The sequence below is a fragment of the Mustela lutreola genome, chromosome 8 (genome assembly GCF_030435805.1).
Source record: "Mustela lutreola isolate mMusLut2 chromosome 8, mMusLut2.pri, whole genome shotgun sequence".
Lineage (NCBI taxonomy): Eukaryota > Metazoa > Chordata > Mammalia > Carnivora > Mustelidae > Mustela > Mustela lutreola.
The window spans coordinates 100,131,526-100,419,883 of NC_081297.1; the positions used below are offsets into that span (position 1 = coordinate 100,131,526).

The following is a 288,358-nucleotide window of genomic DNA, read 5'->3' on the forward strand; positions in this document are numbered from 1 at the left end:
TCAGGTCATGATCTCAGGGTCCTGAGATAGAGCCCTGCATCGGGCTCCGTGCTCAGCAGCGAGTCTGCTTGAGGTTCTCTCTCTTTCTCTCCCTCTGTCCCTCCCCCTGACTTGAGTGCGCTTTCTTTCAAATAAAAATAAATCTTAAAAAAAAAAAAAAAAAAGACAAACAGATGCTTATGTCATACCCAGTTAAATATACAAAAAAGAGAAAAGGGAGTGAATATTAAATTGTTTTACTGAGTATTCCCCTCCTACCGCCCAGCTTCTAGGTACCTAAACTGAATAATACCATGTGTCTTTTAAATCCCTTATTTACTGTATTACCATTTTTAAAAAAAAAATTTATTTATTAGAGAGAGAGCACAAGTAGGCAGAAAGAGAGAGGGAAGCAGACTCCCCACTGAGCAGAAAGCCCGATGCAGGGCTCGATCCCAACACCCTGAGATCATGACCTGAGCCAAAGACAAGGCTTAAGCCACTGAGGCGCCCCACCGTATTACAGTTTATTTACCCTTAGCTTACTTAGGTCATCTGCCCTTAGCCTCATTATCACTGCTAGTAAATTAAGGATAAAATCTGCCCATTTGCCAGGAGTAATTCACGGGATGTGGTGTTTCTCAGTACCAGATGATTTAAGGGGAGCTACTTGCAATTGGAGTGGTTTTTGGCATATGGGCCTTAATAATTTGCTAGAATTAAATTTGTTTTGAAGTTTCTGCTTTTCAAATCAGCATTTTCAGACAAGCAGTGTGATGTACAAATTACCGCACTTTAGTTCACACTAGAATAATCCACATTCTAAATCTGTTTGGCATTTACCCCTTAAGAATTTTGCATCAATAAATCATTTTTGTAGCATCTTAAAATGTTCCTAAGTAATTCTATATAACATCTTGCATCTGCAGGGCCTGTCGTGCCAGTGTGAATAAAAATAATAAATTATAGTAATTAAGATATAATTACGTTGTCTTGAGAAGCTAAGGGTCATTTGGACTTGATTACCGGAGGAGTTATCAGTGCCAAAGAAAAGGCAGGGGACTAGTGGCTTGGGCCTGTAATTAAACATCTGGGACTGACAATTTGGCCATCGGAGGTAGCACCTTCTGAATAAATTTCAATACTGCCTTTTAGACAAGCTACAACAAATACAAAAACTAGTGTAAGGGGAAGAAGAGAGGTTGCTGGTGGAAAGGACAACCCATCTCAACATTTAACTATTATGAAAACTGTTGTCACGAAGCCTGCCTCCTCTCCATAGAAAGGCTCCCTTGGAATGCAGGAGGGTGCTTTCGTGTCTTATAATGCCTATTTGTTGTTTATCAGACGGCTCACCTGAATGCAGAACTGGCAGTGCCGCTGCAGCCTCACCCTCCCACTTACAGAAGTACTTGCCAGATCTTTTTATGCTCTCATGACCAAAGCTCTCCAGTGATCAGGGGGCACAGCGGGCGTCTCCTCAAACTCCTCAGGCGTCTTCCCTCGCGTCCTCCGCTCGCTGTCTGGTCTCCCCGTGGTGGTTTCTCTCTTCTCCACCCTGCTCAGGGGTCTCAGGTGGGACCTGGGTGGGATGCTAGGCTCTGCCCTTGGGCCTCCACCCCGGAGAGGGATGCGCCCTGGCGGAGAGAGTCCACCTTTTGCTCGCGCTCGCGGCCGGCAGCACCGCGGCGGCTGTGGAGGAGGAGGATTTGGAGGAGGAGGGAGTTGGCGGCCGCCGAGGCCGGGCAGCCGGCCCCGTCCGCGGCGGGCGCGCTCCGCGGTCCTCCCTCGCTCGTCTCCTATGCTCATATTTGGACTCGGCTGCCAGTGCCCAGGAATTTCCCGTCATGCCTCCCGCCGCCCCGTCCGTCGCCCGGAGGCTGGGAGGGAGGGAGTGAGGGAGGCTCGGACGGCGGCGGCGGCGGCGGCGGCTCCCTGGCTCTTCCATGAGCCCGCGGCGGACCCTCCCGCGCCCCCTCTCGCTCTGCCTCTGCCTCTGGCTGGCCACGGCCGTGGCGCGGGGAGCCGCGCAGTCAGGTAAGTTTGGGCTCCCTCTCCCCCTCGCCTCTCCTCTCCCACCCCAACCCGAGTAGAAGTGTGACCCAGACCCCCGATCCCCTCCGAGCGCCGGCTGCGCCCCCTTCAGCCTCCGGCGGGGACGCCCCCTGTCTTGGGCCGGGGAGGGGCGCTGAAGGGGAGCGCCCCGCGCGTGCGGGGGGGGGGGGCGCGGATGGAAGGAGGTCAGGCTGGTTGCGCCCCCGCCTACGGGAGGCGTCTGGCCGCCTCGCTGACACCTTATCCCGTCCCCGGAGCGAACCTGAGCCGGAGGGACGCTCTCGCCGGACGCGGGCCCTCGGGGAGGGGCTTGGCGGGGCAGCCCGCAGGAGGCACGGGAGGGGGGCCGCGCGGGCTTCGGGAAGGCGCAGGAGGAGCCGCGGGGGCTCCCACCGAAGTGCCCGCTCGGATAACGGGCCGGGGTGCGTGGGAATGAGCAGGTCAGGCCCGCGCTCCGGCTGCGCGTCCGGAGGGGCGTGGGGCGCCGGGCGGAGCTGGGGGCGGCGAGTGGGGGACACCCAGAGGCGCAAGGTCGCCCGTCCGCCGCGTCGCCCGCGCGGGGGGCTCGGGCTCCCGCTCCCCACGGGCCCCGCTGGTATTTAATAGGCCCAAACTGAACAAAACCCCGAGTTTTCCAGGTACCAGTTTTGTTTTGTTTTTGAGCGGAAAAAAGCATCCGAGTGTGTAAGTTTTACACTGTTTAAAGTCAAACTCTGTGAACGAAAGGTGCCATTCCTGCCTTCCTTGGTTTAGGACTATAATTAGGGTAATTCTGAAGTCTTAAGAGGATGATTTTTAAAGATCATTTTCTTTAAATCATGTGGAAAATATCAGTGAGAATTTTTTTCCCTAAGGTTGTAAAAGGTAATTATTTGAAATTACAAACGTGAGTTTAAGGTGCATGTGAAATTGCATGAACTTAGATATTTGTGATGAGCGTCTCACTTACTAATCATCAGAGCTTCTCAGTTCTTAGTTTTTGCTGGAATGGGAGAAGAAAAATCGTTAATTCCTCAGTTGAGATTAGGGAATTTTAGTTTGTTTTTGTTTTTTGCCACTAGTAGACTAAACTGTCAACATAAGATATGGCTCGCAATTAGGACTTATGGATTAGTTGGAAACTGACTCTGTTAAGCATAGATTATACTCAGAACTTTCTGTCTGTCACTTCATATTCTGTTTGCAGCACTGGTGACAAAACAGATTTTACAAGATAGTCGGTCGATAAAAAAATCTTCAGGATTCATGTAACTTATAATATTGTCAATTTAGATTAACGGAAGATTTTTAAAATGTTTGACTTTATTAAATGTGCAGCTTATTAATTTAAGTAATGATACCAATTTCATGTTTGCTTTTGACTAGAACTGTTTTTCAGAAAGCCTACTTTTTATGGATTCATATTTTAGGAGTATCTTTAATAATACTTCTTGGGCAATACAGGAAGTTCTAACTACACATTTTATTAGTGGTCTTCTACAAAATACTGTGCTGCACAATAAAGAGTGGATTGTACTGCCGGGGAATATATGTTTTTGTTGTTGTTTTTTTTTTCCCCCTCAGTGATGTGTTGACTTACCTAATACTACCTGTGGTAAAGCAGCCCTTGAAGACCAAAATCCATTGTACTGTGGGCCCTTGCCAGTATTTTTGAACACCAACTTTATATTTGGATCCTTTAAACATTCATTCTTTTAATTTTGGTCCCAGCTGACATATAAGTCTAATTTCTGATGACTTTTCTTAGGGCCCTATGTGAACATCTGGAATTTTTTTAATATTAAAATAAGTTCTCTGCCATATAGAATTTTGTCACAGTGCCTAAACTGCCTATCTGCCAAGGTTGCAAACATATAGCATCATTTACATTTTGCATCAACTTTTTTTAGTTTTTTTTAGTTTTTTAGGTTTTTTAAGTTTTTTGTTTTTTAAGGTGCTTGTTCTAGTTATCCTAACTAAAATGTTAACAAATTAGGTCAGAAATCTTTACTACTATTTTGCTAAACTCAAGTAACAAGAATATCCAGAAAAGATCCCAAGAGTAGTTGCTTAGATTTTTTCCTACATTTTTGTAATACATTTATCCTTTTTAAATTAAAAATAAAATTTCAACCATTAAAGAAGAACTTTAGGAAATAATGCTTTTTTGGTCTGTTATCTGGTCACAGCTCTTTGATTTTACCTTGCCTGTGTTACCAGCTGTTGCCAGCGTTCAGTGGCTCATTGTCATCTCACTTTATTATGGTTGGGGATTTGGTTCAGACATTTGCTTCCTTCTCTGTAAAGTGATGAAGTTGGACATAGTCTCCATGTCCCTTCAAACTCCAGGATACTGTAACATTGTTTTTGTTTATATAATCCTGCAGAGCTGCCTACACTATATTGATTCAAACTTCTGATTATCACCTCTGACTTGCTATACGTGTTAAACTGGTTTACTTGTGGTCAGATCTGATTGGTGTGGATCTACCTTGTGGAACATCTTGATATCTGGCACATGCACACAGATGCACATATGTTGACAGAGTTCCATGATATTAAGCTTCTGCTACTTTCTCTTCCCCTCATCTAATAGAAGTAACATAGCTTGTTATGTCATAGGGTAAATGTCTAACTGCTCTTTGGGGCAGTTAAGCCCAGGCCCTAAGATGGTTTGGTATTCAGTTTTGGAATTTGTGTCTGGGTTAGCAATACCACTGTAGAGCACCCAAACCTTTCTGTGGTTGGGAGCATTCCAGATGAAATGCCCTACATTCCTACAAAATGCCCTATTGATCGTACTTGGACTTACCCATCTTGTTTATTCAGAATTAAATTGAATTTGGATAGGAGGGTAATCAGATTGCTATTTAATTTTCTAGTTGTTAGCATCTGTGATTGCTATACAGATATCTCAAGGCTTTACTTTGAATATTCCTGTATTTCCTCCTTTCTGGGCACAATTGGTTTTTCTTTTAAAAGGCTCAGCAGGGTCCTGGATACTTGTTCACATATTTTCTCTATAGCATACCAAAGCCATCTTTTATGGCTTTTAAGGAAATTCGAAGAAAGAGAAAAGAAATTATAGAAAAAGGAGGCCAGTAATAAATCAACCAATTGACTTTATGGAGGATTTGGTTATTGTCTCATTTAAGCTTCTGTTGCAAGTAATACAAATGAACTTGAACTAGTTTTAGGAAAATGAAAGAAAGGAATTCGATGGACGCTAAATGCAGACAGACCATATTAGGGACCAGGGACTGGAAAATGTGGAACTTTCCCTGTCTCTACTCTTTACCTTTCTTTGCTTCATTGTTCTTTCTTTGCTGACCACTTTTTTCCCCTGCTTTCCTGTGTTCATGGTTGAATTTGACTCCTCTCCTGAGTATTTACGTGTCCTTCAGTTTGCAGGGAAAGACTAAGTCATTGAGGCTTGATTCTGAATTCCTGAGAGAAAGAATCTGATAGACACAGTTTGGGTCTTGATACAGATTTTCCCTAAGGTCTCTTCTAATGCTGGAGTTCTTTGTAGTAGGTACTGTAGACATTTATGTGATTTGATTTTGCATTTTTACATTTAGTATTGTGGGGTTATTTGTCCTTAAAGGATATAATTTTCTCTTGATTGCCGAATGTATCGGAAAGAGCTTGCCACCTTCAGTGGGATCCTAGGATATTAGAGCAGTTCATTCACACTGAAGCAGGAATGCTGAAATGCCCAAGAGGAAGCTTCGGGGAGTGAATGGAGGGTAGCCCCGCATTTAAGAGTCACAAAGCAGTTTGGGATTCACCTGACTTGTGAAAATCCTGTTTAATAAGAACTGATTGACCCTGCAGATAATTGTCTGCATATTTTCAGGAATTCACTTAATTAAAATGCTGGGCTCAAATAGCTCTTAAGGGTAAATTCATTAAAACTATTTAATTGATAATTAGAGACATTCAAAATAGTAATAGCTTAGGGAGTTCCTTAGTTAGTTTCCTGTTCCTCACCCATGTGTAGCATTTTCCATCTCTGCCTTTCCTTTAGACTGCTTCCGCTGCTTCGCTTGTTTTTCTCTCCTAACCTGTCTTTCAGGCCTTGATCTCATGGTTCTTTGCGAAGCTTTTTTCACCTCTTAGAATTTGTCATTCCCTTGTGTTTCCAAGACATTTTGTACCTTGATTGAAGCATGATTTTACCATCTTGCATTATCAAGTCCATATGTACTCATCTTCTTCACTAGACTGTAGGTTCTATTAGACCAATGAATCACCTAGAAGAATTCAGATAAGCTGTTAGCAACCCATCATCCCAAGCATAATGATTCTAGCTTTTTCAAACGTTCTGAAGCTTGTACGGCATCCTGCTTGTCACTGCCTTCTTCAGATGGTGGAGCTCAATCATATCGCTCTTCTTTCTCAGTCCTAGTCGTTTTTTAAATGTTACAGGCTTTTCCGTGAATATTCTAATTTCCTGAGTGATGATCAGTTATATAGAACAATAGGATCTTTCCCTACAAACCGAGATGGGTGGGGAAGGCAACTGATATGGAAGGAAATCGACTTGTGTTAAGAACCCAATATATCCCAGATTAGATAGAGAGGACAGGTACAGGAAAACATGGGAGCATATATGAAGGGGAATAGTGGGAAGATAAAGTATAAAAATTGAAAATTAGGTTCGGCCTAGATTTTTATATTAATACTTTTTAATATTTATATTTTTATAGTAATACTAGAATTTTATATTAATACTTTTAATACTAGGCTAGAAAATTTGGACTGGGTTAGCAAGCTAAATCCTCAAAATCAGAGTTGGATTATGAAATATGTTATTTAATAATTCAGAGGATGAACTGAATCAGGAAAGAAACCATTGGATTAATAAAGAAAGGTTATAGGAGATTTTCTTAGGGAGTGAAGACCTGAGCTAAGGTGGTGGTGCTGGGATTGGAGAGATGTTGCTAAGGTAGACCTTAGACAACTGGAGATGGGGAAAGAGAGGGATGACTAAAAATGATGGGAAGATGTTAAGCTTGGGCGATTGCAAGAATGTGCACTCAGTAAGTTTGTGGGTGGGGGTAAAAAATGAATTTTATTTTAGATCTTTTGCATTTGAGGTGCTGGTAGAACATTCATGTTGAGATAGCTGGGTAGTCAAGTCAGAAATGTGAGGTTGTGACTTGGAGAGATTGGGGCTGGAGATAAAACATATGTATGAGTAAGGAAGACTAAAAATAAAAGGGAAAAGAAAGTATTTGTTGACTGGTGGAAGAGGAAAAGCCCAGGAAAAGCATCATCATCAGGAAGATGCAGCTTTTTCTAGCTTTGAACGATGGCCTGTCAGTATATGGCATTCTGTCCATGAGCTTTCCTTGTTTGGGGGACACCATGTACTCACTCCATGAACAGTACGTGGGAAGCCTTGAACGAAGGATCCTGCAGCCAGAGAGACCTTTCCAAACAGAGAAATTGTTGCTGCTACTTCCCATCTTAACCTCTTCAGTGGCTTATCTTTCTTAAGATAAAGGACTAACCCTTTCAGTGTCTTCATCATCACTGTGCCTCTGGGCTTCTTACAAGTGGTTCCTTTAGCTTCAAACACACATTTGACTGTCTCCTCCTCATTCATCCCTTTACCTTCCCCAAGAATGTGAAGCCAATATAATTCCATCAGATGTAGTACTCTTTGGCTTTTTTATTTTTCCCCTGGTCCTCTGTGGGTACTTTTTATTGCTATGGTCAAGTTCTTATCCACGAGACAATTGTTCACAATTTCCTAATCTATAATAAAACTTTATAATAAATCACATTCCTACCTCTTTCTTTCTTTTTTGTTTTTTTTTTTTTTCCTTAAAGATTTTATTTATTTATTTGACAGAGAGAGAGAGATCACAGTAGGCCGAGAGAGAAAGGGAAACAGGCTCCCCGCCTAGCAGAGAGCCTGATGTGGGGCTCGATCCCAGGACCCTGAGGTCATTACCTGAGCTGAAGGCAGAGGCCCTAACCCACTGAGCCACCCAGGTGCCCCTCCTACCTCTTTCTTACAGAATGCCTTTTTTTCCTTATCTCTTCAAGTGTTGCCTACATGGTTCTCCAACACCTGAGTCAGTCACCTGGGCCACCATACCTTGCTCTGTGACTCTGGGCCATGGTAGCCTGGAGCAGCGTTGTTACCTGGCATTTGTGACTGTGTTAACCTAGCTGAGTGCTGTTTATCAGGATACCGCAAGCTAATTTTTTGATACTTGTCTTTCTGAAGGAAATCAGAGGGAATTTACTTCATTGAAGGGCTTTATTTGCATAAACTGCAGAGGTATGTAAAATATGGAGGTGACTGCAGGTGATATAGAGAAATGATGCCGGATGCCGGTATAGGAAATGTGCTTGCAGGGCTTAGCTTCCTGATCAAAGGGGTATCATGATTGTTTCTAAGAATAGTATTCACTTCATAAGGTTTATCTGAAATGGTATATTTATGTTCAGTATGGAGTATGAAGAATAATTTCTGACTTGATTAAAAAAAGGAACCCTCCCATATGCTAGTGGTTGTGTTTTTAGTAGCTGTTGACTGAGAAAATACATAATAGCAAAAACCTACTATAAAAATTTTAAATGAGTTTTTTTTTAATATAAAAGCATTCTCACATTCAGAAAGTATACATATGTGGAAATTATGGCTTATAGAGTCCATAGACAGCTTGACTTCTTGCTTTGTGAATACTCTCAGGGAGGTTCCGGTCTCAGGGTTCAGTGGCTCATTGTCACTTTAGAATATGGAGGGGAATTTTGTTTGAAAATCTGAGCCATGGTTGAAATTTTGGAAGGACAAGGAAGTTCCTGCTCAACATCCTCTAGGAACACCAGTTGCCCGTTTTATGCTGGGCAATGTACTATATGCTAAGACTGGGCTGTTAAGCAGTCTCAGGGATTAGTATATGAATATTTTTAAAGATTATATTTTCAGATATATAAGCATCATTCTTAGGGCCATAGTCCTGTTTTTTAGGATAAAATTTAGTAGGTGATTTTCATGCAAGTATATACCTACAGCAATCTCTTTTATGGCCTGTCTTCTATTACAATAAATTACACAATAAATCTTTATGGTTTCTCAGGTCAGTTTATTTTCTTTAAAGGAAAAAAAAAACCCTGCAAACAAAACAAAACCAACCAGTCCCTCAACATATATGTTAAGTTTAAGGGAACACTGAAGATAAGCCTGTATTACATTTAGACTCTTTAGAAAATATCAGGACAGTTTTTGTATAAATCAGATAGTCCTGAATTTTATGTTTGTCCTTTCATTTCTCTCATTTATGTTGTATTTGGTTGTCAGAGAATCTGGGCATGGTTGGGGTTGGGAGACATCTAAGGTGACTGTTAGAGGTGGATATTTTATCTTAGATTAGTAGTGTTTAAGGAAAGGTAGGGCCATATCTCCCCGTTCACAGTCCATTATGTAGGATGACAGTTGAAGAACCACAGGTTGTCTGGGAGCCCTGGTCACACAGTAATTGAGAATGAAAAGGTGCATACACTGAAGTCCTTCCTGATCTCCATCTAGTTAGATCACTGTAGGGAGCCAGGAAGAGCATGGTTGAAGGTAAGGGATCTGCAGAGCCAGTTGAAAAACTGCAGACTCATTAGTATATTTGCATCCTTGTGTATATGTTCATGTTGCAAAGGAGTCAGTGTAGTGCAATGAAAATATTGGAGAGCAGATCAGAAGACTGGGTTTTCCTGGTTCTATTCTTCCGTGAAGCATTTACACTCTCTGTGCCTCAGTTTTCACGTCAGCAAATTGAACCAAGTGGACTGAGTGATACCCGATGTTGTTTTTACTTTAAGGTGCTGTAGTCTATGGGTTGTCTAAAAGTCTCTAAGTAGCTTTCACAATTTTTAATGGAAATGACATGATTAATAAATTATACAAAGTTGTCTTCCTTTGTTATGTTTGGTTCAAGTTGTTTATTTTGTGGAAGTATAAATGTTATTTTGTGACTAAGATCTGATGTTTGAACTTTGTAGCCTAATGTGCTCAGTAATTTGATCCATAGCAAATTACATAACCCTTCTAATTTTTATTTAGAGGATAGATTGTGTATTAGAAGCATCATATTAACGAGCCCATTCAAAGTAATGGCCTTAAGCACTAGAAACTATGTTGGCTGATCTAAATGTATAGTTAAGAATTGCTTTTTTGGCTTCATGATGTATCTCAGATGGGAATAGTCCTCTTTTAGTCAGGGTACACTGCTAGTAGAATTTGCTTTTGACCATCCTAGAAATAATTTTAATTCTTAAAACTGGTTAATTTGCTCTTATCATTAAAGAAGAAAATCTCCATTGAGCTTTTAAAGGAAAAAAAAACAACACTTTACTGATTTGCCAGGGGAAAAAAATCTTCTCTTGCCTTTATAATGTATTTTTTTAAAAGATTTTATTTATTTAGTTGACAGAGAGAGAGAGAGATCACAAGTAGGCAGAGAGGCAGGCAGAGAGAGAGGCAGAAGTGGGCTCCCTGCCCAATGTAGGCCTCAATCCCAGGACCCTGAGATCATGATCTGAGCCAAAGGCAGAAGCTTAACCCCCTGAGCCACCCAGGCGCTTGCCTTTATAACATTATTTCTAAGTTTTCCCCCTTTTTAATAAATATTTCACATGCCCAAAAAGAATACATAACACCTATATATAAGACATAAAGAATGATTTTTAAAAATCTAGGTATTCCTGCTCAGCTTCGGAAGTGGAATGTTCAAGTTGCCTGTGTGACCTCCCTTTACACCTGCCCTCTGCTCAGAGTTCCCAGTCTTGCATTTTGTGGTAATCACTTAGCACAAGTGATAACTAATACACTCTTGCTTTTTTTTCCCTCACTCTTACTTTATTTTTTTATAGTTTTACTATAGATGTATCTATCTCTACAAAATTTACTATTTACTTTTGCATTCCTTGGAGCTCTATCTAATGCTATCATCTGCTGTGTAGCTTCTGTGACTTGCTTTCTTCCCCCATCTCATTATATTTGTGTTATCCATATTGATGGATTAACATGAAAAGATTAACATTTCCTTTATTATCTGTATTTTTTTCTACTTTTTATTTATTTCTGTGCCTTTCACGTTTATCAGTTAGGGTGCTTATATTTTTCGATGGAATCAAATCTGTTTTTTCCCCATTGCTTCTAGGCTTCACCATCCATATAGTGAATATTAATAATAATAATGGTAGTGATAATAAAAATAATAGCAAATACTCACATACGGATGTTACTTGTTTTTTTACCATTTGTGCCAGCCGCTAGTTTAAGTATTTACTGTTTACATATAATAAATTATTTAATGATCATGGCAACTTAATCAAGGAGGTATCGTATTATCACAAGAACTCATATATGGAGATTACGGCCTGAGGTGCGAGGCATTCAGTAATTTGAATGACTGTGATTTAAATCTTGGCCTTCTGGCTACAGAGTTTATGCTTCTAATCATTGCAGTATAGTGACTCCTGTGTAGTCTTTTCTTTTAATTATATTTTTCCCATTTAACTTTTAAGGTATTAAAGTGTTTTTGTGACTTTCAAAAAAAAAATGACCCTAGTGTGATTCTCAAGTTGGTTTTCCTGCTCAACACCAATTGTTTAAAGTCATGTTATAGTTTAATTTACTTCATGGTTAGACCATGATTTTTTCATGCAGGTTGTTTAAAATTCTCTGGGATTTATTATTGTTTCCCCCTCCATTAAAAGGAAAAAGATTATCTTTTTAAAATTAATTTTCTAAAATCTTTCAGTTTTTTACTTTGGTATGTGGTTTGGAATTGATTTCATTGATTTCTTGTGCTAATTTGGGCCAGTTTCTTCATTTTTTAGACAATGGCCTCCTTTTTAAAAAAATTATTTCTGTGACTTTAAATGAACCACTTAATCTTCCTGAGCCTTGGATTTCCCAAATAAGTTGGATTTGTTTGGTATAATTATTTCATTAACCAGACATATGTAATTGTTAATCGGAGTCTCCTTTCAGTGTAAAGTAACCAAGGATAATTGTGAAGAAAAATAATTAAATAAAGGGAAGTTCTTGAGAGTGGTTGGAAACTACTGATTTTCCCCAACCCCTCAAATTGCAGAACAAAAAACTTCAGTATAGAGAGTAAAATCCCTTTTGACTGTAATTATCTGTGCCTTAGTTTCTTTCTTTCTTTTTTTTTTTTTTTAAGAATTTTTCTTTATTTATCTGACAGAGATCACAAGTAGGCAGAGTGGCAGGCAGAGAGAGAGGAGGAAGCAGGCTCCCTGCAGCGCAGAGAGCCCGATGTGGGGCTCGATCCCAGGACCCTGGGATCATGACCTGAGCCGAAGGCAGAGGCTTAACCCACTGAGCCACTCAGGTGCCCCTCTGTGCCTTAGTTTCTTGTATAACTTTTTTCCCTAGATGGGTTAAGGTCTTGGATAATCTCTTACTATCCTTTATTTAAATAAGCTGAAATTTCTCTTATCTTGTAAAATAAACAAAGCCTACTCCACTTGCCATCATCCTCTCTGACCAAGTTGTTTTACACGTTGTTTATGTGCTTGCTATCTTTATTTGCTGTCCATCCAAAAATATGTGTAAACCCATGCTATATGTCAAGCACTAACTCATCTAATCTCTGGGGATGCAGTAAGAGCTAGAGAGACTAGGGACTTCCATTCTCAGTTTGCAACAGGCATGGCCTATTGTAGAAGGAGTGCGAAGACCATTTTGTGGTAGGAGAAGGAGGGAGGATGGTTAGAGTTGGGGGCAAAGAAGGTGATGAGATCATATGGGGCTTTTAGATCACAATGAGGAGCTTAGGTATTATTCTGCATGATGGAAGCCATTAGTGGGTTTTAAGCAGTCAGTGACAAGATCTGATTTGCATTTTAAAATAATCAGTCTGACTGCTGTGCAGAAAATGGCTTGTAGGGGCCAAATGGAAGCTGGTAAACCACTAAGGGCTAGTTTAGTTGATAATGGTTTGGACCAGAGTGCCAATGAACTGAGGGACTGGATGTAGGGTCCAAGAGAATGAAAAGAACTATCCATGCTCTTCCACTGAAACTGCTTTGATTGGAGCCGTTAATGGTGTTAACGTTAAATTAAGCCCAATGAACTCAGTTTGGTCTCTATCTTCAGGGCATTTGATACATTGACCATTCACTTCTAGAAATGGTCTTTTCTACCAATTTGTAATACTGTTATTGTTATGTATATGATCCTAAACACATCAATTAAATTATCTGTGCCTTAGTTTCTTCACTTGTAGAATGGCAATACTATAGTTCCTACCACATAGGTTGTTGTAATTGTTAAATGAGACAATATATGTAGACTACTTAGTTCAGGGCCTTCCACAGAGTTCATTCATAGTAAATGTTAGCTAGCAACAGCCTTATCATTGTCCTAATTATCATCACCATTAGTATTCTGGATAGCACCTTCCGTGGCCTCTCCCTTTGGCCAGTGCTCCTCGGTGGCCTCCTCTGCTAATTCTTTCTCCTCCATCTCACCAGTAAATGTTGAGTTTCTGCAGAGCTCTGACATTTTCTTTTCTCATTTTACACATTTTCTGAGGCAATCAGAGTTACTCCACGGCTTCAGTTCCATTTGTATAAAATTAACTCCCCATACATCTATCCATAAGCCAGATCTGTTTCCTAAGCCACAGTCCTCTGTATCACTTGCTTCTGTATTATATCCATTTGGATGGCAGTGTCTTAGGCACCTTGAACATGTCAAAAACTAAAGGGTTTTTTTTTCTTTGCCCAAACTTAAGCCTCCCCTCTTGTTTCCTAATCTACTAAATGGTATTACCATTTGCACAGTTGCTTGAGCCATAACTGAAGTCCTCCTAAATTTTTTTCTTATTCTCTTGTGCTGTATCAAGCTTTGGCCTAGAATTATGTAATAGCTTCCTCGTTAGTCTCACTGCTCCTGGTCTTATGCCACCACCATCCATTTTACAGTTATTCCTCTTTTTTTTTAGGATGGTGTTCCGTATTCTTAAAACGCCTTCCAAGATTTGCTTCTGCTAGCTTTGTCAGCCTCCTCATCTCCCTCCTGTTCTCCTTACCTATACCTTCCAGCCCCACTCTGCTTTCCTCACCCCTGAGGTTGTGTTCATTCTTTTCTTTTTTTTTTTTTAATCTAGAAGAAATCTTTTTTTTTTTTTTTAAGATTTTATTTATTTATATGATAGAGAGAGATCACAAATAGGCAGAGAGGCAGGCAGAGAGAAGGGGAAGCAGGCTCCCTGCTCAATCCCATGACCCTGAGACCATGACCTGAGCCGAAGGCAGAGGCTTAACCCACTGAGCCACCCAGGTGCCCTGGCTGTGTTCATTCTTATCTCAGGGCCATGGCTTATCGCTTTCTTTGTCTGGGATACTTGTTTCTTCATTCTTGATGTGGGCCACACAGTCTTATCTCTTATTCTTCATTTAAATGTTAGGCTTTCTTAGGCTTCCCCACCCAACCTAGACTTCTTCCCTCTGTTCTACAGGATTTTATGCCCCCTTTGTTTCTCCTGGGTCCTTATTGCACTTGCAGATAGTGTCCTCACTAATACAGAAGCTTCACAGAGGCGGATCCATGGCCTGTGGTTCCCCACTTTGTCCCCAGCATCTGTTTCTCAGAGAGAGTAAAGGGTGAGTGCAACGTGACTTGCCCAGTTTGGGAAGTGAGAGGCCTTGTAGCTGAGTTTGATGTGTGTCTTGTTAATATTTTAGGGTGATAAAGGGGAAGAAGAGAAAAGTTTAGGTTTACTATAGTTTAATTTTCTGACCCCAGTGACCACAGGTAGAGAGGGGAAGAAGCATCAGAACTGGAGGGGGCTGGAGCAAGAAGTGGCACCCTAGGATTGAGTTCTTTTCTCTGAGTGAAATAGCACTCAGAATCTCCAGGGCAGTGCCCTTAATTTTCCATGTTTGCCTCTGTTTTTCCAAAAGCCAGCCATGGCAGTGCTTCCCCTGCCGTTGGTATGCTAGGCATGAGCTTTGCCTCAGAATCCATGCATAGGATGGCTTCCAGTGCCAGAAGTGCTTGCCAGAGTTAACTCTTGGCTCCAGATACACTGTGCCAGTAAGTGCCTTCTTCTACCTGTGACTTACCTGGTCTCTGCCTTGGCGCTGGTTCAGAATCCTGGCAGGAATCTGCTGGATTTTCTTCCACTAGCTCGCGGGAACAATGTTTGCACGTGAGAAGAGTTGGGATTGGCCTTTTCCTCAATATCTTCTTTCTGCACTTAGTCTAGCTGAAGTATTTCAGAGTGCGTTGATCCTGTTTCGGTTTCCAGTGTGGATGCACATTCGTTTTCCTCTATGTTCTCTTTTAAAAGGTATTTATTTATATTGCCACCTTTGTGTGGTGGTGGTGGTGGTGTGTGTGTGTGTGTGTGTGTGTGTGTGTGGTGTATGCACATGTGAAGTCTCTATCTCCGCTTTTTAAAAATTCCCTCTATGCCATTTCTGTTTTGTAACTCTATATGGAGTCATTTTTTAGTAGAGGTATTTAAATCCTATATCTTTTGTGTTATCACGGACATAGTTGATGACATTCCTTGTCCTCCTGTTTTATCCTCTTTTTATGATCTTTTCCCCTTAGTTTTCAGTCTTTTGCCATACGATTTCTGTGTTGAATTTGCTTTTATATTTCATAAGGATTTGACAGGTTGACATATTTTAGGTTCTGTGACCTTGAGAAAGTGTTCAAAGCCATCATTAAGCCTAAACTAATCTAATTATTGAATTTTTTTTTTTTTTTTTAAAGTATACAATAGCATTTGACTCTTCTTTGCAAAAAGAGCTTTGGATTCTTTTTTTTTTTTTTTTCTGCTGTGCCTTTGTTAACTAAAGTGGGGCTGTAGATCCACATGCTTATTGTGGAATTGTTATTTTTATATGTTCTCCCTTTAAAGAATTATTTTTATCTTTTTCACTTAATTATATAATATCTGCATTTCGTAATTACCACCATATCTTTTATACCTCAGCTTTACAACTCTTAAGGATATTTTGGTTCATATATCATTTGGCTAGAGTCCATCCCTAAGGTCTTTTTTTCCCCCTGCATGCAGAATATATGCATGCGTATGTCTGGAGCTCTCCTGTTATCTGAAGGAATTACAGAGTGTTATATAACATTTAGCCCTTTTTTACAAAACAACATTTAATAAAAAGAATCCAATAAAGCATAATTAGGAAGCTTCAAAATGCTTGTAGAATGACTGAAATGCAAATAAAGCGTAATTATGAAGTAAAAAAGTTGCTAGTATTCTGTTTAGAAGAAGAACCTAGGAGCAACAGAATTTATTGGCATTCAAATGACAAATTAATATCAGTCACAAGGCTAGTACTGGGATTTCAGTACTCTGATGTTGTAGATAATTCTCAGTCATGATGCAAAATTAGTTATAAATCTGAGAATGTTTTATTCTTTGAATGTGAGTGATATTGACAGTTTTAGTTGAATTTCAATAATATTTTCTCTTATCGAGATGTTCAAATTAGAATTGACCACAAGTCTACTTTGTCAGATTCCTGTTATATTAATACATTTGCCTTATGCATGCATAAAGCTAGATTACTTTATATGCTTGACTGAAACACTTTATTGCAAAACTTGAAATTTTTGTTTGTCAAAGATCATGATTTTTTTGGCAATCACTAAAACATAATTGCTGTAATAGAAAAATTAATCTCAACTTAATCATAGCTGAGTTGTCTGCTAGAAAACTGCATCATTCTAACCCTGTGCAAAACTAAGCTCATTAAACCTTGCCACATATGCACACACGTGCACACATACATGCACATGCTGTCTTTCACCTGTTGTCTCTATCTCTACATGATATTTCTTGCTTTTCCTCCTTGGAAATGGGAGTAAAATTCACTGAGCAGTCTGCTAATTACTTTCAAAAACATTATTTCATTAACCCTTCTAAAACTTAATGCAATTAGTGTTTTGATAGAGTATTTAGGTAAGGAAACAGGATCAGAGAGAGAAATTAATTTGCTCAAGATTTATCAGCTGAGCTAAGTGATGGAGTCAGAATTTGAACCCAGTTCTGACTCTTTCCTATATTCTACACTGCCTAGATACAACATAGGACTCTAGGGCTATAGGAGGTAGGACATTATGCACAGAGATGGGGGAAAACAGAGGAAGTGACATTTGAGTTCTGTTTGATGAAAACATTTATTGAGCCTTTATTTTACAATGGTTGTGTACCACTGACTACTCTCAAGCAGTTTATAGGAGAGGCATACATAAACCTGAGACTCTAACACACAGTAGTGGTATAATAATAGAGGCACTAAAGTAGGTAGTAGTATAGGAGAACAAATGATTCATTTTCTAATGGAAGGGATGAGGAGAAGGGTGTTGGGACAAAAAGAAAAGTGTGTAAAGAAAAAAAAAAGTGTGTGTGTAAAGAAAAGTTTCCCTGAGGAGGTGATATCTAAACTGGGTCTTGGAGGTTAAAAATGAAGAGTTCATCCCTTATGAGTATGTGGGAAACGATCAAGAGTTGGCTATCATCACAACATTTATTTATTTATTCAAAATATTCAAAATATACTTATTGAATGCCTGCTGGGGGTTAGTTGCTGTGTCAGATACTAGAGACAAAATAAAGAACAAGAGAATTCATGGAGCATACAGCATACCAGGGAGTGTTGATGACTGAAGTGTTATGCAAGTAGGAAAAGAAGCAAGCCTGGTTCATCTTGAGTGCCAGGAGAGATTGGCTGAATTTTCCCCTGTAGATGCCAGTGAGCATGGAAGCACATGAAGCAGGGTATTGACATAGTCAAACTTTTGCAGCAGTAGTGAGAGTGATGTGAGGGGAGTCAAGTTAAAGGCAGGAAGACCAGTAAGAGGCCAATACTGTATATTAGATGAAAGATAAAAAGAAAAGGATATATTTGAGCAGTATCTTGGAAATAAATTTGGCAGCACTTAGTGTCAATTGGATATGAATGCTTAAAGTAGAACATCATTGAGGATGACTCCCAGATTTGAAGTTTAGTGGCTGGGAGTAGTTTTTAACAGGATCGGGAATACAGAAAGAATAACAAATTAGTAAAGAAAGAAACAAATTGAGTCTGCCAGTTATAAATTGGTAAAGAGACAAACAAATTAATAGTTTGAGATGCAAGTGGGATACCCAAATTCTTCTTCCTCTCCCTTTTATTTATTTATTTTAAGCAGGGCTTGAACTCATTTCTGTGAGATTGAGACCTCATGAGCTGAGGTCAAGAGTCCAACTCTTAACCAGCTGAGCCAGCCACGCACCCCCCAGACTTTTTTTAAAAAGATGATTTAATTACCTAAAATTAATTTTTAAAAACCCACTAAGGGACAAAGTAGAACATTTTGCAAATTATTTTATTTCTTTCACTAGATGATCCCATTCATGGCTAGTTGATGGAGACCATTAAAGATTTATCTTTCAATGTAATAGGACTTCATTTTCTTAAAATTTATCTACTCCATCAGATTCAAACCGTAACTCATTCCATCATGAGAATTTATTTCATAATTTTTGTACTTCCTGCAATAGAAAGTAAACTTGGAGGGAGGAATGCTGAAATTTTAGTACAAGAGCAAATATTTATTTGCAGTTTCCAGTGCTAACACTTTCTGTTTTCCTGGAATGGTGGCAAAGTTCTAACTTAGAACATTTGAAACATGGTTTAAGGACACATATTTTTAGGCATTATATTCAACTCATTAAAAATAGTCTTGTAGTGATAGATATAGATACTGTAGTTTATAGTCCCAGGCGTAGGATTTAGTCAGCCTACATTAGCAAGTTTTTCTTTAGATGAAATGGTCTATTGAAGCATTCCATCTTTTTTGCACATATAAGCTTTATTTTCATAAAAAACCTGTACATAGTTCTTGGTACATGAGAACTTAAGAAGAAAAGCAGCTGCCTTCGACTCCACCCCTCCCCATCTCTGTCTTACTCTTCTGGAGTAATGTTTTTAAATCATGCTGGTAGTTCCCTAATTTTAGTCAATATAGTTTTAGCACTGCTTCTTGATTCATCTATTTTATATGATATCAGTTATGAAAAGTAAGGATGTATCTCGGCTCTTCTCTAGTCTGTCTACCACTGTTTACTGTTCTATATTGACTTTAAAATTTTCCTATTGTTCACTTTTGTAACAATAAATAATATATTTGCTCATCAGCTTTTGATAGGCGACCTGCCAAGCAGTTGTAACACAGATTCCAAGGAGAGTGACTTAAATAAACAGCAGTTTATTTTTCTCCCACAGTAGCCCACTGTAGGTGATAGACCACAGTTGGATGGATTGGTGAATAGCTTTGCTTCATGACTTGTTGAGTCTGTCTTCCCCCTCAAGTAACTTCCATCTCAGGGTCCAGGCATGCTGCTACAGTTGTTGCCATTCCCCAGAGCAAGGGCATGGCTGAAGTAGTGACTTTGTCTCTAAAGAAGGAGATTCCATCTTTCTCGGCTTATATTCCATTGGCTCAAACTGAGTATCCTGGTCTCAGCAAGGGAGACTGAGAAATGTAGCTGTGTATTCAGCTGAAATTTCAGAGGGTTCTCTTACTAACACAAAGAAGGAAGAATGGATTCCAAGGGTCAATTAGCATTTTCTAGTCTAGTGTATCTCCTGACTACTTTATGAGATGAGGGTCCTGGTTCTTGCACCCCTTCCTCTACCTTTTTTTCTGGCCTTCTGTACATTTCGTTAGCTACATAACTTTTCTTTTTCTTTTAAAATGTGATGGTACTACTGTTTACCTTCTCTTCTGAAACCACATCCGAATCTCTGTATATAGGTGGTCTTTAAAAGTGTATATTGTTAATTCCATACCTGTTGTTCACTTATTATTTACTTTCAGATTAAAAAAAAAGTGATCTATTGCTGTAGTTCCTTCTCCTTAGATCCAGTGATCTCTGTTCCATGGGAAAGGATATATATTTTTCTAGCATCATGGCAAATGGATTGTTTTTTTTCTTCTTATTTTTTCATAGATTGATTAAAGTCAGGGGGCTACATTTCTAAGTATCGCCCTCGACGTGCAAGGACGACAAGAAGCCCCAGTTCAGATGTATCTTCTCTCTTTATTTCCGCAAGTCTACACACTTATATACGCTTACATGACCAATCAGCGAGCAGGGTACAGGAGCGAGCGAATCAGGCTGTGCACCTAAACGAACAACTTCGCTAGCAACCAATGCTGTTTACTTCGTCTTTGGGCGTTCTGCTTAGTCTCACGAGGCAATCCTAACCTGGCAACTAGCCAGGCGCCATCTTTTAATGGCAGAGGCCGCCCTGGCCAGGGGCCTGCATCTGACATCTAAGGTCTGCATCTGGGCACAGACCTGTTTATTCAGTAAGAGAAGCAGCACTGAACAGGGAGCTTTCAGTCATTTCAGGAAATGAGATCTTTGTATTCATTTTATTGTGACCAGGAACTACTCAGTTTTATAGCTGAGTGAAAGCTTTATTCTTGAGAGTTGGGGCCCGTTTGTTATCTCCAGGTGATCCAGGGTGAAGCAGATCTTTCCTAGCCTTTAATAACTGAATATGAAAGGAGAGCCATGTTTTCAGACCAAGGTGAGAATATCTTTGGGGTATTTAGGGATGAGAGAGATTCTGGGCTTTTCAAGATGGTCTCATTGTCTTTGACATTGGATTTCTCATCCGTCCAGACCCTGGTATTTTCCCAAACAAGGTCTGGAAGGATGAGAATGTTCCAGCAGTCTGGAACGCAAAAGTTCCTGCCCTTGGGAAATTTTTCCTGTGGTAGAAGAGATTTAACACAGACTTCAGTTCAAATCCTGACTCCATCATTTACTGACCTTATGACCTCAAACAAATTGTTCTCTGAATCCGAGATTCTGCTGGAACACATAATCCCCAAATCCCAATGGCTTAAAACACTGAAGGTTTATTTCTTGCTTGTATTGCATGTTCATTGTCAGATGGGGGACTCTGCCCCATGTCTTCTTACTCCAGTATCATTGTTAATAGAGCAGCCAACATCTAATTATAGAACATTGCTGGTCACTGTTGGAGAGAGAAGGAAAGTTCTGGAGAGTCTCACAGTAACAATTAAGTACAGTGGCTTAGAAGTGACACACATTATCATTTATGTTCACAACTTATTGCCCAGATCCAATGACATGTGGTCTCACTCAATCACAGGGGCCAGGAAGTGCATTGCTAACTTGCCTGAAAAACAGAGAGCCAGAAATGTTGGGCAAATAGGACTAATCTGTGACATGTAGGAATGCTTCCCTCAGGGTCGATAAGAGGATGGATATATACCCACATGCAAAATCATCTCATACAGGGGCTCAAAAATGATTATCATTAATAGTAATGTCAAGTAAGATGTATGCATGCAAAATAGTTGAATAATATTTTAAAGTGCCACTAAAGATTCTTTCTTGTAAGCTACTATTATTACGATGTTTATGAAAGTGCCTGTAAATTAGAACACTGTGCAAAGGCAAGTTGATGTTATGCAGTAGATGTTAGAAGATGCAGCATTAGACGCATCTTCAGGGTTGGATTCAGGGTTGGAGCTAGAGCTTTACATGGTTGAAGTTGTAAGAGTAGGTGAAATCTGTAAGAAAGAGATTCAACCATGAGGAATATAGAGGGCACTGAAGAGATACGTCAGGAGCAAAATCTGTTTGAAAATCAGAAGCAAATACAATGTGAGATAGAGAAGTAATTTCCAGAATGGAGGAAGAAAATGATGCTGTGTAGTATCATAGAAATAGTCAAATGGAGAATGTTTTCTTTTTTTTTTTTTATAATTTTTAAAAAAATTTATTTGACAGAGATCACAAGTAGGCAGAGAGGCAGGCAGAGAGAGAGGGGAGGCAGGCTCCCTGCTGAGCAGAGAGCCCAGTGTGGGGGGCTCGACCCCAGGACCCTGGGATCATGACCTGAGCTGAAGGCAGAGGCTTAACCCACTGAGCCACCCAGGTGCCCCGAGAATGTTTTCAATAAAGAAGGTCAACTATATAAAATGTCATGGGGCAACAATGACGTTCAGTTCTGCAAATTCCATGGGTGAGTATTAACAAATAACCAGTAGAGAATGTTACTTAAGAGAGGAATAATAGTATTAATTTAGAGGTGACTGTGTGCCATGTTCTCCTGTAGTAGCAGGCTTGCAAGGAAGCTGTTCCATGTTTACAGCTGAGATTTTCAAAGCTCAGAGCAAAACTTCACATGAAACCTAACTAGTCAGTGAGAAAGTTTGGATTTGAACTCACGTACTAGAAAAGCAAAACAAAACTGTACTGTGTAAACACAACAAAATGAAACAGTCATACTGAAAAATTCTGAAGGCATTTTTTGTGGTAATCAAAAATGATTTATGTGGGTTTTGCTTTCTTGTTGTTGGCACTTTTTAAATATTAAGAAAGACTGTTTAGATGAAACACATATATAATGTAGAGGCTATGAGCTGTGAAATCAATGTACATTTTAGAAGAAAAAGATTTGTGTTTTATATTGGAGATAGAGGTCATAAAATATTAATGTGAGAATGAACAAATCCTTGTATTTATTTATTTATTTAAAGATTTTATTTATTTATTTGACAGAGAGAGACACACACACACAGTTAGAGAGAGAACACAAGCATGGGGAGTTGGAGAGGGAGAAGCAGGCTTCCCACCAAGCAGGAAGCCAGAGGCGGGGCTCCATCCCAGGACCCTAGGATCATGACCTGAGCCAAAGGCAGACACTTAACAATTGAGCCACCCAGGTGCCCCAAATCCCTGTATTTAACTAGGTGCTTTTCAAAACAGGAATTCTGAAAAAAAAAAAAAATAGCATTTAGTAAAGTTACAATTAGCATCAGAAGGTGGACTTTTGTCCATAATTCTATTTTAACTATACTGTTGGTATACCCTAATTGACACAGTGTAACCTTTGCATTGTCAGTATTAGGTGCAATTCTTTATGTCCTTTTCTTACTTTTTATGTGAATTGAATAATAGAGAAAATATAGATGCTGCAGTTTGTAGACAAGAGGGATTTTAGCCTACTATTTTCTCCAGTTGGCTGTATGACCTTTGGTAAGTCTCTTTATCTCTGTTTTGCTGTTTACAAAATAAGAGGTTTGGATCAGTTCATTGTTTCTCCCACTTTTTTTTTTCCACTGAGATACACATGATGGGTGATATTTCATAAACAACATACTCACAGTCATACGGCAGACTGTGATTATAGACTTGAGGAACAGATGGTCTAGGCTGCACTTTCCTGGTGTGAGTTCTTTTTTTTTTTTTTTAATTTTTTTTTTAAAGATTTTATTTATTTGACAGAGAGAAATCACAAGTAGATGGAGAGGCAGGCAGAGAGAGAGAGAGGGAACAGGCTCCCTGCTGAGCAGAGAGCCCGACACGGGACTCAATCCCAGGACCCTGAGATCATGACCTGAGCCGAAGGCAGCAGCTCAACCCACTGAGCCACCCAGGCGCCGCTCCTGGTGTGAGTTCTAACTCCACTCTTCTCTCTCCCACTCAAGAATTCATGTCAGAAAACAAAATGAGGGTGACATTGTTAAAGAGATAACTCTAAATACATCCTAGTTGCTTTCTTAAAAAACCTTATTTTCATACTTTGATATCTAAAGTTTTAATTTTTAATAAATTATGTGTGAAACACCTCATAAATAATATTTTACTTGTGGTGGGTGATGACTTCATATTCAAAAATTGATGTATTAGGTGTTCTCCAAAGATTTTTTTTCCAGTTCTAAATCTATTTAATGATACAATTCTGTTACCCTCAAGCATTTCCAAAAGGTCTAATTCTTTGGCAGGCTTTTATTAGTAGAAATCACATGAATTAATAATACCATGTATATGATATAGGTTGAAAAATGTTGAATTTATCAACAAATTAATTTTCCTTTTCTAGATAGCAGTAATTCAAAATTTGTTTTCTTTTCCCTTAGTAGGACATAGACTTTTGTGTATTTCAAAGATTGGTGCTGAGAAAATTGGGTTGTAGCACTTAATCATTACTTTCAGAAATCCGTCATGACAATCCTCTTCCCTTTGATAAAATAGTTTAAAATTTTGCATTTGTCCACAGACTAGAAGAAATAGAAAATGTACTAATTATCTCGAGAAGTAGTAAGAAATCTAAAGAGACTACTGATACTATTATCTAACCATTTGTTGTTTCTTAAACATTATAGGATGAATTATACATGTATTTCTCTGTTCATGTTCATATATTCCACAAATATTTATTGACTATTTACTGTGCTGTTGCCCAGCAATGTGCCAGACTAGCAGTTCTTAAAGTGTAGACTGATGACCCTTGGAGTCTCTGAGACCCATTTAAGGGAATCACAAAGTGAAAACTGTTTTAATACTAAGATGTTTTTTCATTGTGTTGACATTTGCAGTGATGTTGGAAAAGCAAAAGTGGGTAACACTGCTGGTGTCTTACTGTGAATCAAGGTGGTGACAACAAACTTTATTAGTAGTCATTCTATTCTTTATTAACATACACATGGAGGGAAAAGCCATTTTCACAGAAGAATGTCCTTGATGAAGTAGTAACATTTATATTAATTTAATCTTGACCTTGAGTACATATCTTTGTAACATTGTGTGTGAAGTAAGGGAAATACACTTTTATAAAGGGCTTCTACATACCAAAGAACAGTGGTTGTCTCCAGGCAAAGCGCTTGTGCAGTTGTTTGAAACACAATTTTACTTGACGGAATGACCAACAGACAAACTGTGGTTGTTTAGACTTGGATATTTGGCATGCATTTTCTTAATGAATGAAGTGATTCTTTCACTTTAAGGAAAACAGTTGTCAATATTAGTTGGCAATGGTAAATTCGAGCTTCAAGGTAAAAAATAAAATTTTGGAAAACTTATGTTTACCTCTGTGAGCTTGTTTGACAGCCTCTCAGTACTTAAAGACTCTTCTGGTGAAATCAATGGTGATATTAATGAATATGACTTTTTCTATTGATAATGAAATGTGTCAACTTATGAAAGATCTGCGTCACCCAGTAAACCAATATTTTTAAAGTGAACATTGCATGATGTTACAAAATCATGCGGTCAGAGGATCCTTTCAAAATGCAAGATACAAAAAGAAATGAAATCTTGGCATTTGCGACGATGTGGATGGAACTAGAGGGTATTACGCTGAGTGAAATAAGTCAGTCAGAGAAAGACAAGTATCATATGATCTCCCTGATATGAGGAAGTTGAGAAGCAAAGTGGGGGGTTTGGGGTTAGGGAAGGAAAAAATGAAACAAGGTGGGTTTGGGAGGGAGACAAACCATAAGAGACTCTTAATTTCACAAAACAAACTGAGGGTTGTCGGGGAGGGAGGGGAGAGAGAGGATGGTTGGGTTATGGACATTGGGGAAGGTATGTGTTATGGTAAGTGCTGTGAAGTGTGTAAACCTGGCAATTCACAGACCTGTACCCCTGGGGCTAATAATATATGTTAACAAAAAATTAAAAACAAAAACAAAAACAAAATGCAAGATAGAGCATTAAGTTTTAATGTAATTGTATGAAACCTTTATTGATAATAGTTTCAGACTATCATTTGTCTAATTTTGATGTAGTATCAAAGAAAAATATCTACAGTTCTCTAAAAAACTTACTAAAATATTCCTCTCTTTTCTAACAACATACCTGAGGCAAGATTTTATTCGTATATATAGTTAAACCAAAAAAACATATCACAACAGATTGAATGCAGAAGTAGACATGAGAATTCAGTTGTTTTTTGTTAAGCCAACTACAAAAGAGATTTGCAAAAATAAAAATTCATGGTTTGGATAATGCAGTTATTTTTCACTAAAAATGTCACTTAAAATATATTTTTAATTGTTTTTTTAAATGGAATAAGCAAATATTTTTTAAATTTTTTATTATTTCTTAAAAAGATTTATTTATTTATTTATTTATTTATTTATTTATTTGACAGACAGAGATCACAAGTAGGCAGAGAGGCAGGCAGAGAGAGAGGAGAAATCAGGCTGCCCACGGAGCAGAGAGCCCAATGCGGGGCTTGATCCCAGGACCCTGAGATCATGACCTGAGCCGAAGGCAGAGGCTTTAACCCACTGAGCCACCTAGGCGCCCCAACAAATATTTTTTTTTAATTACTCAGTTTTAATTTTCAATATAGTAAATATTGGTAGGTATAACCATATAAACAAAAGACCTCTTGAGTTCTTGATAGTTTTTAGGAGTATGAAGAGATCTTGAGATCAAAAGTTAAAAAATGGCTAACCCCAGATATATAGCTATATAGATATATAGATTTTTTTTTTTTTAATTTCTTTAAGCAGCTTGTTTTGGTTCCCAACACCCCCATATCCCTGTCACTCCCTCCCCCAAAGTTGGAAGACAGGTATGCTCACCACTATACCACCAACGCCCTCCCCCAAAGTTGGAAGCAATATTTCTTTCCCTGGGGGCACCTGGGTGGCTCAGTGGATTAAAGCCTCTGCCTTTGGCTCAGGTCATGATCCCAGGATCCTGGGATCGAGCTGCTGCACATCGGGCTCTCTGCTCAGCAGGGAGCCTGCTTCCACCTCTCTCTCTGCCTGCCTCTCTGCCTACTTGTGATCTCTGTCTGTCAAATAAATAAATAAGATATTTAAAAATATATATATATTTCTTTCCCTGAAATTCCATGTATTTTATTTCTACCCCTGTTAAGGTATTTAAGGCATGTGTTATGTTTCCATCTAGGCTAGTACATTTTTTGAGAGTGCAGACTGTATCTTACATGTCTGCATATTCATTTCCTCTTAACACATTGTTTTCCATAGGAACTTCTGCACATGAACTGAGTAGCTTTTATAAATTCCTTAACTTAAAAGTATGATCTCTAAATGGTTTGGAAGATTGATTTAGAATTCTGAGTAACCAGAATTCTGGCTGTTTCTTACAACAAATACAAACAGATCTTTGCTTAACAAAAGGGATGCCCAGTTCTAGCTAATGGCCTGTTGGTTGGAAGAAGTAAATGATTGATTGAACAATTCATTCCACCAACATTAGCTGAACGTAAATTGTACTAGGCACTGTGTTGATAAGAACAATATTTTTATAGAACTTTATAGTAGACATTTAGATTAGCAATTCCCAAGTGCTGGCCCATGATGAAGTTTCTTTTTTTCATAATGAAATGAGAAAGACAACAATAATGAAAAATAATTTCCACACGAAACTAAATATATTCTGTTCAGAAGATTGTTTTCCTCGTTCTTGGTGTTAACAGTCTTTCATTTCTGATACTATGGTGAGATTAGGGTTTGGAACTTTGTTTTTATTTTGTCCTTCTTCGACAAAATTCAAATTTGTCAGCTCTCTGTTGACCCCAGTGTTTATCAGGGATATTTTACTAGCCTGTGGAAAACAACTGATGTAGACATTCCTTTGGCATTTATTGGAAAGAGACGTTTGACCTTTAGGTTTGACACTTTAAATGCACTAGGACAATCAGCTCGTTTCTTCTGGAGCTGATGAACAACTTTGTGAGTTCTCTGGATTCCCTGTTTATACTATTTTTCTTTGGCAGTTTATTGTTTCACTGCAAGGAAAAAAGTAAAAGGAAATAAAAATAAACTCAAACCAAAAAACCAGCAAACTAATTTTAGCCAACTTTTTGGAGGGCAGTTTGGGAGGGAAAAAGATGAGAAATAATTTTTTTTTTTTAACCAAAATAGAGCATTTGAATTATCTTTGGATCTCAAGTCAGATTGCATTTTCTACTTCCTACCTCTTGATAGGAACTGCTAAGTCCTGTGAAAGAACCACCCAGTTTTAATTCAGATTATCATCTTTAAGCACCATTAGCAGTTGAGACGGCAGAGAAGTCAAGGTGGGAAATGGTGACCCATGGAATGTGTCACGGATGTGGTCATTCTCTCACTCAGTACATCATGGCTGTTGGGCGCCAGGTACTGGGATACAAAGAGGAGAAAGACACCGTCCCTCTGCTTAGGAACTGTATAATCTAGAAGAGGAAGACAGAGACATAAGCAATCAGTGCCCTGAAAATTGTTGGAAGGGATGTGATCACATGCTTGGTCCCTCAGTGGGAACCAGAATGGGAGAGGTTAGGAGTAGCAACAAGGAGAGTAAGGATATGGAATGAAGAGAGATGTGGAGGTTTTTTCTATGGTCAAAATCATTTGAGAGGCACCAGCTGAGACAAGTGAAGCAAGTATTTACTAGAAAGCCTCTTGGATTCTTTTTATTGGGTAACATTTCCACAACTAGTTGACTACAGACTTGTTTGAAAGTGTATCTCCTGGGGCGCCTGGGTGGCTCAGTGGGCTGAGCCGCTGCCTTTGGCTCAGGTCATGATCTCAGGGTCCTGGGATCGAGTCCCCCATCGGGCTCTCTCTGCTTGGCAGGGAGCCTGCTTCCTCTCTCTCTCTCTGCCTGCCTCTCCGTCTACTTGTGATTTCTCTCTGTCAAATAAACAAATAAAATGTTTAAAAAAAGAAAAAAAGAAAGTATATCTCCTGTTTCCCAGAACAAGGGTTGGGAAACCCTGAAATGTGCATTGGAGAATCATCGAGAAGTTTTAATCAGAAAATTAGACAATTATGTATTCTAATTCTTTTTTTAAAAAAATATTTTATTTATTTATTTGACACAGAGAGAGTAGGGAGAATGGGAGAGGGAGCAGTAGGCTCCCTACAGAGCAGGGAGCCTGATTTGGGACTCCATCTCAGGATCCTGGATCATGACCTGAGCCGAAGGCAGATGCCTAACCTACTGACCACCGAGGTATAATTCTGTTCTTAATACATAGTGTGTTACTGCTCATTAGGTCTTGTTTAGCCAGGGTTTTAAAACACCAAATTATTTCCAAAATGATGTATTGGATATTCTGGGAAATTAGAAAGATGCATAGGACATGTGTCTGGCATTAAAAACACAACATGTTGATTATTTATAAAAGTTATTCTGCCATGTGGAATACCAAAGACAATACAAAAGTGAGGAAGTTGGGGACAAACTCAGAGAATTAGAGGTTTTCTGAGTGGTCCTCACTCAGTGCTAATTTCCACAGGGTGTTTAATGCTAATTCTTTCCTCAAAGATAACAGCCCTCAGATGCATGTGCTTCTCTTGCCTCTTTTTGGACTAGATTGTTTCTGGCTGGGGACCTTACCCTGTGGCTCAGGGAGTGTAAGAAGAAGAAAACTGCCAAACTAAAACTTCAGTTTTTTTTGTAGGGGGGGGCATGATGGGTGTATGTAGCTATTGGCTTTTTTGGCCTCAAAAGTACTATACTATCAACATACTGAAGCTTTGGTATAGTCAAGGGAAGTCAATTCTAGGCATGTTTTGGAGATGTCCTAAAGGTGTGTCCAAGAAGTTGAGAGAAAAATTTTGAAAGTGAAAGAAAAAAGGGGAAGTTGCATCTGGTGGAACAGAGAGAGCAAATGCAGAAATCTGAGAATGTCTCAGACTGTGTTCTTTCCTAACGCCTTACTTGTTTCACTCAGTGTTAAGAGAGAGAATCTTCAAATATTCTTCTTGAATTGACTGAATCCTTATGAAATGTTTATTGTCAGTCACATTATCTAGTAGGGACCCATAGAGTCAGAGGATTTAGAGTGAGCTGGTCCAGCCTCAGCTTTTCCTTGCCAGTTGTGTCATGGTCAAGAGCACTGGTCCTGGAGCTCCGTGGCTTGTGTTCAAACCTGCTAAAACATTTAGTCCAGTTAAGGAAGGGCCCTGGGCCTCAGTGGCTCTAGGATTTTAGTCAAGTTACTTTACCTTCCTATGCCTCAGTCTCTGCATCTAAAAATGGAAAATGATGTGTGCATCTCATAAGACCGCGGGGCTTAAAAGAGCTAATAAACTGAAGTGCTTAGAATAGTGCCTGCCACATGCTAAGGGTTTCATCAACGATTATCCTTAGGAAATCTTTATCTTACCATTTTTGTTAGGTTGATAATTTACTGTGGAAATGCATCAAAGAGTAGCAAGCTTTGTGGCTTCAAAAAGAGTCTTTGGAGACTCTAAATAGGATTGGGTGTAAACCGACTGTTAGAAATATCTAATTCATATAATTTTAAAATATAGCAAATATTTGTACATGTCAATAGCTAATAATAACTAACATTTGCTGAGTATATACTATGTGCAAGGAATTGTTCCAAGTGCTTTTTACCAATTCATTTATTTTGAAGTTGAGGGATCTGAGGCACTGAGGGGGTAAGCAGTTTGTCCAAGGTAATACAACTAGTTAGGGGAGGGCCAGCATTCCCACCCAGGACTCACACACATCCAGAGCTCACACACATCCACTGCGATGGCCCGTCTTTTGTCCAAATGTGTTTTGTATTTTAGATCACTTTGTCAAAATGTTTAATTTCATTTACTGCAAACGTATATGGAAAACATTAAAAATTAATTGTGTTAAATCATTTCAGCATAAAGATGTTTCTTTTTCTGTTCTAGAGAGGGTTGCTCTTGGCATCACATGTTAGAACCATATTAATAACTATGATTCCATTGATGTATAAGATTATGAGTTGGATTTCATCAAGGTGTCCAGATGCATGTGTCCATTTTTTAGAATGGTTTTTCACTTTACATTTTAATGATGACATATTTTCAGAATAGTGTGTAAGTAATGTCACTTTACAGGCATTTTGCAAAATTTGCTGCTTTTTCTGCTATCATGAGGATTAAGGCCTTAAAAAAAAATATGGTACCCTACCCTGTGAAATGTGTGCTTTGTAGGGTTTTAAATTGGAGAACATTGTAATGAATCATGATTTTTGCATTCTTCAGTGTAAAAAGACTAGACTGCTCTAAAAGTTACCGATCATTTTAGTTGCTGCACTTTCTTGGCGCCAACTAAGGTAACACTTTATGGGTTCTCTTTTAAAGAAAATTGGGCAAAACTGATTCACCACTAGATGGAGCCCTGGCTATTCGGGTAGCAATAAATGCAAGAGCCCCGACATTAAATCACGCAGTCACATCACGCTGGAGGGCTGAGGGCCCCTGGTATTCGAGGCCCTCAGCTTTTAATTGTAGAATGCATCTTTGTTCTTTGCCTGACCTGCAGCGTGACATCACTCCCTTTCTTCCTGTGCGCTGGCTTTGACACAAGCCAGATGGCCGAGGCCATCGGTAGGCGCGCAGGCTGCCTGGTACAGCAGTTGATGAAACAGAATAGGAAGACGTTTTATGGTCAGCTGTGGAGCACAATGAGGCTGCAGCTTTGCTAAGTAATTACATTTATCGTGCACACTTTATTCCTCTCAGAGAAGGTCACAAGGAAAAAAAATACATTTTTATTTATAGTGTTGTAAGGTATAGACCTTTGATCTTTTATTAGTCAGTAGTCTGCTCCAAAGGAATGCTCTTTTCCCTGCTCCGCAGTCACTCGTGAAAATGACATGTTTATTTATGTTTAATGGTTCTTTTCAGCTGTGCATTGTGATACTTACCTTCCCTCTTCCTCCCTTTTGTCTCCAGTTAGTAACGCAAAAATGTTTTAATTTTGTAGTGAGTTTAGTTTGGAGAAGTCAGAGTTCAGGTATGTTAATACAAGCAGATTTCTGTCAGATACACTCCAGAATGATTTGGTAAAATATATTACTGTTTATTATGTGTTGTTCTTCAAGGATGTCAGAAGAGACCAGGAACAGACTTTTATTCTGGGGGGATGAGGGCCAGGAAATGGATAAGACATTCATTTTACATCAATTTTTGGACATGCAGTAGTTATAGTCACTTATAATGCCAATTTAAAATAAGTTATTAAGAGTTAGTACTAGTCTAGTTTTTTCCATCTTCATTTGAAGTTAATCTTTAGCAATTGAAAGGTTGTACAAAACTTTAAGAAAATCCTGACTGAGCTTTTCTCTGAAGTTTAACACTCATACAATTTTGAGATTCTTCCACATAGATTCATTTCCAAAACCTAAGAAATATTTTTACCCTTTTTAAGGTTAGGTTGTAAATATTATTCACAGAATTGACCTTGAAATTTTAAATGATTAAATCAAATGAAAATTCATATTTGCTATGCTTTGCTCAAACTTAACACTTTCTAAAGTGAAGTATCCTAGTTGTCTATAGGTTATTTGGTTCTCTATTTAAAAAAGAAAGAAAAGAAAAAGAAACTATAGCAAAGGCATCTCTTAATCTTTCAGTATTTTATAATCTTCTCCAGGGAGGAAGATTTACAAATAATTGCTGGAAGGAGGCAGCATGGTGTAAGGAAAGAACAGAGCTTTGCAGTGAGATATAACAGGGTTTTCTAATCCTTTTTCCACTGGTTATTTGCTCTGTGCCCTTGGACCTTTGAGCCTCGATTTCCTCACATATTATTGGGGGATAAAACGTACCTCCTAGGTTTATTGTAAGAATTAAATGATACAATGTGTATATTGGGCCCCAGACAGTTCCTGTCACATGGTACGAGCTCACTCCATAAATGCTAATTCTTTTCAAATGTTTCAAACTTCGTCTCTTTTCTGACCTCTTGCAAAATGTGTTCACAGATTACACTTTTATATTGTGTGTATTTTATTCATAAGATATAAATAAGTCTGGGTTGAAAGTAAGCTCACCATCTGAAAAATAGGCGTTTGAAATTTATTACCACTGTGTGTATGGGTTCAGTTCCAGATAAAACCGTAACCATCAATTGTGCAATGAATGTGTTTAACATTTGTGATGTTTTAATTGGTTTTTGTTTTCTTTTTTCTCCTACTCAGCTCTTGCCCCTGTTCTTTGCCTCTCGTTCTGTTGGTGAAGATATCACAGTGATGTCTGCATTCAACCTGCTGCATTTGGTGACAAAGAGCCAGCCAGTAGCCCTGCGAGCCTGTGGGCTTCCCTCAGGTTGCTGCTTCTTGTCCTGTACCTAGTGAGGGCACTAGTCTGGGTGGGTGTTTCTGCTGCAGGAAATGATACACCAGAATGCTTTGCTAAATTCCGTTTTCTTTCACTTGGGCCCTAATTTGAAGACGGAAATTGGTTATAAATCACCACTCTACTTTGAGTAACATTCATTTCCATGATCCTTATAACCCTTGGAAACATTGTCCAGTTTCTTTGCTCAGTCTATAATTGTCACTAATATTTCATGATATCTTCTTGTTCTTTAATGCACACTACACATCTGAAAATCATAACATTCATAAGAGGCTGGCAGTCTTCATAAGAAACTGCCCCAAATCACACAAACAGGATATTCATCTTGTTCAAGGAGAATGAAAATTCTTTTCATTCCACATGTGGCCATTACTTTGGGAAAGGAAAAATGAAAATGAACAACTTTAGTATAATAAAGTTACTTATTTGTTTTAGTTAAAAAGAAATGATGTTCTCCTTAACAATGATGAAATAACAACAAAATCAGCTTGTGTCAACTGGTTCTTAATTTAGAACAACTATAGTTTTCTAAGCATGTATACAAGTGGAGCATGAAAGTCCAAAATTTCAGTGTGCCTATAGCATAAATTTAATATTTTAATTTTATTATGAAAATCACAATGGCCAGATATTTTTGGCGAAAAATTTTTCAATATTATTTATATTTTCTATTAATGTACATATCTCTATTACTGTCTTGTATAGAGAATTTAATTCCAACTCATTAAACACTCATTGAATATTAACCGTGTGTGCCAGGCATTGTGGGAAGCAGTGATAAACAAGATCAAGCTGATTTCTTTCACTAGCTCAAGGTGGAAATGACATTGTGTGAGGACCTTTGAACCTTATGGTGATAGGACTAAATAAAAGATATTTGTGCCTGGGATGTTAGGGGAACTCAGAGAAAGAACTCACAGAAGCTCTTGGGTTAGGGGCAAAATTTTTGTAAAGGAGGGAAGGTCTCTGAGGTTTAGAGGAGGACTTCACAGAGGATGTAGTTTTTAAGCGGAATCTCAGTCTATGAACATCAGTTAGCCAAAAAATGGAAAGGACATTTCTAGGATATGGAGTAGCATGGGTAAGATGTAAAGGTCTGAAAGAGCAAAGTATGTTCTGTGAGATGCAGGTTATTTCATACGGATAGCTTGGGTGGATGACAGCACGTGCAACAGGTGAGGAAGGAAGGTAGCCAAGTCATGAAACGCCTCATACGATGCTTTAAGAAATTTAAGTCTTGGGGAAGGGATGAAGGGGAAATAACATGACTTGATTTGCGTTTTATAGGGATTCTTGGTTTAGTATGGTGGAAGGTCAATGTTGGTTCCAGATGTTTCTATGAGATGACTAGGATGGCAACTTGATTTGAAGGGTAGCTAAGGCCTTTTTCTTGAAGCTGTATTTGGGTAGTAAATGTCTGTTTGTTTAAAAATAGATTTTATGGCTATTTATGATGACTTGAGAAGCTCATGAAGCTTAATTCATGACTCTTGCAGTTCTTTTGCCTCCAGTGCCCCAGCAGAGAACACCGAAGGAATTTGAGGTGGGAGGGACTCATGAAATGCTGAGTCTAAGCAGTGGCCATAACAGTTGGTTTGGAAAGAAGGGAGTTGGGGGCACCTGGGTTGCTCAGTGAGTTAAGCACCCAACTCTCGATTTTAGATCAGGGCATGATCTCAGGGTCTTGAGAATGAGCCCCTTGTTGGGCTCCATGCTGGGTGTGGAGTCCGCTTGGGATTCTCTCTTTCCCTCTCCCTGTGCCTCTCCCCTGCTCTCTCTCTCTCTCTCTCAAAAAACAAAAAACAAAAACAAAACAAAACAAAAAACCCAAACCAAACCAAACAAAAAGAGGGGAGATGATTTGAGAGATTTTTAGGTTTTAGAACTGATAAGGTTTACCTGCTGAATTGTATATGAGTTTGAGGGAGAACATCAATCAATGTAGTCCCTGTGTCATGTGGAACTTTTTCCTAAGTATATACTATATATGACAGTGGGAGTATGAAAGTTATTTAGTTTATACATAATTACCATGTTTTCCACTGAAAAAATCCCCAAAGTGTAAGAACACCAGTAGTGTTCTGTAACATGAGTGTTCTTCTATACACAGAGGAGCCTAAATATTTGTGGTGACAACTTATTAATAAATAAACTAATTAATGGTATATTCCTCGAGATATTAGAATCATGAAATTGAAGGATTTCATAATGAAATTGTTTAATTGAGCTATAAGTATCTTTAAATTTTGATATCAAAATGATTCAAAGATACATTCAACAAACCTGATAATTCCTAAGCAATAACCATTACCACTTGGTGCTTAAGCACACAAATTCTGGGATTTGACAGAATTTGAAGTCTGGTTTTGCTACTTAACTAGCTGTGTACCTTGGCTTCCTTGTTTGTAAGATGGGAGTTCATAATAGCACTCACCTGAAAGGTAGCTGTGGGGGTGAAATAGATTAGGATGTGAAAAGTGCATAGAACCATGGCAAGGATTTAGCAAGTCACCATATGTAACTATCACTGACTTCACTATAGATTTCTTTCTTTTCTTTTTCTTTCTTTCTTTCTTTCTTTCTTTCTTTCTTTCTTTCTTTCTTTCTTTTCTTCTATCTATCATCTTTGTATTTTGTAGTACAATAGATTTTTGAGAACATATAAAGATGTCCTTTCATTTAACTATTTTCACTTTAATAAGAACCATAAATGCACTTTCTGATTGAGAAATAATCCTCTCAATCTGTTGTTTTTATCTCTTTCTTTTACTTATACATCTTGCCTAACCAGAATTCAAGTCCTATAAATATATATGTTTCTTTTATTCTTACTATCCAGTACTGATGGAAGCCAAAGTATCTTTCTGGCTTGCAGATCCATTTTAGTTTGATAGATGAATTGGCTAGAATAGTATTCCATAATGCCTTAGTCATTCAAGCACCACTTTTTAAAGCATTTTGAAAGTCAGTCTTTCTAGCATTTATGTACTTGATGATTTAAATATTAGTAAAATCATTACCATCCATTTCTCTAACAGAATTGTATTCTTAGAAATACAGGAATGTTGAAGAAATTAAGTTCAACAGGAATGAAGCAAACTATATTTTGAAAAATAAAAGTGAATTAAAGTGGGAATGTTAATTCCTATTACTTTGTATAAGTAGGGAGGGAAGTGGTCAAAATTGGAGATATAGGAAATTAAGGTGAAAGTCTGGAGTCTTGCTTTAATTTATTGTTCCCTGGTCAAAACCCATTACAACAAAAATCTATTTTTTTTTAAAGATTTTGTTTATTTATTTTATAGACAGAGATCAGAAGTAGGCAGAGAGGCAGGCAGAGAGAGAGGGGGAAGCAGGCTCCAAGCTGAGCAGAGAGCCCGATGTGGGGCTCGATCCCAGGACCCTGAGATCACGACCTGAGCCGAAGGCAGAGGCTTAAACCACTGAGCCACCCAGGCGCCCCAACAAAAATCTCTTTAAATCAAAAAGATTTCTGCTCCCTTAGCCAATACCCTGCTAATTTCCGATATTATTCAATATGAAATAATTCCAGAACCAAAAAATAATTGGGACAGACTCTTAAAATTGATTATAACTGGATTAATCTGAATGGAGGCCATATCCTAAAAGGGTGACCTATCATTTTTCAGCTTTGACTTCCTTTGCTTCTTATTTTTTAATAAAGCATAATTTTAATTTAGAGCTTATTAAGTGTATCTGAGTTATGGTTCACTCATGTTTGTAATTAAAGGTAATTTCTTTCTCAGATTTTTTTCTTAATTTCCTATAACAGTTTCATTTTGCATAAAAGAGCACTGGGATAGAAGTCAGAAAACTCCTAACCACAGTCCTATCACTACCTTGTATACCATGAACATGTAAACCTCTTCTGATCTCAGTATCTTTATCTTTAAAACAAAGAATTCAAATTAAATCATCTATTCAGTTCTGTGATTTTATTAACTGTTGTTTTTACTTTTGGCCCTGGCTTAATCAAATCTAGAGGCTCAGTGCTAATTAATGGCTGGGAATTTATTTTTAAAAAATCTCCTAGGTTATGGTGGGAGGACAGAAGTCTTTTCCACATTTGAACATTAGAATTACTTACCACTATATCAAGACTGAAGCATTATCTGAGGAGGGATTAGGAAGCACAATTTTCTACATAGTTTCAGTGCCTGATAAAAATTAAGTCTAATTGTAGCTTAGGCTAGATAGCCTGGTAGCTTTCAGCCAAGTGAGAGTGTTTGTCTAAATAGTACTAATTGCAGTGATAAATTATACTTTTCTCTAACATTGTACATGTAACATGTGGTTGTTACTGTACTTCATTGGTGTTTTTAACAGGCACATGGCTGTGATGTAGTTTGTAAAGATATCATAATATCCTAATGTAGAAATGAGAAGTTTTAAAGAGAGATATTTTGCAAATGGTGTTTGCAAGTCATAGAATATCATCTGTATAACTAGAACTCTCCAGAGCTTAGCACAATGCCTGGTACTTGATAAATATTTATTAAATGAATGAATAAACCTTTGGAAAGTTTACATGTAGGTGAAGTGATAGCTGTAACAGATAGTACACATTTATTTGAGACTCTTTTACATGGGAAGATTAAAAACAAAGTTTGTAGTTTTGCTGCCTTTTGAATATATTATGAAAAACGATTTCTCTTTTCTCACTTTGTTGCATTTAATAGAGTATAGTTGATATGGTAGGTATAAAACACATTGTAGCTAAACAAAGAGCAAAAAAGCAGTAACATGGATTCATTGTGTATTATCCAGACTTGCTTTTACTTTTCTCACAGTCTGAATTTTAGTGGTAGATAAACTGTTTGAGGAAGGGAATAGGAACATATTATGCTTATTTTAAGAATTAAGAATTCCAGCTCTTTTGATCACTTTTCTCTGGAGCAAGTTAATGTCATTTGCTATGCTTTAAATTATCCATTTGTAAAGAGACATGCACAGCAGACATGCACCAAAGCAACATGCATAAGTAAGAATAACTACTATCCAAGTTGAAGCTGGGAACAGTTCATTTACGGCATCTGATGGTATGTTTTTATACTTAAAAAAAAAAAAAGGATTGAGGTCATCAGTGTGCTTGCTGTTCATCTACTACATAGATTGGCTTTCTATGCCAGTTTTATTTTTTAACCTTTTAGGGTTATGAAAAGATGAATCATCTCTATGATTCTTTGATAAATGTTATGATTCTTCTCCCCCAGAAAGTACATTTGTGAACATACACAAAATTTTTCATACAATTTCATTTTTTTCTGTTAAATTATATTCTGAAACCCTTAAGGGAGGGCCCTTTGACCACAGGATCAGAACCTGTGTTCTAAACAATACACATGATACTAACATTAAAAACTCATTAGAATATAGTATATCTGATTTCTTTATTGATACCACCAATAGAATTCTCTCCTGCATGTTTAGATTAATGCCCGCCATTGTTCAGTTACACCATTGTCTTACATGCTCATCTTACCTAACTTCTTTGATTATATTAAAAATACTTTGGGGAGATTTTTTAAAAAGAAACAGATAATATTTAAAAAATAGACCTACAAATTTCAACTCACATAATTCACAAAATGATCTACGACTAATTGAATTGTACCGACTTTTTCCGGTAGATGGCACTAGATTTACATTCTTTTGCAGCATGCAAGTGTACTGCTATCACAAGCACATAGGTGCATTGTGAAAACGTAAACAAAAGTACGTAAAGAATATCCAGTTAAGAACATATGGATTTACCAGCCACAAGTTTTTCTGCTTATATTTTGTTCAAACAATATTTGTAGAGTGCAAAACCTTTTTCCATTTTCAATAGGATTCCAAGTCCCTTAGGCTTGGACATCTCATCGAAATTGTCTTTCATGTATAGACTTTCTATAAACTAAAACAAGTTTTCATAAATTAACTTATCTTAAATCCAAATAGCTGATTTAACAGTAATTTATAGCATTATATGCAACTAAATTTTCTTCAGCAGACCACCCAAGAATGAAAGAAAATTTCACATTTTGTTTTGCTATGTTTTGACTTTTTATAGAATCTTGAAAATGTTATTGGTTTAACATGTTGATTGTTAAGCATGAATTAAAATATTTTTGGAAACTAAGAAAAATTATATTTAAAATGTTGATTAATGAGTACTCTGATGCAGCTATATTTTTTCTAAAACAAATTGTTTTAGTAGCTCTATGATATAATAAAGTTTTAATGTTAATGTTGAAAATTTGCTGTATGACATCTAATTACAATATGAATTTTAAAAACTATTTGTGCACAAAGCTAAATTACTGTAGCACAATACATCTGTATGGATAAGATGTTGGGCATATGGTTTGTTAAATGTGGATTTTGTTAATTTTTTATTAAATATGGAATAAATTCTTCATATATACATTAATGGTTATAAAATATGTAGCAATATCTAATAGCAAGGGAGATAAAAATGGGCATGAACAAAAGATAAAAAAAATTTTAGTTTGAGAAACTCACTGGTTGTGAGTGTAAAGAATATAAAACGTGTTGATGAGTTCTGAAAACAAATAATAATTCTGCAGGGTTAGATTATCTAGACAATATAGACTCTTGGGAATCTTATATATAAGATTATACATATCTTATATATAATGATCTTATTAGATAAGATTAGATAATGATATTAGATTAGATTAGATAATGATCTTATTAGATAAGATCTTATTAGATGTTTATCTAACTAAACATGCTCACAAGAATATTACCTGTCAGATTGTATAGAAGGGTTTATGCAAACAAGCCGGAACCATGTTTCGCTCTCAACAACAAACATGTTTAGTGAAGAAATGAGGCCTTTTTGGCAGTTCACAAAGACTCACTAATATTGAGGCTACTCGATGAACTGTCATTGTCAGTCTTTTCCAATTTGTAGATTCATCCGAAATATTTTGTTTAGAGGTTAAATTTCTCATCACTGCTTTTGCTAGATACATTTTAATTTAAAATACTTTTAAAAAGTTTTTATTGAGATGCAGTGGCAAATTATTTCTAATTTCTGTGCATTTGCATTTAAAATCAACCATTTATTTAAAAATTTAAAATTTCCATTCATTTATTTCAATTCCCTATTTTTTTTCTTTTTTTACATTTAGTATACTTGTATTTGTATTAGCCACTTAAAAATGTATGTTATAAAAAATATACCAAGGAAGGATAAATATGTTATTTAGGTGATTTGTAAGAGCTATACATTTAGAGAATTTAAATTTATCCAACTACTATGATAACCATTTCCTTCAACACTAGATATATTTATTATATCCAGCAAAGAATGGAGGGCTAATTTAAATCATTAGATTATTTTAATTTTAAGTAAGCAAAGAAAATCCAAAATTCTATAGCTATAGTTTTTAAGATTTTGTTTTGTTGTAGAAGTGCATTTTGGCTCATGGAATGAGACAGCTGTTCATACTATATTCCATTTTGATTAATATTTTAATAGTTCTTGTTCAAATTTTAGATAACATTTTAAGTTTCAGATCTTGCTGTCCTATTACTGGTATTGATGAAGAAACAGATTGGAAGCTTAGTCTGTATTTACTAGCTTGTTTCTACTACCAACTTGCTTTCTGGCCCCATTAATCTGCTTTATGCCTTTTATTCCTGCTTTCATCTGTAAGCTTGGAATGACTTAACAATCTTTTCAAATCTTTCACAATTAGATATGACCTTCAGGTATTAACATTATCTTACATTTCCCATGTATTATCTGGCTCTACAGGAAAATAAGCTGGAAAAATTAAAAAAGGAGGGGTGGGACATTAAATATGTCCAGGAAAGGTGATGGGTTTGATTGGCCAAAATCTATTTCTAATGTAGGAAAATCCTTGGTTCCTTCAGAGGAAGCTCCGGAAAGGCAGAATTTTTTTTGCCTCTTTAGTTCACTACTATAACTCTGCAACTAGAATTGTATCTTGTCATTTAATAGGTGTTTGATAAATATTTGTGGAATGAATGAAGTAGCATCCGCTTATGTATCAAAACAATGTCACATTGTAAATAATCTGACCTCTGTTTTTGAGAAATGTATATCCTGGTGAGAAAGATGGCCACTTTGGGTCCAGGTTTTGTTATCTATAGGGTGAAGGAAGTTATATACTTAATGGTTTTATGATTCTACATAAACACTTCCTCCTTTGCTTTCCCTCCTATGGAGGGAGTAGGAGAAGTGAGAAGCACTCTGCTTCTTTCTGAACAGAATGGCTGACTGGCTTCTTGGAATAGGATCTGAAGCAATGACAGATATTGAAGGAATGTGTAGATGTAATTAGCAGGAAGTCGTAGGGGTGGGGATGGCGACATGGGGGTGGGAATGGACTGTGAGCACATGGGTTAGTAAAAGATGGGCATGTTAAAGCACAACAAAGCAGGAGTTCAAGAAAGAAATGTAATGAATGAATAAATTAAAGTAGGAACACTGCAGACAAGAGAGCCTGGCTCTCATTAACCAGGTGCGTGACCACGTCAAGTAACTTTGTTAGGACCTGGTTTCCTCATGAGAGGTTTGAACTAGAAGGTCCTCACTTCCCAAGTTATAACTTGAGGTACACTAGTGAATACCCTGTAAAAGTGATTCTATTGTCAGATTGAGAAACTGCATGCTATCATATTTTATAACTTCTGTTTTTACAGTTTATCATCTTGATAATGAGGATGCAGTTTAACCAACCATGTGAGAAAATATTATGTCATTACAACTCTTTTTTACTTTTTTTACTTTTGTAGTAGAGCGTAAAGTAATGGTGTGCTGAAATACCACATATTTAATAATGCACATCAGTATTAAGAAAAATCTCTGAGAAGATCTTCATTAAAAAGCCCATGTAACCTTGATTTTTCCAATATAGTTTGACTGTGGAAATTTATTCTCACCAACCCTCTACCCACCCACCCACCCCCAACCTCCTTGTAAGAACAACCTATTAACATTTTTTTTTTTTTTTGGAGCCAGTGTGTTACAGATTACATTTTGGGAAGTGCTGGATTAGGTAATCTCTTGGTCTTAAATCCAAAGATTTGGAAATTTACAAAGCTAAGCTCTCAGACAATATAAATATTATTTTCTTTCTAATGAAGTATTCTTAATGTTACATTTAAATAGAATTCTGCATCCCTAAGTGGTGGATCCTGTCCTTCCTTTTTGTGGATAGTTACCCCTCAACTTCCCTTCAGTCTGCTCTCAAAGGGGCAAGGCAGGATGGGAGAGCAAGCTATTTTTTTGCAAGTCTTTTTGATTGCATGTGAAATGTAGAATGGAAATGAGCCTGTCTGTTTTTAATTTTTTTTTTCTTTCCCTGTATGGGCCATGATGTTATAGTGAAGACCCATACTAGAAAAAAAAAAATTAAAAACAGGGAACTCCACTTTGTCAGACATTTCACATGCAATCAGATAGACTTGAAGTTAAGTGACTTTCTCTTCCACCATTGTCACTTGATGATGGCGGTGCCTTTAAAAATTCTCTTTTTACTCATATGCTTTGCAAGCAAGAAAATGCTTTTTGCATCAAGAGATGTTTTAAATATTTCCCAAAACTTAGGCTTTATGGTCCACATTAATGTAAAAATCATTGCTCTTGGTATTTGCATCACATTCTGAAGAGTTGATAAAGCACTCTAGTTCTTTTAGATACTTAAAGAATGTTGATAAAATTATTGCTACATATGACTTCAACAATTAAAAATTTACTTGTGACACACAAGTAATAGATAGAAATATAAAATGGTTTCTGTCTTACAGAGTCATTCAGGTGACTGTTTCACCAGGATACACATAGTGGCAAGCATCTCCATGTCTCCTATCAAGAAACACATGCCTCTCTAATTATGGGAGCTTACTATTAAAAGCTAGAATTTTAAACCATATTAATAGGCTTTGGATGTTGTGGGAAATAAATGTACTCCCATTGACTTCCAGTGAGAAAAAGCTTGCACACATTCCCCTTAATATTAAAACTGCCTTATTTCTTTAAAAAATATATATTTTATTTATTTATTTGACAGAGAGAGATCACAAGTAGGCAGAGAGGCAGGTGGGGGTGGTGTGGGGGGAGCAGGCTGGGCGGGGGTGGGGGGAGAAGCAGGCTCCCTGCTGAGCAGAGAACCTGATGTGGGGCTAGATCCCAGGACCCTGGGAAAAGTCCTAAGCGGAAGGCAGAGGCTCAATCCACTGACCCACCCAGGCACCCCAAAACTGCCTTATTTCTCAGCTACACAATTTCTCCTCTTCCAAATCTAAATCCACACTTTATCCTGTCTGTTTTTACTTTGGTAAGTTAGCTGATACCTCTTATGTGAAAGATGCTTTGGATTCCATTCATCAGACCTGGATACTTAACACCTTGACATTGAACACATTTGATCACACTACATCTCAGCTTGTCTAGATGGAGTTCTCTGCCCTATTTGAATCTTCTCTAGCCCTCTGAGCCAATAGATGCTGTTTCTACAATATATGAGTTTTCCATATCTCAGTTACAATTGGACCTTGTCAATCTAGATGGGCAAAGTTTGAGAATATTAATGTCTTCTTTGTTAACGTTCTATACACAAAATTTTGTGTATACTTTTACCATGTGACTGCACATTATATTGATGGCTTTTCTTATATCTTTCCTGCTAGAATGTGTGCTCTCCTAAGATCAGAACCTTGAATTATTTGTTTTTAACTTTCCAGAGCTAATCATAGTTCTTGATTCACTGTAGATGTTTAATAAATAGTTGTAGAATGTATGAATTAATATGAGGGTCAACAGTTTGTATTGTCAAAGAATTTATAATCTGGGAAAATAAAGTGGAAACAACTGAAGACATTTGAGAGTAGTTGAAAAATGTTATTTTAGCCCATTAACTAGTACCTTGTAGAGTAAATGCACTAGTACTAAAGGTATACAGAAGAAAGGGGTTATCAGAGTAGGGATGAATTTATCCGAATAAATATGAATTTATTTGGAATTTATCTGAATAAATATGTAGACGTGGAAGGAAAATTTCCTTAAAGTATTCTCTCATTTATCTATTCAGACCTTCAGTATGGAAACCAGAGACCAATTTTATCATTCAACTAGGCTCCACTAAAACATATGGTCTTGTTTAATTCAAAACATTTAAAATGGTATGTTGCTTTGGCATGCTTCTAATGTCCATTGATGTTAATTAGAACTCTGTGCATGCATCAACAGAATATAACTGAAACCGATCTGTAGAACTGTCTAATGTGAATAGAAAAACAATGAGAAGGCATTAAATGTGATAATTACTATGACAAGGATATGATTTTTCTCACATATAGAAAAAAAAATCTTTTGGAAGAAACAGTGGTCTTGCTTTCTGACTCTTAAGACCTCAAGTTTTATTTTCTTTGTGTTATATTTAAGACTTGGAGGATGAATGAAATGAAACTGAACCTAAATTAGGAATGTTTTTAAATATGGAAACCAGGTTAGGTACAAATTTTAAACTTTCTTTAATTATGAATATTCCCTGACATCACCTGCGCAAGCATTCGGCAGGGAGGAGGGACTGGATTGTTACAGAAGGGTAAAAGCATCCTTTGGCTAAAGGATTTTGCTTTCTGGGTCTATCAAAAATTTATCACTGAAAAACATCTATTGAGTGTCCTCTCACACATGACTCCAGGTTGGGAATGATAATCTGTAGTCTGAAAGAGATGACATTAATGACACAGAGCAAGTTAGCAGAGACTGCACTCTAGTTCTGGGTTCAAAGTTCAGCCAGTCAGATGCTCTCAGAGAAATATTTCGAGGATAACTCTTTGCTAAAAGGATATTCGCTAACATTTCTCTTGGGATTAAAAAGTAATGCCAGACAATGTCTGTATGAAGATATGTAATTGTAAATTTCCTGGTTTAAAAACTTACTCTTAGCATGTTTAAATTGTTGCTTTCTGCCTAATTCACATTCAGGTTTTGGCACATGTCTTGCAGTTCCCTGTCTCTGTCTCTACCACTGGAGCATGAATTAGCGTAATCATCTCTTGTATTGGCCATGTCCTCTGTTTAGAAAGCAACTCTTGGATATTCGTACAGCCACTTTCTTCCTTCAGGGCTTTGTCCAATGTCACCTTCTCAGTGAGCCCTACCTTGACCATATTTAAGGCTACAGCCTGTAACTTCTTCCATTTCTAATCTTCTTTGCTCTGCTCAGTTTTGCCCTTTCCTTCCTGTGTACTTGTCACCTACAAAGAGGCTATCTAATTTGCTTACTTATTTTCATTGTGTTTTTTCTGTCTTCCCCCACCCCTGCTGCTTTTGCAGGAGCTCCATGAAAACAGAATCTTTATTTTGTTCACTGGTATAGCCTAAGTACATAGAATAATGCCAACATGTAATAGGTGCTCAATGATTACTGGAGGAATGAAGGAATATATTTTATTTAGCACAGTACCTGGCACTCTGTAAGCATTCAACACTTTTGTTGCCTTTAGAAAAAGTAAGAAAAAAGTGTTGGATCAATGGTCCTATAAGTAAGCCCCGCAACTCTAGTTTCATGGAAGCCACAGTATTGAGGCAAAAGTGTCATGACATCTTAGATTGCATGTTAACCTCGGGAATGTTTTTCCTATGTAGATCTATTTGAGAGAAAAATCAGAATTGGGTATGCTTCTATAGGCATGAAAGCTTTTCTTCCTCATGCTTGGCATTTTTTTCCCCCAAGTCTTTATTAAATTACTGGAACGCAAAACAAACAAACATATATGAAAAAAAATGGTTCATGGAATACATTTCACATGCTATTCTAAAAATGGACTAGATTTGGCTTTTATAAATGCCCGCTTATTTAGAAATTTCTAACATTGTCATATCTGGATAGTGTTCAGCTTTCCACTGTGATGGACTAATAACCAACTGAAAATTCAAAGTGGTAATGAAAATTGAAGCATACCACTTTGAAATATAGTAGCAAGCTATTTCAACATGAATTTTACTGTTTAAACCCACTAAACTCAAAGCAAAACAAGAGGGTCTTGTCATCTTTTATTTATTTATTATCTTGGGAAAATTTTTAATAGTTCATTTTTTTTCTGATCCTAGAACCCAAACTAAAGTTATGGGGTCTTTAGGTCTTGTTTTGTTTTGATTTTTCACAATGAAATGTAAGATTTATGACTTAAAAGTGTTCTAAAACTTAGGTAACAGATCTGATTTACTTCTTAACAGGAAGTTAAAAAGCCTTTCAACGTTTTATAGACTTTGTGAGAATCCCATTTGAACCTTGTCATTGACCTTCTGCTGAGGGAATGAACACAGGAAAACAGACATTGGCCAACAGACAAATGTATTTATTTTTCTGAATGTACTATGGTGATTATTACTCTTCTCCTTTATTATCTTAAGTTGTTAGCAATAGTTCTTGAGCTAAAAGTTATTGCATAATTTAAGAAGAAAGAAGAAAACAGTAACATAATTTGTCCTCACAGACTATATAATGACTATGGGCTTTAGGGTCAGATAGCCCTGGGTTTGGGTTGATATATCTATTTACTGTTTGTCCTTAGTTATTTTACAACCTCTCTGAGCCTCAGTTTCTGAATCTGTAGAATGGGCATGATGTCAAACTCCTAGAATTATTGAGAGGATTAAACATGGTTATGTAAAAATGCCTAGAAATGTGCCTGGCACATAGTAAATACTCAAATTTTAGTTTTTTTAAATTCTTATTTTAATCATTTAAAAAGATAATTTGTGAGAAAAATACTGTCCTAAGGGAATTATTATAGGAAAATGGTTACCAATAAAATACTGCAGCACACTGAAATAGTTAACCTGGCTGCCTTTGAAAATACATTTTTTTTTAAAGATTTTATTTATTTATTTGACAGAGAGATCACAAGTAGGCAGAGAGGCAGGCAGAGAGAGAGAGAGGAGGAAGCAGGCTCCCCGCTGAGCAGAGAGCCCGATGCGGGACTCAATCCCAGGACCCTGAGATCATGACCTGAGCCGAAGGCAGCGGCTCAACCCACTCAGCCACCCAGGCGCCCCTGAAAATACATTTTTAACTTCAGAATTTAGTGGCTTCAGCATGAGAATGTGGTACTGCATTTATTCAGACAGTGTTTGCTGAGATCACTTAGATCATTGCTGTGGTCCTTAGAGCAGACCTGTGAAGGTATCAGCACATGGTCAGAGAGACTGACTTGCCTGAGGTCACATGACTGGGAAGCAGGCAGAACCAGAACATGAACTTTTGCTGTAAGTCTGTTTCTACTTAGAGCAAGAGCTTGCCATTGGAGCTTCAAGATAATACTGGCTTTGAGGCAGCAAGCCTCAATGGAACAAGCACCAATATAAAAAGAGACTTCAGGCATATTTCAGTCAATAAATACTCTTGGATGGGGTTCAAGATGGAGCTTATCTATACCGAAGTTACTCTATAGGGACTGGTGTTATGGTGAGATACCGAGGTGGCAGTATCACTCCCCCAAACATATTTTGTGTTGCATGTATGCACACACACACTCACTTGTGCCTTCGAAGCATTCTAGTAAACATTTAAATACAGGGAGAAGTCTTTCCCTAACATACTTCTAAGCCAATTTAGAGGTCATTGAGCCGATGTCATATAATACTAATGTTAAATTACCCTATGTAATAAGAAAATTACAGTTCCTAAGTGAAGATAGTGAAGGGAAACCATCCAATGAATTATTCTAGGATTTCAAAATGAAATGATTTCTTCGAAATTAACAGTGGCACCATATAACTTTAGAAAAGTGAGTCTGAGAGGGAGAAAGGAAATCAGAGACAAAAGGGAAGCCTTTCTGTGTTTATATATGTCAGTTTTGGGTTATGACGCTGGAAGAACTAATGTAATAGTATAGCTTTCAATTGTCCAGGAAGTATATTATTAAACTATGTGGCAAGAAATTTATTAAAATCTGCCTAACTGCTCATTGGGTTGTTTGATATAAAATCACAATAACTGTTTCTAGTCTGCATATACTTCCTTTTGCTATTAGATACACTTTGAAAGCCTAATTATTTTGAGAACATGGTATGACCAAAGAATAAAAACGTACAAAGTTCGACAACTTCAAAAAGCACTAGTGTTTCTTAAAGGAAAAAAAAAAAAAACCTCACTTACAGTTAGGAAACAATATTTATATTTAAGGTTGAAAAGCCAGGATATAGGAAAAATTTGCTAATTTGGAAGATGACCTTTAAGTGCACCAAAACCAAATAATTTGTAGGCTGTGACATAGGGCACATTCCTACAAAATTTGTGTGAATACTGCTTTAGTGGTTCTTGAAAGACAAACAAAGAAAGCTGGACTGAAATCTTTATCCCCCTCCCAGATAAGACGGAGTCTGACAAAAGAGCACAGCCCTCTTTCAAAGCTTGCCATGAAAACGAGGTCTCTGTGGCATAGTTAATGAGATGGTTCATGGTGGAAAAACAATCTGTTTTTAAGAATGTTTAGATCAAAAGTAATTTCTAATCTATGAAATAAAGTGTCCTCAATACCTTCATTCACTAGGAAAGCTTTTATGTTTGTCGTATTTACTTCAATCAGATGTTTTCAATTTTACCTTTTCTCTCTGTACAAATACTTTACGTGGTTCGTCAAAACTGACCAGCAATTTTATTCTCTTTCTTCAGAAGAGATTTTTGAGAGAGGAAGAATGAAAAAGAGAGAAACATCTTTGCCTAAACGATTTGCAAGCATCTGTGCTTTAAGCTACTTTTTATGAACACTCCTTAGTAAATGACTCAAGGTAAAAAAGCAGAAAAGCATCCAATGTTAGGAAATTGCAACCCAATACCGTGTAATTTAAACCTGCAGTTGCTTCTCTTGTGCTAAATGACATACAGATGGGTAGCTTAGTTCTCTCAATTTTGGGAACACAATTGGTCTTTTTGTATGAATGAACATATATTAACAAAAATATTTTGGGCAGAATCGTTTAATTCTAATTGTACAGATTTTAATTCTGTGCCGGGAAAGAATACTTTTAACCCAGAGATTTTGTCACATTAAATTTGCAATTAATGAATCTTTTTGGACAAAATCAACAGAGATACAACCCTCCCAACTAATAGAGAAATAAAAACAAAAAGATCACTTCTGAGAGTCTAGAGTAAACGGAACAGAAACTCGGTTATGATAGTCAACTGAAAGGTAACAAAGCAGTTCCGTGTTCAGGCTCTGAAAAGGTGGGCTCGGACAGGACAAACATTTCTCATCTGCCCCTCAGAAAAGATTGAAAGTGTAAGTAGTAGGTGTTTGGGTAAAGCCTAGTGTAATATGGGTTCCACCGAGATGAGAGACCGGCACGCCATCAGCCATATGCCAGCTGTCCCTGTTGATCTTCCCAGGCCAGAGCAAGGCCAGCCTGCTCCGTGGAAGGTCAAAAGAGGCGCTGTTTGACAACCCACAGGCCTAGGTCAAGGTGCGACTTTGTTTGGCTCTGGTTAGCTATCTTCCCGCCTCTGTATTTTCTCATCGAGGATCAGCCGCTCTGTCTTGGTGGCCCTGATTCTGGAAGCTGATATGCTTCTTCAATCCCACAATCAGGGGAACCGGTTAGTCAATTTTTCCTGGTTTCATTTCAGTGACCTCACATACTATGACATCAGGTGACTTACCAGTAAAAGATGTGGGGAGCTTTTCTATTTTAATCAGAGTTCTTTTCATTTCGGAGGAAGTTCAGTATTCAGGTAATGAAGCAAGCTTTCTTTTAGAAAGTTCAAAACATGGTAAGAGATTTTGCACATAGGGCCCACTGCAAGCCTCTTTCCCACTATGATGGATGGCCTTTAAAAAAAAGAGCAATTTTATTGCATTGAGTAAGGGTTGCCCTGTCGCGGAGTTATATTTCTTTTCAATCATTTGTGTAGGTAAAATAAAATACTACATATAAACAGGTGTTGTCTGAACATTTTACTGCAGTCTGTGTAGGCTGAAATAAAAGCTGCCATTGTTATTACAGTCACATTACAATTATTTCCCCATTCAAATACACTTAATCAGTGAAGTCTTCCTAGATGTACTTTGCAAAAAGAAGACTGTAGGTCTCTAAGTAAAATCACATTCACTTTACTTCTTCTCTTTGTCTCCCCCCTCCCTATTTTTCTCACCTTTTCTTCAGAACTTATTGAATCTACATTAGTGTTAAAGCCGTCTTCTGGAGTCTATTAAAGCTTTCTTGCTGCCTCTCTAACATTGGAAGATACGGTCTCTAAAGACACTTGTTTTTAAGAACTCTCAGAACCTAGTGAAATGTCTGACAGAATCACAGAGAACAACAAATTCCTAAGTTATGGAAAAATGCATCTTTAGGGTTTTAAAAAAAAATAGGATGCCATTTAAATGGCCTAGAATGGAAATTGAATGATGGTTTCAAGCTATCCCACTAAGTTGCAGAATTGTTGAGTGGGGAGTTACTCTTCAGTATCATATGCCCATCATCTTATATATATATATATACAGTGTAAATGCTCATAAGCAGGGTGATGCTTTTTGAATTTCTTTGAAAAAAAAAAAAAAAGGATTTCCTGGTATTAGGAGATAAAGGATATGTATGCTACCACCTTTGGGAACATTCAGTGAGTTGTTACCATCCCATGTTGGCATCTTTGGTTAGGGCACCTTGTCAATGCTCCAGTGGGATCCCTTGAATCTTGAGAAAGATTCTCTTCCACCGGAGAGAAATAGTCAGCTGCAGTTCAGATAATTTTGTCTGGTGCGTTAGGGACCAGTCTAGTGGTTGACAAGTGACTGCAGAAGCTGGGCGGTGGCGCCCAGCCAAAGCAAGTATTTAGGATTCGAACTAAAAAGACTCCTTCTCCCATATCCTCTCTCTTTCCAGGGTCATGTAGGGATAAAAAGAACTGTAAGGTGGTCTTTTCCCAGCAGGAACTGAGGAAGCGGCTAACACCCCTGCAGTACCATGTCACTCAGGAAAAAGGGACCGAAAGGTAAGATGAGCTGTAAGAAAAAGTCATTAAGAACTAGTTTTCTTCACCACCCCCCGCCCCCACCCTACCTCCACGGCTCTGAATCCTTTTCCTTGCCATTTAATTTAGAGAATTCTACACTTATTTGCTAAAAATCTACAAATTAGTATTCTTGAAAAGGTTGAAAATGGTATTGTTTAGGTTAAGACTAAGTTTTATTTATTCTTTCCCCCATTTAATGAACACTCTATCTTATGTAAAGTCACAAGGCTTTTATTAAGGGCCTGTTTTTAGTTTACTACAAAATGTGTGGAAGTAATAGCGATTTAGGTACATTTTTTGGGAAGACATCACAGTAAGCAAAACCATGAGGGACATGGCATTGTGCCAGAATGCTGAAATTTTGAAGGTGGCCATTGTAAGTATAGACGTTTTGGCTGCAAAAAGAAGGTAGCATAATTTAGTTCCTTTCTACCCCACTCCAATTTCTTTTTGAAGCACATGTGGAGAAAGTATTTATTGGCTCATTTGTGGTTGGAATGTCAAAAATTTTCAATAACTGCCCTCACATGGCTTTGGTCCTTGGAAGTTCGCCCTGAGTCCTGAAAAAAGAGTTTGTTCACTTCCAAGATGTTTTTAGTGAATAAAGTCTCTCTCAGCTGATTCCAGCTCAAAGGTAACCTGCCAGGGTCCAACCATTTTGTTGTTTAATTTATACCATGGAGGCTGGCATAGGGCTGTGACTTACCTCTGATCCAAATTTATTAATGATGTAACTTCTTGTTTTCATTCATGAACTGAAAGAGCCCCTCTGCCACACACGGGGGCCTTGTTAATAGGCAACATTCTCTTCCTGTCATAGTATATACTGTTTACGGAATTTACCCAATGTCGAAGCTCTGACAGAGTCTACTCTCACCACATAGTGAGCCAGTGGTGGGCTTCAGCCTCAGCCCAGGAGGACCTCTGCCTGTCCCGCTGTGTACATGACTAGCCAAATGATTTAATGCACACAAACAACTAGAGATTAGGTCATTCTTAAAAATTCTGTTTATAAAAAAATTGGACCTCATAAAGAGGGTGAAAGGATAATAAAAACAAGCTGCAGAGCACATAGACTTTTTGTTGGGCTAGCACAGCTGATTTGTATTAGCTGAATGACCTCCTAGCCTTTAAGATTGTTAACTTAGAAAAATATTCCCTTAAAGCTGCAATATTCCTTTTCGAACCAAAAAATAAGACTCCTTCCACTTGAAGTCTTGGACCCTTCTGCACTTTTGGGTATACACTCTTGAACACTGTAGAATAGGCAGAAATCTTATGTAGTAATTTTTTTTCCCTGTGATTCTGAATTATAAGGTTTTTTTTTTAATAACAAAAATTTTTTTCTAAGCATTACAGAACTAGATGGCTTGATCTTTTTTTTTTTTTTTTTTAACCTGCTCTAGTTTAGGGTAGTTATATGCACATTTTATTATATAGATTTGAAATATATTAGTAATGTTCACATTTCCATATGTTTGGTCTGTTCTCATTTTAAGACAAAAAGATTTATTAGAGAAATATATTTTAAGTAAATACATTCTGTAAGAAATAATACTAACTTTGTTTAAATTTTTTAATGCTTTGTTTATTGTTTATCAGTGCCTTTGAAGGAGAATATACACATCACAAAGATCCTGGAATATATAAATGTGTTGTTTGTGGAACTCCATTGTTCAAGTAAGTGTGTGAAAAACCTATGGATATGGGAAATATCATAGATGACAACAAACTAGTTATTGCTCATTCACAGAATCTTTATGCTACTAAAAAAAATTATCTTTATGCTACTAAATATTCTTATTTTTATTATTTCTATTTTCTCTCTACAAAACAGAAGTAATTGTTGACTTTCATGATAAATTACCAGTTGGTAGACTGGCTGCCTTTGCACTATTTGGATCTTTAAAATCTCCAACGTTAACTTGCTCATAGCAATTAACCATGGTGCTTGGAAGAGCTATGAAAGAGATTTTGGTGGGCATAGAAATGTTTATATATTTATTGATTTTTCTTCTACCAAGTGATAGCCCTAAATTCATTTATTGGGCCACAGTAAAAGTTCTTCTCATGCATCCTTCGATTGAATAATATCCACCAGGTTGATTATTCATATTTCTGTAACAAAGCGCAATACCTGTACTGAAAGTAATGTGGGTATTATAACCGATAGGTGTACAAATGTAAGCAAATTATCTTTATTTTAAAGATGCCAATACTTTACTGTAAAACAAGCAGTATAGAGATTTTTTTTGCCAAAACAGTCAATTCAGACAGTGTAGGTTATGGATCTTATTCAAGAAAGGAAAATCTTTACCAAAATTTAATTATCTAGGTGTAGAAAAATCCTAGATGCCCTGTACTTCCCATGGAGATGCTTATTTAGGGGAATGAAAAGACAGAAAGCTTAAGTGAGAGTAAATGTCACTTATTTAAAACAGAATTACAAATTTCTAAGGGGAAATGAACAAACAAGAATCCTATATGTGTAGCATGTAAAACATACTTAATATCTCTCCATAAATGTTTCCCTTTTAAAACACTAGCATTTACAGATTTTTTCCAGAAATAACAGGAAACAGTAGTTTCCTTGAAATTTTTTTAGAAGTTTAAAACCTTTCTTAACCTGCATAAACCTTATTGCACATTAGTGTTGGTTGAGAATCTGTTCTGAATTCTTATGTATTTATTCTTCATGTTAAAAAAAACCCAGCCCTTCAAATTGTCACCCATTTCTTCTCAGAAAACACACATCCTTATATTTCAACACCTTTAGCTTGTGTCATAATAGTTGATATAACACTTAAGATAGTTGCTGAGCCATGTTAAACTTGTTAATATCCCAAATGGTAAAAATTGGCCACATCCCCTTTGCCTTTTGTTTAAGAATCTCCATCTCTTTCCCCATCATGTGATTCAGTAAAGTAGTGGATCTGAGGAAAACTTATTGTTTTAAATAAGAAACAGAACCACTGTAAATGAAGGATTGAACCCATGTGAGATCTTGAGTCACAAATACTGAAAAGCAAGATCTTTGTTTCAGCACAGGTACTGGTGAGATTCAGGGAGTTTCACATTTGAGGTGATATTATGTCAACTTCCTTTAGCATTCTTATACGGAAAGCTTTTATTTTCTAAGTTTCTAAGGAATATGGTTTAATTTTTTATTCTCTTTTCCCCATATTTTTTATTTTTTATTATTTTTATTTTTAAAAAAGATTTATTGTATTTTATTTATTTGAGAGAGAGAGAGAGAAAGACAGCATGAGAGGGAAGAGGTCAGAAGCAGAAGCAGACTCCCCGGCAAGCAGGGCGCCGGATGTGGGACTTGATCCTGGAACTCCAGATCATGACCTGATCCCAAGGCAGTTGCTTGACCAGCTGAGCCACCCAGGCACCCCAGCCCCCCTCTTTTTAAAATTGTATGCTTCTCCTTCCTTGGTTTCTTGTCAGTTTTAGTGGGGGAATTGTTTTAGCCTTTACTGTAGATTGCATAAGTTCATTGGTGTAGGGCTGCTGTCTTTAGACTGGAGAAATTGTACCTTGGGTGTCCACCAAGACTTTCCAGGGGCCACAGAGCATGGACAGTTTTGAGGGAACCAATTTCCTAGTCCTCAGCTTCTATGTGTATGCTTCCCTGACACTGATGTATCTGAGAGAATCTGTGGTCAGCCACTTCTTTCTTCCTATCTTCTGTCATAATCCCCTCTCATACTTTACAGATGTCATACCTTTCACTCATCCCAAATCTTACTATGATTTATTGTCCTGGGATAAAGTCTCTAAGGCTTCAAGCAAAGTGACAGTTCAAGACTGCATTACTTCTGAAGGGGAAACCCAGGAAAGCAAGGATCTATATCTATATCTATCTTGAAAAATACTGAACTGGTAAAAAAATATGAAATAGTATTTCATCCTGGTAAGACTCTGTCTGCCTGCCTGCTTTCTGCTTATCCATCTTTCCATCTGTTGTCTGTTGTCTGTCTATCCATTTTCTACTGGTCTCCTCAAGTGAGACTGTTGTCATGAGGAGATGTATCCACATATTTATTTAAATTTGAAAAATGAAAGTCTTTTTCTTTTTGATTTGGTTTCACTTGGTTGATAGGACAGAGAGGACTACTTTTGCAAATGAGGTTGTATGGTGGACTTCTCCATTCATTAAATGACCTAAATAGATAACTCTAAGATTTTGACCAAAAAAAAAAAAACAACAACAAAAAAGACAAATATATATATATATATATATATATATATATATATATATATATATATATATATCTTAAGCCTGTAATCTATTTACAGGACACTAGAAAATTCATTTTTTTTCAATTATTTTAATTTTGATAAGAAATTTTAGCCGTTACTTCAAAATATGTAGGAGAGTATGTATCAGTCAGCACACAATCTGGATACAGAAACCACACAGTAATTTGAACAGGAAAGTAAGTATAATTTAAAGAATTACGACCCTTTAACAGACGATTGTGGTAATGAGGGGATTGGCTAGGAGGGAGTAAATAGAAATTCTGAAGAATACAGAAAAAGCAAATATGAGAAGCAATCATGACCCCTAGGGCTGCGGTAGAGTCCAGGGAAAAGCTACCCCCAGTGCCCCTCCCCCCACCTTCCCCTCCCAGGGGCTGAAATCTGGGTCTTACTGGAGAGGGCGGGGCTGTACCCCTCTATACTGCGATGTCATGACTGTTCATATTCCTGGCAATCGACCTTCTGAAATTTGCTGGAGATCTATCTTCTGCGGTGCTGGGGAAAGCCGTTTAGAGGGGGGTGTCTCACTGCAGGCATTCCGCCACGAAAGCACCCGAGTGGCGGGGGTGGCGGCCTGGGGTGGCCGGTGGAGCTGCTTCCTGCCAGGTGCTGGCTGCTTCCTGGCACTGAACGCAGCACCTGGCCCGGGCGAGGCTGCTGTGCTGTCGGAGCCTGTCACCCGGGAGGGGGGTGTGCGCTGCGGAGGCCGGGGCTGCCGATGCGTTCATACTGCCGCAGCCTGGTGCGGGAGATGCTGCCCGCAGAGCAAGCGCCTGGAAGGGCAGACGTACAGGCGCTGCGGGAGCCCTTGGCTGGAGAAGCTACACGCTCGGCGGGGGGCCCCTTGAGTCCGCAGACTGAAACAGGGGGGCGGAGCACCGTTCTCTCTGTCAGTTTTCCTCCTGTGCCCTCTGCTGACAAGGTTTAATATCATGCTAACTGATAAAGAAAAAAAAATTTTTTTAAAGGTCCCAGCTCCGTTTTAACAGTAGACAAGGCTAGAGAAGAAAGAGACAATAAATTGATAAAAAACCCAGAGTATGTGTGCATATGTATGTATATGTGTGTATATACATATATATTTCCCTCCCAATTCTCCCCCCTCCAATTCTTGTAGGTTTTATGAACAGAAGTTTGAAAGCCATTCGCTGGAGGAGTGAATGGCACCACAATGAGCTTCCTTCTTGGGATGGTTGGTTTCACACTTGGAACACAAAGTGCAGGGAACCATTGAGGTGTGTGGGTGAGCGTGAGTGAGAAAGTATGAGGGGTTTTTGTTCAAAAGCGGGGAATAAGGTAAGAAAATTTGGCGGAAAAGACTAAATAGAGTAACAATATGAGAGATAGCAGTGGGAGGGGAACAGATAAGAAAGAAAATGAAGAAACAAGTGCTGAATTGGAAAATACCTAATCATGAGCAGGATGAAAAGGTGGTTTTCCTGATTGCTCTGTTACCAATACTCACAGTGCGTGTGTGTGTGTGTGTGTGTGTGTGTGTGTGCATTCACGTATGTGTGTAATCCTCTACTTTCACTTGACTGATAGCGTTATACATAATATTTCCTTACAAAAAGGGCCATTCAATTATTCTCATTTCATTTTCAAACTTGTACTTTACCCTGAATACATTCCCTTTCAACAATATACTGCTTTCTTACTGCTTACCAAGTACAAGAACCTTATTCACAGACTGCTTATAAACCAAATGTGTAATTTATTCCATGGTTCACATTTTCTTCACATTCACAAATTCTACTAACCTAGTTTATTTCTCATTCAGTACTACTGAGTTTCAGTTAGTAAATTAACTGAGTCAAGAATGTTCTCTCCTCTGGTTATTTGAACTTATGAAATTTCATAAAATGAATTTATTGCACATCAGATAAATGAGAGAAGGCTTTGGTGAAATAAGGGATTCAGAATGTATTTTTGACCACATATATTTTGCTTTGGCTGACACTTTGCCAGGTGTTGTGGAGCAAATAAAATAAATTTATGAACTATTTTTTCCCTTAAAGCACTTTTGTTGCATCATGTGATAAGAAAACAGAATAAACACTTGTAAAATATAGAAAAATAATGCTAGGGTCTATCTGGATGTGCCTTTTAGAAAGGCTTTCATGTGGTGGGGCACCTGGGTGGCTCAGTCGACTAAGCATCCTACTCTTGATTTCTGCTCAGGTCATGACCTTAGGGTCGTGACATCCGTGCTGAGCATGGAGCCTGCTTAATATTCTCTCTCTCTCTCATCTACCCCTCCCCCCTGGCCTTGTGCGCGTGCTCTCTCTCTCTCTCTCAAAAAACCCCAAAAAACCGAAAAAATAATTGCTAAGTATTTGTTTGTTGATCTGATTCATTTCTGAACTTCGTGAGATAAATTATGGAGAAATTTTGAGTAAGGCAGTAGCTTGATGAAAATGAGAAGTAAGCCACAGCATTACACAAGATAGATTTTTTTCTTTCTTTCTTTTTAAAAAGATTTTATTTATTTATTTGTTAGAAAGATGAGAGAGAGCAAGTGTATAAGCAGGGGTAGTGGTAGAGGGAGAGGGAGAAACAGACTCCCTGCTGAGCAGGGAGCCCGACATGGGGCTCCATCCCAGGTTCCTGGGATCATAACCTGACCTGAAGACAGAGGCTCAATGGACTGAGCCACCCAGGAGCTCCACAAGATAGATTTCTGGAGGTAAAAAGAGAAGGGACTAAGGGTGACAGCTTCAGTGGGATTTTTCCCCCTTGTTATCTGATGAGTCTCAACATTATCCATGTGTAATCAACTCCTAATAATTTTAAGACTTGGAAGAACCACATAAGATAGTTTTTGTTCTGTATGCACTAATTTATCAGGCCTCTCACTGAATTAATAGCTCATTTTACACAGGGTCATGAATAATGATGATGATGGTGATAATAACAATAGTAAAACAAGAGTTAACATTTACATAGCACTTACCATATGCCAGGCATGGTTATGAGTACTTTATATAAATTAAAATTTTTAATCTCCAACAACACATTTTATAGATGAAAGAAATTGAGAGAGGCTGAGTACTTTGAGAAGGTCACACATCAGTATACAAATAGATATAGAACAGTAGCACTTGAACTTTTAGACAAGAAGAAAGGTAAGGAACTATAGGAAGATAAAATTTTAATTAATTTAGATTAATTTATTTAATATTTTATTTAGGTCACTCTGGTCTGATTATTTTCCTCAGCATAACTGAAACACACACACACACACACACACAATTCCTTGAAAAAAACGTTCTTTGTTGCAGGAGTTAAGTTGAAAATGAAAGACCATCCCAATCTAGGGAGTGCTGAATCAAAGGTAAACAGCTCCATCATGGCAGGTCATCAGTAAGGAGTCAGCTTCAGAGGGGTTGTCCTTATGGAAGTCCCTTGGAGTCTTGACAGGAAGTCGTAGCAGCATCCAGGAAGCCATGAGGCCGTTCAGCATCTGCGAGGTAGGGCAGCGGCTGGATTCATGGGCACGATTCTAGTTATTGAAACTGGAAGGTCATTTTATTTTCACTTATTGACCCCTCCCATTACATTTTCTTCAGTAACTGTATTCCAAATTTTCACCACCTTTTCTGAATTCTCTCTATTTCTGCAAAGGACTGAGGCCAAACGACATGAGCTATCTTAAATATCTTTTCCTTCTATCTTGAAATTTCTTTTTAGCTTCATTATCATCAAACTGAACCCAGATTTGTGACCGCAGACTTATCACCTGTGAAAAAGGGCAAAATTAAACCAAACAGGTGTAAAAACTAAATGCAGGAAAAGACCTAGTATGTGGCTGATATTCAACAAATGTTAAATTCAAGTGGCCTGACCAAGTTTTGGGAGCATATCCTATTATCACAACAGCCTAAGCAACTCCTCACATTGGGAGAAAGTGCAGGCTTTATAAGAGTGTGTCTGTTAACAGGAGATATTAGTGCGATGAGTCACTGCTCCAGCTGTGTTGCTACATTTCAAATGGAACTCTGCTGCGAAACTGTTCACACATGCCACATTTCACATGAGCCTCCTGTGCAATTTTATTCTAGGCTACTTGAAAATTTAAGCCGTTTTTCAACTCTTTAAGAACATAAGCCCTTTCACTGAAGAAATTCCAGTTCAGTGCCACACACAATTTACTCAACGATGCTATTCCATGTATGCTATCCCACTTACCATTAAAGGAGACTTTCAGCATCAACTTTTCCCCTTCTGTTGGTAGGTTCTGAGTGTGCCCTACACGCAACTATGTGTGTGTGTGTCTGTGTTGTTGTGGTTGTGGTTGCTGTTGTTGTGAGTGGAGGAAATGTAAAAGTGGGGGAGGGAGGGGCACCTGGGTGGCTCAGTGGGTTAAGCCTCTGCCTTCGGCTCAGGTCATGATCTCAGGATCCTGGGATCAAGCCCCGCATCAGGCTCTCTCCTCCTGCTTTCTCCTCTCTCTCTGCTTGCCTCTCTGCCTACTTGTGTCTCTCTCTCTCTGTCAAATAAATAAATAAAATATTTTTTAAAAAAAAGTGGGGGAGGGAGTTTTCCATTCCGACTCTTTATTCAAACCCCATTTTCTCAACCCTTTAAAACACTATCCATATAATATTTATTCATAAATCATTTTAGTCACTATGGAATTCTACCAGGAAGAGTAATACAAACTTCACATCAAGCTTTCTTTTTATGGAACTCTAGCTGGAAATTGCTCACGATTCCAGCAAATGTTTCTTAACCTCTAACAAAGTGCATTTAACTTGAATTTAGAAGATTTGAATTGCCCTTTACCTCATTCTAAATCCTTAAACAAAGTAAACTTTCGAGTACAATGAAACTACTCTGAAAGGAATTAGATTTCTGAGTAGTGGCTTAATCTGGTGTTCTACCTGAATAACTCATACATTATTTTGAAGAGGATATAAAATTGACTTCCCTCATCCGATTGGCCCTTCCTGTCTTGTCCCTACATACAGTGATTTACAGGAAAAGTATCTGTCAGAGAGGGAATTACTTTTCTATCTGCATCTCATCTGGAAGCTCAGGGCAAGACCACAGTTACATTGAAAGAAGAGTATTTCAGTGTGGCTTATACATGGACAAGTAACCCATCGTATCACATTATCAAAGAAAAGCACAGAAGCCCTCCAGGGTCTCAAGGGGAAGTGCTGTAAAGCTCCAGTGTGGACTTGCTGGGTAGCCAGAAGCAAGTCCCTTAGATGATCCATCTCATTTTTCTCATCTGTAAAATGGTGAGAATCACATCAACTCTTCCTCACTCATAGCACTACTCTAGCAAATGAAATAATTATATAAACATGCCATAAAAGATATAAAGATACACATATAAAGCAAGGTTTGTAAAAACTGTGCAGCTTTAAATAAATTTACATGGTGAAGTATAAACAGCATGCAAATCTGAAATTCTCAAAATTAAGTCAGCATAGTCTGCTTTTGATTCTAACCCTACCACATGTTTTATAATATAGTTTGACCTAGTGATCTGTATCCAAAATATTTTGTTTCTGCTGAATAATTAAAAACAAATTTAATCTAGATTCTAAATTCCCCAAATAATGTGACTTAGATGAGTAACTGAGAGTTTAAATATATTAGTTAATTGCAAATCTCCCCTTAACAAGTCAATAAACTTCTTGAGAGAATAGGTCATGCCTCAGGATTTTTGTAACCCCCATCTCTACCTGGTGCAGGGCCATAGGACTCTGCACATCCTTGGAACTCAACTGTTTGTTAGATAAATGGTTTAATTCCAATAAAGCAAGGTTAACAGTAGAGTTAAATGATTTACGTTGATGCTAGAATGGGGGAGGTAGAAATAAGCACTTGGTTATAGACTCCCCTAATTATTATCTTCTGTCACACGCTCTCAAATGTTTTCTGTAGACCACTCAATGGTAGTTTCTCTGGATGCTTATTTCAACAATAGCATTGCTTACAACTGCAAAGGCATACCTGTCCCAACTAAGAGACACATGGAAATGGGACTGTTGGGACTATAATTTATACGGAAACATTAAAAAGAGCAAAAAGTGACAAAAAATAGGGTCAGCTACCCAAAGCTATATCAAAAGAGAAGTTCATAGCCAAACCTTTTTTTTTTTTATTTTATTTGAGAGAGAAAGAGAGTGAGCAACCAAAGCCTGCAAGTTACTGGCAATTAAGATTAAAACCTAGCCACTTTAGGGGTGCCTGGGTGGCTCAGTGGGTTAAAGCCTCTGCCTTCGGCTCAGGTCATGGTCCCAGGGTCCTGGGATTGAGCCCCACATTGGGCTCTCTGCTCAGCGGGGAGCCTGCTTCCTCCTCTCTCTCTCTCTGCCTGTGTTTCTGTCTACTTGTGATCTCTGTCTGTCAAATAAATAAATAAATAAATCTTAAAAAAAAAAAAAAGATGGGATGGAGCATCTGTAAAGGAAGGTTACGTCATTCAGCGTCGGATATTTCGTACACATTGTCTGGCTTTCATCAAAAATTACTAGCTATACCAAAGTAAAGGACCAAGGGAAATAAACTGACAAAAGATACAAGTTTACAGGTGGCCCAGATATCAGGATATTTAAATCATCAGACACAGACCTTTAAATAACTCTGATAAATATATTCAAGAAAATAGATGACAAATGGGGCATTTCACCAGAGAACTGGATCTGTTGTAAAGAATAAAATAGTTTGAGGGCTGAAAATGCCATAACTGACATAAACACAAGAGATGAATTTAACAGCATATTGAACATTAAAGAAGCAAGATTAGTGAGCAGAAAAACAGGTCAGTAGAAAATATTCAGACTGAAGCTAGGGGCTTAAAAAAATGAAAATTAGTAAGAAGATAATGCAAGAATTACAGTTTCAGGAAGAACATATTATAGCCATAGAAAGGGAAGGAAAAAGTAATGGTAGGGAAGCAATATTTGAAGAGAGAAGAGCCAAGAATGTTTCCAAACTGAGGGGGGAAAAAAAAAGTCACAGATTCAAAAAGTGCTATAAATCTGAAAGACTGAATATGAAGGAAACCGTGTATGGGCACATCACAGCAAATCTGATGAAAATTGAAGGTAAGGAGGAGATTTTTTTTTTTTTTAATTTTTTTTTTTTAAGATTTTATTTTATTTATTTGAAGGAGAGAGATCACAACTAGGCAGAGAGGCAGGCAGAGAGAGAGGAGGAAGCAGGCTCCCTGCTGAGCAGAAAGCCCGATGTGGGACTCGATCCCAGGACCCTGAGATCACGACCTGAGCCGAAGGCAGCGGCTTAACCCACTGAGCCACCCAGGCGCCCAAGTAAGGAGGAGATCTTAAAAGCACTCAGATAAATTAACTTGAAAAATAAAAACAAGTAGAACTGTTAAGTAAAACCAGGGGGTTGATCTTTGAAAAGACCAATAAAGTTGACCATTTCTGTTGGTCTAACCAAGAAGGAAAGGGAGAAAGAAAAGAAAATAGGTTCCATCACTAGAAATGAGGATGGGATAAAACCAAAGATATGAAAAAAGAATTAATGTAAGAGGATACTGTATGTAATCCTGTTCTAATAAATTAATCTCAGTTTAATTTTCTAAGAATCAAATTTGAGTATAGGAGAGTTGTAATACTCAAACTGACAAGTAACCCTAGAAGGTGTTGGTCGGGGTCTGGAAAATCAGCACTTTAAAATCCTGCTGGGTGGAGTGTGAGTTGGTAGTAACTTTCTGCACAGTAACTGAATAAGTTATGTTAAAAGTCTTAGAATTCTGCATGCCATTAATCTAGCAAATACACTGTTAGTTTATTTAAAAATCATGTTAATGTGTTAAGATAAAGCTATAATGTCTTTAATCAGTCTTCTTTATGATAGCAAAAATTACTTTGAATATTCAGCTAAGTGAACTACCTAGTGAAAATATATATGTGACATTTCAAATAATATTGCAAAAGAATATTTACTGGTCTGGAAAGAAATTTAAAACAAATTTTAAATTTTACAGAACAATAATTACATATGACTATATTTGTAAAATACATATCTCTATCAATATGTGAATATAAAGCAGTTTAGAAGGTTATGCACCAAATGTTAACAGCAGTTATCTCCAGGTGGTTGGATTATAGGTAATTTATTTTCTTGTCTATCCTTTTTATTTGTTTTAAAGACGGACATGCATTTTCTTGGGTAATAAGAAAAAAAAGAAAATATCTAATATTTATCTTTAGTCAATGTGCTACCAACATTGAACAATTTATTTAAAAAAGGTTTTTTTAATTAAATTTTCTTTTTTAAGTGGGCACCACACCCAATGTGGGGCTTGAACTCAGGACTCTGAGAGCAAGAATCCCACATCCTCTGACTTCACCAGTCAGGCACCCCGGAACAATTTATTTTAAAAACATCATCTTGGGGCGCCTGGGTGGCTCATTGGGTTAAAGCCTCTGCCTTCAGCTCAGGTCATGATCCCAGGGTCCTGGGATCCAGCCCCAAGTCAGGCTCTCTGCTCAGCAGGGAGCCTCCTTCCTCCTCTCCCTCTGCAGGCTTCTCTACCTACTTGTGATCTCTGTCTGTCAAATAAATAAATAAAGTCTTTAAAAAATAATAAAAATAAAAACATCATCTTTCTACCCCCAAATTTATCTTATTTTTTTTCCCAGTGATAATTTGAAAGAATAAACTAGAATGTAATTCCCAATTTATTTTTGAGAGTCCAAATCCATCCTGTCCATGTAATAATTTACTCATATCCCACGTGGATACATTACCTACTGCCCTTCTCTTCTAAGTGGCTGCTGCTGCTTCTCTTTTCCTTCTCTTTTATCCCTAAGTGATAATGATGCTAACCCAGGACAGGTGGTCCCTGGGTCTTAAATGTTGCTCAGACCTTCTAGATACCAACCTTCTCTTGGCCTACAGCTTCAAACATCATTTCAGGTTTTCTCCCCGCTGGCGGCTAACTTCCATCTATCTTCCTATGGTCTTACTCCCAACACCTGGAGGTAACTGATGAAGGATGAGACACCAATTTGAGAAGATTTGTATTTATTTTAAACAGACTTGCTTTCTTAAACTGTTTGTCATGTTTGAATGAGAGATTTAAAAAAGAACAAACAAACAATCATTGATTGAGGGCTTACCTCGTACTAGGCATTATGCTAAGCACTTTAAAGAAAATTATCTCCTTTATTCTTCCTAACTTAAATAGAAAACCAAAGCTCACAAAGGGTGTGTAATTGACTCAAAATAACACTGGCCGTAAGGATGGAGCTAGGACAGAAGTTCAGGTCTGGCTGTCCCCAGAGGCACCACTCCTCAGCTCCTGCACTGCATTATAATACCGCCCTGTATTCCAGCTGATCATTCTTTTTGCTGAGTAATTCACCATCTGGTAGCCATCGCACTCTGGTGTTAATTGGTGCTAATTTTCTGCTGATGGCCAAGTGACTTGTACTTGGGTTTTAAAGTAGAACAAGCTTTGATTAAGGTGTGAGACTTGGGAGGTTCAAGTCTCTCTCTCTCTCTCTCTCCTTACTGTGTACGACTTTAAATAAGCTACTTAACCTCTGTGAGCCTTAATTTCCTTGTTTGCAAGATGAGAACAATACCTGTGTCAGGAGAACTTTGGAGAGGGTTAAGTAAATAGTATTGAAATGTTTTGTCAGTGGCAAAGACACTGTAAATGTGAAGCACCGATGCTAAAGCAGTTTCAGGATCTGCAAAGACTGCAGCTTCCAGAACCCAAGTTCATTAGAGAGTGGGAGGGCCTGCCACTTCCTTGGAGAAGAGACCAGATGATGAGTTAGTAAGTAATGCTTATACTTCTCCTCAGTGTCTTTGCTTGCTGGGGGATCACTGTCTAGTGGGTGTCACAGACTGGTGTTGATGCCAGTGAGTAGTGGTTTGCTGTGGGAGGTGGGATAGGGAGGAGACCGATTTTGCTTGTTCAGCATAAACGCGGGAGGGATTGGATGATCGCTAGTCCTACTATCTCACCGGTCGGCCAGCCTATATCTGGAGTGCTCTGTGGTTCAGTATAAGAGCCCCATTTCAAAAGGCTTGTAGACAAAGTGGACCCCATTCAGGAAAGAGCACCTGAGGGTTAGGCATCTCAAAACCATGTCACTTGAACAGATGATGGAAGAGAACTGAAAAGCTCACTTCAGGGGAAAGAGAAAAGGCGTGGAGCATGGGGCCTTGGTGGTCTACGTTAGCAGTTTGTAAATCTGGCTGTCCATGAGAATCACAAATTCCAAGCTCTCCCCTGCTCCAAATCCTAATTTAGCAAGATTAGGGTGGAGCCCAGAATCTTTTTTTTTTTTTTTTCCTTAAAGATTTCCCCTAGTTCTAATGCTTGATTACCATGAGTTTAGGTGGGCCTTAAGAAAGATTTGCCTTAGGGTGATGTCCATAGCCATGTAAGGGAGGGATAAAACACTACAGATAATAAACACTAAACAGAGGTAAAATTTCTCAGCCGTCTGAGTGTGAGATTGGTGAAAAAAACCATTACTAAAGATTAATTTGCTGTTTTAAATATGGCTTGGGAAAAAAATAATTAAATCAACTTTGGGAGTCTGATAGATTTCAGGTTTTAACCTAAAATTTCAGGTGCATTGATATTCCCCACAGTGTGTTCCAGTGAATATTTGTTTGATCAGAATACTACTCCTGCAAAAAAAAAAAATACTCCCGTGAAAGACCAGTTCCATGACATGCTAATATGTGTTCCATGAAAAAAAGAGGGTTCTGTGGACTATCAATACAAGCATCACTTGCTTTCTGAGAAACATGGAGTTAAATCGAATGGTTGCTTCATTGTAAAAATCAAGGAGTACGCAATTCACTAATGTTCATTGCAGAGCTCTGGAAGTAGAATGTTCTGTGTAGCATCTTCAGAAATGTCTGAGCTCAGAATCTTACTTTAGGAAAATTCTGTGCAACTGATGTTACTGATGACACACATTAAGAAATGCCACTCTGTCAAGCAGAGCAAAGTCTAGAAATCACGGAAGGGATGAGCAAGGCTAGGAAGTGCTGCAGAGACTCAGAAGAATAAGAACCTGCCACAGGGGTTGGCAATGGTGAGAAAACAATTTTGATAGAAGTAGTAGTGAAAGTAAGAGTGTGAAGATTTTAGGATATCCTCTCATGTTTTCATACTGCAAGCTGAATTGCAGATAAAGTAATATATTTGAGATTGAATACTTCCAGAAAACATAGTCATCGTAGTTACATCATTTAGTTAAGGTAGGAATGGTGAGGCTAACCCCTTATTACTGGAGGGAAAGCAAACTCAAGGGAAAATTTTATTTTATGTTTTTGATCAGTTGAAGACATATAAAGAGGGATATATTTAAGGTATTAGAGATAAGGGAAAGAGATTTAAAGACTAGGTAGAGTAAACTTGACGACAGAAGATTAGGGGTACCTTGGTGGCTCAGTCAGTTTTTTATTTTTTTAAAGATTACTTCTTTGAGAGAGAGAGTGTGTTCTCAAGTGGGGGAAGGGCATGTAGAGAGGCAGTGGGGGAGGGAGAAGCAGACCCCTATTAAGCAAGGAGCCTGATACAGGGCTTGATCCTCAGGACCCAGGATGACAGCCTGAGCTAAAGGCAGACACTTAACCCAATGAGACACCAGGCACCCTGGCTCAGTCAGTTAAGCATCTGACTCTTGATTTCAGCTCAGGTCATGATCTCAGAGTGTGAGGCAGAGGCCTCATGAGGGGCTCCAAGCTGGGCCTAAAGCCTGCTTAAGATTCTCTTCCTCTCCCTCTGTGCCAAAATTCCCCCTGCCCGGCCCAGGTACACTCACTCTCTCCCTCTAAAAAGAAAAAAAAGATTAATTTTTCTCCTTTTGGGATAGGTAAGAGAATTTTTTTTTAGATTAGTAACTGTCCATCTGGGAGATGAAGTTTTTTTTTTTTTAAGATTTTATTTACTTATTTGACAGGGAGAGAGCTCACAAGTAGGCAGAGAGGCAGGCAGAGAGAGAGAGGAGGAAGCAGGCTCCCCGCTGAGCAGAGAGCCTGATGTGGGGCTCAATCCCAGCACCCTGAGATCATGACCTGTGCTGAAGGCAGAGGCTTAACCCACTGAGCCACCCAGGCACCCATGGGAGATGAAGTTTTAATCTTCATTTGTTTTGGGTTACCTAGGTTGTCTTACTTATGTCTAAGTGTTAAAAGTATGCTTGCGGTAGAGTAGGAGTTCAGCTCGTGACCCCTCTTGTCACCATCACTGGTGTTCCTACGTCTGGACATCTTACTGCGTCACACCACCAACAAGTAGACAAAAGAAAGGAGCATCCGTTCAGCTCAATGCAGATAACTGTATTCGTGATATCATTTAATAATCCTGAATGGCTGGATATAAGCCATGAATCCTTCTGCTATTTATTTATGACCCCTGTTATCTTGCACTGTGCTTGGAACAAGCTGCACTTGTTCGTTTGTGCCTTGATTTTTTTCGGTGGTCATTCTAGTTGCAGTTTTTCTGCTCTGAGGAAGGTTGGCTTTATGCTGCTGAAGATTTGCACATTTCACTCCTGTGTACTCACTTACGTCTATAGTGTTAATGGCGGCTGCATGACTCACAGTCTGCATAAGCATAAATTAACTGCAGTAGCTCTGTGGTCCTCGCGGAGATTGCTCTGGAAGACCACCCAGAAGTGGAATTTACACAAACTGCACAGGCCCACTCAACTTCAGAAACTGAGCAGCACTGACCAAATTACACCTGCCTCTCCAGTGTGAACCAGCTACCCGTTTGTTTCTGATGGAGGTTCACGCTGTTGATCTTAAACTATAAAGGGCTTTATGGGCTGAATTACGGCTACTTTAAACAAGACTCCTTCCTTCAAATCAAGTGCTTTGCACATAGTGAGCACTCCATTAATGTTTCGGACTATGACTTAATGAAAGCTCACATCTTCTAGTCAACTTCTTTTCATGGCCTCCAGCTGGGAGGGAAGGCTTTTTGGTATTGAATGTTGGTCTTTCATATTATTTTTATTTGGGGGTGCAGTGGAGTGTAAACTTACTGACTTACATAAGACACCTCAGTTTCGTGATTAATCTTCTGAGGTGATTTGTTGGCACAGTCTGAGTAATTCATGGAATCTAAGGTTTTATTCTTTGATTCATGTGAGCAGAGACAATAGCTATAAAATCAATATTTATTAAAAAAAATATTTATTTATTTATTTGACAGAGAGAGAGAGAGAGAGATCACAAGTAGGCAGAGAGGCAGGCAGAGAGAGGGGAAGGGAAACAGGCCCCCTGCTGAGCAGAGAGCCTGATTCGGGGATCGATCGATCGCAGGACCCTGGGATCATGACCTGAACCGAAGGCAGAGGCTTAACCCACTGAGGCACCCAGGTGCCCCTGAAATCAATATTTTTAGTAAATTCACCAAGAAAGGGGCAGGTGTATGATTTTTTTGTCTGGGGACTGGGTCTTTTCTGACAGATTTTTTACTTGGTTGGTGCTTAGTTCAGTGCGTCCCACAAAGACAACTTTTTTAATGTGATGTGTGACAACTTGTGAATGTGGAAGTTTATATGAAGCAATGGGAAATAACTTTAACTTCCTTGTTGGGGCAAAGAGTTACTTTGGAAACTACTGTTATAAACAAATTGAAATAATTAGGAATGTGAGATGCTTTGTTATTTTAGATTGAAGTTTTCTTTGCTTTAAAGGAATGCCATCCGGGTCAGTGGTTTGTAGGATCATCTGGATCAGATGGAGAACTTAGAAGTAGAGATTTCCAAACTCTTTAATCTGTGCTTTTTGAAAGCTTGGTGTAGTTCAGATAATCATACATCTTTCAGAATCATTGATTTGGGTCCAGGCAACCAATGATTTAGTACTTATTTTTATTGCACAGTTAGGTTAAGAAACATTTTATACCATCTCTTCCAAGGCAGTTATATACTTTTCTATTAGAAAATAGGCTTTCAGGGACTGCCTGGGTGGCTCAGTGGGTTAAGCCTCTGCCTTTAGCTCAGGTCATGATCTCAGGGTCCTGGGATCAAGTCCCATATCGGGCTCTCTGCTAGGCAGGGAGCCTGCTTCCTCCTCTCCCTCTCTCTCTCTACTTGTGATCTCTCTGTGTCAAATAAATAAAATCTTAAACAAAAAAAAGAAAGAAGGAAAGAAAGAAAGTAGGCTTTCAGTATCTTTATGATTAAAAAAGTTACAGTAATCTGAGATCCTGTGAGGAACCTACAGCTTGAAGCTTTATTGATCCTACCAAGTCACAAGAATAAATCAGGAATTTATTCTTTATTTTTTCAACAAATAGAGGTAGCAACTGATTCAGAAACAACCTAGTCTTCTCTTGTTTCCCTCAAATACTAATAATCATTATCTACCTAGTTACTTGAGCAAAAATTCCAAGGTTGTCCTTGATTATTCTCTTTCCCTCACACTTCATATCTAACCTACCAATACATTTTGCACTGGGCACTTTCAAAATATATTCTGAATCTGAGTTCTCATTATATTCCCTGCTTCACCATTATCTTCATCATCTTTCACCTGAACTACTGTGATGATCTTTCTGCTTTGGCTTTTTTTTTCTCTTAATAGATTTAATTTTTTGAAAAGTTTTAGATTTGCAGAAAAATTGGAGATTGTGCAGACAGATCTCATATACTCTCTTACATTTCTATAGTATATTTGTTACAGTTTATGAAATAATATTGATATATTTTTATTATGTAAAGTCCATACTTTATTCAGATTTCCTCAGGGTTTCTTTTTTTTTTTTTTTTTTTCAAAGATTTATTTATTTATGTGTGAGAGGGAGAAAGCAGATGCAAGTGAGTGAGGGTGGGTGGGAAGCAGAGATCATCTCAAGCAGACTGCCCACTGAGCACGTAGTCCCCACATGGGGCTAATTTCATGACCCTGAGATCATGACCTGAGCTGAAATCAAGAGTCAGATGCTTAACTGACTGAGCTGCCCAGGTGTCCCCAGAGTTCCTGAGTTTTTACCTAATGTCCTTTGTCTGTTCCAGGATCTTATCCAGGGTACTGCATTATACTTAGTCATCATGTCTCCTCAGTTTCTCTTGACTCTGACAGTTTCTTAAGACTTTCCTTATTTTTGATGACCTGAAAGTTTTGAGGAATATTGGCCAGGTATTTTGTATGAAGCCCCTCTATTGAGATTTGTCTGATGTTTTTCTTACGGTTAGACAGAAGTTACAGGTTTTGGGGTAGAAGATTATAGAGATAAAGTGCCATTTTAATCACATCACATCAAGGATACATACTATCAACATGTGACATCACTCTTAATATTCTTAATATTGACCTTGGTCACCTGGCTGAGGTAGTATTTACTTGGTGTCTCCACTGCAAAGTTACTCTGTTTTCCCCTTTCCATACTGTGCTCTTTGGAGCGAATGAATGGCCTGCGCTTAAGGACTGGTGAGATAGGTTCTTTATCTTGGGGGCAGAGTAGCTATATAAATTATTTGGAATTCTGCAAAGGGAAATGCATGCCTTTTCTCTCATTTATTTAATGAATCATTTACTTATATAGATATGGACTCATGGATATTTAGTTTATTCCTTGGGTTATAATCCAATACTATGCTATATATTTTGTTGTTCATATGTTCCAGCTTTAGCTGTTTGGGAACTTTTTCAGTTGGCTCCTGTATCCCTTTGAGATACCTCCTTCAATGTGGGGTTTTTGTCTTTGAGCCCTTCTTTGTTTTCTAGCACCACTTGATAATTTAGGTTTATCTTGTGTATTTCCTGCCCCAGTTCTAGAATCTGCCATTTCTCCAAGAAGCCCTGGATCCTTTTATTAGAGAATGGTATTAAAAACCAAGATCCGGGGACACCTAGGTGGCTCAGTTGGTTAAACATCCGACTTTTGAGTTTGGCTCAGGTCATGATCTCAGGGTCCTGGGATTAAACTCTGCATCAAGCTCCCTGCTCAGCACAGAGTCTGCTTGTCCCTCAACCTCTGCTCCTAACCATCCATCCCACCCTCCCCACCCCCCACCCCTGCCTCAAAGAAATAAATAAACAAAATCTTAACAAACCAAGAAAACCAAGATGTGGGTACCAGGTAGACTCTCTTTTTTTGTTGTTGTTCTTTGTAGTTCATTTTTCACATAGGAGAGTGAAATTTTAAATGATTTAAATCAGATTATAATTTGAAAAACTGATGATACATCTTTAAAAATCACAACTCCTTATAATGGCTTTTAAAGTTGAGATCTGGGGGCGCCTGGGTAGCTCAGTCAGTTAAGAGTCTGACACTTGGTTTCAGCTCAGGTTATGATCTCAGGGATGTGAGATTGAGTGGGGGGGGGGGGCTCTGGCTCATCGGGGAGTCTGCCTGAGATTCTCTCTCTCCTTCTGTCCCTCCCCTCCACTCTCAAATGAATAAATCTTGGGGGAAAAAAACTGTATAGAGTAGCAGATGTATCATCTTTGCAAATGAAAAACACAACTGATTTTTTCAGATCTAAATGACTGTTTTAGTGCTTTGAAGAAACAGGAGTACACACACTTAACACTGACAATTAGATTTTTTTCTCCATGGTCTCTTTATTCTTAATTTATGCTTTTCTCTTCTTAATTTTGTGTTGCTTCTTCTGTTTGTGTATAGTGATATTTAGGAAATGAAGGGCTTTGGATAAACATATTCTCTAAACAACTAAAACGTGTATCTTTTTTCTTTTTTAAAGATTTTATTTATTTGTCAGAGAGAGAGAGGGAGAGAGAGCGAGCACAGGCAGACAGAATGGCAGGCAGAGGCAGAGGGAGAAGCAGGCTCCCTGCCAAGCAAGGAGCCCGATGTGGGACTTGATCCCAGGACACTGGGATCATGACCTGAGCTGAAGGCAGCTGCTTAACCAACTGAGCCACCCAGGTGTCCCTAAAACGTGTATCTTAACCCTAAAATTATTAACTAATGATTTAAAAAATAAAATCCTGTCTAAATAATATACTTCTGTGTCTTACTATATAGCATAATTAAATGATTGATTTCATGACTTATAGCTATCATTAATATCAAATATTATATTTAACAGTTATTAAATTGTGTTATAAAACAATTGGGCAGTGATGCCTTAATGAGGTAGTTAGGGTTCTGTAAAGTATGGAGGATGATATTCTCTTATCTTTCTATCTCCCATTGACATCCTCAGAGGATTTTGAAGTGTGTAGAATCTTTGCCTCTACAGTCACCAACTCTGGATTTCCCTTGTTTGAATTTCTTTTGTTGTCTCTCTAAAATTTTAGGATCTTCTATTTATTGTGTCTAGCACTAACCTGCTAGCCACAACTTCTATTGTTCTCCTTCTGATTACAACCTAGAGTAGAAAAGAAAATTTCCAGGGAAAATAAGAAAACAAATATTATGTGTAAAACTGATGTAGGGCAATAAATTTTACCACCTCCCAAGTCTGCCTCATCCCCCAGAGAGCACATGCCAAGTATGTACACAACACCGGTGTTAAAGGACCAGGCAAAACCATTGGAAACATTCTCCCACAGCGGTATGACGAGACAAAGAGCCCATTGATCCAAGTCTCATGTGTGCCTACTGGTGGTCTCTGGTAATTTGCAGGAGCAGCTGTCCCGTGGTCAAAATGCAGGTAAAGCACTTTGGCCAAATCTGGTTAAAAATAGTGAGGGAGAATAGAGAAATCCAAATTATATTGTACCGAAAATGGGTGCAAGTATATAAGAGCTGTAGACATTTTTATTTCCAGCTAATTTCTGGGTTTTTGGCTTTTATTGGAGGTTTGAGTTTGCTAAAAATCTGGCTGAAGAAGAAACAAAGTTCAGTGGTTTAAACACGAGGGCTTCCATAACAAAAGGCCACGGACCAGGAGGCTTGAACACCAGAGCTTTACTGTGTCTCAGCTCTGGAGCCTAGAAGTCCCAGACCAAGATGTCAGTAGGGTTGCTTCCTTCTGAGCTCTCTCTTCTTAGCTTGTGGGTGACTGTCTTCTCCCTGTACCCTCAGAGGGTCTTCCTTCCCGGTCCGTCTGTGTCCTGATTTCCTTTTCTCATAAGGACACCAGTCACGTTGGATTAGGGTCCACTTGAATGACTTCATGTTAACATAATAACCTCTTTAAAAACCCTATTTTCAAACACAGTCACAGTACTAGGGGTTAGAACTTCAACATAAGAATTTGGGGAGGACGCATTTCAGCTCTTAACAGGACGTTGTCCTCTATCCCCTTTAACACTGTTTCTTTAGTGCTTTGGGTTTATTTTCAATGGCTAAAGTATCTTTAGAGGTTTTGTTCTCCCTCGAGATATAAATATACACAAGAAGCAAATTATTTTAAAGGAAGCACATGATTAAGTGCTGTAGATTATACAGATAGGACATGATACTGGAACTTAAAGAGGGTAGTTATCAATATGGCCTAGGGAACAGCTGTGGAACTTGGGAGCCAAAAATGGCCTTAAGAATTAGCTGTTTTTTCAGTCTTACTCATCTGTATGCAAATTTTTATCCCCTCACACTCACTTTTTCTCTCTTCTTTCCTTTCCTGTTCTCCTTTTCTTTATTTTGGGGAACTACAGAAAAATTTAGACAGCTTACCTCTCCATGGAATAGTTTGTGTGGAGAAGCACTGATTTATTTCAAATGCTTCATTTTTCTAATGAGGAAAATGGGGTTCACAAGTTAAATGACTTGTCCTGGTTTCTGAACTTGATTCCAGGTCTCTTGATTCTTAATGCTATATGCTGTTGACTGCATTGTGCAACTATTTTATATATATATATATTTTAAAGATTTTACTTATTTATTTTGGGGGGGTAGGATTAGGACAGAGGGGGAGGGAGAAGCAGGCTCCCTGATGAGCATGGAGCCTGATCTGAGTGGGGGGAACAAGATGGGAGAGCTCCATCCCAGGACCCTGGGATCATGACCTGAGCCGAAGGCAGGTACTTCACCAACTGAGCCAGCCAGGCACCCCAAATTATACAGCTATTTTAGAGAATGTTTCACTTGTGTTTTAAGGACAAATAAGATTTCTTCTCTATGTTGTATAAACAGATCATTTATATTATTTTGCATTGGCCTTCTCTCTTAAATATTTCCAGTTTCTTTGGTTATTTTTACTGCTATTCTCTCTTATGTTTTGCTACATCATTTTGGCACTCCTATTAAAATTGTATCCCAACTAAGATCACAAGCAGAGTAATACATTCTGTTTATATGTATGTATTATATGTGGCCAAAATATTGCTAGATGTACTTGTAGCTGTAGGTCAATTTTAGTTAGGTTTCTATCTAAGCAAAGATACTATCTTTATTCAACTTATAATGCATGCCAGAGCCTGACCTGGGAAGTTCATAGTAGGACACACATAAACTGTAAAAGGCAAATAAAGTCCTTCCATTCCATAAAGAGTGCCGCTGAGACTTAGAGCAGTAATTATCTTCTCCAAAGTCACCTAGGGTAGCATGGGGTAGACCTGAGCCGGGCTCTGGTCTGTCTCAGTCAGCTGGCTTTTCCATGATTACCACCTTAATTTTTTTTTAAGATTTTATTTATTTATTTGACAGAGAGAGAGAGAGAGATCATAAGTAGGCAGAGAGGCAGGCAGAGAGAGAGGGGGAAGCAAGCTCCCAGCCGAGCAGGGAGCCCAATGTAGGCTCGATCCCAGGACCCTGGGACCATGACCTGAGCCAAAGGCAGAGGCTTAACCCATTGAGCCACCCAGGCGCCCCTACAGCCTCAATATTAAACGCCGCATAGACTCTACATTTCTGCTGCATAAAGTCTTGGACCAACATCTCAGGGTGGCAGTGATCCCAGTGACAGGACCATGGCCTGGTTACGAGGAAAACACAAAAAACCACACAATACCAGCAGAAGTAGAGTGTGCCCGTGGGGGAGCGGGAGCTTACATGGCATGGTACTTGGGTGCCATACGGTGTCCAGGGGAAGAGTCTGTCAATAAAGGAAAAGGTGCTTGGGGTGCCTTGCAGTCCCTGAACCTCATTTTCTCATTAACAGGCTCCTGTGGGGCCTCTTCAAGTAGGGCGCCTCAAGTTTGCTCTTTGGCTGACTGTTTTGATTTCTAAGTTTATGGGTTGTTTGATTCATTTTTGTCAGTTTTAAAAAAAATTGAGCATGCCATTAATGGACACTTTTTATTTGTACATTTTTTCTCAGTTTTTGTTATGGTAACTAATGTGTCTTTCAACATTTAAATTTATTTTTTCCTGTGTATTTTCCTGTCTTTTGCCTTTGTAGCATCTTTATCATCAAAATAAAACATAGAGGCCTAAATTTTAAATGCAATAAGTAGGTATCTCATAACCTAGTTCTACTTTGGTTACAATATTAGAATATTCTGGGTTGAAAGTACCAGAAATACCCCAGTAAATGTGGTTTAACAGGGACAGACTTGACTACCTCCACAGAAACTCTAAAGAAAGACTCTTCTGGAACTGGAACACTATCAGAGTTCTGTGTTGGCATTTCTGTAATTCTCCTGGCCTTCTCTTCAATGTTACAAGATTACCGTAGCGGTTCTAAGTGTCACAGCCTTAAATAATAACCTCAAATGCAGGAATCAGGGAGAGGGAGAAAGTAGGAAAAGGGCCTTCTCCCTAAATCACCTCTGTCCTTTTCATGGAGAAAAACCTTTCCAAGAAGTGTCCCAGCAGACCTCCCGGTACCTCTCGCTGGTTGGAATGGGGTTACCTGCCTATCTGGGAACCAGCCATTCCTGTTGGGGGACTGAAGGGGAACACATCTTGAGTACCCTTCCAAAACTGGGATTCTGTCTTCAGGGAAGAAGACTGGCTGTTAGATAGGCAACAACCAGTGTCTGCCACAGTTGTTGAACACTTTTAGTATGGTCAAATAACATGAACCGGTGTAGGATTTCAAATCTGATGGAGCACAAAGAAGGAACAACTGGTGCTATTTGGGTATAAACTCAAGGGATTTAACATCGTCTGGCCACTCCTTTTCAAAGAAGCAATGATGAAAACTAATCTGTGGGGAGAGTTTAGAAGTTAGACAAAGCGTTAGGATACTAGAATGAGGTCGGGGGAGGGAGTGTTCCAAGCAGAGGAAGCATATTCTATTTATGTAGCCGGAAGAAGGGGCATAGATACTCATCGCTATTATTAAAAGAAATTCTAAAGCTTATAAGTAGGTTCCTGAAATAATGGAATTTCTGAAATTTTTCTATCTTTTAAGGGGACAACAGAACAGGTTATTTGACCTGGACTGTTCTAGAAAATTCTGGGTATAGAGAAGTTGTCATATATAATGGTGACCTTATAGGCAAAATCCATCTGTTACTCCTTCTTCTTCCTTCTAATAACTTCTGCAACTAGAATCTTAGATTGACATCAATTTAAAACACTAAGAATAGCACCCTCACCTTTCCACACATTACCTAAAACCTTTTGGCACAATGAGTTCCTCATGTAGCTCATACTTAACGTGGTTCTCATTAAAAATTTTTTAATTCATTTGGACATTAAGCAAAAGCCGTTTCTCTGACACTTTGTGGGTTCCTCATAAGAGACAATACAATTTTAAAAAATGATAAAATAAAAACATTTGACTTCAATACACAGAACTTTCCTGGACTCTGGGTTATTTCCTATAAATAGAGGACAGTAGTTTTATAAATTTGTGCAAAACTGTAGAACTCTACTGAAAGACTAAAGCCACCCTCTTTTAAAAATAAAAAAGACTAAAGCCACCTTTTTTAAAAAATACAGTTTCGTTATCTAAAGAATGCATTCATTGTATATTTAAATTATTGAAAAAAGTAGTAATGATACTTAAATTTTCCTAGCAACTACAAATTTATAAAAACTATTCCGGTTGAAAAATTTGGGAATTTAGGTTTAAGCCTTCTTTAGTGTGGTAATATTGCTACAAGGGCCCCAAAATAATAGTGGCTTAAACCTGGTAACAGGATTGGTGTGGCGCTACCAGTGTGTATGTACCTTCAGTACAAGGGCTGGTAAAAGGCTGATACTCTGATACTAGCTTCTCTCTCGTGGTGTAAGGCTGCTTCAGCTCCTGAAATCACATCTACATTCCAGCCCATGGGAAGAAGAAAGGGATGCAGCTCTGTGGAAGGGCACGACTCAGATGCCATACACATCACTTCTGCCTGCATCCTTTCGGCAAGAACTTAGTCACATGGTTACAACTAGCTACAAGAGGAGATAAGTTGTCTTACTTAGGCAGATTATGTGCCCATCGAAAACTCAGAGCATCTGTTTCTAAAATAAAGAAGTGGAGAAAAGACACGGAAGACCATAGCAGTGTGTGCTATATTCTCCAACTTTTGGCGATTGCCAAAGCAGCTAGTTGTGTAGCATTAAGCTTAGATGTGAGTATGAAATCAAGGGGTTAAATGGGTGTCTGTGTGGACATAATTCTATTTATGTATCTTATATTCCACATAACTTTAGTTCATGCATTTTTATATTCCTGCTATCTAGCTTAATATACTACTGAAAATAAGCACATCACACATGGTGTGGAATGAATGAAGGACCATCCCTTTTTGCCTTTCTAGTATAATCTGTATTATGTGTGAATTGTTTTTCACCCTTGCCATTTGTCTGATCCTGTCTATACTTTACTTACTTATTAAAAGAGGATTTAGAAGTAGAGATGATCATAGTCCATAGCACAGTAGAGACCTACTTTTTGTCTTGTGTGTGTAAAATCTGAGAAATCTGAATTAACTTCTACCACAGGACCAACTTTCCTTAATCCCCAAAGAGATAGTATTAACTCTACTATTAAGTCTTCTTTAATAATAGAGTAGTTGTGTGTTTTTTGAAGGTTCAGTACTGTGTCTGAGAATTCTAAAAACATTCTTGGTTTTCAACTGATACTGGACATCATTAACTCATTTGTGAAGGTGTTTTCTCTGCACTCTATACATACATTTTACATATTGACCGGCTACCTCTAGAGACGATAAGATGGTCCGAGGAATAAGAGTTTTTTGACACAATATTTCACATCTCAAAGAAGGTATTTTATTGAATGTTTGGCCACCGTACCTATTTATAGCCTTCTGTTAGCGCATAGATCCATTTGTTCGTGTGTTAATTCCTACTACACATTTTTTAATAACTCTTCAATGCCACATGCCGCAGTGAGTGCTGTGTATATGAAGAAGGACTAGACCCAGCCTTCATTTCTCTGAAACACAGTGTAGGGGTCTCTGTACCAGACCCCACACCATGCAGTAATTGAGGGGCAAGCATGGAGCTCTGGGAGGCAAGGGGCCAGGTAGGGTGCTGATGGAATTGAGGTGGGTCTTCACAGTTGCCTAAGAGCTTGTCACTAAGGAGCTGGGGGGAGGGCACCGGCGGCCGAAGGCACTGGATGCGGGCTGATAATATGGCAGCAGTTGCATTTGGTGAGAGTGAAGGACACAATGTGGGTTACAGCTGGGGTGGGAGACCTGGGATCAGGGCCCCTCAGACACACTGCAGAGGAGTGTGAACTTGGTATCCCTCAGTCAGTGTCTTTGAAACTTTTTTGTCTGTGACCCATAGGAAGACGTACCTTTTTACATAATGATTTATTACCAAGCCTGGTCCTACCACTTGCATGGCCTGAGCCAGAAGACAAATGGGGACCCAAGATAGCTAATTATTTAAGAGGTTATAAATCAAGGCAATAAGCTATTACAAAAGAATATACCAACCTACTTTGACAGATGTACCTTATAACAAGAACAGTGAAATACCAAATAACTGAGAATAGTACAAATTTAAAGTTAATTTAGACTTCCACCAAAAGACTGTCGTTCAGCCTGGGGAAATGCAGGCGTGACAGCAACCAGGCCAAGTGGAGGAGAGAAGTCTCCCTCAGCCTTCTCTTCCAGTGGCTGTGGATCTGTCAGAGAACACCTCCTTTGTTTTCTCCTTTGTGGGACAGAGCAGCTCTCCCATCTGTCCTGTCCCTGCCCCTTCCCTATCCCTAGCAGCCGGGCACCTGAGTTCCAAGGCCATGTAGACCGTGCCAGTCTGGTCTGAGGGACAGTCTCTGGCCCCTTGGTGCTCCAGCTTCCCACTCTCATGGAAGAGTTTGAATTAAGAATTCTCTGACCAGAAATTTGGAAAGGAGAGAAAGCATTCTCCCCTGTCCTCTTTGTTCACCCTTCCCTCTGCCCTCAGGTCCAGGCTCCCTTCTTCCAGCTTCTGGCCACCCCTCGAGCTGGAGGCACACACACACTGGAAACACAACCTGCCTGGAAGGGCCTACCCAGGCTGAGGAAGCCAGCTAAGGGCCATTTGGTTGGACAATGCTGGGGTCCCTGGTACTTGGAGCTTCAGAGAAGGGAGCTTCAAGAAGGGACTCCTTGCCTGGTGGACGGGAGCACACAGTCAGAGGAAGGCCTGAGCAGAGGTTTTTTGCTGACTTGTCAGGATGGTCCTGCATAGACCACCCATGTGCGATCATGCACATTCACAAATGCACATACATGTCCCTCAAGTTGCCCAGAATTGCACATACTCTTAATACTCTTATTATGTGAAGTGCGTTTGTCTTCTTTTCTATTCTAATTCAGTTTTTAAAAAAAAAATACTACTTGTAATCCACTAAATGAATTTTATAATACACCAATGGGTCCATTTGTGACCCACGTTTGGAAAGCTCTGCACTCGTTTTGGGGGGTGGTAGTAATGTGATCAGATGAGTGTTTTGGAAACTTCTGGCAGCTGATGGGATAATAGACTGGAAGAGAGGGCATGATCCTAGTTATGAGATTCGGAGCCAATGATAGGCCCAAAGATGGTAAAGGTGAGAACAGAGAAGAGGGAAAGGTAGTAGGATCAACAGGTCTTGGTGACCAGTATGGTTTTGGGGATGCAGAAGATAACTGGATCAATGCCATGATATCCAGTTTCAGTGCTATATTGCAGGGAATTATATTTGAGGGAAAAGAAATTGAATTGAGCTTAGTACCTACACCATTTGAGATCCCGGGACAACCTACAGGCAGCGTCACTTGTTAGTTGGAGAGAGGTTTAGTAAAGTCGGGACTGTAACAGGGCCTTTGGGTTTAGCAATAGGAAGCCACTGATCAACTTTAGCAAGGACACATGGCAGTGGCTCAAAGAGTGAATCTATTGGGAGGTCAGGAAAGGAAGACTTACGGCAGAGGATGTAGTTTCTCCCTTCCATACACTTGATTGCAAGCGCAGGAAAGTAGGGCACCGACTTGAAAGAGGGCCTTTATTTCATTCCCGAGCACTTCTCTGAAGAAGGGAGGAGAAACCTATAGAAACCCGAGATCGAAGAGACAGCAGAGAAGAGGAGTCACTCACACAGGCTGGATGAGAGTGCCTTTTAGCACAGAAGTGGAGGGATGCTTAGACAGAAGGAAGAACCCCCTGCAATGCAGGTGAGAAGGCTGTGTGTGGAGGCAGTCGTGCCCCTCAGCAGACAGTTGCTTTGTTCGAGCACCAGGCCACTGTGTACATGCTGTGACCGGGGCGGGGGGGGGGGGGAGCCAGGAGGACGTGGCTCCTTTAGATTGGACTCAGGGATGCTGGAAACAAGGAAGAGGACCCAGGGCAGGGCTTTCCATAGCAGGAGAGAAAACAAAAACCAAAAATGGTCTACAGCTGACATGGTGGTCAGGGATGGGTCAGAGAAGGATTGAGAGGAGGACTGTGACTGGCCAGGGCGTGGGGGAAATGCGCACCTGGCTTATCTCGCTGGTTATTGATAACCACGGCGGTCATAATACCTTCTTTTTTTTTTTTTTTTTTTTTTTTATAGTTATTGACTTAGTTTAAGTATCAGGTGAAGCTTTACTTGAGAATACTTGAGGAAAAATGGCTTTTTATGACAAAGGAAGCTGCTTCTCGCTTCTCCTTTCTCCTTCTCCCCTTTGATGACTTCTCTTGAAACTCATTTAGGTAAAGAAAGCCACTGCTTCCAAAAGTGCTTTGGTACCCTGGCATAATTTCAAAGAATTCTCCTTTCCCACTTAGTTAACTACATTTCCCCAGGAAAAAAAAAAAATCTTCTCTGTCAATGTAACATCCCTTAACAGGACTCCTGCTGGTGGGTTCTTGTATCTTGCTGTGGCAGCTGTGAACATATATACTATTGATTGTTAATGTGTGATATAAATCCGACTGGAGCATGGCCACTAATTGGTTTGAGAGCTAGATATAGACAATGCTGTCTTATAGTAGCCTGTGTAGATAGGCCTAGTCATAGGGTTAATTCTGCTTGACAGCACATCAGCAGCATCTTGGGAGTAATTACCCAACAGAAGTTTTCCCACAGCCGAACTGAGAGCTTCAAAGGCTTCTGAATTTACAACCAGTATTAACCTATATCTGAAACATAATGTTCCCACAAGAGCTCGGATTTTTTTTTTTTTTCCTCCTTCTTATTAAATGTATGGAGTGACTAGGTTCATTTACTGGGCGAAGAACTTAGTGAAAAATTAACTTGGTGTTGAATAATTGAAAATCTTTAATAATAAGAAAGAGGATAAATTTCAATTTGAGTTTTTTATTGCTTTATTATATTATGGAAACAAGTTAATCTGCCTTTTTTTTGGATCTATAATTTATCCTCCTCTCAAAACAAGTTAAAAAGTTAACTATCTTTTTCATACTGTGCTGTCTCCACAGGTAATGTGCATGTTTAGGGGACTTAGGATAATGTATACATCTAAAATAGTTAAAATAGATGAGGTATTTACATTTTAAAAGCGATTTTCCTTGTCAGCCAATGTACTGAAATCTCTAACTATTGGTTCCCCTCTCGCAAAGTAACAGTTGCTCTTTAATAAGCAATTTTTTTATTGTAAAAAATTTCTTTCTCTTTACAGGTCAGAAAGCAAGTTCGACTCCGGTTCAGGTATGTTTACATTAGTAATGTTATTCTGAGTGTATTTTATTTACATTATTCTCTGAGGAGTAACTCATCAGACCAAGAGCCTTTTTGATTTTAAACAGACTGGGCAGCCTCTTCTCAAAACATGAACCCCACCCAAGGCTATCGGCTGCTTGGAATCCTAACTGGAGATGTTCACTTTGGGATTCTTGATAGTTCTGCAATAAGGCTTCAATGCCCTATATCTGCCAAGTTTCATTTTAAAAGCAGAAGTAAGAGTTGTACATACTTATTGCTCAAAATAGAATATTATTCTCTAAGTAGCTAAGGCGTCCTGAATGATTTGAAGATTATGTGCAAGTGACTTGTCATCAAATGTGGGTAATAAATACATTTAATCCAGCAAACTATAGTTTATGTGCTGCTGAAGCAAGCACTAATCTAGAAAACTAAAAAGAGTTTAAGCCAATAGAAATAGAAATTTGCCTACGATTTGTTAGTTTTTTTTAAAGAATTGTTTTGTTGTGGCGGGAATGGAAAACTAAGGTCACCTGAAGCCATTATTTTGCATCTATCAAGAAAAAATTTATATTTTCAGAAACAATGGCATATCAACCTCCTTAGATGTTCTTTTCATTAAGCCTGAATATAGCTATATAATCCTTAGGTTGGACTGTGTCTTTATGTCATTTGCTGAGATGTATGTGCTTCAGGTTGTCAAATGGTGTTTATAATTAAAAACACAAAAATTGTCTCATATTCATACAAAGAAATTATACCATTTAGTGAATTGTTCATAGATAAATAAACATTGATTTTCAGTTCCAGGAGAAAATAATTTGCAAAGAAACATAATTTACTGAATTTGAAAGTAACATTCTTACTCTGTTTTAAGTTTAAATAAAAGTTTTTGTTCATTATGTTCGCAAAGGACCTGAGGACCATATACATTCTTTTTGGTCATGACATTAAGGTGCTAACATGCTTTTCTCCTTTAAAAGCTTCATCTTTCTTTTATTGTACACCTTTATGAATGTCTCCACCTTGGTGAGACTCTTTAAATATGAGGTCTGTACATTTGAGTTAACAATTTCACCTCATTTGAGAACCACGGTTCCAGAAATCTGTCCATTCTGTGTGTTTGGGCTTCTGAATCACATCTGACAGTAAGAGCGTAAGATAAACATTTCTGGTTTACAATAGAGACTAAATGGAGACTAAAGGTATGGTGACATTGTATCAATGATTTGACCTTTTACTGATTCATAAGAGGCGACTCAAAATAGGGTGGGAAGTCTTTGTCATTTCATAAATATTAAAATCTCTAAGTATAATAAAAAATAAATGGAGAAAATTGATGGCATATGAATTTTTTACATAAAAGTTGGATCTTTTTATATCTTTACCAGTATTACTAAATATTTATTAAGATCCTACTTCATTATGATCTGATTTAATTCCCTAAACATGAGGTCAGAAACTGGTTTTAGGGTAAAGGATCTGGTACATAGCTCTTAAAAATGAAAAAGTCCAACAAGTTCATTTTGAAAGTAAAACCTGGAAATAGTGTACAGAATTGAAATATTAGGCAGTGATTGTCAAAGTCAGAAAATTTATGTTGAATTTGCAAATCCAAATGAAAGCATGCTGCTAAATTCCTGTAGTGATAGTTATAACATCTGTACAGACACATGTCTTTCACTCTGGTGACCAAACATTTTTTTGTTCATGATTCTTATTTTCTCCAAGTCCTAATTTAAAAAAAAAAAAAAAGTTTATGATGGACAACATCTGCATGTCTTTGAAAACTACGAAGTTCTGTACTCTGAAAAATCTTATGGGGAATACTGATTAAAAGTTTATTTATTCTTTTAATTTCAAATTTAAATATGTTGTGGAAAGAATTCAGATGGTTTCAAATTAAGAAACAGGTAATTATGTTTTCTTATAAGCTCTTTTAGCTTAGTATCAGATGAGGGAATCATGACAAAGGAAGCTAGAACTGTGTTCTTTGGCATGCTATATCATGCAAATTTGGTTAGAAATAAGATGGCATATTGGAACAATTAAATGTATGACTTTAATACGTTCAGATTTTCTATTGTTCATCAAACACAGAAAGTAAACTAGCTCTGCTTAATGTTGTATACAGCTATAACAGTGTTCCTGACAAAGTAAGATTTTTAAATGAGGGAAGATGTCAATCTTGCAAAAGAAAAAAAACTCAAAAAATAAATAGTATGGTTAATGACTGGCCATAAAGGAAAAGATTTCAAAGTAACATTTTATATATATATATATATATCCCCTCCCAAATAAGGAACCCAGCTTATGCAGAACTTACTGCACATTTACAATTTGTGTAAATGAGTTTCTGACTGTGGAGTGAGCTTCAGGAGGAAGGAAGGAAAGTTTTCATGGTCAGCACATGGTGAAAAATGTCAGTTGTTGAATACATACCCAAGTAATCAACCTAGAGAGTGATTTCGGTTTTTTCTCAAAACTGTATCAACTTTTTTCTATAAAAGCAAACCCACAAACAGCTTGTGTTTTTTTTTTAAAAGCTTCAAAAAAACTTATAATGAAATATTTCAACTATATATAAAAATAGAGTGTGGTGTAATGAATATCCACATATCCATCATCTAGATTTTACAGTTGTTAATAATTTGCCATACTGATTTCACTTTTCTTTTTTTGCTTGAACTATTTTAAAGTAAAATACATACATTTCATGTCACTTTAAAAGCCTGAAGATTATAGATTACCTTGACTTAATGAAAGAAATCAACTATTTTTTTGAGGTTTTCATTTATCTCAGAAATTCGAGTCACATACAGATTCTTATGGAAAGGGTCGTGGCATTACCATGTCCACATTTAGTTAAAGGGACATCAAAAGTTCTATTTGTGGTGGAGGTTAACAAAACCTTCAACCAGAAGGTAGTGGCACTGAATTAATTCTGATCCAAGAACCCCAAGAATGTTCTGTCCTCAAAGTTAATTTGATTAACACTGTAGCTGTGTCCTCTGTGTCCTCAGGTATATACTGATTAAACTCTGTTTCTTTTGATTTGTTACTCAATCACCTCAAGTTTTCGGCTTTGCTGAGAGCGATCAACCTACCTTCTTTCTGAAGGAGTTTTAAGGTTTCCATTTTAATATTGTTTCCTCACTGATGCACTAATGTTGCTTGCCTGCAATCGTGTGTAGTTGGTGACTTTACTAATAGAGTAAAACAGACTTCCTTTTATGTTCAGAAGTAGCAAGAAGCTGTGCTCTTCTCCCCACCTCCCAAGAAGGGAAGTTAGTTGATGCTGGGGGAAGCAAAGCATTGAGTTTAATGTAGTGATTAAACATGAAAGCTATATATCAAATCTCAGGAGAAGCATGCTTTTGAAAGAGACAAGGAACTGTGGAGCATACTGCGTGATAGGCTATGTAAACAGAGCCCTGGAGGTCAGTGTGTGGATGCAAACCAATTAAATAAAGAAATTACTGGCTTTGCTTTCTGTCATCTGGATGGGGAGGATCACAAGTTAACATGGACAGGGCTGAAGTGTAAATTTCGCTTGAATAACTTATAGGCACCTCTGGAAACGTCATTAACTCTTTCAATTCAGCACCAAGGTTTTTTTTGTTGTTGTTTTTTGTTTTTTTTTGTTTTGTTTTGTTTTTAAATTTAACCAAAAGAAGTAGCAATCAAAAATAAAATATATGCTCTGTTTGCCCTTTTGTACATGTCCATTAACAAAGGTGCTCGTGGTGAGTAGAAAGAATGGAAGAGAACGCAGGGGATGAGCTGCTGAGAAGAGCAGAGTTGACGGGGCAATCATGTTTCAGGAACGCGCACATGTCTTTTAAAAACAACCCATTTGGAAAAGCAGAGCTCTTGCAGAATAACTGAAAAAAGATGTTTTCCTCTTCTCCTCAATACTGGGTATAAGGCAAAGCCGTAGTTGGGATTTACCAGTCACTACGTAACATCAGGATGGTGTTATTTCTGTTCTATTAACATAGAATAGTTTTCTGACCAAGAAGAACCTGAAGCCTGGAAGTTAATAACTGTATGTTAAGGACTGCCTGGAGTCTAATTCTGTGCTCTTAACCTTCTCAGGCGATGTTTGGATGAGAAAATGAAATATCAAGTTAAAATGGTATAGTTTCATGGTCCATAAACATTCAAAATAAAGTTTTTTTTTTTCTTTCTTTCTTTCTTCTGTAGAGTCATGTTGGCTGAGAAAGTGAATAAGCTTATGTTTAGTGCTTGTTGATTCTGGGCTGCTTGGAATAGCTCTACTAAGGAAATGGGCTCATAGAACACAGCAACTCAAAGGTATAAGATTTCATGAAAGCAAATTATGGAGGATTAAGAAACCTAATGAGCATGTTTTCGTGTGGAGAGTTGAGGAGGGAGCTCACTCTTAAAGAAAGCCCAAGAGTGTACAAGGTTAGGAGATCCTAAAAGACACGATAATAAAAGGCACAACAGAATATAATTATCTTGAAGGAAAAAAAAAAAAAAAAAACCCAAAACAACAAAAAACCCGAGGAACAAAAAGCAGCTAGTGTCGCTTTTAAGATCTGTATAAAAAGGGCTCTACACCAGGATAAGGAAATCAAAGAATATAATCAGTTAAAGCTCGAGGCAAAAACATAAGGGCAGTGAAAAATACAGTGGACTGTTAATGGTGGTCGCTAAGTTGAAGGGAAATGAGGAATTTGAATATAGTAGAACTAGAGTTTTGAAAGTTTGTGAGCAAATGAGACAGTCTGCCTAACATATTAATCTTTCTCAAGAAATTAATAAAGGAAACATTTTCAGATCTTACCAATGTGGAGGTTGTGTTGACAATACTTCTCAGCTGCTTCAGATCGATTTTCCCATTTTTAATTTCTTATTTTTGAAGGGCTTGTAACAACAAAGAGCAAGGAAATATAATATAAATCTCTAGACGAGTATTGAAATCTGTCTCTGGGCATCAGTCATTAGTAGAAATGAGAAAAATATTGTCTGTTCATCTGATCATTCATTCAACCTATGTTTATCAGGCATACTGTGTGCCAAACCTAGACGCTGCGTTTATAGCTGTAAACAGGGTGGATATTATTCATTCTTCCCAATAAACTAGTTGGACCATTATACAAATTCACATGGATTTCTTTGCATATTTGGCTGAGAAGGGCTAATAAGGTTAAATTTAGATCCAGAATTGAAGAACTCATGATGTTTAAACATAAGCTAATATATTTTAGGTTTTGACAAATTTACCTTTCTTGACTTTATTCAAACCATATCACTTTGGTTTCCCCTTTGACTTTTAAGACACCAGCCTAATAATGCTACTGGTTAGTGTGTAGTTTTTCTCTAGCTTTTAATAAGGACTGACATTTCACATTTGATTATCATTAAAAGAGATTAACTTACAAGAGAACAATGACAAATGTTAACGAATATTGTTCTCTTCTTCACTTTTACTTAATTTTTAATTTATTCTTTTACTGGATCCTAATCAGGGTTGGCCTGAAAAAACAGGCAGCCTTCTTTACAACAATCTTACTGAATTGTGTAGAGGAAGCAAGTGGAAAGGACAGAGCCTTTCATCTCCTTTTATAAACTTAACACCAGGAAGCAGCAAGGCATAGAAGCTAAGTACAGAGGTTTGGGTTCAGATAGATCTAAATGAAGACTCTGTTTATTTCTAATAATGTGCAGTTGGTTTTCTTAGATTTCATGTATATCATTATGTTACATACTTAAATTTTGTTTTTCTTTTCTTCTTATTTAGAATTAGAGCATTTAAAGCTGTGAACTTCCTTCAAAAATCTTCAGCTTTTTAAATATTGTATTGTATTTTATTTATTTTTTTAAAAGATTTTATTTATTTATTTGACAGAGAGAGAGATCACAAGTAGGCAGAGGCAGGCAGAGAGAGAGGGGGAAGCAGGCTCCCTACCAAACAGAGAGCCAGATGTGGGCTTAATCCCAGGACCCTGAGATCATGACCTGAGCCGAAGGCAGAGGCTTAACCCACTGAGCCACCCAGGTGCCCTAATATTGTATTTTAAATAGCTGCAGTTTTGGCTTTCTTTTGGACACAATGATTACGTGGGAAAGTGTTTTACATTTCCATATGTTCTACTTTCCACTTTTGTTTGTAATTTTTAGTTTCATTGCTTGGTGGTCAAAGAATGTAGCCTTACTATTTTTCAGTAAGTCTGTTATGCAGTATTTAATAAAGTTGTATTTTTTGGCCTAAGATATGTTTAATTTTCTTTTTAAGATTTTATTTATTTATTTGACAGAGAGAGAGATCACAAGTAGGCAGAGAGAGAGTGGGAAGCAGGCTCCCTGCTGAGCAGAGAGCCCGATGTGGGGGCTCGATCCCAGAACCCTGAGATCATGACCTGAGCCGAAGGCAGAGACTTTAACCCACTGAGTCACCCAGGCGCCCCAGATATGTTTAATTTTTGTAACTCTTCTGTGAGCGATTCAAAAACTATATTCTCTGAAATGAAAAGGTTTGGTACATAGTTATTAGATCAGTCTGAGTCATGATTTCTATCATTATTTATTTAGTTTCTATTTTATCTGATGAGGACTTTGAGAGGAGAGATACTTTTTCTTTTTTTTTAATTGAATTCTGTGTCTTTAGATATCACCACTCCTTTATTGTCAGCTTCTGTCCTCTATGTTTTCTGGCACCAACCATCTTGCTTGGGCCATGCATTGCACTTGTCCTCCTGTAGAGGACATTATTTCAAAGCAATGCCCAAGGAAATGAAGGCTCCTCTAAATTGAAAACTTACATTATCCCAAATTTGTACATGAAACAAGAAGTTGTTTTACCACCTGTAAATATCGATGCTTTCCCCTTCCTTTTTGTGCCCAACATCATCCCATAGCTTTGTTACGAAAGAGGCTCTGAGACATTATCTTTAAAGGTTCAGCCTAACACCTCCCCAGCAGTTAATCACTCCTTCCTCTGTGCAAACACTGAGTCTTTAAATGGATTTATTATAGCATTTATGATCTGCTATAATTATTTGTGTGAATCTTTTATTTCTCTCCCAGTCTGTGAGTATTTTGAAAATAGGAACCATGTCTTACTCCCTTATAACCTTGGTATCTGGTATGAAATAGTCAATAAGCAAAAATTCCATGAAGTTGGGAATCTTTGTCTGCTCTGTTCTTGCAATTTTGACCAAAGCGCTTAACTAATTACCAGAGATTTACTCTCCCCGTTCATAGTGTAGAGCTGTTGCTGGGAAGTGGCTACTCAGCCAGAGATGACAATTTCCCACCTCTCTCCACTCATGTGGGGACATACAACCGATTCTTTCCGTGGAGTATGTGTCATTTCTGTTAAAGGGATTAAATATCCAGTGTATTCCACCTCTCTCTTCTGAAATTATGTCGGAGATACCTGTTGAACATGAAGGAATCTGGATCTCTGAGTCTTACTTGGAAGAGATCCACGCAGGAGAGCCCTTCAGTCCAGAGCATCTTTATTGGCCTTTATGTAGAGGGGAATAAACTTTCCATGTAATAAGCTACTGAGATTTTGCCATGTTTATTATGGAGGCTAGAGTCATATACCCTGATTAGCCTGGTGCCTAAAATACTTCCTGCAAATAGATGGTACTTATTGATAACTGTTGGATAATGATAAAATTTATGGCTAGGGACTATCATATCAAACACAAAGATGATCCTATAAATGAAGGATTATAGAAATATAATATACTGTGTTTTGTATAGTCACCAAGCCCATCACTTATCAATTGGCACAATAATATCTAGTAACAGGACACCTTAATAAAGCAGTGACTTGAAACAATAACGTATTTGTGGTCAACTGTCTATGGATTGGTTGGGAGTTGGCTGACATAGGTTGGTCACAGGTTCGGTCCAAGTCTGCTCCATGGGTCTTGTCACTGGTGATAACAGAGAAGAGGGCAAACCTCACTATGCAAACACATTTCAAACCTATGTTTTCATCAGGTCTGTTAGCTTCCCATTGGCCAAGTAAGTCACGTGCCCAAGCTGAAAGCTAAGGAAGGGGAAAGAACTCTGTCCTTTCTACTCACTGATCATGCAGGTGTGTTAAGTATTCTGTCTTCCCTCTAGGGGGAAGAACTGTTGAATCACATGATAAAGGGTGTAGAGATAGGAAGGGGAGAAGAATAGAGCCAATAATGAAATCTACTATATTAGAATATCATGTTCTTAGATCAATTATTTGGTAAAAGTATTTATAGAGTTAGAAATATTATATTTCTAAAGTGGATCCAATTCCTTCTTTATAATCACATTATTGTAACCTAACTTGGGATATAATAGTAATGGACATAGTAAGATGAAAATATTTATATAATGCTTTACCACTTAAATAGTACTTTTAATAAATCTTACCAAGTTTGAGAGTCACAAACCTCAGTAAGATACGCAGGACTATTTTTTACCAGGGAAGTAGCTGAGATGCAAAAAGGTTAAGTGACTTATTTAAGGTCATATAACAGTGAATGGCCAAGGTGGGATTATATGGCAGATCTCCGACTTGCAATGACTCTTCCCATTTAATTAGATTATGGGATAGTTCTTTTCGTGAGTGATTTAAAAAAAAAGTTATTATTAGCTTTTAATTTTTCTATAATTCCTATATTTAGTAACTATTATACACTATAAATTAGAAAATTTATTTTTTCTCAAATCAAGAATAATTATATGATTATAAACATGTCTTGAAAATATAAAGTGTATGACTTCAATATGGCTTTTAGTAGGCCATTGAAATGTTGCTGACGGTTTCCCAAGAAGCCTCAAAAGATAGCATTAATTGCCTCAGGGAATTTTCTGTGTTCCAGTATCTGATCTTAAATTTCCAACCTCAGGAACATGAATGTTTTAGTATCTTTCAGGGATTGACTCATATTAATAAACTTACAAGACTAATGGACTAAGCTAGAATGCCAATGTATTTGTTTATGATGAGAAATACAATTCTCACATGGTTCAGAATACACTTATATCTGTGTGGTCATTGTCTTCTTTCTCTTAAATAGTCAAGCTGTGTGACTCCAAAATCACAATAAGAACTCAGTTTATCAATTAGCCATAATAAATCATCCATATTGGGGCTGAAGTTTCCTTAGGGTGCATATTAGCACCCTAAAGGCAGACCTACACGGGGAGTCAGACCATAACTAGAAAGTTGCTCTGTTAAGCACAAAATAAGAAAAAAAGGGAAATAGACAAATCAAATATTTAGCTTTATGAGTTTATGTTAACATGAATTATCTATCTCAAAATAGGAATGGCCCTGGCCAGTGAAACTTTATATAACTTAACATCCATTGGCTTTGCCTTCATCTATCCAATACATCCAACCATCTTTATGCAAGACTCCTTTGCAATTGGGCTTGGAAAACATAATACAAGTCCGTTACCTAAGACTCTGTTCCCAAGTTCTTTTTTTGTTTTTTGTTTTTTTTTTTAAGATTTTATTTATTTATTTGACAGAGATCACAAGTAGGCAGAGGCAGACAGATAGAGAGGGGAAAGCAGGTTCCCTGCTGAGCAGATAGCCCGATGTGGGGCTCAATCCGAGGACCCTGAGATCATGACCTGAGCCGAAGGCAGGGGCTTAACCCACTGAGCCACCCAGGTATCCCATGTTTCCAAGTTCTTGGAGCAGGAAACCATGTGTGGAAACTTGAGATCTTAAAATTTACAGTTTAATTCTTTCTTTTTTTTTTTTTTTTTAAAGATTTTGTTTATTTATTTGATGGACAGATCACATGTAGGCAGAGAGGCAGGCAGAGAGAGAGGAGGAAGCAGGCTCCCTGCTGAGCAGAGAGCCCGATGCGGGGCTCGATCCCAGGACCCTGAGATCATGACCTGAGCCGAAGGCGGAGGCTTAACCCACTGAGCCACCCAGGCGCCCCTACAGTTTAATTATTTCTTAGCTATTGAAGCACGTATTAAAATCTTAATGGTTTAACATACCACTTCAGCATACTAAAATTAAAAGATATAGAAGGTCAATATATAGATCTAGTTATAGAACATTTCCATTACTTAAAATATTCTCTCATATTTTCCTTCAGTTAATTCCCAGTTCCCAGAGGCAACTGTTATTCTGACTTTAATCACCATTGATTAGTCTGTTCTTGAACTTCATATAAAATAAAACCATACAGCATGTATTATCTTGTGTGTGGTATTTTTTGCTCTATATAATGTTTTGAAATTAAATCATGTTACATGTAAGTACCAAGAGTTATTGCTGAGTAGTATTGAGTTGGGATGCGTATTTTTGGTCAGAGTCAGGCTATCATTCATGCAGTTGGGTTTACTGAGCTGTCTCTGTTCTGAAATTCTCAGGCCCAGAATACTGTTGTTAATGCACTGAACCAGTATGTAAACATTTTTGCTTGGATTCCACATGATCAGTCAGTGAAATTGCATGTACATGTAGAACACTTACTCTGTTTTAGATGTGGTGGAGGCTATATGAATCTGACACCGTTCCTCCCTCATGGATCTTAAAGGTAATTATAGAGATAAGATATACACACACACAAACACCTGAAGATATCTGTATGTACAGTTTCTAGTAATGGAGTCCTAGTGGGATTTAGAAGGGGAATCCCTTTAGGCTACAGTGATAGGAGAGGTTCCTTGTTGGAGGTGTAACTTAGATCTTCACAGGTTGAAGTTGGATAGATATAAAGAAGGAGATCATTTAAAAGAAAGGGCCAGTTAAAGTCAGGCACAGAAGCAAAAGGGCAAAACGTATTTGAGGAACATAAGTAAACCAAGTTGCCAGAACTGGAGGACTTTTTGGGGAAGTAATGGTAGAGTTAGGAGTCTATTAGAGAGCACATGTTAAAGAATTTGGACCTAACTGTAGATAATAGCATTAGTAATAATTGCTAATGTTGATTTTATGCCTACTATGTGACAGGCACTGTACCAAGTGCTTTATATTTACTAATTCATTTAATTTGTACAAATCATACATTATTATTCTCATTTTATAAATGCGTAGACTAAGGCACAGAGAGGTTGGCTATTTTGCCCAAAGTTGCATAGCTAGTAAGTGACAGAAATGGGATTTGTTCCTAAGTAGCCTAATTCCAGAGCCTCTACTCTTAACCATGCAATAAACCCCCTAGAATATGAGTTTATATGATCAAAAAATATCTATGAATTTTTAGTGATATAACTTTTTACTCATACACGTGACAATTTTTATTCATATATATGACATACTTGTCCAGACAGTCACATATCATTGTAGAAATTTTCTCCCCCCCGCAAAGTAGATTCATTAGTCTCTTGAGAAATGGTTTTGGAGGTGAGGCAGAGTTTTGATTTCTAAATGCAAATTATCCCCACAGCATTAAATCGCATGCTGAAAAAGATATTCATGTGGGATTTGTTGTAAAGATATGATTGATGAAGAATAAACAATCTCTAGGGAATTGATAATCATTTTGTTTTGGACAACACCTTATTTTTAATACAGTTGAAAATTAATAGAATTCAATTAATACAGTTCACTGTAGTTTCTATGGGAAGTGAAAATGCTTACCTCATATTGGTAGATCTTCATCAAGTGGAATGAATAGGTGTGATTGTTAACCTTCTTGGGGGACAGTACATGGATTATTTGTCCGTTCATGTAAATTGACATACCTTGCTCGTTCCTGGGCAGAAATAAGATACATTTAACTACAAAGGGTAGAAAATTTTAAGTACATGACTTTGTTGCAGGCTTAAGATTTTTAACATTCTGCTTCAGTATGAAAATATTTTATTCAGGAAACAAGTACAAATGCAGTAAGCAAACTCAATTATTTGCTTATTAAATCAAAATGTTCTATTAAAAATAGTTTAAAATGCCAATGACATTTTAGTTCTTTTTATGCCTCAATAATTTTTTGGTTATATCTTTTGTATTATAGAACTATGCTATAGGAAAGAACATTTTATAAGAGGTTGTTTTGATTTTTCATCAGTTCCCCGATGAAGATGAAGAAAAATTAGTTTTGATGAAGAAAATTTAGTTTTTGCCTGATGACCACAGATCTTTTAGTGATTTTTAATATGTTCTGGAGATTCAAATACTTAAGAAACAGGTGCCTTACATGATACTCAAGTGGTGAAATTAGTAATCTTCTATTTTAGTTGTTCTTTTTTTGTATTTGTTGAAATTAAGGACATATTTAATTGATACATATTAAAGACATATTTAGTCAACATTATATTTTCACACAATAGCATGTGGTAGTGTTCATTGTGTTAAGTGAGGAGTGAATAAAAATGGAATGATGTTGGTTTTTTTGTTGATAGGAATGATGTTAGTTTTAAGAAGAAATGTATTTTTCCATTTCCAAAATAATATAGAATATTTGCCAAATTGTTTTCTTTTCCTTCAAAAAATGTGTTTATACATTACCTTACATCCAAATCATTTACATTGTGGATTGAAGGCCATTATATAGAAGGCAAGAGATGTAAAGGACAAGAAAATTTTATAACAATGAAAATATTTTATGGGAGAACATAGCAACACAAAACAGTAATGTGCAGATTGAAGTAATATAGTATTTTTCCTATCAAAAATGGTAAACCTCAGGCTTCCTGGCCAATCAAAAATAGGGTTTGGAATGTTATTTTTAACATTTTAGATTTAAATTTGTTTCTATGCTGTATTAAAATTAATTCAGTATTTCCCTTATGTTGTTATATACTAATAGTCAATAACCATACTTTTAGTGTATGAATGAAAATGGCATTGAAACTCATTCAAATGTAATACCTTAGGGTTTTCCTAGTTGGATTTTATTCAAATTTATTGCATTTTGTGGCTTCCTTTATATTAATTTCTTCCATATTTGCCTTTTAAGTTACACTTACGGTTTTTATCATGACCTGATTTTTAATTACCAGTATTCCTTAAAATGTTGCCTACATATGTGGCTTTTGCCAACTTATTTATTAGGAAATTCATTGGTTTTTTTAAAAATTCTAAGCAAGGTACCAGTATATTTATTTTTGTAGCTATATGATCTTACATTTTTATTTCAGGATTGTTGAAAAATAGAACTTAAAATTTCCTATAGTTCCCAGTATGTATAAAAAATAAAAAATTTTCCCCCAAAGTTTAGATTTAAATTCATATTAAATTCATTTATGATAAAATATAATTTTTTCCTCAAGTTTTTTTTTTTGTGTAGAACTAGTATGCATTTTTGGTAACCTAGTAATTTTATAAATTGGCAAATATAGTCATATCAGACAGATATGAACAAAACATTATGATGTTTTGTTAAAATGATATAACATTTTATGATTAAACAATGAATAAAAGGAAATTTTAATGTCAAAGTCAATACCATTTCATCAGTTTGGAAATTTAATATCACCATGTTCAGTTCAAATATTTGTTGATTGTGCACTAAGGTAAAGCTTTGCCTGGAGTAAGCTATCTGTAAACTATTTTAGAATAATCTAGTATCAAACAGATATAACTCTCAGCATAGAAATGTACTGTTGTTAGGGTATTCACATATGATTGAGGCGACTAGCATGAAAGACAGTCGCCTCTCTGGTGTTTTATTTTGTAAGTTCTCAAGGCCAGGGGAAGCTTTTGATTATTTTGTGCTATGTGCCTACGCATACCTAGGGGAAAATAATCACAGATCTCAGTGTCAATTTAATTATGCAGTTGATTTAATTGTTGATTCAACAGCTAGTTAGGGCTCACAATATTTTAGTATTTGTGAACTTCTTGGTAGTATGGGTGACAATAAAGTAATGATAAATTCTATTTTTTCCTAAAATAGAACATTATATAAATGAACTAAGATGCATTGTTATTAAGATTATTTTAGATGTAAAGAGATACAGCTCAATTTTAACCAACTTTATTACTTAATAAACATGACTCTAGATTTGAGGGGAAATGTTTAAAGACAATTATATTCTTATGTACGGTTAATTCTAATCTCTTTTTTGTAACCAGTTTTTAAGACAAGATCTTTTATGGTTTATGATTTTACTCGAACTTGCTTTGTAGAAATCTGAAGTGTATCATGTTTTAGCAATTATTTTTTAAGTTGTATTTTAGAAATTCCCCAGTTTAAAAAGTAATTCATTAGGTTCATTTTCATCTCTATCTTGTAACCAGAAAGTAATTTCTTACATTTATTCCAAATAGACCAAATTTGTCCATTAGAAATCTAAAAGACACCATGTCTTTTATAAGATGATTGATAGGAACTTACTTATCTACTTTCTTCTTCTTATTGCTAGATTTAGTAATCTTTCTATTTTGGCATGAATTTTCAAAAAGGTTTTTTCCCCAATTCATATGAGTTTTGATAGATACACTATATCACCACACAAGTCATGGGTCTTTGTAATAGAAAGAAGAACGTTTCTCTGTTATCTGCATTTCTCACTGAGAGTCAATAGGTTGATTTTACATAGGATGACCAGAAACAGGAAAGCTATGGTTTATAAAATGTTTTAATCTGTTTCAAATAACTTAGCTGAGCAATCTGGTAAAAATGACATGATTAATGACTGAAGAAGATTAAAATATTTTCACATTCTGTTTTTAATGACCGTTATCTTAAGTTTCTACTCTAAAATTTATAACTAGTAAAATATTACAGGAAAAATATATCATTTATAAGCCACTTGAAGTTCTGTTTTGCTTTATCAAATTGAGCCTGCTTTTTAGCCAAAACAGCATAAATTAAAAACAAATTTTAACTGAAATATAACTTGTGTGCAATTTATTCTTAAATACATTCATTAAAGTATTAACATTTATTAGGTTCGGCATAAAAGGGCTAAGATTATTGTTTTCAATTAGGCAGAATAGCAGTTCGGTCAGTATATAATTTTTAAAATTTATCTTTACAACTAGGCAGGTCTTCATCATTTGGAAATAGGCCATTTTGGTAAATTTAACTAAAATTGTTTTCTATGTGTATAAGTGGTGACAAGTAAAACTATTAATGTTGGAGTTTTGCCCGCTGATTCTAGTTGTTCTTTTTTTTACCCAGAGATAATGATGTATATTCAGTCTCTGTCATAGTTACCTAGAGGAAGTCTTTTTAATCCCTCATATTTCTCCTTCACTGAGGTTATGTGTAAATACTACATGAAATGGCAAATGGAAGAAAGTCTGTTTTGTCTAAAGATACCATTCATCTTAAACAAACACAATCTGTCTTTGAAAGCATAGTGATACGAGTTTTGTTTGGTGGGAGAGGGAGGAAGATGGGTAAGACCAAAGCAAAAATATGTTACAAATTATATCAACCGGTATTAAGCCTCTTTAAAAATTGGATAAATTTTTTGATATGTGTCTGTCTACTTCAGGGACTCACACCCCTGCTGGAACTCCCCGCCCCGCTCCCCCCCAGTTTCATTGCTTCTTAGTTTCCACCATCACCGGCATACCATTTTTATGAAGACTTGCATTGATTTCTGACAGAATCCTGAAGCTAATTCTTAGAGATCTTAGAACACAATTTTCTAGAAAATTGTGTAGATGAATTTATAATTCATGTAGATGAATTTATAATTCCATTAAGAAAAGGAATATGTTGCCTTATTTTAATTATTTTCAATTTTGAAGCCCCATGAAATGGAATAAAATAGCTTCATTTAACCTTTTATACTGTGAACTCTTTAGAGATAGAGCCCTCTTTTAATTCCTCTACTGTATGTATCCCCAGCACTAAGCCCAACTAGGTCACAAGTGATGACTGAATAAATGTTTATTAAGCTCATGCCAAAGGAATTAACCTTTTACTGCTTACATTTGCTTACTTAACATTTATTATGAAAACTAACAACTTTGGTATTGTTCTTCCCATCTTGTTTTCTCTGTATTGTGCTTGTCCTTGTTCACCTTTCTTTCCTTTTTTCTTTTCTTTTGGTTGGATTGATTACATTTTTACCATTTAAAAAAAACTTCTTGTCATAATTAATATACTATTTTTATTATCTCTTCAATTTAATTTTAAGGAAAATGTTTGACTTTGTATTTCTCTGCTCATGTTGGGAATTAATTCAAATGTATAACTTCTTTCTCCTTCTCTCAATATAAGAACTTTAGCATTTCTAATTTGTTTCTCATCCCTATGCCCATAGCCTGACTCCAATATGGAATTTTGGGGACACTTCTCATCATGCCTCTACTTTCTTAAAAATCATTTCTCAAGAATCTATGGTGTTAAAGCTACATCGTGAACTACTATCTAGATTTAACTATTGAATTTTACATATTTATTTACTCATCAATATTTCTTGCATCCTGACCTTTCTTACATCTATTCTTCATTTTGCTGTAGTACTTCTTTAGGTATTCTTTCAGTACTTCTTTAGGTATTCTTTCTAGATAGCAAACTGTTTGAGTTGCTTTATATATGGATTATTTATTTACACTTCTTTTTTTTTTTAAGATTTTATTTATTTATTTGACAGACAGAGATCACAAGTAGGCAGAGAGAGAGAGAGGAGGAAGCAGGCTGCCTGCCGAGCAGAGAGCCCGATGTGGGGCTCGATCCCAGAACCCCAAGATCTTGACCTGAGCCAAAGGCAGAGGCTTTAACCCACTGAGCCACCCAGGCGCCCTTTATTCACACTTCTAATATCAAAAAGTGTTTAAGGTAGAAAACACACCATTGCACATATATTCTCGAGGCATGGGAGTTGGCAAATAGAACTTACATGGTTCTAAGATCTTTGGGTCTGGATAGACTTTTTGTTTCTCTTTTAAATGCTAAACTTTTTTTCCAAGTATGATTTTAGTTTATAATTCATTTGCTAAGAATTTCCTCTTGGAGGGAAAAAAATGAATTTTTAGGTATCATTCAGTTAAAAATATGCACTTCAACAAATACTTAATAGGTGTTCTTTCTATGCAACAAATATCCAGTATCGAGGAGTATGATAAATACAATTTTGGTTAATTGTACTAAAATATTTTTTAAAAATATTATAGATTAAATTTTCATGTTATATCTTACAATTCTTGAGTTTTTTAAAGACTTTTAAAGTTCAAAATATAAAAGGTAAATTTTAAAAATATATTACTATCTTTGATAAAATTAGAGTACATGTGGTACCACCTTTTACATGTCATTATCCATGTTCAGATACTTAGCTAAATGAACAACGTGTTAGAGCAATTCAAGGTATGAGAGGATTTCACTTGTCTTTCTACTTCACAAAGATTAGTGTGGCAAAGATCTTTCATGTCGGTTTTGTAGTAAGTGAAAGAATAGAATCGTCTGTTATGCAGCTATATGTACCTTTCATATAGATTATATTTTCTGATATTTCTCAGTCTTATCTCATTATTTCAACTTTTGGGTTTATTTAGGTAAGGCTCTTATAGAGCTAATGGATGACAGGATTACAGTACGATATCAGTATCTCATTTTAAAAGCATTCAGCGTTGATTAGTTTGACGCAACGAAGAATACAGTTTGAAAATGAAGGGCAGTGAACAAAGGGAAGGAAAGGAAGAATTTGGCAATTTGAATAAATACAAATAAAATAAATGAAAATAATGAGTAAAGAGTCTGTACATTTTAAGACTTTGGAGTTTTATTGTGAAATAGCCTTCCAGAAAAATTGTGCCAATTTATACTCTCTTCAGCTATCTCTACACCCAGTGTAGGACTCGAACTTACAACCCCAAGATCAAAAGTTGCATGCTTTTCCAACTGAGCCAGCCAGGTGCCCCTCTTATTACTATATTTTAAGGCTAAGAGTAAGAACAGAGCTTACTTTAGACAGACTGTTGTTTGGATTCTGGCTTTATCTCTTAAGCCCTGTGTGTTTTGGGGCAGTCAAGTAATCTCTCTGAGCCTTCATTTGTAAAATAAGAACACTTATAATGCCTATCTCAATATGAGGTAGGATCAAATGTGAGGACTAAAAAAATTGATATGTAATGGAGCACATAGCAAAGTGCTTGGTACAGGTCAGTGATGCTGCTGCTGCTAAAAAATAATAATGTGTTGAATATTTTTCCTAATTTATTGCTTAATGTTTAAATATTTTTGCTCAGAGAAATTTAAAAAATTTGTTAGGATTGTATGTCAGCCTGTTTTATGATATTTACTTTGGGATTATGTTGAGAAAATTTTCTTCACACCCAATATTATAAAAACATGATGGAAATATTTTTGATTGTGACTGAGTTGTAAACAGAATTACTAATTTTAGTAACTCAGACTAAGGAGATATACCAATAATATGATTTTTTATATCTTTGGGAAAATATTAATATGACTCTTGTTAAATTAATTTAGAAAACATTATTTAATAAGTTAATGGGTTATTATTTTTTTTTAAATTCCTTAAGTCTTCTGCAGTACCTTCTGGATTATTTGTATATTGAGGAAGGGCCTCTGCTATTTTATGCAGTGCCTTTGTGTCCATTAGAAAATGAGGCTGGAAAAAAAAAAAGAAAGAAAGAAAGAAAATGAGGCTGTCCTTGAGCCAAAGAATTAGCGAAACCCCCTCCCTTCCCCCCTACCCCCACACTGCAGCTCAATGACTTTTCTGGGTCAAAGCAAACACAAAGGCCTGGAAATGAGGGAAGTGGGAACTAGAGTTTAGCTCCCACTTGCCTATCCTACCAGCTTCCTTTTGAATTGCTCACATCACACGGAGTCATGAGGTAGCCCTATGTTTCAGTGTTATCACAAAATGGCTTTTGAAATAAGATTAATTCTGAGAAATCAATGATTAATGTAGCTAAATCCACCTGCATAATTCTGCTGAATTGAGCAATCTTTTATACAGGTACTTTTTATAAAAGAAAAGAAAAGCCTTTTTGTTTGAATATTGTGAAGAGAAAAAATCCGAGTGCCCTGGCACCGATCACACAGCCTTCCATTTGTCTACCCTGGGTTTTAATTCATGTGCTCTTAAGGGTTGATTTCTTCCTCCTAGTAAATAGTGATGTTAATGACCCATCGGAGACCATGTCTTTTTGACTGTTTTTCTTGTTATGGGAAAATTGATAGGTATGATGTTGAGTTTTCAGCAAAACGTGCTTTGCAGAAATCTCCCCCTCTACCTGTGCTTGGCCATCCTGAGATGCTCGTCTCTCTTACCCCGTGTTCCTCTAGAACTTCTTATTCATGATTCTGCTTAGCCTTGCAGCCATTTTTACTGTGCTCCTTGGAGCTCTCATTCCATTGTAAACACCTTTTTTTATCCTCCAGTCTCTTGACAGAATGCTTCCTTCGTTTCCCGGCCTTGAGATTTGTCTCTGTCCCAAGGTCTGTCCTGCTACTGCACTTTTTCCTCGTATCTAGGGCCACTGTCAGTGGTAACTTTTCATTGCCTTTTTCCAAATCTTAGCTTTCCTTGCTCAGGGAAGACCTGCTCTTTTGAGGCCTGCTGTCTTACTCAGCCACTTCTTGCCTTTCATCACTGCCGTGATCTGTTAGCTCCTGGTAACTCATTTACTGATGATTTTAGTCTGCCACTCTAATTCTTGTCGTCCCAAGCGGTGATTTTAAAGACTATGTGGAGAGTCCAGCCCACAGCCAGTTTCAGCTTCATGTGCTAGCCCCTTCCTTTTCCTCCCAGTCTAGTATGCCTCTCATTGTTTTACTTTTTCCCCATTAATCTTGGACTCTATGGTAATCATTTTGTCATTTTCACCAGTACCCTCTGGGTTCTGGATCTGTTTTCTTTATGCTGCATTCCCCGGAAAATTCTCAACCATCTGTTTTCAGTTGTAGCTTTTTCACCCGGGTGGCATGGCTCTGCTACAGGAAAGAATATAATTATGGGATAGTCGCCCCTAGGGATTTATGCTCTTTAATTTCAGATCACCTCTTGCCACTGTTCTGCAGTCCTTCCGAGTCCTTATCACTTTTCTCAAACCCCTTTCTACTACCCTTTTCTGTCTCAGCAACAATCTTACCTCTTCTTTCACAGAGAAATCTGAGGCTATGAAGCTTGAGTTTTTCCATCTTTTCCCTCGTATAACTGCAAGCATCTCTACTCACACTTACCTTCTTTCCTACAGGATTGAAGGAAGATAGGCTCTTTCTTCTAGTAATCCCATTAATTCTGCTCCTATAGAATGTTATTCCATCACTTACTTACCCTAATTTTTAAATATTAAAGGTCTTTGAAACTACTCATTTCTTCCCCTCAACATGGAGATGAGCTCAAATCATCTCACACACACACACACACACACACACACAGATCAAACAAAGTGTAATTTCTTCAACATTGTTCTTCTCTTTCCATTGGAATCTTTACTCTTTTACCAGTTGGATCTTTCCATTGGAATCAAGGTTCTCAGTACACTACTGTTTCTACTTTCTTCTGTTCAGAGGAACACCCTACAGAAAGATGAGGAGAATAGAAGAATTATTAAAGGCTAGTAAGCATTTGCAAAAATTCAACTTCATTATTAATTATATCAATAAAACTTACAACTACAAAAATGTTTACTAAAAATAATAGAGCTTCAAGACTATGAGGGAGATGTTTGCTCTTGCATATTACTATATGCAATATAGTATTGATGGGAATTAAGATGATGCAATCATCCAGAAATCATCCTGAAAAATAATTTGGTAATTGCTTAATCCAATAATTCCACCTTAGGGAATGTTATAAAGAAAATATTCAGGGATTAATGTGAAAGAATATTCATGAAGCATTATTTGTAGTAGCAAAAGAGAGAGAGAGAGAGAGAAAGAGACACAACCTAAAAGTCCAGTAACAGAGGAGGTCACCATACTCTTTCTACATAGAGAAAAGTCCAAAAGTAGACACACCAAAATGGCAATGGTAGTTACTTTAGAGTGGTAAGATTATAGGTGATTTTATTATCTTCCTTATGCTTTCCTGAAAATCATACTTTAATTTATAAGAACATCTACTGAATTTGTAACCAGGGAAAACAAAAGGTTAAAAAAAATTACATATATTAACTCCTAACACCCCTCATCCTGCTCTATCTCTGCCTCTTGGCCAAAGAAAGATTTTTGTAGGAAGGTGTTAATATGTCTATAAGCTTTCAGTGTGTTCCAGTTATTTCTTAGTTTGCTTTCATGAAATGTTGCAGTACATTATGGAAAGGAGGGGGAACATGACTTTCCCATCAGGTGAACAATGATAGGAACATGTTGACTAGTACAGAAAGTTGGAGAAGGGAGAAGAGGAACTCATCAATAGAAGATGTGTGGAATTATTAAAGGAGAAGAAAGAGAACCAACTGGAAACAGAGAAAACAAGTCATCCTAAGCTAACAGGTAGTAGGTGCTTGTCCGTGTTGAGTTGGTTGTCTCATAGTAATTTCACTGAATATTAAGACTGACAACTAAAACATCATTTAGTTGAAAATAAGGATGGGTTGGCTCCTTCTCCAGAAAATGAGTGAAAGTGATTAGTGACAGTAGTATATTCCTCTTCTGAAGCTAGGAACAGCTGTTGTTTAAATAGAAATGTCCAGGATATATGCTTCTAGCTGGAGACTTTTAATTCATGATATTCCATATGTAGACTAAAATTAATTGTGTGTCCCCTGGCTCTGTCCTTCATTCCTGTTCATACAAGTGATACTGTCATATCAGACACTGAACAGAATAAAATATGCAGATCATTTTCAAAGAGATGAAGAGATAGTTTGTTAAAAGTTCATTTGCAGTTTGGTTGTTTTGAAGGGAGAATGCTTTTACTAAAGAAAGAATTATAGTGGAAAAATTAGATTTCAAGTCTGGTTTATCAAACATGCTTAGTCTGTAGTGTACTTGAGGATACATAACAGTTTCAGTGAGAAATTTTATTCAAAATTTCAGGTTAGGATGCCAAGAATAAACTTCCTATTCCCTTATTTTATGGTAAGTTTAAAAAAAAAAAAGTTCCTTAGCTGTAAGCTCCTATAGGAGTTTTGAACAGTTTTTACAGGTGGTAAGGTACAAGGTTTGCCCAAGCTAATCAGCCACAACAGAGGAATGAAAAGGAATGTTTAGGGGGTTGTGGACATTGAAGAACATGAAGCTGAGTGCTGGAAGAAGTCTCAGTGTGATTTTGGATATTATATAGGATCTTAAAAAGTTGAATTAGAGAGAAAATTTGAGCCAGGTGCTAGAAGAAAATGGGAGAGTATTCTAGGAATCTACATATGGAGGAAAGAAGAGGATAATTGAAGACTTCCAAAGTGGAGTTTCTTGAGCCATGAAGCTCTAAAGAGTCTGCCTGATTTTCTAACCACGGTAGTCTAGTGACCAACACCTGGGGTTATTCACACTCACTGTAAGCCCAACTCTAGCTCTGGTTATCAGGTATAATCCCCTTTAGAGCCGCTTTTCTCAGTTTAGCCACACATATGAGTTATCTGAGGAACTTTTTAAAAAATATAGGTGCCGGGCCCATGCTAGACCAATTAACTCGCAGCTGGGGCCCAGGCGCTGGTATTGTAAAATTGTTCTAGCTGATTCTATGTGGATCTGGAGTGGAGAACTGTTGGGTGGAGTCAGAAGTAAATTACATGGGATAGAAACAATGAATGTTTATTTTTTTTTAAATTTTTTTATTCAAGTATAGTTAACATGAAGTATTATATTAGTCTCAGGTACTCAATATAGTGATTCAATAATTCTACACATTTCTCAGTGCTCATGAAGATAACTGTACTCTTATTTCACCCATCCCTTCTCCCACCTCCCCTTGGCAACCACCTGTTTGTTCTCTATATTTAAGAGACTCTTTTTTCTGTTTGTCTTTTTTGCTTTTGTGCTATTTCTTAAATTCCATGTGAGTGAAATCATATGGGGTTTATCTTTCTCTGACTTACTTATTTCACTTAATGTTATGGCCCCTAGGTTGATCCACGTTGTTGCAAATGGGAAGATTCTGGGATTTGGGTTTTTTTTTTTTTTTTTATGACTGATTAATATTCCATTATATATCTATACTCTATCTTCTTTATCCATTCATCAACTGATGGACATTTGGGTTGCTTCCACAATTTGGCTATTGTAAATAATGCTGCAATAAACCTAGGTGTGCATATAGCTTTCAAATTAGTGTTTTCATTTTCTTTAGGTAAATACCCAGTAGTGGAATTACTGCATTGTATGGTAGTTCTGTTTTTAATATTTTGAGAAACCTCCGTACTGTTTTCCACAGTGGCTACACTAGTTTGCATTCCTACCAACAGTGCACAAGGGTTCCTTTTTCCCCCACATCCTCACCAACATGTATTATTCCTTGTGTTTTCAATTTTAGTCATTCTGACAGGTGTAAAGTGATGGCTCATTGTGGTTTTAATTTGCATTTCACTGATGATTAGTGATGTTGAGTATCTTTTCATGTGTCTGCTAACTATCTGTATGTCTTCTTCGGGAAAATGTCTATTCAGGTTCACTGCCCGATTTTTATTGGATTATTTTTTGTTTTGTTTTTGTGTTGAGATATATAAATTCTTTATATATTTGGATATTAGGCTCCTTACCAGATATATCATTTGCAAACATCTTCTCCTATTCATTAAATTACCTTTTTGTTTTGTGGTGGTTTCCTTTGTTGTGTAGAAACTTTTTATTTTAGTGTAGTTCCAGTAGTTTAATTTTGCTTTTGTTTCCTTTGTCAGAGGAGACAAATCTAGAAAACTGTATCTATGGCCAATGTCAAAGAAATTACTACTTATGTTTTCTTGTAGGCATTTTATGATTTCCTTTCTCACATTTAGGTCTTTCATTGATTTTGAGTTTATTTTTGTATATGGTATTAAAAAAGTGATCCAGTTTCATTCTTTTGCACATAGTGTCCAGTTTTCCCAACACAATTTATTGAGGAGGTCTTTCCATTGTATGTTTTTGTCTTCTTTGATGAAGATTTATTGACCATAAAAGTGAATTTATTTCTGGGCTCTATTCTATCCCACTGATCTATGTATCTTGTTTTTGTGCCATTACCATACTATTTTGATTACTATGGCTTTGAGGTATATCTTGAAATCTGAGATTTTGAAATGCCCAGCTTTTTTTTTTCTTTAACCAGATTGTTTTGGCAGTTCAGGGTCTTATGTGGTTCCATATGAATTTTAGGAATTTTTGCTCTAGTTTGTGAAAAATGCTGCTGATATTTTGATAAGGAATTAAATCTGTAGATTACTTTGGATAGTATAGACATTTTAAGAATATTGGTTCATCTTTTATATATTTATTTTTTTAAGTCAGCTCTACACCCAGTGTAAGGCTTGAACTGACAACCCTGAGATCAAGAGTTGCATGCTCTATTAACTAAGCCAGCCAGGCACTCCAGTATTGGTTCTTCCAATCATGAGCATGGAATATCTTTTTATTTGTTTGGGTCATCTTCACTTTTTTTTTCATCAGTGTTAGATAGCTTTCAGAGCACAGGTCTTTTATCTCCTTGGTTACATTTATTTCTAGGTATTTTATTCTTTTTGGTGTAATTGTAAATGGAGTGCTTTCTTAATTTCTTTTTCTGCTACTTGATTATTAGTCTATAGAATGACCTTACTGAATTAATTTATCAGTTCTAGTAGTTTTTTGTTGGAGTCTTTAGGATTTCTGGTATATAGTATCATGTCATCTGTAAATAGTGACAGTTTTACTTATTCTTTACCAATTTGGATGCCTTTTATTTCATTTTGTTGTCAGACTGCTGTGGGTAGGCCTTTCAGTACTGTGTTGAATAGCAGTGGTGAGAGTGGACATCTTTGTCTTATTCCTGACCTTAAGGAAAAACTCCGTTTTTCCCCATTAAGGATGATGTTAGCTGTGGGTTTTTCATGTATGGCCTTTATTATCTCTAAACCTACTTTGTTGAGAGCTTTTATCATGAATCAATGTTGTACTTTGTCAAATGCTTTTTCTGTATCTATTGAAATGATCATGTCGTTTTTATCTTTTCTTTTGTTAATATGATGTATCATGTTGACAAATTCGTGAATATTGAATCACCTTGCATTCCTGGAATAAATCCCATTTGATTGTAGCAAAATATTTTTTTAATGTATTGTTGGATTTGGATTGTTAATACATTGAGAATTTTTGCATCTATATTCATTAGAGATATTGACCTATAGTTTTCTTTTTCCCTTTTTTTTTTTTTTTTTTTTGGTTTGTGGTGTCTCTACCTAGTTTTGGTTTCAGGGTAATGCTGGCCTTGTAGAATGAATCTGGAAACTTTCCTTCATCTTCTATTTTTTGGAATAGTTTCTTTAAATGTTTGGCAGAACTCACTAGTGAAGCCATCTGGTCCTGAACTTTTGTTTGTTGGAAGGTTTTGGATTAATAATTCAATTTCATTTCTAGTAATCAGTTTGTTCAAATTCTCTGTTCCTGATTCAGTGTGAGAAGGTTATATGTTCTAGGAATTTATCCAGTTCTTCTAGATTTGTTGGCGTGTAATTTTTCATAATATTCTCTTATAATCCTTTGTATTTCTGTGGTGTCAGTTATTATTTCTCTTTCTTCATTTCTGATTTTTTTAATTTAAGCCTTCTTTTTAAATTTTTTTTTTTAATTTTTAAAATTTTATGAGTCTAGCTAAATATTTATCACTTTTATTGCTCTTTTTAAAGAACCACCTCCTGGCTTCATCAACTTGTTCTATTATCTTTTTAGTCTCTCTTTCATTTATGTCTGCTCTGATCTTTGTTATACTACTGGCTTTGAACTTCGTTGTTGTTCTTTGTCTATCTCCTTCAGGTGTAAGATTAGGTTGTTTATTTGAGATTTGTCTTGCTTCTTGAGATAGGTCTGTATTGCTATAATCTTTCCTCTTAGAACAGATTTTGCTATACCCAAAGATTTTAGACCATTGTGTTTTTATTTTCATGTCTCCATGTATTTTCTGATTTCCTCTTTGGTCGACCAAGAGGTCGATCTGTTCATTATTTAGTAGCACATTATTCAGCTTCATGTGTCTATACTTGTGTTCTTTCTAGGTTTTATTTTGTTTTTTCCCCTTAATTTCTAGTTTCATACCGTTGTGGTCAGAAAAGGTGTAAGATATGATTTCAGTCTTTTCGAATATACTGAGGCTTGTTTTGTGGCCTAATGTGTTTTATTCTGAAGAATGTTGCATGTGCATTTGAAAAGAATGTGTATTCCACCGTTTTTGGATGGAATGTTCTGAATATATCTGTTAGGTCCATCTGATTTAGTGTGTCATGTAAAAGCCATTGTTTCTTGTTGACTTTCTGCCTAGTAGATCTATTCATTGATGTGAGGGGGGTGTTAAAATGCCCTACGAATATTGTATTACTGTCAATTTCTTTATGTCTGTTAATAATTGCTCTATGTATTTAGGTTCTTCCATGTTGGGTACCTATATATTCACAATTTTGTATCAAGATATCCTCTTGTTAAAATTGTAAATATCTATTCACCCAACATGTTCACTTTATCATTATGTGGACTCCTTCCTTGACTCTTGTTACAGTCTTTGTTTTAAAGTATGTTTTGTCCAACATAACTATTGTTACCCCAGCTTTTTTTTCACTTTCCTTTGCATGGCAAATATTTTTCCTTCCCTTCACTTTCATAGGTCTTTAGATCTTAGGTGGTTCTCTCATAGTGTGTAGATGAGTCTTGGTTTTTTACCCATTTGGTTAACTGTGTCTTTTGATTGGAGCATTCAGTCCATTTATTCAGAGTAATTACTGATAGATATGTGCTTATTGCCATTTTGTTACTTTTTTAAAAAATATTTTATTTATTTATTTGACAGAGATCACAAGTAGGCAGAGCAGCCAGCGGTGGGGGGCGGGCGGGGAAGCAGGCTCCCTGCTGAGTGGAGAGCCGGATGCATGCTCCATCCCAGGACTCTGGGATCATGACCTGAGCCAAAGGCAGAGGTTTTAACCCACTGAGCCACCCAGGTGCCCCTTGTTACTTGTTTTATAGTTGTTTTTGTAGATCTTCTTTGTTCCTTTCTTCTCTTGCTCTCTTCCACTGTGGTTTAATGGCTCTCTTTAATGATATGTTTGGATTCCTTTCTCTTAATTATTATTATTTTTTGTATATCTATTACAAATTTTTGATTTGTGGTTGCCAGTAGGTTCATACATAACAACTTATACATATAGCAGTCTATAGTAAGTTGCTGGTTGCTTAAGTTTGAACCCATTCTACAAGCACCACAGTTTTGCTCCCCTTCTCCCCTGCAATGTTTTATGTGTATGATGTCATTTTTTACATCTGTTTATTTTGTGAATTTCTTTACTGATTTTTATGGATATAATTGATTTTACTGCTTTTGTGCTTTAACCTCTATACTGGTTTTTTAAGTGATTAACCTACTACTTTTATTATGTTTATAAATTACCTGTGAAATTTTTTCCTTTCATAATTTTATTACTTCTGATTATGGCCTTTTCCTTCCACTCAAAGAATTCCCTGTAACATTTCTTACAATGCAGGTTTAGTGATGATGAACTTTAGTCTTTGCTTTCTGGGAAACTCTTTCCCTCTCCTTCTATTCTGAATGATAGCCTTGATAGGTAGAATATTCTTAGTTTCAGGTTTTTTTCCTTCCCATACTTTGAGTATATCATGCCACGCTATTCTGGCCTGCAAAGTTTCTGATGAAAAATCCGTTGATAGCCTTATGGGGTTTCACTTGTATCTATTTTCTCTTGTTGCTTTTAAAATTCTCTAATCTGGGACACCTGGGTGGCACACCTGGTTAAGTGTCCAACTCTTGGTTTTGGCTCAGGTCAGGATCTCAGGGTCTTGAGATTGAGCCCTGCGTTGGGCTCCATGCTGGGCATGGAACCTGCTTAGGACTCTTTCTCCTTCTCCTTCTGCCCTTATACCACCCCCCCTTGAAAAATAAAATAAAATAAAATAAAATAAAATAAAATAAAATTCTCTTTATCACTACTTTTTGCCACTCTAATTATTTTGTGTCTTGGTGTGGATCTTTTTGGGTTGATTTTGTTGGGGCTTCTCTGTGTCTCCTGGGTCTGAATGTTTGTTTCCTTCTTCAGATTAGAGAGATTTTTAGCCATTATTCCTTCAAATCAATTTTCTATCCCCTTTCCTCTCTCTTCTCCTTTTGGGATCCCTATAACATGGATATTATTATAATTGATGATGTCACTGAGTTCCCTTAACATATTCCTCTTTTTATTATTCTTTTGGCTTTTTGCAGTTCAGCTTGCTTGCTTTCCATTACCTGTCTTCCAGGTCTCTGATTTATTTTTCTGCCTCCTTTAATCTACTATTGATTTCTGGTGTATTTTGAATTTTAGTTATTGAGTTCTTCATCTCTAATTGGTTCTTTTTTATATTTTTTATTTCTTTGTTGAAGGTCTCACTGACATCCCCCACTCTTTTCTCAAGTCCATTAAGTATCTTTATGACAATTACTTTGAATTATTTATCAGGTATATTACTTATTTTCATTTTATATTTAGCTTTTTTTCAGTGGTTCTGTCTTGTTCTTCCTTTTAGGACATATTCCTTTGTCTCCTCATTTTGCCTAACTCTGTGTTTGTTTCTGTGTATTAGAAAAGTCAGCTATGTTACTTGATCTTGAAAGCAGTGACCTTATGAAGAAGAATTCTGTAGTGCCCTGCAGCACAATGCTCCTTGTTCATGGAACTGGGCATTTCAGGGATGTCGTCTATCTGTATTGTATGTGCCCTACTATTGTGGTTGAGGTGCGTTTGCCTTCAGTCCAATCGTCTGCAGTGGCCCACTTTGCCTGTTGTGGGTAGGGTTTGGTCCCTGTGCTGTTAAGGGGCCAGTTTAGGGCTGCTGTGGGCTTATAGTTGGGCTGTGTCAACAATCAGACCAGCCATCTGCCTTCAGCCCATTTTCCAGGACTGTTAACTGCACTGGTCTGCAGAGTCCTCTCCCTATCTTGTCTCCTTGAGAGGGTTTAATTGGTGGGTGGAGCCTACAGACAAACCAGACATCTGTCCTCATTTAGTCCATTGGGGCTGCAGTAGCACCAACCTGCAGGATGCTCTCCCTGCCTTGTCCCCTGAGAGTTTCTGTTGGTGGAAAGGGCTAGCAGTCAGGGCAGATGCCTGCTGGGGGCTTCAGATGTACTGACTGACAGAGCACTCTGTGCACTGCCAGTTATAAGGTTTGGCTGCTGGGGCTGCAAGTATACTTGTGTGTGTAGTTATTTTCTCCTCTCCCCAGGTCAGGAGTTACTTTGGAGAGGCACTGGTCCCTGCCGGGGCTGCTTGCAGGATATAACATTGTAGGATCTGCTTTGGAGGAACTCCTCCTGATTGAAGTGGTTTGGATGGGGCAGATCTGCAGAAGGACATATATGTGGGGCATGTGGTTTTACCAAGCTGTGTGGCGAGCATGATGGGGCTATCCAAGTTGGGGAGTAAGAGAGAGAAATGGTGACTGCCAGCTTTTTTGTTCTCGGAGAAGTCTCCTAAAGAGTCCTGGCCCTCCAGCACATATTCCAAGATTAGCAAATAAACCTTCACATATGCCCCAAGCACTTTTCAAACTGCTGCTTCTATGCTTTATTTTGGTGGGATGGTCTGGTTCTCCCAGAGCTAAGCCCCATGATTTTTAAAGTATCCAGAGCTAAGTCTCACTGGTTATAAAAATTTGTGAAGTTTTTAAAACTTCACTGAAAACTGGTTTTCAAAGCCAAATATTGTACAGACTCGTCTTCCCAGTGTAGGTCCCTGTGTCTGGGATTTCTGGGGTGGGGCCTGCTCCTTTCCCTTCTCTGCTTATAGTGTCCCTCCCATTTGTGGTTAGTCTGGCCAGGAGTTTAGTTCTTGGCTACATCTCTGGCCCTCCTACCATTTCCAGTGTGTCCTCCTCTCTACGATTAACTGCAGGAAATCTGTTCTACCAGTCTCTGGGCTGTTTTCTGTGTTAATTATTCTGATATGGGTGTATACTTGACAAGTGTGCCAAGAATACACAGTGGGTAAAGGATAGTCACTTCAAAAAATAGTGCTAGGAAAACTAGATATTCACATGCAAAATAATGAAATTGGGCCCTTATCTTACACCACTCATAAAATTAACTTGCACTAGATTAAAGACTTAACTGTAAGACTTGATACTATAAAAATGTAAGACCTGACACTATAAAATGACTAGAAGAAAACATAAGGGAAAAGTTTCTTTCTTTATCTCTTTCTTTCTTTTTTTTTTTTTTTAAGATTTTATTTATTTATTAGCCAGAGAGAGAAAGTGAGTGAGCACAGGCAGGCAGAGTGGCAGCAGAGGCAGAGGGAGAAGCAGGCTCCCCGCCGAGCAAGAAGCCCGATGCAGGACTTGATCCCAGGACACGGGGATCATGACCTGAGCCGAAGGCAGCCACTCAACCAACTGAGCCACCCAGGCGTCCCAAGGGAAAGGTTTCTTGACATGGGTGTTGGCCATTTTGGATATCACACCACAGGGGCATTCAATGAAAGCAAAAATAACAAATAGAATGACATCAAACTAAAAGCCTTCTTCACAGCAAAAGAAACAATGAGGAAAAGAAAAAGCAACCTACAGAATGGGAGAAAATATTTGCAAACCATATGTCTGATCAGAGGTTAATGTCCAAAACATATAAGGAACTCCTGCAACTCAATAGCCAAAAACAAAAAATCAAATTAAAAAACAGACAAAGAACTTGATAGACGTTTTTCTAAGAAAGACATACTCATGGCCAACAGGTATATGAAAAGATGCTCAGCATCACTAATCATTAGGGAAATGCAAATCAAAACCACAATGACATATTAACTCACATCCATTAGAATGGCTTTGATTAAAAAAAGAGAGGCAAAAGTTTTGATGAGGATGTGGAGAAAATGGAATGTTAGTGCACTATTGGTGGGAATGTAAACTGGTACAGCAACTATGGAAAACTGTATGGTGGTCCCTCAAAAAAATTAAAAATAGAACTACCATATGATCCAGCGCTCCTGCTTCTGGGTATATATCCAAAGGAAATGAGATATCTGCACTGCCATATTCATTGCAGCATTATTCAAAATAGTCTAGGATATGGAAACAACCTAAATGCCTATTGATAGATAAAGAAGATTGTGGTGTATATAAATATTTTTTGTCCATGAGGAAGAAGGAAATCCTGCCATTACTAACAACATGGATGAACCTAAAGAACTCTGAAATTAGGCAGAGAAAAACAAATACTGTATGATTTCACTTATATATGAAGTCTAAAAATAAAAGTTGAACTCAGAAAGAGAAAGTAGGGGGCGCCTGGGTGGCTCAGTGGGTTAAAGCCTCTGCCTTCCGCTCAGGTCATGGTCCCAGGGTCCTGGGATCGAGCCCCGCATTGGGCTCTCTGCTTCCTCCTCTCTCTCTGCCTGCCTCTCTGCCTGCTTGTGATCTCTGTCTGTCAAATAAATAAATAAAATCTTAAAAAAAAAAAAAAAAAAAAGAGAGAAAGTAGAATGGTGGTATCAAGGGCTGGGAAGTGGGGAAGACAGGGAGATGCTGGTCAAAGCACATAAGCCTTCAGTTAAAAATGAGTAAGTTCTGGGGATCTAATGTACAATATGGTGACAATAGTTAATAATGCTATGTTTGTACTTGAAATTTACTAAGAGAGGGGAGCCTTAAGTGCTCTTACTACACACACACACACACACACACACACACACACAAACCCATACACACAAAAGGTAACTGCAAGGTGGTGGATATGTTAAATAACCTGATTGTGGTAATCATTTCACAAAGTATGTGTGTGTCAAATTATCATAGGTACACTTTAAAGAAATACAATTTTACTTGTCAAAAAACAGATTTGTGTCTACTGGTGTTAATATTGATAGCTCAGGAATTTCTTTTTAGTACCAAGTTCTTATTAGTTCTGGTTCAGTAAATCCTTATGATTTTTTAAAAAGGATAATACAGAAAGTGTATTTCAGAAAGAGTTTCTCTTAGCTCTTCACTTGCCTGTGATACTGCTTTTATAAATAATTTAGATTTAAATAAAACTTCAAAAATTGTATAAACTTAGTCTGATTTTCATTAATTTAGAAAAATAAAACTCATTTATTGACCAGAAGAGAAAATATGGGCAAAGGATCTGAATAGATATTTCTTCAAAAAAGATATACAAATGGGCAATATGCACTTTTGAAGAAATGCAAAACATTAGCCATTTGGAAAATGCAAGTGAAACCACAATGAGAAACCACTTCCCACCCAATAGGATGGTTATAATAAAAAAGACAGACAGTAACAAATGTTGGCAAGGATGTAGAAAAATCGAAACCCTCATGCATTGCTGGAGGGAATGTAAAATGGTACAGCCTCTTTGGAAAAGAGTTTGGCAGTTCTTCAAACATTAAACATAGAGTTAGCATATGACCCTGCTGGCATATATCACTCCTAGGATAAGACCAAGAGAATTGAAAACATATGTCCACATAAAAACTTGTACACAAATATTCATAGTAGCGTTGTTCATGATAGATGGAAACAATCCAAATGTCCATCAACTAGTAAGTAGATAAATAAAATGTAGTATATTTATTTAATGGAATATTACTCAGCCAGAAAAGCAAATGAAGTCCTGAAGCACGCTACAATATGATGAACCTTGGAAACATTATCTTATGTGAAAAAAGTCAGTAATAAAAGAGGATATATTACACAATTCCATTGATGTCAGATGTCCAGAACAGACAAATCTATATAGACAGAAGATAAAATAGTGGTTGCTTAGGACAAAGGTATTGGGGGGAAATAGGAAGTGCCTGCTAATGGAGATATATGTATGTATGTATGTATGTATCTATCTATATATATATATATAATTTTTGCTTTTTTTCTCACTTCTAACTTTATAGATTCATTGAAATAATTGGGAATCTGTGTTTCAGATTATTAATCATCTTTTTCTTACAAAATGTCTCATCCATTTATAAAATCCTTTTTTTATATATATAAAATCCTTTTTATATGTTGCATTATACTTCAAAACATATCATCAACAATTATGTAGATTTAACATTAAAATAACTTACAAGTTTTCTTTATCACAACTATTTTTTTAGATGGTATGTCTTCTCCTAATTTGAGCTTTATTTTCTTTCTTTCTTTTTTTTTTTTTTTTAAAGATTTTATTTATTTCTTTGACAGAGATCACAAGTAGGCAGAGAGAGAGTAGGAAGCAGGCTCCCTGCTGAGCAGAGAGTCCGATGGGGGCTCGATTCCAGGACCCTGGGATCATGACCTGAGCTGAAGACAGAGGCTTTAACCCACTGAGTCACCCAGGCGCCCCTTGAGCTTTATTTTCTAATTTTTGTTTTGTTTTTAAAGATTTTATTCATCAATTTATTTTAGAGTGGGAAGAGGGGCAGAGGGAGAGGGAGGAGAGAGAATCTCAGGCAGACTCCCTTCTGATCCTGGAGCCTAAGGGCTCAATCTCACAACACTGAGACCATGACTTGAACCAAAACCAAGATTTAGACACTTAACTGACTGAGCCACCCAGTTGCCCCTATTCTCTAATTTTTTTTTTAAGATTTTGTTTATTTATTTGACAGAGAGAGACACAGTGAGAGAGGAAACACAAGCAGAGGGAGTGGGAGAGGGAGAAGTTGGCTTTCTTCCTAACAGGGAGCCTGATGCAGGGTTCAATCCCAGAACTCTGGGTCATGACCTGAACCAAAGGCAGTTGTTTAAAGACTGGGCCACCCAGGTGCCCCATCTGTTTTCTAATTTTTAAAGAACAAAATGTTTAGAACCAGAAGACGGGTAGGGTAAACTTTCTGAGAGTTTCCTTGTCTGGTTATGGGCATTTTAAAGGCTTTTGCTAAAGCCCTAATTTTAAAGGTTATTGCCAACTGCTTTCCAGAAAAGTTGTGCCGATGTAACTTCCATGTTTATTTTGTGTGTCAATTTCTCCATGCTCTCTTTCTTCTACTGAATATTCTCATCCTATTTAGTACCTAATAATGCATGTCATATTTGAAACCTAATACCTCATTAACATTTTAATTTGCATTCTTTATTAATGAGTTTAAATTTTTAAATATAATTATCAAACACTTTTTTTCTCTCTGTATTACCAGATTATGTAATTTGCCTATTTTTCTATTGAGGTATTTATTTATTTTACTGCTTTGTGAATTCTCTTTATATATTAAGGATATTATCACATATATTACAAATAATTTATCCGGTTGATACTTCACAAGGTTTATTCAAGCTATTTTCTGGTTGATACCCGAACACTAATTGGGATTTCATTAGTGAAACAGTTAAGGGCTTGGACTCTGGATTCAAATCCCAGCTCAGCCATTTGTTCAGTGTGTAAAATCTTGGGAAATTCCTCAATCTCTGTTAACTTCTGACAATGATACAAAATAATAGTGCTAACTTCAGAGGATTGTTGAGAAGATTAAAGGACTTAAAAGGCTTAGCATAATACCTGTCATAATTTAGTATACATTCATTCAATCATTTCTGGCTATTACTATTTGTGTTCGTTTTATCAGATGAGCTAAACAGAGATAAAGAGAATGATGTGGAATGAATGAGTGTATGAGTTACATTTGCTGCTCTGTCCGGCTTCTTCCCATTAACCTTTCCCCGGGTGAAACTTGCTGAAAACCTTTTCACAGTGTAGCCTTTGAGTCCTACCATCAGAAATACTGCCAGTGGACTTAACCTCCCTTTTATCAGGTAGCACGTTTGACAGGCAATCTCATTCTTATTTTGTTTCAACAACTTGGGAATCTGTTGGGTACTTATTATGTAGGTTTTCAAATAAATAAAGCTCACCAAAATAGTGTACTGTTTTCAGGTACAGTGGATACTTCATTATGTGTATTTTTCAAATAAATAAAACTCACCCAAATAGTGTACTCTTTTCAGATACAGTGGATACTTCATTAAGTCTGTTTTCCCTACTTCCATCATAATGACAGTTGTACAGGTAAAAGATGTATTGAGTGAACAAAAAGGTGTTCCTATCTCTGAATATGCTATGGAGACTGACTTTCTTTCTTTCTTTCTTTCTATTTCTTTTTATTGTGACATTGTCCTCTCTCAAATGCTAGGAGGAATAGGAATGTGAGATTTCCATGGGGGAGTCTTTTTATAAGTTCTCTTTTTATATCAGTTTTACATATCTATATATTCTGTGGTTGAATAAAGTATGTCCTTTCTGTGGTTACTGGTGCAACCTTTGTGCATACACTACCCATTATATTCAGATCTCTTTCTGAAAATCCCATCTGTACAAATGAATGCAGTCTGTACTCTTTCACCTTTGAAAAATTTATAATGATCACCCTATCTTCTTTACCATGAGAATGAAAAATGCTTAAATTCTCACAAAATTCCTTTTACAAACTGCTTCTAGTTTTCAGATATTCAATCATACATGCCTTTTAGAAAGACAAAGAAAAACTTATTGAACTTCTTGATGGCGGGAAGAAAGAAAAATAGTTGATTTTCTACTCTAATTGATGAAATCATTGTAAATGAGATTATTTATAGTATATGATTACATATTTATATTTAGCATATACTAGAAATATATGTAATATACATTAGATATATACATATATAAAACAGGAAGTGATTTGTCATGATTTAGTTTTATAAGAACAGAAAAATGAACATTAAAGCTCATATGGTCTAATGTTCTTAGTTTACAAATGATACAAGCTTAGAAAGGTGACAACACATGGATTGCCCAAGACCTTATGTGGGAGAAGTATTCTAGTCAAGTATTCAGGGTTGTTTATTGATACCATTACTGTAGTAATATTTTCACTCAATTTTAAACCCTTTTTATTTTATTTAATTTTATTTTTTTACCTGCAATATGCTATATGCATTCCTATCTCAGAGTCCCAGTAGAAGAATAAGTGATTATTTTGCCTTTACCTGTGCCCTTCACTCTGCCTATGGAATCGTGTGCCATGTTCAAAGGTTTCCAAATCACCCAAGATCATCATAATTAACTGAATAGGCTTAATAGTTGGCACTGAAAATGATGTTTCAATGGCAGTGCCTTTTCATTAAACATGTTAGAAGTACAGCTTCCTCTATTTAATTGCATTGATCATGTACCCCTGCATAATACTAACTGTCTTTCCCCATTCCTTGGGAGGTATTCAGTGCTGGTTCTGGTTAAGTAGCATTGGATATTTCCCCATATGCTAACAGTGCCTCTTTAAAAGGCTAAAATGCCGTCTTTCTTACCTTCCAATCAAGGCACATTTGCTCAAATATTGGATGGTCCCCTCCCCCCTCTTCCTTCTTTCCTCCCTTCCTTCCTTCCTTCATTGTTTTAAATACCAACCAACACTTGTTCTGATGGGTTGAACACTGAATATATATGATGCACCATAGACTCAGGCCCTGCCTTAATTGAGAGTTTTTTGGGCAGATTTTTTTCATACTTCAGTGTCAATCATCGAAGTATGATTGACAAATAAAATACTAAAATATTTAAAGTGTACATTGTCATGAATTGATATATGTATACATTGTGGAAATATCCCCCCATTGAGTTAACATAGCCACTCACCTCACATGTTTTTACCTTTTTTTTTTAGTGAGAATACTTATTAAGTTCTATTGTTTGAGCAAATTTCCATGATAAAATAAATAGTATCAAATACGTTGATACAAACATGTTATCCATTAGGTCCTTAGACCTTATTTATCTTACAGTTTGAATGAGTTTTTAATTACACAGAGGAGGTATGAGGTTTTTGGAACTAGCATATCTGAACATGTCACCCCTCTGCCCAGAGATTTTCTGATGCCTTTGCATTGGCTACAGGATGAAATTTCTCTCCTTTTGCATGGCATGGAGGGGGTTTCATGACCTGGACCTTTCCTGTCCAAGTTCAAGGCATACTTGTATAAGCAGCCAAGGAAAACCTCTGACTTTCAGCTAAAACCTGGAGGATGAGTAGGAGAGAGGGGTACAGGCAAGAGTGTGGGTTGGGTGAGAATAGCCCGAAGCACTGGAATGAAACTACGTTCAGGTCTTGAGGCAAAAGAGAATGTAGCAAAACCCCTGTTGGCTTTTTTACCCTGGATTCCTCATCTGACCCATAGGCCACAGAAAATGATTTGAATATTTATTTTCTCAGTTTTCCCAAGGATGATCCATAACACGTGTGATTTTAGATGCCGAGAAGAAAAGTTAGTTACCTACACGGGATGCCTTAGGCTAGGTCTTACATCGGGTCTTTCAAGCTTGGTTTTCTCTGGGAACTCTGGTTGAGGAAGGCTGTGCATGTGGATATCACCGATGACAGGTCCTGAATCCATAGGGCTCTTCCCCAACTTGGAGATTATCTCATTATCACATTTCGTCGGCAGTGTGTTTGTAATCCCAGAAATTCTGTGACTGGTGCCCGATGACTGTAAGCATTATGTTTTTGCAAACTCAAGTGCCTGAAGCCATAGCCATGCTCTGTCTGCCCTTCAGTGGTCTCCTTGTGCTTGGCCTGGGAGGACTTCCAACCCTCTTACCTCTACTTCTCAGCCTTGCAAAAATGATGTCTTTCGGTTGCCTCAACACACTGGGTAGGTCACACTATTTCTGATGGCCCTGGCACTAGAGAATTTGGGTCTGAAGGAGGAGAAATATCCCTACACCCATGAAACAGAATCCCCCCCCCTTTTTTTTAAAATTTCTTTTCAGTGTAACAGTAGTCATTGTTTTTGTACCATACCTTGTGCTCCATGCAATATGTGCCCTCCCCAATACCCATCCCCTGGTTCCCCCAACCTCCCACCCCTCATCCCTTCAAAACCCTCAGGTTGTTTTTCAATGTCCATAGTCTCTCATGGTTCGCCTCCCCCTCAGAATCCCCTTCTGAGTGGCAGCAATCTTCTTTTAAATCCCATCTGTATTCAGAGCATGTCTAGGGCCATAAAATATCTAGGCATTGGAAGCTTCCTATCCAATGACCAATTCAGCCCCTGTAGATAATACCTCTTAAAATAGGCCCTATATCTAGACCCTCTGTCAGGACTGCACCAGGGGTGAATGCCATAGCATATGGCCTAAGAAAACAAGATGAATGTTGAGCAAAATTTTTCTGAGCTTTTCCTGTATTGAGTCCCCTTTCCTCTGTGATACCTGTTTATTGTGAAATTGTTGGCTGTCCCTCTGCTACCTACCTGTCATTGATTTTCTAAATTATCTAAATCTTTTATCAATTATTTTTCTAAAATGTAAGTCTGATCCCATCACTCCTCTGCCCAGTGTTTTTCAGAGACTTCCCATTGACTATGAGATGAAATCCCTCTCTCTTTGTAAGTGGCAAGGAAGGACTCTCATGACCTAGATCCTGTTCTTGGTTCCAGTTTAGTTCTTCCTCTCCCTACCTCACCCCTAGCATTTTACAGTGTGTAAAACCTAAACTGATTCCGCAAAGCAGAACTGTGCTATTATGGCTATTTCTGCACCTTTGCACACACAGTCAGCTCCCTTGAAATAGACATTTTTTTCTTTCCTGTTAAGATATATGGAAGCTCTTTCTACTAGACCTACGTGCCTCTTACAAGTCAATTATTATATTATGCTAACTTGCCAGTCTCCATTCTCTTTATAACGTTTTGGGGGTGAGTATGTATCTTTCTGTGCTGTTTTAGCCTCAGCTCTAGTAGAGTATTATACACACCCACTCACTAAATATTTACTGCTTTAAGAACAGTAGAAACAGAGCTAAACAGACAGGCAGGGCTCCTCCTTGTAAGGAGTTTACATTCTAATATGTAGAAGTGTGTGGCACTAAGTAAGTAAACAAACATGATGATATCTCCTAAGAGGTGTAGAGGAAATAGGAAGCATCAGGTGATAGGGAAGGGTGGTGGTGGTGGTAGCAGGAAGCTCTAATTTAGATAGGGATTTCTGGAAAAGCCTCACCAAGGACATGGTATTTGAGCTAAAGTCTGAAGTATGAGAATCTAAACAAAGAGTTTGGAGCAATGATGCAAGCAGAGAAGGCAAATGCAGTGGACCCTGATATAGCAATGAACCTGACAGGTAGAGGAATGGGAAGAAGACTAGTGTGAGGACGCCTGGGTGGCTCAGTCGGTTAAGCATCTGCCTTTGGCTCAGGTCATGATCCCAGAATCCTGGGATGGAGCCCCCACATCGGGCTCCCTGCTCGGTGGGGAGCCTGCTTCCCCCTCTGCCTGCAGATTGTGCTCTCTGACAAATAAATCAATATAATCTTTAAAAAAAAAAAAAAAGACTATCATGGGTGGAGCACAAGGGGAGAGTGTTTAGAGATGTGTTTCGAGAGGTAGGGAGGATTTGGATTTTTTTTTTTATTAACATATAATGTATCATTTTTTTAACATATAATGTATATATTTTTTTGATTAACATATAATGTATCATTTGCCCTAGGGGTACAGGTCTGTGAATCATCAGGCTTATGCATTTCACAGCACTCACTGTTTGTTGAATTAAATGTGTGATCTAATTATGCACATATTGGTTGTCCTCATTCTGCTGCATAGCCTTGGGCTCCACTTCTCCCCAGCTGTGTTCCCACTGGACCTGATCCCATGGCAATAAGAGCAGGAGTGTTAGACATTTCCCTAGTTTTATTGGTAGAATTTCACCAGATTTGGAAATATTAAGGGCATCAACTTGTTTTCAGTGTTGGTTCTAAGCAGGCGTTTGACAGGAGCCATGTCGTAACAGACTCAGGATGATGTGAGTGATGGTTGCCGAGGAACTTAGACTAAGTATACTTCATGGAGATCTCTAGGTAACACCCAGGATGGAACTCCTTCCCTTTGCACCTGGCTTTGGTCTTCATCTGAACCAGTGACCTAAAAAAGAAAAGAAAAGCTCCATGTCCAGGGACCAGTTCACTCCCTACACCAGCAGAACATTAAGGCAGAACCCAGTGCAAAGACCACAAGTGAACTCTAGAAATGTGACTACATTTTTCCAAGATGGTAATTGGATTAATATATATATATATGTATGTATATATATATACACATACATATATATGAGTCCTGAAGGATGTAACTTCTGATTTGAAGAATCTAAAAGGCTTCAGGAAAAGAGTGGAGTGGACTACACATTCTTCTTCCAGCTGCTGCTGTTCACAACAATTTTGACTGTTAAAATGCATTGCACATTCTCTTGTCCTTTTAATGTAAATATTTACTGTTTGAAGTGGACTATAGAATTAAACCAAAATAGAAGGATGCAGGCTGATACCTCAGAGGTGAAACTAAGCACTGGACCAAATTAAACAGAAGTAATTTGCAATCTAAGTCATAGTTAGGTATTGAGCATTAGGCTCTGTTTGTCCCAAGAAAGAGGAAACAGAGGCTTTCCTTGTTTGCTTCATTTTTTACAACCTGTTACTAGAAGGGAATTTCATACAGAACAGGCAAAATTTTGAATTAGAATTAAATTAGAAAAAAAAAAAGGAACATGTTGCAAAGTAAGGCTGGCCTTCTTGATGTTGATTTCCTTTGATGCTTAAACAGTGTTTGAAATTAAAAAAAACAATGCCCTCTCTAGTTTTTGTTGTTGTTGATCTCCCCGGGAATAGTGTGACTTCTTTCCTTCTCTTTACATTGGCATCTGGCCCATGCCTTTACCTTTAACTTTAATAACTTCTTTCAAATTGTATTAACTTTGAAGCCTCAGAGCCTCCAAAACGACCGACATTTGAATCCTGGGTCGACTTGATCTTTTTAAAAATTTTAATATGGATATGAAATTTTGCTTAAAACTCCAGTAGTTAAAAATGTGGCATCCTACAGAATGTCCCACCATATAAAAAATTCTGGTGTCCTTGAAGTTACTTTTACCCTGAAAGGGAAAAATTACAAATGAATAGAGGTTCAAGTCAGTCCAATTTCCTGTTTTGCTTAAAATTTTCATGAACAATACATAAATTTATCAAACTCCTTTCCTGGTGACAATACTTCATTAGATTACTTTAGTGAGTATTGGGGAGATTTTAATCTTATGAGTCATAAAATTCTTTTATTCCCCAGGGAATTTCCTGTGTCTGCCTGGAATTTCTTGTCTTTGTAGTTTTAGCTGGACTCCTTGAAGCAGTTACTCTCTAAATGACTGTGCTCTTGAGGTCTGTGTGTAATACCTGGGGAGCCGGGTCACAGATTGTCTCTTGCTTCTCCACAAAATTGAAAAATTAATCCCTTTCATTGCCTTAGTCTTAGTAACTGTATTCAGACATTTTCTTCAAATTTTTAACCTCTTCCTTTCATGATGAAGATGTTTTCACTTGCTGCTTTTGCAGTTCCCAACACTAATCTTTTTGTGCCCCCTTAAGCCTGCTTTTGTCTGTTTCTGTGAAAACACCTCAGTGACTCCATGTTTGTGGGTTACTTGCCAGTTGCATTAGGTTTCACTCACTTGGTGTAAGAAGAAGAAATAGGGTTACAAATCTATTGGGTCCTTTAGCAATTGATGAGAAATGCCGTTGGATATCTTCTTTCTTCTTCCTTTCCTTTCCTTCCCTCTTCTCCCCCCTCCCCCCCTCCTCCCCTCTCCTCCCCCCTCCTTCCCTCTCCTCCCCCCCTCCCCCTTCCCTCCCCTCCCCTCCCCTCCCCTTCCCTCCTCTTCCTTTCCCTTCCCTTTCCTCCCCCTCCTCCCCTCCCCTCCCTTCTCCTCCCTCCCCTCCCTTTCCTTTCTTTTCCTCCCCTCCCCTCCCCTCCCCTCCCCTTCCCTTCCCCTCCCCTTCCTTCCCCTCTCCCTTCCCCTCCTCCCTCCCCTCCCCTCCCTTCCCTTTCCTTTCCTTCTTCCTTTTGTTCCTTCCTTCCTCCCTTCAGCTCTTTTTGAAGAAGGTGAAAGTCAGGTTATGGTGGAAAGGCAGAGCCTTGTGTGTTCTCATCTGAAAGATCCAGGACAATGAAGACGATACTTTTTGATATCTGAGTTTCAGAAATTCTTGGTGATTATTGTTAACCCACACTTTGCTTATGTGAGAAGCTTCGTCTGCACGTGCATGTCTCTGTGTGTTTGGAAAGATAATGTCAAACTGTGTTCTGATAATAAATGGCAGCTGAGCATGCACAGAGACAACTGACGTCTGAGTCTGGATATGCTATTTGGCAAGATCTATCTAACAAGGGACACACAAAAAATGTAAGTCTGGTAGAACATCAACACTAACAAATTATTCAGAAGTTGATTACTAGAAAACCTTCTACTAGATTTCAGTATGTATGGTGTGTTTAAGGACAAATCTAGAATTTTATCTGAAAGCTAGGTACTTATATGATCCTTTTTTTATGGCTGCTTTCTCCTTTTTCAGCACAGGGATTTTTAAAAATTTGAAATAAGTAAAGGAAGGGATTCTATTTATAAATAGTAAAAGAATATATGTCCCAGGTTAGAGTTTTACTTGGTTGATTAGTATATCATTTATTTTTAGAGTAGAGAAAAATCAATGCAATAATTACTTGCTATTTATATATACAGAAAATATAAGTCCTTGGAATGTAGCATACATTATCATTGCATAATCTATATCCATATGCTGTTTATAACAAGCTGAAATGTTAGACCCATGAGAAAAGAACCAGATTCTGGCACAGGACTGTTTTGTGGTAAAGAAAGATGAATGGATTCCAAAATTTAAAAAATCCTCTTAAAGCTTGATGGTTCCACAGTAAAACAAGAGAGCTGAAATGGGGTTTGTAGATATATATGTTAGCATCAGCTGACACTTAAAACAGTTAATTTCCTTCTTCATCTGTATTCTCCTCCAGCTCTTCTGATCCTGGTTTGAGTAAATGAACTGGCTTACCTTCTGAGCAGGTGAAGGCAGGAACGAAGATTTCTGACGATGTAACCTCTCCTCAGCCTCTTCCTTCACCCCCTTATGTAGTCCTTCTTTAACAGTCCTTTTTCCTAGCAGGGGCAGATCTGTATCCGTCAGTGATGCAGGGGTTGGAGCCTTTTGGCTTAACTGTTGTGAGAATGTTTCTTGTGATACCAGGGCCCCAGGTTTGATTGCTAGTGTGAGTATTTTCATGCAGTGAGAAGGTGTTAGTCTATACGTGTATATTGCTCCAAACACCATTTCTTATATAAAATCGAGATAAGGAGATATGTGCATATGAAAATGATTCATTAAAAACATATTTCGAGCTCATTAGAATGGCTGTTATTTAAAATAAAATAATGAGTGTTGGAGAGGATGTGAAGAAATTAGAAATTACTGGTGAGAATGTAAAATGGTATAAAGCTGGTATAGAAAACTGTATGGCAGTTCTTCAAAAAATTAAACATAGCAAGTCCACTTTTAGGTATGTGCTCAAAAGAATTGAACACAGGTACTTGAACAGATATTTGTATACAAGTGTTCACAGCAGTGATACTCGTGGTAGCCAAAAGGTAGAGACAAATCAAACATCCACTGAAGGATGAATGGATAAACAAAATGTCCAGAGACCTAAAATGGAATATTATTCAGCCTTAAAAAGGAATGAAATTCTGATATATGCCACAACATGGATGAATCTGGAAAACATTATGCTATGTGAAATAAGCCAGGCACAAAAGAACAAATATTGTATGATTCCATTTATATGAGGTACCTAGAGTAGTCAAATTCATAAAGACTTTGAGTCATAAGGATGGAAGTAGAATGGTAGTTACTAGGGACTGGGAGCGGGTGGAGTGGGGAGTTACTATCTAATGGATACAAAGTTTCAGTTTGGGAAGATAAAAAAATTCTGGGAGATGGAGAGTGGTGATGGTTGCCAGCAGTATGACTGTACCTAGCGCCACTGAACTGTATACCTAAGAATGATTAAAATGGCGAATTTTATGTTATATTTATTTTATCACTATATGGGAAAAACTGTGCTTGGCTGTGTGTCTACTCTATTCTCAAGACTCTCCTTACAATCCTACTTCACTTCAGATATGTGGATTTTCCATATATCAAGCAATTCTGTGACACCATCTGGATGTCTTACAATTTGACTCAATTCTAACATTGTCTGCCTGAAGATAATGTCACATCCCATATATTGGTGAAAGGCTCAGACCCCCAAGACTCACCCCACCTCTCCTTCAGATGTCAAATACAAGGCCAAGTTAATGGTTACTTATGATGCTGATGGACCTATGGCTATAAATTGAAGGTTCTCATGACCCCCTCTTCAGGTTCAATTAATTTGCTAGAGTGGCCCACAGAACTCAGGAAAAAGTTTTCTTATGAGATGATCATTTTGCTATAAAGGATATAACTCAGGGAGAGCCAGATGGAGGAGATGCATAGGGCATTTATATGTAAAGTTAGTGCCGAGCTTCCATGCCCTCAATGGGAACCCTACTCTCCTAGCATTTCCACATATTCATCAACCTGGAAGCTCTGTGAACCCATCCTTTTGGGGTTTTAATGGAGATTGAACTCAGTCTCCCAGAGCACTCCCCCAAGGAAGTTGGGGAATTCCAACACTTTAATCACATGGCTAATTCCTGGGGCAACCAGCCCCCATCCTTAGGTCACCTAAAGGCTTTCCAAAAGTCATCTCATTAACATAAACTCAAGTGTGGTTGAAAGGGGCTTGTTTTGAATAACAAAATACACCTTTGTCCCACTAATCACTTAGGAAGTTCCAAAGGTTTTAGAAGTCTGTGCCAAGGAGGCAAAGACCAAATGTGTATTTCTTATTACAAATGGAATTATCTGTTTACCCCCCTTTTCTTCAAACTTGGATCCCTTTGTTTGCCTTGCTTCTATCAGAGATCTTGTCAGAACAGGAGTGCAGACAAAATATGTATTTATTTCTTATAAATCACAATATCACCATATATAAATATATATTATCTAATGTTATTTACATTTGCTTATATTGAATAGTAGTTATTTTTAAAAGTCCTATCTAAGAATTTTTTCAAATCATCATAAACAGAGATTAAACAAGAAAAAGTTAGACTTTGAACTATACTGGCAAGGCTTTCAACAGATGCAGTTTCTTTGTATGTCATTAATACACTTAAATTTTAAAATATATTTGAAAAATGGAAGTTTTAATCCATTCTAAAACTATAAATACTGCATAAGTCTACAGATCCACTAGAGAAAAAGTCAAAGAGAAAATGGAAATCATATGACATATAAAATCAGAAAAAAGGATGACAGATTTTGAGATAGAGTATATTTGTTTTTATATAAATGTAAAGGGGATAAACTTTCCTTTTAAGAGACAAAAATCCTCAAGATTAGTTTAAAGACTCCAACTTTCCAAAAAGTGTGCTCTATCTAAAAGGGAAGCTCAAAGCAAAATGGCACAGAAAAAGTTAAAATGTTAAAAATAGAAAGATGACAAAGATATAACAAACTAAATGAAAGGAGTCACATTTTACTATTAAAATGAAATTAAAGGCAAGCAACACCAAACATTTCTAAAAGAGGTTTTATTTTTTTATTTTTTTAAAGATTTTATTTATTTATTTGATAGAGAAAGATCACAAGTAGGCAAAGAGGCAGGCAGAGAGAGAGGAGGAAGCAAGCTCCCTGCTGAGTAGAGAGCCTGATGTGGGACTCGATGCCAGGACCCAGAGATCATGACCTGAGCCGAAGGCAGAGGCTTTAACCCACTGAGCCACCCAGGCACCCCTAAAAGAGGTTTTAAAAAAAAATTGGCTAAGGCTGCAATCCATGATGAATATGTAATGATCTTGAAACTTTGTATGCCAATAATGTAACCTCAAAATATACATAAAAAAAAGTTAGAGATAGAAGAAATTAAAATGCAAGTGTAGCGTCAACATCTCTTGATGCTTGATCAAATTGGGAAAAATAAAACATGGGGCTCTGGCTACATAATTCACATTGTTGCTGAAGTAGATATATATCAACTTAGGATAACATTAAGATATGACCAACTTATTTGCAAGTATCGAAAGAAAAGTTATGAAAATATGAAAGCCTTAGAGTTTAAATGACTAATCAGTTCAAACAACTGTACAAATCATAATCTGAGTAAAATATAGGAAAGCAGAAATAAAACATAAGGAAGCAAAAATCCCAACAACTTTTTAGACATAGTTGAATGACCTTTGAATGAAATAAGCAAGCAGAACTACAATTATACAACGTTTTTTTCTTGTGGGCAACTGATTTTTCTGCCTAGAGGCTTTATATATTGAATGTTAAATAATTTCCCCAGTATAATTCTGTTTTGATGGCCTGTATTAATTTTTTTTAAATCTTTTTAAAAAATTCTGTATTTGTCAGAGAGAGAGAGCACAAGCAGGGTGAGCTGCAGGCAGGGCAGACAGAGGGAGAAGCAGGCTCCCCACGGAGCAAAGAGCTTGATGTGGAGCTCGATCCCAGGAACCCAGGATCATGACCTGAGCCAAAGGCAGATACCTAACCAACTGAACCACCCAAGTTTCTCTTTTTATTTTTTTTAAAACATTCACTTAATTTATTTATTTGAGAGAGAGAGAGAGAGAGAGAGAGAGAGAGCGCACAAGTAGGGGAGGGGCAAAGGAAGAGAGGGAGAGATAATCTCAAGTAGACTCCATGCTGAGTGCAGAGCCTGACACAGGACTTGGTCTCATGACTCTGAGATCATGACCTGAGTTGAAATCAAGAGTCTGTTGCTAAACTGACTCACTCAGGCCCCTGTATTAATTTTTGCTGAAACATCTTGAATCCCTATGGTATTTAGCGACAACACTAGGAACTTGGAAGACTAGTCCCTCAGTGCCCACACTCTGCACAGCCACTGGCTGCTCCAAAGCCTTAGCGTTGTTCCCATAGAAGCACGAGGCCTGAGCCAGGGTGTTGCCAAAGGCAAACAGGATCGTCCTGGCCTGCAGCTGATCTGGTTGAAAGCGGTGCAGTCATAAATTGGCCATCTCCAGGAAATATAGCGTGTAGGGCTAGGGGTAAGGATAACACTTCTGGAATCCTATGTTATCTTCTACATCATAAACATTGGATTGCTGAAGATCAGTAGTGGGAGATACGGGATAGAAGGTCTCAAGAACATGATTCGTAGTAGCTTCAACCTCTTCTCTGAAGGCGATGGTGGGCAATGGATCCTTGGTGTTCAGTTGGGCTCTGCTGGAACCATGGACCTGAAGAAAGAAAAGATTCTGGATTCCAGGTGGTGGATAATGTATAGTTTTTAGCATAGATCTGCCTGGCCAGAGAGGGATGCTATTAGCTAATAGATTTAGCTTTTCATTTTAGAAAACATTCACTCTGTTTTAACTGGGAAAATGTTAGTCTTTTATTCATTTTGCTTTCTGTTTTAGGGTTTCCTTCTTTTGTTGTTTGCTCTCCAAATATACATACATGGTTGCTTTCATTTGTCTATTTTCTTCCATATCCACTTATCTTGAGCTGTTTCTTCTTGTCAGAGATTCCATTTTCTTGTCAGTTCTGCTCTTTGATATTTCTAATGAAGTTCCTATTTCTGGAATAATGGGGATTTTTAATTTTTTCCTTGACTCTCCTAATGATTTTTCATTTCCATCTGTTGTCCCGTTATCTCCTTTGAAAATAACTCGTGGAGTTTATATTTTCTTAAATTTATTTGAGAGTTACTAACTATTTGTGGTTTAATTTCTTTCTCTGTTCTCTGGGATAAAACTTCCAAGAAAAACAAAACAAAACAGAAAACAAAACCCCCAAACCGAACATTGTTTGTGTTTTGAGTACTTAGACTTCTTTCACTGGAGAATTTTTTCCTTTCTTCTTTAGCTTACTCATTTATGAAGGGCAGTTCTAAAGTTTTTGTCCAAAAATGATGGTAGGTGTCTTCTCCTTGAGTCTCTTCCCCGTTTTCCTGGGCTTGGCTGTAGTTTGCCTTCACACAGGGGCACGAGGAGCATGAACTATTAACCCATTAGTGACTTAGGAGAATTGGAGGAGGAGCAGTGCTGGGTCCTCTGTTTGTTTGGTCTTCTCCATCTAGAAGCCCTGATATTCAGCACTTGCTGACTCTGGGAACACCCTTCCGGGTTTGAACTGTTCTCCCACTTCAGAGTGGACTCTTTGGGTGCTCTGATACAGAGGCCCCAAAGGCCTGGAATGATATATTTAAAGTGGTCCATTGTTTTTTATGTTTGGGTGGAGGGATTCCCTCTTATTCATGGTCTCTCCTGCCCTTGTTTGTCAGCAAAGACAATTAACATCCTCCAAATCATCCTCCAACTGCCACTTCCCCTCACCAGAAATGTTTAATATCAAATTTCAGTAATTGTCCTGAAGTCCGAGTTTTCTTTAGCCGTCCTGTGCAGAACGAGACTCTGGCTGCCTGCTTCCACTCTCCCACAGTGGCCCATATACCTGGGCACCGTCCCTGGGCTGCCTGGGTTGTTTCTGAATTTTTGTTTCACAGATAGCACTTCTCAAAGGTTGTTGTTTGATGTTGATAATGTTCCTAGGTTTCAGGACCGAAAAAATATTCTTGGCTTTTTCAAAAACTGATTTCATTTGAAATCTTCAGGTTTGCAATTAGGCTACGTCCCTTCGCAGAGTCTGCTTCTTGGCTTTTGCTTTTGCTGCTCTCTGTTACTCTCTGCTACATACAAAGCAGCCCAATGACAGATGACCCACTTGACTTGTAACTGTCCTGCTGCCTAACTAGATGCAGCCTCTCGGCTTCCCAGTTGCCCTACCTGCTGGGAGAAGCTTGATCTTGTCCCCAGATTCTTTTCAAAGACTGGCATATTCTTTTGAAAAGCTTTAGTAATGGAGACTCTTTGCTCTTGAGGTACTCACTTTTCAAAGTATGCTCAAATTACCATCGTCACTTATGTAGAATCTTCCTCGGTTTAAAGGCTACTTATTCACAGCTTGTGTGGTATCTACCCTTCCTTCCTTCCTTCCTTCCTTCCTTCCTCCCTTTGTTTCTTTTGCAAGTGGATTTTTATTGTTTACTTTGTACCTAGACCTGTGAGCTGGATCTACACAACCATGTCATCATCTGGCTTCAAGCTCTTGGCTCTATCACCTCACTTTGGTCCTACTTCTTTGCAGTTGGGATTTCTACTGCGATCTTTTTATCCTGACTCTGGTATCTCCTCTAGGATTTGGCTTCAATCCACTTTTCTGACTCTGTTCTAGTATATCCTTTAGAGCACCCAGTATGCAGATAGCTTAATATCTAGTCGGGAAGATAAGGTTAACATATAATAAAAGAACAGATAGTAATTTAAAGTGTCATTGAGTAAGTTCTAGGTTGTATAATAGAGTCGGTAGGGTCATTGACAATCAGAAGTAGTGGGGAAAAGTTATGAAAAGCTTCCAGGAACATTTGGGATTTTGCAAGGTATTATTAATGAATGGTTGAGATTTGGAGAAGGCAAAATTCCAGTCAAATCAAAGAGCATGAAAGAACATGAGAGTGAACTTGAGTATATTGATGCAACTATAAAGATACTCCTTAGCATACTCCCATCTTCTTTTCATAAAGAAGATAGGAAATAGGGGGCTACTAAAGTTTTTTTCTTCCCCAAAAGGTTTTGTGGTTTTTTTTTCCTATCTGAAAGCTACCACACTATAAATTCCTTACATTTGTATGTTGATTGTCTATTTAAAAAGTACTCTTATGTATCATTTGATACATAAATTGGGAATTTCAAGATTATTTTGAGTTTATTCATTAACTTTCTTACTGCCAGACTACATAATCTAACTTAACTAGTTTATTTAACCATTTGTATAAGCCTTTTCTTTTTTCTTTCTTTCTTTCTTTCTTTTTTTTTTTTTTAAGATTTTATTTATTTATTTGACAGACAGAAATCACAAGCAGGCAGAGAGGCAGGTAGAGAGAGAGAGGAGGAAGCAGGCTCCCTGCCAAGCAGGGAGCCCGACGCAGGGCTCCATCCTAGGACTCTGGGATCATGACCTGAGCCAAAGACAGAGGCTTTAACTCACTGAGCCACCCAGGCGCCCCATGTATAAGCCTTTTCTTTTAACCCTTTTATTGTATTTGTGATTGTCTTCTGAATCTCTTCCATGTTTTCACGTATCTCTCTTGATGTTTAACTCAGACTTGGTCATAATACTTCATCATAGTTACAGCTTGAGCAGTATTGATTTTGAATAAAGAATGGCACATCATGTTTCTCAAAATCCGTGCATCTGTTTATTCATGCTAGAATAGTGTTACACTACAGTGATCACCCAGGGTCAGGTTGTCATGTTTTCTAAGAAGCACTTTGAAAGATTTTGATAACACTTTGTGAAAGTTTCTCACAAGTGTTGATGGACTTCCAGGCACCATTCCTCCTTCCATGTAAGGTAAGGTCTGGACATTCATTTCTAATCAGAAAGGAATTTATCAAAGTCACAGTAAAAGATAAGTCAGACAAGTTAGTAACCCAAGGTCAGTGAATTCCTGAATTTTGGTATATGTATTTGGATTAATATTTTTCTAGAGGAGCTCCAGATATTTCATTCATTTTTCAATAATCTCCAGTAATCCCAGTAAATACTTTTTTTAAATTTCAAATTACAGAAGAAGAAACTGAGGTTCAGTGAGGTTGTTATTACTTGTCAGAGATTTCATAGATAGCAAATTGCAGAGCTAAGATTTGAACCTAGTTGTGTGTCTGTGTGTGTAAACTGAGCTTTAAATTCCATGCTTTTCCTCTTAATACATACTACTTAGAAAAGTTGAGTAGTAAAAAATGGTTGTATTTTAGGAGAATTCATGATAGGAAAGCCAGGGAGGATTGAGAAGTTTCAAAATAGTGTCCATGAACTATTTAGGCATATGTTGGCTTTAGATCAGGAATCCTTAAACTGGGGCTTTGGATTGAATTTGGAGGATACATGAAGTTGGTTGAAAAAGAAATCCAAATGTACAAAACAACCACAGTAGTATTTGTGACTTTATCACCAATAGAAATCATAGATATTTTCATATCATATTACAGTTGTCATAGATATCTTAAAATAACATTTATACTCATAACGACTTTAAAATTATGTCAATTATTAGAGCCACCATTAAAACTTGTTAATAAAAGAGTCCATTTATTACTATGTCACAAATTTGTAGATTTTTTCCCCCCAGTATTTTGATAACATTAATGATTGTTTTTTCTTTGTAATGCCATGTATTTTCTCTCATTCATTTAAAAACATCATTCTGCAGGGTCCATAAGCTTCACCAGATTTCCAGAAAGTCCATGGAACAAAAAATATTTAAGAACCCCTGCTTTGGGCATTAGGTCATCATCATTTCATCATTTCCAAAGGTTTTTTTGTTTGTTTGTTTTGTTTTTTTTTTTTTTTTTTTTTTTTAGTGTGTTGAACATAGCATATGCAGCTTAGGAATTCATACATATATAATATTACTTACTGAAATGGGAATTTATAAAAATCATTAATCATCTGATAGAATTTGGACTTTCTGGCTTTCAGGAAATGTTTGTAGCTTCTTACTGTATTTTATTTCTTTCATCATTAGTTACATTCTGTTGTAAACTATCTCAACCGGACAGCTTTCTGGGCTGCCACAGAGATGGTTTGGTGTAGTGTCTAAGAACGAAAACTTGGAGACTGGCCCTGTTCACATGTGAACTTCACCATTTAATTGTCCACAGGAAGTGACCTGTGAAAGATACATAATCTGTAAACCTTATTAGTCTCTCCACTTGTAAAATGGGGATAAATAGGGTTGCTGTGAGGTATATGTAAGAAAAGAATTGTAAACCAGTTAGCACAGCATCTGACAAATAATAATAACATTCACTGGAAGATGGACTTGCATATGGCTCGCTACCCTTATACTCTCCATTCTAGTCTCTCTGGATCTCATGAGCTACATATCGATGGGAATCTTGGCAGAGACAACTTAGGTAAAGCTTTTGGGCTTATGTACTGAGGGACTAGAAAGCAGTGTCATAGAGCATGATGGTGAGAGTTTTAATGTGGCAAATCATTGCAAGAGTTTGGGATTTATGGACTCTAGGAGTAAAGATTAACATAGCCACTAATAAATGTACCTGGCCTTCTTGCTCCCAAGAGGCTAAGAAGAAACTAAGTATCTAGGCTGAATCTGGCCCTCAGAGGAAATTTGGATACAAGGAAGCTTTCTCTTTCACAGATCCTCGACATCTGGCAGCTTCAGTGTGTATTTCTAATGTCTGCAGGACTACCAGCTTTTGGATTACATTGTTAATGAGCCCTGAGCCAAATGAACCAACAAAGAAAAATAACAACACATCTAAGGGAATCCAGCATTCAGACAGGATCAATCAAAACAAATAGTCACGTATCTGATGAAATAGAGCTTCTAGTTAAACCAAACAAAGCCAACTGCGATGACACTGGTTGCCTAATGGAATTAGATTCATCCTTTTTTGTTCAGAGTAACTCCCTCCTCAGGTGAATAATAATTCACCTAAGCTAATCATAAAGCTCTATTTCCCTTGTCAGGGATTAGTTTCAGCTTAGACAGATGCCCCATCCCTGGTCAATTGCCTCCTAGGCAACATCTAATTGGAGGTTTCTGGTAAAAGTTCCCCTCACTAATAAAAAGAAACACACTAGTTGAAATGCTTCTATTTTCACTGGATGTTGTCCTGTCTGCCTGTGGTGTCTGGAATTGCTGCATCCATTTTGTGACCATGAGGAGAGGTATCACTGACATGGTGAGGAAGACAAAGGAGAACACATAGGCCTTTATGAGGTAGTTGTGCCATTTACTGGACCAACAGGGAACCACATAAACGTAGACATCTTGTTATGTAAGTTAATAATTTTCTTAATTTTTAAGCCACTTTAATTTGCATCATCTCTTCCTTGCAGTTGAAATATAGTGTCTGATACAATTAAAAGACTTCATGTCTAGCCTCTCCAAGAAGTGCAGACTTGAAAATATCATGATTTTGCAATTAAACAATTGACTAAGTGAATTGAAGGAGGCCACTGCTGACACCCCAATTGGAAGAAATATCTGAAAGCATATAGTAAAACACAGAGGTCTGTATCATGAATGAAAAATGAAAAGACTTGCAAAATTGCTCTGAGAGGCTTAACTTATAAATAATAGATGTTAAATATTTTTTTCCTAATCTAAAGAAAGACTCAAGTCTGTGTAAGGGAAGAAAAATATATTTTCCTCTCCCCTTCTAAGCTCTCAACTGTAACAAAAGCTCCTGTAACAAAAGACAGATTAATAAGAGAAAAGCAAACAAATTTGTTTAATATGTTTTACATGAAACAAAAGCCTTCATAAGGAGATAAAGACCCAAAGAAGTGGTTGAATCTGAGTGTTTTCCTGCTAGGTTTGATGAAGCATGTAGACTCATGAAAAAATGTGATAGAATAAAAAAGGGTATGAGCTAAGCATTGTAAATTGGGGGAAATAGCAAGGCCTGTTTTTTCCAATTTCTTTTCAGTCCTTTCTGAGTCTTGGAGATAAGGATGTTCCTTTTTTCCAGGGCTTAGGAATAGCACCTCTCACATGAAGATTTTATGACCTGCTTCAGGGGAAGGTCATGCCATTTCTCAAATTCCTTCAGGTTAAAATATTCTTTATGTCAAGCTGCTGTATTTGGGGGTGACATGTCCTGAACCCCAGTACCTGCAGCTAGAAAAGGTTCACTACATTCTACGTAGGATTAACAAGAAGGCAGAGGCACCTGAACCTAGCCTGATGATCTTCCTGCACTTCAAAGATAAAGGGAAAATTCTATGTGCTTCCAAATTCACAGTGGAAGTGTCAGGTTAGTATTAGATTTCTCATTTGCAACCCTGGAATTTGGAAGATAGCAGGATGAATGTGTATAGATGGGAAGAAGGCAGAGTGAAGGAAAATGAGTTTTCTAAAGGCTTTATCTCACATGGGTGGGAGGAAGGGGAAGCAGGAAAGGAGGGATATAGCATCTTGATCTGGAAAACAATGGGTCTTTATGGAGGAAATTGTATCTTGTATGTAATCTTTTGTAGATAATTCAGTGTTTGTGAGCGTACAAAAGGCAAAATGACATCATAACGGAGGAGGGGAGGAAATGGAATGCATACGAATTTGGTCCAAACAGTAGAAAAAAGGGGAAAAACACATAAAAAGTTAATAGTAAATACAAAGTGAGATGAAAGGAAGATAGGTATGTAAATTTTTAAAAATTTTTAATTTAATTTAAATTCAATTAATTAACACAGTATATTATTATTTTAAGAGGTAGAGTTCAGTGATTCTTCAGTTGTATATAACACCCAGTGCTCATTACATCCCATATCCTCCTTAATGCCCATCACCCACTTACCTCATGCCTCCACCCACCTCCCCTCTAGCAACCTTCAGTTTGTTCCCGAGAGTTAAGAGTCTCTTATTGTTTGTCTCTCTCTCTGATTTCATCTTGTTTTATTTTTCCCTCCCTTTCCCTATGATCCTCTGTTCCGTGTCTTAAATTCTACATGTGAGTGAAATCATATAATTGTGTTGTTAAATGTCAATGAACTAATTCTCCCGTTAAAAATAAATATTCTCCCAATAAAATTTCTGACAAAAATAGTCAGAAATTGAGTTCAAATCTAGCTATTTGCTGCTTATAAAAACAAAATATAAAGGCAGCTTGGAAATAAAGGGATTGTCAAAAAGACATTAGGCTAAAGTAAACAAAGAGGAAAGGAGAAATGGCTATATTACCACCAGAAGAAGTAGGATTTAAGCTAAAAACACAAAAGGATAAAAAGGCAAATTATGTGATAATAAAAGGGCATTATTCATGAAGAGTATAGAGCAGTCATAAACCTATAGGTATAAAATAACATAACAACAAAATGTATGAATCAGAATCTTTGAAAGAAAACTTAATTTCAAAATACAGAGCTATCATGGGTAACTTCACTATATCTCTTTCAGACTAAGACATAGGAATAGTCAAAACTAAGTAAGGAGATAGAAAAACCAAATAATATAATCAATAAACTTGATTTAGTAGATGTATAAAGTATCTTTCAAATTTAAATAATCCCTTGAACAGGGGCTCCTGGGTGGCTCATTTTGTTAAGCATCTGCCTTTAGTTCAAGTTGTGATCCCAGGCTCCTGGGATTGAGTCCCACACTGGACTCCCTGCTCAGTGGGAGTCTGCTTCTCCCTCTCCTTCTTCCCCCTCCCCCTAGCTCTCTCTTCCTTCTCTCAAATAAATAAATAAAATCTTCTAAAAAATATCCCTCAAATAAAAAAATGTAATTTTGTATTTTCATGGAACATTAGAAAGTAGATCATTTACTTGGCCATAAAGAAAATAAAATAAGAGATTTTTATAGGCTATATTTTTGTAATAATCCAATGAAATTAGCAATAAATATCTAACTCAATGGGAAACAGTGAACATTATATTTAGAAGAAGAAAATTTATAGCCTTGAATATCTTCATTATTAAAGAAATAAAAAAGATGAAAAATAAACGAACTTTATAAAAGGAACAATAAAAACTAGGGAGATGGAATAAAGATAAAAGCACAAGTTAATGAAATAGAAAACATTAAATAATTGTGGAAAGAAACAGAGAACTCAGAAATGATTCTTTGAAAGATCAAAAAAAATTAACTTACAATGAACCCACTTAAGGAAAAAAAAAAAAAAAAAACCTAAGCAGAAATATTTATGAAAAAGAAAATCAGTAAGTAAATGTTTGCCTTTCCCAATATAAGAACATGCTATGAAGCCACAATAATAAGATTTTGTACAGAAATAGATAAGTACATCAATGAAGCAGACTGGAGAATATATAAATAAATATCAGTTAAACATAGTATTTCAGTTCAGTCAAGAATGGACAATTTAAATATTGTTGATGTACAGAAATAGATAAGTACATCAATGAAGCAGACTGGAGAATATATAAATAATATCAGTTAAACATAGTACTTCAGTTCAGTCAAGAGTGGACAATTTAAATATTGTTGATGGCCCAGCTGCTCTTCCATTTGGAAGGAAATAAAATTGAAATATTATTTCATATACTGAAAGAAATTCAAGATGAATTGAGATCTCATGCAAAATAAGACAAAAATCTTCAACAAAATACAGAATACCATGTGTGTAGGCTGGAGGCAGGGAGCTCTTACTAATCAAGGCCAGGAGCCCAGAAAGTGCAAAAAGAAGGGGCTAAAAAATCAAAAAGCCAATACAGAAACAACAGATATAAAAGGATAATTATAATGCAAAGGCCATTAATTAACATCTGTGATATACAAAGTACTGTTACCAGTTGCAAAGAAAAATAACAACAATAAATAACCCAAAGGAAAAAAGAACAAAGAATATGAAGTTGCAAGTCCCAGAAAAGCAAATAGTCAACAAACATTAAAAGTGGGCCATCTTAACAAATTTTGTATTTGTAATGAAATACAATGAATATGAAATACAAATTTTGCTGAAATCAGCTACTGGCAATAGTTTACTGGAAGTTTTTAAAAAGCTGCAACACCTGTTGTTGACAGGTTTGGAGAAAAGGGTATTCAACCATCTTTGTTTTGGAAAGCCATTAGAAATGTTTACTAAACATTTATCCTTTGACTTAGCAAACCTATTCCTAAGAATCTGTCCCATAGGAAGAAAGGTTCTACCAGAGATAGGAGCATATGTACAAGGTTGTCACAGCAGTGTGTTTCATAAAGAAAACAATTGGAAACAAACTCATTCTTGTCAGTGGAGGATGGTTGCACAGTGGAATATTACGCAGCTAGGAGAACATTTACATTTATGTGTATATGGATACCTGTGATTTTGTAAGGCTCTAAGAAAATGGATAAAGACGTGGCAGAACCCTTATTAGGTTCTTAACATAGGGTTCTCTGACAGATGAGGAACAGGGCCAAGAAAGTAGGGAAAAAGTAGCATTTAAGGTATGTATGGTACATTCACATCTATGAATTTACAGTGGTTAATACGTGTGTGTGAGATTTTTAAATAGCAATGGTAGTTAAGGAACAAGGCATTAAAAGAGTAATTAAGATGTCTTACAAGCCAGAAACTCAGGGCAATACCTGGAACTGAACAAATGGGAGTTGAGAGCAAGTGGGAGGTAAAAATTATTTGCGTGGGAGAGACATTACAAATAAAAATACACAAAAATCAAAAACAAAAACTGGGAGGAGTCAAGATGGCGGTAAAGTAGCAGGCTGAGACTACTTCAGCTAGCAGGAGATCAGCTAGATAGCTTATCTAAAGATTGCAAACACCTGCAAATCCATCGGCAGATCGAAGAGAAGAAGAACAGCAATTCTGGAAAGTGAAAAACAACCACTTTCTAAAAGGTAGGACTGGCGGAGACCTGAATCCAAAGCGACGGGAAGATAGACCCTGGGGGGAGGGGCCGGCTCCCGGCAAGCGGCGGAGCAACGGAGCACAAAATCAGGACTTTTAAAATTCTGTTCCGCTGAGGGACATCGCTCCAGAGGCTAAACCGGGGCGAAGCCCACATGGGGTCAGCGAGGCCTCAGGTCCCGCAGGGTCACAGAAGGATCGGGGGTCTCTGAGTGTCACAGAGCTTGCGGGTATTGGAACAGGAAAACCGGCTACAGAGACACAGCCGACAGTAAGCTCACAGCTCAGTGTTACCTTGAACCGGTCGCAGGCACGGTGAGCTCGGAGCGTGGCCGGAGGTCAGGCAGACGGGAGTAACTGGGCACTGTTCTCTGAGGGCGCACTGAGGAGTGGGGCTCCGGGCTCTCGGCTCCTCCGGGCAGGAGACCAGGAGGCCGCCATTTGTATTCCCGTCCTCCGGAACTCTACGGAAAGCGCTCAGGGAACAAAAGCTCCTGAAAGCAAACCTGAGCGGATTACTCAGCCCGGCCCCTGGTAAGGGTGGTGCAATTCCGCCTGGGGAAAAGACACTTGAGAATCACTACACCAGGCCCCTCCCCCAGAAGATCAACAAGAAATCCAGCCGAGACCAATTTCACCTACCAAGGAGTGCGATTTCAATACCAAGGAGAGCAGCAGAATTCCAGAGGAGGAGAAAGCAAAGCATGGAACTCATGGCTTTCTCCCTGTGATTTTTTTTAGTCTTGCAGTTAATTTAATTTTTTTTTCTTTTTCATTTTTTGTTTTTTTTCTCGCCTTCTGGTAAAATTTTTTTTTAACTTTTACCTTTTTCTTTTTTAACGTTTTTTAACTAGTTTATCTAATATATATATATTTTCTTTTTTATATTTTTCCTCATTCGTTTTCTTTTTTAAAAATTTTTTTTTCTTTTCATTTTTTTTCTTTCTTCCTTTTTGAACCTCTTTTTATCCCCTTTCTCCCCCCTCACGATTTGTGATCTCTTCTGATTTGTTTAAAGCATATTTTCCTGGGGTTGTTGCCACCCTTTTAGTATTTTACTTGCTCCTTCATATACTCTTATCTGGACAAAATGACAAGATGGAAAAATTCACCACAAAAAAAAGAACAAGAGGCAGTACCGAAGGCTAGGGACCTAATCAATACAGACATTGGTAATATGTCAGATCTAGAGTTCAGAATGACAATTCTCAAAGTTCTAGCCGGGCTCGAAAAAAGCATGGAAGATATTAGAGAAACCCTCTCGGGAGATATAAAAGCCCTTTCTGGAGAAATAAAAGAACTAAAATCTAACCAAGTTGAAATCAAAAAAGCTATTAAGGAGGTGCAATCAAAAATGGAGGCTCTCACTGCTAGGATAAATGAGGCAGAAGAAAGAATTCGCGATATAGAAGACCAAATGACAGAGAATAAAGAAGATGAGCAAAAGAGGGACAAAAAGCTACTGGACCATGAGGGGAGAATTCGAGAGATAAGTGACAACATAAGAAGAAACAACATTAGAATAATTGGGATTCCAGAAGAAGAAGAAAGAGAGAGGGGAGCAGAAGGTATGCTGGAGATAATTATTGGGGAGAATTTCCCCAATATGGCAAAGGGAACGAGCATCAAAATTCAGGAGGTTCAGAGAATGCCTCTCAAAATCAATAAGAATAGGCCCACACCCCATCACCTAATAGTAAAATTTACAAGTCTCAGTGACAAAGAGAAAATCCTGAAAGCAGCCCGGGAAAAGAAGTCTGTAACATACAATGGTAAAAATATTAGATTGGCAGCTGACTTATCCACAGAGACCTGGCAGGCCAGAAAGAGCTGGCATGATATTTTCAGAGCACTAAACGAGAAAAACATGCAGCCAAGAATACTATATCCAGCTAGGCTATCATTGAAAGTAGAAGGAGAGATTAAAAGCTTCCAGGACAAACAAAAACTGAAAGAATTTGCAAACACCAACCAGCTCTACAGGAAATATTGAAAGGGGTCATCTAAGCAAAGAGAGAGCCTACAAGTGGTAGACCAGAAAGGAACAGAGACCATATATAGTAACAGTCACCTTACAGGCAATACAATGACACTAAATTCATATCTCTCAATAGTTAAATGGGATAAATGCCCCTGTCAAAAGACACAGGGTATCAGAATGGATAAAAAAACAAAACCCATCTATATGTTGCCTCCAAGAAACTCATTTTAAGCCCAAACACACCTCCAGATTTAAAGTGAGCGGTTGGAAAAGAATTTACCATGCTAATGGACATCAGAAGAAAGCAGGAGTGGCAATCCTTATATCAGATCAATTAGATTTTAAGCCAAAGACTATAATAAGAGATGAGGAGGGACACTATGTCATACTCAAAGGGTCTGTCCAACAAGAAGATCTAACAATTTTAAATATCTATACCCCCAACGTGGGAACAGCCAACTATATAAACCAATTAATAACAAAATCAAAGAAACACATCAATAATAATACAGTAATAGTAGGGGACTTTAACACTCCCCTCACTGAAATGGACAGATCATCCAAGCAAAAGATCATCCAAGCAAAAGATCATCCAGCAAGGAAATAAAGGCCTTAAACGACACACTGGACCAGATGGACATCACAGACATATTCATAACATTTCATCCCAAAGCAACAGAATACACATTCTTCTCTAATGCACATGGAACATTCTCCAGAATAGATCACATCCTCGGTCCTAAATCAGGACTCAACCGGTATCAAAAGATTGGGATCATTCCCTGCATATTTTCAGACCACAATGCTCTAAAGCTAGAACTCAACCACAAAAGGAAGTTTGGAAAGAACCCAAATACATGGAGACGAAACAGCATCCTTCTAAAGAATGAATGGGTCAACCGGGAAATTAAAGAAGAATTGAAAAAAATCATGGAAACAAATGATAATGAAAATACAACGGTTCAAAATCTGTGGGACACAACAAAGGCAGTCCTGAGAGGAAAATATATAGCGATACAAGCCTTCCTCAAGAAACAAGAAAGGTCTCAGGTACACAACCTAACCCTACACCTAAAGGAGCTGGAGAAAGAACAAGAAAGAAACCCTAAGCCCAGCAGGAGAAGAGAAATCATAAAGATCAGAGCAGAAATCAATGAAATAGAAACCAAAAAAAAAAAAAAAACAACAAAAAAAAAAACAATAGAACAAATCAACGAAACTAGGAGCTGGTTCTTTGAAAGAATTAATAAAATTGATAAACCCCTGGCCCAACTTATCAAAAAGAAAAGAGAAAGGACCCAAATAAATAAAATCATGAATGAAAGAGGAGAGATCACAATTAACACCAAAGAAATACAAACTATTATAAGAACATACTATGAGCAACTCTATGCCAACAAATTTGACAATCTGGAAGAAATGGATGCATTCCTAGAAACATATAAACTACCACAACTGAACCAGGAAGAAATAGAAAGCCTGAATAGACCCATAACCAATAAGGAGATTGAAACAGTCATTAAAAATCTCCAAACAAACAGAAGCCCAGGGCCAGACGGCTTCCAAGGGGAATTCTACCAAACATTTAAAGAAGAACTAATTTCAATTCTCCTGAAATTGTTCCAAAAAATAGAAATGGAAGGAAAACTTCCAAACTCATTTTATGAGGCCAGCATCACCTTGATCCCAAAACCAGACAAGGATCCCATCAAAAAAGAGAGCTATAGACCAATATCCTTGATGAACAAGATGCGAAAATTCTCACCAAAATACTAGCCAATAGGATTCAACAGTACATTAAAAGGATTATTCACCACAACCAAGTGGGATTTATTCCAGGGCTGCAAGGTTGGTTCAACATCCGCAAATCAGTCAATGTGATACAACACATCAATAAAAGAAAGAACAAGAACCATATGATACTCTCAATAGATGCTGAAAAAGCATTTGACAAAATACAGCATCCCTTCCTGATCAAAACTCTTCAAAGTGTAGGGATAGAGGGCACATACCTCAATATCATCAAAGCCATCTATGAAAAACCCACCGCAAATATCATTCTCAATGGAGAAAAACTGAAAGCTTTTCCGCTAAGGTCAGGAACACGGCAGGTGTGTCCATTATCACCACTGCTATTCAACATAGTACTAGAGGTCCTAGCCTCAGCAATCAGACAACAAAAGGAAATTAAAGGCATCCAAATCGGCAAAGAAGAAGTCAAATTATCACTCTTCGCAGATGATATGATACTATATGTGGAAAACCCAAAGACTCCACTCCAAAACTGCTAGAACTTGTACAGGAATTCAGTAAAGTGTCAGGATATAAAATCAATGCACAGAAATCAGTTGCATTTCTCTACACCAACAAGACAGAAGAAAGAGAAATTAAGGAGTCAATCCCATTTACAATTGCACCCAAAACCATAAGATACCTAGGAATAAACCTAACCAAAGAGGCACAGAATCTATACTCAGAAAACTATAAAGTACTCATGAAAGAAATTGAGGAAGACACAAAGAAATGGAAAAATGTTCCATGCTCCTGGATTGGAAGAATAAATATTGTGAAAATGTCTATGCTACCTAAAGCAATCTACACATTTAATGCAATTCCTATAAAAGTACCATCCACCTTTTTCAAAGAAATGGAACAAATAATTCTAAAATTTATATGGAACCAGAAAAGACCTCGAATAGCCAAAGGGATATTGAAAAAGAAAGCCAAAGTTGGTGGCATCACAATTCCGGACTTCAAGCTCTATTAGAAAGCTGTCATCATCAAGACAGCATGGTACTGGCACCAAAACAGACACATAGATCAATGGAACAGAATAGAGAGCCCAGAAATAGACCCTCAACTCTATGGTCAACTAATCTTCGACAAAGCAGGAAAGACTGTCCAATGGAAAAAAGACAGCCTCTTCAATAAATGGTGCTGGAAAAACTGGACAGCCACATGCAGAAAAATGAAATTGGACCATTTCCTTATACCACTCACAAAAATAGACTCAAAATGGATGAAGGACCTCAATGTGCGAAAGGAATCCATCAAAATCCTTGAGAAGAACACAGGCAGCAACCTGTTCAACCTCAGCCACAGCAACATCTTCCTAGGAACAACGCCAAAGGCAAGGGAAGCAAGGGCAAAAATGAACTATTGGGATTTCATCAAGATCAAAAGCTTTTGCACAGCAAAGGAAACAGTTCACAAAATCAAAAGACAACTGACAGAATGGGAGAAGATATTTGCAAACGACAGATCAGATAAAGGACTAGTGTCCAGAATCTATAAAGAACTTAGCAAACTCAACACCCAAAGAACAAATAATCCAATCAAGAAATGGGCAGAGGACATGAACAGACATTTCTGCAAAGAAGACATCCAGATGGCCAACAGACACATGAAAAAGTGCTCCATATCACTCGGCATCAGGGAAATACAAATCAAAACCACAATGAGATATCACCTCACACCAGTCAGAATGGCTAAAATCAACAAGTCAGGAAATGACAGATGCTGGCGAGGATGCGGAGAAAGGGGAACCATCCTACACTGTTGGTGGGAATGCAAGCTGGTGCAGCCACTCTGGAAAACAGCATGGAGGTTCCTCAAAATGTTGAAAATAGAACTGCCCTATGACCCAGCAATTGCACTACTGGGTATTTACCCTAAAGATACAAACGTAGTGATCCAAAGGGGCACGTGCACCCGAATGTTTATAGCAGCAATGTCCACAATAGCCAAACTCTGGAAAGAACCTAGATGTCCATCAACAGATGAATGGATCAAGAAGATGTGGTATATATACACAATGGAATACTATGCAGCCATCAAAAGAAATGAAATCTTGCCATTTGCGACAACTTGGATGGAACTAGAGCATATCATGATCTCCCTGATACGAGGAAGTGGTGAAGCAACAAGGGGGCTTAAGTGGGTAGAAGAAGAATCAATGAATCAAGATGGAATTGGGAGGGAGACAAACCATAAGTGACTCTTAATCTCACAAAACAAACTGAGGGTTGCTGGGGGGAGGGGGGTTGGGAGAAGGGGGTGGGATTATGGACATTGGGGAGGGTATGTGCTTTGGTGAGTGCTGTGAATTGTGTAAACCTAGTGATTCACAGACCTGTACCCCTGAGGATTAAACTATATATTTATAAAAAATAAAAAATTCAAAAAAACAAAAAACAAAAACTGTTAAAGATCAAAAAGCTGTTATATTGGCTTTGATTTACACTTTAAGTCAAAGTACATGGATTTAAAAAATTTTTTATGTAGCACGAGACCTTGGCAAAATTCCCTCTAAGTGATCACTCCTAAGGGAGTTTTCTAATATGGGAGATATAATTAAAAATTAATTTTCACCTAGCTTTTAAGACCATGATTTTAATAATACATGATTGAGACTTAACAATTTTTGGTTATACTAAAAGGAGGACAAATATCTGAACAAAAGGAGACTCTACACTGCTACAACAGTGCTGGGGTACTTCATGTTCATGGACACTGACCACACCTTCCACAATTTTATTCTATTCAAATTAGAAAATGTCAAAGACATCACATAGGTATCCATGACATATTACCAAGGGATAGTAATCCATCGAATGCTGTACTCTGGTCAGTAGAGATAAAGGAGTAATAAATACTTGAGAGGTGATCTTTGTCAAAAAATGTCTGAAACAGAGACATTGATTTATTGTGATATCATTTTCAGAATTTTTGTTAATACTCTCTTCAGCCCAAATGTGGTTTACTTATTCAGCAAACATTTTTATTTATTTATTTTTTATTTTTAGTGCCTACTCAGTACTAAGTAGCTAAGTCTTGTGCCTGCAGCTTGCTTTCTCTACAAGTGGTTTGGTGGGGTAACTAAAAACTAACCGAATGCTATATACGGCGGATGTGCTTTGACTTTTATGGTATTTTACTGATTTGTTTTTTGTCCTGGTTGTTTAGGGCCAAATTAAAATATGTGTGCACTACCATTCTACTTTAGCCAATTTCATCCATGTGAAGTTAAACTTCCTTTATGCTCTGACATCTAATTTTTAATGCATTAAACTTGCCAGTGGTCAGAATCAAAGCCATGGAAACTTCTGTATTGCAAAGACCACTTGTACCTGTATGGGTCCTGCTTGATAAAGGACCTTGGCTCTATAGAATTGCTTAGTTTCACCTCAAAGAGCTATTGATATGAGGGGTATTAAGTGGGTTACTGTAGAAGGTCCATAGAATGTAGCTAGGAATTGGGGGTTGAGAGAAGACTGTCAGCCACGTGCCAAAATCTTCAATAAATATTAGTAAGTGACCTAGAGATCCTGTAAATAATTCGATAACAAAGACTTCTGTGACTATATATTTTAAAACAAAAACAAGGATTATTTTGAATTCCTAGATTTCCAGAGTAACAAGAATGTATATAGAATATTCATTCAGGGACGCCTGGGTGGCACAGTTGGTTAAGCAGCTGCCTTCGGCTCAGGTCATGATCCCAGCGTCCTGGGATCGAGTCCCACATCGGGATCCTTGCTCCGCGGGGAACCTGCTTCTCCCTCTGACTCTGCCTTCCACTCTGACTGCCTGTGCTCGCTCTTGCTCGCTCTCTCTCTGACAAATAAATAAATAAAATCTTAAAAAAAAAAAAAGAATATTCATTCAACCAAAATTTATTAAATGCTAGGCACCCTTCTGGGAGCTTTGAATGCATCAGGAACAAAAGAATTATCTCTTCCCACATGGAACTTAAGTTCTGGTTGGGAGACTACAGACAATACACAGGAAAATTTAGGAACAGTAAGTTATAGTGTATTAGGATGTGATTGAATATATGAAAAAGAAGAACAGAGTAATGGGGATTAAGTGTCAGAGAAGATTTTCCTAAAGGACTTTGTAAAGAGCAAATAGTTATCAGAGTATGCCTTGGTTTGATGTAGTTTGCTTCATGTGTTTTGATGTAATTTATTAAAAAATTTTAATATGTTACAGAATGTACAGTGTTTAACAAGTCGCTTCAACTTTGCCATGTGTCTGCTACAAGGGCAAAACATCTTTTATTGTTTTATTCTAAAATATTTGTGTTTAAAAGCTTTTCTGAGTAATGTGTTTCAAAATATTTTTTCAGCATGGGTTGTCAGAAATTTAAATCGTAGTAGGTGAACTAAGTTTTGATGCATCATAAAAAGGTGATGTAGTCCAGTGAATGATCATGCATTTGTGAAAATACATGTTTTTATTCGAATTGTAGCAGTTGAAAGTATATAGCAGAATAAAAACCTAAAGTCTACTCAGAAATTTGGAGAGATTTCAGTTAAAGAAGAATATCAGGAGGAAAATTAGGTGAGTAAAAGAACTTTAACACTTAACTCCCTCAGAAGAAATAATCTTACATTTTTATCAGGCATCTATATTTAAGAGAGAAATTATTTGAAATTTTTGATAGGCACACCCAACTAAAGAACATAAGTAATAGTTTTACAGTCCCCAGTGATGCCATGTGGTGAATAGACCTAATTCAGGACTGCAGTTGAATGGAACATTATTTCACTGTTGGTCTGGACTGCATGTCGCTGAGAATAGAATCTGTATTTTTTTGAATTTACCTCCTGGTATTCCTAAGGTCAGTTAAGCACAGTAAATAATCTTCACTCAGCAAGCAACCCAAATCACCATCTTCCTGTTCGATGTAGCTAATAAATTCTGAGCAAACTTAACTCTCTGTGAAGCTTCCTAATGGATGCCTCACTGGACTGAAGAGCTTTTGGAAGCAAAATAAAATAATCATCTAAAGTTGAATGTTTTTGGATCAAGGTTACTAGGTCAACACTAAATTTAAAACCAGTTTGAGAGACATTTTTTAATGGCACTTAGAAATTATAGCCAAAGGTCAGGTCGTTACATGTGATGTTGCTCAGATCCTTTGATGCTGAAAGTCTACAACTGACTTATGTGTAAGATATACTTTCTAAAACATTAACTATGATTTAAAGTAGCAAGAGACAGTGTTCAGGCCAGGGAAAATAAAGTCCCCTTCCTCAGTTTTTTGGTTGAAATGGTTTGAGTTCAGTAATTTTATTGAATTGGAAAAAAAATTATGAATAGTTGCCTTCTCAAAGGGAAACAGGGAAGCTTTCCCCTGTCCATTCCTGCTTAGGAGTTTCTGAGATATTTTGCGATCACCAAGAAAACTGTGGATGAAATCCATGCCAATTAGAAATCTTGTGTGTTTGGAACCATTTAAAAATGCTGTGCAGGGCTCAAAGGAATTAGTAAAGCCTCTTGCAGTGGAGCTCCATTATTAATCTCCAAGGAGAATAGATACCAGATGTTCACACTGCCCAGAGGACACCTCAGTGTTCTTGGTCTCTGGTCGTATTGTCCTTTGGTAGGTTCAAATGCCTGGAATGATTATGGGTCTTGGGATGACATGGTTTGAACAGAAGAAATTACTAATAATCATCTTGAAGAAATGCACTATTTTTGATAGGCAGGAAAAGAAACCTAATATTAAATTTGATATTTGTAAAAAATTGCCTAGAGCAAAGTAGTAGAGATACTTTGCCTATCTTTTAAAAATGTCATCAATTGGCCTAGTGATTGGCATATCTAACCTAAGTGACACCCGTATATGTAAGTAATACAAACTGTGAAACATGCTCTGAAGAGAAAATATTGGGTGCTGTGAGCATGTCTGACAGGGGATTGTGACCTAGAGTTAAAGCTCTGGATTCGCCTTTGTTTAATATTTATTGAGCACCTACTTTGTGCCAAAAGGTAAAACCGATTACCATGGCTATTTAAAATATACCACTCATGGTTCAGTTTGGTAGATTAAGGGATAGTAGGAACAATAGTAGGGGCAATGAACAACTTAAAAATAAGCTAAAGATAAAAAAACATTCCAGGGATGGAGTTCTGTTTTAGTCTTTCTTCAAATATAGCTTCTGTTCACTATCTTAAGGAGCATTTGAGCAATGCTCAAGATTTTTAGCATGTCCAAAGACTTTCATATTACTCATTTGATTGTGAAAGTTCTGTTAGGAAATACCATAAAATTTTAAACCCTTTGGAAAGCAGAGAAGGGTGGAATTGGTGGGAGGGACCCCCAGGATCCCAGTACATTCGCATAAATACCATTGTGCTCTCCTGCAAGTCATCAACTTGCTCTAACTTCCTTTCCTGCCAGTCTTGGTAAGGAGCGGTCCTGGTATAGTTGCTCCAGTCCACGAATGCCTTTCAGCCCAACAGAGTTCAGCTTCTGTGCATAACACTGAAAGGGCTCCTCCTAAATTCCCCCAGGCTGCTCAGCTGTTGAATTCAGCAGTCTCCTCTCCTCTCTTATTTAACTTGTCCTTTCTGTAGATTATGTCACTGCGGACTGTCCTCCAGCCTTACACTTTTCCATTATCTGACATTGAAATGCTCTTGTTTATTTTCCTTCACTGACTTATTCCGCAGCTCACCTTTTAAATACCTGTCTGGTTCTCCAATCCCCCTATATTTGCCTTCTATATATTCCCCTCCATAATCTTACTGTTTTCTATGCTCTGATGACTTTCACATCTGTATCTTTAGCCAGGGTTTTACTTCTGAACCCCCACACCCCTCTGCTCCTAGAGAATTCCACACTAAATGGATTTTATTATTTTCCCTGAAAAACACGTCTAACTAGCATGACCCAGTTAGTCAGTACAAGCTGGAAACCTAGTAGTAATTCAACCCTACCCTTCTCCTTCACTCCCCAACAGGTACCACCACAATCAGTGAATTCTGAGTGCTCAGTCTCTCTCTTATTGGTCCCCTGCTCTCCAGCCCTATTGCAGATGCCTTCATGTAGAGCTTTATCACTTCTCTTTCCACATCCATTCTTCATCGGATGTGCCTGTTTTCATCCTCTTATCCCGCACCCTCTTGCCTGCTTCCAGAACCATCTTCCCAAAACACTGATCTGATCGTGTTACTTGTGGCCGCCCCAGTCATCAGGCCATTCAACATGTCCCTGGCCTTCAAAATGCCACTGCCACTTAAAACTGTGGGGTTACTTCACAAGACAAAAACAAACAAACAAACCCAACAAGGTAATTAGTAACCAAAATAAAACCAATGCTTGAATAGTGTATATCGCCCTTCGGCATTTTTTTTTCTTAAGAATTTTTAGAGTCTATGGGTCTATATTATTTTTTATGTATTCTAAACTCCCTGCTTTTCTTTCTTTTTTTTTTTTTTTTAAACTCCCTGATTTTCAAGATAAGTATTTTAAATATGATTTTTATTTGAGGTACTGCTTAGGAAAACTAAATAAAGCATGGGAGAATGTCTGCCAAAACCAATGGTTTTCCTTGTGTCATCATTACTGTTAAACCATTTTCTTGCTAGAATAGTTTACCTCTTGAGACTTGGCTGCTTGTTTGCAGTAATGAAATCGTATCATCAGCACAGAGGGGGATACTTGTCCTTACATTTGCAGTGGCAAGAGGGCAGAAATATAGTGCATCCTCATGCCATACAAGTGACCAAATACAGAAAAGGTATATCAAACACAGAAGTGATTTGATAACAAGTGATCAAATACAGAAAAGTAGTCTTTGGGTGCCTGGGTGGCTCAGTTGGTTAAGCATCTACCTTTGACTCAGGTCATGGTCCCAGGGTCCTGGGATCGAGTCCTGCACTGGGCTCCCTTCTCCGGGGGGAGTCTTCTTCTCCCTCTACCTTTTCCCCCTGTTTGTGATCTCACTTTCTCAAATAAATAAATAAAATCTGTAAAATAGAAAGGAAAAGAAGAGAGAAAAGAAAGAAAGGGGAGGAGAAGAAAAGGAAAAGAAAGGAAAGAAAAGAAGAAAAAAAAGAAAAGAAAAGAGATCTATGAAGTTTTTCCCACTGAGCCAGTTCTGGGAGGAATCTACTCTGGTCTGCCACAGTTCTAACTCAGGGGTCTTTGCAGATGTCATACTCTCATGCAGAGAATCACTTTTGAGATAGAGTCAAATCTGAGCCAGTTAAAACTCCTAAACCTTACATTGATTTGGATCTTATCAGTAAGGCAAAAAATAATATAATTGTGGTCAGTAGAAAGATTATGATGCCTGAAATCCATTCCTTCTTTTCATAAAATACTAGATGAAGAGACTAAAATCTGCAGTTTACTAAAAAGAAATCTCGGCTTCTTGTTCAGCATGATAGACTGAGCATACATGTTGGTTTCCCTCTCTCCCAAGAGAACCCTTTAAAGTGAAAGTAAGGAAAAGAAGATGAAAGAGGAGGAGGAAGAGGCAGAAGAGAAGGAGAAGAACCCCATTGCCAAGAGAATTGGAGTGGAGAGGGGCTGCTGAGGGGGTGTTGGAGTGGGGGAGGGGTGTTGAGCATTTTTTCCAAGAAAAGATGGCTGGCAATGCATTACTGGGTATGACCGACTAAAGAAAGCATCAGCCCAAATTATGTCCAGGAGTTGTTGCCAAGATGCCCAGCACAATTATGAAGAGGCTCAGAGGGCAGAATTGTCAAGAGCAAGATGGGGGGTTGACAAGAAGGTGTTTAATTGAAAAAACAGCTAGTTCAGTTTTGCAGGTTCCTCACTTTCATATTTAGAATGACAGATCATCAATTACCCATGGGGCAAAAAAACCCCAACAACCCTGGGAGACTGCTCTCGAAAGATATTAAACAGCCTGTCTGGGAGAACTGGGGCTGCCAGCGAGCTGTTGCACTTCAGGGAACGCGGGGACAGACCTTTGTTCTGCAGCAAACGATGACAGTGGTCCTTCCCAGAGCTCCCGGTCACTTTCTCTGGTGAGAGTTGAGACCTAGGGAGGCACAAACCCGCGCTGTAGCTGATCGCAGAGGAAGCCCCTGTCACCTGCCCAGGACAAGGACCCCAGACCTCTACTCTTAAATAGAAATGGCTGAGGCAAGAAAACGGAGAGCATGGAAGACGAGAAACAAGAAAAAAGGAAGAGTTGCACAAGAGGCAACAGAGCTATTTTAGAGAATAATTGAAAAACCAAAGTCAAACAACTCCCTGGTTCATATTCTCAGAGATATTTGAAGTATTTCATTTACAAAATAAGAAGAGGACGCTGTCAAAAAGGCCAAAAAAATTTACAGATCAAGAAAAATGTGAAAAAAAAAAAAAAAAGAGGTGGCCAAAAGATACCTAGGATGCTATGTCTTTCATGTGAATTTTTAACACTTAAAACATTATATATTACTTATGAACATAGACATATGTAGGAAATGAAGCCAAAGAAGTGTGGGAAGGGTACATAAACAATTGTCTCTGGGGCACCAGGAAGTGTAGGAGTAGGGGAAAAGGCTGGAGGCAGATCTGGCTGTAATTGTAACATTTTATTTTGTTAGAATAAGAGAAAAATCTGAAGGAAATATGGAACAAATATTGTCTATTAAACTTGGGTCATTTGTATTTGTTAAAACATGGATGCCTAGGTATTTTACATACTTTTACTTATGGTTGAACTATTTGTTGAAATTTAAATGTTGAATTATAGAGCAAATTTGTACAATTGTATAAGAAAGTCATGGTCCAAACAAAAGATAAAAGAAGACATGCCCTGCTTGTTATAGTGATGCAGTGTAAAAGAAAGAAGATCTGTTTGACTTCAGCTAGCATGAGGTTATGCCAGTTGGACCGTTGGAGAAGGAGATAGAATCCCAACACGCTTTAGCTGCCTGCAACATGTATGTAGCCATAATAATAATGCCGTTGACTAGTTTTCAAGCCTTAGAATCAACCTATACAAAAGCATAGAAGACTTCATTAAGGTTGGGCGTTGGAACAGGGGAAAGGGTAGGTAGAAGGAGGATGGGGTGCTGAGGCCGTTTTGCAGACTGAGAGTGCAAAAATGTTGAGCTGTAAGATAGTCATCAGTCATGCATTCATATGTTCATCCAGCAGACAATTTCTGCTTTGGGTGATTGGCAACACTCCAGTGGACAAAACTGACACACTCTCTGCTCTTATTAGACTTTACATTCTAGTTCCAGAGGCAGATAGTACCAAACGAAGTCTCAAAAACAATTAAAAATTATTTAACGGTCAAAAATTGCAAGAGGGAAGAGAAGGGAGATTTAGTGGAAGTCTGAAGGCTTAGTCTTCATCCGTGACAGGAGGAAATCAATTCACAGTGTAAAACCAGCACTGTCCAATGGTGGGAGTTTCTAGATCTGCAGAAATGATGTTAGAAATATCCTCCGTCTGGGCCTCTCTTGTTCAGTATAGCAGCCATTCACTATGTGTAACTGTTGAGAACTTGAAATGTGGCTGGTATGACTGAAGAACTGAAATTCTATTTAACTGTAATTAACTTAAATTTAAATGGCAGCATGTGGCTTGTAGCTTCTCTGTTGGATAGTGCAGATTTGAAATGAAGGAATCAAGAGGGAGCAGCATAAGCATATTTTTAAGAATTAAACCTAAAAACTGTTAAACGTGGTTGTTTGCAGTAATGGGAAGCACGAAAAGAGAACATTGCCCTATAGGTTATCTTGCACTCTTTGATTTTCTATTACATACATACATTTGGTTGATTACGACTTAAACTTTTGGGTATCAATCACAGCAAATAACTGGGCAAGAATCAGAGCTCACACTTCAAACAATTCTTGTTAGCGTGGGGGTCTTCATAAAGCGTTGTATTATTTGGTTAAGTTAGCTAATAAGGTAAATAGTGGTCAGTGAGGTTAACAGTTCCTGGCTTCAGAGGTACTAAATGCTACAAATTCTGAAATACAGCCTTAGAATCATAGCACGGTGAGAATTGGTACATACAGAAAACCACAGGTGTGTAAATGGTCCCTCATGCCTCACTGAAACCAAGCTGAGATATTTATTATTATTAAACGATCCCCCAAGCCCAACTGGGATTTACTGTGCTCAAACTGATTTTGCATTCGAAGACAATAATATCATATATATATATATCATATATATATAAATATATATCATATATTTATATATAAATATATGTCATATATTTATATCATATCATATAAATTTATATCATATCATATAAATATATATCATATATATAAATATGTATATATTTATATATATATATTATACAAATGAAAATATTTGTAATTACACTTCAACCTAATGAACGCTAAGGCGTGGGTAGTTTCTGCCATGTACTACTGATGGGTCATGTAGCTAACTTACTGAGGTTTCTCATTTCTATTTGGGGTTGGGGGACAATCCAGGGAACATGGCAACTGTAGAGCAAAACCTTATTAAAGTAAGAGTGGGCCGCATTTTCTACATATGGTATAGATGGGATTGGCTTCAACTTGTTTTTAACCTGTTGCTGGTTTTAACAACTTGTTTCAAAGATTCGTAAAAGGAAGGAAGAAAAGGTTAGGATAGAGAGATGAGCAAGTTTTTCTCAGGAGGCAGTTGGAGTGAAACATTTAAAGTCTGTTAGCAGAACATCACCTGTGGAAAGCTGTGTCACTGTTCAGGGATGGGTTCGAGGGGACTCTGAGGAGCTTTAATAAACCCCATTCTTAGTGAAAAGGAAGAATTCTTTTTACTGCAGTTCAAAAAAGAAAAAAAAATTCACCCTAGTGTAGATGGTAGCAAGTGCCAAAGATCTACCATTAACAAACTGAACCACTTTCTCTAATATCTGAGACATAAATGAACATATCCTGGGTTTGCTGCCCATTATGCCAATACCAGAAAGAGCCGTCTCCAGATTAGTGTGACCTGGTGGTTGTTGGTTCATAAGGGAGCAGGACTGCCAACAGCCCAACGTGCCTGCTGCGCTTGGTTACCTGTATTTCTGTGCTGTCTGCAGAAAGAAGAATCTATTTATTGAATACAAGACATTCCCAATAGCAAAAGGCTAATACCCAAAAAGTACAGCTTGTATTTTTAGAAATACAACAATAATACACCCCGATCCGAGCTCATCACATAGAAACAAAGGGATGTCTTGGGGGTCGGGGGAGCCAACTCTGTTTATCCAGGTTTTCGAATGACTGTTCTTTTAAAAATGTGCATGGAATGCATCCAAAACAAATAATGTTTTGTTAGATGAGAAGACCAAAAGGGAAATCCTAGAGAAAGGAGGATGGATGATCTTTCTTTAATGTCAAAACTGACATAAACACATCCCCTTCCCCCTTTTGCTCAAGATAATTTTCTCAACAAGACCCAGATTGCTTCAGTCTTGCCTATCACCCTTTGAAGCACTTTCCTTATTATTAGGAGTGGGGGCAGGGTTTCCTTTGAGGATTTTTGCAGCAGTGAAGAGTTCCTCCTTTAAATACTTTCACATGATGAGGGAATTCCGCTTTCAAAGTGCTGTCATCTCTGTGGCCTCTCCGCCATGAGACAATTTATTCTTGGGTGAAGATCCTTCTTAGTTTAATTGTCAATAAGGACTTGCTTTTCTGAGGGATTCTCCTTCGGCTTTTTCTGGAAGACCTAGAAAAAGAATTCAACGTTCTCCTGTGTCAAGCTTATTGAAGTTGGCCATGATTCTCTTTTGAAATGTGTTTTATCACACAAGGTTACTTATGGTCTTCAACACGGTTGCCCTTGTCAGTCTCCACTAATTAAGATTTGGATGAGGTATCAAATATTCCATCTTGAAAACTGCATTTCTTCTGTGCAGAGAGACACTGTGAACTTTGGGGAGTTTTAAGGAGAATTTTTTTGTTTGTTTGGTTGGTTTTTTAGTGTCTCTTCTGATATTTAACCAATGCCATGGGAAACAACCAGTAAATTATTCAAGTGTCAACAGTTTTCTCAGAAACATAGAAATCTTTTAAGAGCCCTGACTCCATGTCACTACACCTCATCTTTGTCTACTCTTGAATATAGTCTTCTAGAAAATTCTATAAATATTTAATTCATGGAGACAAAATGTATAGCTGTATAGTTTAATAGCTCATTTGAAAGCAGTTCCCTTCCCTTGCCCCAAAAAAATTTTAATAGGAAAGAATTAGAATTAATTAGGAAATTCTAAAAGAATTAGTAATTCTAATTTGGAATTCTAAAAGAATTAGAATTTGTTAGGAAAGAATTAGAATGAAGAAATCCCAAATAGAATGGACAGTTTTCTCAATATTATTACCTAAGGTAAGCTTCTAAGTATTTGTGGTTATTTTAGATAAATGAATAAAAAATTATCCATGCCCCAGAAGTAGATTATATCATTTATATGATTGCTCTTGGACTGTCTCTTTGAAAAGTTTGGTTGTGGGGCACCTGGGTGGCTCAGTGGGTTAAAGCCTCTGCTTTCGGCTCGGGTCATGATCCCAGGGTCTTGGGATCAAGCCCATCGGGCTCTCTGCTTGGCGGGGAGCCTGCTTCCTCCTCTCTCTCTGCCTGCCTCTGCCTGCTTGTGGTCTCTGTCAAATAAATAAATAAAATCTTAAAAAAAAAAAAAAAAGAAAAGTTTGGTTGTTAGAGTGAGGGAATCAGTATTGGTGAGTTTACATGAATTAGCTACTTCCACCTGGAAGCTCCTAAATGCAATGATGTAACTACCAACCAATTCAGACATGGCACTAAACATATTTCTTAAAACCTACAGTCTCCTTCCGGTTACAGTATTGAAATGAATGATGTCTTGACCTCGTACTAAGGAAGAAAGTGGAATGTGAAAAAATTCAACCAGATTAAAGTCAGAATACACAGATTCCAGCTTTGGCTCTGCCACGTACTGCCTGTGTAATGCTGGCAAGTACCATACCCTTGTGCTCCCTCTCCCTCTCCTCCTCACTAAAAATCCTGTTAAGTTAGTGACCTAGATGATCTTTATGGATTTACCATCCTAAGTAAATAATAACCCAACTCCACCTATAAAGAGAAGCTTAATTACGGTGTTTGAGCCAAGCTGGATACTCTAGTGAAAACAGAACATTGCTAATTTCTTAATCTAGTCTATAAAAAGGAAGTATGATTGTATTTTCTGTCTCCTGTGGGACCCTGAGTCATAAATGTCCACCCCGTCTTCTTGTTTATGCATACTCTGCCTTCAACGTGCTCACCACCTAATCAGAGAGGAAAGCCTGAAAACAAATAAGTCGAAAATCCAGTATGATAAGTAGAACAAGATAAGTGTATATAACATGGAGAAGGAGTATGGGAGGGAACAATCTATCTATATATTTTATATACATTTCTCCATACCTATTTTTAATTCTATAAATAGGAAAATGTGTGTGTGTTGGAGGGTGGCTTTATGGTAAATTAAAAAAAATATATTCCTAACTCTTCACCTGTTTATTACTGAATCAAATATGTCCTTCCAAAATATTAGTTGCCATAATTAGCAATCAAATGAGTCAAAACATGGGATGTTAAAAAATATAGAGTGTTCTCTTTCTTTTCATAACTAAATTATTTTTCAGTGTCTTCAGACATCACCTTTAAACCTCTCTTTTCTAGCCACTGGCACTTTTGCCGTTGAACAAAGAAGAATACCTAAATGTGCCAAGTAGTCATTATAAACCAAAAACTCTAGCCTAGAATACATTTAGATTCTCTTTAAAATTTAGAGAATAGGGAGAGACAAGTTTTCTTAGAAGTGCTGGTGTGTCTTGATGTGATTGTTTTTTGAGGAATATTATATCTAGGAAGTTAAGGTTTTCCTGGTGATTTGCAGCAATCTTGAACTCAAATCAGGGAATTGGAAAGTGTTTCAACTCTGGGTGTTAAATCCAGCACCAACTGTGAAAACTATACTCTTGCATAGTGGGGGATGGGGAGCTTGGGAGAGTTTCTTATAAAAACGTGGCCTGAGCTAATATGTTTTGTTTGAAACTGGAAATCATATTGTTGAGGCCTGCATTCTGTTTTCTTTCAGTTGGTGTATTAACACAAAGCACCATGTTTTTAAAGGGCTTCCTCCTTTCTACATGAATAAATTTGGCTTCTGAAAGAGGAAAAAAAAAATTGTACCAGCAGGTCGGCAACATCACACCTCTTCCGTCATTTTGGGCTTCAGCTCAGGAACTCTCGACCAAATTTCTGGAAATATGTAAAAACATGCCTAGAAGTACTGAACATAAAACCTGGCTTCTTAAAATTATGTACATTCATAAACATTTGTACAATCTTATAGTCCTTATCATTGAGTTTCTTAAAGCTGTGTGTGCATATTTAAAAAATCGTTCGAATAAATGAAAATTGGAACAAGATGCTGTTTGAGAGAAGGTGCTCCCTAGAGATGCCTGATGAACAGTGCTCTATGGTTTTCTTCTAGGAAGTGAGCAAGCTTCTTGCCCATAAAATAGATAGAAGCTGCTTTCCAGATTGCCCTGCCCCAAGAAATTAGATTATGATGGAAACTATGGAATACTCATTTTTTTAATATTTTAACCACACAAACTAAGTGCTGAAAAACCATTCTTCCTAAAGAAGCATGGAAAGTTGAAAAGTGAACATCCAGAACAACTATAATAAATAAATCCTTTAAAAAAAAAAAAAAAGGCAGAAAAAAACAACTTTAAAAACGGGAGGGGCACCTGAGTAGCTCAGTCGGTTGAGTGTCGATTCTTGGTTTTGGCTCAGGTCATGATCTCGGGGTCCTGGGATCAATCCCTGTGTCAGTGTCAGTGCTCAGCAAGGAGTCTGTGTGAGGATTTCTCTTTCCCTGTCTGTCCCTCTCCCCGACTGTGCATGCCCACGCGCTCTCTCTCTCTCAAATAAATAATCAAATCTTAAAAAAAAAAAAAAAAAGAGAGAGAGAGAGAGAGAACAATTGGATTGTGTTTTGCAAAATGTCACACCGCTAAGACTCCTAGTGAGTGCCCAGTGACTCTGAAGAAGAGAGGCAAGACCAAGTGGCGAGAGAGCTTTATAAATCCAGGGATGCTCTGGAAAACTACTGGGTGGTCTAAGAATGCTTCTGGAAACATAAACACCCAATGCAACTGTGATCTGAAGTGAGGAGGAAGTTATTCTTAAAAAGGAGTTGCACTCTTGGGAAATATATTATCCTTCAGCTTTGTACCTTTTCCTTTCAGGCTGGAGAAGTTAAGCACGAGTCATATACTAGAGATTTTCATTCTTTGCGTAGTAGTTCTTTAACATGACATTCTAACCCAAGGCTGTCTGTCTCTCCTGTCTGTTTTGTTCTGATGCTGCTCTGCTCCAGGTTGGCCTTCATTCCACGATGTGATCAGTTCTGATGCGATCACATTCACGGACGACTTTTCCTACGGGATGCACCGGGTCGAAACGAGCTGCTCTCAGGTCAGTTAACTCCACCTGAAAACCCACTGGGATGCCCCCTTTGCATTGCAAACACTTTCTGGACTCCTGGTTGTGCTAAATATAGCAACTAAGGCCAAGTGACTGATCATAAAAGGGATGGAGGAGCACAATGAAGTCTCTGTATCTGAAGACGATATCTCAGTCTTCAGATGTTCAGTAAGTCCAACTGAATGCCAGTCATTGGCTTCAAAACTATTTAAAAAAAAGAGAGAGAGCGAATGGTCAGGAAAATCATCTTCAGTTGACTCAGTACAGTGGAGAATGGGCTATTCTTAGGGCATGTGAAGATTTCACTCTGTGGCTGTGTATAATCTGATGTTTTAGAGAATACCCCTCTTCCTGCAGCTCTGTGCATGTGTTGTTCACCTGTAATGATCCCAACATGGTTAGTCAAGTCCTCAGGGGTGGCTTTCCCCATGTGGGTATGAAGGAAGAGGAAGAGGAGGTTCAAATTAGGCTCTAGGAGCTTGGAGTGTGAATATGCGGTAACGTAATGCCTTCTCTCCTAGTATATGGACCTGTTTCGTTTCCACGGATGTTCCAATAGTTCCTGTCACTCTGCTCTAACTGAATCAGGTCTGGCTCTAGGGAGAAAATGAGCATGTGTCGAGGAGGCAAAGATGGTTAATCTGTCATGCTAATGTCGAGGCTTGAACTGTTGGGTATTTTGTATTTAAACTCAAAGACATAGCCAGAACCTTCTGTACACAGAATAAGAGCAACCGCACACTCCAGTCTAGAGTAGGTAGTCCTGTTCTGATCTGCTTTGCAAAAGTGAAATGTCAAGTCTGAGTATTGGGCACTGAAATTCATTGATACTATGGAGTAGTTTGTCAGGGGATGTCTGTTGTACATATCAGAGGTAAAGGGTGCACATCAGGCAGCTGAAATAGCAAAGTGATTGCCACGTGGGCCTCCCTCAACATTCTTGTACGTGCCCTTTAACCCCCTTCATCAGGCACAAGAGTTGTAGGGAGTAGGTGGCATATTTACTACCAAGCAGGGAGGGAGATTGGTTAGAGCCCAACCATCTGATGAATTTGTGTTTTCTTTCCCTTTCCTAACTTACCTTCCTCTCTTCCCCCTTCCCACCCCACTTCCTTCTTTCCTTCCTTCCTTTCCTCTTTCCTTTCCTCTTTCTTTCACTAAAGGTGAGTTTACTGTCTTCTAAGCATGAGTACCACTCTCTCCCTTGAAACGCAGACTTCATATTTTAGCTAGGTCATACTTTCGGTCCACTCTTGTCTCTCAGATATGAGTCTCTGAGCGAGACATTGGAAATTTCCAATCCTGGGTCTCCCCCTCAGAGATTCTCACTTAGTTGGCCTGTGTAAGGCCTGAACACCAGCAGTTTTTCAAAGCTGCCCTGGTTAATGCTCACAATAAACTTGTGGGCTATATACTGTCATTCTTTTTTATTTTTTAGTTGAGAAAACGGAGACACAAAGAGGACAATTACATTTGTATAAAGCTACATCGATTCAAGCAGCAGAGCTGAGACTCGAACTTGGGCATTGAGCTCCAGAGCTCTAGGGTGCTTAGATGGACAGACAAGCCATAAAGAGTCACATTAAACCAAAAAAGTCCTATGACTTAGTTTAATTCAATTCATATTTGAATTTAATTGCTTTTAATTGATATTCTTATAACTGCCACAAAAACGAATTATGATTATCTCCCCAGGAATCTAAAATATTCAACAAAAAAGTAACCCAGTAGGATGGTACATAGCAATGTATAACTTAGGCACATAGTACTTAATAAACCTCTTTTAAGACTAACAGTTGTGTTTTGTTTTAAGCTGCCTTAAAGGCTGTTAATGACTGCTACTCTCCATTTTCTTCAGAACCCACTTTCAAACACTGAGTCCCATGAGAACCAAATAAACAAGGCACAGAAAAAGTGGGGTATAAGATAATAACTTTCGTTAATGCCCTATTCTCTGACGTCTCTGTGACTATTTCTTAAAAGTCACAGAACAAACTTGGTCCCTTGTGCCGGCCACAGAGATAATACTAGCAGTGGTCAAGAAAAGACCATTATGAAGATGAAGTTGTTCTACAGTGGCCAAAGAGAGACGAAACCTACAAGCTGCCCAAATCAGGCAACATTAATAAAAGATATTAAGCTAAACAAGGAACAGCTCTCAGCCCTTTGGTCAAAGGGCTAGGTGACTGTTAAACTTTATGTCCTTTGGGGGAAGAACCAACACTGACCCCTCCCTTCTGGCTTCTTTCCCCACCACCTTCATTTCTCACATTTGGAAAGTGTGTGGCTCCCTCTTAAATAAAAGTCTTAAATTTGAAGAGAAGAGGGAGGGAAATTTATTCTATTAAGGCATGTGTAAGAATACATCCTCTGTGAAGTAAGTTTCATGGAGAAAATAGTTAGATGCCAACATTAAAGAAAGATGTGTTTCCTGGATTCTTTTCCCTGTGGGCAGAGCGGGGGATGTCTGCCTCACGAGAGTGGTAATAACTCACTGACGTGTGCTGGGTGTTCCTTCCTTCCTTCCTTCCTTTATTGCATGTTTCATCCACACATTTATTTTCCTTTTGTTCTACATTTTTATTGAGTTTTTTTTTTTCTTTTCTATTTTCACACTCATCCTTTTTATCTCAACTGGAAAAAAATAACTGACTCAATGGTTTCCATACAGAGTAAACACTTGTATTTTGTTTCCTAGTTTCTCATTCTTAATGCTACTTTTCATGATCAGTTTGTCTTTTATTTTAACCTTCCATTCTTTCAGTTTATGTAGTCTCCCTCTGATTCATAGCTTCTCCCTTCATTTTGGGGGGAAGTGGTATAGGAAACTTGACTCTGATCCGCTTCTCATCTTTCTAAATTTTTTTTTTTTTTCCATTTTGAATTCAGATGGTTGTCCTCTCTCTGGACTGAATTGCAACAATGTGGTTTGTCTGATGAAGAATCTGTTAGATGCTGTAGATATCTCATAGACATTGTCAGTTGGACACCTTATGTGCAGTACTTCTTTCCTTGTGGTAACGATGCCGCATCTGCACATGAAGACCCTCTTACTGCCATCTTCTACAAATGAGCTGAGCTTCCGTGGACAAAACCAGTAGGCTCAACCTACATGGCTGGTCTTTTTTTTTTTTTTTTTTTTTTTTTCTGTTGGTCCTGAATTTTTACTCTGATATTTAAGATTCTTCTTTTTCTTTCCTTTCCTTTCCTGCCCTTTCCTTTCTTTTCCTTTCTTTTTTCCCTTTTCTTTCTTTCTTCTTTTCTTTTTTAATTGTGATGCAGATCATATTATGTGGTTAATTAGACCTCATATTTGGGTGAGAATTAAAATTTATTGGGAGCTATAACTTACCACCTCTTTATACTAACCTATAGTTTTTCCATGTGTCCCGTGACTTCTTTAGGTCATAATACTTTAGTAAGATTTTGTTGAGAAAGTTAAGATTGTTAAGATTGATTCACTATTGTCAACACTTTTCAGAGAAAGAGTGCGGTCAGCTCCTTCTAAAAGAATTGCTGGGTGAGAATCCCCGCACGTGGCCTGATCTTTAAGTTAACAGCACAGAGTACCAGCAAGGGTGGTGGAGATTCTTCCACGCCTTCTGTTAGGACTCCTACTTGTGGAGGGAATAGGCTGCCCTGTTACGTTCTGATTTTTGTTGCAACCATATTTGTTTGCTTTTCCTGTTCTATGCGCTGAATTGTGGAATTATATTCTAGTTATCTCTTCAAAAGAGGGTCTTTATCTTAAATCTGTCCACTTGAATATCTTCTCCCCAGCTGTGGCAATTTCCTAAGTTTGCAGTTACAAAGATTTTTTTTTTTAAGTTTTATCGACGCTTTTCATCTAGTGATAAAATAATGTTGCGTCTATCCCAGTTTCACAAACTACTCTGAATAGTTGTTTGACAGCTTCTTCCTAATTCTCCAAGCCCAGCCTGTTAAACAGTGCTTAGTCAGGAGTTTAAATTCAGTGCAAAGAGGTAAGAGTTGCATGGTTTAAGCTGTAGTTCAGAGAACTAAGTCCTTCCTGGTAAAACTTGGGGAATTCTTCCTTCTTTAGATCAAAATTCTACATCTGCAGCAAATGGGAGATCAATAAATTACTTAACTTTTGGAAATCATCTTTAAGGAAACTATCAGATAGTTGCTGAGTTTATGCGAGTTGGAGTCTACTTTTGCCTGTTGCTGTTACTCGCTGGAATCTACAGTAGAGTCCCTTAAGGTTGTTTTAGATCACTATTAATTTGTTCTATGGCAACCAAATCAACAGAAAGGTAAATATCCACCCATACACGGCATTTTTCAAAAGTTAAGCAGATTTTGGTAAAACCCCAAACCTTATTAATCTTTTGCAGATGACAACTGATATATTGCTGATGATTAAAGATACCCATGTGTTACAATAGGGGTTCAGACTCACAGCCCATCTCTCTTTTTCTTGATCTTTCAGTAAAATCATAATGCTAAACTGGTGACTTCACAATCATTTCCTTGGCAAAAGATTAATATCACAAGCACAGAGGAAAAGAGCCCTACTTGCACACAAGTGTCTTCAATAACGGTGGGAGAAAACAGGATACTACTGGCAAAGTAAATTGCTTTTCTTCTTAAACTCATTTCTCCTTCTCATCCTGCCCCATGTGCCCAAGTGTAAAAGCCCTCGCTTTGAAACTGCTTCATCTTGTAGATCAAACACTTAAGAGAAAATGACAATAATAAAGCCCCCAAACATCCTAGACATAGCTGGGAGAAAACCGTCTAGGACAGTTGGAAATACATCAGTGTAGAAATATGTAACTGTGTTGAATGCACTATTTGTGTTTCTTATGCACACGATTGAGAACTGCAGTCAGATTTTAAGGAATTATGTTAAATTTGATGTTCAGTCACTTTTTGGGAACCCGGGGGTGGGGGGCTCTTTTCTCGTAGTTCTCTGCAGGTTCCCCAGTTGCCAGATTTTCTGAGTGGGAGGCTTCAATGATAAAGGATTCCTCTAGGAACTCTAAAATGTCCCTTTGAACAATCATCTCATGCTTTTTTCGGAATGAGAGCTAGAATATCCAGTTGTCGCTTGTAGCTTCCTATACAACAAGTGCGTAACCATTTTCAAACAACTTTCAAAAGGCACACCAAAGATTTTACCCTGAAATAAATCATTAACAGCAGGTCTCCGAGATTTCTTCATGGGGCAGCCAGTTTGTTTCAGTTACAACCAGGTGTGCTGAGAGCCCAACACATTGCTAGTTGGCCGGGGCCAGGGAGGCAGAGCTCGCAGGCGGCTAAAGAAACAATGCATCACTGACAACTTCCATTCATCATCCCAGCCTTCGGCCAGGGGTAGAGGCTGGAAAGAATGGGCTCCATGTGCGCTCCCCTCGGGGAGGAACCTTCAGAGCCTGGGCACTTTTCAAAGAAACTGGATAATAGTCGTTTATGGGAGACTGAGTGTACCTGGGGAGGGGTGCGGGCAGGGAAGCAGAAATGGCGCTGCGTGGTTAGGCTTCCTGTGGACAAACCGCTTTGCGGCTCTGCGGGCGCCGGGGTGAGCATGTGTGTGGTGGTGCAGACCGAAACGCACACCTGGCTATATTTTGCAATGTTGCTCCTCCCTCAGTTATCGGAGCCTGGGGTGAATCTTCCAGAACACTGTGGCAAGCACAATGAAGCTATCATTATCATTTGTAGGGGCTCTCTCCTTTTCTGAGGACTTCCCTACTTCATCCGCATCCCATAAGGTGTTCTGCCAACGATTTCTGTTGTGTCTTTCTAACTGTGTGTCCTCTTCCTCGTCCCCCTTCCTTTTTCCTTTCAGATTAGGGACATCTAGAATCTGTGTTTTTCTTTCCATGTAAGCAAAACACCAGTACCGGATTTTACAGATGAAACTGCAGCCCAATAAGCAACTCGGTTCAACAGTTTACATTAACTCTAAGTTGGATTTGTTCAAGATGATCTGGGAAATGAAGACCATATCAGTACTCCTAAGTAGCTTCAAATGTATCCTTATTGCATTTTATTTTTGGAGTCAGGTAAACACAGAACTGTTTTCTAGATATGCCCAGGAGATGATTAAAAAAGATAATGTCACTTATTTTGTCCAGATAGCTGTATTCTCTCATTAAAACACAAAACCAGAAAACCCATCTGAGACTTTTATGTGCAAAGTCCACCACTCAGATGCCAAGTGAGCAAAGTGCCAGAGCTGCACGTGAGATCGATAATTGTGCACACACACTGGTCACCGAGAGCTCGGGTTCCTGTTGGCCTGCACCCTGACTGTTTTGGCAGCAAGAAATAGGTGTTTTCCTGTGTCCATTGAGTAAGCATGTGTTTTTTTATTGGTGCATCTTAGCTGCTGATGCCTGAAATTTGGCCTCAATTGTTTATAGAAAGGAAAAGCAATCTGAGCTGTCAGCCTTGATATTACCTAAACCTGCATAGAATGTGATAAAATAGAGCAAGATTTGTTTTTTAGGCCTGTTTCATATTTTCTAGGCAATAGATCAAATCAGTTCAGGGTTCATTTTTAGTTCTTTAATAAGCTGACACAGTATGTTGGCAGTAAAATAAGAATGCACTTTTAACATGGAAGTGCCATATAGTCAGAGTTGCTATTTGTGCTGTTTATTAATAACACGAGAACCCCTGGGAACTGAGTGTAGCACTTAGGATAGAGAAACTGAGATTCTAGTTCTTTTCATTGTAATAAGCATGATCGTCTCCATTTGGTTCATTAGCCCAGTTCCCATGTCAGTTCCTACTCTCTTCCCCCATAATTTCTAAGGGGACACCAAGCAAGCACAGTGAGAAGAATTAATAAACCATCTATAGGCATTTTCTCTCATGTTCTTCCCTAAATCTTGACTCTCCTGTCTGTTTGAAATGCTCCTCTGATAGCCACTCCTTCACTTCCTTTGGCTTCTTATTCCAGAGTCACCCCAGGAGAAGAGCCCTCGTCATCATACCTGCAGTATCAGCCCCGAACCCCGACACTTCATATCTCTTCCTCCTTTTTCCCCTCTCCCATCTACCATACTGGGCAGTCAGTTGATCTCTTTGCATGTTATCTGCCTCTCCCCCTAGAACGTAAGCTCCATGAGTCCAGGATTGTTGCCTGCATCTCTAGAGCTCGAGACAGAGCCTGGTGTGTAGCAGGTGCTCCTTAGATACCTGGTAAATGAATGAATGGAAGTCCCTTGCTCCAGGCTTTGGTTTCTCTGGGACATGACAAATGATGTGGATTCGCAGCCTGTTTGAATATGATGCAGTAATGTCTCCATCTCTCTCACTCCTGTCCCTGCTCAGAACGGGGGCAAGATAGCTAAGTATGACATACCCTGGTGTCTCCTGGAGTCGTACCCAGCCTCGGAGGGCTCGGGGTGGGGCTCTATGCCCTGAGCCAGCCTTCCTGGAGAAACGATCTCTGGGCTGCATTTCTCTTGAACACCGTCATAGCCAACCATCCCTCCTTCTGCTTCTGCCCAGATTCGGGGCCTCTTCTCCTTCCCAAGTGTTTTGGATCTGGACGAGTGTGGATTTAAGCTTATCCCTTCCCTCATGCAATGCAGTTCACTTGGGTAGAGAAGCCAGCCACGCTCCACCTACTGGAGGCCAGAATAAAAAGACGCTGTGGGCTAGCGACACTTCTTGTCCCACCTGCAGTCCTGGTGACCGTGGCACACATCTGTTGAGCCTTGCCATCGCTTTGCCGGGCTCCGAGAACATCCAGGGCTGATGTTAAGTTTTACTGCCCATGAACGCAAACAGCACCTCCGTCATGGCCAGTTAAACAGTATCTTTTACGGTGGACTTGTGCATATCTGAAACCCACCCATCCACAGCCAAAAAGTCATGCCAGGGGCGAGAGATTTTCTTCTGCCATGTTTCTTACAAGGGGAGATCAGGGGTCAACTCAATTCATAAAATTACCGCGGTCATTTTTCAGCTGGCTGAGAGACTTCATAGATCAAAAAATACAGTGGCTTCTAAATGATTTCTGATATGCACAGTTCTAGCTTTTTTTTTGTATTCTCAGCATGTGGTGTGGAGCCTGCCAGAAACCATCTCTGCAGCTATTGACAGGCGGACGAGAAATCACCCATGATGGTTTCCATCGTTTCCCTATAGGCTGGTCATCCATTTCGGCGGCTGACCGTGAGCCCGTCTCAAAGCTGGCTTTGTACGCGCCGCCCTTATGTTTTCGCTCTTCTCTTTCAGTGCGGCGCTCACCTCGGGCACATTTTCGACGACGGACCTCGTCCCACCGGCAAGAGATATTGCATAAACTCGGCTTCCCTGTCGTTCACACCGGCCGAGGGCAGCAGCAGCGCCGAGGGCAACAGTGGAGCGACGCCCCCACTCCCCGTGGGGGACAGAGCCGAGCTGTAGGGTCCCGGAGAGCCAGGCAAACAAGTGTACTTAACGCGCAGCTTGTGAAAAACAGCAAATACTCCGAATTGTCTATCTTAGATCTATTTTTTCAAGAAATAGAAGGGCAGTTTTGTGCTATCGATATTTTTCTTCTTTGGCTTAGACAGAGGCCCCAGCCGTCCATGCATTTTGCTATTGACTAGATCGGGAACCCTTTATCCCTTCAGCGAGTGGAGAGGGCGTGGTGGATCACTTTCCCAGGCCCCCTGAGTACCAGTTGGCATTGTTTTCTTTGAGCACACAGCTGCTTTTGCGATTTCTCCCCCCTGGCTTAGGAGACGGAGGGTGCTCGGGGTTCCCACCAGAGATCCCCTCCGCGGCAGTGAGAGCAGAGCCCCCAGCTCGGGGCGCAGGCCTGCAAGACTCGTGGCCCGTCGGCCTTTGGGCAGGCCTACCTGAGACAGGGCGGACAGATGCCTGCGGAGACTGCTCAGCTCTGGAAAGTGTGAGCTAAGGTCGTTTATTCTCACTAAAAGGGTGTGAAGGTCTAAAGTCTTTCCTTATGTTAAATTGTTGCCAGATCTGAGGGTGGGGGGCGGGGGCAGAGAGTTACAGTGAGTGTTGTGGTGGAGAAGTAAACATTACCTCACGGTGAGGCCTTTATTTTATTTTATTTTCCATTGAAAACATTGGAATGTAAGAACAACGGTAAAGTGCGGAGCCCCGTTTTGGCCCCAAGGCCACGCAGAGAGCACCTAACATGGCCTTTTTGAAGTCCGTCCCTCCACACCTAGCACCAGCTGCAGCTGGGAGGGCATTTTGGTAAATCCCACTGTGTAAAATAAAATACTGGGACAACACACCTCATCAAGGCAACAGAAGTAAGAGAGAGCAGAGAGGACCAAAGAGAAGGCCTGGGTATTGAAATACTCAGGGCTGAGCGGAGAAGCCAACAATAGACTCCAAGTAACAGAGCCCAAAGCTGGGGATCTTGTGCACAGTAGCTTGGGTGACTTCTGGAAGGATGGGGGGGGGGGGTGTTTAAAATGGAAAGAACCAGGAGCTCAAGTCCCACCCTGCTGTGTGACAAGGGGATAAGCCATTTAGCCTCTCCATGCCTACTCTTCGTTTAAAAACCAGGACTTAACATTATTTGTAAAATAATTGACACTCTCAGGGCAAATTTACTGTATTGCTATACCATTAAGATCGGTGTCGTAAAATTAAACTGATCTGGTTTCTAACTGCCTCAAAGGCTGAAGCCCAAGCATTTGAAATGGAAAGAAGCAGAGAGAGGTTAGCCAAGCTGATTGGTATGGAAACAGTCGGGCCAAGAGCCAGAAGTTTTTCTTTGTAGCAATATGGCTGGTTTTACTCTGAGAAGCTCTGCTCTGTTGCTGTGTAACGCTTACCAGAATGGATGTCGTTGTGGGTGATAAGATTTCCACAGGCAGGAACAGTGATGATTTAAGATGATATTGCCATAGCCAGGTTTGAGGGTATAGTTTATGATGGATAGATACTGTGTTTGTAGCCACAAACGCTAATCCTGCAATGTAGTTTTTGTTTTTTGTTAAAATATTACTTTTGTAAATCTTTGAAAGCTTATGGAAACTGACATCCTACCTTGTAAGCACCAAGGCAAAAATAAGAAAGAGGGACACTTAACAGTTTTACAATGAGAAACAATGAGAAGTTAAAATGAAAAGTGACGAATCCAAGTGGCAGTGTGGTCATGGCCACATTCTTCCACGTGTCTACACATGCTCGCTGGCGAGGCCCTGCCTGATACTCTGGTGACTTCCTTGTCACGTATACTCTAGCTTCACCATGACAGATGAGTCATGTTCTTCCTTCTTCAGCCCCCAGCTGTTTCACCTCTGGTCCTGGCGTCCTTCTTGAATTGAGATGTAAGATTTAAGACCGTGGAAGCCACAGCTGCCAGACCATCCTAGCAGCCCGTCCCAACCTCACAGAGGAGCCCCATCATTTCCCAGAGACCCAAGGATCCCATGTGGGATTGGCTAAAGAAGAGAGTCTCCCTGGACTTCCCTGCCACAGTGGACGTCTGTCCCTTGGGCCACATAGCACTTCTCCCATTGCTCCAGCTACATATAGTAGCCTGCCCCAGGTTTCTGTTGGACACGAGCCACCCGGTCGAGGTAGACAAGAAAGATAAATGGGGGGGCTTCTTCCCCCTCCCCAGAGATTCTGGACTCTCATTGTTCTCTCATTTTTATTATCAGGCTTAACGTTACCCTCTAAAAACTCCTTTTCTAATCCTTATCTTTGTTCCAAGGAAAGCCGACTTTTCTCCTACCGCGTTTTCCAGCATCAACTTTAGGGAAAATGCAACATCTATTAAAAAAAAAAAAAAGAAAAACCAAAAAACAAAAAAATGTGGGGTATATGCATGTGGTTTAATTCCAGATTGCTTTTGAGTTTAAGTGGTATCAACTTTCAGTATATTTCTGTCTTATGTTAAAGAAATATATTACTAAAACGTTGGTGAGCAATAATGTCAGCTGTCGAGCACTAGATTTATTTTTGCAGGATATGGAGCACAATGAACTGCGTCAATATGGCAAGGTGTATGTGATCTGTGGGAGTTGTGCCATTTAACATAGGAAATGCACAGGACTTTCCCTCTCTGCACTCAGCCCTTACTGTATACCATTAGGAGATGCAGGTCTCTGCTGGTGGGTAACAAGGACATCCATATAATCATGCAGAATGGATCTGAAGAAAGCAGCAGTATATATTACATTAGAGAACATTTCTATATGTTTAAACTCTTCACTTCTTAGATGCATTTAAATACTTAATGCAAATGACATAGCAATCTAAAATCCTCTCCATGTTAATCGAATTGAAATGCCTTGTTTTAAATGTGGAGTGTTATGAAAGGGATTATCACTTGTTCTGAGGTCAGATATTTTTGTCTTAGATAGCTTTGTACTAATTTTTCTCCAAACAATTCAAAACTTTTGAAAAATGTATGAGGTTTTCATTGAAAGAACCCTTTTCCTATGTTTATTGTATACAGAAATTATGCAATAAAATTTCTTTATAAAAATGCTCTCTTCTCTGATTCCTGGTTATTTTTAGCACAGATAGATGGACCATCCATCGGAGTTTGCTGTAGACTGATCTGTTGGCCTCCTCCCAGCTGATATGTGTGTATTTTGCATAAAGGGCTTTTTATCTGATGTGGCCTTTGCATGGAGGGACTGTAATCAAAGGGTCATGTCGGATTCTCCAACGCCCAGGCCCCAGGAAAGGCCTCCAGGGATCTGAAAGATTGGAGGAATGGCATTACTCAGCTTTCCCCTCCGCACAATCCTCAGTAGCTTCTGTATGTTTGGGGGACTTCAAATACGGACTTCAGGGAGCTCCAGTGTGATGATAGCTCTGTGGACAAAAATGTAGGAATGATACCATGCTGAGCCCTTCGGCTTCTGTTAAATAATGTGCTGGGAAACTTCTATGGTTGTCAAGGTTTGGTCTCCAGGGAAATAAGGTAGGCATTCCCTGCCGCTCACGGATGAAATCCCCTTTAAGAGTCATCTGTATGGACGAGTTTCAGTGTGGTATTATTGGTTGTTGAAATCTTTCATGTTTTGGTTTGTTCTACTAACTTATTTTTGTGTGTGTGTGGAGGAAAAGTGAGGTGGTGAAGACTTTGCTTTTCAGCCAATTCTTTAAGTCATAATCCTGGGATCTTGGAATCCGCAAGCCAGCAATGTCACGTGGTGTACTAAGAACAGTGCTTCTCAAAGCGTGGTCCCCAGGCGGAAGGGTCTGTAGTACCTGGGAACTTGCTACCAATGCACATTCTCAGGTCTCCTCCCAGACTCACTGCAATAGGAATTCTGGGATGGAGCCTGAGCTAGTTTTGTTTGAGCAAGCCCTCCGTGGGATTACGGTGCTTGTTCTAGTTTGCGAACCATCGCCTTGGAACTTTTACTGAGAAAAAGTCAATTAGTCTGAATTTTAAAAGCATTTCTTAATGACTCAAAAATGCCTTGTTTTGTCATCGATGGTTGTCTTTTGACAGAGATGGAACAAACAAATGGTTGTCCCCAGGCTTCCTGCCTCTCAGGGGTTCTTATCCTTCCCTGCACATTTATTTGACTTGTTCTGGAGCACTAGCATGTCCTCATCAACCAACACTGCCTTCACTCTGGTTTGCCTTTCGGGGTTGAACCTGGGCTGCTTGGTAGTGCTCGCCTATGCCTCTCTAGAACTGTAGGATATCCATGGCGGTACTCAGCTCAGCAAAGCCAAGAACTAGAGAATAGTCTCAGTGCAGAAATTGACATATGACCTTTCCCATCTCTTCTCTTTCTTTGTACCTGTACCTTCCATCATTATCAACACGGGTTTGCTTGTTTTTTTTAAACCGTCAAGAGATTTCGGCCATGTATCCGAATTGTTGAATCATTTGGTCAGAAAACTGCTATCATTACCCGGATCTTTTTTTTTTTTTTTTTTTTTTTTCATTACCCGGATTTTAACAAAGAAATGAATTCTAAGAGATGCTGGCATACAAGAAAGGTTGAATTGAAACTTGTCCTTGGGGACAGGTTTGTAAGTATCTGTACTGACTTCTGATTATAGTTTTTTGTGCACTATGGAAGTGACAGAAATGTTACCATTTTGAATGGGGATCTGAAAAAGTACCACATGCCACAGAATATTCTAGCAATCCACTTCCTATCCACTTGCTCCCAGAGGCTGGCCTCATCCTGGACCAACCTGGAGAAAGGCCAGATAATGACCAGAGGTTCCAGACCAAGCAGCCCCTGAGAGTCTGCCATGAGAGTAGCAGGCTTTCACAGAACTGTCACCGGTGAAGGCTCAAATGGCCTGAGATCCGGGAACAACATCAGATCCTCAGGCCCACATGAGACTTTCCCAATTTTCAGGCTGGCTGCAGAAGCACACTCACTTGTCGGAATACCGATGTTGGGAACCTCGTTCTTATTTTAGGCTTTGCACTTTCCCTCCCTGCAGGGTCCACCACCTCCACTCCCTGCCAATGAACTCCCACGTTTTCATCCAGGCTCAGCACGAGCCTGACAGATTTTCAGCAGTGAACAGCAGGGAAGTCCTCCCGTAGTGACCAAGTGCGTACTGCAGCATTGTACCGACACGGTGAGAGTGTCAAAAGCTATAGAAGCAGCTAGAAAACAAAGGAAGGGAGAGTGTCTGTATTAGCACAGGAGATAGTTGTTAAGAGGTAAGCTATGGTTGCCTGAAGCTTTATTCCCCAGGCCCTCGGCCTCACCATGGGATTTCTCTTGACCTTGATAATACTGTGTATTCAGTCATCTCTGTAAGTCAGGCACTTGGTCTGTTTTCTTTAATAAGAGGTAGGTAGTCTTATCCCCATTTTATGGATGGTGGAGCTAAAGCCAGACCCGTTAAGCCAAGTTACACAGCTGGTACATGGCCAGATTGAAATCCATGTTTGTTCAAAGACTTCCTACTTAGCACTACGTGGCCCCCCAGGTAGAAGAATGGCTATTGGCTACTGCTCAGCAGCAGGCTTTACCGAGGCAGAAATATGTGTTTATATCATTTCTAATTTCAAATTAATTGCAATTTGCCCTTCCAAAATATCATCTGCAATATGAATGCTTTATTTCAGGCAGGGCTTAATCATCGCACATCTTGATTTTTTTTTCTTAATACCTCAGTGATAGAGCTTAAGTTTTTTCCTAAGGGCTCACAATATTCCTAATGGTTTCTAACTACTACATAGACACACACACACACACACACACACACACACACACTAAGCCACCTTCTGGATCCAAATGGGAAAAAAAAGAAGAGACGTGATGCTAAAGATGTCGTTGATCAAAACATCCCATTTCTGGCACAGCAGATCCAGTTAACTCTCATCTAGAAAGACCTAGAGCCCTGGGGGTGGAAATGGGGTGTTCTAACCGATGTCGCTAAGTCGGGAGAGTCTGCAATCAGAGACTAACGAGGGGGGCACAGATTCCTGAGGGCTCTCACCACACCCAGACCCAGAGCAGGTCTGCAGGGCATATGATGGACCTATCCCAGGAACTGACGGAATAAAGAGATTTGTTTCTGTTTGATTACGATTCATGACAGATTGATAACTGCAAAGGCATTCAAACTCGGTGTTTCGTCCCCCTCTTCCCTTTAACACTACAGCTTGGAAGGCCAGTCAGGCATCTGGTGTTTGTTAGATGGCTGTGTTGCATCATCCTTATGATTGCTGGGGAACATCTCCTAGCATTTGAGCGTTGGAGGGAAGACCACGGGGCACAAAATGGCCTCATCCGGTTTACATCTTCATTACTGTGCTTCTCACATACCTGCTTACATCTGGAAAAAATCTCCAGGTAAACCTCTTGGGCTCTTTTTCTAAAGAGTAACTGTAATTATTAGGGTTATACCCAAATTCAGCTTAGAAAAGGTATGTGGCTGAACTTCAGCCAAAATCCTGTGCCTGTCTGAAAGAAATTCTTTTCTTTTCTTTCTTTCTTTCTTTCTTCTTTTTTTTTTTTTTTTTACATCCAATTACAGAGGAGGGGCCTTTTCTCAACCATGGCCAGTGGGGTCCCTGGTTCTCTACACCCAAAGCTTCTATTTATGGCCTGAGGGAAAAGACAAGGAGATTTTAGGGGAAAAAAAAAAAAAAAACCTTAAAGATCTCCTCAGATCACTGGCTTTTTCCTCAGGACCAAGTCCCAATTCTGATCTGTATTACAGGTCATGTCAACTTTCACAAATGCCAAGTCTTTTCCCCACTAGGTACTATCACAAAATTGACCTTTCCAATTAAGAACATAAAAAAAATTTTTTTCTACCTGACTGTTTCCTGCTTCTCTCACTTGGACAGGGTTCGTCCATTCAACGCACATTTCTTGAGCCCTTCCTGGGCGAGGAACGGGACCCCACAAACGGAGTAAGACTGGGTACCTGCAGTTAGCCGGGGAAACAGACACACAGCTGATTACACGGAGTACCGGTGTGCGGCATAGGGCGCACGTGAGTGCGGACAGAGCATTATGAGTGCTCGGCTGGGAGAAGGATGCACTTTGCCACAGGAAAGGGGGATAGCATAAAGGGAGGCAGAGTCAGGGAAAGCTTCATTTAGAGAGGAAGAAGTTTTTGAAGAATCTGTGGCATTTTACGAAGAGGAAGAGAAAATAAGATCGTTTAGAGAAATGGACAGTCAACTTGGCTGCCTCCATTCTGGGATGTGGGCCAAACTATTCTGCGGTAGAACTACAGAGATCCTTCCCAGGCTGGCAGCCACCCGCCTGTTCCAGCCTCCTGTCTCACCTCCCCTTCCTTACCCCACCCCCAGCCATTCAGACTTCTGCCACATTTCCCAGGGGCACATACTTTCTGCCTGAAATGTCTTTCCTGCCTCTTCCGAGTGGTGGACTCGAGTCATCCTTCAAACCCGATGCTTGCGTGAAATACGTTGCCAATTTCCTTTCCTCCCCTAGCACAAATGGACTTCCATTATCATTTGTCTATGCCTTGCTTCTAGAGGTCATCCCATTGATTAATTGTTTCCCTCACCAGATTGGGAGTTCCTCTTGAGGACAGACGCTTTGAAAAAAATTCATCTTAATAGATGGAACAAAGCTAGATCAGTCTAAACAAAACAAATGGTGAAATTCATTTCCACTCCTCTCTCATTTTCTCTGTCCTGCCCCATCACTTCTTCTAACACCCACCTAGATCTGTCCTCTGGGCAATGCCCATATCCCAAGCCTCTTTGCCCTTTATGATCCTTCTAGGAGTTTAATCTGACTGACTGACTTACCCCCTACTTACCCCACTGTTTAGTAGAGGCTAGACTCTTAAAATTCATTATCTCATTTGATCTTCTGGGTTAAGAGAGAAGTCACAGACTGGAAGCTGAAGGTGGGCTTTTGTTTTGTTTTGGTTTTGCCTACTCCTTTTAGCATCCAACTCTTTTTTTTTTTTTTTTTAAGATTTTATTTATTTATTGGACAGAGAGACCACAAGGGAGGGAGCACAAGCAGGGGGAGTGGGAGAGGAAGAAGCAGGCTTCCCGCTGAGCGGGGAGCCCGATATGGGGCTCAATCCCAGCACCCTGGGATCATGACCCAAACCAAAGGAAGATGCGTAACAACTGAGCCATCCAGGTGCCCCATTACCTACTCCTTTTAAAAAAACTTGTTTACCGGTATTTAAAAATCAGGAGAGCCTACATAAAAATCCATTTCCAGATTCTTTTGATAGAGGGGAGGTCTGGCAAGTCTGGGTAGCTAGCCGACGGTGCCGTAGCAGCTGAATACATGAGGTGATGACATTCTGGCTTTGCTACCAGCTTCATGGTTTCCTATGGACTCCCATTTATTTTCATATGGGTGCTGTTTTATTGTTTCTTAGACAAATATTTTTGGGTCCTTGTCTCCACCAAAATGGAAAAATAACATATAAAGGTTGGAGGACACATGACTATGTATGTCCTATGGGTGTTTGGTTGATGACCCCTGTGGCAGGCAATAGTATTATTTTTATTTTACAGATAAGATAAGTTAAATAACCTCACTATGATAACATATCTAGGAAAAATTGGGCAAAGGCAGGGCCATTTGACTCCAAAGCCCTTGCATTTCAATGGAAACTTTTCAGTCCTGCAGCTCCAAAAATAAGAAATTCTTATTCAGGTACATCTAGTGTGGGCACTTACTTTTAAATTATGTACTTTTAAATTATGTACATTTGTCACCATAGTAATATAGTATGCACATTCTAAGATATACACAAAGATGGAAAATTTTTAAAAATGGGTTAAAAAATTCAAAACATAAATAAAAAATTGTTTCAATGTTACATTCACGGTACCAAAAATATTTTTGCTTTTACTAAAAGGTATAGTATTTTTAGTGAAAGTGGTGAGATTTGAATACATCATTAATGTTTTAAATTTTAGGTTTAACAGTTTGGTGAAGCAGGGTTTGAAGGTCTGGATCTAAATTCAATTTATTTTAAATACTTGCGTCAGTGGTTGACATCACTGAAAACTATATTCCACAATGACAACCCTATGAAAAGCCACATGGGCTCACTGATGGATCAGGATACTCATTTTTTTACATCCCAACCACTGGGAAGGTGTTATGGAATTTTGGTTAGGAGATCTTCATATGCCCAGATGTCAAGAAGGTATTATTGCAAATTATTCAGATGTTTAAAAAATTGTTTAGCAAATGTGAAAAGTCCATTGAACAGTGTTGAAAGCAGATTTTAAAATTCAGATCCCAAGATTTTAAAGCAATTGGATATAAGATATTCTTTAAGATAAGACATCTTTTTGTCAATACATATTGCATAAAAATGGAAATAGTTCCAAATACCCATTTTCTAAGTGCTCCCTCCGAAACCTGAATTTCTTTTCAAAGGCAGTTAGTTATTCCTTGTTGAAATGTCACTTTTGCCTGAAAGGAAGGGATTGAATATATTTTTTAAAGACAGTGGCTAGATAGTGTACTTCTAACAGACGCTTGTCATCACAGAAAATGTTGGAAAAGTTGGAACTTAAGAAAAAAACCCTTAGCTTTAAGGTTGATAATCCTTCAATGAAATAGCTAGCAAGTATAAAATATTGTCATAACTATTACTGATCTCCTTGCAAGGTATTTTAAAGATTGACAGTATTTCCATGTCTTATTTTTATAAAATTAACCACACCAATGACATCCTGGAGCACTTCCGGCTTCAGTCCCTTAATGAGTGGGCTGGTCCATGCCTACATTAGTGCAGGGGGTGAATTTTTTTCTTTCTTTCTTTCTTTCTTTCTTTCTTTCTTTCTTTTTTTTTTAAATCTTATTTATTTATTTGACAGAAATCACAAGTAAACAGAGAGGCAGGCGGGGGGTGGGGGGTAGGGAAGCTGGCTCCCCAATGAACAGAGAGCCCATTGTGATGCTGGGCTTGATCCCACGACCCTGAGATCATGACCTGAGATCATGACCTGAGTTGAAGGCAGAGGCTTTAACCCACTGAGCCACCCAGGCACCCCAGGGGATGACTTTCACCTGCAGGAGGTCTTTCTGTAACTTTCTCATGGAATCCATTCGTTTCCCTAATACCTTTTGCCAAAGCAGCCATGGCATGTGTGGTTTGCCATAGAACACATTGATTGAATCAATTATTTTCAACTTTCCTTTATGGGCTCACACACACAAAAGTAGTTCTTCATAGTTGAAAGAAAATCTAGCAAATACCGTAAGCCAAGACATGATTAAAAAAAAAAAAAAATCTATGCTTTAATACAACTTCGGAGAAAATCTCTACATGATGCAATTTGTTCTATTCCTCGGTTCTTCACATCTCCAGCGTGCTTTCTCTCCATCTCCTGGTGGCATTGACTTTTTGTAAATATACATTAGTTTGTTACCATCTTCTTTTCGTATTACCTTAGACACTTGCATCATGGCAGGAAAACCAATTGGCATGTGGTCTTTCATAGTTTACAAAATGTGAATCACTAAGTATATTGAAGGTTGATAAATTGGTGTTATGGGATGCTAAACATCGCTAAAAAATTAAAAGGTTGTTTTCACATTCTGAGCAATGGGTAACTAAATGTGGAGCTCACCATGACGGTCTCATGATCTGCTGCTAATAATTCAAGGTACAATGTCCACTTAGAGTAGGTGCTTTGTTAACAACTGTGGATGTGCACTGATGTTTTCATGTACTCAGCCTAATGACTTCACAGTTTTAACGGACTCTTTGATGGATTTAATGATCATTGCTTATACCTCATAAGTGACTTTAATCAGAAGCCACCTGAATTAGAAGTGGCATCTGTGTCATTTACTTGTGATCGTTTAGACTTACATTTTTATTAGCTCAGTCTGCACTTCAGTTTTGAAAATCATCTTTAGACACTCCTTGGTACTCTAAGGGTTCAACTCCTTAACTATTCATTTCCCATGAACCTTGATCAGGAGCATATGCAGGTGTCTCTAGGCAACACTAGGGGTGAGGACCTCTCACTTTTGCCCATGGGACATGTAACTATCTGACCCGTGAACCCAGTGAGGGTTCCAGTTGTCAGTCTGTAGATTAGACACAAGTAATCCTTACTTTGCATGATCATGTGAGACCATAAAAATTAGCATGTAAGCTGATACCATTCAAAGTGACTTTTATAATCAACTGGGAAAATTCCAGTTGTTCTGTGTTCTTAAAAATTTTGGTTAAACCACTGAAAGCTCTCTTATAGCCTGTTGTAAATGTATTGGGAAATGAAGAAAAAAAATCTAAAACTCTTATTTAGTGTGGTGTAGTTTAAAACACTATAAATATTGAGAATCAAAGTGTTTTGTTTCTCTGTAAAAAAGTAGTTTGAATAGCACTTGCCTTCTTTTCATTGTTTGAGACTCAGCATTTTTTCTATACAGTGATGACAGAAGTCCTGTGCCAACTGTCCACGGACAGCTGGGGGCTGTTCTGACATGGCCACTGTGGAGACGACTGGGTTCTCCTCTCCATGTCCCTCACACCCCTCCACCTGGCTGGCCTGTGCACGTCCTTATGCTGTGATTAGGAGAGAGAGACAGAGTGCGCAAGTACTCTTCATACCTCTGCTTGTCTCATTTGTTACTGTCCCTGTGGCATTAAGCAGGTTACATGACCAAACCTGGAACTAGTGTAGGCAAGCCCTGCTAGAAGGGATGGATACAGAAAGATACGAATAATTAGACCCAGTAATGGAATCAGTCAAGTCCAACAGGGAGCACTGTAAGTCCTGGCCATCCTTGTTTCCTGGCCACCATCTTAAGAAAGTTCCTTAATACCTCTGAACCTCAATTATTTGATGGTGACTTAGCCTGTGATATATTTCTTGAAATATTTTCTAAATTAAAAAAAATATATACACAAATTTAAAAAGTACAATAGTGCTAAAAGACATACTAAAACAGAGATCTTAGCCCTCCTTCCCATTTTATTGTATTCCCCAGGCATGGTCACTTTTTATCCTTCTTGTTGTCTCTGCTGACATCTTATCCATATTTTGAAATAATATTACATGTTTCCATCTATTGATTCATTAATTTTATTTATTTATTTATTTAATATTATTATTTTTTAAAGATTTTATTTATTTGACAGAGATCACAAGTAGGCAGAGAGGCAGGCAGAGAGAGAGAGGAAGGGAAGCAGGCTCCCTGCTGAGCAGAGATCCCGATGCGGGGCTCGATCCCAGGACCCTGAGATCATGACCTGAGCCGAAGGCAGAGGCCCTAACCCACTGAGCCACCCAGGCGCCCCTAGATTCATTAATTTTAGATATCATCTATTAATCTATATTACAATTTCAGGTTATATCCACATTTATGGTCTTCTAATGATTTACTGTTCAGCCAAGTTAGAATAGTATTATTACATTTTTTTCCTGTACATCTTCTGATTTTCCTGGGATTTCATCACCGTCTCATGTTTTCACCTGTTCATTCATTCATTTATTTCATTGACTCTCCCATGAAGCCTTTCTACATCTTCCATCAGCTTTGTAAAATGACTTTCAAAACAATTTTCCACTTTCTCAAACGCATCAGATAATATATTAGCTACATCTTATTCTTAGTAGTACCCATTACGAAGTCCGGTGTGCTTGTGCCAACCTCCCTCCCCAACCAAGTCTAAAATAAAACGTCTTGTTCCAGTTGCGATGGCTTGCTCTCAAGACCTTCTGCACTCTTGATGCCCTAGATCCTTAATTCCATCATCATCCTGAGGCTACCCATTACCTTTTCTTGTGCTGGTTCCATTGTTACTGGGTCCCTTCATTTCATTAGGGCAGATTTTGAGTTTCTGATGAAAGGGCATACCCAAGGTTAAACTTTTGAGATGTGGCATGCTTGAAAATATTCTGCTTTCACACTTTATTAATCTTTTGGCAGTCTAGAATTCCAAGGTGAAAATCATTTTCCCTTCAAATCTCGAGGCACTGTTTTATTGTCTTCTCTTTTCTAGAGTTGCTGTTGATATATCCAGTGGAGATTCCAATCCATTGGATGTGAACTTTCTCTGCCTCTAGAGTTGGGAAATGATCTTATACCACAGGGAGGTCTTCTGCCATTTGTTTTGATGGGAACTTGGTGAGGCTTTTTTTGTCATTGTTTAAGTGGGCTCTATACCCAATTCGGGGCTTGAACTCACAACCCTGAGACCAAGAGTCACATACCGTGCTGCCTGAGCCAACTGGGTACCCCTTGGCAAGTATTTTCAATCTAGAGATGTGTGTTTTCCCATTTTGAGAAATTTCCTCAATATCATTTGCCTATATACTTTGTTTTATTTGTTCTTTCTCTGTGTAATTTTTATTACTTAAATATTGCACATCTTGGATCAATTTGATTAATTTATCTGTCCTTTATTTTCTATGGCTGCATCCTTCTGTTCTCTTTTCTAGGACATTTTCTCATATTTCTTTACAACCACTTTAGTGAATTTTTTTCTACCACCCCTATCTATATATCTTCTCTACTTCCAAGAGCTCTTATCCCCTGGTTGCTGTTTTTATAGGCATCCTTTTCTTGTAAAAAAAAAAAAAAGTAGTATCTTCTTATTTCTCTGGAAAAGTAAATAATAATTTCAAAATACTTTACTTCTACCCTCTGCATGCGTTTCTTTGAGTTCCTCTTCTGTTTGTCTTGGCCTCTGTCTTCTACAAGGAGATTTGTCTCAAGATCTGGTTCATCCTTGGCTGAACAGGTCCAGTTACAAGTGAGACACTGAACTGCTAATTGCACCTGAGTGGTGTTTGCTCCACCACCAAGGACAGGGTTGTTCTTTTTATTTCCTATGGGACCTCAAAGGTCTGCTTGTTTTCACTTGACAGAGTATAAATTGGTACAACTTTGGAAAATCTGATGTACAGACAACCTGTGTCTTACTCTGGTTCGACTTAGCGATTTTGTCTTTACAATGGTGCAAAAGTGATATGCATTCAGTAAAACCATGCTTTACATTTTGAATTTTGATCTTTTCCTGGGCTAGCAAAAGCTGAGGTTTCCAGTTGTCTAGTGATCACAAGGATAAATAGCTGATGCCCATCCAACCATTTTGTTTTATACTTTCAGTACAGTATTCAGTAATTACATGATATATTCAATATATCTATATTATAAAATGAGGTGATTTTGCCCAACTGTAGGCTAAGTGTTCTGAGCACGTTGAAGATGGACTAACCTAAGCTATGGTATTCTATATATTAAATGCATTGTCAACACCATATTTTCAACTTATGATGGTTTATTGGAATGCAACTATGTCATAAGTTGAGGAAGACCTGTTTTATTTTTTCCCTGTCTGTGGTGATGTCATTTTTCTGGAGAAAGATAACCCAATTGCTTGTTGTCTCTGAATCTAGGGAATGTCTGGTGCAGCTGTGCTAGAATGTTCCTTGTCTTTTCGCCTACATTGCTGGAGCTGGAGGTAGAGGGAGAAGAACTGGGGAGTCTAATTTTTCTTACATAGACAGCTATACATTATAATTTATAAAGTAGTACTTAACACAAACAATGTAATATGTTTGTAATATGCACTATAATATTAAGATGAATACCTATTAACCCCACACACCATTTAAGAGTCAGAACAAAAAGGAAAAAATAGAGTCAGAACTAAACTAATACCTTTACATTTTATCTATGTGCTCTTCTCCTAACCTTTACCTCTTCTTGCTTAAGTGGTAACTCCAGGTCTAAATTTTGTGCTTGTTTTCATCTTATTTTATTTTAAAAAGCAGTTGTTATCACATATATAAATAACAATAAACAATGTATTGTCTAGCTTTGCTAAATTTTATGCTTAAAAAATGGTATCAAGCTGTATGTTGTCCTCTGTGACTTTTCATTTTTCACTCAGTATTTCTACTGATTCATTTTATCGTCTTGTTTGTAACCATATTTCATTCATTGTAGTGCTGTGTACTATTCCTTTGTGTGATATACAAGTTTTATTATATTTACTTTTTACATTTTTAATTTAAATTCAATTAGCCAAGGTATAGTACATCATAAGTTTTTGATGTAACATTCAATAATTCATTAGTGGAGTATAACACCCAGGGTTCATCATATCATGCACCCTCTTTAATGCCCATCTCCTGGTTATCCCATCCCCACCCCCTCCCTTTCCACAACCCTCAGTTTGTTTTGTGGAGTCGAAAATCTCATATGGTTTGTCTCCCTCTCTGATTTCTTCTCATTCAGTTTTCCCTCCCTTCCCCTATTGTCCTCTGCCCTATTCCTTATGTTCCACATATGAGTGAAACCATATGATAATTGTGTTTCTCTGATTGACTTATTTCACAGCATAATCTCCTTCAGTCCCATCCATGTTGATGTAAATGGTAGCTATTCTTCCTTTCTGATGGCTGAGTAATATTCCATTGTATATATGAACCACACCTTCTTTATCCTTTCATCAGCTGAAGGGTATCTTGGCTCCTTCCATGGTTTGGCTATTGTGGCCATTGCTGCTATGAACATTGGGGCCCATGTGCCCCTTCTTTTCACTACATCTGTATCTTTGGGGTAAATACCAAGGAAAACAATTGCTAAGTCTTGGGTAGCTCTACTTTTAACATCCCGAGGATCCTCCATACTGTTTTCCAGTATGGCTGTACCAGCTTGCATTCCCACTAACAGTATAAGAGGGTTTTCCTTTCTCCATATCTTCACCAAAATTTGTGGTTCCCTGTCTTGTTATTTTTAGCCATTCTGACTGGTGTAAGGTGGTATCTCTGTGATTTTGACTTGTATTTCCCTACTGGGAGGTGATGTGGAGCATTTTTTCATTATTACAAATTTTAAATTGATTTTTCTGTAAATGGACATTTGGATTGTTTTCAGTTTCTTGTTATGACACGATGTTGTGTAAAACTTTCTTTTGCACATCTCCTGGTATACACGTGTGGAAGAGTTTTCCTTTGCTGTCATAACAAATTACCATAAATCTAGTGGCTTAAAACAACAGAAATTATTATCTTCTAGTTCTGTAGTTCAGAAATCCAACATGGGATTCATTGGGCTGAGAACAAGATGTTGGCAGGGCTGCTTTCCTTTCTGGAAGCTTTAGGGAAAAATCCATGTTCTTGCCTTTTCCAACTCCTAGAGGCCTCTTTTCTGTCCCTGTACATCTTTATTTCAGAAACAGTACCTCGGCCTCAGAACTTTCTCATACTACTATTTCTCTGACCACATCTTCTGGGAAACATTCCCTGCTCTAAAGTACTCCGTGATTATACAGGGCTCACCCAGATAATCCAGGATAACTTCTTCATCCACAGGTCTTTAACTTTAATCACATCTGCAAAGTCCCTTTTGCCTTTTAAGGGAGTATATTCATAGGTTCTGGGGATTAGGACACCATCATCTTTGGGGTGGGATCATTATTTTGTCTACCACAATGTGCAAGAATTTCTCTAAGGTGGATCCCGAGGAATGAGGTTGCTGCATCCTGGTGTATGTGTATTTTTACATATCAGTTGCACTTAGGAAAATGACAAAACAGTTTTTCAAAATGGTTGTACCAATTTATACTTCTACTAGCAGTGTATAGAAATTTCTGTATCCTTGTCAATACTTTATCTGATTGGACTTCTTCCTTTTGGACAATCCAGTGTCTGTACATCATCACAGGCTTAATGACAGGTTCCCTCAATACTAATGATGGAGAGCATTGTTTCCTAGGTGATTGCCCTATCTATGTGTTCATTCTTCTGTGAAAAACGCTTATCCATGATGTTTGTCTCCCCATTTTTCTATGGCTATCTTTAAAAAACAACTTTCTTATAGGCATTCTTTTTGCACGTGAGATATTAATATCCTTTCTTTTATATGTGAAGGGAATCTTTTCCCTAGTTTTTTTTTTGCTTATCTTTCCACTTTCTTTATGGTGGCTGTTAAAGTTTGTCTCCAGCCAACAGTTATTCTTAATTTCAATGTGGTAAATTTATCAATTTTTTTCTTCCATTGTTACCACTTTTTTCCCTTATTTTACTATATTGGCAAGAATGCCCAACACAAAATTGGACATTATAGTGTTAGCAAAGATCTTTGTCTTGTTCCTGATTTTAAGGAAAATGATTCTTACTTTTCACCTCTAGGAATGTTATTGTTTTGGTTTGGGAGATGATCAACTTAAGGATATTTCCCTCTCTTTGTTTGGTGACAGTTTTTATCATGAGTTGGTGTTGAATTTTATTCAGTGTTTTTTCTGCATCTACTTAAATTATAGTATTATTTTAAGTTCTTAATATGTTATTTTGGCAACTTACATGTATGGGTTTTCTATGTTAAAACATTCTTCTGTCCCTAAGATAAACACCACTTGGTACAGTTGGTTCCTCAGTCTTTTGGGTGAGATTTTGGTATCTGGGTTCATGAGTAAGAGTTTCACATAGTTTTTCCTTTTCATTCATTCTGTCTTTACCTGGTCTTGCCATTACAGTATACAGATTTTATACTGTTAGTTGGGGTATTTTGCCTTCTTTTCAATTCTCCAGAAGAGTTTGTATTAGATCAGAATGATTTGTTCTTTGGTAGTTGGTAGAGTTCACCTGTAATAACATTTGGGCCTAATGCTTTCTTTGTGGGATTATTTTAACTACTGATTTTATTTCTCCAGTGGTTATAAACTCTTCAGACTTTCTACTTCTTCTTGATTTCATTTTTATTAGGCTCAATTTTTCTAAGAATTTGTTTACCATGTCTTTGTTTTAAAATTTAAAGACATCAAGTTGTTCATAATATTCAATCTTTTTAATATCTGCTATGTCTACATTTCAGTGCCCCTTTTCACTTTTATTACATTTTAATTTCAACTCATTTGTTCTTGATTAAGATAACCAAAGATTTTTCTATTATATTTTAGTTTTTGAAACAACTAGAATTTGGTTTTGGCAATCCTCTCTGTTGTATCTTTGTTTTCTCCTAAGTATGTTCCTGTTCTTATTTTGTATTTTCCCTTTCATTCTACTTTATTTGGGTTCTTTTCTCTGACTTCTTAAACTGGATGCTTGTTAATTTCTTTCTTCTTTTCTACTACAAGAATTTAATACTCAAACTCCCTTAAAACAGTATTATCTTTGTATCCTATAAATTTTTGCTTTTATATGTTCATTATCATTGACTTCTAATTTAAAAAAAGATCCCGGTGTGATTGTCTCTTTGGCTTATGAATTATTTAAGAGTGTGATTTCTCATTTATATTTTTATTTCTGATTTTTATTTTAATTTCACTGTGGCCAGAAGACAAAGCTTGTATGACATTTATTCTTTAAAATTTGCTGGAGTATATAAAGCTTACAATATAGCTAATTTTTATATGTTCCCTGTGTGCTTGAAAAAAAATGTATATTCTAATTGCTAATTCTGTTATGTGATAGTGATTAACTGCATTATTCAATTCTTCTCTATTTTCACAAGTTTTTTTTTTTCTTTGTCTGCTTGACCTGGAATAATTGACAAAGATAGTTTGAAATCTCCCAGTGTAATTACAGATTTTCAGTATCTCTCTGTAGTTCTATTTTTTTAAATTTTGAGGCTAATTTTTGGTGAAACATGTTTAGTATAATTATTTCTTCCAGGTGAATGAAACATTATCAGTATATACTGATCTTATTTGTCTCAAAAAATGGTTTTGATTAGTATCTATTTTGTTTGGTAAAAAATAACAATTCCAGGTTTTATTGTTCAGTACCTAGTTTTAGAATGTACTTTTACATCCAACTTTGCTGTTACCTTAAACTTTATTTTATTTTTTTAAAATTTTATTTATTTAAATAATCTTTGCACTCAAAATGGGGCTCAAACTCATGACCCCAAAATCAAGAGTCACATGCTTTTCTGACTGAGACAACCAGGAGCCCTGTTACCTTATATTTTAGTAGGACTCTTTCAAACAATATATAGTGGAGTTTTTCTTTTTTAAAATCAAGTCTCACAATCTCTTTTAACTGGTTAGTGCATATGTGTGTGTGTGTATTAAATATAATAATTCATATATATGAATTATTGTCATATTTGGATTTGTTTGTGCCATCTTAATTTATGTTTTCTGTGTTTCCTTCTTATGCTGTGCTCTTTGTTTTCCTGTTTAAATTAATTTTTGTTATTTTTTACTTTTTTTTTTTTTATCAGTTTGGGAATCTTTTTATTACTTAAAGAGAGCCTCTTTTTAAAAAATGTTACCCTTGGTTTTACCTGCATATTGAACCTTACCACATCTAAGTTTTTAACATCTGAATAAGTCAACAACATAGTCTACCTTGACGTTGATCACCCATTTCCCCACTTAGATATTCTTGTTACATACTTCTGTCACTTTGTTCAGCTCACAAAATAAGTATTATTATTTATACTGACTACACATAGAGATAGCAATGGCTTGCCTCCATGTTCACTGATTTTTGTGCTCACAGTTCTCTTTTGCTTTCCCAACCTTTCTTCTAATTTCTAAAGTTCATTCTTTAGTAGTTTCTTTGGTTAATGTCTAAAGTTCATTCTTTAGTAGTTTCTTTGGTTAATGTCTTTTGAGAATAAATTCCATCTCTTCTTGTTTTTCTAAAAAACTTTTATTACTCTCATTCTTGAAACTGATTTCTCTTGACACATAATTTTAATATGATAGTTATTTTCTCTTAGCACCTGAACACATTATTTTCTCTTTTTTAGCTGTCTTAATTTTTATTGTCTCATAGGAGGCATCTCTCCTCTCTATGAGTGCTTTTAATATTGTCTTTTTCCTTAGAATTCATCAATTCCACTACATTTTTTTTTCAAATCCTGCTTAGTATAACTATTTTTCTTATATTTGTGGATTTATCTCCATCCATTCATCTTCATCTCACCTTCACATGGGGCCATGATTAGTCTGTCAACCTCAACCGAGGTGTTGACACTTTTGCTTCACCTACCCCAGGGCAACCATCTCAGGAATTTACTTACTGGAGTTTACTTAGTATTGTGGTTCTATACTCAAGTTTCAGCTACCTCTTATTTTTCTTCCTCAGAAGGAGGTGCAAGGAAGGAAACTGGAGATTTCTCTTACTTTATAGCAATCCCAAAATATATTAAGATACTGGTTATAGTTTATCCAGGCTCTAATTGCATTTCAGCAGGAGGTATCTTTTTATTATATCAAATCTGCCACACTGCTGGAAGCAAAAAGTCTCTTCCTATCGGGTCTTTGAACCAATTCCCCTGTTTCCTCATTCCCATCTCTGAGTAAGAATAATACCATCTGGAGTACCTAGAGCTTCCAATTCTTGTGTATTTTCTCTCAGGACAACTTTTGTCAATATCTCCTCTGAGAATCCTTAGGTTTGGCTTTCTTTCACTCTACTATGTCATTTAATCTTTCTCCATCTACTTTCAGTTTTCATATAATGCAGTTTGTGGTTGCATATGTCTTCTAGTTTTATCAAAGGTGGCATCTGTTTTTCTGTTTTTTATTCTTCTTTTTCTTTTAGGGTAATTTTAGAGAGGAGAAAGAGAGGAAAAGTACATTACTCTGTCATTTAAAAACTGCTGCTTTAACTTACAAGTCCCCCAAAATTGATTGCTCACATAGCTGAAAGAATTATTGTAGCCTCCATGTAGTTTATATTTCCAAAGAGTAATTTCTTTAACTTTGAGGTCTTTACCAGTGAGAGGTGAATAGCGGGTCAAGTAAGAGGACATGTTTGGGATTTCATTGATGAGATTTTAAACATTAAGAATGGTGATCAACACTGGACACATCTAGGCGACCCACTGACATAGAGCCATCAGGAGGGAAATGGAAACAAACGTCTTTTTCTTTTCCATGGGGTTATTCTATAATTACTGTCTTCCTGAACTTTGTTTTTCTTATTTCTAGAGAGAGCTGTGAATACAGACTGTCATATTTTCATATTTCCTATAAATATTGATGCCTTCCATAAGTTCCTATTTCTTTCTCCAGGATTGTGTGCCATTTATCCTTATCTCATCCTTGTACTTGACTTTGCCTCTTTGTGTCACTGCCTCTCCCTTATGCACCAGGGATTAGATCCTTAGTGTTATTTTATTTGGATATTTCTCAGTGCTGTAACTCTCACAAATTATTTAAGAAATCTTTTGAAAACTTGAAAGAAAAGGAATATTAAATACCTTTAAACTTGAAGTCCATCATTAAAAAATTAAATTTTAAGGAGTATTCCTGTTTTCAGCTCTTTGGATTTCCAGCCTAAGAAAGAAGAAACTATATAAGCATCATTATATTTATACAAATATGGGAAACGGGCTCCCCACTAATAAAAGTTTTTTCATGGATGTGCTTTAATTTGAGTTCTTACAATTCTGAGGGAAAATTGCCAGCTTTGTTGGAGGTAGGATAGAGAGAGTTTTATAGTGAAATATTTCAAGCTGGTGGTAAAAAAAAATAAAATAAAATAAAAAATAAATTAAAATTTAAAAATAAAAAAAAAAACCCACCTAATTCAAAACAACAAAAACGTCAACCATAAAGATGTACAGCATTTTTCAGGAAGCCTTGTCCATCCTGAGCCAATGTTTTTATACCAAATAACAATCCTTTCATAATCACTGTCATTGAGAGACATCCCAAGGTTGCCAGATGGAAATATGTTAAATATGTTCTGAAATCCAATCTCACAGAATCCTAACATTCAAGCTCATTCATAGGAAGTCATTCAAAGGCAATGTAATTTTCATAAAATATGTCCGTCTAGGTAATCATGAATGCTGAATATTGTCAGGGTTTCTCGGGAATTTTCAGTCTTGTGGAAAACCTTTCCAACTGGACTTTTAACCACCAAGAAGAAATAACAATAATAACTCGAAATTTAAAATAAACAGTGCTGGAAAAATACTCTAACCCCCACCCCAAAAAGGCAGCAGCAGGAATTTAGTGCTGCTTGTAATAGGACACAGGGATTTGAAAGCGAACATAAATACCAGGCCTGGGACTGACTGCTGGGGTATGGCAGACAAGCATGGTGTATGAAGGATGGCTTTCCAGAAATGACCCAGCCAGGCCATCCGCCCTTTCTCCCAGTAATCTGTGCATGTGTAAGTGGCTCATCACTGCATGTGCTGATTCTTGGCCGGACTTTGTAGGAGCCCTGGGTATCTACCTCCTGGCGAAAGTAAGGTAAAAAAAAAAAAAAATGGGCCAAGGAAATACCATACCTGTGCACTGGGCACAGGCTCTGTCTGCAAAGCCTCCCTGGCTTGGAAATCCTTGAAAGAGTGGACAGAAAAAGAGAATTGGATCTAGGGTCTAATGGTTTCATGCAACAGTTGCCTTTTTACATTTTGCTTCCAAACAAAGTCTCCTGTAACAGAGCAGGGACTACAGCCCAACATAATTTTTTTTGCCAAGTTGAATCTGTCAAAAAAATGACTCAGTGTTGAGGGGAGTGGGGTTTTCTGGCTTTTCCTCATGCAGCTGAGTCTTTTTTTATTATGATATGTTAATCCTTCAAGTCATTTGATCTGCCCCAGGCAATATAAACAACATTTACAGCAAGTCTTGCACTCTATCCGTCATGTGCAAACGGCCTGCTTTTCTCATTGCCACATGAAAGTGAGAGATTCAAATGGGGTCATTCAGACTTTCTTGCTCTGAGACAATTAGACAGTGTCAGCTTCACCGTTTGGGTCACCCGTTCTCCGGGAGCATTCTAGAATGGCTCTGAGGGGGGAGGGATGGCTAGCTTGTTTCAACTCTCCCCACGTAGTAACAGGGAGCAGATTTGGGGTCATACCTGAGCTCAAGGGGGGTGACAGTTCTGGCAATGCCCTGGCAGAAAAAGGGGAGACAGGGAGACTTGGGGCCAAAAATTCACTCTCTTGTGGTGAAGTAGATTGTACTTGGTGTGACTCCGTCCTTTAAATATCTTATTCAACAAATCTCTCCTAAGGATTTGCGTTGCACAAGGTCATTCCTACTCTGTGTACACATATTTATGTTTTGACCATAACCATCACTTTGGACCATTGGCTTGCACCAGTCACCCAAAAGACTTCCAATTTTAAGAAAGTTGGAGAGGGCCCCGTCCAATTCACCCAGTGACAGGCAGTGCGCGAGAGGGTGTGGGAAGGTTTGGAGTGAACAGGTCATTACATGGCCTAGTGAATCACAGTAGAGACCTGGAAGAGAAGTCATTTATGATTGGTTACCAAAGTCCAAATCACAAGAAGCCAAACTCTAGGGTCTTTTCTTGAGTCAGCGTCTTACACTGAGATGCTGGTGGGAGTGTCCGTTGGTACAGCCTCTCCTGGAACCTGCTTGGTAACATCTACAGCAGCTGAAAATGTGCATACTCTGTGACCCAGCTGTTGCCCTCTTAGTTACACCCCCAGCAGAAGCAGTCACCAAAGACATACACTAGAACCTTCCTAGCAGCAAAAGCACAATGAGTAAATACACTGAGGCAGAGTCATACCCTGAAATACTAGACAGCACTGAGGACAAACACCCTAGAGCTTTATGCAGCAACACGGTGGGACCTCACAAATATAACAGTCAGAGAAACAAGCCAGACACCCACGAGTTCATATTACACATTCCATTTATATAAAAAGTTCAAACACAGGCCAAGGAATCCGTGAGCTAGAAATCAGACAAGAGTTTCTCTTGGCAAGGGGGTGTGTCAGGGATTCGTGAGTGGGTGGGAGGCATCACAGGGGAGCTTGCGTGGGTGCTCGTAACGTTCTATTTCTTGATTACATGCTGGAGCCCTGAGTGTGTGCTCTCTGAAAATTCTTTGAGCTGGGTCCTTAGGAATCATTACCTTTTCTCCGTGTATGTTACACGAAAAGGCCAACTCTCAAACATAAAGGCTTCTTCCCTTAGCTTTTCAAATCTAGAGAAATTAATTTTCTCCAGCTACCAAATGCAATTCAGAAATCAGCAGTTTCTTTTCTGGGTCCACAAGTTCCAACCCACTCCCCATCATACCCACCCCAGATCTCATGCTACCATCCTAAAGTTTTTCAACAAATGTGCACAGGCAGGCACACACATACGCTTGCGTGTGTATGCACGCACAAACGTCTCCCTTTGCTTTCTCTTCCACATGTGGGTTTTACCTCACATAATGTACATTTCTGTGTGTAAAGTACTTTAGTGGGAACTTAAGATGCATTAATTCCTTTCATTCCAAATACCATCCTATAGGGCAGTCATAATTGTCTCCATATGAAGACATAAAACATATGTAGACATAATTGTCTACACTAGTAATTGTTACAGATGAAGAAACCGAGGCCCAGAGAGATTAAGTAACTAGACCCAAATCACAGAGCTAACCAGGTTTCATTGACTCCAGAGTCTTTGCTCTTTCCTTATACTAATGCTTCCTTCTCCTTAAGCAAGAAGAGAACTTGAGAACTACAGCATATTAAGGCAGAAATTATATAGTCCATCTGTTTCTCTTTATAGACGAGAAAACAGGGAGAAAATGACTGGGTCAAGGTCCCATGCTGGTGCCCATCATTTCATGTCTTAAATATTCACAGTAAGAAATATGTAGGGAAAAATAGACCAGTAGGAACAAAGTTGAAAGAACTGTGAAAGAAAAAAACAACATAGTGCGTTGACATTATTAATTACAATTTTACAGTCTAACCTAACATTCTTTTGTTTTGCCTGAGGATGAAACATCTTTCTTATACCCAGGCGAAATGGGTATTGCTTTGAGTCTTTGGAAGGTCCCCACATGCCACAAATAGCTGTGCACTTTGACCTCTTGGAATCTGGCCCTGAGTGCCTGCACAGCACAGCCTATTACCCCAAACTGAGCTCTTTCTCGTGACTTGCTATGCTGACGACCTAGTGAACCGATTCTCCATATTTTCTTGCCCTTAGGTAGGGACAAAGGGTGAGAGTCCGAGAAGGTCTGTGGTTCTTTCTACTGCTGACATTGAGGCAGGCACTATGTCCGAGTGCAGGAAGAATTGGAGTGGCCGAAGCACCCAGTTAGAGAGGAACACTTTTTTTTTTTTTTTACAAACTCGTCAAATCCTTTCTGTGCATGAATGCAATAGATAGTGCATTAAAAAAAAAAAAAAAAATCATTGTTGTAGTCCTGAAAGTGCATTTAATTGCTTTATTTCGTGTTCTAAAAAGTGGTTCCAGAGGAACTCATGAATTACTTTGTATTCACAAGCATTGCACATAGCCAAAGACTATTTTGTGACATTGAACAACTCCCATTACTGTTGAATTTGTGTACACACACACACACCTCTAGGCTTGAAATACACGAAACGAAGTACCAATTCTTTACAATGACAGTTAATGCACACTGGATTACCTAGAACTGGAAATCGTTTTATTTTATTTTTTTAAAGGTTTTGTTTCTTTATTTGACAGAGAGAATGAGAGAACACAAGCAGGGGGAGGGGCAGGCAGAGGGAGGGGGAAGCAGGCTCCTTGCTGCGCTGAGAGCTCGATGATGATGCCGGGCTTAATCCCAGGACTCTGAGATCATGACCTGAGTGGAAAGCAGAGGCTTAACCCACTGAGCCACCCAGGTGCCCCGAATTACGTGTATTTTTATTTTATTATTCATTTGGACATCACTGGCCATCAACAGAATGCCCAACGTGAGCAATAATAAAGAAATTTAGTCTTTTGCTATTTTACTGATTTTCAGTCACATAAATTCCATTATATTTATACCTCCTGTTTAATTGTGTTGTTATAAAACATATCAAAAAGAAATACATATTTTAAATAGAAAAAAATTATTTAGAAGTCTGTGAGCTTCACTTAAAAGTGTAAAATATTTATACATAGGTATAAGACTATTTCTACTCTTGCTTTGGGCTCTGTAAAAGTAAAAGTTAAAGGCAGTTCTGAGCAGTTTTCTCTCACTTCTATGCCCCGAAAGTCAGCGAGGAGCTTTGGCTCTTCCCAGGTGCCTCCTCTCTTGCCTGTTGGCACTGATTGGCTGTCAGGCAGCATTAAATCAAGATGGTTGTTTTCCTTGTGTTGTACACGTCAGTGCTCATCTGTCTCTCTCTCTAAATCACAGGTCTCTTATTCATTAGAGACTTCTCTAACGAGGAAGATTTCACAATGCTTTTCATCAGCTCCTTCCTCTTTTAAACCAGCAGTCTGAATAAAATGGATTAAAACAAGGGGCCTTGTGACTTTATTACCAGTCTATATGTGTTTTCCTTTCTCTGTTTCTCCTCGCCCCCCCCCCCACTTCCTTTTTTCTTCTTGTTCTCCGTTTACTCCTCCTCCTGCTCCTCTACCTCCATTTCAGTAAGGAAAGCCTTCGCTTGGTACCCTATTATTGCGTCATTCACTTTTCTCTCCTCACCTTCCCTCTGCATCAATAACTACTTTGCCCAAACCTAAGGTGTCAAAAAGATTTTTGAATCCGATTTTCTACCAGAATTCTTTAAATAGATCAACTCCTTTTATTCTCCAACACATTAACATTCATTTGCACAAAAGAGAAATGGAAGGTTTTAAAATATAGTTGTCCCTGCGGTTTCCTCATAATTAACAAAGAATGTTATTTCAGTTAACAGCATTTTAAGTCCAGTAATGACAGAAGTTCTTCCTCTCACATAAATATCATAGGGATAAATACAGAATCTGGAAACACTACTATTGCTATGTCTACTGGATTTTTAGATAAGAGTCTTATCTCAGTATTTTACCCTTCATTAATTTTCTATCTACTTGGCTTGTTCAGCAAGTGGATAGGAAGTGGGTTTCCTCTATCATGCTCAGATAAGCTACCCCTCATTTTTTGCTGTCTTACTGACCCCATATTTCCACAAATTACTCTGTGTTACGTGAGACGGTTGCCAAGGGAGGCAGTCTAGACTATAATTATAACTAAGATTTTTCTTGAATCTATAAATTTAATAGTTTATTTCTTGAAACCATCCTGTTTCTCCTTACTATGGCTCTATGAAAATAAACCACAAGTGACATTTTTTTCACTGTGGTTTCCTCAGGCATTGTGATTGTCCTCATTTGGGGTGTTATGGTTTACAACGGTTCCAGATCCAGGCTGGGGAGAGAGGTGGGCGATAGAAAGTCTCATGGCTGTAAGCCCCTTTCAGCAAATTCATAAAATTTATTTGACAGGAAGTGTGTCTTAGAAATTGTTGGGGCCAAATACCAAAGTCCTAGCATATTCTTGTTTATAATTCAGTGGAACAATCTAGAAGCTCACAAGCATTGGGTGCTTTTTCAGTGTTTTAACTTTGCCATGAGTTAGAAGTCATCTAAGATGAGTTCCACAATAAAGACTTCCATAAGGAAGGGTGGAGTTAAGACGTGCAGTTGCAAAATCCTTCCAGTGTTTTCTTTTCTTTTTTATTTTGCGCACTCACCACAGATGGATAGGTAGCAATGCATCCCTTTGTTTCTCTCATCAGTTTGCAACCACTATTGCTCACTATTGTATCGTGAAGCCAGGGTCCTTAGAAGCTGTTTAGGAAATGAAAGGTCTGGGGCTAGCCTGTGATGTAATCTTGCTCCCAGTCCTGCTCAGTAATCTTAGACTCTAACTCATTTTTGTTTGTAAACAATCACATTTTGTCGTCTTGGGAGGTGTGGCAAAGAATCTGTGCATGCTTATGTAACAGAACCCGAAGGCCCAGAGACTCTGACACTGTGTAAATTTCAATTATGCAGAGCACGTCTTGTAATTTTAAGACTTTGGCTTTCAGCAAGCCTGGGTGCTGCCTCCTGTCCTCTGGAATAATAAAAATAATAACAATGATGAGCACCATGAAAGTTAATGATACTTGCACTATATGCCAGTCACTAGGTTAAATGCGCCATATGAATTCTCTTATTTATTTCCTCCAACAACACCATGAGGTTCCTGTAAATCTTCTCTCCATTTTATAGACGGGGATGCTGAGGTGAAGAAAGGCTAAGTAGCTTATTTAAGGTCTCCTAGCTAGAGAGAGATGGAAAAGAGAGTAATATAACTGCTCTCCCTGCAGGGCTCATGTTTTTAGTCTTCTCACCCTCCTGGGGCAAATAGGTCAGATCATCTATTATGAAGCTGCTGCAACCATCAAAAAAGACTCCAAGGTAGATTTTGTTGTCTTTTGAGTCCCTAGTCATCCTTTCCAACTTTCCAGTTGGCTTGGCTCTCTCTGGTTGTAAAAAGATGTTGTGTTTATTGAAACGTGCCTCCAGAAGCCTTGTGAATGCAGCCAGCCCGTCATGGGTAAGAAGGAGTTAACAGGTTGACAGTCCTTCCTGTGCCGGTTGAGCCAGCAGCCATTCATCACAAATACCAGGCTTTGATCCTGACAGCTTTCCTTTCACTCAGGGGGAGCCGGGAGGGTCTGACTTGGGGAAACAGGAAAGACTATAGAGAAAAGGGTCTTGTTTGTTTCCTGGGTGGATTGCCTCCTTTCTTGGCATGCCTCCAGAAAGCGAGTCTTTTCCTGCCCTAAAACTTCAGGGAAATAAATCTCTCTCCTGTAGAAGAGACCTGAGAGAGGCCCCAGGCCAGCAGTGTGAGACCCCTTCAGTTCCAGCAATGTGGTTCGTCAGGGTGGCCCATATGTGGCCTGCTGGTTTGCAGACCCTGGGTAGGGCAGGAGGGAGGGGGTGGCAGTGCAACAAGGGGAAGAGAAGGGTGATGCCAGCAAGATGTCCGAGCCAGCAGCCATGATGGGCAACCAGAGAGAAGTAGGTGTCTTGGGACTGATCCTCCGGGGAGGGGTAATTCCGAGTGCATTTGTAGAGCGCACACTGAGAGATGAGCCTGGAGGAGATGAGGCACAGGGCTCCAGAGTCCAGAACCTGAGAGAAGAGTAGGACATGGAATGGATGCAAGCCCAGGAGAAACAGCCCCAGCTCTAAGAGCAAGAGCAGGAGAGTTGGGGATTGGGGGCGGGTGTAGGTGTGAGATCCCTAGAGCGGACATAGGTGGTTTTCTGCAGCTCAGTATCCTTTGACTCTCTCTCTTTTTTTTTTTTTAAAAAAGATTTTATTTATTTATGAGAGTGAGAGCCAGAGAGAGAGAGAGAGCGTGAGAGCAATGGAGGGGACAGAGAGAGAGAGAGGGAGGGCTCCATCCGGGACTCTGGGATCATGACCTGAGCAGAAGGCAGCCGCTTAACTGAGCCACCTAAAAGCCCCGACTCTCATTCTTATAACTGTGTCCTGGTTTCTGTGCGTAGCATTTACCCCATGCCCCTGGAGCAAGGTGCCCTGCCGCTAGCTCTAGCGAGCACAAGTAGTCCCGTTTGTCACAGGAACTGGTACAGGGGACGGGTGAGGGAACACTGGGGCCGGTGAGAGACAAGGCAACTGCTGCTGGGACTTGAGGCTGGCACCCTTCGCTTTGCCTTGAAGTCGGGAAGAAGTAAATATGGAAGAGATCGAATCTCTGTTGGGACTGAGAGATGGAAAAAGGCCTCTGGTTTAGGTTTGATGATTGTTCATTGACCCTCCTCCCTGAAGCCACTTCTCTGAGAGGAACATGCTTTTTCCCAGTGTCTGTGGCAGGCTTGGCCATGTGACTTGCCTGGGGGTGTGCCGCCCTTAAGTTTGGGCTCCAGCATGTGACTTGCTTTGGCCCCTGAGATGTTAGCTGATGTAATCCAAGCAGGACATGAAGTGTGCTTGTGCGTTTGGCCCTCCTTGGGGCTTCTACTGCAGTCATAAGAAGACTCCCCAAGGCTAGTTGTGCCCCCTCAGCCCAATCTCAGGACGAGCCCCTCACCTGTGTGGAGGGGCCAAGTTTGACTGGACCCCCCCATGTGGAGCAGAGCCACCTGGAATCTAACTTGATCGCCCTCCCCCCAAAGGGGGTGAATATGTCCCGTTGGCATCAGCTGACCAGCAGAGAGTTGAGAAAGAAATACCCTCTGATATTTTGTGGCTGCTGGGTCAGTAGCACGTTGTGGTAAGAGCTAACAGATACAGCCCTCTCTCAACACGAAGCCTATATGGCAGTGACAGGGCTAAGAGATGGAATGAGAGAAAAATGAGGGTCGTGGTGATGTCATTTCAACCCTAACCAAACTGTTCCTGGAGCCAGACTTCTCTTGGACTTTTCCATTCTGTGAGCCAGTAGAACTCATGCCATCTCAGATCTGAGTTTTGTCCTTGGAAATAAGCTGTCATTGAACTGGATATGGACTAAATGCAAAAAGATCTATATGTCCATATAAGACAGACACACCTAACATAGGCACGGAGGGATATGGATAGGGATACCTGCTTATATGAAGAAGTAATTAGAAACTAACCAACAGGGGAAGAAGGCTTATGTTTAGTTCTGTGGGACATAGATTCTGAGATGGATATTTATGGGCAGGAGTGTTTGGAGGACCAGCGCCTGTGAGAGAGTAACAGAATCGGTATGGAGCAAAGGGAGAAGTCTAATGGCAATGTATCTTGCATCAGAGACCTCAGGGGATCCCATGGGAAGCCCTGAAGCTGGGGTGGCCCTCCGACTTGTCCCCCAGGGAGCCAAACTTCGGGTCCACCGATGGACTAGCCATTGGATGTGGGTTGGCCTCAAAGAGGCATTTAACCATGGGTGAGGCAGCTTCCTTTAGCTGAAGGGAAGTGCTGAAGAGACTCAGCTGGTAGCCAAAACTCCTGGAAGCTGGGAGGTGGAGTCTTGGTCCTGAAGGGAATGGATGGTTGTGTGGAGGATGGGGGGCGACCTAAGACCCTAGGATCCGCTCCAAGAACTGGAACTTGTTGCAGGGATTGGAATGGTTTCCAGCGGCAATTATCTAACAGGTAAGAGAGAGTATGACCTCAGCACTCATTATTTGACCTACCTTTGCTTTGTATCATCAACAAGGGAGAAACAGTCAGCACATATGTATTTAAAACAGAGAGGGTACAAAAGGACCCCATAGTCACATAATCAGAGAAACCATAGCAAAGACAATAGCAGGTCTGTTCCAGAAGAGACAGGAGAAACTTGTCATGAAAAGCCATGAAGCAATAGTAGACTATAAGCACTGGCTGACTCCTCAATATACAGGTTCTTACGGTGATGACATCTAGGAATAAAACTTTTCCACATACCAAGTATCCCACAGGTTCCAAGGAAGAGACCTTCAGTTCTTGCTGAGGGAACGAAGGATGCCCCTACAAATTTGGAGGAGCCCTCTGCTCCCAGAGCTGGCCTGGCGCTCACCATGAGGGAAAATGGGATGAATCTCCCTTCAGCATCCTTTTCCTCCCTTGGGATCTCCTCATTCTCCCCCGTTTCATCTTTCTGACTCGTGTCCAGAGCCACCTAGGTGCCAGCTTCGAAGGTGGGGTGGGGGGCTCCTTTGCCTACAGCTCCTCTTGCTGAGAAATTCTGCTTCTGGACTGTTTGGCTCCCTTGTGTGAAAATGTGTTACTTACAATGCTGAAACTCTTTGGGCTGGAAGGGGTAGAAGCAGGGAAAGTAATAACATTGGCAACACGTCATAAATCCACAGAGACAGGGATGCTGAAAGTGGCAGAATCAAGAACCTTGGGAAGCACACAAGGTCAGCAGGCAAGAGGGTCCTATTGTGCGACACTCGGGACTGTTTTCTCGATCCTGGTGCGCTGCATGGTACGGGGGACATCTGGGAGCTACACCATTCAGATACTGGGTTTCATGCGAATTTAGTATTTCATGTTAATTGCTTTGACCTTTCCAGACATGGGCTAATATTGGTCCCCATTCTAGAACAACCTGTTTCCCTCTCCTCCACATGAAAGGCAAAGCTGTTGAGTATTTCATCCCCACTGGGTCTGGATTTTTACCAGTTGTTTGTTTTAAGTGAAGTAGGATGCCTAAGTATGAAGAAATAAAATTTTTCTTTCTAGCTGTGCCTTTTTTGAGACTGGAACTGGGAAATTAGGAGTTTGAGGGGGACAAGATATATTGTGAAAGGCAGAGGTATGTAAAGATACAGAGTGAGAAAATGCATTTGATTTATAAAGGTAGGATTTGAAGTTTTCTTCTCCATTGGTGTGAAAATGACACCTATAACTTGGGTTTTAATGCTCACGTTTTGAATTATTTTTTAAAACAGTATTCTGTAATCATGGACCTTATTTAGAACAGTGATTTACACTATACATCGTGTTCTGCTAACAGCTCTAAAAATGGGATCACACCGTGGTTTTTTTTTAAAAGGCCCACTTGTCCTGAGAAGGGCATTCATTTATAGTTATTTCACTACGATACTGATAACTTTGGAAAGATTGCAAAAGCATAAAAGTTGTCATAAGATAAACTTATTCTGAATTATCAATAATTGTTATGGAAATCCTGTGCTTCATGAGATTTTTGTATTTGATGAAATTCTCTCCTGGTGAGAAATCTTGGCTAACTTGGGACAGAAGAAACCCTTCTCTCTCTCTCTCTCTCTCTCTCTCTCTTTTTTTTTTTTTTTTTTGCTCTGCCTAAAGAGTATCTACCGTAAAACTACAACAAACACTGTTTCCTGGTGAAATACTAAAGCAGACCCCTAAAGGAAGAAATAAGACAGCAATGTCAGTTTTCACTGCTGGTATGTCTCAGTGAGGAAGGCCCTGGCCATTGCAATAAAGGGGAAAAAAAAAGTGTAAAGACTGGAAAGAAAGAGAGCACTATCTATATAGACAACCCAAGAAGTTCAAGTTAAATAACCATTAGAACTAACAAAACAGCCCAGCAAGGTAGTCAGATATGAGAGATCTGGTGAACTGTAATGCTCAATTAGAAAATTTAAAGGGAAGAAAGACCCTATTCATAGAAGCAACAAAAACTGTAAAGGACATAGGAACAAGCCTAGCAATAAAAGGGTAAAACCTATATGAAGAAAAGGAGAGGGTTTTACTAAAGACCATTCTAGAAACCCCAATTAAACGGAGAGTCCCATGTTCTTCAATATTGAGAAGATCCACCTGTCAGTTCAGTGGAATGCTAGTAAAACAAGGAGCAGTTCTGGCTTTCCCTGGCAGAGGGGAAAAGGTTTGGGCTTATAAAAAAAAAGGAGCACATGAACCCCCAAATCTTTTGGGGGTGAGGCCAGAGATGCCACATCAAAGGAGCCCACTCTAGCCCTGCTGGTACCAGAAATCATAACCCCATCCTCGGCACTCCTGTAGCAAACCCAGCAGGCGGCCGGTGAAGCCTGAAGGCTGGAGGATGCCTTCAGTGGTTCAGGAGCCCAAAGCCCGTCCCCTAATTCAACCACATTTTACTGGAGCTCTTAGGATCAGAACTGGCCCGCAGATCTTGCATTTATTACAAGAAGGGAAAGGATATCAAGGAAGGAGAAAAAGGCAAACAAACAAACAAACAAAACCCCCCCAAACCCCAAGTTGCTCTCTAGATAGGAAGAGAGGACATTTGATTGGGAAAAATTATAAAGGAATGGCTTTGTTTCCCAAGCTGATATAGTGGACGAAATAAATTCTGATAGAAACACAAGGATAATTAATGTACTCACTTTCTTCTTTCCTCCAGATGTTACCCTCTGTGTTCAGAAACAATGTATAAATCGGTACTTCTTCCTTGTCCTTAATGAGATCATGAGATCCTGAACATGTACAAGATGTCCTTGGTCTGGAAATGTTGATGGATGCTAAATGAATTTTGTTTATTTTATTTTTAAAAGATTTATTTATTTATTTGGGAGAGCGAGAGAACATGGGGGAGGGGGAGGGAAAGAGGGAATCCTAAACAGGTTCCATGCCTGGCTTGGAGCCCCATGTAGGACTCTTTCTCACGACCCCACCATCAACACCTGAGCCGAAATCAAGAATCGACGCTTAACCAAATGAGCCATCCTGGCACCCTTAATGCTAATGAATTTTCAAGTCTAAAATGTCTGGAGACAGGACGTCCAAAGGATGGCTCCCAAATATTGATGGAATGAGTTATTATATTTATTCATGCACTCATAATTGTTTTTGAAAGGCCCAGGAGAACAGAGTAGATGCCAGGAAATTAGAAAAACGTAGTCCCGATGCAAACCTTCAGAAGACTTAAGCTGAGCAGTCCTTTCAAATGCCTCTCCCCCACTGTCAGTTTGGGAAATTTGGGAATAATTGTATAAAGCTGAGATATAAAAAGAGAGAGAGACACACACAAAAAGTTTAACAAAGCAATTTGAACTTGACTATGGGCCTATAATAAAGGGGTAAGGAGACTGGTCCACAGATGGTCACTGTACTTGGCTCCAGCACGTTGCCTGCCAGGACCCCACACAACTTCATTTATCAAATTCCTTGAGCTTAAAAGAGCAGTTGTGATGACTTCACTTTACCCCAGCCCAGAGCACAGCGCAAAACATCAAGGGGGACACGCTGGGCTGCATCTCTCCAAAAGGAGCGAGGCCAGACAGTTTCGTGAGGTTCGATATCATTTTGAGTGATAAGGCGAGAGGAAGGCCAGAAGAGTCAGCAGTCTAGAAAAAGCTCCCGTGCATTTGGGAGTTCGGGAGACACCACAAACACGGGCAAAGATCTAAGAAGTGACGCCGACAGGAAGGAAGGAAAGAAAACCGGTGCCAAGGAAAAATTCAAACCAACTCGTCAGGGAAAACAGATTCATATGTTCAGAGTCGACAGTAATCCGGAAAACCACAGTGACATATGTGATGTCATGAGGACAGTGACAGCAAATTAGATATGTAATCAGTGTGTCGCTTCCTCGAGCCGCCTCTTGTTTGCCTTGAAGTTCCAGCAGTCAGAGGGCAATCTGGGGTCACATTATCCTGGGGTCACTGTATGAGGACACAGACGCACGACTTGTCCCCTCTATTCCCCTCCATCCTTCCACTCTCTTCTGCCAACCAGATCCAGACTCCTGGGTTCATTCCGGCCCCGCCTTCAGCTCCAGCCTCCTCTTGAGAAATCTTTGAAGATATGGCGCGCCCTTGTCCCGCTGTGAGGGCATAGTGTTTTCTGGAATGCCACGGGGATGTCTGCAAACGTCCAGGAGCTTTTCTTCCCACTGCCCCCCTCCTGACCACCAGACTAGAAATTGGAAAGAAGCAGAACCACCTTTTCAATAATCTCCTTTCAGAAATCACATTCACGCCTGGGTTTGCCCTGCGTTTGTGTACCAAGAACTTTACAAAGTGGAAATGGCTGCACTCATCGGGCAGGGCTGGCGTTCTGCAGACAGCCAGCTTCCAGATCCCAGAGGTGTGAGGGCTGGGTTCTCCCCGGCACGTTCTTTTCAATAAACATTCCCACACTTGGCCTTTTACTCCAGCCGCCCTGTCCCTGCCCTCCCAGCGCCTGGAGCTTTCCACCTTGGCTCTGGCTCCTCCGGGCTTGGGTTCAGCCTTCCAGTTCCAGGTTGACCTTGGCTGAGTGCCCCACATGGTCATTCTTCTCGTAAATGGAGAAAAGCGCAGGCCCCCGCTTTCTGCACTTGGCCTCTCGGCAGGACTCTTTAGTATTCGAGGCCTCCGCAACCCCTGACTGACACAGAGCAAACGTGCGGGCACTTGCTTACCAGAAGTCTGTGTTTACTGAATTGGATTTGGCCTTTGTCGACCCTGCTGCTGAGTCCATGGTGAGGAAAGGTTGGAGCTGGGCCAGGTCTCAGGTCTCTCCTGGGCACGCGCGCTCTCTCTCTCTGACATGCTTAGTACACACTTCACTCCCCGCCCTGAAGGACAAAACCCTCCTGGGTTGTTCTTTACCATCATTGTACCCCCAGGCATTTGACGGAAGATTGTTGTAAGCTGCGTTTTCCTCTTCTGCAAAATAGACAGAATGAGATCACCCACGACTTAGGGAGGGTGTAAAGATTCAGGGAGAGAACTATCTAGCTCAGTGTTTGGCCATTTGAAATTACTGATTATTCGTTAATCCAGGCCAATCAGATAACCCCGATAATGTAAGGAATACAGTGTGAGAGCAAATTCAGGAAATAAGTCAAGTTGGGAATCTTTGGTTTCTTCCTTGGGTCTGAACCTTATGGCAAAATTCTCCCACGATCCATGGGGTAGCAGGTCTCACCCACTGTCAGAGGGTAGTGGGCTGGGGACATTGGTACACCTCTAGTCCTTAGCATCTGACAATCTGGGATTGGAGAGAGCTCTGAGATTTCTAGCTGTGGGACAGCTTTGAGTTTTCGTTTCCTCATTGGTAAAATAGGGACCATATAAGGGAGTTGGCATGATGAAATGTTCCCAATGTTTGATAAGTGTTTGGCAAGCCTGGTTTTGACTCCGGGTACCACTAGATTCCTTGGTGCCAGCCAAAGATGCCCTCCCGGGTCCTGGTTTTTCACAACTTCCCAACAAATGGAGTGAAACATGTGATCTCCACTTTCTTTCTCCAGTCCCACCTCTTGGCTCCCCAGCTTTTCTTTCTTATCCAATCAATCCTTTACTTCCGGCTGCCCCTGTTTGGGTATGACATGTTGTCTGCTTACGAGTTAAAAGTTCTAGGCCAATTTCACTCAGAGTCTTCCTTGACATTTTTCTTGAACAAAATCACTGATCTTGGATTCCCTGACCACACTCATCACCCATGTCAGGGATGACACATGTATATGGCACACGCTGCCTCTACAACCTCCTGAATCCATGGCAGACTTTACTAATGGACCCGCCATGTTTTCCCAGGAGCTGGGCCAGAGTCTCGGTCACTTTGCCGACATCATGCCTTTATATCTCTCTAGCCTTTATTTGTTCCATCTCTTGGACTTAAGAGCGTGTTGGTGTGATCCTTGCTTGTAGTCATCTACACTTCTCCTGTCTACTCCATTGGACTGAATATACATACATATGTCATTTTGAAGGGCTCTCCTACCGACCGTTAGTTTAACACTAAGAGTTAGACAATAGGCCTTGCCTTTCAGCTATGACTAGGGTCTGTCATTGTAGATTACATGATGAAACAAAACTATGTTTTATTATGCTTTTCCTCTTTCTAGTTAATCATAATACTTACCTGTGGCATTTAATAAGTATTCTTTAAAAACATGATATTTACTGGCTCTACAGGTAGTCTATCAAATTGATATACTTCTGTTTATTTAACAAGTTTCCTGGTGTTGGACCTGATGTTTGGCTGCTAATGGTATCTAGTTAGGATAACTCATACTAAAATACATTTCTTGGTATCTGTGTGTGTGCCTATCTCTCCAATTATTTTCCTAGGGCGGGATTTCTAGAAATAGGAATCATCGTATCAAATGGAAGAACAACTCTAAAGTTCTTGATAGTATTGTCATGTCATTTTCTGGAAATTATTTTTTATTTACATCCCCCTCATTAGTGTGAAATAATAATAGGAATCATCACTAATCCTTGTAGAGTTTGCTTTTGTGCCAGCCACAGTTCTAAGAACTTTACATACATTAATTCATTTCATCTTCACCAGACTCTTACTTTATTGCTGAGGAAACCAAAGCACAGAGTGGGTAACTAAATTGCCCAAGGTCACACAACTGGGCTGGACAAAACAGGACCTGACCCCATTCACCTGCCTTGCTCCCCTGAAATACTTTACTGTGGCTTCAGTGACCTGGAGTACAATTGAATTTTTCAACTTAAACAAGGTTTAAAGAAAATCTACCTCTGCAGGCATGACCTAAATGCAGTCCTATCCAGAAGCAGGAGGCCCAGGTGACATTGTTCTGTCCCTTGACCAAAACTAAGTCTTACTAAAAACTCCGAGTATTTGGTACCAAATAACTGAACTATTTCTTACAACTTTACATTTGCGAAGGGATAAAGTGTCTTTATTAAAACAATGAAAGTATTTCTTCAAAACAATTTTATCTGTTTTCCAAGAGAACCCATCAATGGTCTGAGGCAGCTAATGTTGGTCTGAGGCAGAATACATATGACTAGTAATTAGAGCTCCAGAGCACAGGTGAGCAAAAACTGGTATTTTCTTTTCTTTTTTAACATTTAGTTATTTGAGTGAGAGAGAGAGAGCGTGCATGAGCAAGGGGTGGTGTGGGGAGTGGACAGAAAGAGAAGGTGAGAGACACGGAGGAGCAGACTCCTTGCTGAGCACTGAGCCGGAAGCTGGGCTCGATCCCAGGATCACTGCTTCATGACCTGAGCTGAAACCAAGAAGTGGAAGCTTAACCCACTGAGCCACCCAGGTGCCCCAAGAGTTGGCATTTTCGAAACTCCAGACTGAGAAGCAGCCCTACAGCCTTCTGCTCCAAAAAAAGAGGAATTAATTCAAAGCAGCCCAAAATGTGTCAACTCAACCACACCACGACTTTAAGGCTATTACAAACAATGATTCTAGATCTTTTCCCTTAAATTAAAAGTGATATTATGCAAACTTCAACATGATCAGGAAGGGTCCTTGTTAGAACTTCTGTTTCCCTCTTCCCAAAGCCAAAAGTTTAAAATCCCAAGTCACAGGGGTTCCTGACCAGTAAAGGGAAATTTTTTCTTCTCTTTCTGCATCTTAGGCAAATGGTTGGCTTAAATCTTTTATTCTTAAATCTTTTTAATCTTAAATCTTTTATTAAATCTTTTATTCCTGTGAATTCTCAAAATAGGTATGACCCGGGGGATTAGGGTTTCCAGATGTAGCAAATAAAAATATAGGCTACCTAGCTAAACTTATATTTCAGATGAACAATGAATAATTGTTTTAGTGTAAGTAGGTCCCATGCAATATTTGGGGTATGCTGAGATGAAAAATTACTCTTTGTTTATCTGAAACTCACATGTAACTGGGTTTCTATACTTTATGAGCATTACACTGGGGGAGGTGGGGAAGGAAGGCTAAGCAAGTCCAGGGCAGAGAGAGGAGGAATGGGATTTAAAAAATTTTTTCTCTTTTTCTTCCTTTCAGATTGAAAAAAGATAAATGAAGGTGTCTGCTCTTGCTATTCATCGCGGTTCTGGAATTGTTTGTTTTCTGACGGGCATGCTGGTTATTGACTCAGGCTCTTCTCATTCTCACGGGGAGCGTGGTGGAGGGTTGGGATGGGAAGGAAGGTCAAGGTGGGAGAAGGGATAATTAGAGGTCTTCTGAAATGGCCACAACCTTCTAAGTCCTGTCCCCTCAACTCCCCTGCCCCACCCCTGCTTGTCTCCATCTTCACCTGCCCTCTGTGGAGATGGATCCTTTCTGAGAGTTTCTGAGACTCACAAGGGTGAAATCCAGAAGCCGGAATCTTTAAAAATTCAAGTGTGAGCCACTCAGGAGACCCCGTGTAGACATCTCCTGGGACCTCTCCACAGCTCCAATGTTGAGGGTCAGCTTTTCTTCAGTCTTCTCTGGAGGCAATACACAGACAACAGATGTGCCACCATGATTAGCACAATGGCTTGGCACTGGGGTTTTCTGTCAAGGAATTGATGCCATGAAGGAGGTTTAGAAATGACCTGGGTAATAGCCTTCCCTCTCTGGAGAAAATCTTGCATTTTTCTTGTGGTAGCAGAATTCAAATATAGACCTTAAAAATAATTAAGGTACAAAAAGCCCTATTCATACAATGCTGTTTATTTCTATAGAGAGGGGTTAAATGATTTGCCCCTATTTTTTGGGCAGGTTAGCAGTTGAGGGAAGAAAGCAATCAAGCCCTGTTTGGTCATTGATGAGAGGGCTTTTCTTTTTAACAATCTTTATTTTCCAAATACTTATTTAATTAAAAATTAAAGTGCATTCACAGTTGGGAAAAATAGATGTGCTAGTCACAGGAGACATTTAAAATGGAAAAGAATTAGAAAAGTGAAAAAGAATTAGTACAAACCCATGCCCTAAAGATAATCATTGTTAACATTTTTTCTCTTTCCACTCTTTCTTTCTGTGTATATATTTACCTGATTGGAATCATACTAATTATATAGCATTGTATACTTTATCAACACCTTCCAGACACTTCTCTGAGCTAGCAAAAGTTTTTCTACAGGACTGACCCAACAATACCCTGCTGTTTGGATATATCAAGACTCATTTGATCATGCCCCCATTGATAAAATTTTAAGTTGCTTCCAGGTTTCCTCTCTTAAAAATAATGCTTGCTCTCTTGATCTGTTATATCAGTGTTCGTGCATTTCTGATTATTACTTTGGACACATCCCTAAATGTAACGACTGTGGCCCTGCCACATTCTTTTGTAGGCAGTATTCCCCCCTCCAGTCTTTGTTTTCCCAAAACTCTGTGGATTGGTCCTCTTCTCCGTGTGATTAGAAGAATAGAAAATATGACATCTCGTGGATTCCTGGATTTTCTTAATTTTCCAGAGCACATGCTATTTTTATCATGCTTGGTTTTCCAGAATCTTGGGATCCCAGTAATAGACCCCAATTACCATGATTCCCAATATTTCCTTGGCAGATATATTCTTAAGTCAACAAATATAACAAATATATTCCAAACAATAAGAACATATTTTTTGCCCTCATGGCCTCCCAACTTTGGCCCAGTCAGTGAGATGGATCAGTCTCCTCCCTCCCTGCTCATGATGCATCTTACTAGATAGTGAGAATGGGGACTCTGTTGCCTCAGAAGCTATGAGTGGTGAATCTCAGTGCTTCTGGTGGGAACTCCAATGGTGGTGAAGACAGTGGTAGATGGGGAGGGATGAGGAGAATTTTGTGGAAGCGGATGCCAAGCTCAGCGCTTTTCTTCTGCTCTTTTTTCTCCTCTGGGTCACAAGCAATGAACCATCTGCTCCTCTTCACACTGCCCCTACCTGTTGCCTCAGACAGGTAGGTATCCTCGACATCACCTCACCTCAGTCTGAAATGAGGAGAAATGGAAGCCAGCCTTATATTGGTTTTGTAAGAGTTTGTGCCTCTACCAAAGACATGAAACAAAGAAGCCATAAGAAGCCTTCCTCTTCAACCCTATTGACTTCTCTTTTCTGCTTTGACCCCCTAAGGAAGGAGAAAAGCTCCCTGAGGAATCATAGTGGGGTTCTGGAGACATGAAGGCCAGTGGCTGCATGCAAGGCTGTTTAGGGGAACTTTCCTCACAGAAGCTCCCAGGCAAGGCGCAGCATGAGGCCAAGAGAGGGCAAAACAAGGGCAGGAGAAGGGATGGAAATTTCTAAGAGGAGAGGAAGTTACTTCTAGATCTCAGCAGGGGCGAGAGTGATAGTACTTCATGATTACTGCAGTTATTACCTAGGGGATAGGAGGAAGACACTGCCCGGCCGCCTTGGGACATGGAAATGCCAGGCACTGCCTGGAAGTGACAGACTTGAGTGAGAACTGGAAGAGGATGACAATGAGGAAAATGAAGATGATGATGGCCAATGTTAGCTGAGTTTTCTAAGTGCCAGGCCGTGTGCCAGGACGATAGATTAGAGGCCTGACCTGCCAACCTCATCACTGCTCTGGGCAGTGGATGTTGTTGTTGTTTGGAGATGAGACCGTTGAGGCTCAGAGATCCAAACAAGCTTGCCTAAGGCTATCGGCTGGTCATTGCAAGGAGAGACCGCACCTTACCTGAACTCTCTGTAAGACCCACACCAGTGTCCTCCCACTGCATTCGATTCAGCAGCCCCACACAAAGCACCAACTCTGAGCCAGGCCCCGCAGGGGCGTACAAAAAATGAGAATGACATCACCCCTAATTTTCACAAGCTTCTAGTCCCGTGATGCTTCCAGAAGACCTCATTTCTCTTTCTTCATTGCATTGAGTCCATCCCCTCTGATGCCAAAGCTCCTTCTGAGGACTCTCAGCTGGGTCACTGTCTTCTCCAAGGAGGCTCCGGGTCCCTTATCACCCGGTCAGTTGGTGGCCTTCTTGCCTTTCCTGAATGCAGGGTGAAGACAAGGCCAGAGCCGAGGGCACTGCCGTGTGCCTTTCAGTGCAAGTCTTGCTCAGGTTTTCCATGAAGGTAGAGCTTTAAATTCCATCTGTGAACGTCTCTGGGTGCTTCGTCAGGTTTTGCCTTCCTGCTTGCCATTAGTACCAAGGGCAGAATGGACAGCTCGCTTGGCCTATGGTTTTCATTCTTTGAACATCAACCCGAAGAACGTCCTAGCCAGCCCTATTTCACTGCCGAAGTTTCTCTGACACTGTGGCACCCCACCACCCGTCACCCCTTCCCCAGCTTCTGCACCTGGATCATTTCGCAGATGGAGGTCGGTCCACACAGCTGTTTCTCTGTCTCGGCTGTTCATGCCGGTGCCCCCCACACCCTGCTGCCAGCAGCCCCCGCGAGCAGGGGAGAGGATCACGGCTGTCTCCTTTGCTTTGCATGGCATTTCCAAGTGCCTTTGAGGCTTCATCACTTACACGTTTGAATTGCACTGTCATTTTGTGGTCCGGTTCTTGACGCGGTCATTTGTGTTCTGATTTCATCTCACTCCAGGGCCAGGATGTACAAGTCTTATTTTATTTATTTATTTATTTATTTTTTCTATTTTGGCTCAAGACAGCTTTTCACTTATTGTTCACGTCAGTGGGTATCTGGAATGCTGCGGCTTTGACTTTCAAACATGGTTAAATGGAAGCCAGGGTACTTTTACAGTGGCTCTCCCAGACCAGGCTCTGGAAGAAGAGCCGCAGGACAGAGAAGACCATGTCACTGGTTACAAACAAGTTTAAGTTTCTGCTTCAGAGCTGGAGAAGGCAGATTTGAGAAGACTTGAGAGGAAGGGAGATCCCTCCCTGCAGTATGGATTCTACCCCAGATGCAAGGGGAAAGTCTCTGGGAATTCCCTGGGATCGGCGCTCTGCCTGAGATGTTTTCAAGAGACGTTATCTCAGTACATTCCATTTTAATAAAGAACATTTAAGAAGACAGCATCTGGGCAGCATGTGCAGCCTACGGAACTGGTGTAGGTAAAAAAAAGAATTCTTTCTGCCTAGGCTAAATCCACAACCACTTGGCCAACAGGATTTTGTTGCCACTAAGTCTTCTGTCTTCATAGGACGAGGCTCAAGTGGAGTGGTGAGGATCTCACCTCTGTGCTGGGTCCCAGGAGTGTGGCTGCTGGGCCGTGGAAGGTTGGTTCCACAGAGGACGTCTTCTCCATGCTGTGGTCAGCCGCTGGGCATGATGGCGCCATGAGCGTCACCTCTGCTGGCCTGAGGATGAATTTCCAGGCACCAGAAATGCCGCTGCAGGGTCCACAATATCCAGGCTTCCCCTGGTTCTCTAAGTTCTTGTCACATGAGGGTGGGGTTACCTTCAAGATTTCCTTAGAACCTTGGAACAAACATTAACCCCTCAAAACAAGAACCTGATCACTAAACTTGCTACTTATCTGTTTTTCTATTTGGACAATATATTATTATCCACCCCGCCCCCCCGCCCCGCCAAGCTCCTTACCAAAAAGAAAGGTGATAACCATCTTCTCTGTTTGAGGACGCACACCAGCTGCTGAGAAAAATCCCTTTCTTTCTGGGAAAAAAATAGTGTCCTGGTTTGGAAGATCAGAGATGCAAATTTTTGTCTTTCTCTTCTTCTTCTTATTTTTTAATCAAGAAGACGTATATCCTGGCTAAGTCTCTAACTTTATCTGAGGGTTTTTTTTTCCCCCTCATTATAAAGTAAGAGGTTGGACCCAGGGATTCCTTTACAAGATCTTTTTTCCATTCTAAATGCCAAAGCGGCTTCTCTGAATAGTGTCTGCAAAGGTAATAACACCTGGCTTACCTAGACTTCCTTTCCCCTTAGAGACACAGAACAGGCTTCCAACAGTGGTACAACTTTTTGCTGCATGCGTTGTCCCTTCATGCTGCTTCATCCAGCTGACAATTAGCTAACAACAGACAGCTGAACTTCTTAAATCCTGCGAGCTACAGCTAGGATTTTGTTTTATAAACGCACTCCAGTTTCATAATAACTAATTGTACTGAGTACATACTTTATCCCCGGTATTCTCAGCCTTTAGAAGTAAAAGCACGTGAGTTAATCCTCACACATAGCTTAGGAGGTCCATTCTATTACTTATCCCCATTTTACAGGTAAGGCAACCAGGACAGAAAGCAGGTTAAATAGCTTGCCGAAGGTCCCATAACAACGTGGTAGACAATCGGTGCGCACTGGCTAACCCCTGAGCTGGGCTAAACCTGCATCCACATAAATGGTGGTATGTTTTGTTTTCCCCACAGCCTCAACTGTTTTAGGATCTGTTTTCTTTCTTTCTTTCTTCCTTTCTTTCTTTTTTTTATAAGATTTTATTTATTTATTTGTCAGGGAGAGATAGAGCACGTGTGCGCATAAGCAGGGGAGAGGAAGGCAAAGGGAGAGGAGGAAGCAGGCTCCCCGGGAGCCTGGGATCAGTGACCTGAGCAGAAGGCAGATGCTTACTGACTGAACCATCCAGCCATCCCCTAGGATCTGTCTTCAGGAATAGTATATTTCCCAAATGTTGAAGCCTAGGGCTTACCTACATGTCTTCGTGATGTGATCTGACTCTAGTGATATGCAAACCTACCTAACACCACACTAGATACCAGAGCCTAGAATGAATGAGCTGGACATTTGAGATACCTGGAGAGAACCACAGAAAGAGATGATCACCACCACGGTGCATGTTGATTTGGAAAGCTGACTCAGGTTATTAAAAGATGCTGGTCGTTTCCCCGAGCTGCTGTGAGTAACCTCCTGCTTCAGGCCTGTAAAAGGCACTGAGCGTCGCTTGTCTCCATGATTGAGAACTATTGCCTGGTTCCTGTGAGCGAGTCCAACTGGCGGACGTCCTGTGGCAACGACAGGATACGGCTCCAGCTGGAGTCTCTCTTCCTGCTGCTGTACTCAGCTCATCCTGGTTTAACCAGAGACAAAAATCCCACCATCTCAAAGTGTTTTCCTCAAGCTCAGGAACACCTCATTTTAAAGAAATGCTCATGGCACCTATAGCATTTTGCCTGGCCCATGATAAGTGCTCATAAGTATTTGTTACTTCCTGCCAAAAGAGATCAATTCAGCAGTGATTTTTCACTTTTCCAAAAGATTCACCATGCGGTGCCTTTAAATGGCCAGCTCCCCTAGAGCATTTAAAATGCGACTTGATTTATAGGAATTCAACGTACAGGCTCTGCAAGGCCACATCAATCGTGTAAACTGAGATGCCTGTGCTGCTGGGTTCCCACTGACCCGAGCGTGTTGGCAGCTCCCCTCCACCAGCTTGGAATGCGCACAAACCCTGGGTCTGCTCTCCCTCCTTTTATCACAAAGGAGCTCATTTTGTGAATGAACAGCCCCTGCCAGCGGGCAGACGGTATTCCCAGTGACCTTTGCCCGGGGATTGGATTCCCGCCCAGCAGGGAGACAGGGCCCAAGGAAAAGGTGAGTTCATTGATTGCCACAGCCTGCTGGGCTGAGGTCTGGGGAGGAAAGGGCTTGGAGACTTTGCCTTTCTCCCCAATCACCTCCGAGAAGTTTCGTTTCCCGCCTGCATCGCTTTCTGTCTCCTTTGTATGGGGCCTGTTGGATTCTGTTCAGCAGGGAAGTCTTCCTGCGTCTGCTGCTTGGCTCTTGCTTTGTATTTTTCTTTTTTCTTTCCTTTTTTTTTTTTTTTTTTGAGTTGGGACTAAGGATCCCTAGTTTTGCCATGCTGTGTCCCAACGATGATTCTGGGGTCCTCAGGAGCTTCCGCCCCCTTTCTCCCCCCACCTTCTCCTCTCCCCTCCTCCCCCCCCCCCCTCCTCCTCCTCCTAACCAGGGCTTTTTCAGTTTGATGTTTTTAGGTATCAAAGGAAGGTCTCCAGGAACCCTGCAACTAAAGACTTTAATGAGGACCATGCCCGAAAAATCCCGGCTGCCAAAGACATGATGATGATTTATGTCGCTCACTCACTCCCTAACAGCAAGAGGACTATTTGTAAAAATAAAAAAGCTGCTCATATGGAATTAAACAAGAGCATAGCTGCTTCCTTCCAGACCCTGGGAGCTTAACAAAGAGCATCCACACTCCAGGGCCCGCTGCACATGGCCCGGGGGCCGACTGTCTTCCTGTCACAGAAAGCTCAGGCGCCTTCGCTCAGGCAGGGACTCCCCCTCCCTGCGGGTGGACCCCCAAAAGCTATTCCCAAGGAAGCCCAAATTTGTGTCAGGCCGCAGAAGGGTCGATGCAGCTGGCGGGGCAGGGGCAAGGTGTTTAGGGACCCTCTTTGTTCCTGGTGTCCCAGAGGGAAGTGACTCATGGACACCAAGTGGGTTCTGGCCCGGCTCCCTGAACAGAGGCTTCAGGGAAGGGAGACATTCTAATGCCTGCTTCCTCCTGTCGACAGAGGCCACCTCATACTGCTGTGAGCAGTACGGAAGTGAAGCACAGGAAACACGTCCTGCAGGGCTGACCCATGCTCATTGTTATTCCTGTTCTATACTGTGGCTGCCATGACACACGGTGCCACTCAGACCTCCTGCTGTGGCAACAGTGATGAATTGAGGGACTGCTCTGTGTTCTGGCAAAGGTCAGGGCTGCCTGAGGGATGCTACACTTATGGAGGGGAAAGGGTGAAGAGGGGGGTGCAAGGCGCCAGCTCTTGCTTTGTCCTCAGCCAGCCTCCTGCTCCCTCATCAAAGGGACCATCAGTCAGATGCAGCCATGAGAGGGGACCCAGGGGATGGCACAAGAAAACGAAGTTGATTGTACTCGAGGGACCTAGGGGGGTGAACTGTGTGCCACACAAAGTCACAGGGGAGGAGTCAGGTCCTAGGCAAGTGACAGAAGCCCATCCTAGGGGAAAGTCTAGGCTATAACATTTATTGGGATTTCTGCGGGGTAAAGCAAGGCAGGGCAGAGAAGACAGTTTAAGACTGGCTCTTAAGACTGGCTCTTAAGAATAATTTTGGTGGATGCTGGGCTGTAGAGTGGTCCCTAGTTGCCTGTACCTGGTCCTTCCATCATTCAGGCAGAGGATTATTGCTTCCCTCCCTCCAGAGCAGCTCAGGTCAGAGAAACAAAGCTGCACTCAGGATTGGTTAGCTTGCATCTCAAAGAAACACATGTTCCTGGCTCCCAGGCATATTATCTCAGAACTGGCTAGCCCCTAGAGGAGCAGTCTCTCTCTGGCCAGAAAAGGTTTTTCAAAATGTCAAAACATTATCATATACAGAGAATAAGAAATAAAGGCAGAGATGGGATTTGTGGTTATCAGAGGCAGGAGCTGGGGGGAAGAGGAATTGAAGGAGGGCAGACCAATCAATCAATCAATCAACCAACAAACCGCGTTTGTGTGTGTGTGTGTGTGTGTGTGTGTGTGTGTGTGTGTGTTCACAGTACATGGCGGCAGCTGCTGTGATAATGTATGTTTGCATCATGTTTGGCCACACTTCCCAAGGGTGGCTGCAAGGCACTGATAGATCCAGGCGGGGATGCCCACATGTGCTCCTTCTTGAGAAGACCTGGGATTCCTCTGTCAGCATTAGCTCAAGGATTTTAATGTGGATCTGTTTCTAGGAACTGAACTGGTGCCCAAGAATCTCCTATCCCTCACAGGGGTCAGAATCATGAGGCTCTCATGAGGGCTCTCCCCCTGGCTTTTCTGCTTACCACCCACCTACCCCCCCACCAAGCTGCTCCCCTCAATAACAACAATCCTTCTCTGTGTGTCTACATCTCTCTTTTGGTGCCTGCTTCAGGGGACCTGAACTAACACATGTAATAATTAGGCTTTCCATCATTTTATGTTGTACTAATACTCACAACTTTTCTGATGCACAGACATTTGTTGGCTCTTTTACTTTGTCACTTAACCTTGAGTAAGAGCATTGACTAGATATGCCATGAGTATTTGATGCTGAAGACACAGAGATGTTTCCTCTCCATTACGGATTGAATGTTTGTGCCCCACTCACCCTAACAAATTTCTCTCCTGAAACCTAATCCCCGACGTGATGCTATTGAGAGGGTGGAACCCTCATTACTGAAATTAATGCCCTTATAAAAGAGACCTTAGGATGCTCCCTTGCTCCTTCTGCCATTTGAGGACACAGTAACAAGGCGGCCACCTATGAAACAGGAAGTGGGTCCTTACCAGACACTGAATCTGCTAACACTTTGATCTTGGACTTCCCAACCACCTCCATGATCTTGGACTTCCCAAACTCCAAGAACTGTGAGAAATAAAGTTCTATTGTTCATAAGCCACCCAGTATAAGGAAATTTGTTATAGCAGCCTAAATGGACTAGATACTCTCATTGATGGGCTGGCAAGATGGGGTACACAAATAAAGAGGCACACAAATAATCATAATAATATGGTTAATATTCAAATGGAGGAATATAAGAATCCACCAGAGGAAGTGTTTTACTCTACCAATCTTGGGGAGTGGAGTTAGACAAGGAAATCTTCATTAATAAAGTATAATTGAATTCTGGAAAAAGATACACGTTCCACCCTCTCACCTCCTATCTGCAATGTGACCCAAACAATAAATTAAAAGGAAGAACAGGAGCCCAGAAGAGCTGTAACATCACACCATCTGAAGGGATTTTCCCCCTTCTGTTTCACTGCCTCTTACAATGTCTGTAAGGACCAGCAATTATCCCACAGATTTGAGACATACTCTACCTTGCCAAATGGAAAGAAATACAAATGTCATGAACTTGTCCATGTTGGAAGACAACTGTCATAGAAGTAAGTTAGTCTGAGAGGCCATCCTAGAGCCCCAGCAAGCACATGAGATGTGCATGGAGATTGGACCTCATTTGGGGCTCAACCTGACCCTAGATTCAGCTTCCACAGGCAAATGGGGATCTGTTGTGGGCTGGATTGTGTCTCCTACAAAAATTCATATGTTGACGTTCTAATCCCCAGTAACTCGGAATGTGACTATATTTGAAGTTGGGGTCTTAAGAGGGTTAATCAAGTTATAGTAGTCATTAAGGTGGGCCCTAATTCAGCATGACTTGTGTCATCATGAAAAGAGGAAATTTGGGTAGAGAGACATGCGGAGAGTGAAGACACACTGAGGGGAGATGGCCCTCTATAAGCCAAGGAGGGAGGCCTGGAGCAAATCCTTTGCTCATGGCCCTCAGAAGTAACCAGCCTCACCAGCACCTTGATCTTGGTTGTCCAACCCCCAAAACGATGAGAAAATAAAGTTTTTGTTGTTTAAGATTCCCAGTCTGTGATACTTTGTATAGTAGCCCAGGCAGGCTACTGTAATACTCCTCTTTCTCCCCTTCCTTGGGGATAGAATCTGGGCCCCATTCTGTTCCCAGCCTTAATGGAGTGGTGACTGGGGAATCCCAGAGACCTGGGGATTAACCTTTGACCACAGGAGGGAGAGCCGGGGAAGTGAGGCCCGAGATAAAGCAGAAAGCCAGGCTTACCACAATGAGTACATGGTCATGCAGAATGAGGAGGAACTGACCAAAGAACACTGGTCCCAGAAGCCTCAAAGGCAGAAAATGGGAAAGATACTCTTTTGTCCCTTTGATTTGAAGGCACTGATGCTATTGGAAAGCAAGACAAATTACTTCATGGGACCAAAAATAAAGCTGGGCCATCTGATAAGAGTCAGGGTAGATCGATCACACCGCGGTCCAAAAGGAAGAAAAATGAGGAGAGAAGAGGGGCATGCCTGGGGACTAGAACTGAAATACCAACTCATACAAAGCCTTTGTTTTGGCCCCTGAGAAACTCGAAATGGGAATTTCTGAGAAAAGGCCAGGTGATACCTCAAACTCACATCTGACATTGTTGGAGAGGAAGGCTTCATTGGTCCTGGGTCAGAACCAAGAAACGTGAGGAGTTTTAACTCGGAGGGTGAGGGTGTGATGTGACGATCCAGTCACTTTCCTGGGGGCAAATCAAGTCAGACTATGACAGATACTACATTATAGCAAATTGTGTCCGTTGGGGAGCTAACCCGTGCCCTAGGCGGGGTCTGCAATATCTTAATGCCCAAATCATCTCCCTAAAGTAAAACATTTCATGAAGTTGCCATAGCTACCCTGGTGTTTTTTGACATAGTGAGATGTAGTTTCCTGCTAAAACATTTTTTGTTTTAATTTTTATGTAAACAACAGAAATGTGTGGGGTTACTAAGGATAATTCTCCCCACCCAAACATACACTCTTAGTGGATGTACTTTTTTTTTTTTTTTTTTTGAGAGAGGACACAAGTGCTATTGGTGGGCAGGGGGGCGGTGGTAGTAGGAGAGAGCATCTTAAGCAGTCAAAGCACAGCCCTGTGGGGTGCTTGATCTCAGGACCCAGAGATCATGACCTGAGCAGAAATCAAGAGTCTGATGCTTAACTGACTGAGCCACACAGGCATCCACCTCTTTTTTTTTTCTTTTTTTATAATTTTTTATTTTTTATAAACATATATTTTTATCCCCAGGGGTACAGGTCTGTGAATCACCAGGTTTACACACTTCACAGCACTCACCAAAGCACATACCCTCCCCAATGTCCATAATCCCACCCCCTTCTCCCAAACCCCCTCCCCCCAGCAACCCTCAGTTTGTTTTGTGAGATTAAGAGTCACTTATGGTTTGTCTCCCTCCCAATCCCATCTTGTTTCATTGATTCTTCTCCTACCCACTTAAGCCCCCATGTTGCATCACCACTTCCTCATATCAGGGAGATTATATGATAGTTGTCTTTCTCTGCTTGACTTATTTCACTAAGCATGATACGCTCTAGTTCCATCCATGTTGTCGCAAATGGCAAGATTTCATTTCTTTTGATGGCTGCATAGTATTCCATTGTGTATATATACCACATCTTCTTGATCCATTCATCTGTTGATGGACATCTAGGTTCTTTCCATAGTTTGGCTATTGTGGACATTGCTGCTATAAACATTCGGGTGCACGTGCCCCTTTGGATCACTACGTTTGTATCTTTAGGGTAAATACCCAATAGTGCAATTGCTGGGTCATAGGGCAGTTCTATTTTCAACATTTTGAGGAACCTCCATGCTGTTTTCCAGAGTGGCTGCACCAGCTTGCATTCCCACCAACAGTGTAGGAGGGTTCCCCTTTCTCCGCATCCTCGCCAGCATCTGTCATTTCCTGACTTGTTGATTTTAGCCATTCTGACTGGTGTGAGGTGATATCTCATTGTGGTTTTGATTTGTATTTCCCTGATGCCGAGTGATATGGAGCACTTTTTCATGTGTCTGTTGGCCATCTGGATGTCTTCTTTGCAGAAATGTCTGTTTATGTCCTCTGCCCATTTCTTGATTGGATTATTTGTTCTTTGGGTGTTGAGTTTGCTAAGTTCTTTATAGATTCTGGACACTAGTCCTTTATCTGATCTGTCGTTTGCAAATATCTTCTCCCATTCTGTCAGTTGTCTTTTGGTTTTGTTAACTGTTTCCTTTGCTGTGCAAAAGCTTTTGATCTTGATGAAATCCCAATAGTTCATTTTTACCCTTGCTTCCCTTGCCTTTGGCATTGTTCCTAGGAAGATGTTGCTGCGGCTGAGGTCGAAGAGGTTGCTGCCTGTGTTCTCCTCAAGGATTTTGATGGATTCCTTTCGCACATTGAGGTCCTTCATCCATTTTGAGTCTATTTTTGTGTGTGGTGTAAGGAAATGGTCCAATTTCATTTTTCTGCATGTGGCTGTCCAATTTTCCCAGCACCATTTATTGAAGAGGCTGTCTTTTTTCCATTGGACAGTCTTTCCTGCTTTGTCGAAGATTAGTTGACCATAGAGTTGAGGGTCTATTTCTGGGCTCTCTATTCTGTTCCATTGATCTATGTGTCTGTTTTGGTGCCAGTACCATGCTGTCTTGATGATGACAGCTTTGTAATAGAGCTTGAAGTCCGGAATTGTGATGTCACCAACGTTGGCTTTCTTTTTCAATATCCCTTTGGCTATTCGAGGTCTTTTCTGGTTCCATATAAATTTTAGAATTATTTGTTCCATGGATGGTACTTTGATAGGAATTGCATTAAATGTGTAGATTGCTTTAGGTAGCATAGACATTTTCACAATATTTATTCTTCCAATCCAGGAGCATGGAACATTTTTCCATTTCTTTGTGTCTTCCTCAATTTCTTTCATGAGTACTTTATAGTTTTCTGAGTATAGATTCTGTGCCTCTTTGGTTAGGTTTATTCCTAGGTATCTTATGGTTTGGGGTGCAATTGTAAATGGGATTGACTCCTTAATTTCTCTTTCTTCTGTCTTGCTGTTGGTGTAGAGAAATGCAACTGGTTTCTGTGCATCCACCTCTTTTTAATGTCTCTGAGGTGAGACCAAGTTGCCCAGTGTACCTCACTTGACTTTAGGTCTCTTTCAACCTGACTTGTGGAGCTCCACCCACCCCCTGACCCCAGTGCCCCATGCTTTTAAGGGTAGAGCAAGAAGCAAACAGTGAAAGAGAGGAGAGTACTAGGGTTTAAATTACACAATAAGTGGGGCACCTGGGTGGCAGTTGGTTAAATTTCCCACTCTTGATTTTGACTCAGGTCATGATCTCAGGGTCATGAGATTGATGGGCTTTATGCTCAATGTGGAGTCTGCTTGAGACTCTGTCTTCTTCTGACCTGCTGCTCTTGTGCTTGCTCGCTTTCTTTCTCTCGCTCTCAAATAAATAAAATAAAATAAAATAAAATAAATAAAATAATAAATAAATAAAATTTAAAAATAAAAATAAAAAAATAAAATAAAATATTTTAAACAAAGAAATATTTTAAATAAAGCCCATCCCGGGCTGAGGGAAGCAGTTCAGAGAGAATTCACACCAGCGGTGTGGATAGTAGGAGATGAGGTTAGAACATAGAGCTCTACCTCAGAGGAAGGAAAAGCGCACCCCTGAGATCTATAGAAGGGCAACAGTAGAAGCTACAGTTGAGAAGAGATAATCCTAGAGACAAGCTGCAGCTCCTAAAGAGATAGTCACCACTCAGAAATTCTGTGTTTTTGGAAACTGAGAGGATGAGGCTCAGGGAAGGACAGCCAAAGGGATTAACCTTTCAATGTGAATTGTCATCTCTGGATTTGAGTGACTGTCCCTGCCCACTGGAACTACCTGGGGAAAGCCCATTCTTCTTAGTTTCTCCCTTTTCCTCACCAAGTCTTTTCCTCTTATCTTCAGGATATCATTAGGTGGTAAAAACCCCAATTTATATTTCCAATCCTCTTTCTAGAGCATAGCAATGGTTGATCTTGCCGATGTTTTAGACTCATGATTTTCCTACAGCCGTCTCTTCTCTCCCTGCCATAAACAGACAAAAACCCCAAAGCAGCTCCGTGACACAGCACTAATCTTCACTTGTGGGGTCAAAGATTCCCTTGCCTTTGACTCCTCTCTCTTTCTCCTAATCCACTAATTCCCATGTTATTTTTTACTACCTACACCAAGTGTGTGGAAGATGCTCTTTCTTCCCCATCCAGCTACCACCGACACTGCCCCTTCCACATTATCCCTCAGATGCATCGCTGCAACTGTCCCTGAACAGGTCTTCCCATCTTCCTTCAGAGTGTTCCTCTGTCCTTTAAAATTTCCTCCATTATCCCCACTGGTGAAATTTTCTTTGGAAGGGCAGCCCAAATGCCACCATTTCCTCCATGAATCCTCCAGAATATGCCCAGTGAGATACAGACTCTTCCTCTTCTGAAATCATACAACTACAATTTATCTTACCTTGTGTGCATGAGGATATATCCCAGCTTTATATTATGTCCTCTGTGTTCCATACAAATCTGTCCAACATCTTATGTGATTGACCTCCCTACCTACTTGCATAACATATCCACACCTAAAATTAACATAACCAAGGAGAATTCTTTATTTTTCTCCTCAGAACCTGTTAATCCACCAGTCTTCCCCATTTTGTAAATGGTAGCATGACTCTCTTTCTGTGTCATACTAAAAACTATGGACTTATCAGTGATTCTTCACCCTCATCCTTATCCAATCCAGCAATGCTTTTACTTCTAAAACATATCCTGATGTACCAACCTCCCATTACCCCTGTTATTATCTTAGTGTAAGCTAATATCTTGCCAGGATTATTGCAAATGACTCTTAAAGAAGCTCCTTGATAAAGTGGCTTATAGAAAATATGAATTAGATCGTGTCATTTACCTGCTGAATACTCTCCAATGGCTTTTCATCACACTTTGAATTAAATTCAAATTCTTGACTTGGTCCTACAAAGCTCTGTGTTCTAACCCCTACTACATCTCCGCCCTCATCTCCTACTTCCTTCCTCCTTGCTTTCCTTGCTCTTTCTGTCCATTCCTTGAATATATCATACATGCTTCTGTTTTAAGACCTTTACTCTTCTTCTTGTCAGGGACACCCTTTACCAGTCACAGCCCCCTCTCCTCATTTGTATGTCAGTTCCCATGTCGTCTTCTCAGAGAGGCCTTCCTGACTGTCTTCTAGAAAATAGGACCCTTGCTACATCACTTCATCTCACTTTGCTTTATATTCTTCACAACATCAAATACTGAATGAAATTCCTAACTTATTTGTTTCTTTGTTTTTTGTTTCATCTCCTCTTGAATACGAGAACTTTAAAAGTGGGAATCCCACCTGTTTAGCTAACAAACTTTGCCCATAATGGCTCTTGAAAAATTATATCATCTGTTGTTTCAGCCTTCAAAATAACCCATGATGATTCTCTCTCCATATGGGTATTCATACTCATGCATAGTCCATTCCCACAATGAATACGGATGACTTATGTGGCAAATTGGATATTTCAAGAAAGATGAAGCATAAACTTCTGGATCATAAAGGATGTCATGACTTCTGTCTTGTCTTCGTGGGTGACTCACTCTTGGGAAAGCCAGCTGCCATGCTGTGAGGACACTCAAGCAGCAACCCTATGAAGAAGACATGAAGACATGTGGCAAGAAATTGAGACCCCACCACCCCCTGTCAACAGTCAGCATTAAGTTGCAGTCATGTAAGTATGACTGCAGTCATGTGAGTATGGACCCTCCAGCCCCAGTCAAGCCTTCAGATGACTGGAACCCCAGCCAACATCTTGACTGCAGCCTCATGAGAGATCCCCAAGCTAGAACTATTCTGCTAAACTGCTTCTGAATTTCTGACTCACAGAAAGTATGTGAGATAGTAACTATTTATTTTAAAATGTTTATATGTAGTTTTAATTTGTCAAAGGTAATTTGTTATGGGGCATTAAATAATTTGTTATGGGGCCTTAAATAATACATTACCATTGCTCTCTTATTGTTGCTATTGTTATAATACCTTTTTCTCTTGCCCAAGATTACAGTAAATACAACGTAAGAAGTGATTTTCAACATTCCAATTTTGGATAAAGAGAAACACAACAACCCATTTAACCCAACAGCTCCAGTTCGGGAACATTATATGAACAAATTTGAATTGTATGCTATGTTTGGATAAACCCAGACATTTTATTTTCTAAATGTAAGTCAAGCAAGAGAGATGGAGTACCATCTATACCTCCTTAGGTTGTTGTGGGCATGCCTCAGTTCCATGAGCTTTGAAGGGTTCTCATGTTTAAGCATTTTTAAATTGTGTCCCCCAAATACTTATTCTGTGTAAAACTTTCTCCATAAATATAGTATGAGTGGAAGGAAATTATGAGCCCCCTCCAATTAAAAAAATGGTGACTAAAATGATGCAGAATGTAGCCTTCAAAGAATGAGTCCCTCCCACCACCAACTATCATGTCATTCTTCCATTACATGGCATTTATTTCCTTTCAAAGTTTATTATTCATCAATACCTCTTTTTATTGTTCAATTTTATGTGTTTATATCTGTGAAAATGGTTTGGTATCTCAGAAGCGAATCACGTCATAATGTTTCCCTTTAACTTAATATTAATGGGAATGTTTTTGCATTCAATAGTTTTTACTTCATGGCAGGGTTTTTAGCAACAAATTGAAGTTCTCAAATGAAGGAAAGATGGATATACATTGTTCATAGAAAGCAGTCAATAAATAGTCAAATGGACAAAGGAAAGGTCCTATTGCTCCTTAGACCCTGAGTTTGTTCTAGAACCCAATTTCACAAGCCAGTATGCTTTCTCTATACCTTATTCCAATCTGCCTAAGATGACAATTGTTTACATACAAATTGTACTTTTTTTGTTCTTGAGGGCAACCTCCTTAAGGTGAGGCCTCTTTTATTGTGGTTATAGTTAAACTGACCTTGTTGGTTTCTCAGTGCACCTGATCGGCAAACTGATCATAGAACCACCCATCACATTTATTCATTCAAAAAAAATTGACTGAGTGCCTCCCACAGTGTCAGGCACTGTGCTAGGTACTGGGTACCTGGAGATGAATGTGGTGTTGTCCTTTATATCAAGCTATTCTAAATTTCGTAAGAGAGAAAGAGGAAAAACAGGGTTATAGGAGGAAAAAAGAGTCAAATGCTTTAATAGAGGAATGAGGGGAACATGGTGGTGAGAATGACATGACAATCACAGGGCGAGGATTAGAGGAAGCTTCCAGTGGAAGGAATGCTTCCTTGAAGGACAGTGAAGTGAAGGACAAGTGTTAATAATCAGTGAATGTTGGTTGACATCACCTCCAAGATTCTCTTACTTTGCCTCCAAGATTCTGTTGGCTTGGGCTATGGAATTGTTCTTAAGTTGGATTATCTTTTTCCCTGGTGGGATGTAGAAATTAATGAGAGGAAAGAATGAATGAAGGTTTGAGCACTGCCCCCAAAGCTGGTAAGCATTCATTCCTCATACCTTTTAGATTAATTCAAAGAAAAATGGATGGAGAGAATATCAATAGTACTTCTCTGTTGAGTTTTTTCTTTTTCCTTTTCAAGTTTGCTCCAGCAACATTCTCTTGAAGCCTCTCAAAGGTATAGGAGACTGTCAGTTGGCTGTTACGGCTGAAATGGAAAGGCTGGAAGCATTTTCAGAGGTATCCAAGTGCATAAGGTGCAACTATTAGGTAATGAGTTGGAATTTTAACAGTCGTGAACACATACATCTTAATGAGCATGGTCCCCCAGGGAGGAGGTCAACCCCTTATTCTAATGATTTTGCCATTACTGAAAATATCCCAAGAATGCATGTCTCTCTGGAAATTGTCTTCGAACCTACAGCATATTCTTTTGAATTGCCTTGATGATGGGCAAATCTTAGTCCTTTGAGCTTGAATTTTTACTTAGGTGTAACAGGTAATTTTCCAGACCATACCAAACTTGGGTAATAGTTTAATGGTAAGACAATGACATAAGCCCATTATTCTGCTGCTCAGCCTCACCGGCTGGTTTGCTAGAATTCTGAACCAGCCTCCAGGTGTATCTGTGGGGAGTAGAGAGCAAGGTGAGAGTAGGCAGAGGGGCTGTGAAGATGTATTTTTTTACAAATAGGTTTATTTAAATCTATTACCTTATCTATTTATTTTTTTCTTCATAACTGTTCAATTGTCTGGCAATCAATTCTAGTCCATTCAGTGGGAGTCCTGTTGCTCCTCCCGAATCCAGAAGATACTTTTCTAGAGACACTCCATATAATAGCTTATCTTCAAAGATGGCTGCTATCATTTCCCTTTCTCTGCTTTCCATCTGCTAAAATATGGGCTGACTTGTGATTTTGTTGACCAATAGAATATAGCAAAAGTGACATTGTACTAATTCTGTGCCTAGCACAGACTTGAGAGGAGTGGTAGCTTCTACTTCTTACATCTTGGATTACTTGCTCTTAGGATGCTTCTCTTAGAAACCCAGACACTAGGCCATGAAAAGTGTAAGCCATGTGGAAAGGTCAAAGGGGAATCCCTCTTTGGTTTCACCAACCCTGAGTCAGAGTTGGGGTCCTTCATGTCCAGAGCTCTGCTCCTCAAATTTTGTACCAAGTCACGATCCCAGCTGGTCTCTTTGCTTCTGTTCTTACTCAATTTCTATCAACTTATTCTCCACCCAGTAGTCAGAGGACTTCGTTTAAAATGAAAAATCAAATCACATTGTTTCTTTGCTCAGTACTCTCTAGTGGTTCTCCACTTCTCTCAGAGAATAAAAGCCCAAGTCTTTGCAATGGTCCATGAAGAGTTTCAGTGTCTGCCCCACCACCCCCACTTCCCAGTCACCTCTCTGACCTCATCTCTTAGCATTCTCATTGAAATGCTCCTCACTTTGGGCACACTGCTCCACTGACTTCCTCACACAAGCCTGTACACATGCTGTACCCTCTGCCTGGCACCCTCTTCCTCAAGTCCCCATGTGACTCACTCCTGCACTATCTCCGGTCTCTGCTCCGATGTCATTTTGTCTGTGAGGTTTTTGTTCTCTATCCTTTTAACAAGAGCAACTCTTACCCCTTCTTAACATTCCTTATCCCCCTCACTTTGCTCTATTTTTCTCCATAACACTCAAAACACACACCTGAGCTTCTTGTTCACTGTCTCCCCCAACTAGAATATTAGCTGCAAGAGACAGAGGTAACTTTCATTTGTTCATTATTGTAACTCCAGTGCCTTTAACAGTGCCTGACACAAAATAACCACTCATGTATTTGTTAAACAAATAAATTGGTTTTTAATTATTCTTAGTGGCAGAGAAGGGACATTCAGAGCAGATGTAAGTAGGTTCAGAAACTGAACGGCCAACCCGAGGTAAATATTTTTTGGAGGTCTCATTTTTTATCTTTAAAACTTCAAAGACTTTTGTATTCTATTCCCATTGTAAAATCCATTAGATAGAAAAGATAATCTTGGAGTAAAACTGATATTCTAAAAAGATGTACGATGTCTGTTGTTCATACATGAAGGAAACATTTGTCGCATGCCTGTGAGTGCCAAAGACTGTGCAGGGCACTGGAAGGTGAAAGGGGATTCCCGTCTTCTGTTTTTTGTTTTTGTTTGTTTGTTTGTTTTTGTTCTTTTTAAAAAGATTTTATTTATTTATTTGACAGAGAGAGATCACAAGTAGGCAGAGAGGCAGGCAGAGAGAGAGGAAGAGAAACAGGCTCCCTGCTGAGCAGAGAGCCGGATGCGGGACTTGATCCCAGGACCCTGAGATCATGACCCGAGCTGAAGGCAGTGGCTTAACCCACTGAGCCATCCAGGGGCCCCCATCTTCTGTTTTTATCTCCCCATGCTGAACCCTCTCTTCTGTGGCTTTGCGATCCTTCTGGGGCCATATGCCCTCAAGAAGAATGTGTCCTGCAGATTGCAAGGTTCAGAGTTTAAGGAGCAATTGTGACATGGGTCTCCAAATGCTGATAATAATGTTTTTATCAAGTAACAATCACCATTTTTTAGAATTTTATCCTGTGTTCTGATTTTCTGTTGTTGCAAAACAAACCACTCCAAAACCTGGTGGTATGAAAGAGCACAATTTTGCAAATCAGGGATTTGGGCAGGGTGTTGCTGGGAAGCTCTGTGGCTGTTGTGTCTGCTCCACATTGATGCAGGGTGGGGGTGGCAGGGCTCAGATGGACAGCTCCAGTGGCTGGAGAATAGTTAGTTGGCTTGCTTAGGAATGTCTGCTGGGGACTTGGTTCTGGAAGTTGTCTGAGTTCCTTGGTTCTTTTCCAAGTTATACCTCTGGGCCTAAAATGAGCATCTTTCCTCACATGCTGGTGTCGGGGCTGGACTATCTGGAAAAGTTGGGGCTGGCCTGGCATGTTTCTTTCTCCACATAGATGCTTCATTTGACTAGCTTGAGCTTCCTCACAGCATGGTGGTCTTGGAATTGTTGGACTTCTCACATGGCAGTTGGTGTCCCCCAGAATCAGCCTTCTAAGAGACTAGACAGAAGCCAGAATTTCTCCTGACCTAAACTTGGAAGTCTCAGAAAATCAATTCCACAGCATTCTATTCAACCAGCAAGTCACTAAAACCCATATCCCGAGAGCGAGGAATCAGACTCTACCTCTCAGTGGAAGAGAGGGCAAGAAAAATTGTAGCCATCTTTAAGCTACCCTGCTATGAGTAGACTGTGTGCTAAATGTTGTACTTGTAGTATCTTTTTTTCCTATGGCAACTCTATGAATAGATACCATTATTGTTTCCATTTTACAGATGAGGAAATTAAGGTTTTGAGGGAAAGGAACTTCCCCTCAACACATAGCTAGTGGTAGAGCAAGTAACACATTAAAATTGAATTTCCTTAAGTTTGTAAAACAAACAGCATTCTGCCTTCTTAGAAATAGCTTCAGGGCACACAGAGAAAAGTGAGTGGAGTTAGGAAGTCAGTTCCTATGGTAAATCCTTGCAACTGGGGATAAGAAGAACCTCATGGAAGCTCGGACTACACGGTAAGTCCATCTTTGAGCTTGGACCAGAGAGAGGACTTGGGGCTCCAGAGAAGAACATCAGCAGCTGTAAAATAAAGCAACTCTGCTCAGGATGTAGATGAACCACAGCTGGTAACCCCAGCCTGGGATATTGATTTCTTCAGGGCAAGTGAAAGAGAATGTGTAGGTCAAATTGTATGTGCCTGTGTTTTTTAACCTAAGAAAAATAATGCCGAGTCTCTGGACTGACCCTAACAAGCCCACATTCATAAAGTGGCTCCAGCCAGCAGGGCTATGTTTGAAATGGAAAGACTGGAGCAGAGGAAAAAGAAAGTGGAATTTCTCTTTGGCATTTGGAAGTCCCTCCTTCGTTCATGGCTTTGAGCTGCTTGAAAAGCTGGAAGGGAATTCCCACACTTCGTGCACTTCCCAGGGTGGACCCACAGCCTGGCTCCGAAGCACATTTTGTGGAGCTGAAGTGTGTTCTGCTCCTCGACGTTATACTAGATGCTGTCCACAGGACTGGGTCCTGGCACCGAGAGACAGGTCACCCTGGAAGTTTTGCCAGGGTTCTGTTTCCTGACCAAATGCTTGGTTGATGGTATCTTGTCTGATTCATATCCTATTGGAAACAGTGTGAAACAGGCTCCTGGACTAGATCTGGTTTGAGTCAATCTGGCTCATGTTTGACAGGCTGCAGGGGCCGGGCTGCTGGTTTTAAAAGAGAAACCCTGGTTTTAGGAAAAGGTGTTTTTTTTTTTTTTTTCTTTTTTCCTTCAGCAGGCTGAGAAACTTACCAATGGCTTGAGGCTAACAGAGGCTGAACGCACATGAAATACTTAAGAAAAAAAATCCGTTGGCTTGTTTCCGTGATGTATTTGCCAAATGTTCGTTTTATTTATTTATTTATTTATTTATTTATTTATTATTTATAAAGTTGCCTGCTTGATGCCAGGTATCATACTGGGTATCAGGGAAGCAATCGTGTACAAAATAGAGGTTGTTCCTGCCCTCCTGAAGATTATAGTCTAGTGGAACAGACAGAAATTGAACAAACTCGAAAACTAGTATAAATAGGTGCTGTAAAGGGAAGACACAGGTGCTAGGCGGGAGTTCAACAGAAGGCTTGACTTAGGGGGAAGGGCCCAGACAGGTGCCCAGGAAGAGACACTCAGAGACCTGCAGGAGAGAAAGGAGAAATCTGGGCAAAGAGTGAAGGGAACAGTGTTATAGACAGAGGGAACATTAAGGGTGAGGAAAAGTGGCTCAGAGGGGACTCAAGAGACAGGGAGAGCCCAGATAATGCAGGCTCTGAAGGCCCAGAGCAGGATTTTATGTTTTCAATTCTTCTTCAATTGGTTTTGGTTAAACCTCTTTCTATCATTGTCAGTTTGACTAGAAGCAAGAACCTATCAGGCACTGAGCTAATTAGATCCTGAAACAGACAATTCGAAGTAAGGCCTGTCACTGCCAAGGCTGCTGGTATCCTCCACTGATGGGGTGGAGTGAGACGGTCAATCATGAAGCACGAGTTTGGCAGAAAGATGGCACTCAAACGTAAATTATTGTCCTATTTATTGTGTTCACTACCTGTGTCCATCTATACTGCTATCGGATCAAAAAGTTCCGAGTACATCCTAAACCCAATATGTCCTGAAAGTTCCAAAGGGGCCACAGACACACCCCTTTTCTCTTGGAGCATACAACTTAACACAGGAGCTGGCTCTGTGAGTCAGGCCACAAACCCCAGGCTCAAGAGGAGAGATAGACAGCATCTTATAGACTACCTGGTCCAGCTTCCCAGATGTATTCTTCAGCGTCAGAGGTCTCATAGTATTTTCTAGTTTTCATTTTGATTATAATCTAAAATGCATTTTACTGGTTAAAAAGAAAAAAAAAAAAGTCCTCTTGTTCACACGAATAATCTATAATTAGAAGAGAATTCATGGAGCAAGGCTTTAGGCCCTTAAGTCACTGTTCATCAAACTGGGGTCAATAGAGATGGGGGGGGCACAAATATATTTTCAGGCTTCTACAAGAATTTGTTTTCCCCTTTAAAATTTGTCCTTAGGTCACCAACTTTGAGAAACTAATCTATTCCAGCACCTCACTACCACAGATAAGAAATCCAAGGCTTGGGAAGGGGAAAAACAATAAAATTCCTGCAATCCTACAATTCCTATGATATCTTATATTAATTAGTGATTACAGCTTTTGCATGTCCTTTTGCATTCTTTATTTCATTGCTTTCCTGTAAATATCGGTGAACCGTGAAAGACAGACAGTGTGATTATCCTTTTCACAGAGATGAAGAAATCAAAGACAGTAGTTATTAAGTTACCTGCCCGAGTCCAGCTCACAGGAAATGCACATAGCAGAGTTGGAACAATCATATTCTGATTCCCAGTCCAGGGCTCATCCCCTTGTCCCAACCTGCTAGGATTTATGCCAACAGATATTACCCATTACAACCCCAAACTCTTGTTCCAAGTGTGTGTTTTTGTTTTATTTTACCAATTATACAGTAATTCCTCATTTGGTCACAGCCACCGAGTTCCTCAGCTTCGCTGTGGTGGTTTAAAGAGGTCTACAAATTCTTTGAGAGCTCCCATTAGGCTGGTCTACGTGCCCCGCTCTTGAATCTGAAAAAACCTTGGCATGTGGTACTAGCGAGTCTCGTGACTTCTGAGGCCAAGTCATCAAAAGTAACACAACTTCTACCCTTCTGTGCACAAGCCCATGCCACCTGGGAAGGCCAGGCATGGGTGCTCAGCTGATACCTACACCCCAACCAAGCTGTCACCCACAGTCATCATCAGTCTCAGACGTTACTGAGCGAACCTCGAGACCACCAGCCCTGGCAGCTGCAACCACATGAGTGTATCTCCAAGAGAACCATCTAGCAGAGCCAGACCTTGGGAGATAATAATAAACCAATTTCTAAGCCACTAAGTTTCAGGGTGATTTGTTCAGCAGCAATCATGGTGGCGATGCTAGCAGAGCACTTCACACGGGAGTAACTCTGTCAGTGTTTCTCTGAGAGGAGTCAGTGCTGTGCCCTTCCAGGTTGACTCCCCGACCAGAAGCTGGGCTCAATCATAGCCAGACTGTCCTACGATTTTTGGTCCTCTAACTCGTGCATTCTCTTATCCAGAAGAAAAAACGGTGCTTTTGACCTCAGCTCAGTGCTGCTCTTGCGAATAGGACCCTGGCTCAGTCTTAGGTAAAAATGCCATACTCCTCCGTGCTCCTTCTAATGAGGTGTCTCCTGCTGGTGTGAAAGGGTTTCCCTCCCAGGTCCAGGAACTGGCGGCCCAGCTGCCCTGAAGGGATGGAAGAACTGAAGGCGGGCAAGGGAAAGCCACAGGCATTGAGCTTCTTCAGGGCAAGGGTATGTCTGCCTGTCTTGCTCCTGCCCCCAGCACAGTGCCTGCCCAGAGGAAATTGGCTTTTTTGAACGAATAAATGAATGAATGAACTTAAAGTAGAAGTAGATTTGCCAGATCTGACTGAACTCACTTTGTGAATGAATCATCAATGTATATATTCTTTTATAAAAGAAAAGTTCTCCCTCTCCCCACAAAAAGTAGGGATTGCGGAGAACAAAGTCATTTGGGGTAAGTCGAAGAATTTTCAATGAAATAATTATTAGGAGAAGAGAAGCTTAATTTGGCTGAGTCAATTTCTAGCCCATAGTCACTCAACTGTAATCTCCCTTGAAAGTGAGAGAGTGTCGGGGCACCCGGGTGGCATGGTCGGTTGAAAGGCCGACTCTTGTTTTCGGCTCAGATTGTGATCTCAGGGTTGTAAGACTGAACCCCACACTGGGCTTCATGGTTAGCATGAAGTTGCCTTAAGATTCTCTCTCCCTCTCCCTCTGCTCCTCCTGCTTGTGTTGTCTGTCTCAAACCAATCTTTAAAAAAATAAAAGTCAGAATGACATTATGTACAAGCTGCGTGTTGACGGCAGAGATCTCTCTTACAGAAAGCAGAGATGCCTTCTGTGTGATGCACTTGGAAGTGCCAGGAAGCCCCCCCCCCCCCACTCCCAGAAGTTTCTGCAGATGATCACCCAGGCTGGGCACTGCACAGCTCCAGTGGCCACCGCTCACGGAGATCACGAGCTTCCCGACCGAGGGGTGTGGCAAGTGTCATGGAAACCCAGAGAAAGAAACGGGTGGTGCTGCTGCTGAGAGAGTTCCGAGAAGGCTCCAGGAGATGACATTTCTTCGGTGCTTTGAAAGCTGCATAGGAAGTGATCCAGCAAAGAAGGGGAGGAAGGAATTATAGTCAGCAGGGTTAAAAACTTTGGAGCATGACAGATGGCATGCGCATAAGGTACCCGCTGGGGAGCGGTGTGTGGGAGGGACACAGGATGAAGCGAGACAGGAGGAGCTCTGAACACCATGCCGTGGAGTGTCCAGGCTTGCTCTATGCAGAATGTGGGGCTGTTGACATTTTTTTAAAGTTTTAAAAAATTTTTTGTATTGTTTAAAGATTTTATTTATTTATTTGACAAAGAGGCAGAGATCACAAGTAGGCAGAGGGGCAGGCAGAGAGGAAAGGGGAAGCAGGCTCCCTGCTAAGCAGGAAACCCGACGAGGGGCTCGATCCCAGAACCCTGCTGCAATCATGACTTGAGCCGAAGGCAGCTGCTTAACCAACTGAGCCACCCAGGCGTCCCCCATTGACAGTTATTGTACACAGAAGTAACACGTCTGGGTGGCAAGAACGGACTGGAAGCTGAAAGACTGGTTAGGAAATGTATAATAATCCTGCCAATAAATGAAGATCTGAATTCTGCATTCTGAACAACTATTTCAAAACAAAACAAAACAGTAACAAGTTACTAACCCTTGGCGAGCACCTATTATGTTCTTAGTGGGACCTGTGGGGTGGCAAGAAAGGGTCTGGCTGGGAAGACAGACACACAGACGAATCATAGGTGTTATGGGGGCAAAGCAAGTATCTAATTCTACCCAAGGAATTCTAGGAAGGGTCACCTGGGAATACGGCTTTCAAATAGAGTTTGCCAGGAAGAGCCTTCTGGAATGAGATGTACCATGTGCAAAGCCTTGAGAGCAAGTCATGTCTGTGGGGAGGACTGCTGGGGAATGAACTGGACCCATTTAGCAGGGGCCTAACTGCAGGGGATTTTGTGATGCTGAGGGGTTCGGCCCCAACCCTCACGAGCATTCTCTGTGAGCAAAGGAGAACACGGCAGGCCGCAGGGAAAGCCACCGTGAACACCCAGCAAGGAGCCTGATCTGCGAGGGAGACTAAGAGCCAGTCTCTCCCCTCTGTCTTCTTAAGGTCAGAAAGGTGGAAAATGTTGGTACATGCAGAAGCCTCCGGTCACGGTAGCGTGGGCTGTTTTGTACAGACCCATTTTCTAGTTCCTTGTATCCCAAAGTCGGTCAGGCCAGGAGTGGCAAGGAACCCACAGCCTCCCGGGCTCGGGCAGTGAGCATGGGGCGTTTGTGCGGGGTAGATGTTGGTGGGGGAGCATGCTGGGCCCTTAGAGGTTTCCGGATATTCTGGAGTCTGGTCAAGGGTTTCTGATCGTGAACAGAAAATAGAACTTGGCCACAAGGAGGGGGACCCAGAGACCACCTTCACCTACTTAACAATCATATGGGACTCACCCCAACTAAGGTTTTTAAGCATAAATATTTGGACATTGTGGAAAGCCAGCCCATCTGCTCTTGTAAGAATAATACTTATCTTCAGGGTAAAAATAACAGTAATAAGCACTATTAGCATTCATGAAGAGCTTCTTGTGGATGGGTGAGTCACTGTTACAAGGGTCAGCCACAGCTTTCAGTGCTTTATGTTTATTAACTCACTTTACCTTGAAAGCAACTCTACAAGGTGTCACTCTCTTCATCCAAGGCCTAGTAACTCCCCAGAGATCCTGCAGCTGCGGCTTGTGGGAGGCGGAGTCAGATTCAAAGGAGGGGTTGCAGGGACCGTCCCTTCACTGACTAGTGAACTCTCTCTTTAATTGCTGGTCATGGAGATGGTCCCTGGAAAGGGCTCTATGCTGAGTAGAGCTACCATGAGCAGGGACCGGGGACATTTGTCAGTTCACTGCCAAACAACATATTTAGGTCAGTGTCAAGAGACCTCTTTGCCCCTGGTGTACCTCCCAGCAGATCTTTCTTCCAGAGGGGTCGGGACCTGTGACGCCCAGACCCTGTCATTGATGTTGCTAGAGTCACAGTGGCCATTCCTGCCGTTTTCCCATAAAGGGCAAGCATTACGCAGACACCCCATCCTGCTTGCGCATTAAGGGGTTGGGGACTGACAGTCATAAGGAAGCTTTGGAGAACCACGGAAATACTGTTTTTCTTCTCAGTTTGGATCTGTTTGTCCATAACCCAGTTGAGAAAACCTTGCAGAAGAGCAGTTTCCTAATATGGCCCTCCTGCTCAGTAATGTAAACATTTGCATTCATGGGACACATAGGCTTGAGATGTTGTTAAACCCTCTGGAGACACATTATTCTTTCTATTTTATTCTCCGTGATGTGATATGACATTATACAGTGTTGGGGATGTGGACAGTCCTGTGTACTTATACATTTTCCCATGATTCTCTCATGGTATTTTTGATTATACATTGTTTTCCCAGAAAAATCGTCCGAAACCATTTGGGATGGTCATGCACTTAACGAGTGCTCAAGATTTTTCTCTCTAGCTTTGCCATCAGACGTCGAGACTGGGAGAGGCCCCCTTCCTGCAGAGAATCAGTAGGACTAAGAATCACACCTAAGCTCCTGCTCTCCCCCCGCCAAACCTATCCCCACCCAACAGCTCTTCTTTCTTTCTGGCCCTGGCTCAAATCTGTTCTTCAAAATGAAAAGATCTGGCAAAAGCCTGACACTAAATAGCTTTGTCCCTTCACTCTGTATTAAGTAGTCCTCTGCTCGATGAAGTGCAGGTTCATTTAGCATGAAAAGCTTATCATGTGCTCCAGAGTCACCAAACTCAGCTCCACCCCAGCCTACAGAGCAGGTTACAAGACAGAATCCTTCCATGGGCTCTTCCACGCCTGGCCACGGAACACTCACCTGGGACCCTCAGGGCCGATCTTACAGAACAGCTATGGAGACGGTTTCTAAGAGCGCTTACCCTCCAAATACACAGTCCCCTCCACATCCCTTTGGCTCCCCACATATTTCTAAGCCTTGTTTGCAATTTTTGGCTTCTTTTCTTCTATTATTTTCACCTCTTTTTCTTCCTGCCACTTGGTGGAGAACTTTCAGAAGTCTGCTCCCTTCTGCTGCTCCGAGTCTACTTTGCTGCCCTTTGTGCCAAGCGAATGCCACTGCTCAGCTAGAAACTCAAGGGAATGTCTCCGGCTATGATTCCTGACAGTAGTGCTTGACAGAAATCGAGGCAGACCTGCTCAATAACTTTCAAGGAGAAGGATGGTTTTTCGAAACAGGCGTGGTTTTGGCATCTTCCCACAAAGGGGTTCCTTTCAGAGGAAACAAAAGGCAGGGTAGAGTACATGTTTGTGTGGATTCTAATAGCTACCATGTACGGAGGGTTTACTCGTGTTCACCATTTTTCGCACATTATTTCAGTAGTTATGTCTAGTGTATTAGATTTAGTCAACTCTCAAGAACCCGGTGAGGGTTGTTGGCCCCCTTGTGGTGTATATTAGCGCCATTTACAAAGGCAGAGTGAAGCTGAGGACCTCTCCAAGGGCAGGGTGCTGGGCCGCTTGGAAGAAGAGACACCGAGTGTCTAAAAATGTGAAGACTTCTCATTTGAATGAAGCAGAGTAAATGAGGCAAAGATGATCAGCTAAGAGGGCTTGAATGGCAGCCGAGTTTGAGGGTAACACCTTTCCTTGAGGGGAAGGAATGCAGGCATCACGGGGAGGTTAGGCTGGGGCAGTCAGGGACATGTAGAATCGTACCCTGCAGCACCCCTTACCCAAACCACCACCACCTTGGGCCATCGCTGGTAGGTAGGCCAGGATTCGCTGACTGCAACAGGGACACCAGGGTGTCCATGAATGGCCTGGAGGGAAAAGCCACCAAATAAACATAATTTGCTTATAACAAGTGACTCATAGTTACTGTTGGGCCTCTGATTTCTTCTTCTTCTGAGCTGCTGGCCCAGCCCCCGGCTTTCAGCAGCTCTCGTTAAGTGGTTTTGTGCAAACACCCATCCTGCAGAACCTTCCAGGTGCCTGTGTTGACTTAGCTTTCATCTCAATTCAGAAAGCTGTCTGCTAGCCTCCCTCAGCTTTCCTGGGTGGCTCTAGCCCCTCTCCAATGAGGAGGTTTTGTGAGGACATGAGGGAGAGGGAGGGCTTCCTGCAGAGACTGAGTATGAAAGCTGTACCAGAGCGGCAAGAGAGCTCGGGTCTAGGTATATAAGACAGTGAGACAGCCTCGCTGGGCAGCAGCTTCTTGGTTCCTCCGGACAAACAGACACCGAACTGGTGGGAGGGCTCAGGTCTCCCAGCTCCTAGCCAGGAACGTTCCCCCAGGAGCCTCATCTTGAGAAAAGACCCCCTCCTTTCGCATGCACACCAGAATATGGGAGCAAAAGCACTTGCGTTTGAAAAAGTAGTTAAGAGAATTCTTAAAGCGAAGAAATGAATCCCTATCACTAAAAGGAAGTTTCTGTCTGTCGACCTGTTATTGCATCATGAGAACATAGCTGGGTGGACGGTCACTGTGTTCAGAGGCTATGTTTAGGATCATCTGACTTACAGCCAGGCTAGACCCAGTCCTTCAGGGAGAGGTACAGAGTCATCCTCTGGAGAATTGTCAGGCCTTGATTTGCAATCAAGCTGCTTTTCACAGCAGCAATTCCAGGTTGCTGAGCTCCCATGGTTAATAGCCAGGGATTCATTTATTTAGTTGCATTCATAAATCCTCAGCAATCCTTAGGAAAGCTAGACACTCACAGATGGTAGGACGTCAGCCCTGGGTGACAAGGCGAGATCGGAGGGCTTTCTAGTAAGCCCCAAACCCCAGAACATGAACCACTTCGCAGGTCGATCTACTGTCCTGGATTCCTCTGTATTTCTTCTCTGTCCACCGGGCTTCCACGGGATGTTTTCACAAAATTAGGAGGTTTGAAAATCTCCCCAAGTTAGGCCACTTTGGGGTGGGAGGAAGAGAGAAGGGGAGAGGAAAGCAGGAAGTGGAGGTCAGATCAAATGATGGCTGCTCTAGGGGGGGCACTAGGTTTGCAGGGACTCACAGGAAGAGCCAGAGCCCAGGGCGCCCTCCTCCTGAATCCCTTTTCCTCCTGTGGCCTCCCAGTCTGGACAGGTAGCCTGGGGCCTCTGGGGAGCTGGGAGCCCGGGAAAGCACTCTGCTTCTCCCCACAACCCACACCGGGCTCCAGGTGCATCAGTGTATATAACTAAACCCATGGCCACAAAGGCCCCAGCCCTTGAAATTTTCCTGGAAGCCAGTTAAAGTCAGGGGAGCCGCAGGAGTAGATAAAATTAAACTCTGGACCGATTCTCTTTGGCTTAAAGTCCCCCAATTGTTGTTTACCCATGAAGAGCAAAAAAGGACTGTTATCTTTTCTCATAATTGCTGTCACAAGACTTGTGCCACTCACCAGAGAGGCTGCCCATCTCCTTTCTAAGGGGCTATGGCTGTTGCCTGGCTCTGAGCACTTTATGGGGTGGAGGGTGTTCTTCTTTTCTGACATCCATGGGCCTGCTGAGCTGACAGGAGAAATTGATTCTCTCTGGTGCACTCCTTGCCCTACTTTGTTTTCTCTTTCTTTCTCTCATTCACTCTCTTTCTCCCCACTGCGCACAACCCCCCAACTGAGTTACCAGAAAGAGCTGATCAAAAGGGATTGCGATTTCTGTGATCAATTGTATGCGGCTAGGCTAGGCATTCTCAGCATATCCTGAACATGGAAGGACTCAGAAGCCCCTAATCTGGATAATAGTGGTCTGCACTGGCCTCCTCCCTTAGGACAGTTCTCTGGGAAGCCTGGGTCAAAACACTTGCAAACTCTTGTCTGGCTCAGACGCTTTCAATGCTGAATTGTTTCCTTTGGGTTACCTGATCCGGAGCAATTTGAGGTCTTGTGCCTTCTACGCTTATCCCTGAAAGTCGCACGTGAATCCTTTCCGTTTAATCGTGAAGGAATGCTGCTCCGAAGACCGGGGGTCGGAAGGGGGCAGTAAATCAATCCAGATACACCCCTGATGAACGGTAAATGAAACAGCATTTGTTTTTAGGTTCATAGGTCCTTCTGGAAGATGCCTTTTGAGTGCAAGCAAAATTCCTGGGTTGCGGGTATGGAGCGTGGTGGGGTGGCTGGGGAAGGTTTAGAGTCTCTTTCTGGTCTTCTTAGCCACGGTTTTAAAAAGTCCGAAAAGTCTCCCCGGGGTTAGTTTGCCAAACTGGGCTTCGAAAGTGCTTTCTGCAGCCCTTATCCTGGGACAGAATCCTCCTATTAGTGTGGATCCTGGGGTTATTCCTGACTCGTCCAGCCACTCTCCCACTCACCTGGTCCTCGGTAGCTGCATAGGTGTTTCTGAGAACATGCCGTTCTCCAGAACTGCAAAGACTGAGCTGAACACAAGTCTTACAGTCACACACAACTCCGGCATAATGCATAACCACGAAGCCTTGGCCTGGGGCACTGAGGGGATTGTGGGGGGGAGGGGAGGTGCGGTCCTCCTCCTCACCCCCGCCCCTCACCAGCCCAGGACCACAACCAGAGTAAACCTGTCTGAGCAGCATCAGGAAGAATAGAAGAGCCTTTCGTCTTCTACAGCCCCTAAGCATTCTGGTCCTAAATAGTAAAAAGTTATTTATTACATGTTACAGTGACATTGAGGAATTCGAAGGCTGTTAACCATAACACCTTCTTCCTCAGATGTTAAAAGGAAAGAAAAACGTAGTAGGCTTGAGCGAGGGGGGGGAGGACAGCAGCAGCAGCCACTTTAAAATCCAAGGAATGTGGTAAAGAGAGCCTTGTGTGTTTTTAATAGACACAGAATGGGGGAAGGAAGTGGGGAGCCAATGTGGACAGGAAGTGGAGAGATTAGGGTCTCAGGCTAGTGTTGCCACAGTCTGGCTGTGTTGCCTTGGGCAAGAGGACAACCCTCTCTTGATCCTGGCTTCTCACTGATCATGTAAAGAGTTTGAGAGCCTTTCTGCTTTATCTGCTATCCTTTCAGCTCTCACAGAACCCTGAGGTCAGCCTTCCCTGAAATTCAGGTTCACCTGAACCAGGCTTCCTTTCAGTCAGAAGGGGCCACGCTCAGGATGGACATTGGGTGTGGACCTAACAGCCCAGTGTGTCCCCCACCTCAGTTCGCCATGCTATGAACTTGACCGCAAGGCCCTTTGTGGAAAGTCTCTGTACAGTGTAGTGACTTAAAGCACGGGCTTTGGAGCAAACCTTTCACTCTGGACTCTAGCCCCAGGTCCCCTATAACCGGCTGTGGACTTCCAGCTGGTGACTTAACTTCGATGAGCCTCAGGGTCTTTGTCGGGAAAATGGTGGCAGAAATATCTCATAGGGGTGTTTTGAGCATTAAATCTGAAAGAGAACGAAAGGGCCTCACATAGTGCTGGACATGGAAACTCTCGGTTAATGATAGCCCAAAAAATCAAGAATCACAAAAGTATGTTTCCTAGTCCTCAGTCTCTTCACAGCAGGAACTAATGGTACGTGGTGACCTGGTGACCAGAAGTGGACAGAAGGGTATGCTAATCTGTATGCTAATCCTCATGCTAGGCAGACATAAGCTGCTCTGGGTCTTGGGAGGGCAGCCACCCTAGCAAATCTCAGATCTATGCTTGGATTCCAGGAAGGATGAACGAAGGAGGCTGCAGGACACAGAAATGAGAGAACCATTTATAAAAGAATGTTGAATTTATAGTGATTCATTCAGCATGAAGTACCTATTCCAGTGATGGTTTTTGCTTGGTTGTCTTATGCTAGACGGGTGCTAGCTGTGCAGCGAGACTACGGAGATGAATGAATGACTCCATCCCTGACCTCAGGGAACTGAAAGTCTCCGGTGGGCAGTTCCAATGAAGACACTCCATCTGGGGAAAGTGAGTGCAGGGAGCACGGGAGGTCAGGGGACTGCTCTGATTTATCTAGAACAGTTCTGATTTTAGCACTAAAAGTCCCACATCCCAGGAAGCCCCTCAGTCCCAGGAAAACAGGGCTGGTTGGTCACGCTAATGGAAAGAACCAGAGAAGCAGCACCACACCTAATCTTGCCAAGTCTAGGGGAGGGCTTCTTGGCAGAAGGGATGGCTTCAAGAATAAGAGGGAGTTAACCAGGCATGGTCAGTGAAGAGTTGGGAGTGAAGAGGGCCCCAAGCAGAAGGAACCACCTGTGCAAAGCCTAGAGGTGAGAGAGCTCACGAGGAAGTTGGGGGCTGGGGAGAGACGGCAGGAGGCCTTCTCCAGTCGTGGTCAGATGCTGCTCTGCAAATCTGTCCTACTTCCCTTGGATCTCCCCTCTGACTCAAGGTGCTTGAGAATGTTGATCTGGAAAACTGTTATTGTAATAAAGGTCATCATACAATTGATTTGCCGGCAAAAGACAAGTCCATCTTAAAGTTGACTATGGCGGATGTGTTGGCAGGCCAGCCCACATACTGGGCTGAGCCACCATACAGAGGCAAGTTCATTTATTTCATTCTTCTAAATGAAAAAGTCCCTCTCCTTTGAAGCTGCACACTTGTGAGGGCCTCAAGGACCATTTGGTCTTTTTTCCCTCCCCCTTTCCATTATTCTCTAAATGTTTGCTCTATACCAATGGATCTTCGCCTTAACTTGTTTCTGTCCTTTGCGGAATCTATTCCGTAAATATGAACAGTATTAAATCAAGAGGGTACTTGTTTAACTTTTCAGCACTTCTTTACCAAAATGAATCACTCTGGGAAAGGTGATTTCGAGATGGGCTAATCCTCTAGGTATGTGTTTCATCTTCTAATACGCGACTGGTATAGACACATCGGGAAGAACAACTTAGCGTCCTTTCAAAAGCCTCTCCCATAGCGGAAACAGACATTAAAAAGGAAGTCTTGATATCACTTAATAAAGTTTTCTGAGTAATTCCTTTGCTGCTATAGATAACGTTGCTGATGCCTATTGCTCAGTGAGAGAAAAAATGTCCCGGGCTACTTTACAACAGGCAGAAAACTTCAAGCTGCCTTGCCAGGACTTTATACTAAGTGCCAAATCCTTATTACTTTCTTAGGCATTTATTGTAAGAACATGAACCATGAGGCATGGCTCTGGTATTCATGCGGCTGCTCAGTGTTAAGTCCCCAGGACCTCCATGGAGTTGACTTTATTTGGTTTTCCACTTCCGTTTCTGAGTGAAAGCCACATGAACTCAGACATGAAGGCTCACAGGAGCCCGAGTGGGCAGCCTTTTTTGTTGCTGTTTTGGTCTGCCTGTCCTCAACGGTTGTGGGATGTGCAGATCCAAACCACTTCGGGGGACACTGGGCTGGAACTGCCCCCACTTCGTCAAGTTTCCACTGTCACAGGAGGCCTGGGATGAGAATGTTCAGGGGAGTCCGACAGTTGCAAACCTCTGAGGCCCTTGGGAGAAATGGCTCTAGAATTTGGAGGCCTTGACATGTATATTTTCTAACTTCTCATCTATAATGTTAATAGTTAGGCTGGATGCTGAACTCTGGAGAGGGGGGTTTCTAGGGGATGATTACAGTTCAGAAAACTGTGCAGGGTGTCAGTGTCAGGTTTCTGAGCCGATGGAGAGTTTGAGGAGATGCCTCTTAATAGTCCCTGTCTCAAAGCCTAAATGAAATGCTGTGTTCTTCTCCTGCTTTGTGAATGCTTCATTGGGCCGAACAGTCTATCCACCTTGAGAGTCTTCATTGTGCTGACAAATCACAGGGGCATTGTTGAAAATATTTGGCACGGGCAACAACGAAGCAGAGGAAACACCATTAGCAATCAAAGGGATGGATGGCCACCATGAACAGCAGACATGGCCTTACCCGTAAGTCTCAGCTGGGTATCAGTCTAATGGAGGACCAACCACTTGCAATGGCAATGGCACAGACATTGAAACTGATGGGTCATTCATTGTTTTGCTCAACAAATTCTGCATGTTCACCACATGTCACTCATTTGCTCGTCACTGAGGGTAGAGTATGGAACAAAGCCAGACATGTCCATGTCCTCCTGAGGCTGCCAGCTTGTTAAGAGAGGTATGAATCAAGCAACCACATAAAAATATATAAAATGTCCACCTTGACAAGGAAGTGCATGAAGTACTATGAGAGGCTATGACCCAGCTGGGGATATTCAGTGAACTGGGACCCAGAAGGGAAGAAGTAGTTAACTAGACTACTCCACGAGGAGGCGTTCTTTAGGCAGAAGGAAAAGCACACACAGCATTAATAACCGGTAAAGTCAGAGATGGGCCTAGAGCTCCAGGGGTCCCAGCCTGCATCTATACCAGCCCTGTCCAATAGAACTTTCTATAATCTTGGAAATACTCTGTAACTGGGCTAAGATCATAACCATTAGCCACATGTAACTACGGAGCACTTAAAATTGTGGCTAGTGGGACTGAGGAAGGGAAATTTTCTTCAATTTTAATTCACTTAAATGTAAATATCCACATGTTGCTACCATATTGGAAAGTACGAACCAAGTGGTGAACTAGCCCAGGTTACATGGGGCAGTGTCATTGGAAAGGGGAGGAGATGTTTTTCTGAGATGAGAGCGAGCACATGGACCTTGGAGACTTTATTTATTCATTCTCTCACTCACCAAAAACTAAAAACATACCGGGTATTCACTGTGTGGGAGGCGCAAGGCTAGACCAGGAAATTCCCCGATGAATAAGACCAAACCTGTGCTCTTGAGGCTTTCATAGTCTAACAGAGAGAACAGGCTCAAATGACTAAGACAATATGCTGTGACTGGGCCCACCAGATCTCGCTTGTAAAAGGGTTGCTGTGAGGGGCGCCTGCAGGGCTCGGTTGGTGAAGTGTCTGCCTTCAGCTCAGCTCATGACCCCAGGGTCCTGGGATCAAGTCTGTTTTGGGTTCACTGCTCAGCGGGGAGTCTGCTTCTCCCTCTCCATCTGCCCTGCCCACCCATTCGTGTTTGCCCCCTCCCTCCCTCTCTCTCTCAAATAAGTAAAATCTTTAAAAAAAAAAAAAAGATAAGAAAAGAAAAGAAAAGTTAATGGGAAGAACCACAGGATAATTCTCCTCTAACTCAACCCTGCATATGTTTAACTTTATAGGCAGAGCTCATGATTCCAAACTTCTAACTGTTCCCATATTCCAAGGCTTTTATTTTATTTTATTATTTTTTAAAGATTTTATTTCTTTGATAGAGAGATCACAAGTAGGCAGAGAGTCAGGCAGAGAGGTGGGGGAAGCAGGCTCCCTGCTGAGGGGCTCGATCCCAGGACCCAGAGATCATGACCTGAGCCGAAGGCAGAAGCTTAACCCACTGAGCCACCCAGGTGCCCCACCCTAGGGCTTTCAAACAAAAGGGGAGGGCTTTAACACAATACATCACATGGCTTTTTTTTTTTTTTTTTTCATCTTGTAAATTCCATATAACAGGTGTTAGAAGGACAGGTAAATTTGCATTTCCATAGACTTTGGGTTTTTATACACAGGTCAGGGCATCTATTGCTGACTTTGGGGAGCTGGGCCCCACTGGGCCCCCCAGTTCTCTGGGACTAGACCGTGGGACCTGGACTCAAGGATCTGGTAAGTGACATCTTATTTTTGTTGCCGCCCCACTGTATTTTCACGGGGCTTTCATGCATTTCACGCAGGCTAAAGAAGGAGTTGATAACGTTTACATATTTTTAAAGAGCACTTTCTCACTAGCTGTACTGCTCATCGCTTCAAACGTGTAACCTCCCTGCGCTTGTGTACAGAATGCTGACCGCTGTTACATCGTCTCAAAAACCATGTTCTGATGCATATGCTCATCATGCCTGAATATTTAATTCTTACTGATACACAGTCTGATCATCATTTTCAAACCATTTGTGTCTAGTCATCAGGATCTACTAAATTATCTCCTCAAACCAATCACCTGGGAAAACATTACATATCAGAGAGAATAAAGAGAAACTTGACCCATTAAAATTTCAGGACACTAGCCCACCAATATTTTTTTTACGGCACACTGGGTTTTTCAAAGGGTTCCAGCTCCCTCTTTGTCTCTCCATCTTGGAGGCCCAAGGAGAAAGAACCTAGAGGAAAAGTTCTACTGAGCTAGTTAGTAACAGCTATTATACCCCCACGAAAATTAGCTGGGGGTATAATACACAGGAGTGTATTAAAAAACACAGGAGTGGGGTGCCTGGGTGGCTAAGTGGGTTAAAGCCTCTGTTCAGCTCAGGTCATGATCCCAGGGTCTTGGGATCGAGCCCCACATCAGGCTCTCTGCTTGGCGGGGAGCCTGCTTCCTCCTCTCTCTCTGCCTGTCTCTCTGCCTACTTGTGATCTCTGTCTGTCAAATAAATAAAAATAAAAAATCTTTTAAAAAAAATTAAAAAATAAAAACACAGGAGTGAAAGCTCCCTTTGGATACACTGAAAGAAAATCATCAAGAAGGCTGCAAAGCTGTGTTAAAAAAAAAAAAAATCTCAAGGAATTTGGGAATGATTGTTTAACGACCTAGAAAATAGAAACTGCCACCCATTTGATTAGCGTATTTTATTTTGTTTATTTATGACATACTTTTCATAGTGTGCACTTTACCAGTGTCTTTTTTCCCTCTCCTGAATTAGGCAAGTGCCTCAGAACTCCTCATTCCAAAATGGCTCCTTCTCTTCGTATTATCACCAGTCAGAGTGCTGTATTTCCACTGTCAGTGTTTATGTAAATTTCCTGTTTTCCTTACTTCTCTATTCAGGCTGCTTCTTACATCTCACTCTTTCCTCTGCATTAAAGTTTGCTCCTGCTGATGTATATCCTTTGGTAATTCTTTCCATGGCGGTCTGACTAGTAAAGGCTTTCAGTTTTTGGAAATCTGAAAAGACCTTTATTTTGTTATCATTTAAAAGTAGTACCTTAGCAGGTTATAAAAACCTAAATTAATGATGGTGTCCCATTGGCACTTAGATATTATTCCATTATCTTCTGGAAACCATTACAGATGACAAGAAGTCAGCTCTTAATTTGATTATCATTATTTTTAAGGTAATATGTCTTTTCTCTCTGGTGGCCTTTTTATTTTTTATGTAAAGCAGTTCTAGCAATAAGTGTTTCGGTATGGATTTTTATTTAATTATGATATTTGGATTCCATGTTCTTTTTTCAATGTGAGGATTTCCTCCTTTCAATGTGAGGAAAATTCAGAATTTTCTTTATGTCTGAAAACATTTTTACCCTTGTCTTCTCAGGTAATAGCTCTCTTCCACATGTCAAACTTCTCATTCTACCTCCACATCTTTCCCTTTCCCTCTTATGCACCCCAGCTCTTTATCTCTTTGAACTACATTCTGACTGATCTCCTCACATCTCTAATAATTTTCTCCTCAGTTCTACTTTGCTGTTTTACTCTTATATTAAGGCTTCAAAATTTAATGATGATACTTTTCATAACTAGAATTTATATGTGCTCTTTTTAAAAATTCTCCCATTATTTCTCCAATATATTTCTTTTTTCCCATTTCTTTCTTTTTGTCTTGAGTATTCAAAAAATGCTAATTAAAACCTCTTTCAGACTGCATAGTTGTCCCTATTGTTGCGTATTTGCTCACTGTCTTTCCTGGGAGTTTGTTTCTTTTGTGCTTCTGAGCTCATCTTCAGAAAGACTTGCTTTCCATGGGAGGCATCTCTTTGGGGAAGGTCAACAGTGTGCTTGTGGAACGGTTTTCTTGTTAATTTCTCATCCCCATGTGATGAAGGTAGCGGGAATTCAGAACCCACTCCTGGACAGAATGGCTTCTGGGTTTCTGTTGTTCACAAATGACTTTCCCCTCTTCTGTGCACATCCCTAACCCGTGGACAGAATTTTCCTGGTGCTACATCAAAACAGAATGTTCCAGGGTCTGGCTTTAGGCAGGATTTTGGGTTCAGCTTTACATTATACATGGGGTATGTGCTTTCAATAACTGTTCTACACAAATGATACTACCCCAGCCCCTGGATTCCAGCTCCAACAGGCCCATAGGAAATTCCATCTTCAACATGACCTCAGGCTCTGTTTTAGAGTAGTGACTGAAAGCACAGTCTAGATTCTAGCAACTTGGAATTAAAAGAGCTCTGCCACTTAACTAGCTGTATAACCTTGGGCAAGTTACTTAACCACTCTGTGCCTCAGCTTCCTCAACTATGAAATGGGGATAATCATTGTATACTCATGGAGTTGTGAAAAACAATGACTAAATACATGCGAAATACTGAGAACCATGCCTGGCACCTGGCAAGCATTAAATACTATCATTACTTCTTGCTTTCAAGCTTGCCTAAGTATTATATTAATATTTGTTAACACATTATACATATAGGTATATAGTAACATTTTTATTATATATTACTTCGTCAAATATATCTTTTTTGTCACATTATGCATATGTTTGCTTTGTATATTTTCTTTGCTATTCTAAAAAATATATACTGTATATGGATAGTATAAGATTTTCATTCTGTTGGAAAAATTTGGCCTTTTTAAAGTGAGGGCACAGTGGTAGCAAGCAGGATAGGGGAAGCTTACATTATATTCCGTTGCCATATACAGGATTTGGGGCCCCTGACTTCTCAATGGTTGAATTCTTTTTTCCTCATTAAAAGCTCGGCTGGGCTCTGCTATCCTTCTCTACTTCCCATGGCTGTCACTGCTAATCTTCACAAATTCATCTTTATTTTGAAGGTCATGGAACTCCAGCAATGTTTGGATGTATTTGAGCTGGCAGGAGAATTATTTTACTTCATTCATTCCTCCATACAAAAGGTTTTTTATTTTGCGTTTTACCATTTTATTTGACCACACCAGCAAGTCTGTTTGACTGAATGTGGTATTTTCACAAGGAATAATGATCTGAGGGAAGGGGCTCTGTTCCCGAAAGTGGGATTGTGGATGCTAGTTTTGGCTCAATTTCTGGGGTTTATTAAAAGAGTGTTTATAAAACCACTCTATTTGTGTTTACCAAAAATATTAGGGAGGGAAAGGGGCAAAAAGATGGCCTGGGTTTCAAACCTCTCTGAGGATAAATCAGTCACTAAGTAGATCGTATTTACACAAATAACCAAGACTTGATGCAGTGTGTCAGGACTATTCAGCTCCTCACCAAAGGTCAGCAAGGATTTACATGTACAATCACCCTTCTCTCGTTCCTCAGAAATAAATGAAAAACTAGTCAGCTACACAGTAGGCTGCTCTGAGGTTTCTTGAGTAGGAGGGTCTGAAAGAATCATTTCACCAGCCTTTGCTATCCTTTAGCTTTCCAGATCACTTGGAAACCCTCGTGAGCTGACTTGCTGTCCCCTTGTAGATGCAACAAAAAGCACCACTTGTCAGCAGCTCAGTCTCTCCCTCCTTCCTGTTTTACTCCTGGAAGCCCAGCAGGAGCCAGGTACACGTAGGGGGTATGTAGCTTATCAGAGGCATTTACTGCACATTGAACGCCCATTTTGGCAAAAAGGTCCCCAAAGACAATCTTGAACTTGGGTAGGGAGTTTGACTGTGTGCTCCACAAAATGGTGTGAAAACTGTATGTGTGAACCCATGCATGTTTTGGGAGCTGGGGTGTGGGGAGTGGTGTTTAGCAGCACAAAGGGCTATCGAGCCAACGCAGTGAGAAACCCTTGGTCTGAGAATCTCTGTATGGCCTTATTCAGTCTGCAATACACCAAATGCGTAGAGTCGCTAAAACATGGCACAGCTTTGATATCTGTTACACAAAAGATTTTTTTTTTTTTTTTTTTGAGAGAGAGAGAGAGAGAGAGTGCATGCGAATAAGGGTAGGGGTGGGGGCAGAAGGACAGAGAAAATCTTAAGCTGGCTCCATGCCCAGCGTGGAGCCCAACAAAGGGTTTGATATCATAACCCTCAGATCACGACCTGAGCCAAAATCAAGAGTCAAATGCTTAACTGACTGAGCCACCTACGTGCTGTTATACCAAAACGTTTCTAAGCTACAAGGCTGAGTTGAGTAAGTGGTTTCATTTGTTCTAATTTCTGTAGATAATCCCACCTTTTTATCGGAGTGAATCAATACATGGTGGATAGATTAGAATTTAGGATTTTAATTCCAACTCTGTGAAGGTATCATTAATTCATTTATTAATTAATTCATCAAAAATTTATCAAGTATTTACTATGTGCTAGGCACTCTGCCAGGCCTTAGAGATATAATGGAGAAAAATGCAGATGCAGTCTCTACTTCTTAGAACTTTTAAATTTTATGTCTCTAACTATATAACCTTACCTCTCTGAGACTCTCTTTTACCTGTAAAATGGGGTTGTAGTGAAAGAAGAAAATGCATGGGGAAGTGATTTATAAATTCTAATGTGTTATATAGTGGAGACTACACACACGCACATTGGTATAATCATATTCTAGTCACTGCAAAGCATACTTGAAGAATCGATGAAGTTTGGTAAGAGAGAATATGACATAAATCTTCATATTTCTCAAGGGAGAAAGTTGTGTGGAGCCTTTCTGAAGATTGTATTAGGATCCTGACAATGGCTGAGACTTCTGTCAAAACTCTTTATAGGCAGGCAGGTTATAAATTATAAACTAATCTGAGGATTTCTGATCTTCTTCTGTATACATGTCCTTGGACATCTGGAGCAGCAGTAAATGGATAATCTGCCAGACCTCAAGGTCAAAGATGGAGACAAGACAATGTAACATAGCCCAGAAATGTGCCAAGAGTGCTCACTGAAGAAATATTTGTGAGTGTCTTCTACCCAGGCCCCAGGAAGCAAGAAAAGACTATGGAGGGAATGGCTTTTAATGAATACTTTGTGTTTGGGACACTGGAAATTGGCTTCAGCTGCTCTTCTCCATGCCCAGTTCTCTAAACTCAGCCTGAACTGGGCACCTAGACAGAGTTGGACAGAGAGACAGATGGCCAAAGAAGGCCAGACAAGCTTCAAGAGTCTCTTTTGATGAGAGGTCATTGGGATGGAGTCTACACCTCAGCTCTCTGTGGCTCCTCCTTTTCTTTTTTTTTTCTTATAGACCAAGGACATATTTCAAGTATTTGTAACAGTGAAAGGATATAGACAAATGGTGTATTATTCTTGGATGAGCTTAAATTATGACATGCAAAAGAGAGAAAATACTGTGAGATAGGAAAGAGAACCAGGATGACAAATTAATACCATAAATCCATGTGTTTCTCCCATATCCACTGCTACCACTGTTGCCACCATCAGCTCCTACTGGGCTATGAGCACAGGCCTCTTTATTAAGCTCCAATTTATTTTTTTTTTTTAATTTTATTTATTTTAACCCACCGAGCGACTCAGGCGCCCCTTAAGCTCCAATTTCTATTCTTGACTTCCTTCAGTATATTCTTCACCCAAAAGTCATTTATCCCCAAGCTAAATTCAAATTATGTCTCTGTTTTGTTTAGAATTATTCTGTGTTTTTTCCTTGTGTTTTAAAAAGGCCCCAAACCAATTTCTTTGAACTATAAGACCCTGCATGATCGAGCCCTAAAGAATTAATCAAAGGTATCTCCTACCTTTTCCCTCTCTCCTTAGCCACCATCCATACTTTTCTGATTTCCCAAATTTTCCAAACCTCTTTCTGCCTCAGGACCTTTGCATAGGCTGTTTCCTCAACCTGAAAGGCTCTTTCCTGGCTGATTATCCCCCTCAGCTCCAAGAGGCCTCCCTAGTATCCTGTCTAGAGCAAAACCCTCCCCTGCTTTCTTTTTCTCTATTACAGAACTCTGATTACAGTAGTCCTCCCTTATCTGAAGGGCATATGTTTCAAATTCTCCACTGGATATCTGAAACTGTGGAGTCTTAGGTGGGCTATATTTTTCCTATACATACATATGTATGATAAAGTTTAATTTATAAATTAGGCATGGTAAGAGACTAGCAACAATAACAAATAAAAAAGAAAACAATTAAAATAATACACTGTAATAAAAGCTATGTGAATGCAGTTTCTCTAAAAATGCCTATTGTTCTGTACTCACCCTTCTTGGGATGATGTGAGATGATTCAATGCCTATGTGATGAGATGGAGTGAGGTGAATGATGCAGATATTGTGATGTAGCATTAAGCTATTAGTGACTTGACAATCTTTCAAAAGGAAGATTGTCTGGGGACGCCTGGGTGGCTCAGTCAGTTAAGCATCTGCCTTCAGCTCAGGTTATGATCCCAGGGTCTTGGGATGGAGCCCCTGGGATGGAGCCTGCATTAAGCTTCCTGCTCAGGGGAGAGTCTGCTCCCCCCTACCCCCCCACTTGTGCTCTCTCTCCCAAATAAATAAATAAATCTTAAAAAAAAAAAAAAAAAAAAAAAGATCATCTGCGTCTGGACCACAGTTGAGCATATAACTACAAGCACAGAAAGTGAACTGTGCATGGGGATGGGGGGCTATTCTACCTCCTTCAAAGCAGCTGTCCGAGTTTATACTCTCTGTACTTATTTATTTGTTTATTGTCCATCTCCACAACTAAACTGTAAGCTCTAGGAAGGCCAAACTCATTTAGGTTTACTCACCATACCCTAGTGCTTTAAACATAAGATGGTGTCCAAGAAATATTTATCAAGGGAGCAAATAAAAGTTTGAATTTCTTCCCCCTTAATTCTTACAGAAAGCAGATGGATAGGCCACCATTTCCCCTGGCCTCCATGGCTTCGCATAGGCAGTTCCTTCTCTGGACTGCCCGTTCCCCTGCCTGATCTCCAAGCTTCTACTCCTACAGCTGTGAGACTCACACCACACTTCCTTCTTCTGTGAAGCTTTCTTTTATCTCCCTTTTGTTCCACACTAAATGTTTAGATCCCTATGAGCATCCATGACACCTCCTGTAATCACGTGTTCATATATCTGTACCCCCATCCTGTCATGGGGAGCTCTCTTGAGGACAGGAGGCTGACTTACCCCCTCTTTACCTCTCCAGCTCCAGTGTAGTCAAGACTCGGCCTATACATGAGGCTCCCTTGGAGGGAGCCTACAGATTTTGACACGTACCACAGAGCAAGACAGGACGCAGGGAAAGCTGGTCACTCCTGGTGAATTTGGCCAAGTGGCAGGGTTGGTGGTCGTGCCCCAGTCCTTCCTCGCCGGTAACAAAGAGCGGTCTATGAGCAGGGAGGCTGGCACCCCTCCCCCCACACCAGCCCCGTTCTGAGGTGAAAGCAGCCTGTGTCCATGCCTTGATAGGGTTTTCCCTTCCTTTGAGAGGAGTACATTCTTAAGGCAGATTTTCAAGCTGAAGTCATCCAGAACAAAAGCTGCTTGCCAGCTGTGGCCCAGCAGCCCAGCGTCCCTCCCCCTGCAGCCCGGGTGCCATTACTGCCTAATGGGAGAGGGGTGTGAAGGCTTCCGGCGAAACATCTGGTCGGGGCCACTGTCAGCTGGCGAGACTGAGACCAGCCAGTTCCCATCTGATTTCCTGAGACTGCTAGAGGTATCAAAGCCGAAGAGAAAGTGAGGAGAAGGAGGAGTGACCTGCACTAGGGCAAGGCTGTCAGGAAGGCCGAGGCCTGTGGCATGGCCACACTCACTCCCTCCACTCTCCTTCCCTGGTGGCCGCCATTAGGCTTCTGCAGGCCCGGGAAAATGAAGAGTCACTCTTGGCTTAGCATACAGGGGAGCCGAAGGGCAGGCTCCTGGGAACCTGGGGAGCCAAGCTGAGCTTATGTGCAGTAGCTTAGGTCCGTGTTCCTGCCAAGATTTCCCGCTTTCCCTTAACGTGTCTTCCACTCCTTCCTCACGGTCCTCAACTTCCACTGATTTCCTCCTCCCCCCACCCACAACAGCAGAGCTGGGACACCTAGACTATATTCCAGATCTTTCTTTTTGTGTCTTTTCACTCCTTTAAAGACAGCTGTTCTGACAATGATTTCTGAGGTACTGTGGAAATAGATATTTGGATTTTCTTTTTTTTTTTTTTTCAATATTTTAACAATGACTTCTCTTGAATACCATTAATTAATCAATCAATCAATTAATTAGTTAATTTTAAAAAACCCTCAAAGGAACAAGTGGAAATTCCAGGTTCTGTGGTGGGCCTTTGGGGCCAGACTTCCATGTCAATATTTCCTCAGGTCAGTTCCATCTAGACAGTGATTCCAGGTCTGATTTTCCCTCTGGAGGAGGAAGATGAGTTTGGATTTTTAGGGGGTCCAGGCTGGCTAGTGAACTATCTGGAAACTAGCTGTAGTCCAACAGAGCAGACATTATCTTAATGGCACTGATAGATCAGGAGTGTCACACATCATTAAAATAGCTGATTGATTAGAAGAAAATAATTAGCTTGCCCTGCCTTGCTGGAAAGCCTTTTGACATACCGGGAAGGAGATATGGAAGAGACGAGGGGTCATCCATCTTTTGATCATTTGTTTTCCCTCCAAGGTGATGAAAAAGGCCCTGATAACCCTTAGGGAAGGGAAGGAATATAAACAAGTCGTAGTTCTTCTTTGCCATTTACTCAGAGAAAAGCTATCTGCAGGCTTTCTGGAGTGTGGTGTGTTTATTTCAGTTACATAGATACACTCCTTTAAATCAAACACTCTGTTAGTGTCTGGGAGTTGTAAATCAGTGGTTCTTTTCAAGTGACTTGATAGAATGTGATATTCTGCTTTCCCTTGACAGGATATAAACACAGAAACCTAAATATTATAATCAAGGCCAGCCATTGGCAGGACTATGAAGAAGAGCATGTAGATTCTAGTGGCTTTTCAGTGCCCTCCGTGCCTTCCATGTATCTGTCTTCCTTGGAGTGTTCATAGTCATCCTCTTGTCCACTTGGGAGAGAAGGTGACAAACGTTTTTTGTTCTTTTTGTTGTTGTTGTTAAGAGTGATGGGTTTGAAGGCATTTTTAGGCTCAGAGAAAGAAATCCATTGGATAATTTGGTTTTATACCAGCCAGTGCATTTTAGCCAAAGGCACAAAGAACCTTAAGCTAAAGGATATCTCTGGAGAAATATTTTACTGACAGCCCTTCTCTCTCTCACTGTCTTGGAAATCACATTCCTGCCTGGATGGGTGCCCTGGGACCACCACATCCTTGGGGGATGGAGGAGAGTCAGCAGATCCTGATCACCTGAGAGCCTTTGGCCAGTTCTGAGAGGTACCCCCCTGCCCCACTCCCCATCCTCACTCTCTCTCTATCATTGCTTCAAAGAACCATAGAGGAAAGGAGGTTATTATGCTCATGTTAGAGGATAAAATAATGGAACACCCTTGGTTTGGAGAATAGAATCTGAGTTTGGGAGTCAGCAGGAACTGGCTATTCGGTCCTTTTCCAGTGACTAACCTTGGTCACTGTTACTTAACGTTCCCACTGCAACAGAATACTGACCTCGCAAAACCTTACAAAGGTGGCATAAGGTAAGTAGGAGAAAAGGCTTAGTCAATAAATATTAGTTTTCTTCCCTTTTACAAAATAGGAACTCTGAATGTCACCTGAATACAATCTACTGAACTCAACTATTAATCAACTTGTATAGTTTTTTTTTTTTTTAAGATAACACTATTAACTCCTTTTTTGAGCATATAAGTAATGCATGTTCTTTGTGGGAAGAAAAGAAGAGAAAAGGAAAAAAAAAGCAAGAACAATCCCCTATCACCTTTCTTAAGGCAAAATCACTAATTTTTCTGTTTTTAAAAATTTTTTCCAGTACTTTTTCAATGCATATGTGTTCCCCCCTTTATTTAACAATGTTTGTCATCACAGCATGTGTGAGCACACACACACGTACACACACACATTCTGTTCAGTGGCTCTCTTCTCTCCTCTGTTATATCAGGAGCACGTCCCCATGTCATCAAACACACATAGTGTGTTATTAGAGTTGCTGCCATCACTAATGGAAGTAAGAGGACACTTGTTTTTCTGGGACACCTGTCTGTCATTGAAGCGATTGCTTTTAGGATGGACATAGTGGACACTTTTTGATTGTTATTTTTAATACCCTCATTACCAAAACTGGTAAGACCTTGAGCTCTCGTTTGGATTTTTGTTTTTGGAATGACCAGGTGTGGGAGTAAGGATAGAGGATGGCAGTGGATTTCAATCCACTCATTCCTTCCACCAGCCAGGCGTCCCCACTACATTCTGTGACAAAAGTCCACACCTCAAATGCATTATTAGGAAAGGTCCTTAAATCTACAGTGGGCACCAGGGCATTACAAATTGTGGCAAAATTGTTTTTCAGTGAAGAAATGTGGGCACCAAGCACGGGGCCTCCCATTCATTCAGAAATAAGGATTTCGTGTTGGTTATAGTTATTCTCAGCATGATTTTGTGGGGAATTTTTAACTTTCTCTTTTATGTTATTTAAATTCTCTGGCCTCAGTTTCCTTGCCTGCAAGATGAAGATGATAACAGTACCTATCTCCTATCTCACGCAGTATTAAATGAATGAATACCTGTGAAATGCCTTCCATGCTGCCTGGCAAAGAGCCAAGTGTTCCATAAAACCATGGCTATCATCATTATCCTCATTATTATGTGCTTTTCTGTATTGTCTCAAATTTCTGCAGTAAGTTCAATTACCCAAGTGCATTTTTAAATTTTAAAAAGACATAACACATAGCCATGGGAACTTTGCATCTTAGGCCAATGAAGTGAAAAAGAATTGGAAGGATTAGTTAGATAACAGAAAAGGAGGCTATTATTGTAGACAGAGAAGGACAGGAAAAAGTACCAGGAAGAGAGAAAGGAAAACAGCTACAAAGAGGAAGGGACAGTTAATGGGCCAGCCAGAATTCAGGGATGGGGAGGGCCAGGCATGTGCGTCTAAAAAATTGCTCCGTTGGACTAGAGCCTACTACTCTAGCACCTTGAGGAGGGAGTCACAGAACCTTCTGCTTCTCCACCAGCCCAAAAACGTGCAGGGAGCAGGTAGAGGGAAGTAAGGAGGGAGTAAGAGTAGGAATTGGAAGATGAGAAAACTGAATCTTGGAAGGGTAGATGAGCTTGTTGTGAAAGGGGTCTCAGCTAGCTGATGGACACACTGGGTCTGGGATCAGCTTTCGGAATATCCAGACTAGATCTCAATACCCCTTCAACTCCGCCTACCCATTTCTCTCTGTAGCCGGAGACTTCAATGTCAAAGTGACCCAAGAATTTGGAATCGGCATCCTGGCCTTTACAGTGGCCATATATTGAGAGTGGAACAAGGATGCTGGCCCGTTGAAGACTCTTTCAGTGGTCTGTGCAGGATTGGAAAACATGCCACCGCCTGCCCTCCACTGCCCCTCTTCCCCAACTATTGAAACTTCTCGTGATGTTTTTCAGACATGTATATGTCCTTGTGGGCAATGGTCAGGGTAGATGCCAAGCCGATGCTTTATCAATTCACAGCTCATCGTATTCACCGTACAAATTGTAAAGGAAAGAATCCACTAGAAATTTTAGTTTTATACCAGCCAGTGAGTGTGACTTGATTGAGCAAGACTCCAAAAGTTTTTCCACTTCTGGGCTGATGTCTTGGCTTCTGGAATTCTAAGTTTTTATACATAGGTTGACTATAGGCTCTATGAAAACATTGTTTTTACCATTCTCTTTTCTTTTCGGCATTGAGAGTGTATTTTGGTGGTATGACTCATAAATAATGATCAGACTTAAGGATGTAGATAACTTTTATTCTATTTATTTTAGAGAGAGAGACACACACAGAGTTTTTGTGTGTGGGGGGGGGTGGACAGCAGAGTAGGGGAGAGAGGGAGAGAAACAGATGCCCCACTGAGCATAGCACCCTATGTAAGACTCAGTCTCATGACCCTGAGATCAGGACCTGAACCGAAATCAAGAGGCAGATGCCCAACCTACTGAGCCACCCAAGTGCCCTGTAAGTATGTTTTTTTAATATACAAGAATATCTGTTATTTTTCCACCACTGATTTTACTGGATTATTGGATCAAATATAAATGTGTACCCTGCGAGAAAAACTTCTGTTTGTGTTTGGGTTTATAAAATGTTGGCAGCAAACCTTGAAAGTAAACCTGTTGCTGTCACATGAGGTCTTTCCAGGGACCTTACACCATTGAGACTGGCCAGAACTGCCTTGTTCAAAGTATCTAACTTTGATCAAAGGTGATTTCATACAAGGAACAGAGAAAAATGTAGACTTGGCATCCATTAATTAAGACTGTTTGGTAATATTTTCTATTTAAAAAGGTGTAGATTGCACCTTTTGAATATTGCACTCTTCTGATATCTGTCAGCCACTGAAAAAGCCATAGCAGTGTACAAAGATTGGAATCCAAGGGTGAGTACTGGGTAGGACGCAGTCTTGGAACACCTAGGCTGATGTAGGATCTGAGACATGATTCCTTAAGAAGATGCCATGTGCTTCGAGAGGTGTTGGTATAAAAAACAGGGCACTCCGAATAAGTCTAATTTATGTTTCTAGAAGTGATATTTTATTCCCATGTCAAAACTTTACAGCACCTGAGAAAATAAGTAGGAATGTCGTTGTGGTTATGAACTTTAAGTGAATGATGACAATTTTGAGATACGTGCCAAAATGGGATAGTCCTCATTTTCCTCATTCCTCTTAAGGTAGCGGTCTGGACTTGCTCATGTCTAAAACCTATAGCAGAGGACCTATTGGAGCCGCACCCCCTGCAAGAGGTGAGGGTTCCCTTTGTTTCCTCCCGGCGGTGGGAGTTACTCTGGAGCTATACAGCTTCCGACCAGCAGATGGCAGACGGCGTCAGGCTCGTGGACACTTAACAGCCTGGGAAAGCCATCTTTTCTCTACCAACAAATTCTGAACTTTAGTTAGGAATAAAAGCGTGATTATTTCAGATATTAGATATTGTGCTTGCTAATTTGTCTCCGTCTTTCTAAGATGTCTAGTTTACCTGCGGTGGAAACCAAACTAAATGTAACTCAGACATTATTTCACTCATTTCTTAAACCGGAAACGGACTTGTGTGGGGCAGTCTTGGGAGCCTCATCGGGTCCTGTGGGATGAACAACAGGACAGGCGGAGTATAAACTCCTGGAAGAAGAGAATGAGAATACCATCCTGTGTGTTCTGAGAATGGAAGCTGATGATCAATACAACCTACTCCATCCCCCTTCCCCAGCCCACAACAGAGATGCCTGGAATTGGAGCAGAGTTTCCTAGAATGCCTGTGGCTGGAGTATAGCTAAAGGGAGCTGAAAGTATCATTTCAGGTTTTGACAGCAGATCGTTTCCACACTTACCAAGCAGAATTCAACTTCAGCTCCTTGTTTTCAGTTGAGCACCTTGGCCCTGTTTTCCTCCAGCCCTGGTTAACCCTGAGCCCAGAACTTCAACAAAGAGCAAACATCTAGTCTTCTCAGGGGAGAGGGGAGAGAATGGGAAGGGTGGAAATATGAATGCCTGGCTGCATAGGGGTGGATGAGGGAACATCAATGTCTACCTTCTAAAGATCTTCAACAAAAATGTGTTTCAGCCTTATGCTTCACCTTCTCTCTCTGCAGTACTCAGTGATTCTAAGGCCTGAATCTTTCTGGGGCTCTTATGAAAAAATTTTTCATTAAAAAAAATTCTCTTTAACAGATATCTGCCATTCCATTATTTCCCTGCAAATGTAGACATGTTTCTAGTTTCCTACACTGTGAGTCTTACTACCCAGGTAAGAATTTCCCAGCATCCCTTGCAGCCAGAGAGTAGGCATGTGACCTAAGATCCATCAATTAAACATACCTATATGAAACTCTGACTTGGAAGTCAGCAGCAGGAGGTAACAGATTGGGTTCTGAACACTGCACATTCAGTAAGTGATGGTGGCAGCCGCAGGCCCATCAGGTCACTTCTGTGTGAGATTCTGAGCTGAGTTCCTCAGAGCTGAGTCTTGAGTTTTTTTTTATCCAGATCTCCCAATGAATCTTAATAAATAGCTCTTAAATTCGGCTTAAACCAGCATAAATGGATTTTATAGTTTGTAATTTAAAAAGAAAGAAAGAAGGAAGGAAAAAGAAAAGAAAAAAACTAATAAATTTGGTCAGTGAAAGTAGGGTAAATCTGAAATGTGGAATTGGATTTGGGGGTGAGGCTTGCAGTTGGGTAGAAGTGAGGTATCTTTTGTTATGCACCAAGTACTAAGGTTAGCTAAAACTACTTCCCTAGAGGAGGTGGGTACTCTCTGTGGCCACAACCTAAGGTAGAGAAAAGCCCCAAGATCTGGAGTTTTGAAAGGCTGATGAAGACAACTGCTTCTTACTCCCCAAAGAAGTACCTAGAAACAGTGACTTCAAAGTAGTAGCCTTAGCTAGCAGTGCCCTGTGATTTTATCCCACAAAACTCAAACTCTTTTATCCCCAAACTCTTAAAGAAGAGTTCTCTGTGAGATACCTTGTTCAGACCCATTGGAAAATTCTAGGTTCTGGGGTGTCTCACCATGAGAAGTTATTATTTCAAATTGTCTCAAAGCAGTGGGCACTGAAGGACTAGGAAAGGACAGATCACTAATGTCAAAAGTAAAGAGAGGGAATCTTCCCGTTTATAGACTGTCCACATAGACTCTTTGGCCCTATCTGCCTGCACATGCAGTTGACAGGAAGCAAATAGAAGGGAAGCTAACTAAGTTTTTTAAGGAAACCTATTGTTAAAGACACCTAAAGCCTACCTGGCAACCGCTTATTATTTGATCTTTAAAACAAATCCTAGACCACTAGATCTACACTAGCACGAGGAAGTGTGTGGAAGTTGTGTATTCTCCAAGAAATCTAGGTTGTTTATTACCCATAACAGATGAATTCATATAGGATAATTAGCTGCCAGAGGGCAGCTTCTGGAATCACCAAACAAGTAAATGTCTGAGCTGGATGTCATTGTTATCCTTATTCAGCAGGACTTGTTATTTGCTATTGCTTAATGACTACTTCTGTTTTTTAACCTGTAAGTTTTACAAATCTTGGTTGTCCTGTTTCACTATTTTCTAATGGATGTGTTGAGAGATGATTTGTCTTAGAGCTTTGGGGTTTCAGTAAACAATAGTTTCAAAAATCAGTATTACTAGAAGCCCTTACTATTCAAAATAGAAGATTCTTCAGAGGAAGAAAGACTGTAATGAGAAGGAATGTGTTCTGGACACAAAATATTTTTCAGATATCTTAGCAAGGATAGAGATCTTGAACACTTTCCAGATACCAAGAAGAATCATTGTGTTACCCTCCCTCTCATTTGTTGGATTTTTTTTTCTTATTTTTACATGTGGTTCATTAACTGTTTGAGAGGAAAAGTGGCCGAGAAAGAATTAAAGTGGGTGTGTCGATAAGATGTCCTTATAATGACTTCCTACCTGGACTCTTATCAAAATGGCCCCACCCTTCTCCTTCTCAACCAAAAGCTTGTGGTGCGGTCAGTCTAGATGTCAGCTGAGGTACCAGTGAAAGTGGCTCAAACCCCTTTGCAGTTGTGGAGAAGTAGTTTGGAGTAGGCTATCAATGGGGGGGGGGGGTGAAGTGGGAGGAGACTGTGGCTTTTCCAAATCAGCCCTGAATCAGGGTTTATACTTCTGCTGATCATTTTCCTACCCACAGGTGCTATTTTATTCTTTTGGTTCCCTTTATTTCTATCCAACCTCATGAAATAAATAAATAAAGAGAATAAACAAGTGAAACCATGAGCTTTGAGCTCCTGCGTGTGTAGCAGGAGATTGAAGGAAGCTGGGGAGGTCTTTGTGTCATGGTAATGAAATAACAAAAATCTCAGCATTCTCAAGATTAGAAAGATTCTTGGCCACCTCTACTGACACAGGTTCTAATACCACCACCAATTGTTTCCCATTGTTTCTTGGGTCCTTCTTCTCTTCTCTTCTTGCTTGTCTTTCAGGAGTAATAATTTCAGCCAAACCCTACTAACTGTGGCCAAATTTGAATGCAGAACAATTTGGCTTTCACTCTATTCTTCCCTCTTCTTCCAGACTCCGGATCTGCTTTGTCTTTTATATTCGGTTACCTACGCCGGTAATATAGTAAAGAATGTTTCTCCCTAAGAAGAATTCTGAAGTTGTTTTTGATTGTCCATTAGTCCTGTTACATACAGTTCAGAAAATTAGTTGCTTTGGGTTTTTTTCTTTGTTTAGTTTTGTTTTCAGCTTTTTTTTTTTTTTTTTTTTAAGATTTTTAATTTATTTATTTAACAGAAATCACAAGCAGGCAGAGAGGCGGGCATAGAGAAAGGGGGGGAAGCAGGCTCCCTGCTGAGCAGAGAGCCCGATTCGGGGCTTAATCCCAGGACTCTGGGACCATGACCTGAGCCTAAGACAGAGGTTTTAACCCACTGAGCCACCCAGGTGCCCCCTTGTTTTCAGCTTTTACTTATTTACTTAGAATGGCTATTGTTTTGGCAAAAATACTCATAAAAAATTTCAGCAAACTCAGAAAAGTGCAGAGAAGTAAAAAATCTGTAGTATCCCAAACTTGATACCTTTTAAGGAAAGTCCCTATTTCTCCCATGTCTCCTTCATGTACTGCAACCTCCCCTCTCTAAGCAAAGGCTCAGTGGCTTGACTTTTTAAGGCCATTTCACTCAACTGTAGAGAAACACAGAGCCCATTTGAGATCCAAGGAGGCATCTGTCAGCCTTAAGCATCTCGCTCATTTCCATCCATGCCCACAATATTTGGCAGGTGTTCTTCATAGTTTGTGGCTTGGGACTGTAGCTGTTTCCTTGTTTCATTCATGATGGAGAGATTTTTCCTTCTATTTTTGTTCCATTTGTTGTTTTCATTGGAGTTTTAGGAAGAGGAATGGCATAAATATTTTTTACTCACTTGCCTTTAACAAGAAGAGGTACTTTTTAAAAATAATTGTGTGTCTGCTTTTAATTTTGTACTTCACGAGAAAGTTAAAGGAAGAATGTATACAAAATTTCGTTAAAAATTCTCAGTTTGCTAAATGCCTGATAAAGAGGAGCTTTCCTGAATGGCAGTCAGCTCTGCTCTGAAGATGTCCTTCTTATGGCACTGGTACCTTAGTTAGAATTTTCCCAGGGAGAGATGGCCTTGCTCCCTGGGAGCTATCACCATAGACTGCCCATGCTGCGAGAGTAGACCGCATGGTCCACCAGCTGCAGACACTTACACAGCACATGTAGGGAGGACAGAAGCCGGTGCCCAAAGACTGAGAGGAGGCATACCTCAGCTGTAGAGCAGCAGGAGCCTGCAGAGAAAGACAATCTGCGAATTGCACATCCCTCCTCCTGCTCCATGAGGATCCATAAACCTCTCCATTATCCAGACCCCATCTTGGGAAGAAGAGAGGAGGGGAGATCCTTAGAAGGTGGAGAATTGGCTCTGATAGGGAATTTCAACATCGGAATGAGAAAATTCATCCTCCCTCCCCTTTCTTTTCACCCTGAAAGAGACTGTTACTTAGCACATTTACTTCTGCCATCTGTAGGAATGAGAGTCTCAGAGCAAGATTAGATCAGTGATAGAAAGCAGATAAGCTACGGTTTTTGTACATCTGATTTGTAAGGTATAAATCCTGAGCCTGGAACATCTGTGACTTTAGCTTCATCTTTCTGGAAGAGGCAGCCTGTTAGAAGGAAAATTGCATGGTGCTGGAGCTGACCTCTGTTTACTCCTTCCTGTGCTACTTACTAGCTATGTGGTGTTGGTTAGGCACCTCATCTTCTAGTTCTAAATTTTGTCAACTCTAATATGTGGGGATTGGACCAGATCAGTGATTTTCAAATGTTTTTATTACATTTATTAGCTGCACCCTTTGGTTAAACAAAATCTTACTTTGATGGACAATATATAAAACAGATACAGTTGGGTTTTCTCTGGCAAAAGAGAAGAGGTGTCTGGGACCATGTGCAGTAGGGACTTCCCCAGAAGTCCCTAAATCTCCACTAAAGACCATGATCTCTATTTTTTTGTCTGTTTGTTTTGTTCTAATCCTCAATATCTGTCCAAGGTCTGGAGTGGCTGTCAGCAGCATGAAGTAATCTGTTCTGTGGTCCATGGGCATCTGAGGAAATTGGTGCTAATTTGTCCCTTTGGGGAAAAGTCAATTATCTTCATGTTAAAACCAAAAAATTCCCAGAACTTTATGGTGGTTGGAGGCTCTCTCATTTATGACTAAAAAAGAGAGAGAGAAAACAAGCATGCAAGCTTGAGGTAATAGCCTTTGAATTAAAATGAACTAAATATGAACTAGAAATTGGTTACTCTTGTATGATTAACATGGTAGAGTCATGTCTAGGACCTAACAACATTTTAGTATTTCGTCATCTTATTGAGCTCTGACAACACCCCAAGAAGTGGATATGATTCTTATTTCATAGATAAGAATCCTATAGCAGTAACTTACTGAAATATTGCACGAGAATCACCTTTCTTTCTTACTCTTTTTTTTTTAAACATTTACTGTCATAAATAAGATGTTCAAATATACAGTTAACCAAAACCATGGAACTTCTTATCCCACAAAACCTACCATTCAGTGACTCCCAGAGCTTTTTGCACATGAAATGGATAAGGAAAATATTTGAGACAAACAATCTGAATTTTAAATACAGATCAAAGCCCTTGCAGCAGTGAAGAAAGCCTGTGGGTATTTCATGGAGGTTTACCAAGAAAGCAGGCATCTTCCCCTCCACTTCATGAACTTGTATTTTAAGAAGCTCAGCCATTCCAGTCCATGCAGAAAAATACTCTCAAAGGAATATTTACAATGTGGATCTTATATTAAACATTTGGTTTTATATACTTAAATATTTATAAAAGCATATGTGGAATAAATTTTAGTCCACAAACTAGACTGTGCAAAACATATCAATTTCTTTATTTCTTTAAATCAGCTCAGTTTTCTGACTCTCAGCCTCCATCTTTCCTCTAAAATGGCAAGAACATCAACCTCATCCTTGTGGGAACCACCTCCCTCTCCTTCCCAAAATCACACTAGAACCCTGAAGGTTTCCTTAGAATGCGGACAGTTGAGGAAGGGATCTCCAGCCTTTCAAGGTACCACCGACATCAACACCATGAGGCCCACGGTGTACACCGGATTCTGATGGCACCCTTTAGAGTTAGGGTGCAGAGAGTGCCTCCCACTAGGCACACCAAGAAGCCATCTTCTTTAGCCATGGCAAGCTGCATGGTCATGTGACCTGTATAGTTTCACATTGCCCTGTGCTCAGGAGAACCCTGGATTTTTTTTTTTTTTTAAACGTTACTGTTGTCATCTTGAAATTGGAGCAAGGGGCTCCATGGTTTCATTTCACAGTGGGCCCTGCAAATGGTAAAGCTGATCCTGCCTGTTGCTTAATTATTACCCACTCTGCTCACTTTCTCAGCTGGGACTGCAGTCCTCCTCCACTCTACTGGCCAGAAGAGCTTCTCTCTGACTCTCTGCCTCCATTCATCCCTCTTCCATAGAGTTTGGGGCACTTCTTTTTTCAGTGGCTGTAGCTATTTACAAAAACAGCCTAACAAACAAAAGCACAACAGGAAAAGCCAAAGACATCAGGTGTTCTACCTTTCATCCTGCAAGAATCCCCGCAAAGGAAGGAAATACAAAGGAACTGGTTCCTACTTGGGAAAAGGGAAATGGTAAAAGAAGAGAAAGCAAATACGCCGGGAGAAAACCCACACCTTAATAGTTCAATGAATTATATTGTTACACAGGTAGCTGTCTTTTAGTCCACTATAGGTTATTTTCACGATCCTTTTTGATGATTTTGGCCTATGAATTAGGTATTTGGAATAGAACCCCAACACATACAGCTGCACCCATCAAAAGCGAAGGCAGAGATCTAAGCTGGGTATCGCTATTGGTAGATATTCTGGCCCAAACTGGGATACTTTCAAAAGGGTCATCATTATTTATTACATCAGAGCAGTAAGAGTGAACTGGGACCACCATGGGCAACAGGGATTTGTGGTCCCCTCATCTATAAGTGACGAAGTCAGGACTTGAGCGCCAGGTCTGTGGGATTCTCACTGTTTTGGTATTAATTAGGATATTAACCTGCAGCTAGCTCAATCAATGGCCATGAGTGGTTTCTCCCTCGTCCATTCTTCCCAACTGAAGAATTTTATTCATGAGAAGCCCAAGAACTGCATTCCTCAATTACCATTGGCCAGTCCTCCAGGCATGAATGAGGGAAGTTTCATCTTCAATATTTACTGAAAACAGACGCTGAAGTTTGAGAAGCAAATGTAAAGTGCTCATTCCAAAAGCCTCTTTATATACATGTTAAATCAGTTTGTGGGAAAGAGACCACAGAGATTGTTTAAACATTCATCCTGATGACACAACTGTTCTAAAATATGCAGTTCCTTGTAGTTATATGGGGAATTAATTGCATATGGAGGAAGTCATCTTTTGAAACTGGATTAAAAGGAAATAGTTCATAACTCAGTGATATCAACATGCACACCATTGTGCCTGGGACTCAGCTTCGCCTAGTTTTTCTTATCTCAGCCACTGTCTGAAGACCTTGTTTTCTTGCTCAAGGCGTCATGACTGAACTATGTAGCTCTGCGGAGAGAAAAAAAAAAAAAAAAAAAAAAAAAATCTGGGGCCCGAAGGGAAGAGATCTCACTTCGGCACAAGTGATGCTGCCGGGTGTCTCTTTCTGACCTTGGGTTCTGGAGTGCAGCTCCCTTCTCCATGTGGGCCCTTCAGTGGAGCACTCGTAGAGGAGGGCCCCGGTCCCCCTCACCCTCGAATTCCATCAGCGCGATACAGCAAGTATTTGGGCGCAAGGTCCTGCCTCACCACACAGCGCGGTTTGATGTTCAGCCTTAAATGCATTACCCACAATTCCTCGCAGGGTCTCTTGTTAACCACAAAGCAGTTAGATAACTATGTTTAGAAAGAAACAGCTCCTTATCTGTTGCACTCCAAGGGAAATCAGCAGTTTCCTCGAGATGGTCTTAGCTCTGCTCTGGGGCTCCGGTTTCTCTATGATACAATCAGCCGTCAAACGAAGCTACATAATGTGGTAGAACTCCCCCGTTATGTTTTACTCATGGCAGTAATCACATTTTTAGTACATCTGTTGTTTTTAAATTTCCAGCCCCATTAATTCTTCCCCCCCCCCTTTTTAAAGATACGAGGAGTTGAGAATACCCATATTCACTTTGAAGTACCCTCACTTAAATGAGCGATTTGAAAAAGAATCGAGACATGAGGCAATCCTGAAAATATGAATAAAAGAATATAAATATTTCTCCAGCCTCTCCAGTCTTCATTAAAATACACAAGAGGAAGAAACTGGTTTGCCCTTCTATATTTAATTTGGACTCTAACCTCTTTGAAAACTTCAGCAATATGATTAATTTTAGCTTATCTTATGGAATGTCTCCCCACCTATAAATAAGTCTCTTCATCTTCAGAAGAGCATAAATATGCCTCCCGCTTTAAAGCTTTTTTTTTTTTTTTTTAATATCTCTTACATATAATTGTAATGAGATCTATTTTCAGGACAATAGCTAAGTATCAGTTACATTTCCATTATGCTCTATTAGTTTCATGGTTGGAAAACTTAAGCGCAAAGAAGCTTCTTTGGATGAATATGAATACAATGTTAATCAGAGTAGCATGAATAATTCAAAGAGCAAAGGGACCCTGATATTTGATCTAGCAAGACTAAGAACAAGAAAAGAAAAGAAGAAAAGGAGACAGAAGAAAGAAAGGAAGAGAAGAAAAAGAAGAAGAGGAAAGAATAAGAACTTGGGAGTTTTTAATTTCAGGTAGAGTCTTAGAAAGTCCTTTTTTATTACGTTTTTAAAATGTTACCCCACATAATGTTGGAAAGTCTGAGGAAGTTTGGAGGACAGGACAGGCATCAAAACCCTGATTCTCTACTACTTTATTAACTAAGCATTTGATTCTCCACTGTTCTATCCCCCAGATTCCCTGGGCTCAAGTGAGGCCCATGGGGTCACGTAGGAAAGTGCTTTGTCTACACGAACACACCAAACACAGCAGTGTTTAGGTGATGGCTTGAGGTTGCTGATATTAAAACTTATGTCCAGTGTGAAGTTATAGTCAAGTAGTTAATGGTACTTTTAACAACAATATGTGCTTGGTGATAAAAATCAACCTGCTCTACGAAGGATGGCATGCTCAGCTCTTAAAAATCATATTGCTACAGAAAAAAATTCAGTATCTGGTATTTCTACTACAATTCACTCCTTTTATTTGAATTCAAGCCGTTAAAATGAAAACTTCCACATGGGAAATGAATTATCAATTTTTTCCTTTCTAGGTCATCTCCCATTGGAAGAATGGACTTTCCCTCAGAAGACAAAGGACGTGCTTTTCTCCGGAGAAATATCTCCCCATTGATAAATAATGAGCAAATCCAGAACACTGAAAGAGCATTCCCGCCAGTAGCATGAGCCGTGTCAGCACTAACCAGCTGGCCCCTGTCTGTTCTGCAGTCAAAGAAAATGGGAACTCAGCATGGATCCGAGTTCCCAAGGATGGGAGGATCCGATCTGCCAGGTGTGCACATGGGCAGAATGCCTAACCCCAGGTCATTTTACAGAAAAACCTTGCTCAGATGTGGCCAGCAAAGCTGTGGAAGCTCTAGGAAAGCAAGCAAGAGGCCACAGTTGCTCTTTCTGCAACTTGGTTACTCTGTGCAAGACCTCTCTGTGTTTCTTCCAGTTGGTAAACAAGTGTTCAGGGAACTAATTAAGAGTCATGCAAGCCAAGTTAGAATGGCGGGCGGTTCAAGAGTTATGATTTCTATCATTCATTAAATTGATGCAATTATTCATGAATCAAATGTGCATTTAGAGGTACAGAGAAGTGGAAAACCAAAGTAGCGAGAGAGAGGATAGTAAATAGTTGTCCCCTTCTGCCCATTGGTTTCTATCTATGCAATCTAGGAATTGGGATCATACTTATGAACACACTTCGCAGGCACAGCTTTTGCATGTAATTATTGTGTAGGAAATCTTAGGCAATACACTTAGCTTTTGTCTAACCCAGAAAGGTGAACTGGAATGAGAGTGGTTTTCTGGATAATTCGATCCAGTGGAGTAATACCCTAGAGTCACCTGGTGATGTCAAGGCTCTTGCAGCTCATGCTTTGGAACCCAGTTACATGGGAGACCATGTTTGAACAATGTCCTTTAAGGAATTCAGTAACTAAACCCTGCTGGACAGGAGCCAAGACAAGCCTCTTTAATGCCAAATTCCACTCTGGTGGGTCATGTTATTGGATGGCTCAAATTAATTTGGGCCAGGGAAAAAGGGCCTCCTTTCCCTCAATAGTTGATTTTTTGTCTGAATTATCCAGATAATTGCTTCACTTTTTGACTCTCTTTTGTCTTCATAGAGGAGAGAAGCAGCTTGCTGATTTAGTTTTGTCTTTTGTTATAATAGAATCATTACCTGTAAATCTCAGAAATCACTCTCATGAAAATGTGTAACTTTTGAATATGTCAAAAAGAATGACCCAGTTCCAAATGGTTATTTATTCTTTTATAATATTTTTTCATTTGTTCTTGTGATTCATTTAGCAAACATTTACTGGACAAACAAAAGACACATTATCCTTCTGTATCATGCCCATTTCTTCAGGAATCTGTAATCAGCAGAAATATCTTTAGAGTGCTATGACACAGGAGGAAAAGGTGACAAACTTTTGGAAAAGTTCTCCTGCAAAGGCTCTGTTTCTTTAAAAACGAAAAAGTTGAACTTGTGAAAGAAGTGTATTATTTGAAGCTGACATAGCACCTTTTGCTTGAAAAGATTTCAGGCGTTAACATTTAATCCTGACAACACTGGTCCCCTCAAAATAAATTGCATCTCACTTTGAAGACTGGGTAAGTGGAAGCCTTCCTCTCGTCTTTTCCTCCACTGGGTGATCTTCTTGATCCAGGCACTTGTCTTTTACTTACTCAATTTCCCAGGTCATCCTGTAGAATCTGAAAACAGAAGATTAAGAGAACTACAGGCAGGGGCGCCTGGGTGCCTCAGTGGGTGAAGTCTCTGCCTTCAGCTCAGGTCATGATCTCAGGGTCTTGGGATGGAGCCCCACACTGGGCTCTCTGCTCAGTGGGGAGCCCCCTCCACCCCCGCCTGCCTCTCTGCCTACTTGTGATCTCTGTCTGTAAATAAATAAATAAAATATTACAAGAAAAAAGAGAACTACCGGCAGAGTGGAGTATTCTTTGTGTCTTCGTCCTCATTTCTGCTCTCTCCATACCGCTTCTCAAACTTAGCAGCACATTTGAAAAAGAAAGCAGTTCATACTTCCAGGTAACCCGTTTGTTATGTATCTCCTTTTCCTTAATGGTATTGATCATTGCTGTCTTACTTGTCTCTTGTCAGCAAAAACAACAATAACAAATGGATATCCCCTGCCAGATAAAAGAAGTTATGTTACCTCAGGATGAGGGAGAGGGAAGTTACATCCCCAGAGTGCCAAGATTCAGTGTTAGATTTGCTGATCATTTTGCATTCTTTAAGGACCATCTGCAATGACCTGGTGGCACTTGGGAATTGAAGGAAAAGGAGGCAATAACAGTTACGTGATAATCAAGTCAGGAGGCTCACTTGCTCCTTGCCTGGTTGTGTTACCATGTCATGAGTGACATCTACTCAACTCTAGCCTTTCAGAAAGGGTCAAGCAGAGAACAGAGAAGGTCATACAGGGTTTCAAGCATCAGATGAGTAGATGGACTGGATGATCATAAATTATTTCTAAATCCTGAGTTTATTTATTTTTGTTTATTGTTTAAGTTTTTCACCCTATGTGTGTGAGAGAGAAAGTAAACTATAATGCATATATAGGAAAGCACAAAGAGCAAACACCTATAAAATCACCATTTAGGTAAAAAACAGAAGTCTTCTCGTGATCCTTACTAATCACATGTCTACTCTCCCCACTTTTATGGTAAATACCTTTTCTTTAACTATCTATCCTCTAAGTATAGATAGATCTGTAAGCAATATGATTTGATTTGCCTGTGTTCTCAAGTTGATATAAACAGAGCCACGTTTTGCTATTTTCAACCTTATGTTTCTAAGATTGACTCATGTTGTTAGATATAGTTGTCCTTCATTCATTGTGTGGTTGGGCCCAGATAAGTTTTGGTGGTGAAAATTTAGCCAAGTCCTAGGCTCCCATGTCCTAGTACTTAGTACTTCAGTAGGACTGATGACTACACATCTAAGGTACATTGCAGAGACTAGAATCCCCTGCAGCTAATTTAGACAGGTGGAGATTGACTGCAGGGTTTTTTTTTTTTTTTTTTTTTCAAGGCATGTAGAATCATTGGAAGGGCGGACAGAAGTCTTTGGGGTGTGCTTTTGGTAACCTTCCTGTCCTGCCCCTGAGTGTCTCACAGTACTGGGCACCCAAGTAATGCCCACCACTCTATGATCAGGATCCTTCAGGCCTTGATCTTGAAGCCACTGCAATTAGAAACTGTTTTGATTAAGAAAGTACCATGTTTATGAAGGCATAAATACTACAGACCCAAGAACCATTCTGTGCCTGGTACAAATGTCACCAGAAAAATGGGCCTCCTTGTTTTTCTTCCTGATACCCATGAAAGGTTACTGTGGTTATGGCTAAACCTCTGCCAGCATTGCCAAGAAGGACCAGGTACTTCCCATGACATGCTTGCCCAGCAGAAATAGCAAAAGCAATGGGGAAGCATTTGGTTTGTAGAACCTAAACACTTGTGGAATTTTACCTGCAGTAAATAGGAAAATGTCTTCTGCTTTACAGCCTCTGTGATACAGGAAACCTCTTTATGACCATGGTCTTTACACAGAGGCTCAGGACCCATCATTCACTAATCATGAAAGCACTGGAAGAGGTGAAATAGAACAGAAAAGAAATTTCAAAGGGCATCAACTCAGTTTTGTGCAACACACACACATTTGTGTATGCTAGATTGCTCGTAAGATGGTTTTCTTACTGTGGATTGAGTTAGAAAAGATGTTTAAAAGTCACAATACCAGAAGGAGAGTAAAGAGACATTGGGTGCCGATCCACCAGTACTGACCCCAGCTCCTACTATTAAACATGGAGTGATACACATAGTTGACAATGAAAAGTTTGGCAAGTCTTGTTGGCCAGTGCCTTTGAACAGTCCACTCTGGAGCATCTTCTTGTCTGGATCATCCTTTCAGCCTGACTAAATCGGAGGCAAGAGACAATGCTGGAGGTTTGGATCCAGTCTTCTCCACAAATTCCTGAAGCTCAGCTGGGATCAGCTCCAGGAAAGCTGGCGCTTGGCGCTCTGTGTATTCCAAATACCTGGTGAGTGCTGTGATGGGGCACATGGTTGTGTCCACCTGCTCAGCCTTTGGAGTCATCCCCCATGAGCAGTGATCTCTCTGAGACACCAATCTGATTACTTCACTCTGTTTTAAAGTATGAAGTAATCTTTGACTTAGAGCCATGATTCCGAAACTTCAGGTGTTTGTTAAGAATACAGATTCCCAGATCTTCTTCAAGGGTTCAAATTTAATAGCTTTGGGATAGGGCCCAGGAATGTGTACTTTTAGAGGGAACCCTGGTGAACAAAAAAAACAGACTCTTTAGCATGATCCAAGCAATTTGCCTCCACACCAACTTGGTCTCACCTCAGTTTTTCCAGTCTCTTCCTCTTCTTGCCCTACCATCAGTCTCCCTTCCCTGCTTCCTACCCTCTCCCTCTGTAGATCATGAACTACTTCTGTGTCCTTTTACCCTACATTATCACATGCTGCTGCTTCTAACTGGAACATTCTGCTTATTCTCACTCTCATCATGTAACTCCCAACCTTCTACTCATCTTAAAGAAACCAACTCCAATATCACCTTTCTAGGAAACCTTTTATACAATAGTAAGTTTTATGTCCCTTTGGTACTCCATATATTTTATACCTACCTGCATTATAATAGATTGTTGTAATCACATTGAATTGCAATTATTTATTGACATTGTTTTCCCCTGCCAAAACCTGGACATTATTAGATGTGAACATTTTGTCCTATGATTTTTGTATCTCTGTTGCCTATCATGTAGAAAAGTACCATAAATATTTATTGGATGAATGGAATATGTATGGATGGATGGTTGGATGGATGGTTAAATGAGTAGATACAGTTTTTCTTCTGATATTGATCATCATTAGATATTCAGACTGTTACCACTAGAACAACTAATCTTCCATCAGGATATCTTTGGAAAACATAACACATTATGTGTTAAGTCCAACTTCTATGGGATATGAGCCATCTGTGGATGTCAAGGCTGGTATTTAGAGGCTTGATTAGGAACCAGTTATTGGCACAGTCTTAAAATATCTTCCCACAAAAATCACCCAAGAATCCCCAAGAACTCCAAGCACAAGAAACACAAAACTATACCAAGACAGGGTTGCATGGGTGACTCAGTCAGTTAAGTGTCTGACTTTTGATGTAGGCTCAGGTCATGATCTTGTGGTCCTGGGATCGAATCCCAAGTCAAGTTCCTCGCTCAGTGTGGAGTCTTCTTGAGAGTCTCTTTCTGCCCCTCCCCCTGCTTACTTACCCTCAGCCTCTCTTCCAAATAAATAAATAAATAAATAAATCTTAAAAAAAACCAAAACCTATACCAAGACATGGAATAATCAAATTTCTCAAAAGCAGTGATAAGTAGAAAATCTTACAAGCAGGTAGAGAAAAGCCACATGTTACATACAGAAAAATAAAGATAAGACAGTGAATCCATCATCTGAAATTATGCAGACAAGAAGACAGTGGGACCACATCCTTAAAATCCTGAAGGAAAAATGACTAACAACCCAGAAATCTATACTCAATGAAATACTTTTTCAATCATACAAAAGCCGAAAGAATTTATCATCAGCAGCACCTCCTTGTAAGAAATGTTAAAGGAAACCCTTCAAGTAGAAGGAAAATGTTACCAGATGAAAATGTGGATTTACTCAAAAGAATGAAGACACTATGGAAAAATACATAAGATTTGTTTTATTATTTATATTTCTTTTAAAAAATTTCACTATTTAAATGAAAATTAAAGCAATGTATTATGGGTTTTATGACATATGTATAGGTAAAGTGGATGAAAACAATATCATAAAGGCTAGGAAGACAAAAAATGAAAGTGTATTATAGATCTGGATAATATGGGAACTTTTTCAACAACTCTATTCCAAGAATTTCAACAACACAGATGAAATGGATAAATTCCTTTAAAGATGCAAACTACTGAAGCTCACCAAAAAAGAAATATAGAACCCACTTTGCACTGTATCTACTGAAAATTGAATTTATAGTTAAAAACCTTGTAGACAGAGAAAGAAAATTTAGAAAAAAAAAACCCAGTGACATCACAAATGAATTCCACCAAATATTTAGGAGATAGATAATACTAATTCTACACAAACTCTTCCAGAAAATCGAAGGGAACGAAATACTTACCATCTAATTCTGTAAGCTCACTATTACCTTGATTCCAAAATCAAATAAAGACACTACAAAATAAGAAAATCACAGATCAGTATTTCTCATGAACAGGATTTATCACTTCATTTTGAAAGTAAATTTTAGAAAATCACATCCAAGCATATATGAAAGGAATAATACATTATGACCAAGAGAGGTTTATTCCAAGAATTTAGGTTTAGTTTGACACTCAAATCAATCAGTATAAATGATTGCACTAACATATTAAAAAAAAAAAGTAAAGAAAGAAAAACCATATTCTCATCTGAATATATGCAAAAATAGCGTTTGACAAAATCCAGCATCCATCCCTGATAGAAACTCAGCAAAGTAGGAATAGAAGATAATGTCTGCTCAATGTAATAAAGGGCATCTAAGAAAAACCTGGAGCCAACACAGTACTTAACATGAAAGACCAAATGTTTTCCACTTAAGTTCACGCAGAAGAGAAAAATGTGTTTTTTCTTACTCTTATTCAACATTGTACTGGCTATTTAGACGGAGCAATAAGGCAAGAAAAATGGCATTTATCTTGGAAAAGAAGAAGCAAAAATATTTTTTGAAGAGTGCATGATTGTTATGCAGAAAACCTGATGCCATCTACAAAAAACTCCTAGAATAAGCACATTTAGCAAATTTGAAGGATAAAGAATCAATAACAAAATCAATTGTATTTCTATAAGCTAGTAATTGGAAATTGAAATAAAAAATATTTGGAGTAGCATTAAGTATAAAATACTTGGGTTAAGTCTGACAAAAGACTGGCAAGCCTCCTACACTGAAAACTACAAAACATTCCCGAGGGAAATGAAGTATGACCTAAATGAATGGAGAGATACACCTTTTTCATGGGCCTTGAAGTTCAATAGTATTAAGATGGCAATGTGTAGATTTCAATGCAATGCCAACTAAAGTCCTAGCACATTTTTGAAGGGATAGAAATTAGAAAATCAGTTCTAAAGTCCATATGGAAATGCAGATAACCTAGAATAACCAAAACGTTTTTGGAAAAAGAATGGTGTTAGAGGGTTTACATCACCTTTTTTATAGAGACTTAATGTAAAGTCTTTATATAAGTTTATGCTAAAGTAATCAGGACACCATGGCATTGATGTAAATATAGACAAATAGAGCAATGGAACAGAATAGAAAGTACAAAAATAGATCACACATATAACAACTGATGGATATTTGGACAGAACACATATGGATAAGTAATATTCAACAAAGGCAATTCAATGTAGAAAGAATAATTTTTTCAAAGAATGATGCTGGAAGACACATACAAAATCACCAACAGCAACAACTTAGATTTATATCTAGAACCATATAAAAAATAAACTCAAAATAGATTATAGACTTCAATGTAAACCTGAAACTATAAAAGTATAAACAATAGGCAAAGATATTTTAGATGTAACACCTAATACAGGATCTAGAATAGGAAAACTTGGGAGTAATGAATCATTAAAATTTCAGCATTAAAAACTTTTATTCTTTGAAAGACAATGCTTGGAGATGAAATCACAAACTGTAGACCAAGAGGAAATATTTGTATTTCATAAAGAGCTTGTGTCCAGAATATATTTTTAAAACCCTCAAGACAATAGTAAGAACAGACAGCCTAACTAAGAATCCAGTTCAAAAAATGGACAGAAGATGTGAACAGATGACATAGGAATGGCAAATAGGCACTTTTCCTTAGGAAATGCAAATCAAAACTGTGAGATACCCTTATATACAAATTACAATGGCTAAAGTTAGAAAAGCTGAATATATCAAGTGTTGAAAAGATGTGGAGGAACTAGAACCCTCATACATTGTTGATGAGAATTTAAAATGTTAGAACGACTTAGGAAACTAGTTTGGCAGTTTCTTAAAAAGTTGAAGATAAACCCACCCATATGATCAGACATTCGATTCCTAGGCATTTACTTAAGAGAAAGAAAAGCATATGTGTGTACAAAGCATATGTGTGTGGGGCTGCCTCTGTAAAATCTCGCTGCAAAACAAATACTAAATACTATTTTTGCTTTTCTCCTTTTTTTCATTAAAGCGGAAGTTCTCATTAGATTTCTTTTCATTAGCAAAAATGGGCAAAATATATGTCTTTCATAAAAGTGAGTGGTAGAATGAGAACTTTTGAAAAGTAGGAGATACCTGTCTATTCATTCCAAGAATACTAATCAGCAACATAAAGGATGAACTATTGGTACACACAACAACACAGATAAATTTCAAAATAATTATGCTAAGGGAAAAAAGCTAAACAAAAGAATATGTCAACATATCCAGAGCAACAGAAAGCAGATCAATGATTGCCCAGAGTGGGGGCAGGAAGGGTAGGAGGGAGGAATTACAAAGTGTCATAAGGTATATTGGTTTTATATCCTTCAACTGATATTCACTATCATGATTGTGGTGATGGTTTCATAGGTGTATAGGTTTTTCAGAACTGATCTGATTGTACACTTTAAACATGTGCAGTTTGTTATGTCAATTATATCTCAGTAAGCTGTTTTTAAAAGGCAATAAAATAAAACATTTTAAAGAATCCTTGAGAGGGGAGAATTTTTGGATGGCTCAGTCAGTTCAGCATCCAACTCTTGATTTTGGCTCAGATCATGATATTGTGGTGGTGGGATCAAGCTCTGCATTGGGCTCTGTGTTCAGCATGGAGTCTGCTTCAAATTCTTTGTCTCTGTTTCCCTCTGCCCCATCCCACTCATGCTTGCTCTCTCTCTCTCTCTCTCTCTCTCTCAAAAAAAAAAAAATAAAATCTTTTTTTTTTTTTTTTTTAAAGAATCCTTTATGGGTAGGTAATGGTGTCAGTCAACTTGGGAACTGGATGAAGGAAGCAGAGTAAAAAGAGAAAAATGGGTGAAGTAGGAAATATGTCTACCAGATACGCTTGCAACAGGAAAAAATACAAAAACAACAAAACAAAGCAAGACACCATTTCTAGTCTAGTATAAACATCTCTAGAACAAAACTTATACATTAAAGGCACACTGTTACAAGTAGCCATAGTCTTGAAAAATGTCAACATTCCTCATATTTATCATCACAAGAGGTATGTCCTCCAGAAGAAAACTAGAACGCTGAAGTCAGGCTTCAGGCAGACAGGAGAAGATTCTCTCTTTCTAGACTGAGCTCTAGGGTCTTGTTGGAGGGGACAACATTTAGTTCCTACTTGGGCATGCCCATCAATAGGTCATTCCCTACCCTTTTCATAACTTCTCCCTCTGAGAAGTGTAGTGACTTCTTTGATGGATATGATTGAAGGAAGAAACAGCTCCCTCCCTCCTACTTTTCTCTTTAGAACAAGCTGCTTTTAGGTGACATGCATTCTCTCTGTTCCTCCTTGAGGTCATTTTTACAGGGACAGTCTGCCTCCCCCAAATAATGGAGAAGCCTGATGAGATTAGATGCTGCCTGAAGCTGGGACTGATAAGTCTATGATTGTGGTGTTCAGTATTAAGAAGAGCTCACCCCTGCCCTCTTACTCAAGCCACCGTCTTTTAGATCAATTTTATCATTAAACAAGGAGGTGCTTTTGCCTTCATTTGCTGACTACTTTTATTTCTCAACTGGCCCTTGACTTGGTGGGGAAGATTACCCATTGGATTCTCTCAAAGATCCAATAGGCCTGGACTTCCAGAGGCCAAGGAGAGCTAAGGAGTGCTCCCAAGGGTCCTCCTATACGGAAGCAGGTTATGAACCAGACAGGAAGACTTCCCAGAGGCAAGGGAGCTCTCGGATGCAAAGAAATAGCTCTGATTGTAGACATTCTTAGACGCTCTAGCCTTAATTTCATGTTTCAACAGAGATTGAGGCCAAAACCCCGTTTTTATGTTTGGTCCATTCAAATGTTAACGGAACACAATGTTCTCTCCCATCCCTCAATTCACATCAGCACCAGAATACCAGCCATGATTAATGAAGTATTAGCCTAAAGGATAGCCTTTCATTTTTTGCAAGTAAATATTAGATTGTTGAACAATGAAATCAATTCTACTGAAGGTGTCCTGCCCTTGTGCTCCATTCATTTCTGCTATTGAGGTCCCTGGAGCTTCCTTGGAACTTGTCCTTTCTGAGTCTTGGTTTAGATTTTTCTTCAATTCATTGAACTTCCCCCAAATCTTTCCATTAAATTCCTTCCTCTGCTCAGGTTAATGGGAATGTCTTCCTGTTGATTGTAACCAACCAACCAAACAAACTAAAACCACACTTAACTGGATACCTTGTTTAATTTAGATATTCAAACCTTTTCATTTCCTCTGTTAGAGCAAAAGGTGCATCTCAAGATTTCAGGTGAATCTAAATGAAATGACCATGGTTTACACTTATGAAACTTAAATTCTTTGGAGATTGGGAGAAGGGGGTGTATTGCAGTTCCTTATATCCAGGCTATTATAATGGGAATAATTTTGGGGGGAGAGACTTTGACACCATGAGTTTTGTTTTTTGTTTGTTTGTTTGTTTGTTTTTATCCCCCAGTGTTTATCAGGATGCCTGCCACATTCCAGGTATAAAATCCAAGAACACATCTTCTATTACCTTCTAGCAACATGGCTGCTGTGGGGGTGCTATAATGTGAACGCTAAATTCTTTGTTGGAAAATAACATTAAGTGTTACTTCACCAACTGCTAAAATACTGCCCAATGGAGCTGATATTCCTCATTAGCATCCATAGACCATTATCCACCCCCAGCATTCATGTTAAATGAATTAAAGTTCTGTTGAATAAACTGCTGACCACCTTGTCCTGGACTGTCTTTTTATGACCCAACTCTTGGTTTTGCTTTCATGAGAAAAAAGTAACCAAGTTTCCCAAATGTCAGATGATTTGAACTACTACAGCAGTTTTGGAGATTTCTTTTAAAGAAGTATGAACAACATATGCCTTCAAGATTCAAAGCATCTGCTGAAAGCATTTACACTTTGCATCCTTGATCTGCAAGCAGATTGTAGAATAATTCTCTGCCACCTGAGTAGGCGTGGTGTGGCTGGATGAAATGCAGATATTATAGAGTCTGCGTTTTCTGCTCTTGGAATTAGAAAATGCTCTACCCACATGTAGTAGAGAACATTTATGTTAGAAGCTGCCTCTTTCATTTCTAATGCATGTAAGCAACATTGTCTTTTCTGAGAACATTACAAATATCGAGTCCCATCAAATTTAAAGGGTGCATTTTGCTTGAGGCCATTCTGTGACATGCCATCAGTGAGGCCTCTAAATCACAATGTCAAGATGGCAACAAGGTTTTTGCCATGAGTTATAAATAGCAAGCTTCCAACCAGGATGTTGATTCTTTTTTGTGGGTCTCATTGCTCTGAAACAATGACTATTTTCAGCTAGTCAGTGCACTGCTAAAAATTGCCCGAATTCATCAAATCATCTAGTCTTATGTGACAGAATACTTCTTATTGTGGTGAATGTTAGAATCCCGGAGATGGACAGAAGCAAAGCACCTGTGTATTGAAGGTACTATAATTTTGTTTGCTTCAAGAGAGTTTGAAGGCTTCCCTTTGTCATAGAAATCTCAGAAAACAGGATAAGTGATATCAAGCTTGTCCATATGTCTCCAAACTGCCATTGAAAAAAATGCATGAGTTCCAGAGTTTGATTTTAAGTATTTTTTAATGGATGGAACCAATATTTGTAGTTGCATACCAGTAAGTCTTGAAAATGGATTGACATTGTCTGTCTTCTCGTTGTGCTTGTTTAAGATGGTGATTTTGTCCCCACAAAGGATAGTCAACATCTTCCAATGTCGTAGAATGAACTTGACCTCTTCAGAACTTCTCTGGCTTCCCTAGTCTACACTGTTGCTTAAATTTCCGGCATCCTGCAAGGTCAAGAAGGCAACTGGACCAAGATTTCCCCCCTCCTTCCCTCCAACTCCACCTTCACCAGCCACTACACTCCCTGCCATACATAACAATAATAGTTCTTTACTTGCCTCGTCTATTTTAAGCCATCAACAAATAGAAGCCACTCTCTGAAACTCCTATCCTAGCAATTCCCCAGAATTGCAAGAAAGGCCATCTGTTGTCTCAACTATCTGTGGAGCTGAAGTGAAGGTTTAACTTAATGCTCTTCAGCAGAGCAATAGGAAAACATCCATCACCCACTGACAAGTTAGTTCGCCTGCCCCAACGGGCGGATGTCTGCAGTTGCACACATTAAGGAAACAGAGCGATCACCCTAACGATACAATAAAATCTAAAGACTGAAAGAAATGAAAAACTACTGCAAAGGGGCCAGAATCTTCCAGAACACAAAGGCTATTTCCTAATTGTATGTCTGGTGTGTTCCATTTTCACATTAAATTCTCTTGAGATTGCTGACAAGGTTAGGGCGCTGAGATACTTGATGCACTAGGCTTTTGAGCTTTTTGCTCTTACAGTAACATTAGCAAAATGACTCTGATTGTTCATCCTGTGAGGGGGCAAACTGGATTTGCCAGACTGTGTGGAAGCCCTGAGAAAGTGATGAGAGGCAGCCTCCATGGGGTATGCTGAGTTTCCTTCAGTTTCTCACCATGAAACCTCTAAACCTGCTTTTATCCATACTCCTTCTTTCTACCTAGCTAAAATTAAAAAAATAAAATAAAATAAACAAAAAACAAAACCCTGTTAATATCTGTAAGCATTTATTAAGTAAGAGGCAGTATCTTGAGTACTTGACATGTATAGGATCCATTAATTCTCAGAAAGCTCTGTGAGGTAACTGCCTCATCAACAATTTCTTGGTGAGGCCAGAGGGTCCCAGCAATGTGTTTAGTCACCCAACTGAGAAGTCTCAGAGCCAGGATTCAAACACAGTTATTCTAACAGCAGAGCTCATCTTTTCTACCATGCTGGACCAGATGATTTCTGTTATTTTAAGAAATTGAAACTCTTACTGATTTTGAATTTATTTCTATTGTTTTAAGTCAGGAGTTCTTGTTGTGAGCCCCAGACAGAAAGCCATTCTCTGGGAAGAATTTATTAAATGTTGTTGAGTAGCTCCTGGAATTGCCAGGGAACTGGCTGAATTCTACAATTCAGGTATAATGCCCAGAATGACCAGCAGGACTGCTCTGGTGAGGATCTCAAGGCTACCTATGACCTCTAGACTTGGTGCTCCTGAGGCTGCTAGCTCTGTGTCCTAGATGCTGCCTCTGGCGTTGCCACCTCTGCTGGCGCCAGGCCTTGGTCAGCCTTGATTAGTCTTGATTAGCCTCCAGCTGCCACCACAGCCAGAGTCTCCCTTGCCATCCTTGCTCCCTGCACCAGGAATCCCAGATTCTCAGTTTGAAATGGGTGCATCCAATTGTGGGAGCCCGGTTCATGGGTTTGGCTCCTAGCTGTAAAGAAACTGGGAAAGCAATGAGTGTGCAGCATCTTCAGATTCTCTGCTAGTGAATCATATGGCCTTCCACCCAAAATGCTCAGGTGGGCAACGAAAAAGAACGACAAATGTCTACTGAGGCAGGGTAGTGCTAACAGATGCCAACTCCAGTGGAAGCCTGGAGAAAGGAAGTCTGCACAATGAATTTCTGGCCTTGGGAAGACTTGCAGAGGCTACTGGGAAGACCTTGATTATATCACAACAGGAAGAAAGTGACACGGTTTGGGCCTGAGGAGCAGCTTTTCCCATGAAGGCTTAAACAACAGAAACCTGAGTAAGGAACAAAAGCTTAGCCATTGATATAAAACATATGATCTGTGTTTTAATTGGACTATCAAAACATCCCACTCTCCTCCAAAACACAATGTTTCTGAAAGTGCCCCCTCTACTGTCTCTCGGAGGCGACCACTTCTCTCAGAAGTCTGTTTTGGACTCTTAGGGTCATGAAGCAACACTTCCAAGGGCCTGAGGAACTTGCTGCCTCCGACTGTGCCACACCGGTGGCAAATTCCTTTGATGAGTTGTAAAAAGCTCCTCGTAGTCCAGTGTGAGGTTTGCTCTGCCTTGGGTCAAAAGTGTGAAGGCCTGTTGACCCTGAATTATCATGTTGTAGACCATTTGTAGTACTTCCTTGCTCATCTTGAGGAGAGAGAAGAAAGGCAGCGGCCTCTGCAGAAGCAGTCAGCACGCTCTTCACAGAACCACGTGTCCTTGATGCTGGTGAGGAGGTATGGTGGGGTGAGGGGTCCCGGGGAAGCTAACCTCTGCGAAGGCCCAGCTGGAGCATAGCCGCTGGATCCTCATGCCAAGATCTTCCCAGAATGGGTCTTTAGAGGATTTAGGTCTCTGAGTGTGGAAAGCTGGTTGAGAGCCAGCACACCTTCTCTGGAGGTGCAGGAACATTAGAGCTCTCTTTCTTTACCTAGTCTCTATTCACGCTTTGGAAAGAAATATTTTCATATCAATTTTAACATACCGCCGTTGCAGAGCAGCCACCTGTCACCTCTTGCCGCAGATCAACAACTACAGTTCCCCCAGTCTCTGGCAGAAGGTCCTGCTTGCAGAGGAAGCAATTCAGCAGGGCTCTGGAAGACAGCCGAGCAGCAGAGGGAGGCCTCTGAAATCCACAATTTTAGACTCTCGGGGTGGGCATTTTCTTGTGGTGTATTAAGTAACACACCTACTCAAGTTTCCATGTGAACTCAGTGGACAGCTGCCCTTTTAGTGAGAAGGGAATGCCTGCACTGTGCTCTGCCTCCCTCTGGCCCCTACCCTGCCCAAGTTCAAGCATGGTCTCCTTAGAGAAGGATGAACTGGAAAGAGCAGTGGAAAAAGAATGAAACCTCAATGAGGACTCCACCAGCCAGGAGTTAGCCAGTCATGCAGAAGCCCAAGTGCTTGGGGGCTCACCCCTCACAGCCTCTGCATCGACCCCCTGCAGAGGTGGGAGAAAGACTGCACGAAACCAAAGAGAGGCAGAAGTGACGAGAAGGATCCACTCAAAATGGAAGGGTGTCTGTCCTCATGTTTATCCTTGAAGAAATACCCAATTTAGAATGGAAAATGGTGGTTCGGAGAGTAGACTCTGAAGCTAGAATAGTGTGGGTTCATATTCCTTCCAGAATTGGCATGACCTTACACATGTCTTGCTTAATCTCACTAAATTTCATTTTTCCCTTTCACGATGAAACTAATATAATGCAGCCTCATAACATTGTTATGGGAAATAAATGAGATATTAAATGTAAAACAGGTGATACCTGCTAAGCTCATACTTTATGCACCAGCTATTTTAATGTTTTCATGGATAGTGGTAGACTGGCATATTTAACAGGTCTCTTTTCTCTTGGCTGGGTGGAGGAGATATCTTTTCCTTTAAGGTGGGGAGTCGTGCACTATTTACATTTCACATTTTACATCATACCATGTTTCTTCTTAATGAAAAACTCAAAAGGAAAACTTTGGGTTTGTGCCTCTCGTATTGTGCTTTGTGAAGTAGATGCTGTCCTCATAGAACTTCTTCCTGAAATGGATTCTGATGGGCTTAAAATATGAATTCTATGTGACAGGGAAAATTTAGTACCCAAAAAGGGAACCCAAGAAGGAAGGTGAGTAAAGAGAGGAAAATGTGTGGAAATGCCATTTACCGGAAGACCCACTTTCCCTCCTGTCTGGACTGAGTCATATAACATTGACCAATATAGTGTGTCATCGGAATGCTAATGCATAATGGAAGTGATGGTCAGAGCTGAAGAGAGTTTACTTCTGCTTTTATCATGTGTTGCCTTTATAGCATGGACATCAGAGTTCTGCGGTGAGGTGGAAGGGCATGAAATATAGATTGTCAGGCCTTTGGGGATTCTGAGGAATGAAAGGTACTTAATAAGGATAAAATTCATCCTGGGCTTATTACCTTGCCCTCTTCTGTCTCAGAGTCTCTTGTATCATGAAATAAGTTTGGCAATGAAGTAGAAGAAAGAGTGCATTTTAAATGATGGAGCAGGAAGTCTGTTCCTGGGCCATTTTTGGCAAGTTTGAGGATAAACAAGGAGGGAGATAATGAGACTAGCTCAGCAATTCTCCAACTTTCTTATCCTTGATCCCTTCAGTGAACTTGTTTGGTCTCTCCTATTAAGGAGAGAGTTATGGAATAGCTTTCCTTTGTTTCATCTCAGACGGAAACTCTGCGGTGGGAGGCCAGAGCAGAATGTAGAAGGACACAGGAAGCAACAATGAAGGAAGGACTGTCAAAACCAAAGGGTGTCTTTGGTGGATATATGATTTGGGGAAACTGGGATTGGGGGGTGATAATGGAGAAGGAAAAGAAACTACTTATATACTTGACATCAAATTTCTGTTCAGAATTTGCGGGCTCAGATTTCTTTAAACCTTTTGGAGTTTCCCCACAGCCTTTCAACATATTGTGATTTCCAACTTGAAAACAGTTGACAAAAGGGTGATGAATAAACAATAGAAAAATTCTGTGCTCCAAATGGAGATCAAAAAAGACTTTATTCAGACACTTTTCAATTTAAAAAAGAAACTCCTTGGAGCTTCTGGGTGGCTCAGTCAGTTAAGCAGTTAAGTGGTTAAGTATCTGCCTTCAGGTTCTGATCAGGGTCCTTGGATCAAGTCCCAGGTTAGGCTCCCTGCTTAGGAGGGAGTCTGCTTCTCTCTGACTCTCCCTCCTCCCAGCTCATCCTCTCTTTCTCTCTCAAATAAATAAATAAATCTTAAAAAAAGAAAAAGAAAAAGAAGCCCCCCTCCTTTTTTTACCATTGGGGAACACTAAACAATGAGGACAAATTTATACCTTTTAATTTTTGTAGTGAAAATCCCATTCTTTTTTTTTTTTAAAGATGTTATTTATTTATTTGACACAGAGAGAGAGAGAAAGATCACAAATAGGCAGAGAGGCAGGCAGAGAGAGAGAGGGAAGCAGGTTCCCTGATGAGCAGAGAGCCCAATGCGGTGCTCCATCCCAGGACCCTGAAATCATGACCTGAGGCCGAAGGCAGAGGCTTAACGCACTGAGCCACCCAGGTGCCCCGAAAACCCTATTCTGATGCGTGCTCAGATTTGCAGAGGTTGTGATATGTCTGCAATTACGCATTTGGAATTTCAAGCAAATCTCAGAATCACAAGTACTTAGATATGAAATGCACCTTCCAAGTCAACTCGTACAGGCTCCACCTGCTGCAGAAATCCCCTTACACGTATGACACCCGTATTTGATGCTAACAGAGCCTCTGCTTGATCTAGAACTGGTGATTCAAAAACTCCTGAGGGAGACGTTCCTTTAGGAGAAGCTATCATTTGAGTCAAATTTGAGTCAAATTTGCCTCCCTTCCTTCACCCTACCACAATCTGGTTCCGTCCTTTGTCACTTCACATCAGAATTCTAAAATGAGCAACTCTTCAACAAGACTGTCCTCAAAGTAAGTGGAGACAATTCTCATTTCCCTCACTAGTTTTCTCTTTCCAGGTAAAGACATAGCTCCCCTTTCTTCACCCCTCCCTAGTTGATATAATTTCCAGAAAATTCCCCATCCCCCAAATTTTGTAGAAGTTTCTTTCTTCTTCATTTTTTTTTTTTCCTCTATGAAAGGGCAGACTTTCCTAGAAGAGCAAACAAAATGTTCTTTTCCACAATCTGATTGGGCTTAACCATTCCATATGCATTATGGCATGTGATAGTGGACTGTAAAATTTTTTATTGCTCTGCGTTTGAATAGAGGATGACTGCATTTGTTAAACAAGCTCTTTCCAAACAAGTCATAATAAAACCTTTATAGTATCCCACTTCATCACATAACTTTTTAATGCTTCTCCTTTGGTTTAGTTTTGGTCCTGGTTTGTAGTCCTTCACTTTTTTCTCCTTGAAGTATCAGAGTTTTTGTAGAAATTCCCATGGAGAGTTTCAAGTTGGAAACCTGGTCCTAAACGTCTTTTCCCTGAGACCCTCTCCTGGGCTTTTGGACTATGAATCAGACCGTGTGGAAATAATGATGCCATCCGTGTGGTAGGGCCCAGTGTGGGGCATATGTGCAGTATAAAGTCCGTTTATATATGGTTTGAAATTGTATCCCAGGGTTTGGAAAATGCAGAAGTTTATGTGATGGATATCATGACCACACATGAGGTGTTGTGGAGATACACATGTATCTTAAAATATACATAGCTACAAGAATATACATATCTGTATATATAATAATGGAAAGCTTTAAACTATCAAAGCCTTCAGGCAAATATTTTACAACTATCTAATAGCATGTATTTATAACTTAACCTCTTGACTTCAGAAGTTAAGATTTGGCACTGCCAATATCAAGTAAATACCAGCCGTGATTCGTGGAGGAAATTCAGGCCATTGGCATCAAATAATTAAGATGGTCTTACTCTGAACATTCTCTCAATGGGTAGAGGAAGTACAAACATCTTTAAAGCACCAAGACGGATTGTGAGATGCCTCTCTCTGGTATTCTGATTTTAAATGTTTATCTTTGGGCTTAAAGAAAAAGTCTCTGTCTATGAAAAGACTAGGATAAGTTACAAGATTTAATGAGTCCTTTCCCTCTTCATCACCCATACCCCTCCCTGAAACATTATCAGTATTTGTGGGGATGCCGGGAATAAGAAGATAAGCCAGTCAGTCTAGTTTCACTGAGGGAGAAGGATTCTGTAACTACTTTAAGGTATCAAATGGAGAACAGTTGGAAAAGCAAGCTTGATTAAAGACAGCTAACATCATTTCAGGAAGGGGAGTCGTGCCTAACTAATTTGTTGGAATTCTTTGAGGAAATCATTGCACCAGTGAACTGGCTGGGGGAAGGGAGGAGATTATGGGCTGAGTTTTTCAGAAAAGGCTCTACAGAATTCTCTACTGTTGGTTAAAATGTTTGAGGACTGAAGTCATGGAAGTGTAGGACAATTGGCATATTGGACGAAAAACTGGCAAAACGGGAGGAAAGAAAGGGTAACTATGAACAAAAATGTGTCAGCCTTGAAAGTGGGATCAGAAGAGAAGTTGCATTTGACATATGAACTGACACTTTCTGGGGTCGCAGAAGGTATCCCTCCGAGACATTTATATGGAAGAGGGTTGGACTGGGGGATGGGAGAACACTGAGAGAATTGCACTGAAAGCAGATGTTCTTTTTGTGGGGACTTCTCCACTCTGAAGGGCCCTGCACTATCCATCACGTCCTGGTGGTCAACCTCAGCTAGGTAACACTTTTTTTTTTTTTTTTTCCTGAGAGTCTTCAAAATAAATGCACTAAGCAATTCTATTTGATTTAAACCCTAGCATAGCATGAACCCAGAGCAATGTGGATATACTCTAAGGTGAAATTAGCTTTTTCCCTTTCTGAAGTTGTTTAAAGAGATAAGAAAGAGAGTTCATAAAACAGCATTTTTAAAAAGATTTTTATTTTATTTATTTGACCGACAGAGATCACAAGTAGGCAGAGAGGCAGAGCCTGATGCAGGGCTTGATCCCAGGACTCTGAGATCATGACTTGAGCCGAAGACAGAGGCTTAACCCACTGAGCCACCCAGGTGCCCCCATAAAACAGCATTTTATCCCCTGCTTTTAGTGATTCAAAATTGTGTCACCTAGAGATTGACCATTCTGACAGGATCATGAGGAGGCTTCCATCCTGTCCGCCTCCATACTTTTCTTCTGATTTGTCTGTTCCTCTGCTTGTTAGTGTCCCTGGTAGTGTCCAAAAAGGAAACTGCAGGTTTTTTTTAAAAAAAAAGTTAATTTAGTTTCAGGTCTTGCATCCTTTTTATAAGACAAGGTGAAATTCTAGGAAGGCTAACCATGAACTTTCCTTTGAGTGTTTTCTTTTCTATGATTATGGGGAAAATCCTCTGTGCATGTGGACCCCAAATAACTCTCCTCATTGGTGCTGGATAAGATACGAGTTTTCTCTGAAAGAGGCAACCTATTGAATTTTATTTTCAATTAAATTAATAATTTGAGGAGAAGAATATCAGGAAAGTAAAGTTTGATGAAGAAAATTGGGGGGGAAGGTTTTCAAAAAACCAACGCCTCAGGGCCCAGATAGGAGACACTAATGAGGAGAGAGATGAATCCCCCACGGTGGGAAAGGGGATCCTGTGGTGCCTACAAACACACACCCACTAGGGAAAGCTGTCTACATCTGGGAGATGTCTGGAGCACTGGGCTTGCCAAACTGAAGTCTCCACTGGCTGGCTGAGGCCTTTGAGCCTCCTTTGGGGGACCTCTGGATTCGAGCAATGGTTTCCAAACTACTGAGACTAAGGACCACTTTTCAATGTTAAAAAAAAAAAAGTGAGGATTTCTAATATAATAGTTTCATATCTATTGACTAAAAAAATTCACAGAAACAAAATGTTTTGATGCATTATTGTAATGTGCAAAAATGGGTTTTGTGGTCTACACTGAGCCTGGTGCTGTGAATAGGAGATTGAACATAAAACGACCCTTCCCCTAGTCTAGTGAGTGAGGTAACCAAGAGAAGAGATGATCACCAAAGACAGTTTACTGAGAGAAAAGAAGTGAGTGTGTGGTGCTGTGGCATCACATAGGAAGGACAGCTAACTGAATTTTGGCAGAGCTCAGGGAAGATCTCCCTGAAGATGGGCAACTCAGCTGAGTCTGAAGTATCAGGGGCAGTTGATTCAAGCAATGGTTTCCAATGGTTTCTTCAATGGAAGAACAACATGTACAAAGGTTCTGAGGTAAAAAAAACAGATTTCCCTCTAGGAAATGAGTAGATCGGTGCAGCTAGAATAAAGGGAGGAAAGGTAGAAAGTGATAGGCATCGAATCTAGAAAGAAATGCAAAGGACAATCACTGAGCCATCTATATGTATTTTTCACAAAGCATATTTACTTGGCTTTAAATCAACCCCCAAATGGCTAGATAAATCTTGAGATCCTGACCAAAAATGCAAGGCTCCCTCAGATTGGAGGTTCAGACTTTGGGAACCAAATATACAGCAAGTGGACCTGTGTAGCCCAGTTCATTAGTTTGCTAGGCTGGCCATAGCAAAGTACCACAGACTGAGTGGCTTACATGACAGAGATGTGTTGTCTCACAGTTCTGGAGGCTGGCTGTCTGAATCAGAGTGTCAGCAGGATTGATCCCCTCTGAAGGCGGTGAGGGAAAGATCTATTCTAGGTCACTCTCCTTGGCTTGTTGATGGTAATCTCTGTATTCACTCATGTGAATTATTTTTTATTTATTCTGCCTGTACACATGTCTGTCTTCAAATTTCCCTATTTTGTAAGGACACTAGCATCTTGTACTAGGGACTACCCTAAAAAAAGATCACGTTAAGTTAATTACCTCTATAAAGTCCCCATCTCCAAGATAGTCACATTACAAGGTACTCGGGATTAGGATGTCATCCTATGAACTTTAACAATTTAACTTGTCATACTCCAGTCAGATGACTCAAAGAGAGTTAGGGAACCCAAGGCATTTTGTCAACTTGTTAGAGGTAGTTGGAGGGGTAGGAGGATGGAGAGAAGACAGCAAGAAAGAGGAAGAGAGGGGAGGGGGTTGCTAAGACCAAACTTGGCTCTTACCCTACTCTTGTCTCCATTTGGCCCAACTCCATGATTCCTGACAAGCTGGCTGTACCAAACCACAGGAAGTAATCATTGCTTCTCACAGATAAGGAAAAGGTTGAAGTCACTTCCTTTCTCTTCCTTTGTACCGTCTAACAACCATCTTGCTAACAAAGCTCTTCTCCAAGTCAATGCCTCCCTCTTGTCCTGGGAGAGCCTAATCCAGAGTTAATTTTGAACTTGGCTCTTTGGCGAGAGTCACCTAATCAGAGTATTTCTCAAGAGTAATGTGGTGTCCACATCCTTATTTCCCACAA

The 288,358-nt window shown here is 39.6% G+C and overlaps 1 protein-coding gene across 4 annotated transcripts; it reads left to right on the plus strand.

The window, feature by feature from the left end:
- Nucleotides 1-1,804: 1,804 nt before the first annotated feature.
- MSRB3 (methionine sulfoxide reductase B3) lies at nucleotides 1,805-171,031 on the plus strand. 4 transcript variants are annotated; one of them, XM_059186239.1, is made up of 7 exons: nucleotides 1,873-2,016; nucleotides 32,788-32,914; nucleotides 50,844-50,952; nucleotides 52,576-52,653; nucleotides 82,078-82,106; nucleotides 159,474-159,571; nucleotides 167,801-171,031. In XM_059186239.1, exons 2-7 carry the CDS (start codon nucleotides 32,839-32,841, stop codon nucleotides 167,969-167,971), a joined length of 561 nt encoding a protein of 186 aa, XP_059042222.1. In that variant the 5' UTR covers nucleotides 1,873-2,016; nucleotides 32,788-32,838; the 3' UTR covers nucleotides 167,972-171,031. The 4 variants fall into 4 exon arrangements, with proteins under 4 accessions (XP_059042223.1, XP_059042221.1, XP_059042222.1 ...); XM_059186238.1 differs by lacking the exon at nucleotides 32,788-32,914 and having other exon boundaries at nucleotides 1,839-2,016; XM_059186241.1 differs by lacking the exons at nucleotides 1,873-2,016; nucleotides 32,788-32,914 and adding an exon at nucleotides 48,660-48,749.
- The last annotated feature ends 117,327 nt before the right edge of the window (nucleotides 171,032-288,358 follow it).

Bases quoted from the DNA above. Each gene is read 5' to 3' on its own strand.
- MSRB3 (XM_059186238.1), top strand. From the start codon at position 1,926: ATGAGCCCGCGGCGGACCCTCCCGCGCCCCCTCTCGCTCTGCCTCTGC. The intron at 50,953-52,575 runs GTAAGATGAGCT...ATTGTTTATCAG, and splicing joins CAGGAAAAAGGGACCGAAAG to TGCCTTTGAAGGAGAATATA. The intron at 159,572-167,800 runs GTCAGTTAACTC...CTTCTCTTTCAG, and splicing joins TCGAAACGAGCTGCTCTCAG to TGCGGCGCTCACCTCGGGCA.